Source organism: Pieris napi, chromosome 16, assembly GCF_905475465.1.
Source record: "Pieris napi chromosome 16, ilPieNapi1.2, whole genome shotgun sequence".
Taxonomy (NCBI): Eukaryota; Metazoa; Arthropoda; class Insecta; order Lepidoptera; family Pieridae; genus Pieris; species Pieris napi.
The window spans coordinates 5890492-6178849 of record NC_062249.1 but is presented as its reverse complement, the minus strand read 5'-3'; the positions used below and the strand labels follow the sequence as shown (position 1 = coordinate 6178849).

Sequence of the window (288358 nt, the reverse complement as noted above, 5' to 3'; positions counted from 1 at the left end):
ATTATATAAAAGCTGAAAATTGTATGTTAAAAATAAGCTGTTATTATACCCTCTTACCACTTGTGACATATACGTAGTTATTTGGCTTAGATTTCCTTTCTTATAGACAATAAAAACATATAATAATAATAAGAAAAGATGCTATTCTTGTTGTAGTCGTAACTAGTTCATTATTTTAACGGATTCTATTGTATTCTATTCCTAAGTCATTACTCAGAGCATCGGTTTTGAGCGAAAGTGTTTGACAGCGAAAGTTTTTACGCTAATAAACGTTTGGATACACGCACGTCTTGAAAGGTCGAGATTTTGCCCCCAAATTGGTGTAATTTGGTGAAGGGATTGCGGTTATGGGAAGTGGCTTGGAAATATATGTATATGTCACCGTAAAATAGTAAACACCGTTAGATTGTAATCTATCTCGCGAGATTATAAACTGTCGAAAGATTGTGAACCTCAACGAACTGCTTACAATTTAACGTATTATTATTCGGTAGTTATATGAAATTGTTGGAAAGTAAAATTAATCTGTAATTGACCAAAGAAGTTTGAATGATAACTAAGTTAGTGTAGTACAATCTACCGAATAATAATACGCTAAATTGTAAGCAGTAAGCTGAGGTTCACAATCTTTCGACAGTTTATAATCTCGCGAGATAGATTACAATCTAACTGTTTTTACAATTTTACGTTAACATATACAAGGCATGGATATAATATACACGAATTAATTAAATCATCCACATATCGACGTTACGTGTGATTTTCGACAATTATGATTAGTAAGAGGTATTTCGCGTATATAACCGTTGTTTTCCAATTTGATTTGATTTTATTTTTTATGATTAAAAATATGACGTTTCAATTTTTTACAGACTTACATATTAGAACATAATAGGTAATAATAGCACAAAAATCTTAGTTGAACTCGCGTAACCTAAAGTCTATATTAGGTGACATGTCTTAATATATATCGACGGCTCCGGAGAACAAAATGATAGCCGCTATTATCATAGTTTTATTATTATTGCAAATTTGAGATCCTGAGGTGCTAATACATCTTACCATTTTTTTTCAGATTTTTCTTTTGTTTATTTAAAAAGTTAGAAAAAGATATTATTTTATTCAACGATTTTTTTGGATGAAACAATATACGATAACATTGCTTTAGCAAAATATTTTTCATAATCACGCACAATATCAGCTTTTATCTTAATATTCTAGTAAATAATACCTACCGCGTCTATGACAAACGCACTTATGTGAAGAAAATGCGAAGAAAAATTTACATTGAGCCAGAGAGAAGACATTATGCAGCAGTATTATAAATTAGGAGATCATGAGCCGCAATGGCAACAGTTGAGAAGGTCAAAAGAATCAAGTTAGATCGAAAGAATAATCGCACCCAAACAGTCAAATACTATTTTGATTTACAGAAAGAGAAAGTTCAAGTATGTAGGACCTTTTTTGCAAGCACTTTGTGTATATCAAATCAGACAGTTCATACGGCACTGATATGACTGGTCATGGCCAGAGTGAGGGCGATTCGATGCATTCAACTATACGTAGAACGTAAGCTGATAAAACCAAGTTGTGTATACTCCAGATCAAATGTACGCAATAATTACCCTTTGCCAAAGTAAATGGCGAGAAATACATTATTAAAGAAATGTTACAAAGTGACTTCTACGACATAATAATAATAATAATAATTTTATTCATCAGACAAATACAGTCCATTGATTGATTAGTGAGTTAGTAGCAATAGTTTCTTATGTGTTAGTAACACTGGGGTAAAGATGATGAAGGTAAGAAAATAAAGTGGTCTAAAATAATGGAAATCAATGTAACCAGTTCAGAACCATTCATCTTGCGGTTTAAATATGATTTTGACGCTGAGTATTCTAAGCTCAACGTGGAACGCCAACAGAGATCCAAACGGGGTGACACAGACATGCTTCCAATATACCCAAATTACCCAATATTTAATGACAGTCCTGAATTAAAAATTGTATACACGGAGACTCTGCCAATACGTAAAGCCCTACATTCTGATCTCATAAGTCTTTGTAAAACAAATGACATACCAAGCTACTATCATGGTTTCTATGAAACTCTTAAATTTAATGATGAGGCAGAAGCACCAACTGACAACTGTGCTGATGAAGACTATTTTTTTTAAATATTGAGCAACTAATAAGAAGACTTTTTTTTAATTATAATATACTTTTGGATAGAAATTACTTAGATTTCGCTTATATTTTATTAGGAATATTAGGTTTTGTGATTTTGAATGTTTACTCGAAGATGCCACTTAATTATGAAGATTTGAGTATGGAGATAGATAGATTGATTATAGACTGATTTATTTGAGAGTGACTTTATGTTATGTTTGTTTGGTTATGTTTTGTTTTCTTGAAAAGTATTATTTTTGTCATCATCTTTGTTGGCTTTAAATGTTTGTCCCAATATAAATAACAGTTGATTATAATTAAGTAGTTTAATTTAAATACGTCTAATTTACTCAAATCGTAAATTCATTATGTGAATAATAACGCGAATAAGATGATAATATTAGATTATCGACATTGCTGGAGAGTTCGTATATCGTAGAATAGCATGACAGGACTATATTACAATATTCGTATGAATGAAGTTTTATTGAGAAAAAAATGATAAGTGCATGTTAGCAACACATGTTATTGTTAAATTTAGTCTAATGTTTTATTTCCTAAATATCTCAAGTTCAGTGGAATCTTTTAAAATTTCAACTGAGTATAGAGATAACACTAAAAATTAGGTATCATTTAAGCTAACTCCCAAGTTCCTACCTAGGACCCAAAAGAAGTAATCTTATTAAAACGGTTATTTAATTTTCCTGTAAAGTTGTGATTTTGCATTTATCATTTTATTCTCCGGAGCCGGCGATATATATATCAACTTTATAAAATTGTAGGAACCTATAGCTTTTGGCCTAGTGGTTTCAGCGTGCGCCTTTCAACCCTGAGGTCTTGCATTAAGTGCACATTTAACAGTCGCTCGGCGGCTTTTCACCTGCTTGCATAATAAGAAAAATAAATGATACGAAATAGAAATCTGAGACCTAGACCTAAAAAAGTTTTCTCTAGCTTTACTCCTAGGTTAGGTTACGATTCTGACTTGTAATTGTAATGTAATTACGATTTACCTTTTACCTTTGAAATATATTTGACGTATCTTTCAGAATAAACCGACCGTTATAAACTATTTAATTGCGTTCTTTTACAAAAACAGCTGCAGTTCTAGGATTGCCTTCGATGTGAGTCATACATTCGCAGATAAATAAATCATTAGATATCTGTAGATAATTGCAGATAATCAAGTGCAAATTGCGAAATTATACAGCAATCTAACCTTGTAAGTAACAAGCAAAGTAAAAGCGATCATTTACAGTTAGGTGCTAAAGGGACAGGCGATGACAGCTAACCGTAGGGTGCCCTGGATCAATTGACACGTCTGAAGCATTTCCTCTTCAATATTTATTTAATGGCAACACTCTTTATACCAATCACAAATCAAGGCGAAGGTTATGGGGAAATGTATTTACTGCAATAATTTATCGTAGCGTTTGTAAAGGTGGTTAGAAAAATGTATAAATCTTTTAAACAGATTTATGGAACATTGATTAAGTCTCACTTTTTATTAGAATTAAATCTTTAAGTACTAGATTTACAATAGAAAGTTATACCCACACTTAAATAAAAGATTTATTAGGTGCCAGCTGTCGCATGTGAACTTACTCGTAATGTTTTATTTCTTTATCCAGACTTACGTAATGGTAACATGTGGTTTTCTAGTTTGACAATAAGATGACGTTGGTTTTTGTAAGTTCATTGACCCTAGTAAAACGTGTCCTATAGAATCTAACCCTTGAAATATACAGATAATTTTATTAAAAAATTGCAATACCGATTTTGATACTTAGTACTGGTCGATAAGTGATTTTGAACAAACTAATGCTTATTCAACTGAAACCCTAGTGAAAAATACGTTAAGGCCAATAGTTAACGTAATATAAAACAGCTCTATTGGCGTATTCGTAAATACATATAGCACAAATGTTATTAGTATATTGTTGGAAAAAAGTGATTTTTAGCTTTTTTTACTAAAAGTGCCTACGTGAGTCTTCCCACACCATGTTATGTCCAATTTTCGTACAGATACTAAACAATGCTTTACAAAGCTTGAATAGTTTGTACTTATATAATTTAAATTTCATACATATTGCTATGTAAATAACATGTGTAACTGTTATTATAAAGATTCTACAACAATGTTTTGTTCATAAAAGCTGTCATAATAGGAATAATTATTCTTGTAAGGTATTCCTGAGTATCTATTATAATGTTAATATTCAAGTCGCGACTCCTACAGTACTGTTAAAACTGTTTTGACATGTGTTCAAATTAGTTTTATAATAAGCCTGTCAGGCTTTTGTTATATAAATGAATACAGAAATTAAGGCCACGAGAAAGTTTAAGCTTTGTACCTTTATTATGTCTGTACTTTTATTTTTGTTCAAGAATTAAACTGTATATTATAGTAATTACTAGCTGACCGGGCAAACGTCGTTTTGCCATATCATTTATAATAAAACAATAGGGGTTGATCATAGAAGGGTGAAAATTGAGGATTGTATGTATTTTTGTATGTTGTATCATAAAAAAATAGAAATTAAAAATTTTGTCTAAAAAAATACAAAAATTTTTTTAGGGGTGGACTACCCCTAACATTTAGGGGGATGAAAAATAGATGTTGGCCGATTCTCATAGATACCGGATAAGCACAAAAAATTTCATCAAAATCGGTCAAGCCGTTTCGGAGGAGTATGGCAACGAAAACTGTGACACGAGAATTTTATATATTAGATTAAGAAATTATTTCGTTTATAATGGACATGACAAGCGGAGTTTTATAATAACGTACTGAGCGTTCGGGGTTAAATTCGGGAAACAATAGATGATTCACAAGTGGGCAAGTAGGCTCAAAAAAAACAATAATAGGCCCTCGGCCATCGAGAGGTGACCAGGCTCACCAAATCAGCTATCTTATATGCCTATGATTTCCAGGCACAATCTATGTGATCTTTACACAGATAAACACGTAGGTTTCCTATTTCTTCGATATGCTGTACTTATCTATCTTACATATCTGTTACTATCTTTTAAAATCTATATCTATATTAACGCAGAGGCCATAGGAGTAAGTTCTTAAATTTTGTAAATTATTATTCATTTTATGAATAAGATTTTCTAGAAAGCAAGTTAAGACACGAAGGCGAAGAACGATCTTTCACATTTATAATTCTAGTCTATATTATGTTGTTATAGTACACGCTTGTTTTGTTTAAGATACTATGTAGGTACTACACTATTTATTTAGTACTACTACTACTACATAATTTAGAATCTGGTTAAAACGTGATTTTAACCAGATTCGAGAGAGAGAGATTAGATAAATGACAATAATGTTTAATGGAAAATAATCCCGTCCTTTCATATCGTATATATTAAACTCTGAAAAAATTTCAGTAGATAATGTAAATTTTCATAACATACTAAATATTGTTTTTCACTAGTTTACCATCTAGCGTTTTTTGATAAATTAATTGCGATATAAGCAAAATAAATAATTTATGCTTCTAAGTAATTATGCTACGTTACCCGGAGGTTTCGGATCCTGTTGCCAATGAAGCAATTATAATTGTCTGGGGTAGGCATAGATATCGGGTAGACTTGTGTTACAATAAATATCGATATTAGAGCAGTGATGGCCTAGTGGCTTCAGCGTGCGACTCTCATACCTGAGGTCGTAGGTTCGATCCCCGGCTGTGGACTTTCTTTCTATGTGCGCATTAAACATTTGCTCGAACCGTGAAGAAAAACATCGTGAGGAAACCGACGTGTCTTAGACCCAAAAAGTCGACGGCGTGTGTCAGGCACTAGAGGCTGATCACCTACTTGCCTATTAGATTTATAAAATGATCATGAAACAGATTCTTAATCTGAGGCCAAGACCTGACAAGGTTGTAGCGCCACTGATTTATTAATTTATTTTAATAGGGACTCGGAACATTTCAACAATTTCAACACAAGTTTGTAAAGGGAGTTTTTTCGTTGTACTGATAGCTTTTTCTTAGCATCTGAGGCCAGATTATGCTCCGAAGAGTTTGCTTCAAATAAGCGCATTATTAATCATGCAGCCAGGGATGATGAGCCTTTTTTACATACGATGTTAGAATAATTTTATGGTAGGAATTATATTCAACACGCGTACCTAATGAATAAAGCGTGAGTCATATTAATACAAATGACGCCTTAAATGGGCCAAGGTTAATTTAATTTCATCATAAACCTGACATAATAGGCCATTTACGATACTGTGTTGTAACGCTATTTCGCTTTTTAAAGCTATTGTGTACTTATTATCAGACAGATTTACTTTACTTAACTTTGAATAGGTATTGTTTATACTGGAAATTATTATTGAGCTAGAAAAATTATTATTTCCTAACGCTAATATGTGACTCTTAATATTTGAAGAAGTTATAAACAAATAAATGTAGTTTTGGTACAGTATTTCATCGAAACTTTGCGCTTAAAGCGAAGGAAAGTACTGTCAAACTTTTCATTCAATTTCAGTGTGTACTTCAGTGAATACTTAAACACGCGATCTATGTTACGAAAAATCGATGTAGTTGAAACTTTGTCTGAAATTCAGCGAAAACTAAATTATATAGTTTGAAGTGAACCTGAAATCTGAAAGAATTTGGTAAGATAATCAAATAAAAATTATTTATCGATATTGTTCTGGCTGGAAAACACTAGATTAATGTTATAAATTCGCGTATTTATCCATAAAATAATTTAGTATTAGTCTAAACCAAAGACAATTGTATATTTTCTTATTTCTTTACATATTAAACAGCAAAAAAAGCACGTTTTTAAATTTAAATGTATTGTCTCGGTAACTGATCCGAACGCATTAAAGACCCCAGGGTGCATTCTTTTGTTAAAACGCTTAGCCCACGCTCCGTGGGCGCTACAATTATGACGTGAAATTTTACCCTTTAGAAAAATAGCTTGTTCAGAGCAAAGGTCATTGTGACTCGGTTTAAACCAAGCAATTAAGTTAAGCACTGTGATTTTGGTTACGTTTTAATGTTACGTGGAAATTATGACTCCAAAGCCGCGAAAGCTTAGCGCGCAAGCAAATTGCAAAATAGCTTTAACAACGTAAGAATAACTAAAAGTAATGGTCATCCAAATGAACAGCGTCGCCACCAACGATCTGATTCTGCTGAATCCTGTAAATTATTTCAACTTTCTTATTTGGTTTTGTATTTATCGATGTTCGAGTTGTAGAGTTGTCTAAATAATATAACGATTGTCAAATGCGCACGTACGTAATAAATCCTTTTTCTTAAATATATATTTTTGATTAATATTGGTTGGCCTTGCATGGCTAATATTTAATGTATTTAGATATTTACTATCATATTTAATTGACCATCTTTTAAACGTTCTAAAATATTCAATTGTCTATTGATACCTCTATCATCCAGATACAAAAAAAATACACATAGAAATTGATAACCTCGGTGTTTTTGAAGTTGGTTTAATATCTGACAATTTACTTTGGTTCTGTTGAAGAACGAAGTTTTTGTTTGAGCGCTTCAATGGGCTGTTTTGCGAAATGGAAGCTCGGCATTGTCCTTCCTACTTGTAAGTCAAGAGATTGCGACTGATGTAACAGTGAAAGATCAACGAACGAAGACAAAAACGTCACGTGCCGTCGCACAAACGTTAATCACAGGGACGCTAAATGTAATGTTTTGGTCCAAGTCAACGACTACTACAATAGTATAAACTATTTAGAAAGAAACATATATGTTAGGCGTTTTCGTTACAATATATATTGTAAATTCTAATTCATATAATTATATGTTTAAATTTAGGTACTTGATTAAGGGTCTGTTTCACAATGTACGGATAAGTTCCACATAAGTTCCAAATTAGCTATTTATTACTTATTTGTAGGATAAACACTATTGTTGCGTTTCACGACTGTCAGATAGCGCTATTCGTCACATAAAGTCCATCAAAAGTTATGAGTCCGTTGAATGTCAAATAGAACAATTTATCGTCAAAATAATTTATGTGTTGCATAGCTATTTGGTACTTTATCCATACATTGTGAAACAGACCCTTAATATGTCAAATGGAAGTTGCCTACGACACAGGGAATCATAGGGTGTAGGCTAGTGCACTTTCTCTTTTAAATATACATATTTTTTTTATTATGTGTAATAAAGTTTTTTTTTCTTTAATCCATCATATTTTCGACTTCTTTAAGAAAAGTGCGTAACAATTCTTAAAAGGTTGGCATTGCACTTGCGAGCTCTCTGGCATTGGGTGTCCAATGTCCATAGGCGGCGGTATCACTTGATTGAGCATCGGATGAGCGTCCTGCACGTTTGCCCTCTGTTCTATACAAAAATAAATCCCTTTTCATCTATTTTTTTCAGATAGATTGACATGGTCACATCACATGGATCAGACATTGATTTGGTCTTATATAAAACTTGGACGAAAGACCGTATTACCATGTTACCATGGTTACCGTTATTTGTTTTCGTGGAATAAACTTCGTACTTATTCCACGCTTATAATTTTCATGTGGCACTAGTCCGTTGTCTCTCCCCACTTATCCCACAGGCTACAATCAGTGCTCACCCAGGGACCGGTTCCCGCTCAACCCGTTCTACTCACAGCTATGACTGATTTATTGATGTGTTGATGCATCAGTTCCGTTTTGAAGGTCAGGGGTAACGTATTGTTATAGAATATCTAGGTTTCATCGCTATGTAGATAGATAAGCATATGATAGGTTTGAGTTGAATATCCAAAACTCCAATAATAATTCTTCATATTAAATAAAAAAATTTTTTTACCTTTACCCCTGTGAGTACAGTTATTAAAAAACTAACGTTTATTCTAGTTAAAGTATTGTGCGACTCTCTTCTTAATTTGGACAATCTTATTGCTGAGTTTTTACTCTGTCTCTTTTCATCACAGCGTAAACACAATTTGACAGAAAGAGACTGATTTTGTTTTGTGATTTGGCTTTTTATTATCTTCATAATTAATACAGTTAGACTCCAGACATAATGTTTATAGCAAGAGTTAGACCAAGACAAACAACAATTGGCACTGGAGTCTCAATGCCTGAATTGACCTCTGCTAGACTATGAGTCATGTTTGAGCGGTCCTCCCACGCGTAATTTTGATATGTAAACTTTTTTTATCATGTTAAGTATAAAGCATTTATTAAAGATTGTTTTGATAGCACCTTGATTATATTGTGACTACTTTGTTATATTAGCTGGTAATTTTTAACTTCATATTGTCGTATGCTTTAGATATAATTTTGATTGGTCATAAAAATCATAGTACCTATAGTTTCTGTTGGATTTTAAAATATATTATAAATTGGGTCCTGATGTTACTGCAATACATAATATTAGTTCTGCAATGTCCAATGTCCATATTGATGCCGCTGTGAAGTTCTGTTTCCTTCTAGAGGAGTCACAATTCCGTGCTTTTATAAGGCAAGACATGAGCATATCGTGGCCTCCAATTCGAATCAAATGTCTTCTGGGAAATCTAAACTCTCAATTATTGGTACATACCTATATCAAAAATATTTGAAGCATTATTTTGCCAAAGTTAACAGTGGCGTTCTAACGTTTAATACCTTAGCTGTTTTAAATAAAATAAGTTTTATTGCGAACATTTTGATTTTTGGCCTTAAATTTTGTCTTCAATTTCGCATCGCTTGTTTCGCAAAGCGTTTATCTCTTTGTTTGCGAAGTACTTGTGATATTTTTAAGCCACATTTCTAGACCTATTCTACCTATACCTCAAAAATCTAATTTCATGAAAGCGCAGCTTCTCGGTGTATCAAAGGAAAGCTAATGACGTTATGCACCGTTGGAGATGTATTATTGTACAATATGTAAATTAATGATTACACTTTTGTTACTCAATGCTTCTTAAAGATCTATTGTTTATTTACTAAAGGAACAAATACATAACTTGGCAAGAAGTAGGTTAAATTGCACGAATGAAATAATAATTATAATTCCATAAATTATTAAAACTCTCATAAGAAACAAGATTAATTTCCCCCTCTAACTTTCGATCAGAAAGATCATTATCGATGCGAATTCTGAAATCACGATTGATTCATTAATACATATTAGCAAAGCTTTAATATATCGAAAACGGGTTACATACATAGTTTAGGGCATGTCCAGGTGAATTCCAGAATTCGGAAATGACATAACTCGTTCGGTAATTGATTCTAACTGATGTCCGAGTGAAAAGTATTACTCATGCCACTAGTTAACACGGTATTTGCATGCACACTAATTTGTGCTTACATAATTAATATTTGGTCTCGACAAATTTAACTGCACTTAGTTTGTTAACATGGACTTTATTTACATATGGAATGTATTTTATTAGTAACAAGAATTTCATAATAAATTTGTATCATATCAAACTTCGCAAAGAATTTATTTTAAAATAAAATAGTTTCAATTTTTTTACTTTTTATTTTAATTACCTCTAGTTAATAATAAAAATAAATTATTCCATAGTTCACTTGTAACTATACAATGACTAGTGTACTTGTATATTCTATCTACATTAGTGCTAAAAAGAAGAATGTTAAGGAACTTTGGTAATTCGATGGTCACCAACTCGTATAGCATTTAAGTTTCATCATTTATAAAACGGGAATAAAGAGTATTATTACGTGTATAAGAAGAGATATACCAAACCGCTAATTAAAGCGTGCATAAGAATGCGTCGAAGATTGCATAGCATGAATTATGCATGCAACTCTCCATTGAATGTTTCCGATTGATTTTATTAAAATTGTTATGTTAATTCGAAGTTTTCTTAGTTTAATTGGTTATAATTCTAAGCTCTTAAACGGATTTTTGTATCATATGAAGAAGATATTCACAGGATTTCAGTAGTAAAATTTTCTGTTATTTTTTTAAAAATTCACCTAAACTACAAAATCTGTTGTGAGTCTAACAATCTCCTCCATACATTTCGATTTCTAGTACCTAAATACAGTTTTTCATAGGTTTTAATACCTATGGTTAAATCAAAAACTTATTAAAATAACCTTACCCAAGTTGATATTCAACAGTTTTTAATCGTACTTTAAATGTAAAAAATGTATGATATTTTGCATATTAATCAATTTCTCTAACTAATGAGAAATATTTTTTTATACAAAAATTGTTGTTAGTTAACATATTATATTTAAGCGTATGTTTTTCTGCTCTTTATTATTTATCTTCTATTATATAGACAAAGACAATCTCCATACTCTTAAAAAATATTGGTATTATAGCGAATAACAATATAAAAACAATATCAGTGCGTAATTGATTACAAGATATTTCACTGTCAAGGCCTGTTTGCGGAAACAATGAATACATAATGTTACATCACTTGTCAATAATAATTATGTCGTTACTACAGCGTAGTATATAATTGCGGTCACGGTAAATTGCGGTATGGAAATGTATAGAAAATTTAATAATTTGAATACACTTGAGGCTTAAAAATTCGATTTGGCTATCTTCATTGATTTAGCAGTCTTTTCGTTATTGGACTGTCACTTCGATATTCGTGCAAATTAAATTATTATGCAGTTTCACGGTTTACTTTATACTTCCTGTAAAAGCTCTTACGTCTTTATTTGGAAACATAAACTTTATAACTTATTCCGAGTTCAATCATAAACCCATAAAAGTTCAAGTACCTATAAAAATAACTAAACAGCCACTTAAAGCCGCTATTATATGCATATAACAAAATAGTTACGGAGTGATGTTCGTGCATATATTCTGAACTTTTTAAGAGTTGAAAGCGGTAAGAGTCATACATTTTTTTCAACTGTAATATCCGAGAAATACTTAGAGAGAATAAGAATAAAAAGAGATATCAAATCTACTATTATCATTTTTAAAAATTTTACGTACTTTCAATTTAACCTTTAAATTAATAAAATGTTTCAATTAATTAAAAACCTTGTGTTCAAATAAATTTAATTTTGTTGCGAGTTTGAAACGTTAGGTATTTTGAAATTAGAAATCCTGGTTTTACTCTATGGTATTCTTCAGTTATTCTGTATTCATTTATGGCAGATAAACATTTAAAAAGTAATACTTTTTAAAACTAGCGACGCTAGAGCTGTTTGCTAGTAGCCAATAGAATGTATTAGTACGAGGAACCCAGGACTACCGTTCTTGGTTAAGCCAAGTTTTTGTAGTAGTTGGCGCCTTGTTGATTTATTAACTGTCTATAAAATACCGGTGTTGTTTTTCCTGCTCTAAGTCTATGGCTTAATTCTATGAAGCTTTTCAAGAACATTTTGTTTTAAAGTAAATTATGATAGATTTTAAATACTAAGGATATATAAAAAAGCGGTTGGTTTACTTTAAGAATTATTTAATTTCATGCAAAAGATAATTATTTTATAGAACATAGAAATTATGAAAACGACATACATGCGGCAGCTACCCCAACAGAACTAAGCTATAGTTTATAGCTAAATCACAATTTTTTATCATATCAAAAATAATTTCTACACATACATTTAGCTGAAATAATCCAAAATTGTAATTGAAACACACATGGATTTAATAAAAAAAAGCATAATAGTCTGAACCAATAAATTGTTAAGGGTTTAAAACAACTGACCTAAACCGATTAACTTTATTTTCTAAAACGCATTATAATTTAAATTCCTAAAATGAAAACCATCATAAATCCAATAGCAATAAATCAGGATCGGCCGTGCATTGAATATTGAAAAAAGGATTAATTTTGGACTCCTGCCCTCGAATGAGTATAAAGTATTAGTTGATTTTATATTCCCAATTACGTCTTGGATTAAAACCACGGGAATACAGGAGTGTTGGCCTAGTGGTTTCTACATGCGACGTTTTTCCTTGGTGGTAGGTTCGATCCCCTATCGATCGACCAATGGACTTTCTGTCTATGTGCGTGCGCATATAACACTCGTACGGTGTAGGAAAACACCGTGAGGAAACCGGACACGAATTTAACCCAAAAGGTATACGGCGTGTGTCAGGCACTGAAGGTTGATCACCTACTTGCCTATTAGAAATGATCACGGAACAGATACAGAAATCTGAGGCCCAGACCTAAAAGATTGTAGCGCCATTGGTCACTTGTTGTTTTAGGAAGTAATTTCAATTTTGCTTTAATTTAGTATGTATTTAAATTGTAAGTCAAGGGTATAATTTTTTTATGTCCTTTGTAGTAAATAGTAAAAATGGTTACACAAGTCCATTTGATATACATTTGCTGATAAAGTCGACTTTAGTATCTCATATATCTTGCAAGTAACGTCGTTTCAGTAAATTATCACTTATTGATCCGCATCTAGCTCTAGTAAGCATTACATCAATTGCAGAGCTGTATTGCAACAAAATCATATTATTTCTCAAAATATTTATGTACGCTTAATTTAAATGAATAACATAATAAAAATGTTCTCCAACTCGGTTGCTTATCTGTATTGAGACGTGCAATGTATAGTGCTTTTCATGAAAGAAGTCCCGCGGTGATTTTTGGAACTAAATTTGACAGGTCGGCAATGTTGTCATTCGTCGATGTTATCAAGTTCGTTTGTTGTGGTAGATTTTTGTGAATTTTTAACTAGCTTAGTGCATTTTTAAGATTGATTACAACGCCAAAAGTTGTAAAAAGTTCGGCTCGAGAAATGATATTAAAGGTGAAAGAGTTCTGTGAAGCGGAACATAAGAATCAAGGTGTTTTAATACCACTAAACAATGTTCGGAAGAGAGTTGCCGCCATAACAGGTACTTTTTAGAGTTGCCATTTAATATTTTTTTGCTGTATTGATGGGACTTTTATGATTTAAATTCGTTTTTGCGACAATATTGAATAAATACATAACGTGATGAAACTAGGTCACTGAAATTAAAACATATATTACATATTACATAAGCATTATAAACTTAAAGTTACTATTATTTTTAATTGTTCATAATTTAATTGCAGGTGTGTCAGAGAAAACTGTAACAAGAATTACAAACGAAGGTATAATAGTGGCGTGTACTTCGAAAAAAATTGTAACCCAACAATTATTATGCAATAAAACTCTGAATAAAAAATTGTATTGCTTTTCTTTACCCTATTTTCTTATCTGTTCCCTGTAAGTAGGTAGAACACCGCTAATATAAGTAAATAAAAATATACTTTTTACATAACAGAAATGCAAACTTTTTACATGCGGAAAATAATATTATTTGATAAATTACATCTGCTAAATGTAAATAAAATAGGTAAATTTTTTACTTATAAATGGCTACATTACGTTATGCGATTGCAGCGCCGCGTCTGGGGGACTTCTTTAATGAAAAGGACTATATGCTGGGTATTTGATAGTGCACAAGTGTGTGCCTGGAGAGATGTAAGTGCACTCTCCATTCCATATTTCAATAAGTAATATAGACACTAATGTTATTTATTATATGTTTATTATACTAATAGCGTTTTAACTTCAACTGATAAAACTCCCAACGATTTTGGCAGATGCCACGTTTTTAAAATTATGAAAAGCCTGGCTGAGCTAACGTCCACAACCTTGGCTCATATACTAAGATGGAATTTTAAATAAGCATATGCTAGTATTCTATTTAAATTTTTAGCGCAATGTTAAATATATTTTGTATTGGAATATGAGATCAGTGACTGATTAGATTAAAATCTTATCCATTTTTATCATGTTCGCGTGATCTTGCTATCAGTTATAGCAATAAAAATTATGCTAAATAAACTTATCGAAACGGCTTTACATAATAGTATGATGTGAGATATATTTTTTATACTCCAAACGTCCTATTGTTAGTAAATTTCTAAAAGATTTTTAAAATAAGTTATTTAAAACTTTATTAGTACAAAGTTTATTAAAATACCCTGCATACTACAACATAAGTTTAGCGCCGTCGAAAATTGCATAAGCAAAGGTGCTTGTAGAAGGTTCTGCAGCAACTCTAAAATATACGAACGAAAGATATTTGCTCCTTATTTATCATAAGGAACTTTATAAAGACAATTAATTTGATGGTAATAAAAAAATATTTTTTAAAAACTTGAATAAAAAAAATCTAATTCCATTAATCAACTTCTTGTTCGTTGAAGGTCTTAAAAATAATATGGTTAACTATTATTATTACTTTTAATTATGTCTATGATAAAGTTTTTGTATTTGCATCAAATGAAACACATTTACACTCTTTCTGTTTCTTCGTTCTACGTTTAGTTGCAAACAATTAAAAACTTTTTAATTAAATATTCGTATTGAATCAATTAATAGCATGGTCGATTATATTACTATAAGTTGTTTCAAACAAAATAAGGAAGTTTTTTTTAACTGCGTTGAAATGTTGAACAGTTTACACTTCATATTTTTCGTACCTAGCCCTGTCTAAAATGTCGACCAAGAAAGCTTTTTGTAATTCCGCAAACAGTTTTATTATTAAATTAAATCTATTCTCAATACATTGATACTCTTTCCGCTGCACAGTAGTTACCGTTTGGCAAACCTAATAATATATACTAGAGTGCAAGTGTCATCGGATCTTCGCAGGTGACAATCGATACCCATGAGACATCGCGCGGTCAGTATAGCGGTTCCCAACCTGACCGGAAGTTAATATTCATTGTATACAGAATTCTATTATACAATATTACGAAATGGCTCTGAAAAGCTCTCAATTGCTTTGTTTTCCAACACAACGCTCGCTATCTGGGTGTTTTTGTGTCTGTATTCTAAATCCTTCTTCAAAGGATTCAAGTATAAAGAAGGCACAAAACAGAAATACCTACATTGTAGGACCGTAATAAATTGAGGTAGTCCCCGTCTGTTTCGGAAGTCCATATCCAAGGATACAGGACATGATTCTACCTGATATGTACTAGATTTGCTATCGTCGCGTGTTCAATTGCTAACACCTTGAACTATGTACTTTTTACGTACGTTTGAATGTGGGCTGGATCTAATTATAGCTTTAATTGAAATCATTCATTGATCATGACTCGAATCTTACGGCAATAATACTATTGACATTTGTTAACCATTTGTACTTTGAATACATTTTAAGGTTTTGATTTAAAGAATATATATTTGTATTATCATTATTATTATTACATGAAGATGTGAGCGATTATAGGCGTTCCAATTAAAAAAATGATGTTCAATATTTTTCACTACTTTACAATTCTGTACTATGATATATATAAATACTATTTTTTTTTCTTCACATGGCGTAATGAATGCTCCAACATTTTCATTATTAAAAGTTTATCGCATCTTATTAAAGAGCTTTAAGCTATTGCGAGTAAAAAGTGTGAGAGATGTAAGTATAAAGAGAAATGTCTATCAAATAAACTATCCCTTCAAAAATAAGTCGTAGATAGTATCGTAATAACTTTCACGACCGTGACGAAGCATTCTACACGCACAGTATTCACAGTAGGGCATTTTATAATAAAAATCCTACCAAATTGTCGTGATAAACTAATACTTTAATTTTTTTAATACACATTTTCGCTGCAATAAGTGATAGCGGCTCCATTGTTCTCATGCATCTTAACAAATTGTAGCTTTTTCTTGTATCCAAATCGTGTGCATTGTGTACTGATTTTCCTGTTCTGTGGATCTATCTTGCCCTACAAAGGGAATTTTGGAGTAACGGTTTTCGATTAATTGTTCGTACAGATTTGATACTATTTAAGATGAATTGTTATTTCAACTATTTTAGACAAACCAGTGGCGCTACAACTGTATAGGTTTGAGCCTTAAATTTCTGTAACTGTTTAGTGATCATTTGCTTTTTCTACTAAACAAGTATTTGTTGAGCCTTCTGTCTAACCTAACCTGACACACGCCGTCCCCTTTTTGGACATAAGGTATTCCGGTTTCCACACAATGGTTTCCTTCACGAGCTAGTGCTAAATGCGTACATACATAGTACATTGGTGCAGATCCCGCGACTGAACCTACGACTTCCAGAGAGTCTTTCGCTAAAGCTACTAGGCCAACACTGCTCGCACCCGTATAGCATGCAATATAACGATTACTAAACAGTGTCAATATTGGTAGTAGAACAACTATGTTAGCAATTACTTTGCAGATTTAATATTTAAAAAAATATCATTATAAAAAGAACTTTGTATTTTTTATTTATTCGTTTTTATAAGTCCCGAGTTATAGTCACGCCGGCCACAATTTACGAGCAAAATCGTAAGTAATTAATTCACTAAATCTAATAGAAAACATAGAAGAGATGAAAAATATATTGCCATTAAGTGAAAGTTATCTTCTATTCAAAAAGTGATTGATCCACAAAGTGCAATAACAGATCAAGGCGTGATAAAGAAGGCACGACTGCAATAGACAACTAATTTCACTGTTATTATAGATTATCGAAATGATTGTGTTTTTTAGGTCTAGAATTTTTTGGATCATATTTCATGGGTTAGAAATTGTAAAGAATTCTAGTTTATCTGTAACAAAACAATTTAGTTGATCGACCAAAAAATACGAACAAAGTAGAATTTTGAATATGGAACGTTTGAGAATTTGTTTTTTTCTTTTGGATTTAAAAAAGAAAATTGGATTTAAATGATTTTTTTTATTGTCCTTGACGATAGAAAAAGAATCATCGATTAAAGTGATTTTCAAGGCTTTTGCAAATATCGTCACCTTTTTTGTTTTTTTATTTATGTTTCCATATGACAACAAACTGTATTATTTTAAGTAAATGTTAGTGTGAGATTAACCTGAATATGTCATGTAATGAAGCCCTATTTCCGTAATATATCTCCTTTCTAACGGTGTTTAATATCTGTACATAATGATACTCGCTTTTTGTCCGTCATACTATTAATTTCCTATAATGAGGTAGGAAACTAGACAAGAAATTTTTTAAGCGTAATCCACCGCAAATCATAAATTGCAATGTTTTTTTGCCTTGTCTCCCGTACATTTTTGTCTATTACACTCATAATTTTTTTTATAGTCAAATAGGTTACTTTGCACCACTTGATAAACTCTCAGACCTCTAATACTTTACCATTTTTCTTTTAATTCATAACCCAGTATATTTCTCTAGGAGTTTATATTGAATTATATTGCATGACACAATTGCAATAATGGCTGGTTTTTATACAGGCAAAGTGTAATCTGGAAGCTAGGATTTATTTTCTCAGTGACGAATGTTCCTTCACGGCTTAGCATACCGATGGGCACCTCTTTGATGCGAGAATAATCGGTCATCGATCACGGCTAAGGAATGCGTTTAATTCATATTACCCGAATCACAATGATACGCTAAAGGTGTGATTAACAAATAATTTCTTTTATTTTTAATTGCTTGTGGTAGCCATTAAAACTAATTACAGGAAGGTAAACAACGGCCAAACCCTAAAAAGATTGAGATTTTTGACAATTAATCATTAATAATTTACATTTAAATACTAGTAAAATATTGCTTAGCAATGTAGCAAACACATATTGGAGTTAATTATATGATTGTAATTACTTACAAGCCTGTGTCCTTTTAATGGATTAAAAGAGATGAACATGTCTGGATGCCTGAAAAACTGAACTCGTACACAACAAAAATTTTTTTTTATAGAACGGGGGTCAAACGGGCAGGAGGCTCACCTGATGTTAAGTGATACCGCCGCCCATGGACACTCTCAATGCCAGAGGGCTCGCGAGTGCGTTGCCGGCCTTTTAAGAATTGGTACGCTCTTTTCTTGAAGGACCCTAAGTCGAATTGGTTCGGAAATACTTAAATATATGTGGTAAAGAAACTTTTGCTCAATCCGATTGTTCTTATCACTGTATTTATGACTTTGAAAGTGAAACAAGTCATTACAGCAAACCCATAATGCATTTAAACAATTGTAATAAGGTTGTGGGACCTTTTTGTGTATTTGCGACTCTGGAACAATTTTCGATTATCTCAACACCTAGGATAGTTTAATTTTTTTTTATCCGCTCCCTGATGGGTTTTTCTACCATAGGGTGTAGGGGTACCTTAAAATATATTGAATACCATAGACGAAGTTTTTTCGCCTGTGTGTACATGGATTTGTATCATTTCGGGTGCAAATTCTAAGTAATGATTAGACCTCCGGCGATTACTGTAGCGGGACGGCTGCGCCGGCGCAGTGCCGCTATGTCTGTGTGGTGCGGTGCGCGCATTTTGCCGCTCGATAGGCGGGTGTACTCCATCACACTTGTGGTTTGTTGTTTTACGTATAAAAAATAGTTTGGTATAAAAATAATGTTATAAGTGTTGGTGCAGTTGTAAAAATGTATTGAAAGTGTTCGAAAGTTTTAGGTACAATTCATGTCAAGGAATTTGAGAATGTTTTGTTGAGTGTGAGAAGAGCCTGTTTCCTAGAAATAACAATAATGAAAAATAAATCAAAATGATTAAACGTAATTTCTATGATCTACCATAAATATTGTCTGACTAGTTTAAATGTGAATTACTTCTCCAATTGTAAATTGTCAATTTTTTAATAAATCTTTTGAACGAAATAAGAACTATAAATATTAAAAATAAATTAACTAGTGTTATCAGTTTAAATCTAGTTTTGTAATTCAATTATTTGGTTAGTTTTAAATTTGTTCGCGTAGAAACAGCAGGATTTTTATATTTTATTAATATAAATAAGAATAATTTCTTCTGTTACGAAATTTTTTATTTACGCATTCCTGGTCAAATAGTTAAAACCTAAGTTTCTAGTGCTAATGAAATCTAAGCTTCCACCTTTCTCCAACCTGTCAACTCTAACTAATTGGACAAGTACTATCTATCAGATAAGTGAGGATGGAATTGCTTTCGGACTTATGAATAGATTTATCTTGTTATAAATCTCATTATACTTAACGCGATATCTATGTTTAATCGAAGCTGATTTACGAAACTATAGTGAATCAACCTGTGCAGTTAATTTTGAAAAACAATAGCAGAAAAGTATTATTTCAAATATGAAATGTTGTCTTATATATTTCAACCAGCAGTCCGGCCAAGCGTTGCTAAGGCTAAGGTTTTTGTTATATTACATAGTAGCAAACTATTCAAGGGTAACGGTAGGAGAACACCAGTCATGGGGACCACCGTGCTTTTTTGGTAGTTATGCGATTAAATTGTAGCTTATGTGAAACGTTGGTACTTTCAACGCGCCATCTGTTAGAATTGTATCTATCAAATAATAAACAAATATTTTGCAATAAAATAATATTGCGGGTATAAATTGAGATGTTAGCTATCCTATCTTTTAAGTTGGATCAAACTACACACGGTGTGCAAAAGGTGATTGATATCGGTTCAGTAGTTTAGGAGTCCATAGCGGGCAAACAACGTGACACGTAATTTAGGTATATTAAGATAAAACATATACAAGCGCAAGACTGCGCCTGCCCAAGAAGATGTTCTTTTTATGTCTGAGGTAGAAATTAAAAACTCCCCCGCACCGCCAGAAGTCACTGGAACATGTAGGACTCGACCCACTCCAGGCTCAGTCAGGGGTGGGTAATACCCAGTAAAATTACCTCTAGTACTTCGCAACCAGGCCTACTTGGACCACTTCCGCATTCTACCGTGCTACCGGCTATGTGATAGATGAGATTTAACTCTTTTTGTACTAGTTGGACTGCATAAGGCATAAGGCTGAAATGTGATCTAATTTTTTTACCAAAGTATATCTAACGCTAAAACTCAATTTACCTGTAAGTTTTTCAATTAATTTAAATCAGGAAGTAACTTTTAATGTAGGCACGGTCTCTTGAGAATTTTCTTTCGTATCGCATTCACAATGCAGCGTAAAGATACGATTATACTTCGATAAAGGTTTTATAACGTAATGTAGAACAGGTAGGTTTGAGTATTTCCCGCGAATATTATTATATTAAACTTTGCTAATATAACTTAACTCTATATTATTATATTACCTAAGTATTTTTAATAAACCCTTATTCATAATTGGAGTGGCCAGTCTCTTTATGATATAACAAATAAAATACATAATATAATAATTATGTGCATTTTATTTGTTATATAAAATTTCGAATGAAGTTTTAAATGTGAACAAGACAATTTTTTCATAATGTATTTTAAGTTTAGTTTATAAAAAAGCTTCAAATTTCAAGGTTTGCATTTCTTATAAGCACAAAAGCTATCGTAACTAAATCACTTAGTTCTGTCAAGTTCGTGAGCAAAAAAGTTTTAGAACGACCGTGAAAATTCCGAACACGATCGCAGTGCGAATGAACTTCCCTTGAGTGCCACTGCGCAAATTTTAAGTTTATTTGCTAGTTTGGTTTATTTGTAATCCTTAAACATATTTATTGATAGTAACTTTGATTATTGCATCTGAGAATTGAATCTTTCTCTATAAAGATTCTCTTGCGAGTATCATCTTGACTTTATTTAGCAAGTAAAGATATTATAGCAGTAATGAAAAGATATGTTACTTGTATAGCTTCCATAGATACTAGGTAATGTTCGTAAAGCCCTTCCGGTTAAAAAGCCTAGTAGTTTGCAGTGATGAGCATGGATATGGAGAAATTATCGATTTAAATACCGAAAAGTATCCCAGTATTTATAATTTGACCGTTGGATCTTGTAAGGAGTCCTTATAAAAAATGAACAAACAGATAAAATGGCACTAACGTTTTTTTTAATTTGTCCACAGATAGATCCAAACACAGCATTTCTTCGAGCAGCAAGAGCCGGGCAGTTAGATTCAGTCATCGATTTATTGGACTCTGGCGCAGTTAATGATATTAACACATGCAATTCAGTAAGTCCTTTAAAATTATTTTATATCTAAAATCCATCTTTGCAGTTTATTCCTAAAATAAATTTATATGTGAATTTCCAGCCCCAGTAAGGCTTTGCTCCACAACCAGCCCCTGGTGCGGTTGAATGCGTTTTTCTCAGAACTCTTTTATTTATGTCTGATCGTTCGGTACAAACAAAATATTAATTTAAATACTAAATAGTTACTTAAGTAATAAATTAAAAAATATATACCATTTAACAGTGGCGTTACAACTGGCAGTTTGCCTCATATTTTTATATCTGTTTCGTGATATTGTTTTTTTTTAAATGGGAAAGTAGGTTACATCTACCTGCTGTGCCTGACGCCGACGAATTTTTGGGTCTATAGCATGCAAGGTTTTCTGAGATGTTTACCTTCACCATACGAGCGAGTGTTATTGTGCAGACATAGACCGAAAGTCTGTTTGTGCACAGCCGGTGATTCAACCTACGACCTCAGGAATGTGGTATTTTTCAAAGGCTATAAGTATTTCGTCGCCTAATGATTTGTTAAAAGACGCTTAAAATGCACTCCAAAAAGTTCGTATAGTGGCCCAAAGGTTGAAGCAATAAATTGAATTTCTATCAGTTTTATATTATGTCAGGCTTTTCCGGGTTCAAAGTACAATATTAATGCATGACGACCTAATAAGTGGGTCACCGTACCATCCCCCTGACGTCATGTTAACATTACGGAAGTATGGTTGTAATTGCTTGTTTTTCTATTGTATTTCTTAATAGTCAAGTCAATAATAATCAATAGCCTTCAATATTTACGCTTTTATATCTTTAAGCTGTATATGTATAAATATGTGTACTGCTAAATTAATTAAAAATTCTGCTGTCTGAGGTCACTGGTTCGATCCCCGGATGTGCACCAATGGACTTTCTATGTGCGCATTTAACGCTCGCTCGGGTGATAAAACATCGTGAGATTGACGGTGAATGTCAGGCACAGAAGCTGACAACCTACTTGCATATTAAAACAAATGATCATAAAATAGAGTATAGTCAAATTAAACTTCACCCATTTTTAATAACACATAGGCGGGTACATGAGTTTGAATAATACATCTGTTGACAAGCTTTGCCCTAGGGTAATTCAAGTCTCGACTTAGCATAAAGTTTTCACGAAGAGATAATACTCCGGTTCTTCTGTGTTGTCTTACCCAAAGTGTTAATAAAATGTATTTTAAAGCTATTATGTAAGTCACATTCAGAACTCGGAGCTAGACAAAAACAGCTTCAAATTATTACCCCTCTAGTATGCAGTGAGTGCTGTTACATTGGATGACCACATGATTATTAGATGAATTCAGCTGATAGAACTTCCGTAGCGTGCACTTTGGTTCCGATGTTATCGTATTGCGTTTAATGTAGTTTGAATAGATTATTATTTAAATACGTTTTTTCTTTCATATTTAAAAAAAAACATTTTTCATTCTTGCGGTGTTTTGCTTACCATCGGTTACATTTTTTTCAGTCTAATTATAAAATTCAAATGTGTCATGTTTAATATGATAAAACATTTATTATAATAGGACATTTTACACCTTGAAATAAAAAAATATATATATATTTTAGAATAAAGTGGTTATTTATAAAACTACGGTTTTCAATATAATTGCGGATAACTTTTAAATCAAAGAAATTAAATATAACATACATTTAAAAATCAAATCACAGCGTGTCTCTGAGCGAGTACATTCATTTCGGAGAAGTTCAAATCAATTGTTTTAACTCAATAACCCTTTGTTTATTAATAAAATTCTTGTCAATGAGCGTTGAGCAATACGAGCGTGATTCTTGTTATATAAATGTGTGAACTTAAAATAAAAACAAATTGTTTTTTTACTGTCTACAATATTTTATGATAAAAGATATTTAATTTAAAAGCTATAATATTTTATTATATTATAAGTTTTAAAGTAAATAGTCTAACTTCCCACTACAAACATTTATATGTAAAACATTGCCAAAAGAGAACATTGTCAAAAAGTTGATGTCAGATTGAATTTCAAGTCCAGAGCTGAGTTATTTCCGTATCTCAAAAACGTATTGGCTTTGTCAAACGAGTGTCTTTATTTTGAATCGAAAAATTCCCAACTGTTCACATAAAAATACACCTTAAAAATATCTGGTTTTGCCATATCGTTACATTGAGAACAACAATAATAACTAACTAACTGTTCATTACTTTTCTATTATACAATAGTTCTTAAAACGAATGTTATCATGTAAATATCTCATTTATAACATGGATTAGTACGACACGTCCTTGACTGAAACGTTTTCTTCCGTCCTATCGCGTTAAGCGTTAGATCCTCTTACGATCGCTTGCCGGTGTTATGCGAATCTAAAAATAACTAGCGTTTTTAAATATAAACGGAGATTAAAGGGATTTGCTGTTTTAAAAGAGTACCGAGAGTTTTTTACGCCGGCTTTTTCTCTCGGCCTACACCCTCTGTCTTCTTTGCCGATGAGTAGGGATGCCGACAAATTCAAATTTAATGACGTGGAATAAGTGATACATGTATCTTATGTTCCATAATAAACATATTTTATTTTATGTTATTTAAAGGGTTTTCGTTAATTTTCTGTATCTTTATATATATAATTCTACTGTACGTGTGTGTGTCACGGAACTCCTCTGAAACAGCTGGACCGATTTGAATGAATTTTTTGTATGCGTTTGGGTGACACCCTGGATGGTTAAGATTCACAAATCAGCCCAGCAGATGGCGGTGCAGTCGGTGATTAGTATATTTAACAAAGTATGATAGTACATCATACTTTGTTAAATATACTAATCGCTTGAAATATAATGCAGGACAACATCTGTCGGGTCCGCTAGTTACGTATTAAATTTAAAATCAAAACATATATCTTAGGGACCTAATCCAGTGGAGTGTGGTAAGAGATCTCTGATTTTTCTCTTTTCGTTTTTGTAATAAAGCTTTCAGTAGCGACATATGTATTATGAACCACAAATCGGTCGTCAGAGGTATGTTGTTATAATACGTAGCTGTGGTATTAAAGTGTTATAATTAACATCAAAGGACTTAAAACGTAATTTCATAATATGTAGAGTGTTTGATTAAATGAACAATTTTTAGAATGGATTGAACGCGCTTCACTTAGCCGCCAAAGACGGCCACATTTCAGTCGTAGAGGAGCTTTTGAAGCGCGGTGCTACTGTCGACGCGTCTACAAAGAAAGGTAAACTCATATGCACATCTCACAATATTATTTGGTGGCTTTATTCACGAAAATGTCTTCCCATGCTTAATTATGGTATGGAATTCATCAATCAGCACCTGGAAATTAGAAAGAGAATATACCGATTCTGGAAGTTTATTTAATTAAAGGAAATAAAAATAGATCATTGGATCAGAAAAATTCCCTAACTAATGATAGGCTTAACTCAACTATTTATTTAACCTATTTCAGGAAACACAGCACTACACATAGCATGTCTCGCCGGGCAGGAATCGGTTGCGCGGGCGCTGCTAGCGGCCGGCGCAAGAGCAGATGCGCAATCAGCGGCAGGATTCACGCCATTGTATATGGCTGCACAGGAAAACCACGCTGGCTGCGTGAAAATGCTGCTAGCCGCTGGGGCTAGCCAGACACTGGCAACGGAGGTAAGCCTGAATTTATATAGTAGATATTTAGGTACATTTTTCCGGATACTTTTAAAGTATCGAAAACATTTATTTGTTTTGTATAATTTTAGTAGATTTAGGCGCGTATATTTTAATGACGCTTGTTCATTATTAAAATATTTGTTTTTTATTAAAATAGTTTATTATTAAAATAGTCGTTGCCTTCCTATATAAGTTTTCTTATTGCACATAATATGTTTATGCAACGAATTGGTCAATAAATACAATATTAAACATGTTTTTTTTTAAAGAATCGATAAAATTTCACAAACATATTATTGTAATTTTTATTTTTACCCTAAAAGACTTTACTTTAATTTCAGGATGGATTCACACCATTAGCCGTGGCAATGCAACAAGGCCATGACAGAGTTGTGGCGGAATTACTAGAGTCTGACACGCGGGGTAAGGTGCGACTACCGGCACTGCACATCGCCGCTAAGAAGAATGACGTGAAAGCTGCTACGCTTTTATTAGAGGTACCTATGGGGTTTTACTGGTATTAGATTTAATAACCACCGTAATTAATTCATATATATGAATAGAATAATTTACTTACAAATTACACTTTCTGCTTATTTATTTCGTAATCCTACGGCTAACATTATTTATAACAATAAAACAATTATACAATAAATAATGGAATACATAATATTATGTAGATACAAAAAAATTTTTTTTTTTTTGATTGGACAATTCACACCAATTGACCTAGTCCCATGCTAAGCTGGTAAAGATTGTGTTATGGGTACTAGTCAACGGATATACATACATATTATACATAGATAGACCTAACACATATAAATATCATCACATCGATGTTTGTCTCATCCGGGGATCGAACCCGGGACCCATGGATTCGCAGTCAGGGGTACTAACCACTAGACCAATGAGCCGTATTTATACCGTTACATTTAACTAAGTAATACCTAATTCGACTGTGTTGTGTGATGTGTGTATATGGGGGGTGCTCATGATGTAGGTTATTGAGCGCTATGGATATTCTTAAAACTATATTATTATTATAACCAGGTTGGTCGCATAATGACTTCCAACTCCGAAGTTCCAGACAGGTCATCTTATAGTCTGAGATAGAGAACTACGATCTTCTCATCAGTTACTTTGTCTCTTTTGGTCGTCAAATTCTGGAATACCCTCTCTTCTACACCATTTTTTATATGAAAAATACACTAGATCACATACTCACGCAGTCATAACATAGGTTCTAAATTCTTTTACAGTAGAAAATATCAAAATAGTTTTACTATCGAATTCCTTCACATCATAGTAGGCCTCTGAACTTATTAATAATATTTATTTATAGAAACCTTCCACTATACGTCTAAATTCATCATTATAAACCATGTTTTGATGGTTTACATTCTTGGTATTTAAAGTTCATAAAAAAAACCGTAAATTTCAGAACGAACACAATCCCGACGCTTGCTCGAAATCTGGCTTCACTCCACTCCACATAGCTGCGCACTATGGGAACGTGGGAGTGGCCAAGGCTCTATTGGTGGCTGGGGCGGACTCGGGCAGAGCGGCTAAACATAACATCACACCACTTCATGTGGCCAGCAAGTGGGGCCAGCTGGCTATGGTCGATTTGCTTGTTGAGAATGGTGAGTTAATCGAAAATCAACAACATCAATGGCGCTACAACTATTTTAGGTCTGGGCCTCAGATTTCTGTATCTGTTTCATGATCATTTGGCATGTAGGTGATCAGCCTTCTATGCCACACGCCGTCGATATTTGGATCTAAGGCATGCCGGTTTCCTCACGATGTTTTCCTTCACCGTTCGAGCGAATGTTAAATGCGTACATAGACAGAAAGTCCATTGGTGCACAGCCGGGGATCGAACCTACGACCTCAGGGGTGAGAATCGCACGCTAAAGTCACTAGGCCTACTCAAATTGAAAAAACGGAATTGAAAATAATAAGTTATAACAATTCTACAATACCATTTAAAAATATTCAGAACGTTAATATTATATAAAGTTAATATATTAGGTTGGGGAAAAAGTCTTTTCGCATTATAGTATGTATGAACTTGTAATAAAATCTCTTTGGCTATACTATATGTATCTGGCTGGTTTTGTTATCAAGGAAAGTTGAGATTTTAAAGAAGGTAATTCCAAAATCAAATTAGGATAATGACTGTTTTTTATTTATTTTTCGTATCGTCAAGATGAGTGAATCGAATGAAGAAATTCGATACATTTTAAAATTTTACTACAAAAAAGGTCAAAATGCAACACTAGCCGCGAAATTTTTTTGCGATCTTTGCGACCTAGTGCAGTGTCTGTGAGAGTAGCACAAATTTGGTTTAAGCGTTTTCAATCCGGAAATTTTGATGTCAAAGATCCAAGTCGCTCTGGTCGCCCTATGACAGATAAAATGGATGCAATTTTTGAAAAAGTGGAGCAACATCGGCATATCAGTAGTTACGACGTAGCTGAAGAACGGGGAATTGACCACAAAACAGTTTTGGCGCATTTGAAAAAAACTGGGTACACAAAAAAGCTCAATACTTGGGTACCTCACGAGCTCACTGTAAGAAACCTAATGAACTGTGTACTCATTTTTGATTCTTTATTACGACTTAATGAAACCGAACCATTTTTGAAGAAGCTGATAACTGATGATGAAAAGTGAATCACGTACGACAAGAACGTGCGAAAAAGGTCGTGGTCAAAGGCCGGTCAGGCTTCACAGACTGTGGCGAAACCCGGGAAAACTCGCAACAAGGTGATGCTGTGTGTGTGGTGGGATTCGAAGGGCATTATTCATTATGAGCTGTTACCACCAGGCAAGACCATCGATTCTGAACTCTACTGCTAACAACTGATGAGATTAAAGCAAGAAATTGAGAGAAAGCGGCCGGAATTAATCACCAGAAGGGGTGTGGTTTTTCATCATGATAAAGCTAGACCTCACACATCTTTGGCCACTCAGCAAAAACTAAGAGAGCTTGGCTGGGAGGTGATAATGCATCCGACGTATAGTCCTGACCTTGCACCTTCAGATTTCCACCTGTTTCGGTCTCTTCAGAATTATTTCGGCAGTGTCAGGTTATCATCACGAGAGGACTGCCAAAACCAATTATCGCGGTATTTTGATCAGAAGCCCCAAAATTTCTATAGCAATGGGATCATGTCCCTACCTAAATAATGGCAAAAAGTTATCGAACAAAATGGTACCTACATACTTTAGTTAAATGTAAATAAACTATATTAAAAAATGTTTTGAATTTTCTTAAAAAATGCGAAGAAACTTTTTCCCCAACCTATTATTTCAAATATCCGTACTAAAAAGTATAACTTTTTTGGGATTAGAATTAAAATTATTATTAATAATTTTTAATAAAATATTTAAATTTACTATCGTAACAGTTGAACTTATCTTACAGTGTCATTAACGTTTATTTAAATAGATTTTATGAAATAAAATTATCTATATTTGAATAAATAAATATGCTATTATACATTTTGTGGTTAAGTCTCCTGGGAAGTCAAATTTCGTATGAAAATCTCTCATGCTACTGTAGACGATAAGCGCCCAAACCATACCTCATAAAACAATACTTTTATGGATTGTAAAATGCACCGTAATACCCAGTAATAAAGCGCTATTTCAATTGACATATTAAATCAGTAATTTCATGGGTGATAAATTTCTGAGTATTTTTTTCTTATAGGTGCAAACATAGCAGCAGTGACTCGTGATGGACTGACGCCGTTACACTGTGCGGCACGGTCAGGTCACAGTAATGTGGTATCCAGGTTGCTACAACATGGTGCCCCTATCACCAGTAAGACTAAAGTAAGTGGGGCTAATTACAAATTGAACGTCTTAATCTAATTTGTAACACTATGTCGTCGACGACCAGTCACTTTCCGTGCGGCTTGATCCCTTGGCGTTGCGTAGAGATGTGGGATCTCTCTGCATCTTCTACCGCATTTACCATGGAGAGTGTTCGGAGGAGTTGTTCGGTCTAATACCTGCAGCTGAGGATCATCATCGGACGTCAAGGCAAAATACAAAATACCATCCGTATCACCTCGACGTCCGTCGTTCCACAACAGAGCGTTTTCTAAGGCAGTTTTTGCCGCGCACCACCACTATGTGGCCAGCTGCCCCCAGAAGTATTTCCGAACCAATTCGACTTAGGGTCCTTCAAGAAAAGAGCGTACCAATTTTTCGCACTTGCGAGCCTTCTGGCATTGTGAGTGTCCATGGGCGGCGGTATCATTTAACATCAGGTGAGCCTCCTGCCCGTTTGCCTCCTATTACATAAAAAAAAAATGACGTCAATACTCAGACTATCTATCAAAACATAGACTGGAAAAGTCATAGCTTAGAAAGGTGTCCTAATTTTTATATTAATCGACTGTTAAAAACCCGAAGGAGGTAATCTATTCGACGTGTAATTTGATATAAGTGTTTTGAATACTGGTTGTCTGAAAATTCTTAACGAAAAAGTTACGGATGATTTATTTACAATTAAATAATAATTCTACACTCCATATGAGAGAAAGAAGTTCACTTTTCTTTAACTATTCGGATTCGTTAATATTTCATTAAAATATTTGATTTAAAAAAAAGTTGTTTAAATTTAGGAATGGGTTTAATTAATTTATAGTGTTCATTTTTGTGCGTTAAATATACATCAAACATACATCTTTTAAAACTCTTCTGTATAATCATTTCTTAACCTTATCCTATCCTCATCAATCGTGACTTGTATAATTCTTATGATTCCTTTTACATCACTATGTGCTGTTCATGTATTTGTAAGATTAGCTTTTAAGTTTTTAGTCTGTTATTAATTTTTTTTTTGTATTACTTTAGATTAAGGATTCTGCACTTCTCGCACGCATCATGTTTCTTTTTTTTTAAGTTTTTCTCTAGGGTTGCCTGGAAGAGATCGCTTATTAGCGATAAGGCCGCCCGTTGCATCCCTTATAATTTTTATGTATTGTGTTTCTTCTATTTGCAACGAAGTGTAAATAAATAAAATAAATAAATAATTATGTCGAATATCCCTTCTAGAATGGTCTAACCCCCCTCCATATGTCGGTACAAGGCGAACACGTGGAGACGGCAAAAGTCCTACTTTCGGAAGGCGCACCTATAGATGACGTCACGGTTGATTACCTCACGGCTCTACACGTAGCCGCACATTGCGGACATGTCAAGGTAACGAAATTTTGTCCCCTTAAAACTACTATTCTTTCCATAGTTCCCTAATCCTACATCTTTTATTTTACACCTAATATGTACTTAAGTAAGATCTTGATGGAGATTCATGCTGGATTCTATCACTCATTTTCGTTTGGAATAGGAGGAAATTGGAAGTTTATATTTTTGCACCTTTATGACGCTATATTATAGTGTAAGAGAAGATATAAAATTATGCGGCGAAAATATTATCTAAATTTGACAACTCGACCATGTTGTTCCGTGGTGCCGGGGTTTCCCCCCCAATTCAGGGGGAATTATGATGTCCAGGAGGACTGCAGGGGGTACTTTATTCAATTTTTAAAATGCACGACTCTACAATTTATATTAAGCCTCGAACCCGACCAACAAACTAATCCACATATAAACTCTATGTGTCTGGCTATAACTGAAATATCAAAATACTCTATGCTCAATGCTTAAATAATACAGATATAATAAGTGACACCTATTTAATACTACTTGAATGTTACTATTATTGAATTATTATACTACATAATATAATATTTGAGAAAATTATTATTTATCAAATTCAAATTTTCAAATTCAAAAATCATTTATTCACGTAGGTAACACAATGTACACTTGTGATTCGTCATTAAAGAAATACATATTAATGCTTCTAATTTTACATTTACTGTCAGTTCTCAAATCAAGGGCGTATAACGGAAGAGAAGAACTGGCAATAAACTCTCCGCCACTCTTTTTAATCGCCATGTTTTTTTTTTTTTACACAACGTTTGTAAGGAGCTGCAACCATTACACCATGTTCCACATGACATCTTAAGTAATTAATAATAATAACATAAATTAAAAACAAAGACTTGTCCCCTATCAGCAGGAGGCATGGTGAAATAGGAGCACGCACTTACATTCTCGTGGGAATCACATGGGTATATCAATGGGTATCACCACTCATACTCGAGAACGAAGATTTTAATTTCTTGTAAACCTCTGATGGGTAGACAGTTGAAGAGAATTATGTTGCCATCATTTTGCTATACGCTGAAAGCGCCGTGTCTACGGGACTTCTTTGGCTGCACAGACTCTATAAGTATCAATACATTTCTTGAGGACATAATTTATGTAAATGGGAACCTAGGTATTAAGAAAATAATGTTGACAAATATTCGAAATTGATTTATTTATTTTAATTACTTTTATATAGCACAAATTCAACAAGTAAAGATAATGATAAATGAAAACTTAATATAATTAAAAATACTAATTATAACATTACAAACTTACAGGTTGCCAAACTTCTGCTAGATAGAAATGCAGACGCAAACGCACGCGCACTCAACGGATTCACGCCTCTACATATCGCCTGCAAGAAAAACAGGCTCAAAGTTGTTGAACTGTTGCTCAAATATGGTGCTAGTAAGTGTATTAAAATGTTCTATCTCTGTCTCTTTCAATCGAATTGTGTTTACGCTGTGTTGAAAAGAGAACTACCCATAGTAATATTTTAGTGGAATATGTGTATATTAGCTGTTGGGCTCATTTTTTGATAGTCTATTGGAACTGCAAACCATAATTTGCCTTAAAAGTTCCTTTGAGTGATTTGCATGAGTGATAGAGGAATTCGCATTTTATTGTATATAACAATAATTTTAATTTATCTACACTAATATTATAAAGAGAAAAGATTTAAGATACAATACTAGATCAATACTAGATTGTCTGTGTTCGTCCTAGTGAATCTTTGGTTGTAACTTCAATAACAAAACTTCATTCAACCAACTTAAATTTACTTTTCTTCAGTCTAGTAAATAAAAAAAAACTACATATAGTCTTCTAATTTCAGGTAAATCAGCAACAACTGAGTCAGGTCTGACTCCACTCCACGTGGCTTCATTCATGGGTTGCATGAATATTGCGTTGGTGCTGGTTGGCGCTGGTGCTGATGCAGATGCTGCTACCGCGAGAGGAGAGACCCCACTGCATCTCGCTGCTAGAGCGCACCAGACGGATTTAGTTAGAGTGCTGTTGAGGAATAATGCTAAGGTTGGTTGTCCTGGTTTCTAAGGTTGAATGAATAATGGTGGTGTTTGTCTATTATACCTATTAAATATGTTTAAATTTCTATACCTATAGGGTAATATATTATGAGATAACAAATTATATACATATTTGAATTATACAGGAAGAGGCAGACATAGGTAGGACAATCAAGAGATTCTTTAATAATTAAATCGCATTTAAGACAAAAAAAAACGATATTTCCTTCTTACTTATTTATCACTATATATCATACATATATGTATCTGTATTTTTTAAATTTTGCTTCCAATTACGAAAATCCTATCAAAATTACGATCACATCACCTAGTGTGTTACCTATAGGGTAATGTTTTTTGAAACAACAAAAGCATATATTTGAATTACACAGGAAGAGACAGACATATAGTAGAGCAATCAAGAGTTTGTTATATAAAATTAAACCGCATTTTTTTTACGAAAAAAAAAACAGTATTCCCTTTTTACTTAAAATTAACACTTTGTATTTAAATCAGTGTTTTTTTTTAATTTTGCTTCCAATTACGAAAATGCTATCGAAATTACGATCACCTAGTGTGTTACGGAATGGTCATAATAAATTATATTGATATTATACACATACATTTTGACAATTTTAACATTTAAAAAATTCTTTGATTCGCTACAGGTTGAAGCCCGTGCCCGCGAGGAACAAACACCACTTCACGTTGCGGCCAGACTGGGACACGCGGACATAGCAGCGCTGTTATTGCAGCACGGGGCTGATGTTGCTGCAACCACTAAGGACAAATACACACCGTTACACATTGCTGCTAAAGAGGGTGAGATAATAATTATTAATCGCGTCAGTGGTAATTAACTTCGGGTGATATAATTACATTATTGTCAGATTTAGTATTAGAAATGAGTTTACTATACGAACCAGCCTCCGTTATTCAGGACCCAAAAATAGTCTAAGTCAGTTTTAACGAAAGGGAATATAGGGTCTATAAAACGTAAATATTGTATTTGTTCTCAAATAATTTCAAAATAAACTTTGACAAATCAATCCATTTTTTTTTCAAAATAAGGATATGTGTTGTCTTTAAGTTAACACTGATTGGACTTGATATTGAAAAAATAAAAATTACCTAAAGCATATTAAAATACTAAAACAAAATAATAGGTAAAGAAGAAGTAGCAGCTATCCTAATTGACAACCAAGCGCCAATAGAAGCAGAGACACGAAAAGGTTTTACTCCGCTCCATCTAGCGGCGAAATATGGAGACATCGGTGTTGCCAGGTTGCTACTCGCTAGGGGTGCACAACCGGACGCTCCCGGGAAAAGCCATATTACACCTTTACATATGGCAACATACTATGGGCATCCCGATATAGCATTGTTACTTTTGGACAAAGGTTTGTTTTATTTTAATCAGTCTTAATTTGATGTAAATATGCTAATACGTACTCAGTCATCCATTGAGTTAATGATTCATTAATTATTATAATTAACAAAATCGAAATACAATTTTTCACATAGTCCTTCTATAAAAAAATTGAACTAGTTCATGTTCAGGTTTAAATGTATTATTTTCTCACTATCCGACTTATAATAAAAAAAAATCCACATTCCTAACCATATCAGCGTTAAATGATTTTTTTAAACCACTTATTTAAGTGCAAGTGTAGCTTTAGTACGAAATTGAATCCTAGAACAATATAAGTGATTCTAAAGTATCAGAAATTTTAAGCTTCGGATTGGTTTTCTAAAAATTTTATTGTTCTAAAAAGTCTACTTCAAAATGTTTGATACAGTATGAATAAATTATAATTATTATTTACACTCTTTACTTATACGCAAATATACGAATGTTTTGGTAACAATACCAACTGGTACAATCGTTATTTCTCCATTCAATTTCCAGATGCTATAGTATTCATTGCTAGATCCCATTTGCCACATTTAGCCCCACTCTTTCTAGTCCCATTTGTGAACAGGTGCCTCCCCCCACTCGCTAGCTAAGAACGGCCACTCTGCCCTCCACATCGCGTGTAGGCACAACCATCCAGACATCGCATTTGCGCTCCTCGAACATGGTACGTATTGCAATAGTGTTTAGTGTCAGTTTTCTGTACACATTTCACCTTTTGTAATCACAATTCACATGTTTTCTGTAGTGCATACAAAAAGACATTTAGTGAACTTCTATACACAACCTACCTAACATGTTTTGTTAGAAAAGCAGCGTTTAAAGCTGAAAATGTTATCCAGTTATTTTAAAAACTATACATGTAGTTTAATAAACTATATTATGATTATAACGCACCCAAGTTCGTATTTTAAGGCATACGTACGTGTTTGCCTATAACTTATTCCAAATATTTCAAAAAAACTTTACTGGGATAAAAACTAATTTATTACTTTATTTGCTATCGTAGTCAGCGAGACGCTGCCACAAGTTGACAGATTATTTGATATTATTAGTTTTTTTAAATTTTGCCATTAACGCCATCTATTGCCACGAAGTTGGTATTTGCAAAACTCCACGATATTTTAAATATTAATGTTCCCGCGCTTTTATGTAGGATTTCAATTTATTTACACTGAATTCCAGAAGCTGAAAAGTTATATATTATGCTTAAAAGATAAAGTAATACATTATTATTTCTAATTCTATGATATATAGATGCAGACCCAAGTGTAAAGTCGAAGGCTGGTTTCACACCACTTCATATGGCTGCGCAGGAGGGCCATGACGATTGTGTAGAAATGCTTATTGAGAGAGGCGCTGATGTCAACGTACCAGCTAGTAATGGTAAGTTCTTTAAAACTAGAACACATAATAATCAGTGTATCGTCACGGTAAAATATTTATCTATATTGTTGATAAATATTTTTAAAACTTTCATCCATTTTGCTATATATATGTAGACTCAGGAGGGCCTTCATTATAACTCATCTGGTGTGATGTATGTGGATAGGTAGGTAGGCAGGTGTGCGGGAGCAGAAATATCACAAGTCCTTGTTACAATAACAGTTGTTTAATCAGCACAGGGTTTAATAATCGAAATACACAGTCAAATGAGCAATGTACAGTCTAAGCAACACTACATCAACTTAATTATAACACCAGATTAAACTATCACTCTGATGCAAAGCGATTCGTCACAAGCGTGGTGTGCGAGCGCCGTCTCGAACAACAGCGTACCAAGATGGCCGCTCTCACAACCATCGACAATGACGCTTCGCTAGGCTGACTTTGACAGCTAAAAGTCAACCTGATGTCTGACGTCGACAGATGCGCCGTCATATATATATTTATATTTTATACAGTTTTGGTATGAGCCTGCAGTGGTTGCTATTTGTATGTAGCTCACTGGCTTGAAGAGTTACCGTCTGCGAAGCGCATATCCGACCCTTGTAATCTTCAGACAAATGAATAAGCATTGATAATAATAATAACACTTTATTGAAATCACAATAACACAAAACAGGAGAAAACAATTAAATAAATGAAAGCAAAGGATGCAAATGTGGGGTATTACTTCTAAAAGCAGTTATTTCCAGACAATACCGTATTTTAATGCAGTATGCTTTTTACCGAAGAATGTTCGGTGCTGGTTTTCAGATTTTATTAATTTACTATTTATGGCACTATATAAAAACAATTTATAAAATATAAAAAAATATTAAATCATTACATAGTGCAACGGGCGGCGTTATTGCTATAAAGCGATCACTCCCAGGCAACCCTAATAACAGCAAACAGAATTGTGAGGAAGAGCAAAAGTGCGAAACTTATAATTTAAAACAAGACGAATAATAATAATGATTAATCACTTAAAAGTATTATAACCGATACTCTTATCAAAAAATAGAAACAAAAAAAGCAAATATAAAAAAAATGTTTTACATTTCCTAATCAATCATTGTCATCAGGTCTTACTCCAGTACATTTAGCAGCATCCGAAGGCAGGACGGCTGTACTCAAGTCACTGCTGGCAGCTGGAGGGCGCTGTGCTGCAAGAACACGAGATGGGTAGGTTTTTATAGGTTTTGCCTTTATCCATAAGTTTTCTGATATTTCCGTTTGCTACTTTTTTCAACTTCTTGCAAAGATATATATAACTACATTACTGTAGTTAGTAAGTTTAATAAGTTTTTAATTCTTCTTATCGAAATTGTACGCACGTATGTATAGATTTATTATATTTCTTTATTATAAATAATAAATAATTAGATAATTACCCATTTTAATTTAAATGTATGTGTTCAGATATACGCCTTTACATGCGGCTGCGCACCACGGACACCACGCCGCTGCTAAGACTCTTCTTGAAGGCGGTGCTGATGTCACTGCCACGGCTGCTCACGGGTAACGATTTAGTTATATTTGTTCATATGAAAAGACAATTTACAAAATCCATATTAACTCAAGAATACCTATATTTGTTACATTGTTAGTGATAGCTATTGTTTCATGTTTAAATAAAACTATTAAACGAATTTATTACATTTGCCCTCGTATTATTTCCAGGAAACATTTATTTAGTTCAATAAAAATAACTATATATTTAATAACTATCTATATATATAATAATAAAAAATAGAGGTTGATTGTAGAGGGGTGATAATTGGGTAGTTGTATGTATTTTTGTCTGACCGCCGCGTGCGTCACAGTCACGTCGTACTCCGCTATAATAAATCATTAAAAATACAACAAACGAATATTCGCGAATTCGGAGTACAAAAAACTATAAAGTAGTGCTTATAGTATCAGTGCAAGTGATTGTGAAGGATTTATTAGACTAATTTCCGATATAAATCTAGTAACACATACAAACATTTCAAAAGTGTAGCAAATGTTTAAAACTTGTAAATAGCATTAAAACGATTAAATAGTGCAATCCTGAAGAAAACTTTCAATAGTTCAAATATCGGATCGGTAATAAAGTGATAAATTGACTGTCTAAAAGAACAAAAATTCGTTATCGTTTTAAAGTGAAAGTGCCGTCAACAAGTGATTCATTATTCGAACAAAGAAGACAATGACTCATACCGGATCGATCTAACGAAACGGAGAATACGTACAGAGTATTCGCGAGTTACGACATGTGCACAGTTGCGCACTGAACAGAACGCTGCCCGAAAAAAGGAAAGAAATAAAAAGTAAAAAACAAATTTGATAGACAATCTTCACATTAACATTACACCCTTATCAAAAACAAGTGTGACTGTGTGGCACTAAAACCTAATCATCGCGTTATCCTCTGGCTTTTCACAGAGGACTGTAGGAAAAAAATAAAATTGGCAAAACACATAGTTAATTGCGCTTTATTATACACAAAATTCGTCCGGCTGTCTAGACGTAAATACATAGTGTAACGAAGCTCCGTATTTCTACGAATAAACTGTGAATATACTGTGAACTCCGGTGTAAAAACATTTAAATTTCATACATATTGTGATAAACTATACTGCAACTAAAACATCCAAGTGCAAACTGTGTTATCAAGATAATTATTCAGTGGTTAAAAAGTGGAAAAAACTTTTGAGGTTACCTGCCAAACAAACCGAGTATAGACTATAGACACAATTTCAACAAAACTAAGGCGGGTCAGTACTACCAACATAATAGTCCTATTAAGCTGCGTTCACAATAATACGTTTCATTTCACGTAAGCGACAGCGGCAAAAATGGATAACCTTCAATCTTTTTTTGAACAAATGAAAATAGAAATGTCAAAACAAACCGATGACATTATGGCACGGATTGATGAAAAACTAGTTCCTTTTAGACTTGAAATGCAGGAATTAAAATCAGAAAATGAGAAATTAAAGGAAAAAATAAACAATCTTGAAAAATATAGAAGATACAACAACCTAATTTTATATGGAGTAAAAGAAACCGAAACATCGACTATCGACCTAATCGAAATAATCAAAAAGAAATTTGAACATGATTTAAACATTACTTTTGAAGATAGGGATGTGAACACGATCTATAGAATTGGCAAAAATAACACAAAAAACGGAAAAGAAAGGCCTATCCTCCTAACATTCGTGAACGCCTGGAAGAAAAACGAGATAGTGGTAAATAAAAAGAAATTGAAAAACTTGTATTTATCTGAAGACTACCCGAAAGAAATATTGGACATGAGAAAGAAACTACAACCAAAAGTGGAAGAGGAAAGGAAGAAGGGCAATTACGCATACATAAACTACGACAAGCTAATTATTAAACAGGGCAAACCAGGTAACGAAAAACGCAAAAGGGAAACATCAACCTCGCCTAACGCAATAGAGCACCCTCACAAACAACAACTGTCAACAAAAACAGCTCGGTTAAATGCATTCGACATAATGAGGAATAGAAGTAATTCCTTACCTTCTGCCAATGTGCCAACCGTTCAGAATCTATAGGAGATTGCCATCAGCCACCGGAACAAAACATTAAACAGACGAGAACTAATAGATAAAAGAAACAAAACATTCCCCAATCCGACTTGTCATCGTGGGGAATCAGACTACAACCCTCCACCAAATAGAGAAATAGATCATGGTATGAAACAAACACTCAAAATCTGCAATTATAATGTAAAATCGCTAGGATCAATAGAACGATTCCTTGAATTGACTAATGCTCTAAAAAATATTAACTGGGACATTATAGGCCTTGCAGAAGTCCGAAAAATGGGATGTAAGATAGAAGAGCACAGCGACCTTATATTTTGCTATATTGGCGAAACTAAAGGACTATATGGAGTGGGATTCCTTATCAAGAAAATGTATAAAAATAACATCATCAACTTTATAGGAATCTCTGAAAGAGTAGCACTTCTACAAATGAAGTTTGATTGCTTCTCTTTTTCAATAATCCAAGCATATGCACCGACAGAGAGATCAACAGAAGAAGAAATTGAAAATTTTTACAAAGACATTGAATTTGCTCACACAAAGACAGAAGGGAAGGTCATTGTCATGGGAGATTTCAACGCGAAAATAGGATGTCCAAAAACAAACTACTATCCAGTAATGGGTAAATTTGGTTACGGAGTGCGGAATGATAGAGGGGAACGGCTCTTAATTTATGCTCATCAATACAAACTATCCATAATGAACTCATTTTTCAAAAAGAAAGCAAGCTCTAGATGGACATGGTTATCACCCGACCACAAAACTAAAAATGAAATAGATTTTATTATGATAACCCACAACAAACTTATAACTAATATTGAGGTACTTAACAAAGTTGAATTCTCTTCCGATCATAGATTAGTGAGAGCAACATTACTTTTGAGTAGTCCAGTAAAGAGCAGAAAAACCTATACAACACCAGCTAATATCCCCAAGACAGAAACAGAAATAAAGTGCTACATCGGAAATCTACAAAAACATACAGAAAATATAAAAACAGACAGCATTGATATCCAAACATACTACAATATCCTGGAAAAAGGCATAACAGAGAGCTTAAAATACAAAACCAATATGTATCCCCACCAACACAATATCTTCTCAAAAGACACAATGGAACTTTTAAAAAGGCGCACGGAACTACTACACACAAAGAACAAAACTAAAGATATGAAAACAGAACTAAGCAGAATATACAAAGAGACTAATAGATCAATCCGTAAGGACTACAACAACCACAGATACGAGATTATTACAAGGAACATTAAACATTTTAGAAGTGCCAAAAAAGCATACAAAGAACTAACTACACACAAGTCCTGGATTCAAAAACTTGAAAATAACTCACTAAAAACAAAATCCAGAAAAGATGTAATAAATCACGCTACTAACTTCTACAAAAACTTATATAGTAAACAAAATAACCCCGAAATCATATCGCAAACAACCCATACGAACACGACAGATCACATCAGACAAATTGAATACTCCGAAGTTTATGATCATATGAAAAAGCTGAAAGCCGAGAAGAGTCCCGGACCAGGCGGAATATGCAATGAGGCACTTAAAATAGGAGCACCCATTTTAACATATCATTTTACGCGATTGTTCAATAAGATACTAGATGAAGAAAAGGTACCAAAACAGTGGTGTACATCGGATATAATCCTTCTCTTCAAGAAAGGAAATCCCTTAGATATAGGGAATTACAGGCCCATAAGTCTGCTGGCAAGTATTTATAAACTATTTTCATCCATAATCTTAAAGAGAATATCTGACGATATTGATAAGCAGCAACCAAAAGAACAGGCAGGATTCAGATCAAGCTTCAGCACAATGGACCACATACAGACATTAGAACAAGTCATAGAAAAATACAGAGAATACAATAGACCTCTGTATGTGGCGTTCATTGACTATAGCAAAGCTTTTGATAGCATTAGTCACTGTGCAATCTGGAACGCTTTACAATATTCAAATATCAACCAGAAATACATCAATGTTTTGAAATATATCTATACAAAAAGCACGAGCAGAGTTAAATTAGAAACTAGAGGTGACGAAATAAACATAGAACGCGGAGTTAGACAAGGTGATCCTCTTTCCCCGAAGCTGTTTATAGCAGTCCTTGAAACTATCTTCCAAAAACTAGACTGGAAGAACAGCGGAGTGTACATAAACGGACAATACTTAAACAATCTGAGGTTCGCAGATGATATTGCTGTTATTGCTGAGACTGCAAAAGACTTAGACGAAATGATGAGATCACTGGACTGCGAAAGTTCCAAAATCGGCCTTGAAATGAATGTAAATAAAACGAAGATACTAACGAACAATCGGGAGCGCCAGATAGTGATAAAAGGTAATAATATAGAATACGTCAGGCAATACATATACTTGGGCAAACAAATTTCCTTCAAAACTTCAAATAATGAAGAAGAAGTGACAAGGAGAATCAACACAACTTGGAAGAAATTCTGGGCATTAAAAGAAATCTTAAAAGGCAATTACAGCTCACACATGAAAAGGACAATATTTGATACATGCCTGTTACCTTGCTTGCTGTATGGCTGCCAAACTTGGACCTTTACAAATAAAATAAAACAAAAAATTAAAAGTAACCAAACAGCAATGGAAAGGAGTATGCTGAAAATTAGGAGAATACACAAAATTAGGAGCGAAGAAATTCGTCAAAAAACCAAATTAACTGATGCTCTCAGGCACGCACTCTTACTCAAATGGAGATGGGCTGGACACATCTCACGATACCGAGACAGAAGATGGACCATTGAAACCACACGATGGAAAGGACCCATGGGGAAGAGAAATGTTGGTCGACAATTAAGACGGTGGGCTGATGATATAACACACGTCGCAGGAAACGACTGGATACAAATAGGCAGAGACAGGGAGTCATGGAAAAGGATGGAGGAGGCCTTTACCCAACAGGGATCCAAACCTTGTACATAAATAATAATACTAACGGTAATTATAAGTAACCATTTTAAATTTAAGCAATTAAGTACTAACAACATTGTAAAACATAAGCAAGTTTTGGAATAAATGGCTTTATTATTATTATTATTATTATTATTATTATGTATTTTTGTATGCTGTATCATTAAAAAGAACAACAATTTTTTTTTCTAAAAAATACCAAAAATTTTTTTGGAGTGGCCACTCCTTGTCACTTAGGGGTTTAAAAGATAGATAGTAGCCGATTCTCAGACTTACTAAATATGCATAAAAGAAATTATAAGTATTGGTCGAGCCGTTTCGGAGGAGTATGAAAACGAACATTCTGACACGAGAATTTAATATATTAGATTTACATAACCTTTGGAATGATTTTCAGTCAGTGGTCGGCGATAGACCGGATGGTGTCTAGTCATTTTAATTCGATGTTGAGTTATAAATGTAGAAGTTATGGAAGTATTAAATGGCATCAAATTGTATTAATTAATATATTTTTTCCTTCAACAGTTTCACACCTTTACACCAGGCGGCGCAACAAGGCCATACTCTTATCATTCAACTTCTACTTAAGAACAACGCTGATCCCAACGCACTGTCTGCGGTAAGCTTCTGTTTAGTGTTTCTTGGGTGTTATAATAGATGGCGTTGTACGACATTAAGGATAATGAATTGAAATACTCTTTATTTTTATGCATTAGATAAAGTATTTGTTGGTTATGAGTACAAATACCTCTAAATGTACTTACAATACCTCCGAGAAGTTTAATGTAATAAAAAAATTAAAAAGTTTGTAAACGGTTACTGGGTCATTGGGGTGCTTTAAATAATAGAGGATTTTATTTTTTACTCTATATTAACCACTCGGGTACAACAATAGAATATAAACGAAATAATGAAATTCCTATGTAACAGTTGAAGAGACCTACGTCTGGCAATACTCTCGGAGCGTAACTCCGACGATTCATCGAACCGCTTTTAAAACTAAGAAAGCCTTGAGTGAGCAAAATGTACAGCCTTGGCGCGTACAGTTTGTACGGATCTAATATTGTTAGTTGGTAGTTGGGACAATTTCCACGAATTTCTGGATACAAATATGATCCTTGATATAAAGCAGGCATTTTCCAACCTAGGCGAAAATCGATTAAGTAGTTCTTAATATATGCTCGTTTTTTGGAAGAAATAATATCGGTGAAAATTTTATTATGTATTTTTTTTCATTAATGATATTATGTTAATAGGCTTTTATTATCTTTTTGAACAGAATGGCCAGACAGCATGCGCAATAGCAGATCGTTTGGGATATATTAGCGCTGTAGAAGCTTTGCGGCCACTCACCGAAAACACTCTAAGCCAAACTGTAGGTGACAACGGTAAGTACATAGAATAATATAATCTTTCTTTCCTGAACTCTCCTAGTTTTTCTTGTGTAGGTTTGAAAAGTTGTAAAATATTACGTATGTAAAACATTGCGATGCCGCTAGGTGAGGGGTACCGGGTTCGATTCCCGGTTCGAGGGCAAGTTTTAATTTAATTTAAATTTGTTCTCGGCCTTTTGGAGGGTTGTGCGGTACCGGGCGAGTGCCTAAACCGCACATTTAGGACACGGTCGAATTTCTAAAGACGCACGAATTATAAAAAATCCTATATTTGACGCTGGGTAATGCACGAATCGTGCCAGAGCCATAAAAAAAAATATTGCGTTTGTCACATGTTTTTACTAATGAGTGCATATTTATTATTCGTGGCAGTTTAATTTTAAAGCAGAGCCCTCTAACTTGCCCAATTATGAACTAAACCATTTAGATGTCTTCAATGGCACTCAAACAGTTTTAAAGGAATTTTAAATATTATTAAAGACTGTATGTACTCAACATGTTGTTGATTTATTAACATATGCCCGTCAAAATTCATATTCTGGTGAAAAACAACAGCCTGAGGTATTGCGTCTGCGCATATCTTTGATCTAAATAAAGCTCAACTAAATTTAATAGTATCCGCCAACCGTGCATAAATTGAAAACTGGATACTGGCCAACTAGGTACAACTGACCGAATAATCGATCATGTTTTACGAGATTTTTATGGGAAAATAAACTTTATTATAAGTCTATTAGTTCGAATGTGCGTTGAAGATGTTTTGAAGTAGTCGATCTCTTCAATATATGGGATAATTGTATTGCAGTAATGGTTAATGGATATAGAGAACTATCAAGGTACTGCTTAAAGTTTTTATAGACAATGTACCGTTTAGAATGCATTTATATGTTTATGCGTTCTAAATTTAATTTTTATGACAATTTACACCCGGAATGAGGTGGACGGAAATTTACATGCCATTCTTCAAAAAAAATACGTATCAACAAAATCGATCTCCCTAGTGGCGAATGATGACATAAAACCTGGTGTAGTTGTGAATACTTTGTCTTCTATATAATCCTTCTTCTATTTCTAGTATCTACTCATACAATAGTTTATTTAGAATCCTCCTGTTCAGCTCTGGTAATAAAACTGAAGTGAATAACAGCTGCAATAAATTATTACTCACAGACCATCAATGAATTTTCTTTCTATGCGCAAGGACACTTGCTTGTATGGAGGTGGAAAATATCGTGGATATCTTAGACCTATCGACGCGTCTGCACTAAAGAGCTAATCTACTTGCCTATATAGAAAAATATGGGTCTGCCCTATTCCTCATGGGCTTACTATACTATACTAAGCGTTTTTCAAGGCAGTTCTTGCCGCGCACAACCACTATGTGGAACCAGCTGCCCACTGAAGTATTTCCGAACCAATTCGACTTAGGGTCCTTCAAGAAAAGAGCGTACCTATTCTTGAAAGGCCGGCAACGCACTCGCGAGCCCTCTGGCATTGAGAGTGTCCATGGGCGGCGATATCACTTAACATCAGGTGAGCCTCCTGCCCGTTTGCCCCCCGTTCTATAAAAAAAAAAAAAAATACTAATGCTTAATTTCATAATATAGCAAAGTTGCAAATAATGATATTTAAAATTGAATGGGAAGCTTCTTACGTAAAACAAAAAACTTGATAATTTTAAGAGTGACGGATTATCATTCATTTGAGAACTGGCAGTAAAGTTAAATTTAGAAATATTTTCTTCACGTGAAGTTCATAAATATACACGTTACCGACATGATATATTTTGATTTTATATCAGATTACGTCATATTTTTAATTAAGTTAACATGACAATGCCCACAAGCAGATTGTGCATTGTAAGCAAATGATCGGCCCCCAACAATGCATCATTACTTACATAATTCATAAATGTATGACAATACCACGTATTCGTTCGTAACATGTAAACTACGAATTATTGTTTTCCATATGGGCCGTAAGATGACGATAGATTAAGCTGTATTGGTTAAAATTATCATTTTTGCTCCTAATTAAAATATTCTTATAAATGGTATACAACAAATTTCACAATTCTATAGTATTATCATTCTTATAATTATAACGAATAATTTTTTAAACTTTTATAGGTAAACCTTGTAACAAAACAGAGTGAATAGAAAGGTATATAATAATATTGTTTTTATAATTAATACATATAAATGGGAAAATTTAATTTTTAAAACAATTATACAACCGTCAGAATCAATCGCCTCTCGATTTTATAAAAAACTAGCTGGCCTGGCGAACATCGTACCGCCTAACAGTCGATTCTTTATTTTTAAAAAAAATAATTAAGAATCGACTGTTTTTCTGCTATTCGGGACACCGGTCTAGCTAGTAAGATAAAAAAAAGAAAGTTGATAAGACAACAAATACATTATGTCAAAACATATAAATTTTCCCTCCCCGGAACCCCTCCACTAACACTTGAACTTTATGATACGGTATTAAAGTTCAAATTGACTTTTAAGTATTATTGCGAATATTTTGTATATAGAAAAGTGTTGTTTTTTGACTTTTTCACTCATTTTTTTAAATTTTTCCCTGCGTAAGAACCATCCTCGTACTTCAAGGAATATTATAAAAAAAGAATTGGACAAATTGGTCCAGGCGTTGTTGAGTTATGCGCTTACCAACACATTTTGCGATTCATTTTTATATTATAGATTAACAGGTAAAAATAGCAGTTGCTTGAACATAATAATAATAAAATACAAGAAGTATTTAATAAATTTTTACATTTTACGGTCTGGGCCTCAAATTTCTGTATCTGTTTCGTTGGTTAGTTTTTTTCTAATAGGCAAGTAGGTCAGCATTATGTTTTCCTTCACCGTGCCTGCGAGTGTTAATAACACATAGACAAAAAGTCAATTGGTGCACAGTCAGGGTTCGAACATACGACATCAGCGATGAGAGTCGCACTCTGAAGCTACTAGGCCAACACTGCTTGTGTTATTAATATTATTGTTTTCTAGAAATTATGGTCACTACCACAATTTCATCGAGTACTTTTCATTACATGTTCGATGTATGGTCATTATCTAATCTTATTTGATTACATCAGATGCTACATTGTCTGGAGCTTTTTATAAGAACAACATCCAATATTTATGTTACAATTATGTCCTACTTTAGGATAAAAGTCACACAAAAGAAACAAGACAAAATATTATTTTCTAAGCTTGATAAGATGATACACTAACAAATTGTTCGTTTTCTAAAAAGGGGGTTTTATTTTTTTATATCTACGACTATTAATACGGCCAAAATTCTTAAAAAAACAATCGTTTTAACAAGGTTTCTGATTAAAAAAACTCAAGTTCATTTTATATATGTTTTATTTTCTAATTCGGATATTGATTATTTCCATTCTAATGCTTTCTAAGTAAATTAAATAATTATATGTTGGAAACAACGATCGTGAAATCGAATACACCACACCCTTTATTAAACACTTGACACTCTGAAATTTTACGACTTCCTTGGTCCGATGATGACACTTGATAGTTATACTTTATAATCTACGCCTTAAATAATTCGAGCTTTTTAATGTTTTGCGTTGTCATGGGTAACGGTTTTAAATATTAATGTTTCTGTATTATATTTTATTACGTCATAGCTCCTTCAACTTTATTCTTAATTTGAATTTTGATGGCGTGTTTATAAATAAAAGCCTTTACCTGGTAGGCGATGACGTCATCCCTAGATATAGCCATTACAAACTCGTAATGACTATTTGCATATATAATATCCATAGAGTCTCAAATTTATTAGAGTGTTTTAAAATAGTTTTATTTAGATAATTTAAATATGAATAAAACAGTTTTTAATGTAATACATTGTGCGTTTTCTATTGCTGTATAGAAAATAAACGTTGATTTGGTTACACATTTTATTTCTAAACATATATTATATGGACTGTGAAGCGTTAATAATAATAGATTTCTAATAAATATAATTCTATTCAACCGAATCCAAGGTCTGAGACTAGTTTTTAAAGGTTAACTCTCTGGTTGTTATTTATGACTGAGTTTCTATAATTATCGTGTTATTCTACGAAATGTTTTGAACATAAAACAATGAGAGTTTAAACTAATTATTTTGTTTGTTTAATGACTTAATTACGTATATATAGACGGTCGTAGTTCGCTGTTTAAATTGATTTACGCAACGCAACGATTTATATATTTTTTTAAGTACATTTAATAGTTCAAAATATTTTTATTTAATTTATTTATTTAGGTAGCGAATCGCTTGTATAACAAATACAAATCATAAACAAGATTACAGGTAGAGCGATTAGTAGCTATATTCTAAAAATAAAAATATGTCTAATACTTGAATGACATATACAAGGTTAAAAATGCGAATTAGTATCCTTATCTATGTACTTATTGATAAGGCGCGTGAAGTACAAATTAATTACTTAGATATACTTAATTGAAATTTTTCAAAAAAAGGTCAAGGTTATCTTAATGATCGTGAAAATTATATTTTACAGTTGTCTTTTAACTTTTAAAATTCGTTTTGAAGAATTATCTTACCTTCATATCGAAGAACTCCGAATTGTTTAGGCATTCATGGAAAATGTCATACTAATAAATACATAAAACAAATGATAATTGCATTAAAACAAATGCCACATGTTTCTGAATCATCATTGAAAATATATATATTCATTTGTTATGAACTCAGTTTAAACTTTTTGCAACCAAACCGGCTGATATCCAGTCGCGAATCAACCGCTCACGGCGTTTCACGTATTCATCAAATCCAGTGTTGCCATAACAGGTTTAAAAAGTTCTTATTGGTATGTGATAATTCGTGAAAATTTTGTGATGTGAATTGGTGAAACGGAAAGTTGTACGGAAAATAATTATTGTTGTAAGGTAAGATTATTATTATACAAAATAGAGACCTTGGTTTCTCACAAACTCAGGCTTACGGTACGAATATTCGGCATTTTGTTTAAATTTATTAACGTGAAGTAATATGACATGATATATGATGACGATAGAAAATATAGACTTAAAGTTAATTCAAAGCCTTATTAGTCAACATTACATATAGGTTTTGATAGCATGACAATGACATTCATGTAATTTATCTATGGTTATTATATAGTATATGTAAACATAGTAAAACTTAAGCACTTTTCCTGAAAAGTTAAACAGTACAGAAAATATTCACCGAGTATAAACACTATTGTCTATAGTGTATAAAAGATATTTTATTCAGCGAAAATTTTCAGAATGTTTTGTCTAATGGCATTCCGCCAAACTTTATAACTGGATTTAAAATCGCGTATACTATACGTTTAAAGCTATTTTTGCGAAACTTGTTTCACCAGTGAGATGCGAAGTTGTGATCTATTGATACAACCAGTCTTGCCTCTTCTACAAAGCTTAATCTACAGTTACCGAGGTTTCTTTAACGGCCCGTTTAGAAACCAGAGATTTTGAATAACTCGAATCAGTTCTGTTTATGAAATCGTCAAGATACAGCCTTATTGCGTCTAATTTCGAACATATATTGTTTCGGTCCTTGCCAACTCTATTCCACTAAATATACTTTAAAATGTACTTCTGTGAAATAGTTTTATGTTTAAATAGAATTTGAAACAAAGAGAGAGGAAGTATGGGCCTCAACGATTGCTAATACTGGACAAAAGTTGCAATATTAATAGTAATAAGATTAGTAGTAGCATAGTATCAAAAACTATACGTACTGTATCTGTATATTACACGAACAAATATTTACGACTTCTATTATAGTACTCGGTATAATAATATTGTAACTGAATTCCAGTTTTAATAGTAACTAGAATTGTAATGGTAAGCGGAAAAGGATAGGCTTTTATTTAAACGGACCGAACTGATTACATATTCAACAAAGTGTACTTAAATGTTTTAAAATAAACGACCTTTATAATATTGATTTATAAAACTGGGACTAAGCTGAAAATAACTGTCTATAACCTATAAGCAAAAATATATTTTACATATTTTGGTCTGCATAATAAAATTCTATGAAGCAAGAAATTAATATTAATACGTTTATAAGCAGTGCTAACCTAGTGGTTAAGTGATTCACAGGTTTTGCGTTCAAACCCTGGCTGTACACTTATGAAATTCACTTGTATAGTCAAGGAAACCAGCACGTCTTCAACAATCGACATGACGTCTACACTTCTTCATATATCATTTTCTGATCATGACCACGATAAATGAAACAGAAGCATAAATGTGAGTCGATAGTTTATAAATAGTATAGATTTGTCACTTATCTTTTCTGTACATGTATGACCGAATATTTAGTTCATTGCCAAAGTTTTCAATTTTGTAACCGCTGATACGATAACGAGAACAATACATAGCGGACACTTCCATTCAAACTATAATGTATTCATTGTATGGAATTCCGCTGTCGTAAAACATGTGATATACACACCCGTTGAATTTTAATTTGTAGTGAAAATTAGTTTCTACTATTGTAAGGGAAGCCCTTGAAAAACGCGCCATCGTGATAATGAGCTGAAACAGTTTTCAATTACAGTAGCTCTACCGTCTATGACTTTTACATATGCTTAAAACATTACAAAGCGCTTTTAGCGGTGGTATGCATAATTAAGATTAAATAAAATTTTATGAATAAATAATGAAAGGATTTGATACTTTTACAGTAATTTACGATTAATTTTCCGTCAAAATAAATGCAAAGATTGGTAAAGTGAATTTTGAAACCTTGTCAAATTACAGTGCCTAATCATAATTGTATGACTACTACAAAACGAATGTACTTGTTCGAGTACAGTGCCTTTATAGTAGGAGAGTTCTTCGGTCCTTATTAATCTATTTTATAGTAACAATGTCAATATAGGACATAAATATGTCAACGAAGTCGATGGCTTTAACTTGTACTTATTAGTATCGCGTTTACTTAAGACTGAGCTTAGTATGAAGCAAAAATCTATTTTCGCTTAATGATATGTTTGCTACAACCTACATTGAAACAGGTTCCTGTGTCAACAGATAACAAAACGACCTCACGATTAGAATTAACAACGCAAATAATATTTATTGATAGTAATATAAGTGCTAGAGTTGTTGGAACATTTTTATCGTGTATAGGCAGTTATGGGTGAAAAGTTTATCAAAAATTAATTTCAGTTGATAAAAGGTTACAGAAAACACGTGTCAATAGCGAGAATACTATGATATTTTTGATTTATAAACGTTTCAAAGGGTTTCGAATCCTTAAAATATAAATGCATAAGTTTGTTATTATGTAACCTAACTAAAAAATATTTGCGGGCATTATTTTTTTTCACAATTGACTTCATACACATTGTCTGTTAGTTTATTACTACATCATTTTGTGTAAGCTCAAGCAAGAAAAAAGACACTACCATTATTGTTCCATTGAAAATTGTAACAGCGTTTTCATTGCGTTGAATTCTCGAGAATTGTAATGGAGTCTTAATTGTTTTGTATTAAAGTATTAATGCAGAAAAAAATGAATTATTTTGCTTGAGGGTCCTAAGAAATAAGTGTTATGCGAGTACGTACTTAAACACACTTAATTACAAAAGAAAAATCTCATCAGTAGTGATTTTGTAATCAAAATATAACTATACGATAAAATTTGCTATCTGACACATAAATAAGACTAGTTGCCGTATTTAACTAAAAATTTAAACAGGAGCTGATGATTCAAATCACCTCAAGGCTACGGAACTGTGAACAATATTAACCTAATAAATAATCGTTCGGAAATGTTCAATTATAACGATGATTTAATATAAATGACGCGTGAACGTGAAGGTCGTTATTAAAGAGTTTAGGTTGCTCTTTTAAGAGCTATTAGCTATGTTTCCTAAATAGGAAGTCACGCTTTTTGAACACTCAGGGTTTTTGAATGTTTCATATCGTCGTCTTGATAGACACTAATTTATGCATTTGCTGTTAGATATTAAGTTATAGATTATTAAGACCGTTTAGAAGCAGTATTGGCCTAGACTTCAGCGTGCTACTCTCATCCCTAAGGTTGTAGGTTCGATTTCCGGCAGTGCAGTGACTTTCTGTCTCACAACACTCGCTCGTATGGCGAAGGAAAACATTGTGAGGAATGTCTCAAATCCATAAATAGATGACGTGTCAGAAGGCTGATCACCAACTTGTCTATAATAGAAACTAAAACGGAGACAATCTGAGGCCCAGACCTATATAGTGTGCCATATATATAGCGCCACTGTATTATTGTTATTTGTTTGGACAGTTTGGACAATTGTTTTAATATTATCAATCTAGAATCACAATTTACGTTCAAATGATATATACATTAATGAATGAGTCCAGGTTGCTGTAACCTCTCGAAATGACGGGACAGTAAGTATACTTAATATTAAAATCTCGATTAATAAGCAACTTGATAAATATATATATAATATATTTGTTTTATAAATATGACCAAATTGTATTATTAGAAGAACGTTAACGTACTGAGAAATATCTATTTTCCCACAGATCTCAGATGTAATTGATGCTCATTGCATCAGAATGATAACAAGAGAGTTACTTGAGCTGTACTAAATTATGTTATTACACAAATGTCACTAAGATATTGTTGAAAGTATGATCGTGCCTTATCGATGTATGGTACTTCCTGATGGATTTTTTTAGACATAGAAAACAAATCATTTAGTGTCGGGAACTAGCTAACTTTAAAAAAAACTGTATACTCCTCCCTCAAAGGCCATCAACGCACCCATTTAAATGGGCGACCATGGGCTGCGATGACGGCCCTTTTTGAGCGTTTCGTAGGCTCGTTTCCCCTCTACGCTATAAAAAAACATTAAAGGAATAGTCCACAGTTAAAGAAAATCAAATGAGGATTATTAAGTCTAATTACGTATTTTCTCTAGTCTTAATCGTAAAATAGCGTATTTATCACTTTATAATTGTTATATGATGTTTGTTTTAGTATTGACCTAGTGAATTTGAAACCTAACTAAGCAAAATAAAACAGTTAAATAAGCATTTACTTAGTGTCATTGCTTACGACATTTTCTTACAATAATTATCTTACTTGTTAAATGGAATTTTAATTTATTATTAAATTCGTTTAAACAAAGATCGCTTTTTGCGTGTTTTTAAAGAATATTATCAAAATTAATTTGAAAATAGTGGTGCACACCGGATTGAAATTACATACATCATTCATTAAATTCTTTTAAAAATAATAAAATATTTATATACAAATCTTCTGTTCGTAATTCAACTCAAAAACGGCTGGACCAATTTTTATGAAATTATTTGTGTATGTTCAAGGTTTGTCGGGTCCGCTAGTATTTTTTAAAAGAAAGGATTTATACTTAAATACACATGAATCAGAACTTATTATTAAATAATCAAAATCACAAAGTGAAATTTATAAAACAATAGATACACATTATTTATTAAATTCCCCACCTACCTAGTTCAAATTCGATAACCTATTAGTGACTAACACGATTACTATTCATCCTATTTAGACCATTGATCAATTCAAGTACTAATTACTACGAATTGATGTGGAATGTTTATTGATGATTAATCTTAGTCTAAGTCCCTTAGCTCCCAGGGGAAGCTGGTTATTTCTAAATCAGTATAATTTGTTTTTCTTTATAAGAAGCCGTCAGTGTCCGAAAAGATTTCTATTATCCAAGAGTTCTGGGTTATGAAGTGTTTTGCTATTTTGACATTTAATAGGCCCAATCTGTAGTACCCAAACATATTTGTGTCAAGACCTCATACTCGTAATACATACTTATATGAAACAAATTTCTGAAGGAATCTATAATTATCAACAACCAAGAGACATTCTTTTATTTCTAATATTTTACCTATTATGTATTTATGTTTCCCACCGATAAAACCTTCGCTGAACTTCAAGATCATAATTAGCCAAACCGGTCCAGCCATTGTCGAGTTTTAGCGAGACAAACGAACAGCAATTCATATTTATATATACATATGTTTAATTATATATACATCTAAAATATTTCGACATATATAACATGCTTACGTAATATATTTTATATTCCAAATCATAAAATCGAATGAAGTCATCCCACTTATAAAATTGATTGATTCAATTATAGATAACTCAGGTTTGAGCTGCCATTAATACATAATGTCGTCTTTAGTCACGACATAAAGTAAACATTAAAGGCGAGAGTTATATATGTATTATATTAATGATTGTATGAACATATGGTTCCGGTCATGGTTGCTTTTAATGATAAGTGAATAATAAAACTATGCTACATAAAATATTAAAATTGTTTGTTGGAAAATAAAGTACATACCAATTATGCTTGTTAGACTTCTGCGAGAACCTGAACAGATCTTCATAAATTGTAGCCAAGAACCATCTCGATTCAGCTTTCGAAAGGAAACTCGTACACGGTCTCGTGTAGAAGTTACGACGCCACAGTAAAAACAAACACTTTTTTGCGTCGAGGGTTAAAAATAGCCTTATATCTTCATATCCTTATATAAACTAATTAACTCGTTAATATACAGGTTATTGGGAATTCGACGTTGGGTGACTTTTTTTAGGGTTCTGATGTCGCATTTTTGACTTAGTTTTAAAAAAGCTAACAAAACATGATAACTCATAAATGGTTCACTTGCTTATGGAGTTAAACTTATCGCATCGAATTACCAATAACCCTGTATAAAAAACTGTTTTAAAAACCGATTGAAATAAGATAAACTATTTTATAGGTTTGCTTGTTGGACACGATTGCTGAAAAGCACTTAAAATAATGCAATAAATACGCGTTTATAGTCTAATGAAACTTTAATATATATATTAATACATAATATTATGAATTTAGTAATTAGTCTCGCCAAATTACCCTGAATCGTGAATCTTATCTCATTTCAGCAGTGTAATATAGTATTCATATTAGTTGTATTAATATACTAGTTTCAGCATTATTAAGATACCAAATACTTATTTAAAAGTAGGTTTGAAAGTTTAAAACGGTATTCTACTTAGCATATTATTGTTATTCTAATGTGTATATATATACATGTGTACATATGTTTAGTTTTCAAAGGCACGTTTGATTGATAACTCTTGAATCATTGAGTATGTTTATTATTTATAACATAGTTCATAACAGTTCTATAGTTCTCTTGAAAACCTTAATGAAGATTAGGTGGGAAAAGTAATTTAATGTAATATTTAGGCGTCCTGGGAACTGGTTACATTAGTATCTCCTTTGTACTTTGTACTGTAAAGTTACTCGGATAATTTTTGTATCTTAATGTAATTATTTACTAAACGTGTTTTTAAAACAGTATAAAACAATTATGTTATTGATTTTATAGATTTAGAATAATATCAGATGAAAATTATTTAAGAGTAAATTCTAGTTCACATACAGAGTACATACTGAGATAAGAGCAGGAAAATTAGAAATAGTAAATACCTAAGCTAATTTACCATTAATGCGTAGCTAATCTCATTTGCATTGCATTCTTGATTCAAAAGTTGATATTTGGATTTTCGTGTATGTAGACCGTTTCTTTAGATTTATGTACAATGTATTAAATTATTTTTGGTGCATTGTCTTGCTTTTTTAACTTGCCATCTTTAATATAGTAAAAATTAAAAAATAAATATTTTAGTGTCCAGTTTAGCAATTTCTCAATCTAAAAACAATTTGTGTTTTAATGTAAAGCTTATTTGTACCGATATTGTACAATGGATGACTGTTCTGAAGGAAGCCGTTTTTGTAGCAAGAGGATGTGTCTTGCCATAAGGAAACCGCAGTAAGGATATCTTTGTGGTTTTAAGGAAGGGGCAATGAATATACTTGTTGTATTATATGTATTTGTGAGTTTTAGTGTCGATATGAATGAATCCATGGAAGAAGCATAAGTTGTTAATGCGCCATCTGTGGCACATCATGGAACCTATATCAGCAAGTTGTCTTTCGAAGAAGTACGTGCTTGTTCTCATAGATGGCGCCTGCTTGGAAATGTATATTAATTAATTTCTCACATTCTATTTTTAAATTTGTTGTGATTTTGTTATGACAACTAAATGTAGAATTAAGACAATTATAGTCTGTCTTTATTTATGTACGAGTATAATTCACAAAATAATATTTTGCTTAATTTTCGAGATTCGTAAAAAAATTATTGATAAATCGTTTGCGTAAAATATTAATTAAGAATCAGGTTCATTGCCCCAACTTTTTAAGTAAATTTAAATTCCGTGTACTCTCTAGATACCACAGGCATTCTGGCCAAAACTCACCGATCACTCACCATCCAGATTCAATCTGGATATCCACAGTTACTCTCTCACACTTTAAATAAATTCGATGTATTTTTTGTATCTTCGCGTTTGTTACGTTTGTGCTATTAAATATTTTATTTGCTTATGGACCAGTGTGCCAAGCGTTGGCAAGCTTTTGTATATAAATAAATAAATAGAAAATTCCATGCGTCTTGTGATGCAATCATGCAATAAATAAGTTATAATTTTAGACATGTCAGACATTCTCAGACCCGCCTTCAAACTATTATGGTAAGTCGCCGTGCCGTAACTGATATGCATACTTATGCTTACTTGGAACTTGTGGAAGTTATGTACTTGTTACTCCTTATTTAACTTAGCTTTCGAGATGGCTATGGTAGTGCTTGAAATACTTTGTAAACGTTATGTGAAGATTTTGAACGACTTCAAAAAATAAAGACGTAAAAACAAAGACAAGACAAATAGCCAAATCTTTGTTATTACTTAATGTTTTGATTAATTAATTACTTATAACTTTTAATATAGGCTGTTTTCTTGCCCTTCATATTTTGTGGTAAATTATGTATGAATTTTGATATTTCTTCAGCCTTCATATGGGTAAAGTGTTTGTATACTAAGATTATGCTTTGGTTGTGGTTCAAAAAATATCCTTTGAATGAGTATTATACCTAATGCGAGACTTCCGTCTAGACAGGATAATCTGCCAAATTATAATAACTTACAAGTCTTTTATGCAAATAAAACACAAAAAATATTATATTACGAACGTTGTATTCTTCTTATGACAGTAATGGAAAAAAATATTATATCATACAACACAAGATACGTAAACGAGGTCTCAAAATGTTCTCTTGGAAGTAGGTTTTTCCCTCCCTCCCACTTGTAAATATGAATATAGTTTTTTATTAATTTCATTAATTGAGGGATCTATTTTATAAAACAAGGGGAAACGGGCAGAAGATTAACCTAATTTCGAGTGATACCGCTCATGGACACTCATTTTAAGAATTGTTACGCTCTTTCCTTGAAGGACCCTAAGTCGAATTGGTGAGGAAACCGGCATGCTTCCCAAAAAATCGATGACGTGTGTCGGAGAAGGCACAGAACAAATGGGTCACGAAAAAAATACAGAAACCTGATACCAAGGTGTTACTCTATTGGTTTGTTATTTGGAAAATATGACTCATGTTACTTCTATTACAAAATACATGACAATATAAAAAAAGTATCGAGAATTTTCGTGAGGAATTCTATAATAATAATATTAAAAACTTTATTTATGACAAAATTCATGTATAGCTAGTACCCACATTAAAGAGTCCTTGTGTTGTGGGTAACTAGACAACAATTATTCCGTGCTACATCTTTAAAAAAATAAAAAGTAATTTTAGTGTTACAGTTGTCTTATTAGACATTAAGTTCGAGTGAATGTGTGAGTGTGTGAATGGGTGTGTATGCGCATGTATTTGAGAGCGTAGTTGTTATGATACGTAGTAAGGCCTCTAGATTCTAAATCCAATTTGGCTAGTGTAATTTTTATGTGATTTGCAAGTTTGTATCTGGATATTTTAACTATCTCTCTTAAATCTTTTCTATAGTTTTGATTTATCCAAAATATTATTATATAATTGATGGAGCCTGTCGTTTACCACTGCCCTTGAGAATTACTGGTTAAAATCGACCGTAATAAGATCAAAACGTCACATCAACGCAGCATATGTTTATAAAGTTCAAATCTGCTTATAATACGGTGTAAGTAGTTTTAATAGCGTTGATGCTATTTTAAAAGTCGGAAACCTCATAACGTCCGCATTATTGCTTAGCCTTCGTGTTCATCTAGGTCGTGGACATGAGCGCCTGACCCCCTGTAAGAGTGATTCCTACAATATGACTTGCGTTTTAGTTTCCGGTTGAAATTTAGGTTTATTGCAACTAAAAGGGTTATTTGTGCCCCACAGGTCATATTTTCAATATTTATAGTATTTTTTTAAAAATGTGTGTTTTATTAAGACTATTTTTGTTGAGGATAAAAATATTTATTACCCAGACAATCGAAAAGATTTCAAATCACAACTCTAAACATACAATATTCTTTAAAAGGCCGGCAACGCACTCGCGAGCTCTCTGACATGGAGAGTGTCCATGGTGGATCACTTGACATCAGTTAAGCCTCCTGCCCGTTTGCCCTTATTCCATAAAAATAAATATCTAAAGTAAATTGATTATTTAAAAAAATATATATATTAATACCTATTTACAAGAAATAGAGAACGAAAAACCTAATTCCAAGAGAAAATTTTGAGGCCCCGTTTAAGTATGTTGTGTTGTTCGACATAATTACTTTTTAAATTACCGTCACAAGAAGAATACAACGTTCGTAATACAATAGTTTTGTGTTGTATTTGCAGAATAGACTTGTATAATATTATAATTTGGCAGATTATCTTGTCTAGACGGAAGTCTCGCATTAGGTATTATACTCATTCAAAGGATATTTTTTGAACCACGGCCAAAAAATGAATTGAGTATACAAATACTTTACCTATATGAAATTCAAAAATCATTTAATCACCTAGGTAACACAATGTACGCTTATCATCGTCAAAAAAAAAAGAAATTAATATCAAGTGCTTCTAACTTTACATTTAGTGCCAGTTCTCAAATCAAGGGCGTAGAACGGAAGAGAAGAACTGGCAATAAACTCTCCGCCATTTTTTTTCGGGAGGAAGAAGAATCAAAGACTAAATATTAAAATTAATATGTAATTTGCCACAAATTGTAATAAAGGGCCACAAAACAGCACATATAAATGTTACTTTCCATTATTGTTGGTCAAAACATCTTAAGACAATTAAATTCAAATCAATTCAGTATTTAAGAACAAACATTTGTCTTAACTATTTTTGTCTTTGTGTCTTCAGAAGTTGTTTAAAATCTTCACAAAATATTTACTTAAAGACAACGCTTCATATAATTTGTATTTTAATACTTTTCAGAAATTGCTTATAACTTTAATTGTAGTAATAAAATAGCGCGTGATAAACTACGAAATTATTTTTTATTTATTTATTTAAAAGGACTATAACAATAAAATCTTACATTGGTAACACACGAAAATTATTAAACAAATGCACGCCTTTAAGAGGCAAACAAATACTGAAAAATTAGAAATTGTAGCATTAACGGTAAGCAAAATATAAATGAGAACAAGGTCATTGCATTTTTTGGCAATTATTAAGTAAATGAAACTACTAGTAACTACTTAGAAATATTCACTCAAGATATAGAAAAGTTTTTGTTCACGATATAACATCATATTAAAGAAATCATTTATAACAGAAATTCTATGTATTTTTCCAACGTTTTTTATATGTTTGTCCTACATAAAGACTATAATAATTAACTATACCTAATAGAATCGAAGATAAATGAACCAAAGTCACGCTTTCCCTTGACTTTTATTCCCGTAATACATTGGTCCGTCCTTGAATCGATAGTGATAATGTGTTCCAAATAAAACTTTAGCTATCACGGAAAACGGTGTTCGAAAGTTTCATAGAACTTGTTCTATTGACTTCAAGTAACTTTGTTTTCATTGTATTATTAAAATTCGAGGTTTAAGGTTTTACTGTCGAGAATATTGAAATGTCTTTATAGAAGACTATGATAAAAATATTCTCCTGCAACTTGTCACTTACGCGTAGACACGTTCGTAACCTGAATTGGTGGAGAGGCCCTTTGCCGCACAAGTTGTCAAGTTACGCGTGTGATGTCCCGTAAACAAACAGTATATGTACTTTATATGTATAATATAAAGTAGCCTAGTCAAGCATATGTAATAAAAATATTTATATGAATCAATTAATAATAAATATGTAATATAATGTTTGTCGTTAAAACGAAGTTTTCTAATGAGAATTTTTGATATTGACTCTAACGTTCCCATTTGTTGTAAATATTTACTTTAAAGTATCCAAAACACAAAGCTATGATTAATTTCAAAACGCATATAATTTTTTTCTGTGCAAATTATCGTCCACTTACCACTTAGATTAACTTGAGTCTAAACTGGCTCTAATCAATAACAAGTTCACACACAAAGAAATACAAATGTAAACATAAATCTTGTGATAATCCGCCGTATATGATTTGGTATATATAACGCAGTGCAGTGTTGGCGTAGTGACTTCAACGTGCGACTCTCATCCCTGAGGTCGTAGGTTCGATCCCCGGCCGTGGACCATAGACTTTCTGGAAAACATCGTGAGAAAACCGGCTTGTGTTAGACCCAAAAACTCGAAGGCATCTGTCAGGCGCGTTTAACATTTCAAAACTTTATAAGATAATAACGCGAATTCATTACATTATCAAAAATTCAAATTGCATTAACTGTTATACGGCTTTTGGTCAAGTAACATAAATAAATGTACGCATGTTACAAAGTATATCGATCATCCAGATATAGCTTCGGTCGAACCACTTCAAATATAAATGGACTAATATGTATCTGCGTTACTTAAATATTTTAATAACCGTTTTGCTACTGTCCCTATCAGATATGGGTTTATTGATTTTCGTTTAACATACACATGACTTGTGTTGAGTGTGACAATAACTTATGAAATATATCTACAGTACGTCATGATCGTAGAACAATGTCGGATTTGAATAAATCCAAAATCCACTTTTTATCATATTTGGATACTACATTGACTAAATATTACAGCTACATCAAAAAAAAATCCATGTGTTTTAAATTTCGAACTAATCAGTCGGTAAAGTGACGGATTTGTATGAAGCATGTGATTTTTTTAGAAAACTGTGTACTTTAATGTTATTATTTTTATTTTGTTTCAAAACAAACCTTTTTGTTTGCGTGTACGCCAATTTTCATAATAACAGAATATGAAATATGAATTAAAATAGTTATAACAATAACTAACATGATTATATTATTTTGAAATGTAAAGTTTATTATTTGTCAGATCCCTCACTATTCTACGACTATGACGAGTAGAAAGTTTTGTTATAATATTGCTATTAAAACTTCATATATAAACGAAAAGGCGAAATTCAAAGCGCGAATATATTAAACGCCTAAATAGAGAAAGGGTGACCCATAAAACCATCCAACTCCTTCCCAAGACAGCATCGCATATAACTGTGTACATAATTTCACAGAACAACTTCCCGAAATAATAATTAGGAGAAATTAACATTATATTTAGGAAGTAGTTGCTGACGGAATATTAATCCGTGGTATGGCCTTCATTCCCAAACTGGCGTCCCGCTTTGGTGGAGTGAGCTCACGCGCCGCGCCTCATAGTACATACATCATTGTTGGCATCCTTCAGCCAACGCTAGTCCGGCACTAGTTTCCGAACGTACGTCCGAAGCACGCGCCTTCGCCGCGGAAAACTTCCCGCGCTTTATCTGTCAAAACAAAATGGGTGTTGTGAAAAGGAATAGTAAAAAAACAAAAGGCGACGCAGTGAATGATTTGAACGGGAAAGTTAAAAAGGATGAGGGGAAGAAAAAAAAGAAAAAAGTGTCGTGTTTGCAGTGCTTCAAGTCGCCCGATGATGGTAATATTATTTTGTAGGCTTTCTGTACACGCGATAGTGTCATCGGAAATGAAGTTCCATTATGTTCAGGTTCCCGTTAGCGGAACACGCTTTTTGTTCACAAGGAAATTAGTTCGGTTGTGTACTTTATAGTTCAATAATTATTATAAAACACTCAGAATTATAGTGCATTCATTGAGATTGAAATTTGATGTGCGAGAGATGATTAAAATTAAAATTATCGCCAGAAATTTTAATCATTCTATAATATATCATTAAGCATTATCTACTATATATTAACTACTTAAGCTAAAAAATATAAAATATGGACATAATAAAAAATAACTATCATAATATGATTTTAATAATATTAGATCAGTTTTATTTTCAAATAAAACTATTGTTATTGGTACATGAGATCTAATTAATAAACGATAATTAAACGGCAAAAATATTAAGCTGGTCTTAATTATACTTCTCAATCAAAAAGGGATTTACAAATTTAATTTTAATTGCTTCTTTTGTGTTTACACGTGTTTTCGTTGCTATAGAATATAGATCAATCAAACTTTGTTCTATGTTGACACTTCATTTCTGAAAGTATCGTCTCTGCACGTGCCCCGTTTTCCCTTTTGTAGCAATGCCATAAAGAGATTATTTTGATACGTGATTTTTTCGTGACTTCGGCGAAAAACTAACGAATATCGAAAATTTATTGACTTCTGCGTGTGATAATTATTTTTAAGACATATTTTTAACAGCCATTCATGCTCTTCAATCAGAATAATAATTTCCTGGGGAGGTTCATAAAACCAGGAATGTTCAACTGACCTATAACGTCACGGACATACCTATGGAGCGATTACACCTGCCTTAAAAGAATGCTTTGATAGCATTCTGGATATATTTCCTCTTCTACATTATATTGAAAATACTAGTTTTTAATTTCTTATTTCGTTTTTTCTAAGAATACACAACTAAATTTCATATATGGAATATGAGTTATTCAATATTTCAAATACGGCATGACATCGTGTGAAACTCATTATAATATAACTATGTGTATTCAAAAGAATAATAAACATTGTGTTGTTTTGTTTGAAGCCCGGTAACCCCGATAGCAGTTTCGATCCAGCCTAAAACAATGATTGTTTCACCGGGAATGGAACGCAGTACCTCCATGTCATAAGCGTTAAATACTGACGTTAAGTCTTAATTAAATATACTAAAAATATTTTCTTAATCGTAATTCCATAGAAAAAATGTCCCAGCCGTGACGAACCAAAATAGTCTTATAACATCCCATTGCATGTTTTTATATAAAAGTTTATCCCGAACATCGACCTATATCCCATGTTTATGTCCCGAATAGCGTTCGGTTTCGTAATTCCGCGGTATTATGATAAATGACGCACGCAAGTCAAGGTCAGCTATGTTTGATTTGCATCATCATTACCGCATTTGGACACTGTGACCTGACGGAGAACAAAGATTTGTGGACAAAAACACTGTGGCTTGATTCGATTCACAGCGCACTTGAATCAAAACCGCTTATCAGATGTACTGTACAAGTATAAGATCGATAGTTCGTAAGATTTATGCTTAAAATTAGGATTTTTAAAGACGATATGAGCTCAGTAAAAATGGCTCTTACATATATTATACAGCTTAGATAGGTTTTAAACAAAGAAAGCAGTACTAGTATAATGACATTTAAAAATAAATATTCTAATGTATAATGAATATAATAAAAACAATGAAATATCGCAAGAGAATTCGTCTACTAAGTCACGCCGTGTTTCCGAATTCATTATAGAGATTATGACGACCTAAAATAAACATACACATGAAATTTGACTTACTTCCGTTTATGGATTAACCTGTGGCAAATTTAGATAAATAGCACATGTTATTAATTAATTACAACGGATAATTTTGTTAGTGAAATGTGTGAAACTGAACTAATCACAAGTGTGTATAATTTTAAGTTACAATTAATATATATGTATCACGCAACCCATCTCTCTCATTTGTCAAATGTCTGCGAAAACTAATTGAATGAATAATATTAGTTTTTCGCGTTAAACTTTACACACAAATTCGTAATTGATAGTGTTGAATTGTCAAACCCTATGCTATGGCTATTGTACTAATTGCAACTATATCAATATAGGTCTTGCTTTTTCTAGGCATTCTATAGTTCGCGAAGTTTTATAAATTCCCTAGCAGTTTTGCATAGTATGCATACATATTACCAAACATAGCTTGTCCTGTAAAGATCCCTCAATATCAAGTGACTTCAAAAAACCTCAAGGTTAAGCATTTTATTCTTAACACATGTAATTTCCATTTAAATGCTGTTATTTTGTAAACAATACAATATTGTATTTTAATTATTGTGTTATAAATGTTTCTCACTTGTAGTTAAAAGTATCTCCATTTAAACGAATTATTGTTTTTCCTTTTACGCGAATATCACAAAGCCAAATAAATTAGCAATAAATTGTAGTTGCTAATTTTGTTTTTAAGTACATATTATTGTAATGAATGTCGACGCAGGACGGAGAAATTGTCACCAATTTGAGTTCGTTCGTCACATAAATTACTGAATTCTATAAAAATAAATAAAGACGAACTTGAAAGACTAAGTGTCCCGAAGTCTCGCGTATTTAATTTTGCTATTATTATTATCTTAACTCGTATTGACTAAATGTATTACTCAATGAAGATCCGTAGATAGGATGCGCAATTTAGTACCAATTTACATGCGTACTAGGTATGAGATCATGCCCCATACAATAACATCGTTGTCTTGTGTCAATAAATACGGCCTTTGGGCACCTGACCTCCCATCAAGAATCACTTGAGTCTTATAAAACATTAGATTCGCGTTATCTAAAGATCGATTGATGAAGTTAAGATTACTTGAAAAATTGGTTTAAAAAATTCCTCATTCTGTTTACATTATTCCGAATATTTATATTATGTATATGTTGTATTGTATCAGCGTCTAACGAAGCATTTTAATTAGGACAACAAGCTTTTAGGCCTGTCAAAACAATCCTTATTTCCCGGGCAACGAAATATAGATAATATTAAAACGGCTTATACACCTGCATTTAAACTCAGCTCTGTCTACCACGTGGTTTATTTTTTTTATTAACGAATTTATTCTCGATTTAATTGATGAAAAATAAACCATTGATGCATTGTAGGCACTATAACTGATATCGTAAGAGCCCAGGACTGCCAGACCTTCGTCATTTTATAAAAGCCGAAAGTTCTTCTGTGCGTGTCCCCTATACAGGTAAGAACGACCAGGGACTATAGAGTTTGGGTAGTGGTTACTTTGACAGGTAACAGGTAGTAAAGATGTATAAAATAGTACCTTAAATTCGTTAAAGTATAAAGCTCAATTTTTTTATATTTTATTTGGGATAACTTAAGCAATCTCGTCATCCATTGCCAGACACTTATGACAGTTGCTACCCCCTGCGAGACACCCCTAAACTTTAATAAATTATAATTATACTTTCGTTAGAGTATAAAAGCTAAATTTGATATATATGTTACTTGGGGACGTATGAAAAAATGTTACCTCAATAGCCTTACCAACAATTGAAATACGGCTTTTCTATGTATAGGCGTAGCTAACTTAAGTTTCCTATTTCTTTTATATTGGATGTAATAAATCTATCGGGGAAAACCCATAGGGATTTCTATTAATAGTGTTGAAAAAGGAAAAACTTCCGTTACAAAAATCGTTTCATTATAAGCTTAGAATTAGTCATTTTTGTATGTGGGCCACTTTTTGGCTATGATCTGTGTAAGATTGTTCAAGTTTACTAATTTTGTGTAGTCAGTCTACGAAGTTGATCCACAGTTATTCTATGTATGTAATGAGCTTTGCTGCTTTGTTCGAATCGTCCTTATATCTATGCAAACAGTTTTAGAGACTGCCTATTTAATTAACCCTATGACGTCGTTGGTAAGGCACCAACCTGAATATACTGGTTCCGTAATCTCTATTGTCTAGCTGTTAACAGCGAACCAAAGATTTCGGGAGCATCAGAAGGCGTGACGTATACTATCTTAGAGTGGACTACCACCTTCTATCAAGTTGAATGCAGAATAATGCCTGATAATTATTATAAAAATCTTAATATTAATTCTTCGCCTTAGATTTTGACTTGCCTCTTTGGTTTCTGACAATAGATATATATGAACCTATAAACTAGTAAGGTAAAAAATGTTCCCTTAACATTACATAGATTTATCTAGCTGGCTTTTGTATAATGTAATTATTTTATGATCGGCTTATTAATGTTAGGTAATTGAACAAGTAAACTGCATACCGTGTCACGAATGAGTGGATAGGTATTCACTAATCATATTATAATTAAATAATATCATTATCTCATTAATAAACTATTTACCTAATAAGATTTGTTGTAAGCCTGAAGAACACTTTTAACTCAAAGAATGCATCTATTCAATTGTTTTAAAAGGTTTTTTCTCAGAAATATGTTCGTTAATTCTTATTTGATTTGAATAGTATTATGAGTAAAATGCTTGGAAAATGTTGTATTCACTTCTTAAAGAAAATACACTGCTCTTGATTTAATTAAAAGGCCATTTTTTTTATATAAAACTATCGCGTCGTATCGCGTGTTTTCTGTCCTAAAATCAAACCCCAAATCTCTCTCTCTCTTCCTTAGCTCATATGTGAGCGTCGTGGTCAGCAAGGAAACATCTGAAGCGGACTATCTATTTCCACCGGTTTTTGTCCAGCGCCTCTCTTATTACGGTGTATGGTTTTGAGTATGAGTCTTTCACTTGATCGGTCTATCTGGTTGGTGAACGGTCACGTGACACTTTGCCTTCTGGGTTACACCAACCATGATCAGTATGGCCGAGTTCTCATCGCCTCTGCGCAGGGTCCGTCCAAAAATCAAAACTCATTTAAATCTGATATAAATGTGCTATTAAAAGACTTTTCCAAAGAAAATTCCTTTAATCCGTTTTACAATGGCCATTTAAATAACATCAATCGTCAATAGAATCGTTAGATTGTACTAAATGAGAACAAATGATAGCGTTAAAGCATTATATGATCTAATATCGGAAGCAATTCATAACAAATCGTATAAACTTGACAACCAAAGGCTAAATGCTTTGACCTTGCCTACCGTAATGTTAACTTTGTGTCAATAGTATTACAAGTATTGTATGCTTAATACAAATGGTAAATTGAACTAGTTAAGTTAACATAGAAACTAATTAACATAAACTCACGACATATTATGAAGGTGACTTGGAAGTGAGAAGGCGAGAAAGCTTTTCTTTTTAAATTACGCTCTTCCATAAGTCGATATGGTCTAGTACCATTTTTGTGAAGATTGCACAATATTATCCATGAATGAATTTATTTATAGTCACCATGGTCTTTGATACCCACTACGTTTTTTTTAACTTCATGATATGCCTATAAAAAGCACAGGAAATACGTTGTGGGAATTTCACGCTTGGCTAAATACATAATATGTGAATACATAAAATTAATATAACCATGCACATTTCAAGGGCAAAATGACGTATGCATGGAATAGTACGTGATTACATGCAAGCCTGTCACCTGCCACATGTGAATGTTAACATTCTATTTACAAAATAGAGAGTGATAAGAACATTGTTATTGTCTAAATCATTGTTTGTATATGTCTTACTTTGATTCCATTTCATTTTCTTTCTGAAATCTGCTTGATAGCATTTTTTAAATCAGAAGGTAGTGAACCGTGATCAAGTGTCTTTGCCTACCAAACTTAAATGATTACTGTTTGCGGGAATAGGCTCAAATACCTTTAAGCTAATACACTTGAATTATACAAAATAAAAAAGAAATCAAATACATATTTCGAAGAAGTAACAAAAATATTTGCATAATTATCTAATTGCCACAATTACAAAATTTCTAAAATCTCCGAGCTTCATATGAAATAGGTTTTTAAATTTAAGCACATTGGAAACTTTGTAAACCAGCTAATTCCAAATATAGAAGCTAATAGAACCTTAATTCAATCTTAGGCAATAAATCCGTTCGTGATATGAGCCATTGATAAGAGATATGCGTAAATTGAAGTCGAGGTGAGCTAATGGGTCTATTTGGGTTAAAGGATATATTAATTAAGACTTTTAGACAAGCGTTGTTCAACATGGAATAGGTCATACACAGTTATTGTTTTGTTTCTGAAGGCTGTATCCGGAATGATAAATTGCTAGTATACCTATTAACATGTGTAGTTGGCATTTGTTTTGCCTACTACTTGAGTAATTAATTCTATCTTCTGCCATTCCTGTGTCGAGTGAGTGTCCGTGAGCGTCGGGCCCATGGTCGCTCACACAACCAAAAGCTCAAGTACGTTCCTTCATTCTTAGCTATCGCTATCAGCAGGACTATAAAAATACTTAAAGTATTTTTAACATTTTATCACTGACGTTAAATAACAGTCTATTATTTAAGTCTGTTAGTACAAGTATTTATGACACAAAATTTAAAATAAAATTCTCGTTTTTCTATATATTCTTTTCTTTTCTAATTTGTATGACTTGAATTTGTATGACAATACTTGGCGATCAAAAAGAGTGGCGGAAAATTTCTTGCCAGTTCTTCTTACCCGCTCTACGCATTTGACTTGCGAACCTGTAGTATATGTAAATTTACAATTAATTTAACTTCTTTTGACGTTCATAAATATATTTGTTTACCTATATGAATAAGGATATTTTGAGTATGAGTTTGAGTTTATAGTTGTACATTAAATGTATGCATTTATGCAAAAGGATTAAAATGCAAAGTAAGTACTATGTGCAATGGTGATGTCAGCCATTATGTGGGTGTTTGTTCAAAGATGTAATAACCATTTAAAATTGAGGGAATTCAGGTTATCATATAACATTGAGCACAAATTTAAAAAAAAAATAACTAGCTTCATCTCTTCTGATTTTTTGTCCCTAAGAAAATGAAAATTCCATTGACAAGGCCAAATTTAAGAAAATATTTGTGTTTGATGTTTTTGTCCGTTTTAAATGGACACACTGGATATGATCTAACTAAAGACTTAACTCAAACTTCGCACCAAAATGAAAATAGTTGTGCCCTGTTCGACTTAACAAAAACCAAAAATAAAGAATTGGTACCCTTTCCAATTCTTGGCAGAATGTATGATGGATTAAGCACGCCCAAATCTTGACACTTACAATTTCGCTTACTCTGATTCCAACCTCATTTCACCGAGAACTGATAATGAATTGTAAATGTGAAACTGTACTGAATTTTTAAACGTTTTTGTAAAGTTGAAGAAGTTTCCTTAGCAATAGAAAACTAAAAACAATGTTTTAGTTCTGTTATTGTCACTCTCGTAAATATCTATTCTGTACTTTTTCAGGATTTAATAATACCAGTATTGATCTTAAATTTGTAATGATATTTAAAAAAAATAATGTTATTCGTTCTCTTTATAATTGGTTCGATATAAAATGTCAATCTTGTGATCTTGTCACCCGCATTGATACCAGATTACTATTCGCACAGACAGACGCATGCGTCAAATGTAATGGCGGGAAAAAAACCGGCGACACTTGTTCTAGTATAAAATTCCATCAAAGATCTACCGTATTATATTATTATATTATACCTACCCAAAATTCAAAAAATGTTTTATGCAGATGTGAAAAGTTAAACACATTTATTCCACTGTAGCTCAAATAATTAGTGAGATTGCGCCAAAATTATTCATTCAAACCGAAATAACAATGACTAAACCAACGTAAATATAACAATGCTTACAATAAAGTGTAGATATTATTCTTAAAAGAATTTATTTAAACTGTTTCTGGCAACTCAACCGGCTTGCAAATGAATAGGATTTAGAACTGACTTCATTTAAGAAAAAACAAGTTATTACTTATATTTACGCATTACCTTTCGTTATCGTCATTCACTATCTGATTTAAAAAATAAATATTGAAGTATTTTTTTTTGACAATTCACACCAATTGACCGAGTCCCATGCTAAGCTGGTGAAGCTTTTGTTATTTTATTTGTTATAGTAGCAAATCTAACGAATGCTAATAAATACTTTTAGCAATTTTATTTTAAATCATTCCTTTATCCCTTCTCGGGTTGCAAATATGCTTCAGGTGTACTGTTTTCTTATTGTGTGTATAGGGTAAATTCCGAAAATAAAAATAACCTTGTTACCTAAATCCGTAACATAATATTAACTAAAGTATTCATTCGTCCCTATACACAATTTATCTCACTCTGATGGAAAGAGTATTTTTGTTGAATGTTCTTAGTACTATCATGCCGCTTCACATTTTGCACAGCCTGAAGGTAAAATTAAGAGCCTAGGTACTTAGTGCTAAGTCTCGACTCTTACCCTAAATGTAAGATGATGATGTTATGTATGTATGTTTATTTCCTGAGAAGAAACTAAGATTAACCTATAAACTGACTTATTACATTGTACGTATTTAAATGTAGAATAGCCAATGTTATCGCTAAAAGCCCATAACTATAACAAATTATCACAAGGTTTTTCAAATCAATTGCAGAGAGAAATCTATTTTCGACGCTGATTCATATCTTGTAATGCGTAGTAAATACATTGAATGTATGTAAAATTGCTTGATTAAATGTATGCACTGCACATAAATAACATTTTTATTATTTCGTATGCAGCGAACTATGTGTAAGCGTGCCTGCTTGGAATTTGTCTAATGAAAAAAGCTAAAATAAGATTACTTAGGGACCTGTCTTGCGATTCTGTAACTCACTTTTCGAACTCACACAGCGGTTTTCACAGCGGCGGTCAGGCTCAAATCAGTCGTAAAGCAGTCATTTTACGATTTGCCATTCTGATAAGGAGGGAGTTTGTAGTTTATTGTTTATCATTTATTTTACCGCTGTGTGAGTTCGAAAAGTGAGTTATAGAATCGCAAGGCTGGTGTTACCGTTCTCTAACCAAAGCTTATCTAAAGATCTGAAACTCAAGGAGTAACAAAATTAATTTATATCAGTAAAGATTCATGTTAGCAATTTTTATTGCCAAGTGAAATTGCGATTTTCCATTTATTCTCCAAAGTCTATTGAGATCTCATTTCCTTAGCGAAGACTAAAATTTTCGTCATATTGAACTCCCAAGGCTCCCACTTGATTTTGAGATGATTGGGAAGCGTGCTTATTTCCGATAGGAAAATGACAGTTTCATGATGACGTGTAATGACCTTGTTAATTTTTCCTTGACATTCATTTTTAAAGACGACCTTGCTGATACGAGTGGGTGACTGCACCTTCATGAATGTTTTTGCCAATTTTGTTTGTTTTTGTAGTTGAAAGCTTTAAATACATAAGGCACTTCTGTATACGACGATAATTATAATTCAGTTAATTAAATAACTAAATAATAATAGTGGGTAATAATAATAGGGGGGGGGGGTCAATAATCTCCAAAAATTGCTTTACGTAATACTTGAACGCTCCCTAAGATAGTTCAAAGCGAAGCTGAAAAAATTAAATATACCTACTAAATAAGTATAATACGTACGTTAAACATGCTCAATTTACTAATACTAATAATAAGTCAGCGTATATATACTCAAAATCGTCTTTAAACAATAGGTGTCTGCTATTGGAGAAAAACCTCTGTATTAGATTTCTCTTCACACTGTATACAAGAATGAAAGACTATGTACAACACATTCATATAATGCAAATTACAAATCCCAACTTAAATTAACATCGCCATTTCAGTTGTTTTCCCTGTTTCACTTTGTTAAACAAACTTCTCAAACACGTCACAAAGAAGTCTTTGATAAACCACTGCCTTTATAAACATCCTATTTCGTAATGAGGACATAATTATGTCGCTTGTGCATTGTAAGTAGATTTGCAGATGCAAACATTGATACTTAATTAGGTAAATCTAAATTATCGAATATTGCTATATAATTTGTTAGTATGACCAGTCAAATAATCTAATAAATTCTCGTGTTACTATGTTCGTTCGGAGTCTTATGAAATTTTTTATGCATATTCAGTAAGTCTGAGAATCGGACAACAACAATTTTTCGTCTCCCTTAATGTTTATTTATTTATTTTATTTATTAACACTTCGTTGCATTAAACAATAAATCAAACACAATACAAAAAAAAATTATAAGGGATGCAACGGCCAACGGGCGGCCTTATCGCTAATAAGCGATCTCTTCCAGGCAATGTTAAGGGTGGTCCCACCCCTATATTTTTATTTTTTAGACAAATTTTTTTGTTTTTATTTTTTATGATACAGCATACAAAAATACATACAACCCTTCATTTTCACCCCTCTACGATCAACCCTTATTTTTTATTTGTATATTAAAAACTATTTACTTAAACTCTGAGATTTATATGTATAGAAAAATACACTGAACAACCAAAAAAATTTTCATTCCGGAAAACCGAACAGTCTCTGGGATAGCATAGCAACATGTTCCATGTTGGTATGTACTAAAAAGGTAGGCTAAGTAAAATTACATTAAGGAGAAATGAAGTTAGCGGGGGCAGCTAGTATTCTTATATAATATTATTTGGTATGGTTCTGCTTTTGAGAGTTGGAATGGGAGGGGAGAGAAGAAGGTTCGCTCGTCCATACTTTGTTGACGCCCTATAATAATCAATCACGATAATCCCGGTAGAATGCAAAAGTAACATCAAAGACCTCTTTCATGCGGTCGTCTTTGTACTACCCGAGATGGTTTTTATGGGTTATCTGAGTAAGTAAGTTAGTCTCTTTAACGTAAAAACTACTGAATGGATTGTATTGAAACTTTACAATAATGTAGCTTATACATAATAATAACACATAGGCTACAATTTATAAACATATTGTGTGAATTGTCCGAAATAACGAGTAAGTAGGAAAAATCTGCCATCGAGCTATTCTGGCGTGCGCTGCCAAAACCGCTAGAGTTACAATGTATGATGGAAAAGTTTATCTTTAATAGTCAATATCTTAGAAATTTGTCTAAACGCTAATATAAGATACTCGAAATACTAAATTTTATAAGCGAAAGTTTGGAAACATTAATAGGTTAAGGTTTTCGGTATAAGGGATAATTTTGAATATGCGACTAAAGAAATAATGATGAAACGAAATCCACTAACTGCCCATCTACAATTGATAAAAAAGTGTCAAAGGGTAAATTTTTTAGTCAATTAACGCCTACACGATGACCTCATTGTTATGTAAGTCAATCTTATACGTAATAATTGTTCGTTAGTCACACGTGGCCTGCATCGTGGAGCACGCTACATTAATTAGACATTGATAATGATTAATGATTACATCATTAAATTAATTCTAACGCAAGTGTAATTGCGTATATATTCTTTGTCATAGCCAAGCAAGTGAAAACTTTTTGCGGTAATAGCTTTTTAAGGATAACGTAATGTATTTCTATAATAAGGTGTGAATTGAATAATATTTTAATCAAAATATTTTAGTTCCATTGAACTTAACTGTTTCGAAGGACAATGCAAATTAGTTGCATTAATTTCAAGTATGCACGAAAGAGTAAAACATAGCTTGTCTCTTTTCTATATTGTCTTCTGTGTACGTTTGTATGCAAGTAACGATATATAAACTGTTATTCACTTCCCATGATTGATTGATGGATTGATTTAAAAAGTATTGAAATATTTTGTCACGTTTGCACATTTTTGAAATGATATTTCAGTGATAAGAACAAAAAATATCTGTAAAGTACATTTTATTAAGAAGTTATATTTTATTTCGTCTTTATAATAACTAGAAGGCCCTAAAAGCAGGTCTAAACCGAAATCATAGGATATGTACATGATTAAAATTTATGTTCCGTTGTTACAGGTGGTATGGAAGGAAAATATAGAGTAGCTGCGCCCGAGTTGATGCAAGATACATTCATGAGCGATTCAGAAGACGAAGGAGGTGCGTCTCATGATTTATACTAATATTAATATATATAAATTACGTGTCACGTTGTTTGTCCGCTATGGACTCCTAAACTACTGAACCGATTTCAATCAAATTTGCACATCGTGTGCAGTTAGATCTAACTTAAAATATAGGATAGCTTACATCTCAATTTATATCCGCCATATTATTTTATTGCAAATATTTGTTTATTATTTGATACAATTCTAACAGATGGCGCTGTGTAGAGAGTACCAACGTTTCACATAAGCTACAATTTAATGGCATAACCACCAAAAAAGCATGGTGGTCCCCATGACTGGTGTTCTCCTGCCGTTCCCTTGAATAGGTTACTACTATGTAATATAACTAAAACCTTAGCCACAGCAACGCTTGGCTGGTCTGCTAGTATTATATTAGAAGATTTTTCCACTAATTAATATAACAAAAGCTCCCACATTTCTTTTATACAATTTCTATAAACGTAATCTTTTAAATGACCTTCATCTGATAGTAAAAATTAGTTTTCTATATTTAAAAAATATAGAAAACTAATTTGTTTGTTTGTTTGTAAAGTTTGCTGGTTTCCATCTTTGAAATTAATATATAATTATGTTAATAGGTGAAGTGGAGTGTCCAATACAACAGCAGCAACAATACCGCTACATGAATAGCGAAGCGGGAACCTTGAACCGGGCGAAGCCGCTCGAAGATAGTGTCACAGATGGACACCTCTGGCCAAGCAACAATGACAGCAGGGTTGCTACCATTGAACGACAGCCCCTTGATATCGGGTAAGCTTACATTCTACCTTCTTTGATCCGTTGGTCCTCAATCCATAACACGTAATAAAAGGCGAATGATAACCAAATTTTGTCGTATCTCACTATGTTACTTGACTTTGACAGCGCTTAAGACAAGATTTCGGCAATATTAAGAAGAGTCAAGACTGAAGATACATTTTGGAATACGTGCACAAGCATTTGTGTAATCCAAACTTTCTGGGTTACCGATTTTAAAGCACATATAAAACAGCAGCATTTAAAATATTGATATAATATGTACATTTACTTGATGTTCTTGTGTGATAAAAGTATATATCAAGCTATTAGATAAAGTATGTTCTTGCAGACTGATTAGTTTCTCCCAAGTTTTCCGGTTCTATCGTAATTATTGTATAATAAAAACCTAATTCAATATTATAAGTAAGTATACATATTATTCCAGAAAAATTCAATGAAGAGTTTATTTAATTTCATTTATTTATTAAAGTACATTATACATCCTAAGGCATAAGTTAAAATCTCTCCATTCAAAAATATATGACAATTGTCATAAAATTTACAAAAAATAATAGAAATAGAACACTTCCAGAATAGAGAAGAAGAAAATGTGTGTACAAATTTTAGTTTTTAGTTTTTACTTAGTAATTATTAATAATTACTAATGGTGATATAGACTATTACACAAGACAATATTATATTTGGCAATTTCAGTTTCTTGGTGTCATTCGTGGTTGATGCTCGGGGCGGCGCCATGAAAGCGAAGCGACGTGGTGGTGTCAGAATTATCGTCCCACCAGCGGCCTGTGCAGCACCCACCAGAGTAACATGCAGGTAAATAGCCACAGAATTGCATACAGATCTTAGTGTAGCTTCCAAGAAAAACATACTAAGGGTCTGATTCACAATGTTGAATGTACGGATAAGTTCTACATAAGTTCCAAATTAGCTATTCATTACTTATTGGTAGGATAAACACTATTGTTGCGTTTCACGACTGTCAGATAGCGCTATTCGTTACATAAAGTCCATCATAAGTTATGAGTCCGATGAATGTCAAATAGCACAATTTATCTTCCAAATAATTTATGTGTAGCATAGCTATTTGGTACTTTATCCATACATTGTGAAAAAGGTATCATATTTACATTAATAGTTAAATAGATGCCTTATACTTAGATTACGTAACACGTGTCCTAGGCTGATGTATTCGGATAAAATTGTAGGAAAAAAGATAAGCATTTACATTATTTTAAGCTAATTGACTATTTAGTATGAAATTCCATACACACATTACACGTTAAGTTATTTCGAAGAAAGTCCATTATCAAATTTGCATACTAAAACGAAAAAACAATATTTTCTAAATATAGCGTTGCCATTTCCGTTTAAGGTTATTTAATATGAGATTTATAATGAAATGCGCTACGACGTAGACAGCGGGTTAATAGGGAAATGTATCCTACGCGAAATTATCTTATCTGTACACATGAAGGTCGCTAGCTATACAATAGGGCTGTCAACCTCTTTATAAATATAAAAAATGAATAAAACCGCTGCCAGGCCTTAGTGGCTACCGCATATAATGTAAAACTTTTTTGTTTAGTTGATTATTTACTTTCCTTAAAAAAGACAAAACAGGCGCATTCACGTCCCATTAAATTTCGGGACATCGAAAAGCTTCGATCATCAGTCGAAAGCCAATCGTTTAAAAAAAAGGTTGCGTTCTTAAAGAACGCGTTGACAGCTATTAAAGTATATAGAAAAAGTCTACACCTCATAGTAATATCGACTGGTAGTATGAATAACACCGGGGGCTATTTTAAAAACAGATTATCCACATCCCTAGAATCATGTAATATGACTCGTATTGTTTGCCCGGCTAAGGTTTGTTCGTTACGTCGCTGACTTGACCTTGCTGTTATTACGTGAATCAACAAGATGTAATTGATTTTCTTAATGAACAGCAAATTTATCAAAAAGATCCTTTCAAAAATCATCTCTTATTTCTCATTATAACTCTAATGAAGAATAAAATAGTTCTAGAGCAAACAATTATACAGAAAATGCTAAAGGATCGCCTTGATGACAGTAATATGTATTTGGTGCGTTTCCCAAGAAAGCACAACTTACCTTCATAAAAGTGCCGTTCTTACCCATTGTTCGTATCGGACTTAAAATATTTTTTTAAAGTTATTAGGCGATAAATAGAATATTATTTCAATTAATTCAATTATTAAAACAGTCCAATCAGAGGCTTTAAAAGTATCAAGATAAGACTTAAATGTTGTCAACATACTAAAATTTCACTATCACTTAGTACTTTCTTACACTGACTCATTGACTCATATCATGCCATAAATAAGATTAACAGCTCGTGCCAAAAATTTATTAATGTAAACAATATGATAACGTGACCTTCATTCAATACAAGGGCTTTGTGATGTTGTCTGTGTACGGAGTTAAATCTTAGGGATATTTATTGGTAAAAATATAAATAGAAATTGACGTTGCTATCGACGATAGTTACATAAAAAGTTGCATTATATACTGTCCAATACTTAAAACTCCAATCTTCGTTCTATCATAGGTTTATATCGTCTAAATCAAATATTTTAAATGGATATATACATAACACGGGATTTCGAGTCGTTTAAAGCCGTTGTTGGAACGGAAGTTTTATGTATGGTACTCTCGTAATACTTAAAACTCCAAATATTTTATTAACTACAGTAAGGGAAATGCGCCATGTACTCTATCAATATACCTTCAGACTTATATATGATATATTATATATATAGCACCTTGATTTATGCATTGAGGTAATATTTTTGTCTAGTGGTACTAGGTCCAAAAATATTTCGCGGGAAAAATGACCCGTTATTGTAATAGTAAGCAATGTAACTTTAATACAAATTTGACTATTGTAAAATTTTAATATGACAGACGAGAATAAATTAAAAAAAATTGAAAATGGAGTATCTACCACTAATATTCAAATAATTGTTGATGCTCGTTAATGTTGATGAAATTGATATTCGTACTTACGTATGCAATGTATACGTGAGTGACTTTCTGTCCTAAAATAAGAAAGAACAGATGACTCAAGACCATAAATCTTTTAAATCTATGTGAGACTCAAATCAGCAGGTGACCTCATCTTTGGGTCATTCATATTTTCATCCATGAGCTGATTCTTTGTTGCATTATTATGTCTGCTTGTGTCACCTCAATTGTGAAAATATAATTCTTTGTTCTGTAATAGGATTGGGCGATTAATGAAATTAAAGTATATTGCACTTATGTTAGTCGCATAGAGTTTGTTAATTATTTTATGAAAACGAATTAAGTTTTATATATAGACTTAATCGAAATATCTACATTATGTATTATCTTGTTATACATAGCGTATTCGAGAAGCCTTACAGATTATAAAAGGTTTTCCATACATATTTTATAGGCAAATCAATAAAAACCTTTATTCCTCCGGCTATACATACACCTACTCGTATATTATACGTCTGCGAGATTTAATTGTCCACACAATTCTAAAATTACCTTTATTTTCATAATACGATGAAGTTTATAAATACACTCAATGAGTGGTGGCATATCGATCTAGCGAATGGTACCTTAAAAATCCTCCATTTTTTATTCTGGAAGCCTCCCTGGCATCCATTGACGAGTAAACTAATTTTGAATAGCCTAACGACTTCTAATGAAATAATTACGGGATATTTGCAACAAGACAGATAGGTCTAAGATGGTGGGATTTTTCCAATGCTATCGAACAGGCGATAATTAAAGGCTTGAAGGAGCCTTCGCTACTGTGAGAGGAAGAATGAATACGACAATGCAACATCTGATTTATTGTATATAAATAACACTTAACTACTTTCATATATTCACACTTTCACAATATTCTTCTGAGTCGGTCGGCACACCGTCTGCTATAAAAAATTGGTTTATCTGCGTCATCCGTGTTGAGCACTGTTCAAATGAAATCTGAACAGGCTTAGATGTATAGTTATATCGATATATGTTATTACCTATGTTACATTGGAATAAAAATACATCATTAATTTTACAGAGCAGCGACACGGCGAGCACCAGCGGCGGCTCCCCCACCACTTATGGAAGGCGAAGCTTTAGCCTCCAGACTTCTAGAACTGCAGCCACAAGGAGCCAAATTTTTAGCGTAAGTTACTAATCGTATAATTTATCCATCTATTTATACTTTTTGGTAAAATTCTTGGTATATGTACGAGTATAACACTTTATACCTAATATATTTGCTTTAAAATTAAAAAATAAAATATTAGTTCGTGGTCCGGTCAAATTAGGTCAAAAACAAGAGCGACAAGTTACAAGTTTACTCACTTTCAGCTTGATGGTAATTCTGGTAGCTTGCAATGTATAGATTGACCGGACTATCGGTAAGGTTTGTTAATAATGAATATGAATGTAATAAATGAATAAAAAATATACCTCTCCTGTGCCTAAAATAAATACTCGTCAGGACAAAAAGTGCTCAATGACTTTACACATCTTTTAATAATTTAGTACGTAAAGCTAAGGTTCATCTCCCTCGCTTCCGAGGGATAATCTTCATTATCTCAATTATTTTAAATACGTCATTTATTTCAGGCCCGTTATCCTCGAAGTCCCAATATTCACGGCATCCTGTCCCGAACGAGAAATTGTAATCCTTCGCTCAGACACGGGAGAGACATGGCAGGACCACTACTTGCATAACAACGACAATGCTATGGTGCAGGTAAGGATTAGTGGGGTTAAGAGCTTAAGTAATTGTATAGAAAAATATTAGTACTAACGAAGATAAATGATTCAAGTAATTTGGAATGCTTCTGAATATTATATCTTTTACGTTAATTTATAGAGACTGTCCCAACAATATATCTCTCAGACAGAATTTGCTGGGTTGGATATATTATCGATAGGGTTTTATATATTATCGATATCGTGGGAGTTGCTACCCAAAATGAAAACGTCATCGCTGGAAGGTTCTTTGGCGCTAATTGAATTTTACTTACATTTGTCCTTTTTTCTAAAACCTGCAGCTCACTTAGTAAACATGCAATATATTTCTACATACCATGCATTTCCCTACAATTGTTTTACTGGAAATAAATATATAATTACATAAAACATCTTTATTTTTTTGTTCCAGGAGGCATTGACAAGGGAGAGACAAGAGCACGGCAACAGTGGAGAGACATTAGGAGAGAACGGAGAGAGAGTGACACGTATCATCACTTGTGACTTCCCTCACTACTTGGCTGTGGTCTCCAGGGTCAGACAAGAGGTCCATATCATTGGGCCTGAGGGAGGCACTGTCTCCTCTGCGCATATACCCCAGGTGACTTCTTGTTCTATTTACATCAACGTGCCTGCCATATGTTAACATGCTGCAATTCCAAACCAACTATACTAAAACTTTTAATTCGATTCCAGATTTGAAAATTTCAGTGTTGCAAGGTTATAACAAGTACTAAATAGTGACGTTGCGAAATTATTCGATACGGAAATGGAATATTTCCGGATCGATTCCTCTGTTTTATAGTAGTACTAGCAAACTCAGCGAACTCCGTTTCGCCACCAGATAGATGGCTTCGGTTTATGTAACATTTCGTTTGGTGATCCCGCTTTTCTGTTGAATTTTTTCCTGAATTTTTCTTTGCTATAAACCTCACGGAGCCCGAGACCTTTCCAACGAATGCAAAACCGTGGAAATCGGTTCGTGCGTTCTGGAGTTATAGCGTCAGGAAGGAAAACCCGACTTATTTTTATATAGTAGATATCTAAACAAGTACTACTTTAATAGAAACTAAATATATCAGGAAATTAAATTTCTGAACGGATAATTTAGTCATGGCGATTAATTTTATTAAGGATTTGAGAGTTTTCTTTAATAATTGTGTATGAAATGAATAAAACTATGTGATCATGAAGGAACATGAAAAATATTAACTTTTTATAAAATAAAGCAGCGGTTACCAATTAATAAATAACTATGTATTTATTTAAATAAAAATCAATAATTTAGTCTTTAATTGGCACACTAATATTAAGATCAGATAAACATAAATCGCGATTGTTTATCAATTTTTGTGTTCATCACTACACTATTATATGTGCTATCATTATTTTTACAATATGACAGTAGCTAATGTCAAATGTGGAATCGTAGAATAAGTCATGGTATAGCGTTGCCGATGTGTATACGCCTCAAATGCTATTTCTGTTTTTTTTTATTGTTTCAGTAGAATTAATTTTAATTCAATAACATTATGTGTACGTACAAAATATTTATGTAAAGATAATGTCAATCGAAGTAAACTTGTTAAATCTTGTTACTTCAGAATATAAAAAACGCCAAACTTTCTAGTAACGAGTAGGTATTTTAACTATACCTGCACTATACTATTTTACATAATATTGTAATTGTAATAGCATCTTACACAATAAAGGTTTATTTTATAATATGTACACAAAATTTAAAAGATTTGTTGGTTATGGTAACCTAGGTCCAAGCGCTATTCCCCCCACAAGCGCTCACAAAGCGTATACGCGTCGGTCTCCAAGCGCACGGAGCGAACAGTGGAGTGACCCGCAGAGTCCTACCCCGTCACGCGGCTGTTTCTCCAGTACTGACAGTGGAGCCCCGAAGAAGGAAATTCCATAGGAGTATTACACTCACTGTGCCTCTGCCACACCCGGCTGATCAGAAGGTGAGTTAAATCCTTTATATTATTTATTCAACACTTAAGTAATTAAAACAGCATCGGGCGGCCTTATCGCTTTTAGCGATGTCTTACAAGAAGGAAGGAAAGAAGCTAAATTGAAAGGCAACATAGACGAAACTAAATAACTCTTTTGTTTTTCTCCTTCGAATGAAATTTACGCCGAACGGAAATATACGGATCAATACTTATGTTAAAACTATGTAATTTGAGTGGTTTAGTGAGTACTTTTATTTAAAAAGACCGTCTAACAGTTACCGTGAAATACGTAACAAAATATTGTAAAGACTGACTCGTGGCGCTATAATTTGTCCAACCGTTTCTTTTATGCTTTAAAGTGACCAACCAGCCTTCGGTTTGCCTTTCACTTCTATCTAGTGTAAAACTAATGTACTGACTTAGGATATTTTCTTATACCGTAAATACTAACTATGCACGTAAAAAAATGATAGATCATAGCTTATTACTCTATACATAGTAAAGGTTACACTAAATAAATTCAAAGCCCTCGTTAAACGTAAATTAATCAATAAAGCTTTTTATAAATTTGACGATTATTTAAATGATCCTAATCCTTGGGATTGATTTGCTCCAGTTCAAACAATTTGTATGACTCAATACTTGGCGAGTAAAAAGAGTGGCGGAAAGTTTCTTGCCAGTTCTTCTTACTCGCTCTACTCCCTTCACTTGCGAACTGGTAGTAAATGTAAATTTACAATTAGTTAACTTCTTTTTGACGTTCATAAGTGTACTTGGTTACCTATATGAATAAAGATGTTTTGAGTTTGAGTTTACTCCATTTCCAGTAATAAATTTATCCATTTTCCAGCCAGGTGAAAAACCATCTACAGCAAATCTTCGACTCCTATGCTCCATAATGGGTGGGCAGGCAAGAGCCGTGTGGGAAGACGTTACTGGTTCTACTCCGCTTACCATCACAGATGACTGCGCTTCCTTTACTACAACTGTATCTGCCAGGTAAATTTACTATTAGTTTAAATGAAATTGTGTATGTATATATAAATATTTTGTAGGAAACTTTATGCAACGTTATGCAATGGCTACAGCTGTTCAGTGAAAATACCATTTAGGTTAGCGTTATGTTTGAATTAGTATTATAAGTAAGGGATGCGACTGGCGCATTTTAGTATAGTTTTATATAATGGGGATAATAACCTGCATATATCTATTACTAGCTGGCCTGGCGAACATCGTACCGCCTAACAGTCGATTCTTTTTTTTCTAATACTTATTCTGCTATTCGGGACACCGGTCTAGCTAGTAAGATAAAAAACAAGAAAGTTGGTAAGACAACAAATACATTATGTCAAAAAATAAAAATTTACTTTCCCGGAACCCCTCTAAACACTTGAACTTTATGATATGGTATTAAAGTTCAAATTACGAATATTATGTATGGGACTATAGAAAAGTATTGTTTTTAGACTTTTTCACTCCATTTTTTTAATTTCTCTCCGTAAGAACCATCCTCGTACTTCAAAGAATATTATAAAAAAAGAATTGGCCAAATTGGTCCAAGCATTGTTGAGTTATGCGCTTACCAACACATTTTGCGATTCATTTTATATTATAGATATGTTTTGTAAATGTATAACGAACAGTTGACAGAACTAATAAAGAATTATTTCTTTACAAAATTATATTATTGCATATCTTGTTTATTTATGCTGAAAGGTGCAAATCCTTCACAGATTCTGGCTCATGAACTGTCAAAATGTCAGCGACGCTACAAAGATGGCTACAGAACTTTACAGGTACAATTTTATATTTTGCTTAGCATTCTTAACTCCTTTATTCGATTAGATTCCCTTATTCATTTTATCTAGTATCTATTCGACTAACTAAAAAACTGGTCAAAGTGTGTTAAAATCGAGTTTACGTAATAAAGATTTTTTTGTATATTAGGCTTAAGGACCTGTCCTATCGCTAAACTCCAAAAAAGTACATTGTTTCTTTCCATTGTTCGTCATCATTTCTTGAAGTAGGGCGAATGGAAAAATATATGGTGGAGTTAAGTAGTTTATGTATCCATTTTGAAAGATCGATACACGATTTAAATAACTTCGCTCGATAGAAAAAAAATCCAAACATAGCCAATTTTTAACACTTTGAATTCATTTTAAGACGAACATGTATATAGAACATAATTTTGAAATTTACAGGAAATATTTAATCGCAAGCCAAGTAATCCATTTCAGAAAAAAAAATGATAAAATTACATTAATTTAATGTTTTACATAACTAATTGTTATTACGGGCCGACGCGACGCGCCTCTCTGCGCACCGCAGTCCACCCCGAGACACTGACACAGCAATTCGTGCTGGGATAGGGCCTTAAAGCGATGAACAATTTTACAGACAAATGCTGGTGGTGCCATTTGAAGTACGCATCGTGGTCTTGGGCAAACGTTTGGATGCGCTTGAGGGACGCTTGCTGGTTCTATACATCACCGATAGATACGCCTATGAAACTCTTTTGCAACAGGTAATTAAGAAATTTCTATTTATAAGCATTATATATGGACTACTACTGTAATATTATTGTAATCATACACATTATTCTGTCCATTTTTATTAAAATTTAGGTCCTGTGCTAGTCTTTGAATATATTTTCAATTCACTGGCATTAAATTTTGAATCAACTTGCGAGGTATAAAAAAATAGGGAAACTGAAAGCCCATCGTATCTTTTTATTTGTTTCCTTTACCTCCAAGTAATTTGATTTTAACTTTTATTTTATTATTAGGTTAATTTATCGTTGACATTCTAACCTTAACTTTGTAATCGCTTACAAGAAGATTTAATTAAGATAAAATATAGATTGTGTGATTATATTGGCATACGTAAGATTCAATATAGCTTAATAAGAGCGAACCAATTCTTAAAAGCCGGCAACGCACTTGCAAACCTTCTAGCAGTGTAAGTGCCAATATCACTTAGGATGAGATGAGCCTCCTGCCCATTTTATGTTTTGACAGTTGACAGCTGACATTCGACTCAAATGAATATCCAGTTTATAGTACACCTCACTTTCTATGTATGAGTGAGTATACTATTGCCACAATGGTAACTGACATAAAAGTTAAATGATTTTAAAAATTTCAGGAGCATTACACAGAGATAGCCCACTCGACGTCCGTCCGATTCTTGGATGGTAAAGAAGTATTTCTGGAATTTTCTGGCAACCTCATTCCAGTTACGAAATCCGGCAGCCAACCATTATTTACCTTTGAGGTAACAATATATCATTATAATAGTTCTAGGTATGCTTTAGCTAGTCTACCATTATAATATGGTTACTCTACAGTAGGCTTACCCTGTAAATTAAGAGCGGATTTGACTATAATTCTGATTAGTTTAGTTTAGATTCAATTTTCATACTACGTATTCCAAGTTCGCGAAGTTGAAGTTTTACGTTAGACTACATATTTACTTTTATTTACTGCTACATTAGGCTAGATAGTGTCAATTTAGTAATTAGCGTATTAGACTCATACTCCTATTTGATATTAGATAAAATAAATCAGTACAACCTCTTTTAGGTCTAGGCCTCAGATTTTTGAATCTGTTTCATGGTCATTTTTCAATCTAATTGGCAAGTAGGTGATCAGCCTGCTGTGCCTGATACACGCGGTCGACTTTTTGGGTCATGAGGGTTTCTTCATGTTTATCTTCAACGTTCGCACGAATGTTAAATGCGCACATACTAAGAAAGTCCATCGGTGCACTGCCGGGGATCGAAACTACGACCTCAGGGATGGGAGTCGCACGCTGAAGCCGCAAGGCCAACACTGCTCTTATTTAGTTACACATTTCCAAAATACTATTGCTTCATCTATACATTACAGGCATTCAAGGACAATCGTGTAGAATTCACCGTACGCGTAAAGCATCACGAAGAAAGCCCCTCTGGCAGAATTTACTTCATGAACGAGCCTAAAGTAAGTATTATAATTGTCTATTAATCAGATTTCGAAAGATTAAAACTTGTTCGTTACAAAGCTGCGATATATTTATAACAAAAAGCTCGATCTGACGGAATGATGAGGTTATGTTCTTTGGAGCAGTCACGGCTTTCAAACTACTGTTACAAGAAAAACACGACTTAGTTATAGAAACTTGATTAATATTGCTTCAAACTTAGCTTATTTCATACTTACTCAGGTGGCAAAAGGAGAACAGTCGCAGACACCAGCGTGCGTACTTGACGTGGAACTACCCGAACGTATTGCGCCGCGCGCCGCTAAGAGTCAGATGGACTATTTGAACCTTGATCAATCAGGTAATTTACTTTTGTTTTACATCGAAAAAGTGAATTCTGTTTTTTTTTTATATAATATGTAAAGGAAGTTGGAAAGACTAACTTGTCACATTTTTGATTTCAGGTTTTGATGCATTAAAAGATGAATTGAGCTTCCACTGGAATGACCACAACCACAGCATTGGACCGCCATCTCTTCCTACTCATCATGAAACTTCTCCAAAACTCAACGGACACGTGAGTCTCCATATACATACATACATTATTATATATGCAAGGGTAATGCCAGTATTCAACACTCTAGTACCCCATTATATTTTCTAGATTGTCAAACCATGCTTGCTCTGTAGTAATAGAAAATATCGACTAGAATGCCCCCTCTAAGTCATTGACCATACAACATGGGTAATGTTCACGAGCTTGCAATCATTCCTCATCAAATGCATTAAAAACCTTCATTTTCTAGGACAAAACCATTGCAAATGGTAATGTGAAATTGCCTTCCCAGGATACTGATGATGTGAAGCCTAAACCACAAGGTAAATTTATATTTTTGAAGAAATTTTTTCGATTCTACAATCAAATACTTATCACCATTTAAATGTTTCAGTCAACGGTGATTCAATACATGTTGACTCCAACAAGGTTAAAGCAACATTTGATTCTGACGAAGATAAGACACCTATGAACACGCTGGAGAAAGGCAAAAAGAAACAAGATGGTGGTTTCTTCGGTGGCCTGGCTGGCAAAGTGAAGAACGTGTTTGGAGGTAGTGAAGAAAAAGAAGATAGTAAAGAATCTTCGCCTAAGCCGCAGCCTAAGCCTCGCGAGTCTAAAGACAAATCGCCGCCTAAACCCGCACCAAGAATTATAAACGAGGACTTGTTAGAAAAAGTTGATGATATGTTCAAAGATCTTAAAGTAAAACCACATGTAAAGATAGATGACGATGCGAACAATCGAGTGTACTTGACAAAATTAATTGTTGATGAAGAACAACCAAGCCTCAAGGAAAAAACTGAAGATATGTACCATCAGTATGAGCATATGCAACCTGTGGAGACGCCATTGCACTGTCAAAAATCTGATCCATTCCAATTCTACACTGGTTGCTGCGAGGGTACGTACAAGCATGGCGAAAAACATCGCCATGATGAAACCTCAAATTTAGCAGACAGGATAGAACAAGTTAACTTTACCGTTCACGAAACTATTCAAGAAATAGCAGATCGGGCTGATAATGAATCTAAAGATGTTTTAGATAAACTTGACACAGAAAAAGATAACTTAAGGAATGATGCTTCACAAATTAGTGAAAATGCAAAGAAAAATATTCAAAACTATAAAAATGATCTTGTAATTGTTGAAGAAACTTTAAAGAACAATGTTCAGAATGGAGTTAACCAATTAGAAAATTCCCTTTCAGGAAAAGTTGATTATATTTCAGAAGAATCTCTAAAAACAAAATCTGATTTCGATAACTTAAACACTGAAGTAAGAACTAAAGCAGAGGCTGAGGTTGAAAATATTCAGACAGCAGCACAAGATATTGTTAATAACATTCTAAATCAAGCAAGCCCTGCAAAATCTGATCACAAAACTTTTGTAATGGATTTCTTAGCTGCCGAACAACTAGAAGCATCTAAACACCTAGAAGAAATCAATCAGAAAAAGCACTATAATGAAATTTCTCTCAAAGATAAAGCACATGAAAGCGTAAATAAAATAAAAGAAACGGCACATGATGTTAAGAATGACATAAGCCAAAAAACTGAAGACCTGAAAAATAATATTAAAGACAAAGCCGGAAGTGCTAAAGATGCGACTAAAGAAAACATAACCGACTTAAAAGAAAACATGGATAAAAAGACAAATAGCTTTAAAAAAGGAACTAAAAACAAGATTGAAGATATTAAAAATGCTACCAACGAGAAATTAAGTGACTTAGGGGATGCAATTGATTCGGCTAAAGATAAGACGGAAAAAGGCGCCGAAAACGTGAAAAATAAGGCTAAGGAAGCTAAAGAAAACGCCAAAGCCGAAGGTAAGAAAAAATCAAAAGAGGGAAAGAATTTCTTTACTGGTCTCGTCCATAACATCTTTGGTGAAAAAGATAAAGTTGAAGAAGATGTGAAAGCAAAGGTTTCCGAAGGTAAAAAATCTGCTACTAAGTTATCGAAACAAGCTTCTCAGATGAAAGAAGACGCTGAGGAGACAGTGGCCAAGAAACAAGAACAGTGTACAGATTTTCTTAACAATGAAACTCAAATTATTAATAGTCGTCAAGAAGAGATAATAAACAATGGTAATGACTTGATTGAAAAGATAGAAAATAAAACTGAAGAACTCAAGGATATAGTTCAAGATACAAAAAGTGCCGGAGCTGTAACTGTACAGCAGGTTGTAAACGATGCCACAAATTCTAAAGATAAAATTGTTCAAGATGCGAAAAATCAGATGACACCTTTGTTAGATAATGTTGAAGAAAAGAAGAACGAAGTCAGTCAAGAATTAGAAAACGTTAAGAATAACGCAATACACTGTGTACAAGAAACTGCAAACAATGCTATTAAGGAAATTGAAAGCAAAAAAGAACAAGTTACCAAAAATGCTCATAACCAAGCTGAGGAATTAATTAAAAATGTTCAAGGCCAAGCTGAAGAAAAAGCTGTAAAAATTAAGGAAACACAAGAAAAAGTAGTCCACTTTGTAGAGGATAAAACTAGTGATATGTTGGATGTAATTCAACTGAAAAAAGAGGATCTCACGCTAAGCGAAAATAATCTAATAGAAAATATTCAAAGTACAAAAAATAATTTATTACAGAATACAGAAGAAGCAACAGATCATGCAATGAAAGATTTGCATAACAAAACTAGTCAAATTGTTCAAAATATAAACGAGGAAAGAGAAAAGGCTATAAATAACGCACAATCAAAAAGTGATGAGATAGTTAAGAGCGTAAAAATTAAAGAAGATGAATTCACAACGGCTATCCAAGATAAAACACATGCAGCCACGGAAGCCCTTACTAATACTAAGGCAGTGGTAGAACAGGTAGTTCAAAAAAAGAAGGGTGATTTACGAGACACCGAGGCCTTTGTACAAAACGCGGCAACCGAGCATATGGACAGGATACGTAAAGAGGCGGAAAATACTACAGAGGATATTAAACGAACAGCTGAAGAAACGTTAAATGCGGCTACAAACAAAAAATCGGAAATTGAAGCTAATTTTATCAATGAAGTTACTGAAATAAAAGATTCTGGCAAAAGCCACATAGATGAAGCTAAGCAAACAGCACATTCTAAGGCAGATGAAGTGAAAGAATCAGCGGAACAAGCGTTCGATTACGTTAAAGACTCGTCCTTGGGCGCTTTCGATATGATCGAAGCCGCAGCAAAGGACAAAGTAACCGACGCCACAGACACATGGGAAGATATTCAGAGCAGCACGCGGGATACGTATGCAGATATAAAGGACGATTTCCATGGATTAGAGAGTTCCGCACAAGACACGTTACACAGTTTGCAAAGCTCAGCTGGAAACACGTTCGACAGTTTGGATGATTCCACTCGGGAAGTCATTGGCGACGTACAAATATCCGCTCGTAAAGCGGAAGAGACTTCTAAAGAGCTATTCGGGTCTGCTAAAGATTCTTTTGAAGGTTTTACTGTCACGGCGGGTAATAAATTAGAGGATGCTAAAGGCGCGGCGAATGATAGAATAGATGAGGCTGGGCAAAGGCTAGACAAGGCTGAGAATGTAGTTGTGGAAGAGGTCAAAGCTGCTGGGGCTAATGTAGCAGAGAGTGTGACGTCGGAAGCGGATAAATTCGCGAGTAATCTTAATGACTTGGGCAACTCCGTCTTTGGAATGTCTGGTAAAGGTATGTACCTGTAAAATATGAAAAGTTTTAAATGTTTTTACAACTGTTAAAACTGTTTAAATTTTTCTACAGGTTTCATGAAAGATTCAAGTAAAAAATTACTTGCTTCGGAAAAATCACAGTCTTCGCCACACAAAAAGACCTCAGGGTAAGTTTATTTTTATGTGAAATAAGTTGTATGAAAACCATTAAATGTATTATATAGCATAAATTATTGAAGGCACAACTAATTCACATGATTTCATATATATACGTGGAAATCTATTATTGCATTATTTTATTAAAATACAATTCCCGAAACATTTTAGATCTATTATTTGTTATAAATAATATAACATTAACTTTTTTACGTTTAATTAAAATACGGTGTGCATACGTATAGTCCTTTTCATGAAAGTCCCCCAGACGCGGCGCTGCAATCGCATGACGGAATGTTGCCATTTATGAGTAAAAAATTTACCTATTTTATTTACAATTAGCAGATGTAATTTATCAAATAATATTATTTTCTGCATACTTCGATGAAACAATATTTCTGTTATGTAGAAAGTATATTTTTATTTACTTATATTAGCTGTAGGTAGAACACCTACTTACAGGGAAAAGATGAGAAAATAGAAAAGCCATACAATTTTTTATTCAGAGTTTTATTGCATAATTGTTGGGTTAAAAATTTTTTTCGAAGTACACGCCGCTGTTATACCTTCGTTTGTAATTCTTGTTACAGTTCTCTCTGACACACCTGCAATTAAATTATGAACAATTAAAAATAATAGTAACTTTAAGTTTATAATGCTTATGTAGTATATGTACAATGTAATATATGTTTTAATTTCAGTTACCTAATTTCATCACGTTATGTATTTATTAGATTTTGTCGCAAAAACGAATTTATATCATAAAAGTCCCATCAATACAGCAAAAATTTATTAAATGGCAACTCTAAAAAGTACCTGTTATGGCGGCAACTCTCTTCCGAACATTGTTTAGTGGTATTAAAACACCTTGATTCTTATGTTCCGCTTCACAGAACTCTTTCACCTTTAATATCATTTCTCCAGCCGAACTTTTAACAACTTTTGGCATTGTAATTAATCTTTAAAATGCACTAAGCTCGTTAAAAATTCAAAAAACTCTACCACAACAAACGAACTTGATGACATCGACGAATGACAACATTGCCGACCTGTCAAATTTAGTTCCAAAAATCACCGCGGGACTTCTTTCATGAAAAGCACTATACTTGTAATATTTGATAGTTCATTCTTGTAAAATAAAATGAACTTTATTTCAAGCGCTTGAAGTATATTAAACTTTAAAAAGTTCCTTTAACTGCGTGACGCGTCATTTTATACGCAATATTGTTTCCGGTCGTCGTTTGGCGACAATAATACAAATTCTTTGAACCAGTTCACTGAACTGTAACAGATGTTATTTCGAGAATTGTATTGTAATCTTTGATACACATTGCCTGCTAACACATGCACCGCCTTGCAGAATACCGAAGCTCAAGAAAAAGAAGAAATAAGCTACGATCGACCGAGGGCCACCGAACGAATGTATGATTATAACTTAGTTGTAATATTTATTGTTGTTATTTTATACGATACGCTTGTTTTAACTTACGAGTGTAATAAGTTGTTAAAACAAATGTATCGTGATTTTATGTCAATTTTGTGGCACTTGAGAATGTGTTAGACATTTAAAAATTCTATTAGATTTCATTAAATTATCTCTTTAAATTAATAAAAATCGAGTTTGGAATATTACTATAAATATACTTGAGTCACAAAATAGACATAGTGCACTGACGACTCTTAGAGTTGTATTTATTTAAAATATTTTATCGTTTTCTATTATTAAGGAGATTCTTATTAAGCCATTTCGAATGTACAAACAAGTACAACCAATGTCAAGATCGAAGATTTCAAAGAAATCATATTTTCACGTTTAATACTTTAAAATTTTATTAATTTATACAAACCTTTAAAATCATGTATTTTATCTTGCCTGCATTGTTTAATCAATTGACGAATTTTATTCAATTTATAATTAATTTATATTGACAAATATTATTTACTTTGCAATATTTTTAATAGAGATTTTATGTTGCGTAATTTATTTTACTTTATCTGTGTTCTTTTTAAAAAAAGTCTACGTTGCTTGTACAGTATTTAATCAGGAATTGTGTATTTTCACTTTGACACTTTAACTTAGTGGAAAGTGATGTGTATGGATGTAGCTATAGCTTTTGTCTAGATCTGCTAGGTTATTTATTTTTTATACCGTATTTTGACCTTCTCTTGATAGATGTATGTATATTAAATGTCACAAAATGTGCTAAAATATTTCAGAATAAATATTAAGAAATCTTTTTATGTTGTTTTTCTAGCCTAGATTCTTAATTTGCGATGCAATAATGCTTTTAATAAGTGTATATTGATGTTTTTATTTTAATAGCATAGACCCACTGCAATTACTATGCCTAAGGTATGATTACAGGTAAAAATTCTCCAATTTCACAAACACAGATACACTCACAAACACATTGTGTCACGTCACCATATTATTTACTAACGTCACATACTTGGCTATTCTTTAATAATTTTTCCATTGAATTATGAATCAAAGATAAACTATATGCCTTTTCAATGGCCAATAGAGTGACGTTTGTAAATCCGTCATGTGTCACAAATGTCAATCTCACTTTCGCGATGTCAAGGATGCCACATTTTCACTGCATTGCACTCGCTTCGGTAAGTTGGTTTGCGCATTTTCCCTAAGTATTGCTAATTGTTTAATAAAATCGTTTCTTTAACAGATTTTTGGTATGTATTATAAAACAGTTCGCAAGTAAAGTACTATTTTGCATAATTATGCATTATTGAATTAGAAAACTTTTTGCAATTGCATATTTTTATTATAAATTTCTGAATAGTAAAAAAACTAATAAAAATTCTATCAAGATTATTTCTTAATTTGATTAAAAATTTTCAGGTTTTTCTCAAAACTGCGTCGCAACCACTGAGCAACGGTGATCGTAATCAGTTGATAAAATCCACCTAGCTATTAATAATTAATTAAATCTTCCAATATTAATACGAGTAAGGGGCTTTATAATCGAAATGTTTAATGTAATTCAGTGCTATGCCCCATAAAATTATGATAGTAATAAAAATATTAAATTTTTGTAAATACATTTAATTTTATATTTTGATTTTGCTACTATGGTTATAATCTAGATTTAGTTATACTTAGAGAACGAAAATATATTGCAGCTGTATTAAATTATTATTTAAATAAATTAAGGATTTTCATTTGTTATGTATTACATAGAAATAACTAGACGTTTCTAGAGTGTGACTGTCGATATAAAGCTATGTTGTTCGAAGGAACTTTTAAAATGTAGTACTGTCTATTATACTTTACAATATCTTATCATTTATCACATACAAAAATCACAAAGCTATTTTATTCTAGCACAAGCGTAGTATACGTTAATATGCTTTGTTTATAAGTTGAATAATACGTATTGGTGTGGTACAAAGTGGTGATTGTCAAAGATAATCTTAAATATTCATAGAGCGTTAAATAATAAAATCGTAGTACATACGATACGTAATTTGTATAATTGGCAAAATTCAATTATTTCATAGACAACTTACCTAAGTGTATTAGAAGAACTAAAGAAAGCAAGGAGTTGTCAACTGAATTCGTGTATTACAAATTGTATGGACAAAAATGTAATATTCGTGCTAGTAGGGTTACAGATCTTGTAAACAAACTAAACAAATATATTAATACAACATAACGATAGAACGACCCACTCATATATTCCCTCTTTGGTAGTTTATAGTGGTATGTAGGAATGAAGACAAAAAAATGAGAATTTGATTCTGTTTTCCGGGGTACTAAACTATTTTATACCAATTATGAGTACAGACAAAATAACTATGTACTTCGTTTCCCCTCAATGAGAATTTAAAAAAAATATTGTAAAAATTTTCACGTTTACTAAAAAGTTTTTCTATGTTCGAATGTTTATAAATTAAATTTGACTTATTATAAATCATCACAGGTTTAAAACCTATAATTTTTTTATGGTGCACGTTTCCTATTTATATCTAACGATTAACAGTCCGTTAATTGTGTCATAAACGTGAAAATACAATTGGACACTCGTTAGAATAAAATAGGAACCGGCTTATTGAGGTGAAATTATTGTGTCTTATAGTGTAATTTGTGTGTTTAGAATTTTATGTAAATTAAAGTACCTAACAAAGAATTGATTAATAATTATTCTGAATGTACTGTGATGCCAAAAATTTGAGAAAATATCTTTTGTTATTATTAATAGAGTTTATTGTCACCCTATTTAATGCTTTTAGTAATAAATGATTATGATTATATTTAATTTCTATTTTATTTATCCTTATATCTTTATCTACTATCTATATCCTTATCTATCCTAATACAAATATCTACTAAACAAAATAGTAGGAACATCATTATAACGGAGTTCCCTTAGTTCTTTAATTTATGTACCTAATACTACTTGGACGACGACGCCATCACCGTCCAATTCATAAAATGCAACAGACACAAGTGGTTGGCACCGAATGGCGGACGACAGAACCCCAAGGTCCTTACTGCACTCACAAACTGGTGGCAAGAGAATATCCTGTACACCGACTGCGTTGGTGGGAACTCCATCCCTCCAACGCAGTCGGTCTACCAATTAAATCAAGGACCTCGAAACTATAGGGCTTCGAAGTTGGATGGCGAAATATACTTGAGGAGGCTAAGGGCCACAAGAGGTTGATGATAAGGACTTTACAACTGGAGATCTACTATAATAGTTATGTGTTGTCATAATATAAAATGATGGTTTCGTTGTAAAAGTTAGTTTTGTTTATTTTACTTTGATCGTTAAATTTGTGCATTATTTTGATAGTCTGGTATATCGCGCTACACACAACTACTTGATAGATTTTCTACACTGATCCATAAACCTAATCAAATCAAATTCAAAAAAATTTAAATGGTAGACAAATTAAACTTTTACCCTTACCTATCTGTGGCTCAACCATAGCTGTGACTAGCTGTTGCATAAAATTTTCTTTGAAAAATCTCACAGGAACAGCTAGGGCTATTTTGTGAGCAGAGTTGGCCTTGTGGCTTGAGCATGCGCTTCTAAAACTGAGGCCATGCCTTGGAATCATAGCTGACCACAATTGGACTTTTATTTCGATTTCGTGCGCACTCTCTCTGCGCGATTAGCACTCTCGCTCTTACGGTCAAGTGAGATACCTGAAACACAAAAACCTATGTCCTAGGTCTAGTACAGAAGGCTGATCACCTACGTTCATATTAAGAAAAAAATTCTCACGAAACAGATACAGAAATCTTAGACTAGAGGTTGTAGAATCACTGGTTTTTAATCTCACAGCGCGTCGCCTCTAGAGGAAAGTGAATGCTAAAATTTTTCATCCAAACTTCTTGTTATACATAAAAATCTATAACAATTCGTGGTAGTGTCATAGACAGCGTCCTTACATAATTATTCGATTCAGACGTCACGCTCATCTTCTTCAACTTCTATACTCAATTCTTTTCAATCCGAAAACCCTTTCTTATCTCAAAAATCACTTCAAATTCTTAGGTCCTTCTAACTATATGTTACGCTCTTCTAATAGATGTTTATTGGAAATTCCATCCCACACTTCATCCTTCTTAGGCAATTCATTTACGATCTCCGCCATTAAGTTGTGGAATACGCTGCCTGACTCCGTACGATTGGCTACCTCTCTGTCATCTTTTAAAACTCTTCTGTATAATCATTTCTTAACCTTATCCTATCCTCATCAATCGTGACTTGTATAATTCTAATGTTTCCTTTTACATCACTATTCGCTGTTCATGTATTTGTAAGATTAGCTTTTAAGTTTTTAGTTTGTTATTAATATTTTTTTTTGTATTACTTTAGATTAAGGATTCTGCACTTCTCGCTCGCATGTTTCTTTTTTATTTTTTTTAAGTTTTTCTCTTAACTAGGGTTGCCTGGAAGAGATCGCTTATTAGCGATAAGGCCGCCCGTTGCATCCCTTATAATTTTTTATGTATTGTGTTTCTTTCATTTGCAACGAAGGTTAAATAAATAAATAAATAATTCTGACAAGAATTTTGCTATATCCTGGCTCCTCCAATCCTTGAATGCGTCTTAAAATAGTGTTTTAAAAGTATTAGTACTTGGCCTCGTTAGGTCAGAAAGCTCTTATTGATAAACATAAAATCAATCGAGATATGTAATAAAAGGAAGTGTGTTTGCAACCTTTTAAATTGCATTTCCGTGTTCGATCAATGTGTTACCGATGATTTATTTCATTCACTGTTTCCAACAATTTGCGATAACATATGTACTATATCACTTTACTTCACTTGTTACTCAAATATTTTACTGACTCACAATAAAGTTGGCAGTTTTGAGAAAGAGCTTTACCTTTAAGGCGAAAGATACCACCTTCATATGATAAACATTCCATCTCGTTTGCCTGTCATAATTTAAGGTACTAAAGCTATTTTTTATTTTTATTTATTTCACACTTCGTTGCAAAATAAAAAGAATGAAACACAATACAAAAAAATTATAAGAGATGCAACGGGCGGCCTTATATATAATAAGCGATCTCTTCCAGGCAACCCTAGTTAAAGAGAAAAACTAAAAAGAAAAAAAAAAGAAACACGAGAAGTGCAGAACCAAATGTTATATAAAAAAATATATATATAGTACCTTAATCTAAAGTAATACAAAAAAAATATTAATAATAGACTCAAAACTTAAAAGCTAATCTTACAAATACATGAACAGCGAATAGTGATGTAAAAGGAAACATAAGATTTATACAAGTCACGATTGATCAGGATAGGATAAGGTTAAGAAATGATTATACAGAAGAGTTTTAAAAGATGACAGAGAGGTAGCCAATCGTACGGAGTCGGGCAGCGTATTCCACAAGTTTTGTTGAAAATCGAAATTAGAAACACCAAGGGTTTTCACTTCGACGTGCTTGTTCAAGCATAGCTCCTCCGCCCATGGATCGATCTGGATGATTCGAATTGACATTTAGTCAAATATTTATTATTTTCCGGATATTAACTGAATGTCCCATGAAATATCTAAAAATCGCGCCCCCGCGTTCATATTAATTTACATTTTGATGATTTGTCAGAGAAAAACGTTATCGGCATTTAGAGAAATTTGGCGCGAAACAGCTTTTCATTATAAAAAACTAAATATTTAGGTTATGGGCACAAATATATACCTACCTTAAATAATAGTATTGAAGATTGCATTATTATCTGCATCAAAATATTTCGAGCACATTTCCGCATGCCACTTGATTAAAAAAACAGCTGCTCTATCGAGTCATGAGCGATGTAACACAAAGATTGACGGCATTCAACAGACATAGTTACTGTACGTTACTTCAAAGACATCTTACTAGAAGTTCTATGTAAAAATAAAGTTCTACGGTAATGTTGGTCTCATTTACTTCAGTTTAAGATGCATGTTAAACGCAAAGGAAATTCAAAATATGTATTAATAACGTATTTTAAACCAATACAACTTGAATTTTAGAAGTTCCAATTGATTCATTTATTACATATAACATATTCAATTAACTTCAAATTCTTACTATACTTATTCAACGAATGATTATCGTAATACAGCGAGGAAATGCTGCCAGCGTTAAAGGTCTTTTAATTATTTTTTAATTAGTTTTAATAGTACTATGTAGATTAATGTGTAAGATAAGGAAGGGATCTTAGACATTAATTCACAATATATATTACAATTAAACAAAATCATAGAAAATTAATTAAGTAGTTATAGCGCATGTAAACAATAACCTTTTTTTTACTACCCGACGCCCTTAAATTAATAATTTCTCCGAATATATGATTCACTTTTCAATTAAGTCATGAAATATGATGACTATTGACTAATTGAAAAATTTTATGAACAAAAAATAGTCAGTGCCAACTTTGCCATCCCTACTGCAATCCAATCAACAAAGGTTAATTTTAGCCAGTCGAAATTGCGATCTGTAAGATACTGGCGGCCTGGAGGGATTTCCAGATGTTTTGTTAATAAGTGAAAAGTTTGTGGTTAAGAAAGCTGTGGTCGAACTTGTATTATAAGTAATCGTTCTCGTATTCCTGTGTTGTTTTAAGTGAAACTTGTGTCGGATTAAATGCAACGTTGCTCTTATTGTGAGTATTAGATTTTTGATTTATTTCGTTTTCTACAGATATATGGAGGCGCTTTGGATATTTACTTTTTATGGTAGAGTAGACTAAAGCAGTTACATACTAGAAAAAAAAAACTATTGTCTTTGTTTCTCTTTTATATGTTTTGTGTGACAATTGTACCATATATTATATTTATTTCAAGTGAATTTATATTGTAAAATTACATCGATTTCGTGAATTTTCCCTTCAGGTATGTTAAATAAAATTAGTAATAAAATCAACCTGCCTTTGAAAAAGTTCTCATAATAAAATTTTATGACTTAATTCAATTTTATTATTTTAACGACATAGTAATAGCGCATAGTTTATATGAACTTATAAAAACATTGTAAAAAATAGTGACGTAGTTGATACAAATGTAAGATATTTCGCAGACTGTGGATAGTTAAAATGTCAAAAGGTGTAAACATGAACTAGTTGATGAGAAAAGACAGACTTGCGCATAATACATGAAGGTTCCTAACCCACTATACAATTTATAATAGCTACAATTATTATCACTGAATTAAGGTATCATAAAAAAATTGCCGATAAGACGGAAATATAAAAACTACTATACTCCTCCTGTGACACGTTCTAGAGGCTTTTTAGATATTTTTTTACTAAAATAATTTTGATAATCGTTATATAATTATCATAATATAATAATTTCTTGAGAGATAGATAAGCGTTACGTTGAGAACCAAGAACAATTTTAAATTAAACGCTACTTATTTATAAAGCTTTAATAAATATAATAATCATCATGAAAATAGTTTGTACCATAAAATATACTAGATTAAAATCAGTTTGTATCATGGTAATAATAATAAATAATCCTCTAAATTTGATGTAGTGGTACTGTAAATCAAATTTGTAACGATTATGAATCACGAGATTGCAGTTCAAATTATTGATGATGCTGACTCATTCATTGTTTCGTTTTCTTAAACCCGAAGCAACCTAATTTTAAATGATACATCGGTTAATATTTCTTAGTGAAAGTGAAGTTAAACCCAAGCAAATATCTTCAAAGGGAGGCATTACCTACGCTACAGAGCATATTATGATAGAAAATAATACTATACATAAAATGAAGTAAATTTATTGAACGATCAGCTATTTTGTTTGTCTATTGTTTTCTGTGAAATGTAGGAATATGTATAGTGTATACATTTTGACACGGTACTACTACAAGCTGGTTTTTGTACAGATGACCCAAGTTGCTTCAGCGCTACTCTCACTCGTGAGGTCGTAATTCGAGCCCGGCTGTGCGCCAATGGACTTTCTGTCTATGTGCGCATTTATCACTTGCTCCTACTGTGAAGAAAAGCGCTGTAAAGAAAGCGGCATGCCCTAGACTCAACAAATCGACAGCGTGTTCACTAGGCTTATCACCTACCTATCTATTAGATAAAAACAAATGAACACAAAAGTGATACAAAAATCTGAGACCTATAAAAGTTGTCAAAAGGGGTAACATCACCGACACCTCTAAAATCGGACCTTCCGGTGTCACACTAGGCGTTATAAAAGTCAAAATCATTTAGGTAACACAGTGTACACTTAAGAAAGTCAATAAAGAAATACATATTAAATGCTAAATGCTTCAAATTTTACATCTACTCCCAGGCCGTAGAACGGACTAGCAGAACTGGCAATAAACTCACCGCCACTCTTTTTAATCGCCAAGTTTTTGTTTTACACAATGTTTGTAAGGAGCTGCAACCAAAACACCATGTTCCACATGACATCTAAAGTAATTAATAGTTAATTAAGGGTGTATGTATTACTCATATAGGTTTCATACCTACACTTTTGTACTGTATTTAGTCCGCGTTTTATAAGACCTAAATCACCCTTATACCGATTATCGTTCTTCGGACGGATCTAAGATAAAAACTTTATTTAGTACAATTTCATAATTAGGGCGAATCAGCAATATAGTATAGATTTTTACTCGTAACTTGAATGCTAATTGTTCTATTAGCACCATTACACATGAAGAGAATAGTATTATTGTTTCCTTAACGTTGCTTCATTAATTATTTTAAATGCAGAAACAGTTATTATACCTACTTTGTACTATGCGGTAGGGAATTGTAAGTAATTGTGATCTGTAGATCTTAAAGAGTTAAAGAAAGTTTTGCACCGTTCATTTACATTCAAAGTGACAAGAGGTGAAAACAAATCTTTTAATAGGTGTTATGAATAACACTATGGCCAATGGCCAAACCATAGATTTCAATTTAAATTTAAAAAAAATGTTTTATTATTAAGTAAAAAAAAGTTTTCTCAATTTTAATTTAATACTTAATATGAGTTCTTAATTATTTTCTGACAAACAATTCAACTTGCACTATTGTAGAGTAGTGACGTCAGAATATTAAACTGATTTTATTGTCATTTCATTGCGCACGCGTCTGTTAGTGCGGGTTCAATGCCATTACATACAATATAATATATGACTTATATGTATTGTATCTAAAAACTCTAACTGTCGGTGATAAAATACAAAATTTATTTCGAAAGATAAGACTTTTGAAGCATATTTCATTACGAGCTAATTGATTTTCCCAACGAAATGTTCCTATTGCTACTTACGTCAATAATTTGCTTTGTAAATATTTTTTTGCTTAAATTAATAAATATATTAACGTTTTTAAGTGAGTTGTCATTGCAAGTAACGGTAATAATTTATAAAAACATACATTTACAAACAAACAATATTTATTCCATAATAAATCATTTAGTATTCAGTTCTATTTTTCTTTACAAAATTTTCCCTTCCATTTGATGAATATTCATAATACTATAAATTTTTTATACTCCCGAATGTTTTGCTATAAAATTAATCTAAATTTTCCTTCATGTAAGATCAAAGTCGGTAATCAAGGTCGGAATATAAAATGCCTACATAATCTAAATAAGCATTTAGTTATAAATATAGCTTTTTTATGAAGGCATTCTATTTTTTACAGATATATATATTACAGAAACCAATGATATTAATAACATGCCAATATATAATTCCAATCTTGGTTTCCATCTTATATTTAAACTTAAATTTATGTTGTTGAATATATAGGAGAATACTTAACTTAAAAAAAAGGCTTTCGTTTTCCTTATTTACATAGGGTTATACGACACTACTCGCGCCCAGGTTATAATTTACGCCAGATAATATATGGGGTATATATGTGCATGGCTATGGCTCTTTGTTAGTATATATGTCGTTAGCAAGATGATGTTTAAGCGACTATACGAAAGCTACTTGCTAAAGTAATTAATTATTATTTAAGCCATATTATACGGATAAATAAATGCGTTATTTTTTAAATATTCTGGACTGCGACATATACAGATACCGGCAAACATCTTGAACAAATGTTCTTGCCCGCGCCGAAGCGATTTTTAGGTATCGACGTGTCGATCGCGTGATTGATGTCCCAGATGCGCAATCTTTCCCCCACTCCCTTGTTTAATGCTCAAGAAGTTTCCCGGTATCTGTACTCAAGCTTCATTTTTCAAAAAAAATGTGAATAACGTTAACTGGCTCGTGGCTAAAAAACACACAAATTCTATAAAAAAAAAAACAACATAAAAAGTTAAAATGATACACAATGCTCTCTGAAATTGAGACACGAATTGGCAAATTTACAAATCGCGTTTAAATCCAGAAATAAAGAATTTATGTCATAATTATCACTGACAACGTACCATTTTACGCATAATTCCACGCCGCAGACATAAGCCGTGGGCTTTGACAGCTGAGTGCTATGAATGTCAGCGCGCACGAAAAATGTTGAGAAAATTTTCCTATTCGTGCGCACGAGAATTGTAACGGTAATATGACGAATTATATATTGCTTAAAGTTTTTAATGTTTTCTAAGGTACTTCTTGTATTTTATCGTAACCATTATAATTGAAATTTGAAAAAAAATATATTTTACCCTTTTCAGCCTCAATGAAACTTTTTTTTTATGTAATAGAAGGCTCACCTGTTGTTAAGTGATACCGCCCATGAACACTCACATTGTCAGAAGGCTCGCAAGTGCGTTGCCGGCCTTTCAAGAATTAGTACGTTCTTTTCTTGACGGTTATTAAGGTATTCCGTTACATAACATAGTTATATACGTTATAAGTATCTAGTTTATAATATTATCATGTTCACAAAGATACAATTAAATGCATTGTAGTGCTAGTATTATACTTTTTATATTTGACAAAACTGGCTGAAAATTGCTTATATATTATTGAGTAATACTGCTCTAAAGCAGTATTTCATAACCTTTTTTGTGCCATATGATATGGCCCATATCCAACCTTAGCCATTATGTAATACCTACATATACCACAATACATAATAATTTTTAATATAAAAAAATTGAATTGTTCACTTCAGAAACTTAAATGATAGGTTTGAGGAAATTGTTAACGAGACACAGTAAGTAAATTTTCAAAACGTATTATGAAAAACTGAAATTCAAATTCAAAATAATTTCAATAAAAATTTCGAATTCCCTAACAACAAATTTGCGGCCCCGGCGTGGGGGCCCATATTGGGGAACACTGGCTTAAAGTAAAATATTTAAACTCTCCGATGACTAATTTTGAAGTGTTAAACTATACGCATTCACTTTGATTCTACTATAAATATTTACATAAAAATAAAAGCATTATTTATCGCCAAAGCTACATATAAAAACCATTTAAAATCCATTTAAACGTCACTCATATCAGCGACGCACTTCCGTTAATAATATTATGTAAGCTAATGAGAAGTACAATTTTTACATCTACACATTGAATTTTTAGAGCTATCAATGTCAAGACGTTGGACGTATGGACATTTTGACATGACGTTCTATCGCCAAGTGTTCTTCGTTGTTGTTAATATGTATTCCATAATTGTCCGTTTCCAATATGTGATATGTAGCATTAGAAATTTAATTGAAAGGAAGCTTTTTGCAAAAACATTTTTTTTTAATTTCTTTATTTTACAAAATAATATAATATAATCACAATATGTTACACTAGAAAACCGAAACAATGGGCTTTGGATGGAAATTGATAACACCGAGAAGAGTTGGTAACGTTTATAATAAAAATATAACATATTATTGGTCAAATGGTATTCTCTAATCCATCATTTCTCAACCATTTTTATATCGCTATCCACGACAAAGCCAAAAAGTAAAACAGTCTTGCGGCGCCGTCACTGTAGAATCGAACTCGAAACTCAAACTCAAAATAACTTTATCCATACAGGTAAACAAGTACACTTATGAACGTCAGAAAAGAAGTTAAATTAATTCTAAATTTACATTTACTACCAGTTCGCAAGTCAAGGGCGTGGAGCGGGCAAGAAGAACTGGCAAGAAACTTTCCGCCACTAATAATCGCAAAGTTTTGAGTCATATAAATTGTTTGAACTGGAGAAAATCAATCCTTGGGATTGATTTTCTCCAGTTCAGATTAGGATCCGTTAATTATTCGTCAAATTTATAAAAAGCTTTATAATCAATAAAGCTTTTTATAAATTTGATTAAAGTAATTATTGATTTACTATATGTACAATTAAATAATATGTACGAGTACATACCGCGCTAACGTATTTGTAGTTTGTATTTATTATTTTTCAACAAACTCGACCCCACCAAGGGTAGCGCCCATCGCTTGTGAAACGATGCTATAAATCTAAATCTGATGAATTTATAAAAAATAAATTAAACTCAACACTTTCTCATTGAGCAACGAAGCTTTGGTGTACAATGTGACGGATAAATTTGTACTTTTATTTCCAAGGCTTACTTGGCATTATAAATAGCAGATATCCGCTATCAGACTAGCGAATAAACATTGGTCCTGCCACGGATGTCTACCATCACCATTCAATTCGACCTATCATCGGAACTAAATTACCGAGAACCATCGTTCCACACATGACGCCATTATATAAACCGAATAGAACATTTGAAATGTCTAAATAAAAGCGATTTCAATCTCAACGAGCAGCAACAGGAAACCGTTTTGAGAAATTAAATAAACAAATTGTTATCGTAAACAGGGTATCTGCGAGGCAGCCTTGGCACATCGCTAGTTTCATCACACACTTTATACAAGTATAAATTATTCAAAGTTTATATTCAACAAAAATAGGTCAAGTTCTTAGGGCGGTTAGTTTTAAAGAAACTCCCGCGCAGATTCCTTTAAATACACGTGTAACAGTAAGATATTGGTTTATTGAAAATTATAATCGGTTTTGCAAAATATAAGTTCAACTGTTCAGGAAACGATCAATTAAACGGTGAACCGTTTCGATACAATCAAATAGATTTAGAAAATATTTTCTTTAGACTTTTATACCTACTAATTCTACGCAGACGACGTGTGAGAAAGACTAAGCTAATGAACGAGAGGATACTTTCCTTTGTTACAGTAAGTTTTACTTGCGAATAAAGAGAAAAATATTATTAAAGGTTGCCACTTGCTTCTGTCCTGACATACCTTTCTCGTCATCCACTTTTAGCTCCGGGATTTGGTCCAGGTATGTACGTCAAGACCTTCCCAACCCAACTTTACCATCCATGGTGGCCCCTCAGCATTTCCTTTCGTATTCTTGTCCACTTTTAACCCACACTGCTGACGTATCTCGCTATAACTTATTCTATCACCCAATGTTTCACCACACATACTTCTAAACGCTCTCATTTCCACGGCATTCCACAACCAATATGCACTATGGGATAAGCACTCCCTTGTGTACAGTGGAGCTACGTTTGAGATTTCTTGGCTATTAAGGAATGCAACGCTTCATGAACTCTACTCCTAGCATTCACTCGTCTTTCTATATCATCTGTATACTTTCCATCCGGAGTAAACATACAGCCAAAGCACACAAACTTATCCACTCGATTCACTTTTTCTTCATATACCAGAATATCGCGTACAGTCCTATTGACACCTCTTTCTATTACATATACATATAGAGAAAAAATCCTAGATACAACATCGGGGTGCGAAGGACTTCGCGGTTACGAATCTTTTGTTTTACCACTATGCTTACGTACAATTCAATAATTACCACTGCTTTAAACAAAAACGTGTAGCGAGAAACATATGAACAAATGATACAGTTATTTAGACGTTTTGTTGTGAAACTTAAAATCAATGAATAACTCTATAAGACAGGTGTACCTACTACAAATATGCAAAGAATTCCGAAAATGCATTCGTAGATCGACTGTTTATAAAACGGTTTGATTCACCAAGCCATTACTTCGTAAATAAATCAAATTTCTCACAATATTTCACTTCGAGTTTCTATTTTCAACCTGTTTGTGGTTTTTTTCAATCGTATGGTAATTTCGTATCGATTAACATAAACAAAATCTAATAATAGCAAACCGCGTTTGCAAACATTTAAATCTAAATAAGTGGCTCGGCAATTACGTTCTCGAGAAATCAAATAAGTGTTATACAAATCATCAACTACATACATTTAAACAAGAGTAACTTCTAAGAAGTTTGCCGGCTTCTTGCAGTTCACTCTGAGCCGATGGTTTGTAATAAAAATTGTATATAAATAATAAATATATATCTATGCTCTTTAATCTTTTGCGTGACACATTGTAAATTCCAATTTCAAACGAAAAGCGAAAAAAATAAACGAAACTAATTTTTCTAAGCAAATATATTAAAAACTATTTCAGCTTCGATTAATTAAACATTAAAGAAAATTGTGCGTAAAAAATTAAATCTATACGGAATCATCGGAAAAATATATGGTCAGGAAAGTATAGCTCACAAATAATCATAATTAAATTATAAAGTCTCCCTTTAGATGTAGCTTTTGTAATAAATATCTATTGATTATAAAACGATCAGTAAAGTAAAAAGTTTTTTAAAACATCGTCAATTTACAGCGATGTCTTTTAAGACTTTTTTTATTATGCATAATACTTTCCACATTTAGCAGATGTAAGTAGTTTAAACCCGCTTCCTATTTTAGTGGAATAGCTTTAGTATGCTGTATTATCGGTTTTCAGAAGTCAACAGACTGACTATAAATCCCCTACAAGCCACTTAACCGACTTTACACACTCGTAAAATTGCCTTGGTTTAATTCATAAGTGTTCTGTTTCAGGTAACAGTAAAGAAATAAAGTATATATTGTCAAAAATAAATATTAATAATATTATAATGGTTTCATCTAATAGTAGATATATTGGTCTCAGTTTAAAAAAATCTCTCGTAAGAGTATCTAGTACCATAAAGTAATACTGTATCTTTATTACATAGATTTCTCATAAATGATGTCTTCTTTGATTTGATTAAGTCACCTTCTTGGTAGCGATATTGAATAGTTATATCATAAAATAAAAATTAAAAACGTAAAACTTTCTTTACGTTCCGCCATAATCAGCGTTCGAAGCAGTGATTTTAAGCAAGAATATTTTGTGATATTCAGTGCTGCTAAACGTATAAATGGCGCCAAAACTCACATATCACCGCGCATGCGGTTATACGGGCACTGCCACAGATAAATACAATACAGTTGAATATACCATAGAGTAGCCACACATTTTACTTACGAAAACTAAATCAAGGACCGATATAAACTAATTATAAAGAAAATATTCTCATAATAATAAAATTATAGTATATTCATATAATATTATAAGCAAGAGATTCAACTGTAGGCTTAGATATAAAAAAAAAACATTTAATGCCGGAATGAACCTGGTGGCGATTAAAAAAAAACACAACTCTAATTTTAAGACAAGGCAACTACTAATTTTTATAAATTCTAATTTAAATTGCACCGAACTTTAATAAATTGTATAAACGATTATTATTGTTATAATTACAGTTCAAATAATCATTCCAATCATTCTAAAAAAAAAATTTTTCGCACCTTCATAGTAGCACTAGTAATTATTTGTAATAGGAGTCATCTACCCATAGAGACAAAGCTTTGGCGCTTTCATTATTCAGGGCTTCCTTATTGAAATCGGGCTTTGAGCCCTGTAAAATTGGGGTCAATCTTCATCAATAGATTTGCGGTGAGACGAGCACAATAGCTGTTCAGTTTAGTAGTTTTATTGCGCATAAAAACCAAACTTTATGACGACATTGTATTTAATCGCTTTGCTAAGTGGTACCGTAAAATATATGAATACTTGACGTTTTAACTGATTTGCATAATAGGCATACAATATGTATTGTTCTATATTGTAATCTAGGCCCTGAACTATACTAGAACGGTAGTATAGTATTGTTTACAGGTAATTAACATAAAATTCCTTCCAAACCAATTCCTAATAAATCCTGAAACAATTGTTCCTAGATATTGCATTTAATAGTAATTTTACAAAAAACACTCTATGGGGGCATATCTAATCATTGCCAAACTTTCAATCTTGTCTAAAGCAAAACCAATTAGTTTTTACTGTCTTTGACAAAAGCTTTATGTTTTTAAATTTGGTTGTAGACGACTTTATAAAAAAATTCGATATTTTCGAAGGCGACTTGTATGTATATAGGATTGTATGTACTTGTTTGTATATAGGATTAGCAGTAAATAATTAAATAATTTAAAAATGTTTTTTACATAGCCTTTTAGCCCATAGCCCTTTTACATAGTTCTCTTAACTCCAAATAAATCACATACATCATAAAAATCTCAACATATTTTCAGTATTTTATTGAGTGTGAACTATTAATAAAACATAATAGCATCGTAAAAATACTATTAATAGCGGTTGAAAAGTTGCCCTACTTGTGGTTGGATGCATTCGCGTTTGAAATAGCTTCGTCTGTTAGACTGTTACCATTTCTTAAAGGGCATTGTCATGTAAACGATTTGCAGACATTATGATGGATTATAATCTTTGTAAGAGTAATCTTTAAGCATGCGCATCAATGCCTTTTTCTTTACATTTGCACAGATAACACATGCTTGTACGCTTTAGACAAATTGCCTAAGAAACCTAGTGTTAGATCCCAAAAATCTATGTATGGTACGGAAGACTAAACACCTGTCTATAACCAAAAACAATCAATGAAAATGCATACAGATTACAGAAATGTGTCTCCTAGGTAGCTGTCTATATACCATATTCTTAGTGTTTAACATATAGTAAAACATTATAAGTTTGGAAAGGTTTCTATTGGGAATTGCGTCTGGAATATATCACCGCTAGTTCATCACACGGTACATTGTATATCTACAGTGCTTACAGTACCATTTAATGTCAATGCAAAATAATCATATTATCTAGTTTTTGTACAATGTACAATTCTCATGTTTAATTGTCAATAATTTCTATTTAGTACGAACAAAACTGAATCGCTCACGGATATTAAGATCTTATGATCTCTGTATTTCTTATCTCAAAATGTAGACAACAACAACAAAGAAAAAAATATACTAATTAATATTATTTATCTTGGCACGGTTTTCTTATGTCGACGTTTTTTAAGCTATATTATACAGATAACTTTTTATGCAACGGCAATTTAGAGTTTTATGGGTAATTTCACAAATATTATCTTGCCGATAATAAAATTTGTATATTTTGTTATTTTGCCAGAGAACCTTTGTAGGTAGGTCACACATAAACGTAATGAAAATTCAGGTTTGGTACGCCATTACGCTTAACAGTTTATTTACAAAATATATACAGCATATTTTTGCTACAATTTTTATTTTTTTATAAACGAAAGCTTGCCAACGCTCAGCACACTGATACTACATACAGAAAAATACAATACAAAATTTAATGTTTAAAGAGTATGTATCGATTCATAAATTATAAAAACTAATATGATGTTAAAACTTTTAACTTTCATTTAGGTACCTACATCAAAAAGCTAAATAAAATACTTATTTATTATTGACTGAATTGTTTAGTAGTCCATAGAAATTTAAAGACCGTCGTTAAATTAGATAATAATACTTTTACAGTTATCTACGATATACCGAATACCTATGTCTTTCATCGCACGTGTATAATAGCGCACCCGAACTTAGCCAAATCGTTTTATAAACAAATCGTGCATGCTACGAAACTGCTACTAACATTATCAAGCCATAATACTCATATCGTACATGTAGTATGAGGTTTACTGTTTTACATGAATCTTCGCAACAATCACCTAATAATTACAGTGCCATATACTTTTCTTGGCCGGTAAGAGCGTCGCGACGCTGTCATGGATATTAGTATTGCCAGTAAATAAAAATTAACCATTATAAGGGGAGTAATTTGAAGTCATGCAGGCTAACTTAATAATTTATTGAAATGGCTTAATAAAACAATGTATACTAGTATCTAGAAAATACAGTTCTAGGCTTAATTAAATCAATGTGACACAAAGTTAGGAACAACTGATATGATAGGTTTTTTTACCTGTACTAATAATATGATATTTTTTTAAGATACCTAGCAATCAGAACCGTTCGCAAGGAATAAAAATTAATATATTTTATTAATATATTAATATATTTGTATTTCTAAAAGCATGTGGCACTGTCAGTACTCTTTGTGATCATGCTACAGGTGTCAAAATGCTAATCTAATTATTATTCTTAAAACAATACAGCCAGTGTTAAATATGTATAACACTGGCTGTATAAAACATCATAGGGAACTTTAACACAAATTTATTAGAACCTTAAGATCAAATTAGTAAAGTGTTTTTTTATAAATCCTGGATTCTTCAAAAAGTATTTAATGATAAACAAAAGGCTCTTAACTAAAGCTTAGTTTAACCGAAGACTAAAAGTTGAATCTGGGCCAAGAGCGTGGATGTAAAACAATCAATTGTATGAATTGTGCACGCGCAAAATACAGTTTCACTGTGGCCCTAATTGAGGAGGTTTTATTACCGATTGCATAGCTCATTGCTATCACTCACTACTTGGAGGTTTGCGCATTAAAAATATTCAATGATCATTTACTCGACACCTTGCATTGATTAGCAAAGGCACCCGTACCGTCAGCGACTTTAAATCGAAATTAAAATGATGTAAAATTTATGTTCACCGTAATTGAATTTAGAATATATAGATTGTAGCTTATACTATAGAAAATGCATTGTACTACATAATGTGGTACGCCACTCTTTGACGACACATAATACGAAATTTTTTCCCTGTCAAGGACGACCATAGTATAAATTGTGCTCATTTATGCAAGAATATGCGCGGGCGCAAATTTATTGCAGAACGAAGTATGGCGAAATTATCCGGTGATGGTAGTAGAATATACGGCCTTACTTGCAAATAAATAAGCATTTAACGTTCACCAACTTCCTAACTTAGGGCAACCATTAAAATTTATCTTCAAATGCTCTTTCTTATGAATAAGTCCTGTGGTGAAAGTCAACTCGAGTAAAGACTGCAAATTTGACTTTGTCTCTGAACGACATTTAATTTGTTTTGGCAGGAATTTTTTATTTCCAAGTTACGGAAGCCTGCCCCAATTTAGTGTTCCGAATAAGACGTATTGGGAATATGAACAATACATCAATATTGATTGTTTTGATGCTTATACTCGGTTATGCACTGGACGTAGGGTTGTCATTATTTTTCATATTATTCAAAAATTATTTCAAGATACTTTCGTAAGGGATAGTTTTGTTGACTAAATATTTTTATATTATATAGATATTGATTGCCGTATGGCAATCGAGCTCTGAGTATTTACAGAGTCTGACTCTTTGAACGTTCAAACTATAAGTACAATTTTTGCGTAATATTAAATAAGACAATAATATTTTAAAAGTAAAACCACTATTAAACACTATTAAGAAGAAATCGGAGAAGTAAATTATATGCATTATCATATTTGCGTACCAAAATACCTACCTCTACGTTACCAAAAAAATTTCAATAACCTTGGCAGCCATTTGTTTCACACAAATCTTCGACAAAAAGGTTTTATGAATGGGAATTTTTAGGTATGTAGTACGGTTAAATTAATACCAAAGATACTCCATTACTCTCTACCACATAAGCAATAAATATACAACACTAATCTTATTTCTTATAGTTTTAAATTTATTTTTATTGCGTGGCAACCCTATTTGAGTTTGCTTTACGGTTTCTAATTGAGGAATGACCGAGAAAAGCTTTGATGTCGTAATAAAGAAGATTTATAGGGTTGTCATAAGTGAAAATTATGTTACTCCTCTGTAGTTTGTATACATTCACGTACGTTCAAGGTCTAACTAAAACACTAATTACTTAACCAAGGTCCGGTAAATTCAATTCATAGTTTAATCGTTTTTAATATAAATCATAAATACCTCCATTAATACTATGCGTTTGCCGCATTATTTATTTAAAATTAATTAAAATATCCCAAAGTTATTACTGTTCACAGTCTGTGACTGGTGCTAGGTGAGATTGCTAAATAAAATATTCGTAGACAATCGAACTTTATATAGGCACCTGAAAAACACTGTATGGTAGCAACTTGCTATATAATAATTGGCTAATTCTACAAAACTATTTGATATTTCCTTTTTACAAAAGATATACGTAACTATGTTTCATTTATGTTATTTATAATTGACTTTTCACATTCTAGTCACTTCCATCAAATTTTGACATACTAAGCAACTAGGTACTTAGGGTAAGGCTCGGACTATATAAAAACGTGTAAAGTTATAACATACGGGATTCATTGTTCGTAATGGGGATTTGGATTTACGTCAAATAGATGTACATATAACGAAAATAAAAATCAATTGAATAGTTGAACACTTTAATTATAACGTATTTTGAATTTGGAATGCTCACAGATATTTTAACGTTATTTAAATGTATGTTTAATCATTATAAGTATTTACTACGAGTTATAATTATATTGATTATTATGATGATAGCGTCGTCCAATTATATATTTCATGAAAATATACTTGTTTCACAATTGAGTGTTTAACTTAAGGCGCGCTATAGATTACAAACGAAGTAATTTTAAGCATCACAACTTTTAAAGCATTTTACAAATACATTTTTTACTGATAATTAATAAAGCGTTGAGATTGAGAAACGAGACAAAGTCCAATACATTTGTGACGTACGGCAGTTAGACTAGACGTTGTCTCTTTCTAAATCTTTCTCTAGTCTACACTTATCTCAAGAGGAAGTTTTTTAGGATTCATAGTAATTCTATGCTATAAATTTACTGAGAGCATGCTAATACTGCAGGCAATTTCTTACGTTTCTAATCACATCAATCAACTAACTCGTAAGAAAGCGTAAGCTGTGCAGTACGATGTATTAACCTAAATGTTACTCCTATAACATAGGTATTGCATTTCGTGTTCTGGTTGAATGATATTTAATTTAATCTTAATAAACAACTTAAGTTATTATTATTGTGCAAGTCTTACTTATGTAAACCACATAAATTAAATATAAATTTAAAAAATATATCAATTTTTTTAACGAAATATTGTTACATTTACAACTATTATATCACTACACATAATAAATTATGTTTAAGCTAAGCTAATTTAGTACAATTAAACGATTTGCGATTACAAAAAGTATAACCAAATATCGCGGGAGTGGGATTGTAAAACAAAAGAAGAAACGACGTCATCGTTTCGTTTGATTGTGATTCGTCAACCGTAGTCCAATTACCGTTAGCTCCATCAAACAAAACACGTATTTCGTTTAATAATCTCACCGACCATATTATGATTGGTCTAAACATCACAGATGCCCTAGACCGAAAATATTTACAATGTGAAGCTATGTTTCGCTATTAAATTTAATTCTAACCCTCTAGAACTCTTCTCTCTGTAGAAGTGTTTCCCACAACCTTCTTGGTGCCATGTGCCACGTTAGTCTTTCTAAAATTCTTATGGTATGTAACATACATAATTTTTGTATTAAAAAAGGTGAATTGTTCACTTAAGAAACTTAAATGATAGGATTTAGGAAGAAATAACTAACTAATTGTTAATCACTGTTCTATAGGCACTATATGGACTTATACCTAGCCTTATGATAATAATGATTATTAGTTGATTGGTTTTGCTAATTATGGTTGATTAAAACCAAGATTTTTAATCATAAAAATGTTCATACATATGCCTGGATCGGGCTTGGCAACAGTTTATATTTACGTTGTGGAGTGGAAATATACACGATAGTTGCCACTCGAAATAATAAAGGAGATATTAAAAGCGTAAGCCCGACACAGTTTTTTTTATATTTTTTAGTTAAACTCAACCGCATATAACGTATTCTAGGTGTTGTAAACTGTATTATAAACTAACTCTTGTATTTTCATTCTTAGCATTAATTTCTTAGCCGGCCCAAGCTTCTTCACATGTGGCAAGAGACTGTTAAAGAAACCTATATCTTCATCCTTGGCAACTTCCGTCGTTTCACCACACTTCTGTATTTCCTCATCATCGTCATAAAAGTCAGTTTCCATTATAATAGGTTTGGTATCAAATTCGTCGAATTCATCATCTCTTGCTGGGGTATCATGGGCTACTTCTTCACCAACGGCCGCTGTTTCAGGTTCAGCATTGGTGTAGTAATCGCTTGGTTGCTCCGCATCGAAGTCTTGACTATAGGAATCATCAGCGAATTCAGCGTCATCGTTGTCAAAGAATTGGTTCTCAAGAAACTGAAGTTTAGGTAGCAGCACCCAGTCAGAATCTTGTTTCCGCATTTCCTTTCGCGCTTGGTCACGTAGATACTTCCATTTTAGCCTCGCTTCGTCACCTGTAAAATTTAGTTTATTGTTTAGTAACATAACCTTTCATGAACTTCTATAGAAGAAGTCAATATGGGCATCTATTTCACACCTTATTCCGGTATTTTTTTAATAGGGTGGTAAAACTTCTGCCCCATCTAAAACATTTGTTTCGGAATTCGTATCTTGGTCGTTTGGCTTGAAGCATTGAATAAATCAAGCAATGATTAATTTTTTAACTTAAAATAGTATTTTCTACAAAAAAAACTGCAATTAACGGATAACGTAGGACTAATAGCACAAATTTAGAATAGAACAAGATTAAAGGGCCTATAAATTATTTTTGTAAAATATTGAAATAAGAAAGTATATTGTCCCTGGTATTATTAATTTTTAAATGAAATGAAATGAAATGAAATGAAATAGTTTATTCTTGCAAGTAGGACCATATAAATCACTTTTACAATGTCTTCCTAAACTAGATGAAGTCGACATTTCCTAACTGACTGCCCTGAGAAGAAATGTCGAAACAAACTCGGGGGTCTTAGTCTCTTTTATAGTCCAGATAATACAATAATAAATTAATAAATTGGTGTAAACAAATGCAGAGTATTTACTGGACTGGTCTTTGGAAGAAAGAACCAGATCGATCTGAGCAAGCCTGTGCCAGCAGACGGCTAGCATGCCCCGAATAGCTCATGCAGCTCAACCATTTTTGAGGGAGCTGCACAACCCGGTACACAACAATACCGCCAGTGGCACCATAAAAATATGTGGGGCAACAACTCACTCAGATCGCCAGCCCAAAATAACTATAGACTAAAATGTATCAAATTATAAATCAAGCAAAAGAGTTTATGATATACCCGCATAATGTTTACACTTACAATGGATACAAAATGTATTTTTAAGGTGTACCTTAAAGCAAGGAAAAAATAATGAAATTGAAAAATATAATCGAAATATAAACATTATTCACTTGGCATGTCAAAGTGTAAAATATTGTATGCAAAAGCACAAAACATGTCAGTATTGTAGAAAAAGAAAAAAATGAATATGCACTAAGCACAAAACATGTCAGTAATATAGAAAAAAAAAATGTAAAAAAATGAATATGCACTAAGCACAAACATGTCAATAGAATAAAATAAAATGCATATGCAAAAGCAAAAGACATGTCAGATTGTAAATATGTACAACATGCAAAAAAAAAAAAAAGAAGTGAAAGACAGCTTAAAAAAAACACAAGCGATAGCTGTATAAGCGAGAAGCTCAATCCCAGGCGTTTCTATCATTTAAATAATCGGATATCCTGTAATATCCTTTAGTTAATAATTTTGATTTAATAAAAAATTTAAATTTCTTAAGGGGAAGTTTACGAACATCCATAGGAAGTTTATTGTAAAAGCGTATACATTGACCCATGAACGAGTTGCTTATTCTATGAAGGCGAGTAGCATGAACTGTTAAATTATTTTTGTTCCTAGTATTTCGGGAGTGAAGATCAGACAATTTGACAAAATCCGGTTCGTTTTTGTAAACATAAAGTAAATTTTCAAAAATATATTGTGAAGTTACAGTCAGAATGTTTATCTCTTTGAATTTCTCTCGGAGAGAAACTCTAGGACCTAAGTTATATATAGCGCGGACAGCCCTTTTTTGTAATAAGAAGATTGTATTAATATCCGCACAGTTTCCCCAAAGGAGAATGCCGTACGTCATCAAGCTATGAAAATAACTGAAATAAACAATTCTGGCAGTATCCACATCAGTAATTTGTCTAATTTTCCTTACAGCATAAGCAGCTGAACTGAGCCTTCCAGACAATTTGCTTAAAATGCTTTAGCATTTGCTTTAAAATTATTTTCTCAAAAATTTTGCTCAGTGTAGGCAAAATTGAGATAGGGCGAAAATTCGTAGCATCGGTTGTACTACCAGATTTGAAGAGTGGAATCACCTTGCTTAACTTCATTAAGTCCGGAAACACACCAGATGCGACACAAGAGTTGAACACAATTGCCAGACATTCAATTATTGAGATATTATTTGAACTGACAACCCCCAAAGATCGGTGGACTTTTTTACTTCCAAATCTTTAAATGCATCTAGAATGTCCTTAGCACTAACAACTGTAAATTCAAAACTTGTCCCACATTCTGCGACACAGTCTTTAAGTATGTTGTATGCGGAGCCGGAAGACGACAACAAAGTTTGAGTTGTTAATACAGGAATATTAGTGAAAAAAGATTCAAACTCGGTTGCCACCTCCAAATCCGCCCTAACATCTATATCATTAATTTTAAGATGAAAATCATTATTCTTAACTGTGGTTCTTCCTATTTCAGAATTAATAATATTCCAAGTAGTTTTAATTTTGTTTGCAGAAGATCGTATTTTGTTTTTAATGTGTAAAGATTTTGCGGCAGCGCAGGCTCTCTTAAAAGTCTTAGAGTAATTTTTAACATACTCCCTAAACCTTTCACTATGATCATGGTTCCTTTCATTATATAATTCAAATAATCTTATTCTGCTTTTAAAAATACCTGGTGTTGCCCAGTCACTAAACAAAACTCGATCACTAACAGAAACTGATCTAGATGTAAAAACCTTCTTAAACTGAGAATTAATCATGTTAAATAATGAAGAGTAAGCTTGGTCAGGGTTATTGTGATAAGGCAAACCAGGCAGTTTTTCATTTAAATTATTTTTAAAAAGTTCTAAACGATAACTGGTTACTGGAACAAAATTAACATTTTTTCGATTTGCTTTAACAATGTCTTTAGTAAATGAAACCAACTGGCCACAGTGATCTGAATCTAACAGATTAATAATTGAATAGAAAGTTGGCTTCACATTTGTAAAAACATTGTCAATACAAGTGGCACTGGTGGCAGTTATTCTAGTTGGCTCAAGGAAAATATTATATAAATTATATGATTTCAATAAGATTAAAAATCTATTAACAATACTAGATTTATCTAATAAGTTAATATTAAAGTCTCCACAGACGGCAACTGTTTTATTAGTATTAGATATTTTTATTAATACATCTTCTAGGATTTTTTCAAAAGTATCGTATAAAGTACTAGGGGGCCTGTATACACTCAATACAATGAACTGCTCAAGCTCAATACATGCTATCTCAGCAACTCGCTCAACAGACAGGCTCACTATGTCGGTACGTTCTTTAAATTTAAGATTATTCCGAGCAATAATTAAAGAGCCTCCACGTATTAAATTAACTCTGCTGAACGAGCTGGCTACCAGATGATTGTTGAAGCTAAACATGAACTGGTGGTCCTTTAACCAATGTTCAGTAATACATAAGATATCAATGTTATTACAGTTCATGAACAACTCCAACTCCAATTCTTTACCCATCAAACCCTGAATATTCTGATGTACTAAATTTAAAATATGCTTATTATTGATTTTATTATTGACATTTAAGGAGTTTGATGGATCTCCTAATAAACAACTATGACTAGAACTATTGCCAGAGATCACCTCTTTTGTCTTAAAATCTAATTTAAATAATTACTTGGAACAAATTCCAAGGTATCTTGAGAAAAGGTACTATTATCTATCTGCTCAATAGGAGCAGATTGGTTAGCCAAACATTTGGCTTCGTTCAAAATACAATATGATAGCGAATTTGCTACTTGTCCAATATAATAATTACAAAGATAATAGTTATCTTTTGTCAAAAAGTAATTATAACTAATGATGACATTAGTGTCAATAAATTCAAATTGTTTATTATACAGTGTCATTGTATGAATTTTATTATTGCATCTGTACCTAGCATTGTTTTCGGTCTGTGACATACCTTTTCCATAAGGAAAAGCAAATAAGACAACTTTATTTACATTAAGTTTTGATAACTTTTCAAAATAACTGATTAACATATTTACTGTTACATTACCTCTTCTCCCAATTAAAAGTACAATAGTTGTGGATGGGCAATAACTATTACTTACTATTTTATCTAATATTTGTTTATAGGAAGCTCCAGGCATACAACAATTTATGACCTGAGAACCTAAATTTTGGTATAACTTATGAGATATGTTTTTGCCCATTTCATCGCTAAATATCATTATTTGATTTTTGTTTATTACATTAGATTTTAATGAATCAACATCCTTAACCAAGTCTCCCTAAATGTTCTGTTACAGTGTGGTCACGCCTACCGCAAAATACTTTTTGTCTTCTGAATAAGAACTGTCACATTTGACAGCGAAATGAGCGGGATACAAACCTTTAGTTGAAAAAGAAGTTAAAAATACGTAAGGAATTTTTTTTGCATAAGCACTTACGTGTAACTCCCAAATCAGCGGCAATTTCCTTCCAAGCTTCATCTAGTTTGTACCAATTATGATGACCCTTCAGCTGCCTGTTCCATATAATCTCTCTCGTCCTCACTAGCTCGATTAATTTATCCATATCAACATCTATTATTCTTCGTTTATTCATAAGCAGCTTTTTACGCATTGTGTAACCGAGTTTCGGTGTTTTTATTGATTCATCTAAAGAATTGAACACTTCTTCAGCGGTATCCTCTGCTTCTTCTTCATCTACTACAAACTGATTGTGAATAAATTTCAATTTCTCGAAATGTGGCCAGTCTGACTCTTCTTGATTCTTTTTTATCTCTTTCCGACATTGATCTTTGAGATTCTTCCATTTTTTCCTACAGTTTAGACCTGGAAAGAAATTAAGAAACTATGAAAAATTGCATTTTATGTTTTAGAGTTTGTTTAAAATTTTAAAGACTAAAAATTTGAGACCGTGTCTTTTATATTTATTATCATTGCAATCTAACTACGCAATAATTAAGAACAATATTAATAACTCGGTAATAAAGCTTAAGTAGACGTATACATAATCTTTACTGATTAATTTAATCATTCATATATCTAAAGAACGGCAAGTCAGGTAGGATTTTTTAATGAATAGACGTTTGCGGGAAGCTTATATCGGGTTTTCTTTAGATTAGATATATAGTGAACATATTTGAATCGTTTCCAAATTAAAATAACTGTAATTATAGGGCATAGAATACAGAAAGACTAGTAGAAGACACTATAGATATCGAATTTATTAAAATAAAAAATAATTACAATTGCAGTATGTGTAATAGTTTTAAATATAGTTCTCACGATGGACAGAGCCGGGTCATTTAAAAAAAAACCCGTGACGGATATATTATCCGGAATAACCAATCGTGATCCCAAAAATTAAGGTACTCTACCTATCTAGGCCCTACCCTACAACACGATTAACGGATAAAAGCTTCTAAAACTATGTAGCTGTACCATGAGTTTCACAAAATATTTTACGCTAACATAATTCGTATACCCTTGTGTCAAAATGTATTTGTATGAAAATTACAAATTTTCAAAACATTACACATGTACAACATTTCTATCTGAAATAGGTAAATGTTTTAATAAAGGTTTAAAACCCCATGTTAGAGCTTGTGAAATGTGAATCTTTAGTAAATTCAATTTTAAGATATAAGCATTAGGTAGTCAATGAAAAAAGCGCCATCTATACAAAATACACAACACTACGGCGGGAACGCTTGGTAAACATGTCTTACGGCGCTGGCATAACCACAGCATCGATTTTTTAAAGCGACGAAAAGTTGACGCCCCGCAATATTCATGGCCGGACGGTGTACTCGCTCGGGCGTTCACCTATACTCACTTGTTGTTCCGACTTCTGCTGCCACTTCATTCCAGTATCTCTCCAATTTAAATCGATTTCTGTGGCCCCTATAACTTTTATCCCACAAACACTCCCTCGCCTGCACGGCAGCTATAAGTTTGTCCATGTTTTTGGTTTTTGCACCTTTGGTTTTGCCTTTGCCTTTCATAGCGGAGCGGGTTATACGGCGATAGCGACTTAAGTAACGCGCGGATGCGGACTGGGGCTTGCCGCGTGACGCGTCGCTCGCCGCGTCGCTTCCCCTCTCACGGCCCGCTCCCGCCCCCGCCAGCAATCCTATTCGCTTGTCGCCATACTGTCGCGACGCGTACTTTTAATCCACCTTATTATCGACTCACTAATATGAAGAAAATAGTAACAATAACCGCTTTTATGGCCTTTAAACCTGGCAACTATTATCTTGTTTCTTTATTTTACTTTAATTAGTTGTTAATAATTTGATTATTTAACATTTTTCAAAACGAGTTTTTTATATTAATACGCGCGATTTTTGCGTGTGCAACAAGCGGATTATTATCAAAATCGTATAGGTAACTACCGAATATTTATTCGGTACCTATACGATTTTTTGACGAAACTTTTCTGGTTAGTAACTACACAGTTAAGTAAGTATTAGTTGTTAACTGATACTTAAACAACAGTTCCTTAATTTTAATAATAAACAAATATAATACGAATAACAATAACAACAATTCGATACAATTTTTTTAAGTGGCTACGTTTCTCCACATTTTGCTTATGTTCAAAATACGATATAATATATAATAGATAACAAGATATCGGGGCATGAGGCAGATATATTTCTGCATAGTATTTTCTTGAGGTTTTTTTAAGGAAGGGGCTCGGTGCCTACAAGCCCCAAATGATTGTTACTTTATAGCTCGGAGGGAGTTATTATTATGTACGTTGTTTTGTTCATTTTATTTTATTCAATTGTAAGCAATCTTTGCTTTGTAAACTTTGGCATAAAAGACTTTGGTAAAAAAAAAATACTGTTGAAACTGTTTCTTTAGATATACAATAAAAAATGTTGAATTACCACATTATGCGTTATAAAATAGCGCAATAAGTAATCCAATTAAAAACAGCGTTAATTATTGCAACTGATTATACGGTTAATTACTGTCGCATTTAAATCGATATCAAAATAATCATTAGCAAAAACTTATGAACCCTCTCGATAGAACATAATCGTGTTTAGTTACCTTGAGAAGTATCTCGGTCAAGTCGGCAATGCGCATGAGCGAAGTCAAGAGCGGCCAAGTGTCATCAGCCAGTATACACCAAGACGCCAAGTCAGCTACCACGCAGAGCGAACACGTTGCAAGCACGAGTGTCATTAAGGTTAGTCGAAATTCGAGTGTTTTTACTCTGTGGCTATTCCGTTTCCGAATTCATTAATAGCGTAGTCTGTGGTATAGTGAAATTGGAGCGAAAATTATTATTGTCAAAATAATTTTTTGAGTTAGTTTCATTAACAACATAATATGGTTAATGGTTTGCTGAATGCTGATTGAGTGTGCTTTATAGGATTTTTGTGTTGCGTGTAATTATGAAGGTAAATGTAGTTTTATAAACCAAGTATAATTTCAGTCAATTGGCATAAACAAACAACAATAAAGAGTCAGCGGGATTTTATATTAAAATTTGAAAATAATGTTTGATTATTTGTTATGTACAATAATTATTTTATTAGTTTGGAAATGTGAGGTTCGGGTCATCTTGGATAACATATATATTAACTTATTATTACATAAGTTGAATTATGTTGATTTATGAAAATCTTATTTTCCGTACTGATATATTTTTTAATTAACTAAATGTTATACAGGGTTATTAAAATACTTCTTAAAACTTCTATCCTTTTTTCTAATTGGTATCTTCCGTAAAATTAGTGTCCTTATTAAGGATATTCGTAAATAAATTACCTACTGTTGTATTGATTATAACAAGAAATAATTTAAAATATCACCATTGTATTTCTAATAACCCTGTTTTATTTTGGGTCGAAGTTTAAAATTTTCTTAATATTATAGTGTTTCTGGAGCAACTGATGTTCAAAGTAAGTACGCTATGAGATAGTTTTCCTGTAAATTTGTGCTAGACACATGCAACGTTTATCATGTGTGTAAGCATCCCGAATTCCTGTAGTGATAAGGTACTTTAATTGTAGGGTAATTGTGTGGGCTTAAACGTGACGGTAGAATTTTTAATACAAAATAAAAACAATATCCTTAAATGCTTAATGTCCTTCCGGTTACGTTCGGTTTCCGCAAGAATGTTGATCTCCTTAGTATGTATTATATCACATTTTAATTTTAAAAGTTTAATATAATTATGATAAAAATATATAATCATTTTTATTATAATTTCATAATATTTGTTGTTGGAGTGTACTTTTTCGCAGTGATAAATGTGTGTGCATATTGTTCGTTTCTTTATCTTAAAAACGTTTGCCATAGAAACGTGAATCTTATTTATTCGGAATGATTAAGACGTACCTAACGCACTTCCTTACACACAAATAAAAACACTTCCATACTTCCGCCTAAAACCTTTGGATCATCTAAAAGAATATAACCAATTTAAGATAATAAATTAGTTTTTTAGAAACGATGGTTTTGTATAGTTTTGTTAGTGAAAACAATACAAAATCAAAATCCGAAAACAAATAAAAACTTGGCCATGAAAACAATGTCTGACCTGATTTAATCTGAACACTTAAAATTCACAAACAATACTTGATTAAAGCATTTTGTTGTAAAATTTGAGATAAGTTATTGTTGACACTCTGTACTAAACCTTGAATTATTTCCAACTTTTTAACCATTTTTTCTATTAAGTTTATCGCCATTTTTTAAAAAAGCTTCCAATAATAATCAGTATGGAGGTTCTGTAGATTTTTGCACAAAAATATATAAATATTGCGATTTAGGCGCTAATTAAAGATTTAAGTTGGCGCCTGGTAGATGGTATGTACTGGTAACCCAGCTGGTGCTTTCCTCGCTCAACGAATAAGTATCGCAATATAGCAAATATATTATGCTACGCGTTAAAGGTACACTGCTACAAGGACCTAACTTTTTAATTTATTTTTGTGTTCTATTTATCTATTTTCAATAATTATTAAATTTAATTATTTTCGAAGCATTGAGTTAAACAGCTCGGTAGCTTTATTTATAGCTAGTTATCGATGAAATAAATATCTAGTTACGGGTAACATAGGTCGACAAGTGTAATATTTCAGTTGAATAAGTTAAATATGTATCGTTAACACAATAAATAATAAGGGAATACATTTTAAAAGGAAGCCGCTCAGCTGTTGTTCGTGTCCACTTCAAACACCCGACACTGATATGATACGGTCCTTTGACTGCTGTTCGCTATTGTCTACTAGATAGATATAAAAAAAGGCGTGTGTACTTATGAACACGCGTTAGAAGTTAACTTCTTTGGTGTAACAAGATCTTTTCAAAAATGTTATTCTTCGTTTGTTGAAAATACGACACTAACAATAGAAAAAACTAAAATGTTGACTATAGCTAACTTCAGGGTGTCGGTTTTTTATGACGGTGTGCGCATCGTAAAAATTTACTGTCATCATTTTTGAACAAACAAAATAAGTATAACTTCAAGAATAACCAAAAGTTATGTCATATTATAATGTAAATTTAATCAAGCATCTCTTCATACAAAAAATTATGCATAAACTGCTTTATGCCCTCAAAATAGTCATATTGTGTAAGAAAAGCCACTAGTGCAATCGTGCCGGAACAAGGCCAGAAACTCGAGTTTCCACGATACAGCTCACGACAGCGTTTCCTTTCATACAAGTGCTATTGTCGTTAACTACTTCACTATTTCATTAACATACCATATTTCTTGCAATTCTTTTGTTTTGTGAAATATTAATTGTGTCGCTTATTACTTTGTATAATACAAAGGTAACACACGTGGTACCTTGATTGAAGCCTCAAGTAATGAGGCTGGTTTAAGATGGCTGATTGGCCGAAATGTGTTTTTAACACAAACCAAAGATTCCAAAACAAAACCGTCCGAAGGAATTTTTTTCCGATAGTTATATCAATGAGCAGTGTTGGGCTAGTAGCTTCAGCGTGTGACTCTCATCCCTGAAGTCGTACGTTCGATATCGGCTATCCACAATTGGTGGACTTCCTTTCTATGTGCGCATTTAACATTCGCTCGAACGGTGAAGGAAAACATCGTGAGGAAACCGGCTTGCCTTACAAAAAGTTGACGGCGTGCGTCATGCATAGGTGGCTGATCAGCTACTTGCCTATTCGATTTACAAATAATCATGCAACAGATACAGAAATCTGAGGCCCAGACCTAAAAAAAAGTTGTAGCGCCACTGACTTATTTTTAAGTTATATCAATATCGCAACCATAAAATTGCAAAACAGTATTAACCACATCACACTATTTCGGCTCTAATTTTAAATAACGTTATTGTGGTTCACGATTATTTGTGATGTTATGTCAGGAATACTACAAGGAGTATGAAAATTAAAACTATATTTTGTGACTATTTCTATAATGCTCATGAATTAATTAATTATGTAAACATTAATTTATGTTCAGTGAACTTTTATTTTTCACATTAACACTTCGATAAATACGAATAAAGTAAAGATTAATCTTGACTCCATGTATGGTTTCATTTAAATATATACTGGTTAGTCATGGTCGCGTAAGAACGCAGTGCTAATGCTGAAGTGACGTATAGGGTTGTTTTTAACCGACTTTTAAAAAAATAACTTTTTAAGACCATGATTAATTCCGATTATGATATTTTGTTGTTCGTGGTCTTATTCTTCTGTTAATATCTTTGTTTTCTCTACCAGATACATCGACAATAACAAATCAGCACTAATTACCTAATGAACTTATTGAAAGAGTACCATTGATATGTATATATATGATAGCATTAATATGTATTTTGATCTTATCTGTTATTTGAGCCATTCAAATGAAAGCAAAAATTTTATTTTTTTCAAAGGGGTAGACAGAGACCACGGATCTTCTGCTACAGTCCTGACATCTCTACTTCATTCACTTTCATGACAGTCATCATGCATGCAGCATGCTCGTCGGTCATGGGAACGTTTAACTTTTATTTGTCATAAAAACGACACCAGTATGACTTAAAGAATTTATTAAATGTTATTATATTATAAATATTAAAGTATTTTATTACATTATATTATATTTTTTACAATAAATATCTTGTTTTGCGTATATTTGAAACCATAACCAATATTGCGTAAGAAAAATAGAAAAGTTCTCTGTTCTCATTTTTTAAATTAAAACTGAAATAATGAAGAATTGCTAATTGGGTCGCAGCACAGCATGTCGGTCAAATGGACAAGTGCTTGTCACAAAAAGAGCGTTCAAGCAAAAGTTTAAGTGTGCGAATCGCAGCCAGGTTGACCTGGTGATAAAAATCTAGGAAATACGAGCTTTTGAATTTTTACTAAAACGAACTTTAAGGCAAACTTCTTCAGTGGCTCATTTAATCAAGTTTAGGATAAAATAGACATAAAGTGCGAACTATTTCATAAGCAAAAGCATATCGAACGCATTTTTTTTAGTTCCGTGTACTAATAGGTAACGTTTTTTACATTTTAAAAAGTTTCCTCTTAATCTATTTACCCGGTGACACAGTTCTCCAAAAGTATTGGTAATATCGAGGCCACGACGGCCAAGGCTATGCTACTTCACGTTTGTAACGAAATCCGTTTCACTCATTGTATCGTTTACATTATACAGCAACAGCTATTAGTAATATGTTAAAGAGTTATGGTAGGGGAGCCCAAGAGGGGATTTCGGGATTTACTAAAGCGCGGCAGATTAATATATAGGGGGATACCTTGTACCCGGTTAAGTACCTCCACAAAATATGAGGCCCATATATAAGGCCGCACGTGAAGGAGACAGGATCAGTTTAGTAAAAAAAAATTGACCATCAGAAATTCCCGAGCGCGTCAGATTAAGGTAGGGTGAGTTAATTACATCCTAAAAAGTGTATATTCCACTAATCTGACAATTTGAGAGTGACGGAAAAAAAGGGGAGGGCAACAAAGTTGTAAAAAAAAAACGTCATCTCGACATTCTCGAGCGTAGCTAATTTTTTTTTTATTTTGAAGGAAATAATTCAAGAATAATGAAAAATATATAATCTGACGATTTCCGCAAGCCGAAATAACAAAAATTCGTCGATAAAGTTAAATGCGTGCAGCTGCGTGATGCCTACATTTCCTTAAACCGATCGGAATCTACTAAACGGCGTTCTAAATATTTCCCTCAAAATTACATTTCCTGTGAATTTGAACCGATTCGGACCGATAGATTTTGAGAAATTTTGAAAAATCTTAAAAAAATAAGAAATATTTTTTTTTAAAGTGGTTTCTTTATCGATCAATTTCAAAAACTAATCCGCCTTTGAGCTTGAAAAACCACGTCGATCGCCACCAAGCTGGTCAAAAGCGGTTGATTCGTTCGAGAGATATCGTACACGAAAGAAACCCGAAAAAGTGTTTTTTCGGGATTACTCCGAAATTTGTGGTTCGATCAATTAAAATTGAAAAATTATTTATGAGGATGATAAAACTGCGTCGAATGCCGCCAACCGCGTGAAAATTGCTTGATCCATTCAAAAGTTATTGCGGTTTGAAAATTCCAAAAATAGTGTTCTTTGAAACTTCTATCAGACTTTCGAGCTGGGAGAGCTCAAATGCATAGAAATGTTATTTCTTTGAACTCAGCGAGCTCAAAATATCAATTTTTAGCGCCCAGGAATGGAATTAGCGGGAAGTTGCAGGGATGGCCCTTTAGGTGAACCGTTTTTCTATTTTTTTTTGTCAGATCAGGCGAATCCCTCTAGATAATCGTCAGATTATGAGACAGTACGTTTAGAACATAAAGATGAACCACATATATCTTAATCTGACGCGCTTGAGTATTTCAAAATTGCGATTTTTTTTTGCAAATTAAGAAAATGGCTGTGGGTTTGCGTCCCATCGAAATCGTCAGATTAGTGAATGAGAGCTTTTTTTTGGTTCACTTAACACTCCCTTAGAAAATCTGACGCGCTCGATAAATTTTTTTTTTTTTAATTTTCAACCCTTAAATACAACCACCCGCATCATGCAAACGATCAGATTAACATACGTACATTATTAAAAATACGTAGGGCATAGATGCTATCAATATCTGACGCGCTCGAGGATGTCCATGCAACAGTTTTTTTTTACATATTTAACTATCTATAGCCGCTTCCCCCACCGATGAAAAGGAATTTATCATATAACATTTTTTTCTTCTTTTTATCTAAGCTTTGCATCCCAATAGGTCTCTACGACGCTCGAGTAAATCCCCATTTAGCATCGTGGGCTCCCCTACCATTAATAGAAGTTCGAGAACATATATGGACCGAATACTCATTGGCTAAATAATTTCAAAAAGTTTGGCAGTGTAAGAATAGCTAGATGTGAAACTCTCAACCCAAAAATCGTGACTTTCTTCTTTAAAGATTCAGATTCAGAAACACTTTTCACACACACACATTTCCAATCTGCCAAATATTCATAGAATTTGCGGCAGACATGTCTTTAAATCTTCGACACATATATAGAAATACATTAAAAAAAATATTTAATTAAAGTTTACATACCCTTAAAAAGAAATACAAAAACACAATCACATTAATCAATGGGGCTAACTCAGCTTTAAGTTGCCCATACTAACTTGGACTGACAGCGTCACGAGATAAGATAGCATACAATCTTTAGTCCTAATCTATTTATCTCCCACCCGATGATACTGTTCACACTTGAAACTTATACTTTGAGCGGTGTTTGAACAAGCTAGGCTTAAAATGAGTTTTTGACTTTACTTATTGCTCTGACCCATATAACATTGTATTTTAAAATCTGGAAATATTTTATTTGACCTGCGAACAGAATATTTACGGATATCTATCACACCTTTGTTTAGTCATTATATAGAGGCAGATACACTGCCCCTATATTGTTTAGTTATACTGCTAGCGGATGTAGCAATGGGAAATTTATTATGTAATAAGATACTTATAAAATAAAGTCTATTGACGCTCATAAGATTACATAAAAGACTAGACATGTTTCTAGATAGTCGTGAATTCATACTTTTAAATCAATGATATAAATTACATTTAAAGTATGTAGCGTATTTTAACTAGCTGGTTCCTGTGAATTCGTTTACGTCCATTACTAAATGTTGATAACTTCATTCAAAAAATGTCGTTATTCAGAAGAGAAATAAAACAATTAATAATAATTTAAAAAGCTTGGCTATATCAATTCGATGGACTCTCAGTCTTAGTTTTGGATCATGGGGATAAATTTATAGAAAATTGGCTAATAATAATAATTATACAAAGTCATTTAATTACGTAGCAAAAGTATGCGTCTCTATTTTGTTACGTACTTACTACGACACAGACTGCGCATTTCGCTACGTTGCACAAGATGCGTAGACAAATGCATAAAAAACTTGTCTTGTTATATCTATAACTATATATGAATCCATTCCTAAATAGCCTTAACTAATGAAAAACATTGGCTGCAATCCAAACTAAAGATAAGTCAATTTAATAAAGAATTTCGTTCTCTATTGAGTACGTTTACTTTGATACTCGGAGCGGTACAAAACAGTAAACAAGATTACAATATTAATTCCATTGTGTCATGATTAACTCTCATATAGAGGATTATCGAGACACGTGTTAAAAATATCAACGTCGTCCTTTTAGAGTGACGTCACCTTTCTGTCCTTCATGTGTTTAGGCCGACGCGTATAATTTAACGAATTAAAAAATAGCTTAAATTTAAAAGGAGAATCAGCCCTGCGATGCTGTAACTCACTTTTCAATTAAAATATAATTTTCAATATAAACAATAAACTACAAGCTCCCACCTTTTCAGAATGCCAAATCATAAAATGACTGCTTCACGACTGATTTGAGAGCGACCGCCGATGCGAAAACCGCTGTGTTAGTTTGAAAAGTGAGTTACAGAATCGCAGGGCTGTTAACCAAGACAACGGTTTAAATTTGTACTAGAACCAGTGTACCTGCTATTAATTTCAAACTCTACTATCTTTAGATATTCATCTATTTCGCCCCGTGCAGGTAATAGCAGGAATGGAGCACTTTAAGTTAACTTCTTACGAATATTATACCCGTTTTAATAAAGTGGTTTATTTACTGATGACGTCCTTTTTAGCGTACGTCCTTTAACCGGAAGTTTAATTTACCTATAAAACAATGATTGGACAAATTGATTGTTTGATGTAAATCATGGTTTATTAATCATTGTTCCTACTTGTACTATTTATTGAATTTATACGAGAGATATTTTTATTAGGTCGATGCCGGATTATTTGGTTTCTACGAAATATACAATTATTGTACGTAATTCTCATACAGAATGATACCGTGGTTCCTGATTATGTGTATTCAATAAAGTGTTGTTATTAATTATTATAATTTGTAATATTGCTTAACTTTCAATATTTAAATGTTTTATGACGAAACCCATAAAACTATTTACGACATTAAATTTTTAGGGTGTACTGCAGTATGTTGCAAGTTTAATAAACTTTAACCCAAGAAATAGTGCTTTCTTTGATCGATATCTCCAAGGAATCCCCTTAGACCAAGCATATTTGATTTAAAAAGTTTCACATAAGCTTAGACGTACTTCTAAATTTGCCGCAACACGCTAACATTTATTTGTAGAATTTTTTTATTTTAAATATATACACATAGTTTAATTATAATTAAATTAGATTTTTATTTTTCTTTACTATTGATTGTGTTAGCTTAGTTAATGGATCAGGAATACAGCCGCTGAGGTCGTGAGTTTGTACCTTTGCTGAGCACCAATGGTTTTTTTCTCTATGTACGCATTTGGCACTTGCTTGTAGAGAAACATCGTAAGTAAAAATGACTTAGACCGAAAAACTGTGTTTGTCAGATGGTTAATCATCTTCTTAGCTATAAAGGAAAATTATAAATGAGGCGGAAGCAGAAATATATTTTTTTGGGGTACGGAATTTACTAAATGGGTCAACAAATTATTTTGTTCAGTACTCCCGCTAATTGAAACTGAATATGGAGTGTTGTGTTTCCCCGTGATTCACTAGTTCCATTAAATTCTGTCATTTAGTATTCCATTTCTCATCTCCAGGTATTAGTTGACGCATGGCGAGAAAACAGCACCATGTCGGGCATGACGGGAGCGAGCATGCTGCGTACGCGCCGAAAGGATGTCAACGTCAAGCCGAATCGGAAGTAAGTTATACTGGAGCCATGCTTTTAAGGTTGTTTTAAAATTTGGAACATTTCATTGAAGGCTATTCTTAGAGCATGTCTGTTTGTTTTGGACTCTTTTGGCTGATAAAAGGCTTATTTTTCCCTTGCTACAGATATTGAGCGTGGCTCTGGTATTAGTAGCGTCACTATACACACTAGTAATTATCAGTTAAAATTGACTCAATGAAATACTCCAGTGTTGCATGCTATTCCTAAAATTTTAAATTTTAAATAGTAAGGTATTTTAGCTGACTTAAAATAAATATTATTAACGCGCTCACTCAACATTAATAATGAAACATAAAAAAAAAGTGTAATGCGCAGTGTTAATTTGGCCTCACTCGGTACGCTCAAAATGGATACTCAGGCAAGCTTTGTGACCACAGAACTGATATTCGATAAGGCCATTAAGGATATATGGATAGGAACAGATAGAGGAGGAATATAGGTTTATAGGGTATTAATAAAATTTCAGATTGGACCGCAAGTCGTCTCGGGGTATGCTCTACGAGAACGAAGAGCTACGGTTACGGACAATCAATATCAATGCAGAAATTGAAAGAGGTCAGTTGATTAAAAATATTCTTTCTGGACTGTCCTAGAAAAGCTTATATTGTAGAGATGTCTATATAGAAATATATTATAGCAGAACGGTATATACACAGTGAAATAGCCGCCTCCGTTACGGTAACGTTATACTCCGTTATGACTCTGCTCTCTTAATATATAGAAGAAGGCTATGACCCTAAAGTACCCAAGGCATTTAAGGCCTAGATCGCTCAGCTGGAGATCGTTTAGCTAACCGCACACACCGTTGGGTAGAGGCTGTAGAATCCACCGGCGGTCAGTTTGGACATTGCGAAAGCCTTCGATCGGGTTTGGCACACGCTTACCTCAAAACTTCCGGACTTACCCGTGAAATTATGCGAATGGATCTTTAGTTTTAACTGATCGAAACATCAAGGTCGTTATTGACGGTGCGTGTTCTGATTTAAAACCCATAAATGTAGGAGTTTTCCAAGGTGGTATTCTTTCTCCATTATAGTTTCTCCTGCATATCAATGATAAGTTGCATTCAAACAACGTTCAAATTATATTTAAAAGCTTATTTGCTACTGATTCTATGTTACAGTATAAGTGAATTAACTTAGATAGGTCACGTTACAGTCAAAATAAACTAAAAACTTACAGAACCGGCACCGCATTTGCAAGTCGAAGGATCTATTGCGTTCTTTAAACTGAGAAATCAAATTCCCCTTACATATATCATAATAATTCTCATTTATGCTCAGGTCAGTCAGATATAAAGAAGCTGAAGCGAGAGAATGAGCAACTGAAGAGGGAGATATCGGCACTCCGCTACGAGTATGACCGGCTGGACCGGATGCTGCGCGAGCGGCGTTCATCACCAGAACACTCGGACGTACGTTATTGTTTTCTATTGATATAATCCATTGGCTCTATGATTGGGCTTGTTATAAAACGTTTACATAAGGTCGTAACTGCCGTGATTTTTATACGCTGATGTATTATACTTGTCAAACGATGTCAAAAACTGGTAGATCTGAAGGAGTCAAGTAGCGAGAGCCATATTTTATATGGTTTAAATAAATCTTACTTTTTTATGCAAACGCGACATTGGCAAACACAATTTTATAGTCCCACCAACTTATCTGTGAACTGAGTGGTAGCGCCACCGTCGCTTTAGTGTTGCAAATTAATAAAAGTTACCCATGATTGGGTATGTCAGATAAGAAACTAGGTAAACATATAAACATAATTTTATTATTTTAAACAATACCTAACATTGTTTTATATTAATAAAATGGTAATAAAAGTACTAAATAGTCTTCAAAAATAAGAAAATTTATGTAGGTAGATACATACATTAGCTTTTTCTCTGGCATTCAATTGATATAATGTAGGTACCCCACTTACAAACTAAATGTTTAGCAATATATGCAAATGAAATGTAATAACTTGCAAATAAACTTCTTCTTGCCCTTTTCCCACTCTAGGAAGTTTTATTAAAACAAAGTGGAGTGGAGCGAATTTACGCTAAGCCAAACGTACCTATGCGGGAGAGCCCCTCAGATTACTCCAGCGTTATTTTTACGTGAAGAGAACTATATGTAGTTGGATCACTCAGCTTTATATTTTTTAAGTTACAATTACGTTAAAAAGTAATCAATGAAAAAAATATCGGGTAATTTACAAAAAGAAAGTAGCTGCCGAAATTCAACATGGCGGCCGTAGTTCCCATTTTCTCCATTTCACAGATAAGTTGGTGGGTCTGTACCGTCTCACTCGGCTCTGAACTTGTCCAAGTCCGATAGATGAGATACTAAGCACTTTTTTAGCTTTGTATACTTAATACGACTTAAATGAGCCAATATTATGTAAGTAAGTGACAGTATGGTGTGGCAGGACAGCGCGTCGATGTGCGGCGCGTGCGCAGAATGCAGCGACCCGCGTGTCGCCTTCCACGACCTCACTGTTGTACCCGAGGAGGGCGAACAGGAGAACAAGGTGATACACATTATAATTTACTTAATTAAATAAGGTTAATTTAAGTTTACTAACGACTACCTACTTTTTAAGTAAAAGTGTTACTTTTATAGTATTTTAATAACACTATGCAAATGTTATATAGGATTAATCGCGATAATTTGTTTGATAAAGTTTGTGTGGCTCTGAAATATGTTAAATTACGTAGTCCTTCAAGAAAAGAGTGTACCAAGTCTTAAAAGGCCGGCAACGTACTCCCAACCCCTTTGGTATTTATTAGGAGTGTACATGGGCAGCGGTATCACTTAACATCAGGTGAGCCTCTTGCCCGTTTTCCCCCTGTTCTATATAAAAAAAATCGTATAAAATTTTAAAGAAAATATATTTTTATAAGATATTTAAGATTGGATTTTAGGTAAATAACTTCTTTAATATTATATATTATATATAACGACACAAACGTAAATGAAATCGCAACAATTGTTTGAACTCGTAACTAAGCCATCAACAAACACAAACGTTTCAAGTTATCTTGTTTTGAGCATTCAAAATTTAAATTTTCTTAAACATTATTAAATAATGGAATTGAATAATTGACCACGGGTTCTGATGGTTGAAAGAAACTCGAGATATGAAATAAATACATTTATACATCCGATCAAAAAAGAATGTTTCAGTGTGTAGCAGGAGAAAATTTAATTTACTTGCCTATAAATGGATCTGTATATGGGACACTTATATTTGAGACTTTAAAGCACCATATCAAAATATTATTTCGTTATACTATATAATATGCGATAGTAGCGTTTTAATCCTAAATTTGATTATCAATTATGAAATAAGTATAAATGAACGATACTAATACAATCTTACATTTAACAGCCAAAAACAAAATCGGTGAAACTAAAAAAGAAAAAGAGCAAGGTATAATAATTATTTCTATTTCGCATGAAGCAAGTTTTCAGTGTTTTGGAGTGTCTAGAAATCATTTTTTACTCGTTCAAGTCCAAACATTCTTAGTAATTTGAACATCTATAGATTAAATCTTAAGTTTTTTTATGGTATTAAAACATCAAAATAATAAAATATGTTAAATTAATTGTCTAAAAACATTTTACGGTACTTTGACAACCGAATCTAGAAATAGATACATCAGTCCGAATGTGATTATTACTATAATACCTCGAGATCATGTTTTATCGCCTCTCTGTGCTCTCGATATAGTTATTTCAAATTAAATTAAGAAATCATATAGTCTATGGTATTTATAAAAAGTTGTAAATCAAATAAATAAATAGAAAACAAAATGCCAATCTCTACTACGTAAATTTACAACCTCTAATATCAATAAAACGTCTTCTAATACGAGATAAGAATAAACGATAATAAAAGTCGTATAAAGCCCACAAAATTCAGCTCCGTAGCCATAAAAATATAAATGCGAGTTTAGAAAAATATAGTATGTTATGCTTTACTACGATAGTACGGTACGGGTTAAGAATTTCTATATGATTTTTGTTCCCGTGTTTCCAAAATATCTATGCTAATGAAAACCTATAGTTGATTCTCCTAATCAGCGGTTTCATAATTGACAGATAAAATTTAAAAGTATGAGGCTATGTATATAAAACTTTATTATAATCATATATAATTGTGAAATCTCAATAAATATTATTTTATTACTATGATTTTGTTAACGCATTTTATGAGAACTGTCTTATGATTCAAAGTCGTCAAATCGTCTTGATTCATACTTCTATTTTGCGTTAAGAAGCTTGAAATCGGCTAATTATATGTATTTAGCGAATTCAAAGTACTCTAATTTGATAACAGAGAAAAGATTTAGCTTTGGAAATAAGTCAAGGTCGGGCAAGAGTTATAAGAAAACTCCACTAGGGCTGCATCGTTGGGGAATTCAATAAAACACAATTATAATTTTTTACTCGCGTAATTGCTTCGGTAATCAATAACCATATCATATTTTAGTAAAATATTTTAGGTAGTTTGCATGTTTAAGGTTTCTTTAAAATTAGAATAGTTTGAATATGAATTTAAGTAGCGATTTATTCTAATTTTAAATTGTATTTTTTACTACTGTTGTCTTGTCTAGGAAGATCTACAAATTATAACTCTGAAAATACAAATTTATAACTTAAACGTTTGTTAATAAAAGGACAGGTACAGGTGGGTTTTAATGTGAGGCACCTTTGCTAAACGATTTGTTGCTGGCTCTTCCAGCTTTTGGTGTAACATTTGTAGACTAGATATTGACAACCCTATAGTGCCTAATGTGGAGGATTTATAAATAAACTCAGTTGTGTGGTGAACCGACGTTGTGACGGACGTACGTGCCAATGGTTTTCGGATATAATGGTGGTTGGTTCTTTATTACGTTTTTTGCATGTTATAAGATCGCTCTAACAAATGTGTCAATAATTCAAAGGTGAAACGTAAAAAATATTCGATAACAACCCATTTATAATTCTAATAGTAAAACACGGTTTGTTGTTTTATTACTTTCGGGGGAAATATTATTTTAATTTAAGAAGTGGTCTAATTGTTGGTGTTCCTTTTAATTAAACACACACACTTCAATCATAAATTGATGAACGAATGTTCGATGTTCGATGTCCCTTCTCTCGCTTTAACAAGATTTTAGTTATATTATTTGTGAGGACTGATTGGCAAACATTAATGCGTTGGGTGGCGAGTTAATTTAATGAACAGTCCGTATATAAAACTATTTAATATTCACACTGATTACTTTCGGAAGTGTGACGCATTTGTCGTCCTCACATCACAATAAACTGTCTACGTGACATTACGAGGTGAGTTCACCTTTTATTTCTGAAGACCATGGAACAGCTGCTTCGACCACATTAGTATCAAACCACGTCGGTGTAACGACATAATGCCCATTTCAAACATAATAGGTTCAAAACTGTTTAAGCGACAAAATTCTATTGAAAATATTACTTATATTTTGTCGTGATTCTAGAATGATAAATTATGATAAGTATTAATAAAAATGTTCTAATCAAATAATATAAGTTCGTCTACACTCCATTCAAACAATTATAAATTTCATCCAAGAATACAATGGGTAAAATATAATGACCAATTAAAAGTCCTCGAAAACAATAAAACTTCAAACATCGGACGTGATTTCTATGATCTAACTCGTGTAGCACCTAATAATATTAGCACATTATGAACGTGTGCATATTTCAAACAAACATCTCATTTTAAATACCACATTCCACTCAAATGCGCAATCAGCACTATTTCTATTATTTATGAGCACTTGACTGTAAATAGCTTTAAACGTAACCGATTTTGTCTACATTTTATTCAATATTCTGTCAAATGTTTCAGAGCGGCAGTGCGACCCCGTGCATCTGTGAAGAATGCCAAAATGAATCGAAAAGAAAATCCGACGAGGAGAAAAAATCTGATAAAACAGAAGAGAAGAGCAACGAGCTGAAAGAGCCAAGTGATGACGCTCCGGTCACGAAACAACCGACGCAATCTCAGAACAATGTGCTCGCTCAACCAAATACAGATGACAATGAAAACGAGCGAACAGTCGATGTACTAGTTCACGACGCACCGAATGTGCCGAGCTTCTTCCAATCAGTGACGTCACATCCCTGCCACATTACCGGCCCACCGCCTCCCGGTTTCGTCACCACCCCATATCAAGCGCCCCGATTCCCCACGGGAGGGAACGTGGAGGACTTGTTAGGGGACGTTCAACATTCGCAAACCACCATACATACCACGTACATCCAACAAAATTCGGTGTTCATGTGTAACACGCAGAGAATTCTACAGAACCACTGCTGCTGCCAGAGTCGCGATGAAGCCGCTAAACCGGAAGTGTGCCAAGAGCAACCTAAGTGCTACGTAACTGAAAAGAATATTGAGCTCACGTACGATTACCCGAGAACAACGCCTATTCCGAGCACGCCCAGTCCCAAATCTAGCGACGATTTACAAACAACGACCACGGAAGTGGCCAGCACTGTCGTCTTTGTAGAAAGACGGATTCCTGTAAAGCCTAAAAAATTTGATTTCTTTTTCCGATCGCGGTCAGCGCCGGTCGGCGAGAACGAGGAACCGATTTACGCGACCGTCAACAAACTACCCAAGAGGTTACGGAGGATGGAACTAGCTAATTTAGAAAAAGAAGTCGCGTACAAAACCGGAGAGGGTGAGTCCTCTTCTAGAACGGAGGTGACGCAGAAAACAGATTCAGAATCTCAAGCACAACCGCCGGACGACGACACGAGTCGCTCAGAACGGGAGAAATCGACCGTTCAGCCGCGGCCCGAATCGCCAAAAGCGAAAAAACGGAAGCGGTTCTCGCTAACGTTCAAAAAGAGGGATAGAAAGAGGCGGGAGAAGAAAAAAGAAGTGAAGAACGGGACAAAGAACGGAGGACCCGTTCAGGTGGAGAGCGACAACGAGAGACTGATAGAAGAGCAGGAGCAGAAGCACAAGCATTGCGCGCGGCATCGCCCGCGGAATACCATGTCGTCGTCGAGCTCGTGCCCGCGGTACAAGCGGGACAGCTATCAGGTACTGTACGTAGCCGGGCACTCACACGGTAGACACACGCTACATTCGCACTGGGCTTGCTTAGTGCCTAAATTACACTTGCAATTCTTTATAAGGGTCCATATCACAAGGTCTATAATACGTGGCATCTTATCCGGTAGATAAACAAAATCAGTTCATTAATCAAGGCTTTGAGTGCATTTAAATTTTTGGAATGAGCAAGCCCGATAGTGCGGAGGCCTTAGTGAGTACACTTTTGGTGTAATGAGGTCGATGGCAGCGGACCTGTATTAGACCACGTTTTGTGTTGTATTGTAATTTATGTATTTATTATATCAGCTTTTGACACACAGATCTTTTATTGTTACACCCCTCCTTTTCCCGTCCTTTGGGCAACGTGTGATTGCCCGGTAGTTTGCCGGTTAGTGTAGTTCTGCTAGACAAATACGGTAGAATTATGCACCTCGGTAGCTAATATGCACCTCGTACATATTAACAAAAGCACTACAAATAAAAAAAACACAATTTGCAGTTTCTAAGTTGAAGATATCCATTAAAGTACTTAAAAGAAATGCACTGTGTCCCGACCTGAGCTAATTTTTTTTTTTTTCAGGAAATGACAACCTCGCACTCGGAGCACGAGCGTACAAACAGCATGTGTTCGTCGATGAACTCGCTGGGCTCAGCGTGCACGCACAAGTCAAGAAAGCTGTCAGCCGTGCCTCAGACCGACTCGATTCCTTGGTGCGGCTGTTGGGGGGCTGGTTGTGTGTGAACAGACAAACAACAGACGATTAGTGCTAATCTTCGAGGTCTTCTGACCTCCCCTTGGGAACCGCGTTCCCGTCTTCGGAGGTTTCTTGGAGTTGGAGATACCAGGGTTAATGTTCTTGCGGTGCATTTAGTAGCTTAGTTTCTAGAATGTGGGTAGTTTCGTTTTCCTACTTTCGAATTTGTCATAGAAATGTTGTATGAATAGTTGAATAGTTGTATATAGTCTGCGATTTGAAGTACAGAAGTGTAAATGGAAGATGTGTAATAAATTATTTCGTTTTTATACTTTGTTTTAATTCCCAATTATCGGAACTAATTATGAGGATAAATAAAAACCAAGTTAATTACATAGATGGTTATTTATTATAAAATATGACACATTCTTTTGAACTGTGTGAACAGTTGATTGAAACGCACATAGCAAAATGGTTTTCCGGCTCAGCTTACAAGTCACAAATGATTAAAAAATTATCAGCCTCAACAAAACATTTAAATAAAATATTAGCAATTCATTTTCAAAAATAACTTCATTAAAATGTAAAAAGTTGTTTAAAATATTCAGTAACCAGTTAAGCATGAGCCGGCGAAGCGTACATTGATTCTACTATAGAACATTCGAGAACCTACAAAGAATTTTGGACGTAAACAAACATCGCTAAAACCTCAATGGCACATTAAGCCTTGCGCTGATAAAAAATAAATAAAAAATATTTCATCAATTAACAAAAACATGGCTCTTACGTTGCTCTTACGCCAAAGATTTCAAAATATCTTCACTTTTATTGTGAATAGATTTAGTCAACTCCAGCGGAAGAGCACCGTTTCGATCAAAAAATAAATAAATTACGCAAAAAAATAAATGAATGTACAATATTTACATCGCATATTTATATAGGATAGCTTAAGAAAATGGGATTATTTTTTGAGATCCAAGAAGCGAAATTTGAACTTCAAACAATAGTAGGCTATATGTCTTTCCGATTCATAGTAAAATATAAAAAAATCCCTCACATCGTTTCCCCCTATTGGACATGATATATGCGTCCCTTTCGCACACACGTTTTACAATACACAAAAGCGAACGTGCGACAAGGACCGATAATATATTACGATAATTATTAAAAACTTATATGAATATGCCTTAACTTAGCTTAATGGAGACATCTATATAATATCTTAATGATAGTTACATTGATTTGTTTAGAGATTATATTTTATAATATATAAAAAATAAAAGCGTTAAAAGATAGCTACTCAAATATAATTTAAAATAAAAAAATAGAACTCCAATTCATTGCACGAGCTAATTCGTATAAAAAAAGTAATTCATCCACAAAGGTTTTAAAGACTACAAAACTGAATCTTCTTTAGATTATGTTTCAAGATAATTTTCTTCACATTAACTGCCATTCAATAGGTATTGCAAATGACGGAATTTTAAAAATTTAGAATTGCAATTTTACATATCAGGATAGAATTTGAGTTTCCTTCACTATCAAAGTTTTTTAAAGTCAAGTGGTAAATAATTGATGCGTGCTATTTGCAATACCTCACATACAAACAGCTGAAAAAAAAAACAGCTATAACAGTTGCCATGAACTAATCTCAACATATTCAGTCTACAAAAATACCTTAGGCCATGTTTAAAATAAAATAAGTTTCAATCAATATAAATTTTGATTCTCTTTGGTGAACGTTGCCTTTTGAGGCCACCATAAAAAAATAAAAGCATAATTTTTGACTCGTAAAGGTTTGAGCTAGCAACTCTAATACTATATTACAGGTTACTGTGATGTAAATTGTGATAAAGGGTCAAATTACTTACTAACAATGCCGATTAGATTTATAATTAATTCCCTTATTAAATAGGGCAAGATTTAACAAAATGTGGCAAAATTGTAAGGAACCATAGTAAAATTTTTCAATCAGGCAAACCCATAAATATTTGAGTATGTTCACTAAAATTAGAAAAAAATAAATAAAATTTATTTAAATAATATACAAAAGATGCAAAAGCAACGAATATCGATCAGACCATTTCGTGATTATATACTAGATCATATAAACTACTACTTTTGCCGTATGTATAAAAACTAAAGGTAACGTATACGCGTATACCTTCCGTTTGTTACGTACACGAACTCGGTAATAACGCCTGTAGGAAAAGTCGTCATATAAATATGAGAAATTTTCAATACAAACTCGTACTTCGAGACAATAATTTAATTATACCTAAACCTGTTCTCTAAAGAGACAGACAATCACTCATTACACTTAATTTGTCTCAAAGCACGGCTCCTTTCCTATATTTAACTCACGGATAACAATCAATCGATAGCCAACGCAACGTAAACTTATATTGTAAGATCTGTTAGTTAAATATAGGAACCTTATATTATTTCGACTGAACGGAATGTGCTTAAGTGATGTTACGTCGATTACACGAATAAATACGATACAAAAATCCCATTAAATACATATTTTGTGCAATTCTTAATACAAATGCTTTAAAATACTGTAACCAGTCCGTTCTCATATAAAACGTTTCGTTAAAAAAGCGCTGACATCAACAAGCCGCCTACAAAGCCGATATCACAGCATAACTATTACATAATTATGAGAAATACCCGAAAAATTGTCATAAGTCATCCGCGATTTTAAAACGCGTTGTTTAACAAGTTAAAACTTTCCAGTATTAATAACATATTTTTGTGAAACAATACTGGTTAAATGATTATCTATTTTAGAACAAAAATCAGCTACAAATTATTAGAAGAAAAGATAACACTTATATCGTTGTAACAAAATCTATACCATTCCCGTGTTATACAATAGTTATACCGTGTAATGATATGAGACTTGTAAAAAATATCGCGTACACAAATATTACTAGGCTAGCATGGAACGATATAAAACTGTCCACTGAACCCACGTGTTTCAAACGACTTTTACGCTTATAACGCACGGGTAATGTCGAAAGTCACGTGACGATGACGTCACACGTCGTCCATCACAAATGCAACCTGCATTGTGGGTTCCTGGAAATGTTTTATATATTTTTTATTGCATTATAAAAGTTAATATACATAAGTATAGGAATTTAAGTTGGATAATTCCTAAAAAGAACCAAAATTTAAATAAATTTAAGAATTATCGCGTTTTCTTTCGATGCACCTTTATTCTTGTTCGATATTAATAAAGATGTACTCACACACGTTCCTCAGACCATAACAAAGGCCTCTTGCCCCCTGAAGAGGAAGGGGTGCTGATCAATCATAGTCTGAACAATGTCTTCGAGGTAAGGCCGGGTCATCTCGAACCGGCCCATGTCACTGAACTGAACCGGAAGAAGGGTCGGCCACCAGCATATCGCCAAGTTCTTGCTGTCCATTGAGTTGAGCTTCGAGTTATCTGCCACTCTGGAATATTAAAATATTATTTACTCTAGATGCAGGATTATACATTCATATTGGACTTTTTTGTCTTATAATAATAACGGCTGCACGTACGAAAAAACAAGACACATGTTCCGCCTGAGCCGAGAGTGCAAGCGAGAGCGCGGAACAAGCGATAGAGACGCACGATTGGCCTAAGCGTTTGGTTTGTGACGCATGTATCTCTCTATCGGCCGATGCGTCCGAGTAAAAGAGAGACAGCGGCAGCACAAAACCTATACGTGAACTGTTTTGTCAACTGTTTATAAAGTGAAGTGAAAAGCTAATATGAATTCGATTGTTTATTACAATAGCAATTTCAGCAAAAAGGGTAATTTATTCTTGCCTTTTAAGATTTGATTAGCGTTATAATCTCATGTATTTGTTCTTTCATTATAAAATATAAAGTATATGTATAGTGTACAAAAGAATGATAATTTAGTGATAATAATTCGATTCATAAAAGTGTGCAATTTTTCATCAATGTTTTGTAATGTCGTTATCACGTAACATAATTGTCCGTAAGTAGACTTTAAACAACCAAATTTAAAAAAAATATAAATAAAACAATTTTTTTTAAACAAGTAAAATTACAAACTAAAAGTAAAATTAAAAACACAAACCTTTTTTAAACTTTTTTAAACGAAAGTTAAAATAACAATGAAATCACGGATAGAGTTAAATGCTAACAAACGCTATTTCAATATTTTGTTTATATAAAGTTGAAAGTTAAAAAACATACCTGGCAAAGTGATTTAGCAGATAATCCAAAGTGGCCCTGGCTGGCGCAGTAAGTGCCGAGTTGAGTAGCGCCCGCAAAGCCAACAAACGCCAACTGCGGTCCTTTAGTTCTACCCCACCCGCGATACAACCTCGCATAGCTGAAATTGAAACATTAAATAGTAGATAGTTAAATCTATCTATACAGTCAAACCTGGGTAATTGAGAACTGGATAAGTGAAAAAACTCTACAAGTGAGAGTAATAACCGGGAACCGTCATTTTAAGCTCCCAAAATCTCTATAAGCGAGAAACAGAAACCTCTGTAAGAGATAGTCGTTTTTCCCTCATGCACCTCCGTAAGTGAGACTGCTACTTATCTTTGCCTCTATAAGCGACAGTCGGGCTTTATTTATTTATTTATATTATGTACTTTAAATGCGTTGGAGACGGTCCTCATCCGTACTTTGAAAACGCGGCGCGGCGGTTGTTGATCAAGCAATATTCGACAAAATTTATCAGTTAGAGATAAACATTCAAAATACAAAAACAGAAACCCAAACGAAATTCACGGTTTTTTTAAGTGTAAATTAGTTCTAAATAAAATATATATGAACATAATATGTTGTGCACATTATGCACATAATTTTATCATATTACATATTTACTACATTCGTACTTGCTCCTCCTTACCTCTATAAGAGAGAAACGCTATCCATGTACCTGCATTAGCGAGAAACTCGGGTTAGTGAGAAACCTTCATAAGCGAGAATGAGATTGTGCTCCCTTGAACTCGCTTATCCAGGTTTGACTGTATATATATATAGTCAAGACTTAGCGCAAGGTAGACTCTAAATTCATTTTAAGTTTAGGGCTTGACATACTCAATGAGGTATTTTAACAAATTTAACCCTTTATACAGGATAGATAAATAATATTGAACAGGCTTTTTACTAAAATTGTAGCCATATCATCATCATTCAAGACACGTAAGAGACACATTTAAGGCCTTAAATGTCCAATTTATATTTAAGGCACCAAAGAAATTAAATATTGTATGAGGCATGACTTGAAACGACCCTATTCATTCAAATAAAATAATTATAATTGTATTCCCTGAAATGAAGTTCTCTTTCGTCTTTTTCTATCAAATTGTGTTCTCACTGTGATGAAAAGAGACTACTTTAGTCAAAATGATGCAATGAGACTGTTTTTTTTATAAATAAGAAGGTTTAATTATAATTGGTGATCATTCTTCTCCTCACGAAACTACCTTTTGGAAGGGGCAACTAGAATCATCTTTATATATATTTTTTTTTTACGTTCAAAAGTGCCATTTTAGATGGTCTAATTGAAATAAACGATTTGACTTTGACTTTGAAGCGAATATTTGACTAAATTATAAATATATGTACTAATAAAAGAGGAAATTAATATAAAAAGGTTCTTTTACAAATTAGTTTAGTTCTTAAATCTAAGACTTTCTTATTAACGAAAATTGTTAGCTGCCTTGTGAATATTTAATCGTTGTAATTAATAATGACATACAATTGATATGAAACATGCCAATTTTGGTTTTCCTAGTTATAAACATAAAATTATAGAAAAACTTTCTTACCAGCAATATCCTCTAACTGCGCCATACTAGCTTCGTCTAAAAGAGGCGGCAGTTTCTTAGAGAAGAAGTCTTTGAGAGCCGTAGCGACCGCATTCACCGGAATGTCTAGAGCATCTAAATCTAAGTTCGGATCTGAAAATTTACATTACTTGCTTTAGTTCAAAAGTTTGAGACCACTAAGGGCTAAGCAAAATTGTCTAATATTTGGGAAATCAATTAAATCATCAGTCACGCAATTATAGATTTTAGAGTTAACTTATTTTAAACTATACAAAAAATATGTTTATTACAGATTATGATACAGGTATCACTTATTACACGACATTAAATTAGAATCGGTAGACATCCCCCACTCATCGGCAAAGAAGACAGAGTGTAGGCCGAGAAAAAAAGCGGGCGTAAAAAACTCTAGGTACTCTTTTAAAGTAGCAAATCATCAAACAACACTTATTTTAAATCAAATATCGAAAAATAATTAGAAGTAGCCTGTCTAGCACTAGTCCCAGGCCCTTTAATAAACTAAATAATTGTTAACTTTAAAGTAAGTCTTTTTACACATATTTTCTTGAATGCATTTCTTAAATTTATTAAAAGGCAGAGATAAAAGAGCCTCTGAGATTTTATTGAAGAAAAGTAATTTTTCCCAAAAAATAATTACTAAATTTAAATAGTCTAGTACTAGGTAGTAACGGATTGAATTATTAATCTATACATATTATTTATTAAAAAGCATACCCTCTCGGAATTTATTGAACAGCATATCTACGTGTGCGCGATTTCCAGGAACTCGATATAATCCTTCGGACGCGAGACCTTCTCTCTCTATGAACTGCACGCATTTCTCTACAAAGAGAGGTACGCCGTGTGGACCCTGAAAAACATTTCTTTATATACTAGCTGACCCGGCAATCGTTGTTTTGCCATGTATATTATTTCTAGGATTTTTTTTTAGTTCAATGAGGGGTGAAAATTAAGGGTTGTATGTATTTTTGTAAACAAAAAAATTGTCTAAATAATTATCCATTTTGGCGTGGACACCCCTTATCACTTAGGGGTTTGAAAGATCGATAGTAGCTGATTCTCAGACTTACAGAATGTGCATAAAATTTAATTTTTTTAAAAATTTCATAAGAATCGGTCGAGCCGTTTCGGAGTAGTATGGGAACGAACATTGTGACACGAGAATTTTATATATTAGATTTTGTTGTGTAGTATCCAGTAACTTGTAAGTTATCTCGGTATATTAAGGCCCATATTCTAGAATATCGATTAAACTTAGATCTAGTTTTAAGAGCTTTCAAACATTTCTGAAGATTTACATATTTGACAGCGCTCAATACGTGACGTTTGTGTATGAAATAAAAAAAAGATAGAAAAAAAATAGATAGATAGATTTAAAAATACCAATTTTTTTTCTTTAAACTGGATTATTATAGAAAAAAAATCACTCACTTGTGGACCCCAATTTAGTGCGGACACCGTACTGGCTGCTTGCGCTGCATTCTTTTTATCCTTCTTTGATAGCTCCTATATACAATAAGTATGTATTTATATGTAATTATTAAGAGTATACATAACTCATAAATGTATCAGTCAACTTAAAGAAAAACTTCGAGAAAAAAAATATTTTTTAAATTTGAAAATTATTATAATAACTTGACACCGTTTATTTTAATATTATTGTCGTCATAAAGCGCAGTTAAAAGGCAAGTCTTACTGATTTGTTAAGAAAATTATTTTTGACATTGACTTAAAATTATTAAAATATTTTTGACATTTTGTTAGTTAAAAAGTCCACCTTATGTCTCCTATCATGTTTGTTGAAGGCTGTTGGCCTCCTTCGTGAGTCCGCCGCACTTGACGATGAGTTATCTTGCGCAGACGACGGATATTCACCGGCTAATATCTATACAAAAATCATTTAAATAAAGCCTGAATAAATTTAATTTCCATACAAATAAGGGGAATGAAGATATGCTAGATTTTTTTTTCTAATAAATTATATTACAAAGCATCATGAAAAGTTCAGGATGTCTATTTATTTATAGGTCTATTATGAAAAGTGAGCAGTGTTGGCCTAGTGGCTTCAGCAAGCGACTCTCATCCCTGAGGTCGTAGGTTCGATTCCCGGCTGTGCACCAATGCACTTTCCTTCTATGTGCGCATTTAACATTTGCTCGAACGGTGAAGGAAAACATAGTGAGGAAACCGACATGTCTTAAAAAGTCGACGGCGTGTGTCAGGCACTGGAGGCTGATCACCTACTTGCCTATTTGATTGAAAAATGATGATGAAACAGATTCAGAAATCTGAGGCCCAGACCGAAAGAGGTTGTAGCGCCACTGATTATTTTTATTATTATTATTATGAAATTGTTAGGCACCTGGTACTTAGAATCTAGTTTTAAGCCTTGTCATAACTATATATGGTTTGGGTATAAATGTTTTAATATGAATAATAATTACCGTTTTATTGGTAAAGGGAATCTTAAAGATTACCTTATGCGTTGGCTCATGGTGCGGGGGTGGAGGCAAAGGTCGAGGCCTTCGAGACTCACCGTCAGAACTACCCTCACTCGACTCACTCGCTGGAAAAATCAATATAAATTTACATTTCAAAGTAATTAATAATATCAATGTGAATCATCGACTAAAATGTTTAACTTATATTTTTACGTAATATTTACCACTCATTTTGGTGGTTAAGTTTATTTACCTTTATATAATACTAGCGGCCCGTCCCGGCTTCGCACGGGTGGTCATTTATTTTTAATCATTTTTTGTAGATATTGATATGTTCTTTAATATTGTGGAACATTCTTTTATTCTATCAACAATAGTTTTAGCAGCGCATGCGATGAAAGATATTTTGTAGTTTAGAAGGGATCCCAATTTTTTGCAATTAAAATAGCCTATATTAATCAGTGATAATGTAGCATTCAAATGGTGAAATGATTTTTAAAATCGGTCCAGTACTTTTTGAGCCAATTCGTTATAAACATATTTACATACAAATCTTTCCTCTTTATAATATTAGTATAGATAAATATGATTTTCAAGACTTCATATAAGCGTTTTTCAAAATACACGCATACAAACCAATTTTTTTTAAAGAACAAGGTGCAAACGGGCCTGAGGCACCTGATGTTAAGTAATATCGCCGCTCATGGACATTCTCAATATTCAAGAGCTCGCGCGTGCCTTGACGGCCTTTGAAGAATTCTTCATTTCTTAAAGCACCCTAAGTCTTATTGGTTCAGAAATACTACAATAAACCGCTGGTTCCACACTGGTGGTGCGCAGCAAAAACTGCCTTAAAAACGCTCAGTTGTGAAACGATGAACGTTGAGGTGATAGGGGTGATGAAACAATAAACAAAAATAATAACGTGTTAGACCTACCTTTATCCTCTTGCGTTCTCGCACGATAGCCGGTGGGAAGTTCTGGCGGTCCCACGAACATACCTAACTTTGGTACACGAGGACTTTGAACCGCTACTAAATTGCCTAGAGACCTAAAATTTATAATAACGTCGGTTATAAATGATTAATATCAAAAAGGAATGTATATTTTCAAATTAAATTTAAGTTTTTTTTTTTTAATTTATACGATCCGTATAAGAAAGATGATTCTATAGAAAGCTTAAAAGCGTTAGTAAAAAATTAAAAACCAAATACCATGCCTCCTGCTGATAGAGGACAAGTCTTTGTGTTTTTTTTAATTTATGTTATTACTATTAATTACTTAAGATGTCATGTGGAACATGGTGTAATGTTTGCAGCTCCTTACAAACGTTGCGTAAAAAAATGGCGATTAAAAAAAGTGGCGGAGAGTTTATTGCCAGTTCTTCTCTTCCGTTCTACGCCCTTGATTTGAGAACAGGCAGTAAATGTAAAATTAGAAGCATTAATATGTATTTTTTATTGACGTTCATAAGTGTACACTGTGTTACCTATATGATTAAATGATTTTTAACTTGTGAATTTTGGATTAAGAAGAAAGTGAATAAGGTAAATAATTACCGTTTCTTATAGTGGCGAGGTGCATGGTGTGCGTTGTGACGTCTACGTGCATGTACGCGTGCAGCCCCACCCGATGCCTCGCTTGATCCCGAACTGTCTGTTTCTGAAAATGCTGGAAAGAAAGCAAAACAAATAGATTATATTTAATACCTCAACACGAGTAAGATAATGATAAAGACGTAACGTAAAGTTTTATTTTACAAATATAAGTTATTGCATTATATACTGCATAAAATCATTTAAATCAACTAGTATAGAGACAATTAATTGTATCTTTTTTACTAAGACCTAGACAAAAGTATTTACGTGTGTACCACACAGACTACTATAATGTGTTAATGCATTATGTATGCATATAACAATTTTATTATCATACTAGCTGACCCGGCAAACGTCGTGTTGCCATGAATAATATTTCTAGGAAACACTTTTAGTTCAATAAAAATAACTATAATACAAAATAGGGGTTGATCGTAGAGGGGTGACAATTAAGGGTTATATGTATTTTTGTATGTTGTATCATAAATAAATAAAAACAATAAGTTTTGTCTAAAAAATAAAAATAAAAATAAAGTGTTATGGGTGGACAACCCTTATCACTTAGGGGTATGAAAAATAGATAGTAGCCGATTCTCAGACCTACTGAATATGCATATAAAATTTGATAAAAATCGGTCAAGCCGTTTCGGAGAAGCATGGTAACTAACATTGTGACACGAGAATTTTATATATAAGATTAAGGATAAATTATAGATTTTCAGAATTACTTGCCTATAAAATTTATACATTTAATCTGCGCCTGCTTTTTCATATTTTGAAATGTAATACAAAAGAACTTACATGGTTGATGCATAGGAACCTTTTCGTGTCTTCTGTGCCTCCTTAACCGGGTCATAGATGGAGCTTCCATATATTCATTGGTTTCTTTTATCTGTAATTAATAAAGATGATATATCTTTACTTTACATTCTGTTATTATTAACTGTAATACAATGAAAAATCATGTAAGCTGTGTATGAAAAACGTAGATACATTTCTGTCTCAACATTCTATGAAGCCCGTATTGTTAACGCAAAAAACGACCGCCTAAACTGAGCCTAAAGCCATGTTAAAAAGTAAAGACGGCCGTTATTAACAACCGTAAATGACGGCCGTTAGTTAACGGCACCGCTTTTCTAGGCTAAGCTTTAGACAGTAAAAATGTCTACCTGTGCATATTGAGCATCAAGTTCAGTCTCGGAGCTGACACCTGACGGGTGATGGTGATGCGCTGATTGTTGACCGTGAGACCATCCTGATCTCTGAGACTAGAGAAATACACATTTCACAAAACCACAGACAGAAAACAAAATTTAAAAAAATGTATGGCAGTATTAAAGTGCTGGAACAATTACAAGAGATTTATTGAAGCTAATATAAAGTCAGGTGCATGAACTAAAAACTTTACATTTTTTAACTGAACTTCCAAGATATTAGTGAAGTTCATACTAACTAGAGTAGACTGTATAATTATCAGAAATAAAATCTTATTTCAACATTAAATTTTATTTTCTTTTGGAGGAGTTCCTCGCAGAGTAAAGCGTGATGAAGTGAATAATATATTTCAAAATTTTATGTTAAGTTACTCACCTTTCTACTCTCTCTAACTGGTGCAGGGCCGATTGTAATGTGCTGCAACGCGTCACTAACCATTGTGTAGTTGTTCATATCTAATTTACCCGGTTGCTGAAATTATTAATAAATAAATCGAACTTGTAGAACATCTAAACTTTCAACTTTATAAAATAATGAAAAAATAACTCGCGTATTATAAACATACATATTTTTATGTCTTTTTGGCCAATTACAACAGCTAAGGTTTAAACATTAATAATCAATGCTTAATACCTGGACTTCAGAATTACCACACAGCAAGATTACATTCCAGCCATCTTCAGAAGGTTAAACGAAATTAATTAATATTTTAATCACACAAGTGTTTTGATACCTTTAAAGTTTGTGAATGTCTGGGTCTATGCGGCGGTGGGTGTGGTCGCGCCCTTCCCGTAGTAAATGCACGCGGCCCGTAACCAGCTGGCTGCCATAAACCTCCTCCATCTATGAAAATTAAATTACCTCACACATTTTTGCATGTAATTGTGCAATTAATAACTATGAAAATAATAGAATATACGCTGGGAACGGTATAGCGCTTCTTATGTTCTAGAGTTTCGGTACCACGCACTACTAAGAGCGCGCCATCACGATGCGGTAACGGTGCGGTGCGGTGCCGCACCGCCGTTACTGTAGGGTGCCACACGGACGCTGCGGTGTGGCAATATATTTTACACCTCCCCGCCTCGTCTCGCAGGTCACAAGTCCGGCGCGCTTGCGGTGCGACGCCGCGCGGCGTCCCGCGTCACCGCACCATTACCGCATCGTGTGGCCGCGGTCTTAGATTTCGTATTTGGATTTCTAAGGATTTGTGACGAAGCTTATAAATTTAAAGAACAATTGTTGAAGATATTTTCAGTAACGGATCAATGGTCTAAACTCGCACGCGTTAACGTGTTTGCTTAAAGGTTGTTCATTAATCATGTAATTATTAAGTAAAGCTTCTTTAGTTGAATCTTGGTTAAGTTAAAGAAAAATCCCTTAACTAGTCAAAGTGGCTTGAATTTTTGAATACTATCTGTAGATAATATTATGGTATGTATGAATTCACCGAACCTTTAATTGATGAATGGACCATCCATAATACGATTTGGAATATGCTAAATCATGTTTGGCAACTATTTCCTAAATAAATTAACAAATTGTGATTTCTATAATATTAAAATCATAGTATTGTAAAAATAACTATTATCTACTAAAAATCTGTGCTCTACTTAAAAATCATGCAAACTATAATTTTACTGTAGCACTTCAAAGATTATCAATTACTTAAAAAAAACCTATCTAATAATATACCTAATTCATAATTATTTCCTCTAACAATTTAAATCTATAAATAATTCATGCATCGCTTTTAAATGTGCAATAAATACTGCGTGAAGATATAAAATTACCAACAGCGCTATACCATGACATGGTTAACAGTTTTGTTTTATTACTATGAATTTAAATTGTTTTTCATTTCTATTAAACTGTATTATAGAAATATTACAGTATATTGTATAACTCTTGTTTTAAGAATCATGGTACCGAAATGAGGTGCAAATAAACCTAAGACAAAACGGACTATCTACACAATAATGAACCTTCCCCTCATACAAATAAAGTAAACAATTGCGTCATGCAATCACCTGACTCGTGGGTGCTGAGAGAATCCTCCGAACAGTTGAGATCCGCTGCGTTATAACAATTCTTTTAGTTATACAACTCCGTAATTGTCAAACTTTTAAACCCAGCGAAATAAGATATAATATGTTTGATAACTTTAATATATGGGCTTATTTGTAATCACATTGGATAAAACTCAATTAAATTTGTTAAGAATTACAAAAAAAAGGTTTTTTTTTTATATATACAAAAGTCGATACCCTCCCTATTAATACCATCTTTAAAAGACACTATTAATCCCAAATATTAATTAAGGACTTACGTGATAGATCGCCATGCATTCTATGGTCTGGAGGAGCTGGTTCCGGAGGAGTACTTGGAGGAGGATATACGCTGAAACCTGACCAGACAATATATTATTTATAATATTTGAGTGCGTAACGCATTTAAATATAATTAACATTTTATTTTTATGTTTTATTGCTACTAATATCACAAACCAACACAAAAATCCAGTATCTCATCTCTGATGAGGAAGCTGAACCCGAACAAAGACCACACCCTGATTGGTCTAGTCATAAGGTAATAACCAACTATAGAAGTATATTCAATTTCAATTTTGATTAAAAAAAAGGGTGCGTGTACGCGCGTAAGAAGCTATACTTCTTTGGCATTATTAAAAATAGTTTTTGATTGCATGCAAATAATTAATTACAATTAAATAATCAAAGACTGGAAAAGGAGTCCTTATAGTCAATAAAGTTCAGTTTACATTTGAAAAATTAAATAAATAAATATTTATTATTATTCTCTTACATTAAGGGTGAGATCTATAGTGCGCACTTGGACTTTGCTCAGACTTACCTTACGAAAAACTTTGCTTAGTGTACACTAAGGTTAAACTATGATTTCGTATTTATAGACATTTTAACGGTGAGATTAAGCTAAGCCCAAGCTAAGACAGAAAATGTCAAAATACAAATTGATGTTTCATTTCATGCAATACTCTGTTTATTATCCTGTATTAATTATTTAAAGATGACGATCATTTTATTACGTAGAACGGATCGCAATGTTTTGACAACAGCAACAGAGCACTTGTAATTTGTATCAACTATCAACAATTGAAAATTTTAAACCACTTTTTCTCTTTTCTGTTTCTGTTTGTATGAGCTTATAAGTGTTGTATATGTTCGGAACTAATAAAACCAAAATCCTTCCATCCTGTACGGTGAGAATGAATTCAAAAGAAGGAACCGTATTTTGAAACACACGGTATTAAATGTGATCCTGACGCTGATCATTACAAACTTGCAACCTTATAAAAACAGAGGTTCGCCAAACCTACCGCAATTGCAAATACTTATTGCATTAAGGCATAAAAATGCAACTGGATGTTTTCAGGTAATATTGTGTTCATAAATAATATGTATGGTTTTTCAATTTGATATATTATACCTCTTCTCAAATGATTTTAAATACATATGTTGAAGACTTTTGTCTTCTGACTTTCAGAAACATAACATATATGTGACTAATAATAATTTATTGACATTACAGATGGTGTGTGGTGATCTGAACAGCATAAGCCAATCTACAGTCTGTTTAATTATAAATAAAGTCTTTGCAGAGTTGAGTAAATTACTTCCTAGATTTGTAAATTTTCCAAGAAATATGAACATAGCCAAAACGAAGTTTGAAGAATTAGGAAGATCTATATATCTATATATAATACTCACCATGGCCTAAACAGTATAATCTGAGCTATTGACTGCACCCATATAAAAATTAATAGACCCAAAGGTATCGCTCACTCTGAAGCATACAGAAATAAAAAAGGGTATTTTTCTGTAAATGTGCAAGCAATAATAGGGCCTGATATGGAAATATTTGCTATAGTGACTAGGTGGCCTGGCAGTTCACACAACAGCAGGATATTTAGAAAATGCCTGTTTTAGTAGGTGACAGCGGTTATCCAGCACTTAACTTCATGTCAACAACACTTTTAAATCCAATGACAAGAGCTGACAATATTTATAATTATTCTCAAATAAGAACTAGGCATATTTTTTTAAGGTTTTTCGGAGTGTGAAAAAGGAAATTTCTATGTTTACAGCTAGGACTACAGTCAAAATTGACAAATACTAGTTATATATAATTATAGCTTGTGCTGTATTGCATAATATAGGCATACAGAGAGGGGATGCTTATGATGATGGTGATCTTGCTGACAGCAGAAGTTGAGTAACACAGAAACAATGAAAGATCTCCTACAGGTCTAGCATTCCGGCAATCTGTGATTGCACAATTTAACTAGGTAATTTGTTTGGTAATAAAGAATATCAAAACAAAACTTGTTTCATTTTAATCATTTATTTTCTGATTCTTTTTTTAAGTGTAATACATATTTCTAATACTAATTTATATTTTTGTTGAAGAAATTCTATTTCTAACAGATTTTTTAATTTCATATGTTCCACTCCTATCTCAAATTTTTTAGGGTAGTCAGGTAATAAATGGTAGAAGATTCAGGGAAACGAAAATAACAGATGTGAAGCGAGAGACATCGGTTAGGTTATAGTTTGAATTTCGTTGTCACTATAATATGCCAGGGCTGCCAGGTGACAAACAAAATCACACCAGTTATTTTTAAGATTTCTCAAAAATGGGGTTTGAACAATTACATAAATAATATAAATAAACAACAATAAATACCATAATAATGTGTAATTATTTTAATTCATGCATTTCATAGGTATTTATCAAGATCATTTATAATTTCTTTGAATTCAAATTCTATTTTTCCCAAAGTCTATGGAACTCCGATACAAAATGGCAACACCGTTCATTAAAAACCGACAAAAATAAAAAGTCCAGTAAAAGATATGATGGTAAAGCAAATTTTAGGCCATTATTTTTGTTAGGCTTATAGTCAAAGTTTTTGGTAAGTCGTCGATTTCGTGGACTTGGGATTAAGCTAAGCCAACACTCGGAGAGATTCGCAGTTTGCTCTATAAATACCGACTGTGTCTTAGCTCGATAGTTAAGTCAGAGCAAAGTCTAAGTGCGCACTATAGATCTCACCCTAAGTGTAACATAAATTCTATTATTATTCGAATGTTGTTTTTAAATTATGTCCAATGCCGTAGCATCTTTCGTGGGCAACTTTATTCTGTTAATTTTGTGTCACGGCGCGCGCATTGTAAAATTTCACTCTCATCACATTTTCATAACGCGCCTAAAGAAGTATAACTTCAAAAATTTAATGAATAACTGCATTTACATAATTTACTATGAATAAAAATTAGACATTGTTCCATGAGCATTTTATAATATACAGTCTAAGTGAATTCAAAAGAATTTGTTTCTTTTCTATTCTGAAAGTAATTTAGATGCTTGTTACAAGATACAATTATTATAAAACAATATATATCTGAGGAAATTACCTTTGAGGAAACTTCTGTTCTTGGAATTATTCATAGTGTCACTGTACTCCGAATCCATATCGGCGCGTGAATCTGGTCCAATGAGCAGGTCCAACGAGTTTGTTAATTTGTGCTCCATTCTATATAAATAATAGATATATTTTTAGTCTTATATTACTAAACACTATTACATACATTTAATGTTCTTAATGTATATTTTCGTCTACAATATGGAAAGAATCGGGTTTTGTAAGTAAAAAAAACAGTTAAATAAAATATTTTTTGGTTACATTGATATTGTTACTATGTCTTTTCCATGTGAAAAACGATGACCATGACAACAAACACGATACTGGAAGCAGACCAAGACAATGTAATCAAATAACTAATACTTGGTCACTAAAACTACAGGACATACAGATTTTCTCAAATAATTCCGGCTCGAAGGACTAAAAACTTACGGATGGTCAAGATGATAACCGTGATCTCTGGGCGGTCTCGCCGCTGCCACATCGGGTAAATTATGTGCGTGTGGACCAGCCGGTCGCTCCATACGAAAGGCGCGCTCGATCTCGCCTTTACGCTCCCATACTTCTTTAAAGAACGGCGTGTAGAAGGCGGCTATAAAACATAAATAATATTAGATTCTCGTAGATCTCCCTGACCAACTTTTGAAACTGTATTAATTTCACAGAGAGCAGTGTTGGCCTAGTGGCTTCAGCGTGCGACTCTCATACCTGAGGTCGTAGGTTCGATCCCCGGCTGTGCACCAATGGACTTTCTATGTGCGCATTTAACATTTGCTCGAACGGTGAAGGAAAACATCATGGGAAAGCGACATGTTTTGGACCCAAAAAGTCGACGTCGTGTGTCAGGCACTGGAGGCTGATCACCTACTTGCCTATTTAAAAATGATCATGAAACAGATTCAGAAATCTGAGGCCAAGACCTAAAAAAGTTGTAGCCCCACTGATTTATCTATTTATTAATTTCACTGACTGTGACATAATTATCTTAGTTTGGCAGGGCAGGTGAACTACTAAGCACACAGGACTATCTATAATTGTATACTACAACTAAAGTAATACACTCATTACTTTAAAACATTTATCCAAATAGCGACTATAGCCTAGACACAAAAACACTGTTACTTTTAGAAGATAAAACCGAAGTAATAGTGAAAACCAACCTTTAGTTTCAGCAGTATTGCTATACGTGTACGTAGTGAAGTGGGCCGCAAGACGATCTGCAGTTGCATTTCCGTCCGTAATAAGGGCGTGTCCTAAATCCGTGCCAAAGAAGGTATTCGCTGCCGAACCCCCTCCATCCGTTACAGCCACCATTTGTATTGGCAGATTAGGAATGTTCATTGAAAATGCGCTGAAGATTTAATCGTTTTCATTTACTTTATTGTATTAAGTATTTTTTTCATGTTTACTATCATCACCAACTTATATATACAGCAAAGAATAAATGTGTATCTGTCTCAGACCGGATCCTCATAAGGAGAATTCCAATATAGATAAACAGTGAGAATTAAACGTGAATGACATAATTCTTCTATTTATAAAATAAGTCCCTTTTTTACCGAATTGAAGTTATGTATTATTATAAATTTACACGTGACTGAAGACAAAAAGTGTTAAATGTCAAAAAGTATCACGGCTGTAGAAGATGTTGTATTATCTGTATTTATTTCCCCGGAGTTGGTATCGACTAAAAGATGGAGGGTTTTGGCAGAAATGGCTCACGGTGTCCTCTATTTTCGTGGATTGTTTATCTTGAGATAACTTCAATCCGGTAAAAAAGGATTTTATTTAAATGTGTAAAAGTTATGTCAATAAAAGACAATACAAAGTAAGTCCCGTTTAATAGGACAAAGGCAAAACGCGCCTACAGAATTGACAAGATATTTTAAGCCTTTAAAGATTTATTGTAATTTATTTAAAAGTAGGTAGGTACGTACTTCAAAGTTGCCAAGCTCGCTTTTCGTTTCGCAGAGTAAATTAATATAAAACCATGTATGAGTTCTTCTCTAAACTGACTAGCGCCGTGGAAACTTGATATAATAACCTGTAATAATGCGGAACTTTAAACTGCGCAATTAAAAAAAAAACCTTTAGAAACAAATTGTCACAATACGACAAATCGTTCAAGAAAATTTAGGACGTATTAAACAAAAAAAAAACTTTAGTTATGATAAATATAAAAAGCCAAACAAAGGGTTTCATCATCCCTAAGTACTAAAAAAATTAGATTTGTTGTCAAATATAAAGGGATTTTTCCCTTTATATTTGACAAGTTTGACAGTTTTCTTTTAAGAAAGAGGTACTTACCTCGACTTTACGCTTCGAGTCTCCGAGAAATGTTTCTATGACAATCGATCTGTCTCCCGTAAGAAAGCACGCTCGATGTAAAAGTAGCGGACTTAATACGCGATCCGGCGAATACGGATCATCACAAAACATGCAAACCATTATTCTGAAAATATTATTTACAATATTAATTTAGGTATTAAAAAAAAATGTGTGCGTGTCCTAGGTGTACACACGTAAGAAGTAAAACTTCTTTATGACCTTATTTTTCGAAAAATGATCTACTATATGCAACTTTACAGAAATTGGTTAAGTTAAATTAGATAAATTTTAACAAAAGGCTTCTATCATCATAGACATGAATAGGTACAAATACAATTATTTTATTTTACCTTATTACTACTAAGATTATTACAGAATGTCATTAATTGTAATAGAATTATTACTATCATTGTTATCGTTATTATATATTTTTGTTATTAATGGCTTCGAATCTCTTCGGATCAACCGTGGTAGGGACAAGAAAAAGATGGCGCGTAACCGAAAAATATGACGGTAATTTTTTTCCAACACCGATAAAGAAGTTTAACTTCAAAAAGCAACATGGTGCGTAACCGAAAAACGTGACGATTTGCTACAAAATTTCTGACATACGTCGATAAAGAAGTTTCACTTCAAAAAAAACTCTGAATTTAATTATTTGCGAAGTTCTTGGTTGGAATTTCTCTATCCCTATAAGTATTACTTAACTAAAATTAGGTTCTTTTTAATTCACTGGCGTTAATAACTCACCGTATATCAGCGTCATAGCACACAATAAGGTCTCTATACAAATGAGCATAACTGGCTTTTTCGCGATTAGCCCTAATCAACTCTTGCACTGCGTCAGCCGTTAACGCTTCAGTTCCCAATTCGTTGACTGATGCTTCCATATAGGAACAGTGTAGACTGAAAACAAAAATGACGAACAAATTAGATATATCCAAAAAATACTTACGGAATTCATATTTTTATGAAAACATCGTTACATTAACATCTTCGAATAAAAACAAATACATTAGTAATCAAACTGTAATATACATGATATTGCTAATATACTGAATTGCATTATAGGTTCTCTAATTATAAACTATGTTTATATTAATATGGCTATATAGATCACATTAACAATGACTAAATACTTATAATAATAAAATAATATACATTGAAATAAATAACTAAACTTAACATAAACTAAAATATATCATTAAAAGGAGTCCCTTTAGGCAAGGTTCCGAAGATACTGGCAGCGTTCCCCCTTTGAATTGCTAGACTAATTCTTTGTCCGAGGTATCTGCCAGATCTTCGGTCTCCTGTGATGTCGACTAACCTTTTCGAAATTTCTTTAAAAAGCCTTAAAGCGCTAGGACCCCACGGACCAAGGGTCCCGACACCGAATGGGACAAAATAATAAGTAAATAATAAATAATAAAAAAATAATAATAATAATTTATAATAATAAATATCATTGTTTATATTAATTAGGAGAGATTTAGACTAAGGCCTCAAACTAAGAACATTATGGGAGATAAAATACGAAGAACTTACTTATCAGCAAGATTTTGTCCTTCTTCCTGTAACCGAGCCAACTCTTTTTTATCCATACCATCGTCTTGAACAAATATCACTACTAATGGAAGACCCTAGAACAAAAATAATTATCTTTAAAAAATATAAAATCCAACTTGATACGTAGAAGGTCAATTAAACTTAAATCTACTTTCAAGAGCTATTAAACATATTTTACACCGCAATTTTAGTTACATCTAAAATTATTCATGACGTCACTTGAACAAAATTAAACGGATTTTGGCAATTCTACCAAGAATATATCTTAACTACGTACTACGCCATATAAATTAAAATATCAAAAAGAACAAACCTGAAAAGGCAATTTATCTTCTTGCTCTAGACTGGACAGGAGTGTCTTCTCAGCGCAATTTCTGATGTATTCAAACGATTCTTGGTCTTGGTATACACAGAAGTAACCTATAAAGTTAAATTTTCTATATACAACTGCTATTAAAAATGTTCACGCATCTAATATTAGAGATAAACTTTTAATTTAAACTGACATTAAGGACTACAGATTTGCCATACTACTTTGTTTTACAGAACTAACTATATCAATAGTGAAGAGACAAATATAGTTTCAAAAAGTATGTTATTAATTTATTTTTGATAAACTTCTTTTGACAGTGAATAAAATAATTTTCTTCACTTTAAAGCAAAATTTACAAAAGTAAATACTTTTTACCGCTACAACATTCACTATAAAATACAAACAAAAATGGCAATATTGGTACACAAAATTTATCAAATTTTCATTTACTATATTTTATTTATTTATCAACACTTTCTTGCATTCTATATTTGGTACATCTACAGATAACATAAATTAAAAAGGCAACGGGCGGGTTTTTCACTTGATTTCTTCCAGGCAACACTATTAATGAATACTGAAGGGAAAATGCAAAAAGTGCATAAATAAATTTAAAAAAAAATTGTAGATAATAATGTACACTTATATATTACCATTAGGGGCAAAATCTCTAGGAGTCTCAGTAATCTCTCGACAGGCAAGTTTTTGTTCGACTCTCCATAATTGAGAAGCAACATTCACTCGTTTATCGCCATCACAACCCGCTATTAGCCGCTTACCGAACTCACACGCTATATCTTCGACCTGAAAAATACTTCATAAAAATCTTGTAACATGCGAATATATATAGTTTTGGAAACACAAAGTTTTCAAAAATATAACATTTAATTATTTTTGTTTGTATAGAATTTTTAATGTTTTTTTTTTCAATTATTCTGATTAATTATATCCAGTTTTTTAATAATTAATTTTTAAAAATCATGGTTAAGTTCACTCTGCGATCACTACAGATTTGTAATGAACGTTTATTATCTGTTATACTAAAATATCTAATATATAAAATTATCGTGTCACAATGTTCGTTCCCATACTCCTCCGAAACGGCTCGACCGATTCTTACGAAATTTTTTAGGCATAGTCTGAGAATCGGCTACTATCTTTCAAACCCCTAAATGTTAAGGGTGGACGCCTAAATATTTATTTTTAGATACAAATTTTAGTTTTTATTTTTTTTATGATACAGCATACAAAAATACATACAACCCTTAATTTTATTGAACTAAAAAAATTGTTTCCTAGAAATAATATAAATGGCATAACAACGTTTGTCGGGTCAGATAGTATATATATATATATATTGATACTATCAAGGATCATTAAAATGTGAACATACCCCTAATATGATGACATTAATTTGGTTGGTATCAGTGGTGAGTGCCCACGGGGCAGCTGGCGGTCCCGCCTGACATTGAGACTCGCCCGTTGACGTCAGCGAACTGAAATTTATTAAATATTAACTTAATAAAAAAAAGCTGCCTTAAAAATAACGTAAACAGTATAAGAAAAGGAAAACAAATTCTTTGTTACTCATATAGTACTTATCAAGGGATCAATAAACTAATGGCTGATACGATTTATGATATCACGATGTCAAACGAAATCATTATATAATGCTGTTTGTGCATATCACTGTATCCATACAAGTCGTAATCAGAAAAAAATATTATTCTTAAAAAATTATTTCATTCGTTCTAGAGAAAAACTTAGTACTGGAGAGAATCAGTTATAATTAATTCTACATACCCAACTCTAGTATTCAATATAACCGGCAATGTCGCATCGAGACAGTTCGCTCCAGCAGGGCAATGTTCCCTCATCGGGCAATGAACGAAACCCAAATGCTGGAATAACATCAACTTGCGATCTTGTTCCATGCGATCGAGCATTTTATATCTAGAAATATAATACCAGTATTAAAGGAGAACAAAAAAAACAAATAGTTAATTAAATAAATTACGAGCAACTTGCTCTAAATAAATATGGATATTTGGAAACCGGAAATTACCGGAAATTACTTGGAATTCTTAGGAATCAACTGTTGAAAAAAAATAAAGACGTATTTATATGAAACGATAACATGAATAAGACGTAGTTAAATATTTTGGCAACAATTTTTTAAATGACTCAAAAAAAGAGATCTTATACCTAAAGTCATCTTGCAGTACATCTGTGATCTCTTTAATGTCTTCTTGTGTTATGGTCCCCGTTGGAGATATTCTTTTGAAGTGATAGAATAAGTCCGCGTGTTCCAAAAGTAACTCCTGCGAGATAAACATATGTAACATATAATTGCAATTTTTTTAACCGACTGATAAAAACGGATGTTTACAATTTCACGAGTAATTTTCTGAAACTGTGCTAAAAGAAATCATATACCACGAAAGGTCGTTTTTTTCATACATGAAGATTATTTTGTTACATCGTTATTTTCGTAGGTAGGTAGCATGTTTTAAAATATTTGGGTATGATTTATTCCAAATACGAATTTTATTAGCATTGTGATTTAAATTTTCCATTTTAAATACTCCAAATTATTCATCAACAAAAACACTATCTTTAATGCAATTTTATTTACTAATTCATTCCAGGAGATTTAGCAAGATTTGAATTTTTTGATACCTGAAAGTTATGCTTCGCCCGTCTTTGTATCTCTCTCTGATGGTCATCATAGACGCGCTGTTGCTGATCTTCTGAGAGTGCCTCATAGCACTCTCTCCCCATTAACAGCACCCTCACTTCAGATAACTGCTTACCAGGTGTAACATAACCTGTCTCTTCTAGAAGTCGCTTGAATTGCTGGCACCATCTATAATTTTTTAATATTTAGAAACTAAGACAAGCGAATTCTGATACTAGTAAAGCAAAATGGGGGTTAATATTGCGTTTTTCTGTCATAATTTTAATCATAATATTTGCAGGAAAGTCAGTCCACATTTAAAATGTTTGAAAAGAGTGCCGACCGTCTCTATCACTATTAGTCTATATCTCTCTATCACTCTGTGATATAATCATATAACAAAGTGAAATCATTAATCAACTAGATAGATTATTATAAGGGCGACATAAATTTTTGGAAAACCTTAAAATTTTGGGTGAAACAACGGTAGAAATGTCGATGTCCCAAAGAGGGTTCGGTTAGAGAGAGAGAGAGCAACAAAAACAAACTTTACAGGAAAGAAAGTCTTACTCCATATTTCTATGCTTCTCTTGCGCTTCGTGAAGGTAAGCCTTGAAAACAGAGGCTGCCTCATTCGTTTCTAAAATCTCATACGGGATCTTCTGCGACTGTCCCAAAGTCTATAAGGGAAAAGATTTAGTAAATATGGATATACATTAACGACCGAACCCAATAACCTATCTCAATCCATAATCCGCCATCTGAGATAGTAATCTTAACCCAGATGTTGTAACAAGTGTGCCAATAACCAATCGATGGACAGATAGCCATCTGTCGATACAAGCTACCCATGGGAGGTCGTATCGGTGTCTTTGGAATAGACCTTTGTATGAAAATGACAGATGACGAAAGCTCGATTTCAACAGTTAATTATTTTAACAGATTTTAACTTACTCCAGTTTTTTAAATAAGTTAAAAAACTGTTTGTTATGTTTTAAACATACACACGTATATTTTGTTATTTGTACGGTTTTAATTATTTTATTTACTTTACATTGATTATCAAATATGAGTGAAAACAAAGTGCATTTTATCCGTCGCCAAAAATGGATTGTCTTCGTAGGGTTTGGTTATTGGGGTGCAGATAGGAGATCGATCGACTGTCACGGTCTGTATGGATTGTGGATTGATTATTAGGTTCGGGCGTAAGTCGTAATATATTTTGAAGAAAACAAAATATTTAAAATACTTTTTTCTACCTGATATCGAGCTTTTTCTCCAACCCGTAGCGTAGTGTCAGTTGGTAAAGGACTCTCTTCAGAGCCGGAGCCGGAACCTGAAGAATGGCGAAGCCCCTCACTGAAGTACACCGTGAAATCGCGATGGGTCCTGATCTGGCGAACTGCGACGCCCCATTCACTAAAAAGCATCAAATATTTTCATTATGCTGGAACGAAACGCCAAAGTTTATCTATCTATGAGAAAGTAAGATACACAATATTTTTGACTTAGGCGACTAACGGCCGCTTTCTATACTCAATCGCAATACTACTAGAGATTGATATTTCAATCCATTTCTCATAAAATACTTTTCAATAAACGATCGATGGATCGTTCTTGTAAAATATCTTTGAATTCGACAGATTGAAAATTGACATTTATCAATCATAATTTGATTGATTGGAAATAATTTTAGATTATAATCTATTTTGCAATAAAATACTAAATCATATATAACACAGATTTAATCACATCAAACGAGAATTTTGCAATGACCATTTTAGCTGTCCCGACATTTCACTGTATACTTTTAAGCCAAATCGATCGAATGAATTTTAATTTCATCGATTATTAAATTAATTATAAAAATACTTACTTTTCTTGCAAATCGTCAGTCGGCAACTGCATCCGAGCCAGGACTTGCGGCAATTTCGCTAACTGCTTGCGTAATTTCTTTGCTGACCGTTCCTCCTTCAACCGACGTATATGTCTCCGGAAGACGACTTGAGTACCATCGTTGCCAAATTGCTGAACAAATTTGGTCCATTCCGGGTAAATGCATAGTCTTTTGCTTGCCGCCGACCATATTTCTCTGAAAATAACCCCTTTATAAGTATCGTGCGCTTTCAGTCGCAGTAAATATACGTTCAAATCTATCCAGCCTTTAAAGAAGAATGGCAGGCCATACAAGTTTTCTACAGCATTGAAAGGTGAATAAACTATATATAGATGCTGTGCTTTTCTATTTCTAGATTAGGACTTAAGTTTTCATACTAGTATATGAAATAGTAGTATATACTTATACTATCAACCAACATAAATTAGAACATTGGTCTCTTATACATAAATTACAATTTAATGGTCAAAGCACATAAGCGAAGCCTATACTACTGATTCTGCGATCCTGGTTTGGATTACTGACGAAAGCTATTTTAAAAAGTATCAATTAAACAGATCCCAATTCTCAAACACAAAAATATATTAACTCTATAAGAATTAAATATTTTTTCGAAGTTCCTATCTTCATATTAAAACTTACTTATGATCCTGTACGTGTATTCGTATAAGTTGAGTGAAGGCTTCAGTCACAAAGTCGAGTTGTTCTCTTCTTATCCGTAACGCTTCAGCGTAGTTTGCAACCTTGAGTTAACAATATTTATAATCAAAAATCTTAGTAAGCAATCAATGAAGTTAATTAAAACGCATAAATATCTGCTAGGATTTCAAAATAATAAAAACTTAAATAGTGACACATTTACGCCTGAAAACCTGTGTTTTTAGAAAAATCTATTAATCTTTATATATATAATTCTTCTGTGAGTGTGTATGTCACTGAACTTCTCTCAAACGACTGGACCGATTTTGATGAAATTTTTTGTGTGTGTTCAAGGGGATCTGGAAATGGATTAGATTCACAAATCAGCCCGGCAGGTGGCGCTGCAGTCGGTACTTTCATACTTTAATATCCTAATAGCTTGAAATATCATGCAGGACAACGTCTGTGGGGTCCACTAGTAGTATATATTAAATCGAAAATACACATAAATTAAGAATTTTAGGGATTATTTCTGTAATCTTAATTTAGAAAAAAGTATAATAGGCAATCAAGTATGTTCATTAAAAATACCTTAATCCTGGCCTTTGACTTGTCAATCATTTGTGCCAATAGGAAAAAAGCCTGGTCGATGTTAACATTATCATGACTCGACGTTTCCACGATTGGAATGGAACCCTTGAACTCCTTCCTCTGAACTAGTCTTTCCGCCTCTCTGACTCCCTGTTCGCAGGACTCATCGTTTTTTGATGTCACTAGGACCACTGGCTTCTTCAATTTGATGATGTTTTGGAGTATCGCTGCCGTTATTTCATTCTAGAGGATTTATTAATTCATTAACACATGACAATAATAACTTTAAAATGTTAAAAATTCATCAGACTTTTTTATTAATAACTAGCTGACCCGGCTAACTTCGTTCCGCCTTTATAATAATATCGATGTTACTTTAGTTAAACTTATTTTAGGATTTCATTAAGGTGATAACTTTTTTTGCAAATAGAGAAATGTTTTATTGCTTGCCATTGCAAAAGAAGAATGCCAGTTTTACACATTAGGCCTCTTCTCTCTATCGCCAATATTGCGATACTGCATGTTAAAGCACTTTCTGCTTTACAACATTTTTTGATGAGGTAACACATGTTTTCGATCAAGATCAAAGCCTGGTTATGCATCTCCTCATTTACCTCAAGTTCGGAATTTCTTGAAGTGACACGAATTCGACGTAAAATGATATGCGTAGTTTTGTCAACAAATGTCACCACATGCCGTGTGCATTCGTAAAATTAATTTATTTATTTATTGTTATTCGATAACTTATCCGATATTTTATTGCTTATTCTGCTATTCGGAGTGGAGAAAAATCCATCAAAAAAGACATAACTAACATCGGTCCAGCCGATCTCGAGTTATAAGTGTTGTAAGTAACACGACTTTCTTTTATATATATAGATGTCAGGCACTGTTCAGTAGCTCTATCGTGAATTTGACAAGTGTTAAAAGCTACATTGAAAGCATTCAAATATCATTTACTCCACACCTTGCATTCATTAGTACAGGATTTTCTCATAGGCACCCGTACCATCAGCGACTTAAGAAATTTAAAATTATGTCACTGTACGATCTGAGATCTATAACCAGTGTTACGTTCCGTTTAAATACAGAACAGTAACCTCTTACAGAATATTAACAATGTAGTCCCTTATTCCTAAGGTTCAAATTAGCAGAATTTTCATAATTCCGTATATAAAAACCTAGAAGTTTAGGCACTTCTAATTCGATTAAAATTGAAATTGGAAGTGTAATATTTTTAAAAATATATATACCGTAACTGTCATGTATTTTATACTAAATCAATAAATAAAGCAAACGTAAACTAGTTTGTATTTAACTTTCTCTAAGTATTGAACCAAGGATTGAAGCTAAGAGGAGCCACGCAAGATATTTAATGATTCGTCTTAAGTATTAGATAAATGCGGTATAAACTAGTTCATACATACAACATAGCAATATTATGCTCGTAAGTTTAACTAAGATACCTTTATATTACGTACCAGATATAGACATTCTATGACACATACTATATCATTATGTGCATAGAGTAAGGTCATGAATAAAGTTGTTTACAAACATTAGCGATTGTGTGGTCTTTGTTAGCAATCAATTATATCTATCAATCGTTAATTGATACTCAATAAACTTAAGGTGTGAAATATCAATGAATGTATTAATTGTCTACTTAGGAAAACTTCACGTGTGTATTTAAACCACGAGCTCAAACAATGGTGTTTTTCGCTACCAGAGCCCTTAATCTGTGACATCCAAAGTTGTAGTTATCTCAATATCTATGGCGCTAATGTCCCAACCTTTGAATCGCGAGTTTAAACTCATTATTGAGATGGGGATCGCTATTGGAAGTTACAGTTAAGGGCCCAGGAATTGAATGGGTATTGAAACCTTTTGATTGTGATTGATAAGTTTTGATTATTAAAAATACATTCTAAACCGCCAACCGACACTGACTGAATTAATTAAATAAAAAATAAACCAAATTAAAAAAAAATTCTCTTATAAATGTCTACTAGGAATCTTTCAGTTTCAACAGCAAACTCGCTATCAAGTATGATATAAGAATAAACAATAATAAATTAAATTAAGATAGTAATCAAGGACGGAAGTAGAGTCCATAAAAATTACATTCTTTACTCTCTCTCTCTGGGTCGGTAACTCACGAGTATCGTGGTAAACTTAATCTCAAACTCAAAATAACTTTATTCATATAGGTAACCAAGTACACCTATGAACGTCAACAGAAAAGATGTGAAATTGATTCTAAATTTACATTTACTACCAGCTCGCAAGTCAAGGGCGTAGAGCGGGCAAGAATTTCTCCGCAACTCTTTTTAATCGCCAAGTTTTGAGGGTATAGTAAGATCTGGCGCAGATCCTGCACTTCTTCTACAACGGTTTAAAATTCTGAGGACAACCAGTCTTTGACTTGATAAGTCCATCGATAAGCTTCTATAGGTTCTCGTCGCTCCTACGCATTGTGACCAAAGTACGAAATGATTTCTGACTGTCTAGCTAATATATAAAGTTCTCGTGTCGCGGTGTTTGTGGTTAAACTCCTCTGAAACGGCTCGACCGATTCTCATGAAATTTTGTGTGCTTATTGGGTATGTCTGAGAATCGGACAACATCTATTTTTCATCCCCCTAAATGTTAAGGGTAGTCCACCCCTAAATAATTTTTTTATATTTTTTTCTGTTTTTATTTTTTTATGATACAGCATTAAAAAAATACATACAACCCCTAACTTTCACCCTTCTACGATCAACCCCTATTTTTTTTATTATAAATGATATACATGGCAAAACGACGTTTGCCCGGTCAGCTAGTATCGATATAAAATGTCGTAAAGCTAGTGCAAGCCGGGTTCCTAATTTTAAAATACCAGTGGCGATTGCTACGTGTCGTAGATATTATAGTACTGATGTCAAATACGCTCTCATATTTCGACTAGTATAGTGTCCAGGCTTTACTGCTGTTCTAGATAGTAAAAAAATACCAAAATACCTGTTTCTCCCAAGTCCTGCCAGGCACCAGACTGACGTCGTACACACAAAGGAACCCGTCGACGGAGAGCTTTCCATCTGGCATCAGCTTCTGCTCGTATTCTTTCTCGATACCAAGCTGATTTTTGCATACATACATCAATTTCTCAGCGGACTGCAGTTTTGTTGCTACGCATCGCTTTACGTATGCCTCAGTTTTACCAACCGCTGTAAAAGATTATTGTTGGAGTAACTTATTTAATAATAGTACGACCATATATTGTATTAAGATAGCAGTGTTGGCCTAGTGTCTTCAGCGCGCGACACTCATCCTTGAGGTTGTAGATTCGAGGTGAATGAAAACATCGTGAGGAAACCGGCTTGCCTTAGACCTACGTCGACGCCGGGTGTCAAGCACAGGAGGCTGATCACCTATTTGCTTATTATATTGACAAATGATCATGAAACAGACACAGAAGTCTGAGGCCCAGACTTAAAAAGGCTGTAGGGCTACTGGGATTTTTTATATTTTTTATACCGCTTTAAAAATATGACTATTTTCAAAAAGATAGTGTGTTCAATGTAGATCTGCACCGCCAAGATTGGAAATCTTTATACGGATATTTGTCAAAGAACAAGTTCTAAAACAATAATAACCGTTAGTTAATAATGAGATTTAAGACTGTTAATACTATATTACTCTAGGCATATTTACATTATATGAAGCATGTAAGTTAAGCAACATTAAAAGCTTTTACTATTTATTGCCTTAATAATAACATAAGTACCTAAGGTAACAAAACACAAATGAATATCAAAATAAGATTAACGATATATAAAGGAGATTGCAGAAGCATGCGGTTAGCACTTAAGCCTAATCAAACCGCTTGCTTAGTTGCCTTCTATAAAATCATAAGGGGATTATAGCCAATCAGTACCTACTTAAATACATATTTCCTCATTAAAATTTATTACTACAATTAATTAGAAATAAACCTTTAAACGGTTGAAAGCATGCGTCATCAACGAACTCCGTCTGCTCGAGCACTTCAAATCGATATTCCTGATCATCATTATCCTTTTGAACACCACCCCAGTACAGAAAGTGATCGTTATTCACTACCCTGCCGCTGAAGTCAGACTGAAAACAAATATTATTGTCACATATGGTGTACTTGTTGAACAATTTTCGACTGTACATCGACCTCTCGACGGAGTTACACAGTAAAATATTCAGAAGTGTACAAATTTAACAAAATATATAAGATTATGGTGCCGCAGCTAAATCTTTACTCGTTACGATTTGAGAAATTTACGGAGACGAGAAAACAATTCACACACATACTGTATAAAATTCAACAATGTAAATCGTTTATTTAATCAAGTGTTTTCTTATTTAATTTGCAGTCAAAACTATTTACGACGACATCGCCTCGTTTAGAACAACATAGCGATTATATTAAAAAAATCTAAAATCAAAGGTCCCGATTCTATTGTATTAGGTACTTAATAACAACGTCATCGGCTGTTAGGACTATCGGTTTTTACGACCAAATATGTGTAGTTATAACAGATTTTGACTATACATTAATATGATTAAGGGAAACGATAGTAAACCAAAAGTTATTAGTACAAATAATTGCTATAGATTACAAGTGTTTACAGTCAGGTTAGAAAAACTTGCAAGTAACTGTTCATACAAGCGCAATCGTGCAAATATGTCACTTGTCCGTTTTTGGTCTAGAGCAGTACACTAGTGTTTATCAAGGAATTATCAATATTTTAAACGAAAATCTAGCGTTACAAATGTGATGTAACTTAAAAACAGACAACCTGACTTGAAATTGTAATGTAATGCTTACACAAAATTTTTAGTACATTTTAATGGGGGTTTTAATTAGATTTTATTGGCACTCGACTCGCACTTATTGGCGGAAGCCATTTTTCAAATGGGCAAGTCAATTAAAGTGGAAGAAATTATTGACTGCTCCCGGCGATTTAATTCGCGTAAAATTCCATACCGCCGGTCTATGGTAAATTACACATTTAATCTATCGTCATTCTAGATATAGCATGATATTTATCTCTTTTGGTAGCATTATACGAAAAATACGAAACTTATGAGTAGAAAATTCTTATGTAGAATTTTTTTAAGGGCAAGTTCCATAACTACAGCGGAGTTTCTAAGAAGGTTCGAAAAAGCGACTTAAAAAAAGGAAGAGCTGTGTACTGTTTACAGAATGTAACGTTCAGAGAAGCGTAATTGGTAGATCTACGAAGGGAAGACGTCTAAATTAAAGGATACTATACTAAAAGTAACAATATATATAGTAGAGATACGTATACAGTATAGCTGTTATCATCAAAAGAATAATTATACTTTGAGACCCGAAAACGTGTATAAAAATACCGGTTGGAGCATATATTTTTTATCCTGTCTGCTGACCTAGATAATAAATGCTAATTTTAGCGATTTAGGTAAACTCAATGACCTGTAATATTAAATCGTAATTCGATACATATTATCATGAAACCTAGTATTTAGCCTTTTTCGCTTCGTAAACCGCATAGTGACAATATATAACCATTTTTTATTTATTACTAGCTGATCCGGCAAACGTCGTTTATTTCTAGGAAACATTTTTTTAGTTCAATAAAAATAACTATTTACTGTGACAATTAAGGGTTGTGTATATTTTTGTATGTTGTATCATAAAAAAATAAAAACAATAAGTTTTGGCTAAAAAATAAAAATAAATATTTAGGGGTGGACCACACTTAACATTTAGGGGGATGAAAAATAGATGTCCGATTCTCAGACTTACTGAATATGCATAAAGCCGTTTCGTAGGAGTATGGGAACGAACATAGTGACACGAGAATATTATATTAGATGTACAGTACAAGAAAAATAATGAAAAGATAACAATCGTAACCATTTCGGTATTTTTTTTCGTTTTACCAAACTATCAGTGTAAATTTCAAGTCGGAGTAGTTAATCCGATATTTTAAACAATCATTAACCTAACCAATTCCCATCAAATATGAATAAATTCCAAATATTTTCGTCCTGTTTAAACCATGTAACATTACAAACAAATGCCTCAATCACTTTACATAACATAGTTTATGATTAATAACTATCATTAGTGCTAATGTTTACAGATTTCATTGTTAATTTTTCTTTATGAGTAGGTGAGTCAGTCTTTATTGTCTGACGACAGTCTTCTTAGACGAAGATTTACAGTAAGATAAAGTATAAATTACGAGTATAGAAAGAAAAACCGTTGATCTGTCTTTGTCTGGTAATATCAAACGCGCAACCTGAGAATTGAGAAATATTACCTACTGCTGCACTATTTCTTTATTGTTCGTATATTAGCACAAAATATTTCAAATGAGAATTCAACTAAAGCTATAAGCTTCAATCTAGGGATACAGCTCATCTCGTGTGTGCATTCTTGAACATGTATAATAAATTACATTGTTAGCTTCCGCAAGTAATATTCGTTGCACGGTATTACATCCATTTTTGAGATTAAAATGGTTTCGAATAGCTTTTTATTACAATTTACGACAAATTAGGACGTTGTTGTAGATTTCGTAGATATTTCATAAATAAATTTAACAATTAATTTGATAAGTTTTTATTTTTTATTAATACTACCCCTGGCATCATATTTTTTATACCGACCGGTTTTAGCTGTATATTACTTAATATAGTATTTAAATGTGCGTCAAACTTGCATGTTTTGCTTTAAAAAGACTCTGGCAATCCATGTATATAGTTTTTTGTAATCGAACATTCTACGCCTATCCAGTACAATGTTGCAGATTTAAAATTTTGTGTAAATTTTACACTTAACCATCTATATAAATTCTATAGTCTACTCACTACTATTTTGAATTTAGAAAAATTAGCAACCTTGGCATATTTTTCTCCATATGTTTTTATGCTTTCTTCCGCACGCGGGATGCTGCGGCTCACATCCGCTTCCGGGTCGTGTGAAAAATACAGAGGTATGAAAAGAAAGCCTACATTTTTCGAAAAATAAATTATTCTTTAAAAACTCATATGCCTGACCTCTGGTCATGTCTTACTAATTTAAGAAATGATTTAAAAAAAGATCGTTGACTTTGTTTTTATTACGTAATATACGAGTGTATACTACTAAAATTTCTTTATTATTATTGTTATCTCGATATTATTCATAATTTGTAACCAACGAACCTACTTTCTTACGCACCGGTGAGTTATTTTTTGGGTTAATAGTCTTGCATAATCAAGCCTGTTCTTACTGCGATCTACGAAATAGTTTTATTATGTCATTCGACAATTCAATTACCATCATAGTCAAATTTTTTCACCATACATAAGATAAACATCTTCCATTTCAGGCATTTCATACGAGTACATGTATTCAACGTCTCAACGGACGCACATTCAAAATTATTTATTCAATAACAAGGCGAAGTTTATAGACGCTCGCCAAATACCTGACGCTATTTTATTTCGCAAACTACATTTTTACCGAGACAGCCTCTGGGTCTTGTACATGGATAAATTAATAATATATTTTACCGAATAACAGTTAGCCGGTTAAATTTCGGTATAAGACAGTCCTGAATATTGCCAGTTTGCCAGACTACAAATAAATCAATAAGATGTGGACAATAATTTATTTCATATTTAAAGGTACCAATCACACAATTGCTTATTTTTGTATAACGAAACCGAAATAAGAAAAGGAATGCAGATTAGAGTTATTACACAAGAAAGACAAATTTAATATACACTTGTAAATAAAATTTCTAAAACAATTAATCAACTGGATGTCCAGTCATGTAACAATTCAGTATAGTTTAAGGTGAACATATATGTTTGTGTTTCACAGATGTGACAAGTATATTATAGAACAATTTTTGTTTTTCTAGGAATTGAATCTAGAATCACTGCATTACATATACACAACACAGAAATTATATATAAGTTGACAATGTAAGCTGCAGAATAATCTTATATATAAAATTCTCGTGTCACAATGTTAGTTACCATACTCTGCGAAACGGCTTGACCAATATTTATCAAATTTTATATGCATATTCAGTAGGTCTGAGAATCGGCTACTATTTATTTTTCATACCCCTAAGTGATAAGGGTACCCACCACTAACATTTTATTTTTTAGACAATTTATTTTGTTTTTATATGTTTATGATACAGCATACAAAAACATACACAACCCCTAATTTTCACCCCTCTACGTTCAACCCCTATTTTTATTATATAGTTAGTAACGCTCTTTTATTAAACTAAAAAATGTTTCCTAGAAATAATATACATGGCAAAACGTTTTCCGGGTCAGCTAGTAGATATATAATATGGTAAATATGTAATTAGATAAGAAACACAAAGCTTAACCAAAAATAAATTGTTATGATAAACAAATAATCCGAAAGAGTAAGATGAGAGTGGCTTGTAAAAAATTAACCCATAGTCCATGCTCATTTGTCCGTAGATGTTTGATAGTGTGTATACTAACCTGACTCAAGACAGAGATGTGATCAACATTGTAATCGTCAGCATCAGTTCTAACAAATCTATTGCACAGACAAGATTTTCCGATACCCAGCTGCCCCTTCTCTTTTTCTGTACCTGAAAACAAATTAATTATGATGTAACAATATATTATACATCAAAAAAAATTATGCTAGTAATAGTTTCTAAAAAAATTGTTTCTTATATATTTAAGAATGTCCTAAGATTTGACTATTACAACTGTGAGAATCAATAGCGGATGGCTATGTTACCAAAAAATTTATAAGCCAAGTTTTTACTTAGCATACCTGAGCAAAGGCCGCTTATATACTTTCCCTCTTGATAATGATGAATGATGTTGTGATACACAATTAATTCAATTAATCATTATAACTATTACTGTCTTCTCAATAAAATGTTAGTGTTTATTGAAAATAAATAAATTCAGTTAACATTGTTGATATTTTTAAAGCAGCTAAGGTTTGGATTAAATATTGGAAATTATTACACATACACATTTTTATACTGTTAATATAAACTTTTTGCATAATCCCTCTTTAATATTAGTATTAACTGAATTGTTTAAAGAAATCACACCGACATGGGTGTTTGACATTGAAAGAGGATTTAAGATGATTGCAGTGATATGAATCACTGACATAATAAGACACTTTATCATACTGATAATGAAGCTTAGAATGAGAACACCAAGCCAATTCTATTTTAAAGCAATGTACATAAATTCATATTGAAATATAATACTATATGTATCATATATTATATATATATATATATATATATATATATGTGTGTTTATAAATTTTTATATATGTTATAATCTCTTAGTTTTAAACAAAAGATAATATATAAGCATTGTTTTAGATCAAACTGAAATTTATACAGATTTAAGATATTATTGATTAATTATTGTCTTTCAGGCCCCGATGTAACCAAGCATTTCTAAAGAAAAAATAACTTAGACTTATCAAATAATTATGCTCTTGACTGGTGAAGTTTATTTCAAATGGTTTTCCAGTATAAAGTGATGGGGATCTCTAAGTCTATTTAAAACTTTATTTCAAAAAGTCTTAAGAAATATATTTTAAATGACACCACTTAAGATAAGACAGGAAATATATAAAACACAGGAAGCTCAAACTGTGAGATGTGCTGATAACAATAGTGGATGTTGGTGGCAATTGGGTGATAATAGGCATGACAGCCACCAAAATAAAATGGTTTAGAAATGGTAGGGGATCTAAATTTATACAAGGAAATTGAAAGTTACCAACTTTAAAACATCTTAAAGAATTGTCTGTCACATTTAAACATATATCTATTCAAACAATATTTTTTATGTATTGAAATTTTAATTGTTCCTTGTTCACAAGGAACAACTAAATCTATATAATTATGCAGTCTATAAAACATGAATAAAATATTAGGTTGAGGTTATTTAATATATTCAACAATATTTGTATAAACTTTTGGTGTAATTTATAAATTGTATTACAAATTTAAAAAAAAGGTAACTTACCAGATAATCCAATAACAGAGATGGTGACAAGCTTGCCACCAGTGTTATCCAATTTTTTTGCCATTTTTAAATCACTTTGGTATTAAAGCCCAAATCACTTCACTTGGTACATACATAACACCACACCTGCACATAACAAACATAAAATCATGTTTCACTATACATTCACTTCACATTGCTTTTGGTACAAAGCTATAAAACTGATAATAAAATATAGAACAATCTAAATAGGAAATTGGTCTCATTTTGTTTTCTGTTATGTTCTTTAGTTTACAAATATAAAGATATTAAAGAATCTCTTAACAGATGTACGAAAATATTACGGAAAAATCTACATAATTGATTTACATTCATGCAAGCATTATACTTATTGTTATTGATCAGGCTCAATAGTAATAATTAATCTGTTTTGCTGTTGTTTAACCAGTTAAGCTAAAATAGAACTAAAGTCCTGAATTCTCATTCTATACGGGCACAGTGTCACAATCAATTTTATGAAGACCAACTTGAATCTAATTAAGTAAAAAACAGAAAAACTACATAATATTACATATTAATTTACCGTCAAACCTAAATGAACACTAAATGTTGTGTAAATTACATATTTTAAATTGCTAAAAGGATTTTCTTTGAGAAAAACGCAATAATTCTGAAATGACACTCGCGATGCTTTGTACACAGTGTGGCCATTGGTAATTTAAAAAATGGTATCTAAAGTTCAAGTCTTAACATGTCAGAACATATTTATCAGCCTATAAAAGGTACAACATTAGAACTAAAAAGGCACTTCAAACATGACATAATAAATAAAATAATAATATACATGGAGCTGCACAAGAAAAATCGATCAAAAGTTTTAAAACATGTAATAAAAATACATGTTCCCTTTAATAATATACATACCAATAAATCAAACATTTAAAATTAATACTATCTGCTAGCATATATAGTTAGTATATATAGTTATATGAAAATTTAAAAAGTAAAGTATCCCTTTTATGTTTTTTTGCTATAACGTTGTTAAGGCTTTGTAAGTGGCCACCCCGATTCTAAGCTTAATGTTGCCATGAACAAAGAACAGTCAGTCTAAAAAATTTATTAATTATTTTGCGTTTACTTGTGATGAGTACGGGTCAGATTCTATTATACATTAAAAAAACGTTTCGAAAACGAATTCAATACTTTTAATTGTATAATATGTTTTACAATTATATTGAAAAGTAATTTTTAGATCTCGCTGTGGGCCTGAAGATCCAATTACAGCTAGATTGAGTGAGCTACAGCTCAACTAGGCTCGAACGCAAATGGTCTTATTCCCGCAACTAGTGCATGTTATGCACTAGTCCTATCGTTATGTTAACACATACGTCAAAATCTTATAGAAAATAATATAGTACATTTTTAGTGCGTATCTACGATTCGCTACACATTACTGAGTTTTTAGTGTTGGTAATACACAACATACATTTTAATGTTGAGTCAAGTTTTGACAGCACCATTACGAAAACACAAGCGCATAAATGTCTCGCCGCGATATTTTCTTGAGAAATGACTTCTACAAATGACGGAAAAGAAGTGATAAGTAATCAAACGAATAGCCAAAAAGGAAAATCATATTATATTGCACTTTACAAGGTGAGTGCTTTTATTATTTACTCATAACTGCCGATTTATAATGTGACGCCGTTGTGGTTAAAGTTCTTTGCCGACGCCATATTTGTCTCCATTGATACCTTGTTTTCATAAATTACTATTTATATTGTCGCTTATCTTTCAAAATTAGTGACTAAGTGTATCTTGGAAGACCTATAAATAAGAACTCTTAATTCACTAAGATCAGCGCTTTTTTATTATAATACAAACACGGATTATTTAAACGTCGCGTGAAAAATTATGGTTGTGAAGTATTAATAATAAATTATTATTTTAAGCATACTATGTGTTAAACGGACAATATTTAGCCAATGGTAAGTGATAAAAGTGGTTAATGTTAAGAACTCTATAGTATTTTGATTTAATCACGACAGAGTAATATTTGACAGCCATATCAAAATCTCTCTAAGTCACGTACATATCTACCTATAGCATGCACTATTCAAACTCTAGTAACTCATCTATTACAAAAAATAAAAGCTAATGAAAATGAAGACTGTCTGAAAAACAAACTTAAATTGATAATACGAAGTTATTGTACCACAATTTTTTTAAACATAGGAACGGCATAGTGCATTATCATTATTGTGTTTTGAACATATATGAAATTTAAGATATAAATGCCTGTTATAAACAAAGACACATTTTCATTGTTAAATGTTGGTACTATAAAGAAACAGTTATTTGTTTTGTCAAAAACTCTCTTGTAGCTGTTAGTACAACTGAGATGTATATAAAATAACAATAACAGTTTTGAAATTGTAAAATAATATCTATTAAATAAAGTTATTAACAATTCTTAATATTTAAAAGTAAAGAACTACTATTTGTTTAAGTCGCCAATTGTTATTGTAATACAACCCTTGTATGTACTTTCATAATGATGAGTCCATATTTGATCAAATTACAAATACTGTAAATGATAACAATGCCAGTTATACTTTTCACACTTCACTTAAGAAATTCTAGAGTTCTATGAAATTACAGTTTTAATTTGGATGCAGTGTAAATATTCTAATATGTATGACTTGGTTTATATTTATTAGAGTGTTATGAATTTTAGGATACTAAGACAGCTTAAAGTCAGTGATAAGTTATCTTAAGTGTTTAAGCTATCTTAGTAGAGCTAATAACATCTCAAACAGGGAAATATTATAATTTTATTTTTTATATAATTAATTTTGTATATTACTATTAAGTTTAATTAAATCCCCTACACAAAATTAATCATTCTATCTATTAGAGTTAGGGTCTGTTTCACAATGTATGAATAAAGTAACAAATAGCTATGCAACACATAAATTATTTGGAAGATAAATTGTGCTTTTTGACATTCATCGGACTCATAACTTATGATGGACTTTATGTGACAAATAGTGCTATCTGACAGTCGTGAAACGCAACAATAGTGTTTATCCTACCAATAAGTAATAAATAGCTAATTCGGAACTTATGTAGAACTTATCCGTACATTGTGAATCAGACCCTTAAAGTATTGTTTTGTCCCTTTTAAAATTGTTTTTACCAATCAATGTACTATAGTTAAAAGGGGCATTTGTAAAATAAACCCTTAATTTTTATGACAAAAGGGGATAACAAGCAGCTAACGTAATATTTTGATTGAGTTAAAGTATCAACTAATCAACAAATATTTTGTAAATTATGCTAATTAAGTAATTTTACCACTAAAAATACAGTTTTGTATTTTAATTGGGTACTTTGTCTAAGGTGGATAATCAGCAACAAGACTTAGCTTTAAATGGACATATGGGAGTCATTGTTTGTCTTAAGTCAGAACACTTTGAATTGTAAGATGAAAATCATAATCCATGTCATAAATAATGTGTTTATTAAATATAATAATTGAATCCCAGCCCCGAGTTTTGATGGAATTGTGCATTTGAGGCTATGTGCTAATGCATGCCTTTAAAAATACAATGGTAGGACCCTATTGGGTAGGTATGAGTAGTAGGTAGGATATTATACAAATAAAAAAATGTTTTGAGCAGTCGCTGGACTCGCGCCTCTGCGGCGATTGCACGGGCGTTGCGCGGACGCAATGTGTTTGCGAGGCCTGGCGGCGTATTCACAGCCTATGCAGCCACTGTGCACCAGCAACACACCCCCACTTGCTGTCATGGCTTCAGCGGCACACTGCTTCTACTGTCCTACAGGTACAATATATTTTATGAACCCCAGACACAATTTGCAATTCATTCTACATTTAAAAATTCATTGACATAGCTGTTTCTGTTGTTATTTTAAAGTGATTTATTTTTTCAACAGACGGAATGGACAAAATGCGAAGAGCAGCATGCACTATTAGCAAAAGCAATAGATGCCTTTTTAGAAGACTGCTCCACGGCCATATCTAAGCGTAATGGGGTGGCAAAGTATTGGGAGCAACAGCTCCAAACTCGTGCTCACTGGTTTAAATCAATTTTGCCAAATCCTTGGGGACATCCAGTTCTGAAGGCATTGCTAGATAGTGAGCAGTCACCAAGTGATGAACAAAGTTAGTCTAATTTTTGTCTCTTATTTTAATTTAAATTTTGCTTGAATAATGGTAACTGCTAAAAAGTTTAATATTTTTTTTTTATAATTATATGTGATGAAGACATACAGATCACATGTAATAATATGTGATATAAGATACCAATTTTTATAATAATATAATAAATAATAATTATTATTAATATTAATTAATAATTGAATAATATACTAAATATTAAATATCATTAAATTATTAACGATAAATATTTATTATTAATTTTTTAATATTTAAAAAAAATAAGAAATAAATTGAATAAATAATAAATATTAAAAAAATGATAAATATTATTGATTTCCTCCAAAATGACTTGAATCTAGCCATGAATAATAATCCTCTGATTTCGACAACACGACACGGCACTACCATAGATGCTGTATTTTCACGATATCTAAACGGCGTTAATAGAAAAATTTTCATATCGTACTTTAGTTATCATAGGCCACTGATAACTAAAGTGCCAATTCAGACATTACCGGAAGATGCTACGGAATTGGACATAATTTAAAAACAACATTCGAATAATAATAGAATTTATGTTGCACTTAATGTAAGAGATAATTAATATTTAATTATTTAATTTTTCAAATGTAGACTGAACTTTATTGACTATAATGACTCCTTTTCCAGTCTTTGATTATTTAATTGTAATTAATTATTTGCATGCAATCAAAAGCTATTATTAATAATGCCAAAGAAGTATAACTTCTTACGCGCGTACATAAGTACACGCACCCTTTTTTTTATAATATAGCAACAATAAGATTCAAGTTCATTGTACAAGTGAGAAATTTCATCTCAATTGTCTTTTTAGGTTTAAACTATTTCATAGAATCTCTCCAGTCTGAGATTTTTGTCAAAACATAATTTCGAATTATTATTTTCAGTTCTAGAATGGCTAAAAGAAGAGCGGGGTGTGATGTTTGTGACGCGGCTGCGTCAGATGGCCGCGTTAAAATCTTGTGTCGATCTCGCGTTACGTCTTGCAACTGCTGTTATGCAGCGCACGCGTCTTTGCATACGACGAATTCCTGATATTGAACAAATTGAGTCGCAAAAGGGTATGTTGATATAATAATTAATTATTATATTTCTGTTTTTTTATGCAGTGAACTTATATAAATGCTTTTGTGTTTAAATTGTATTTAATGAAATGATTGTTAAACATAATGTTTGTTATACAATCTGTAGCGTATTTAATCTCGTGGCCATCATAATGCTCGGCTCAACGATCGTAAATGATTTGCAAAATTTGAATTAAATCTGTTAAGCTGTTTGGTCACATTAATGTTTATTCGTTTTACAAACAACGTATTGTATGTAGTAAAAATACAATAGATAGTTCCCATTGAGAATTTTTACAAGAGACGTTGCCGTTTTGTGTTACGCTTTTTTTGTGCGAAAAGAAGTGGAGTATCGTTATAGTAGGCAAAAGAGCCCGCGCGGGCTATCCCCTTACCTTTTGACCTCTCATTCGGATTTTCGCTGTGGCCGATTATGCACGCGTATTAATCCTAAGGCCCAGCACACATGGTGAAACGCAAGTGCAACGAAACTGCAACTACTAGTTACTTTTAAGTTTCATTTGAGTTTATGCCATAGATACCTTTGAGAGACAACACACGTCGCAACTAGTTTGAAACCGGTTTGAAACGCGTTGCAGATCAGTTGCTTTGAAACCAGCGTGCAGGAAACTCGTGTCGGATTTGGTTCTGTCTGGTCTCAAAATCGGAATGATTGTGACTAATTTCATCATATTTAGGTTGCGGCGTGTGTGGAAAACGTTTGAAACTGGTTTCAAACCTATAATTTCAAAAGGGTTTCGTTGCACTTGCGTTTCACCATGTGTGCTGGGCCTTAGTCTTACTAGTAAAGAAATTGTGATTTGTAAAAACCCAATAAAAATTAATAACTGATGTGATAATAATGGTAGTAGCCAGGGATAGAGACAACTAAAAGTTAATCGTTATAGTAAAGTGCCGCAAAAAGGATTTAATAAAATCTTAGATCTGTCTTTGCTGATTTTTTTTATTATTTCGACACATGTGAACTTAGCGATAATATTTACGTCCCGGTCGTAGGTATTCTTTTAATCCTACCGAACTACGGCAATAAGCGGCGTTGCCGTTTTTTACTGTCGTCTAGTATGAATTAATTTGCAAATGTGTTAAATTTGTCAACCAATTATATCTAAATTTTTTTGTATGAGAAAATAGTGTTTTAAGTTAATTCCATTTTCCTTGTACTGTTTCCATAATATGGATATTACACCTATACATTTGCACAGTAAAAAAAATACCATAAAGGTTTTTCTACGTATATCAAAGAAAACGTATCGCCTAAATTTGTCATGTTTTCAATGTTGCAGAACCTGCAGAGCAAGCTTCTGAAGACTCATTTGCGGGGATCCTAAACAATGAGGCCGGCTTCACACCTGAAATCTGGGAATTTATTACTGATTTAGAGTTTGTCCTATTGCACAAAGCCACACAGCGGTCTACTTGTATTGACTTGGTAAGTTTGAATACATTTTAGCACTCACTTCATCATGTGTTGGTTTTTGTAGGATGTTAATCCATTTGTCGTGTTGTGATCATATATATGGAGCTGTTATTGTCTATATTGTATATGAAGAAAAAATTAGAATATCTTCAATATTATGTTGGAAATTTTGTGTGAACTCTAAATTTATATTGTAATTTTTTTTTGGAATGAAAAATGGTGATTTCAGGCAAAACAAGTGCCATTTCGTAACGCTTGCCAGTTGGTGGAGCGGCTTCAAAATCGTTCGAATATTTCACCTACAGAGAAAAAACTATGGAAGAATGCCAAAGAAGTAGCGTTGCTTATTGCACAGGTAAGATGCTGAAAACATTATCATAGAAAAAAAAATCGAATAATTTTTTGATGTATTGCATAGTTTTATGCAACACGAGCTCTTATATTAAAATATAGTCTGAAGAGACCGTTTTTCGTTACCATTTTTTACATGAAAACTCATCGTAATAAATACAGTGTTACGCGGGTAACACTGAAAATGTTTAGAACTGGCCAGTTAGAAACATTGCTAATGGAAACTTTTTTGAATTTCAATTTTAGAACTCTTTGCTATCCTCGTGTAGTATATTGCATTCATTTGTCATTTGTTTTTGTGAATTGGCGGCAAATCAAAAAGTCTTGTTACACGTGAACCTAACGCGAGAAAATTTTTGGTCAATGATTTAATATGACTTTCGTTGTGGGCTTACTCAACAACAAAGCTATGATAGGCTGCGATTAACATTTCTTAATGAAGCCCCATCTCGTGCCACTATTTACAATTGGTTTAACGAGTTTAAGCATGGACGTAACAATCTCAATGATTATCCGCGTGAGGGACGTCCTTTAACATCGACTACTGAAGATAACATCAGTGCTGTACGACGGATGATAGAGGAAGATAAGAGAGTGACCTATAGCAGATACGGGCAAGCCTAGGCATTGGTATGAGTCAAGTTCAAAAAATATTACACGAACATTTAGGCGTCAGGAAGCTTTGTACCAGATGGATTCCCCATACTTTTACCGACGACCAGAAACCTTCGCATGAACTGGTGTCGCCAAATGTTAGATAAGTTCAACGGCGGTGATTCAAATTCTGTATTTGACATCGTCACAGGTGATGAAAGCTGCATATTTTGCTACGAACCCGAAACCAAAAGACAATCAGCTCAGTGGGTGTTTCCTTTCGAGGATCGGCCAACTAAGGTAAAGAAAGGAAGAAGTTAAGGAAAAAAGATGATTGCCTCATTCTTTGGTCGGAAAGGTCATTTCGGCGACAGTTGTGCTAGAAGATGGAAGGACAGTTACTGTAGACTGGTATGTCAATCGCTGTTTGCCTGTTGTCTTGGAAAATATCGACAGCAGCGCCCTCGAAGCAGGATCCTCCTTCACCACGACAATGCACTCAGCAAAACGGACTGTTGAATATTTGCCTATGGCAAATATTCAACAGTCGAGTGTCGAGATAATGAGTGATCCGCCATACAGTCCTGACCTGGCGCCCTGCGACTTTCATTTATTCCCAAGAACTATAGATAAAATTTGAGGTATTCGCTTTACGAGCCCTGAAGATGCGGTGAAAGCATACGAAAATGCCATAGAAGGGACCCCTAAGGAAGAATGGGTCCACTGCTTTTCTCAGTGGTTCCATCGAATGCGACGATGTGTAGAGAGGAACGGAGATTACTTCGAAAAACAATACAAGTATTCTCAACTTTCTTTTCTAAACATTTTCAGTGTTACCTAGGTATATTTTCCCTTTTGGAATAACATAGGAATATTCAAATTTAAAAACTTCGTTATTTGATGATTGGTTTTTTTGGTTTAAGAATAACTTTATTTTTCATAAGAATTGCATACAAAATTCACTTACTGAGAAACACATATTTAAAACTAAGATTAAAAATTAGAAATTAGAGCGCACAGATGTAAGTACATATATAAAATAACAAAACAGAACAGCACCAAAAATGTGGGTAGACATAATAAACTTGATCAGTCAACCAAGCAAAACACGGATGTTCGAATTTGATTTTTACTAGATGTGGCATTGATGGCATAGTCTGATATAACAAGTTTATATTGATTATTTTAATTTTTTTCATAACACTATTTTATTTTTAGTTTATTCCTATATTTATATATTTAGGGTATGTACAAGGTTTATAAAACATTTTTACAAACTAAAATCACTTATGGGCAGATTTTGGTCAATATCAAATATCATGTTATCATCAAGATACTAAAAACAATTAAAAAAAATTGATTTCATTTTAGAATTTTATATTCCTTTCAGGTGGTAATAACACGTTGTATGGTTGTACCTACATGTCGCGGGGCGGTTTTGCTGGCCCTATACGGATGTTCGCGCTCTATAGTACGACTGATGACAGAAGATCAGCTAGGCGCAGCAAGCGTCGCTCTAGCAGCACCGGCTGCCACAGCTCACCATTTACATACTATGGCCGCGGCTGTACACAAACAGGTATATATGTTTTAATTTAAAGTCTAATTAGTGTTTATTAATTAAAAATAAACAAATTAGTGTCGCTAAAACCTTTTTAGGTCTGGGCCTCAAACTTCTGAATCTGTTTCATGATCATATGTCAATCTAATAAGCAAGTAGGTGATCAGCCTCCTGTGCCTGACACAAGCCTAAGACTTTTTGGGTGTAAGGCAAGTTTCTTCACGACGTTTTCCTTCTCTGTTCGAGCGAATGTTTAATGCGCTCTTAGAAAGAAAGTCCATTGGTGCACAGCCGAGAATCGAACCTACGACCTCAGGGATGAGAATCGCACGCTGACGCCACTAGGCCAACACATTATTTACTTTAAATAGTAAATATTTATACACATTTTTTTAGAATTTCTAAATAATATTGTAGTAATTTCTCCTTTTACTATTTACTATAAATATTGTAATGTATATTCTAAATGCAGAGTTCCAAACGTATTAAAAATCTACATGATAAAAAAAATACTCTCCATAAGAGGCTAATGTAAAGTGTAAGCTACAATTCAAGTACAAAATTTCACACATAACAAGAAGTAAATATTAACCTTGAAACTAATAAGTTAATTCCAATTTCAGTTACAAGGTGAAAGGACCCAGTTCACGTGTCAGCTTTACGTTCGCGCCATCACCGCCGGCATGAATGAGCTGGAAAAACTTAAACTTGACAAAAATAAGGTGATTTACTCTCAAAGAACCCTAATGATGTCATAGCAATTGTTTGGAATTTGATACTTTAAAGATATACAACAAAATCAAATATAGAAAAATTTTAAGTTTTTGAAGTTTTGTTTTACTATACATTTATAATTATTTTACATAATTTTAAATTTAACCGACGTTTCGCGTGCTTTACAGCGTGCGTGGTGACTCAAGACAAAAGGTGTTGAATGTCAAAAAGTATCACAGCTGTAGAGAAAGTTGCCTTATCTGTATTTATTTCCCCGGAGTTGGTATCGACTAAAAGATGGAGGGTTTTGACAAAAATGGCTCACGGTGTCCTCTATTTCTATGACATAGACGACAACAAAAATCAGCAGTCTGTGAACACATACTAGATAGGCCTAATCACTACATACGCTTTGACCAACCGAATGTACTTGCGAAAGAAAAAAGATTGTGTGCTGTGATACTTTTTGACATCCAACATCTTTTGTCTTCAGTCACCGTGACCACGCACGCTGTAAAGCACGCGCAACGTCGGATAAATTGAAAATTATGTTAAATATTTGTACATTTATAATAATACATAACTTCAATCCGGTTAAAAAGTTTTTTTTTAATTGTATATACATACGTGCATCTTGATATATAGATAACTTCAAGTGTTTTTCTGTCTAAAAGTTATCTCAATAAAAGACAATACTAAATTCTCTTTACAGTCTGCTGAGGCGAGGTTTACGGAAAAGACTCTCTCAACTTGGTTCAAGAATCTCGGGACGCTGGTGTCCCAGAGCAGCCGGCTTAAGTATGAATGCGTATTGACCGCGTTCTCAGTACACCCCTCGCCTGGAATGTATGAGGAGGTCAAGAATGCCCCTCATTTGGAACCTATCAAGGTAAGAATTAGGTTTTGGTGTGGACATATGTTTATTTCTTATTGGTCATCTTTTACTATTGCAAAGTGATTAGCCCAAACAGTGATGTGCCAACTTTATAAATTTTACTGTGAAATTACATACAGTACTTCATTGAAAGAGGTTACAAGTTAATAATTGACATTCTTAAAAAATCCTTTAGTTAGGATTGTTCTTCTCATACCTCACTATTGGATACAATAAAAGTAATTCTTGAAAGGCCGGCAACGCACTTGCGGGCCTTCTGGCATTGTGAGTGTCCATGGGCGACGGTATCACTTAACATCAGGTGAGCCTCCTGCCCGTTGGCCTCCTATTACATTTAAAAAAAAATAATCTCTCGAAAATTAGGAAATATTTCCTTAATGGCTTAAGGCAAGATACTGCGATTAGGCTTTTTGCTTTTAAGGAATATCTTACCTCTACCTTAAATTCACTTGTTACTTAATAAGGGCCCGGCATATAAAAAATATATTTTAGATAATAAATCGTTTTCAGGACCTACAAGAACCAAATCGTGAGTCCACATCAGAGTTTGGGAGCTGGGCAACTGACAGTCGGACACAGACCAACTTTGTCAAGACCTCTGAGACCTTAAACATCAAGAAGACACAGAAACAAGCAAATGTGCTTTCAACTGCCATATTCTCTGAGGGAGAATCATTAGGGTTGGGATCAGAATTGTGCAACGATTTGGCAGTGCTACTCTCTGGGCCAAGAGTAAAAACTCTCACTTGGGACATGGAACGGTAGGCTCTGACCCTCTTACATAATTTGTATGATATCAAATATTTAACAAAATATTAGAAGTACATGTCATACGGTGGCCATTATATATCAATATATGTTTCAGGGAGGCACTTTTAGATAACTGCAGAACTTACATGAAGAAGACTGACTTTGGTACCCGGGCGCTGTCAACTGAACTCAAGTATCTCAACCTTGATCCACGTTCGTTCCAGCATCTGCCTGAAGAGGACGAAAATGAAGATGATATATATTACGGCATCGAAAAAGGTTTTCATAAGATAACTTAATTAACTATTATAAAGATATACATAATACTTTATTAAACATATTTTGATAGTTAATTGGTTATAATCAATTAAATTACAATCTTTACGGTAGTAATCAACAGTATTAATTGTTTCACAGGCTATGAGCACTTGGTTGAGTTACAAGATCCAATCACCGATACCATGCCACCTGAAATTTGGCAAAATGTATTTTATGAAAGTCCTTCGCAAAGTAGTGACGATTCTATTACAAAACGACCAAAAAAGGAAAGAAAAAAGAAGAAAAAAAAGATTGTGTCTAATTTAGCTGAAGATCCTCTTAAACTTGATAGTCATATTGATGCTATTACCTGCACGGAGACTCTTGACTTAAAGATAAGTCAAGAAGATAAAGACTGCAACGAAGATACTAATAAAGATTATAATGATGTCAAAGTAGAGCCAGAGATAACAACTAAAAGAGGCAAAAGAAGCGGAAAAAGGGAGAAGAAGTTAAAAGATACAGAAAATGATTTCTCAAATGACACAAGCAGGCATGAATCTAAAAAAGATATTGTCAAAAAAACTGCTTTACGAAAATTTCTGTCCATGAAGGTAGCTAGCAAAAATAGTGATCTCCGAAGACTAATTGCAAACACAGAAAGAATGATGTTTCCAACGCGAACTGCTGAAAGCAGAGATAAAATGTTGACTAGTAACACATCAGAGAAAGCTGATGTTGTAAGTAATATTCCTGAGAAATCTGAAGTTGTATTTGATGGCGTGTATTCTTTAGACGACATGAGTTTCCAAGAAACTCAAAACCAAGGAATAAGGTTGAAGGAAGAAACTATGAAAACTAACAGATTGTTAACGCAACCGATTACCACTGAAGATACAAAAGCAAAACAAAATGTAGCGTGTGAGGATTTGAAAAATGATATTAAAAAACTTCTAAGTTTTAGACGCAATAACATAAAAACGAATGCAGATCAAAAAGTATCTAGTATTAAACCAACAAGTGTAATAAAGTGTCCATCTGGACAAAACATCGGAAATGTAACGCGCTCGTCTAACGACAAAATCAATAACAATCTTCAAAACTGTAGCATGCCAATCTCTAATGCCCATACCGTCTCTAAATTACTCAATCCGCCTCTTAAAACCAACACAGCGACAAGTATTTACAAAACACCAGGCCAACAAGCCTATGAAGAATTTGTGAAGTCTTATGAAACAAATTTACGAAACACATCTCGGCCATCACAGTCATTTTCTTCTACGGGTGAGCGTCAGTTTCAAGAATTTCTTAAGAGATACAACACTGATTATTCATCTGCAAGTGAACCTATGCAATCCTTAAAATATAATAATCCATCGCATCATATTTTTGAAGAGAGTGGTTTAAAATATCAAATAACGGATAACATCTCCAACCGTGGTGTATCTCAATCTAACACTCCCTCTGCATCGAGAGACTTACATTCAACGATTGTGAATGAGCCTACGCAAAGACATTTTCAAGAATTCTTAAAAGAACTACAAGATACTATAAATCCAGCAACAACATCGAAACAAAAATTTGACATTAAACAAGCTAATGCAAGTGTTTGTCCCAAAATTATCAAGGTGCCTAAAAAGGCAGAAAATGTACCAAATACCTTTTCCCGTCTGAGTTATCTTCATAAAAGCAAGAATTTCGAAAGTAAGTTAAAACCTGAAGGAGAGAATAAGACACAAATAATACCTAATGTCGGTTGTAATCTAAACTCAATGTTACCACTTCACCTTCAACATAAAGGGCAAATACAATTAAGTAAAATTAGGAAAAAAAGCAATGTAACGGATTTGATTCTTCAAGGAAATGAAAAGGTAACAGATACATCAGTACCTCAGAACCACACAAACTTACTTCAGGCAGATGATTCGAATCTTATTAAAACTGGGTATAATGATAAGAGTTTTCTGAATGTTACGAAAGCGCAAACATCAGCCTCTACAATGTTGTCCGAGAAAGATCATACTGATCTATTACAGTTACTTAGGCAAAAAAGTAAACTTAATTGGTCGAATGCTGTATTAAATGCTTTACCGAAATCTTGCGTTGCCGATACAGTGGCACAACCAACGTCATGGGTGAATACTTCCAATATTAGCGCCATTCAAACAGCCAAAATGGAATCGGCTGTAGCACAAAACAAAAATGTTTACTGTCAAAACAATTATACAAAAAAAATAGGGTCATTGGTCGTTCAAAACCAGAACGTTCAAAATTCAGATCTTTCTGGTGAACCTAGAAAAAATAATGTAATAATAAAAACACCATACTCTGCAACAACCACCTATCAGTCAGTTCAATTAAAAAACAATGAACAAGAAATATGTAAATTACCAAATACGAGTTTGAATCATAATGGTGTTGAAACCAAATTGAACAATTTAGGTCAGAAAGCCCATAATGCGAAATCAAACTCATGTGGTGTAGTTGATTTATCTTTAGAGAAACCAAAAACTGATAACAAGTCAATCCAATTAATGAAAAATCAGAACAACAAGGCTCTAGATGTTAAAACAGATTACGGCTTACTAGTAAATGCTAAACCTCAACCTTGTGTAAAAGTAAATTCTGTGCCGAAGAAAAAATGTACAAGTTCTCGCAAAAGAAGCAAATCAAACCAAAATAAAAAATTCGATAAACCGGGTACAAGAAGCTGGGAAAGTGTTTTTAATGATCTTTTTAAACACAAAACTCCAAATCGCGGGCCTAATGCGCTTGAAATAGCACTTCAGAGAAACAATGTAGGTAAGGAGATTATGCCACAATTGACACAAAATAACACAGTTAAAGCAAATCGACTTATTGATTCACACATTAATAGTGATCCTAATCAAGGAAACCAAGTTAATAGCATAGACTTTAGTGCAGAAGTATGTAACACTTCAAAGGCACAGGAAAAATTTGAAAATAAGAACTTTGTAGAAATACATCCCGTAGAAAATGATCCATTTATATCTGGAATTCCGAATTCTGATTACGATTTATTGGATGAACTTATGGATGACGATTTACGTCAGGAAATTGGTGAATTATCTGACGATGACACGTATGGTCCTAATAGACCTTATACACAAACGGAGAAAGTTAATATTGGAACTTCAGGAAATTTAATGCAGAAACATGCTCCATCCCAAACAACTCAATTAAAATCCGAAACCATTGGAAAACAAAAGATAAATACTTTTAATAAATCAAAAAGCGTGACTCAAACGGAGAAAATTACTGTAGAAGAAAAACCAGTTTCGTCGCAAACATCTCACTTAAGAACAGAAACAGTTGAAAAACAAAAGATGTTTACCTTAACTAACCCAAAAGGCGTTACACAAACAGAGAATGTTAATATAGGAAATTCAACTACTTTAATAGAAAATCCCATTTTATCACCAACATCTCAATTAAAAGCTGAAACGATTGGAAAACAAAGAAAGATTCCTTTGAATATACCAAAAAGCGTGATTATTAATAGCAAACCAAAGTCAACTACAAACGCACTAAATAATCAACCCTGTATTATTTCAAATGACTTGATTACTACATCAAAAATTAACAAAGTTATAATTAAAAAAGAACATACAAATAACGAAAACTTAACTAACGTTAATTCGCAGTTAAAGACGGAATTTAACGATAGAGTTGTAACACATACTGATAAATGTAAAAAAATTACTACATCGACAACGGTGAAATCAAATAAACTTACATCATTATCACATAAAACTACTAGTTCAGCTGATTTATCCAAGGCTGATGCCTTGCAGTTAAAAACTTCGTCAATGGAGACGCCTCCGCCAATTTTGTCGACTTCTCACTCTTTAGATCAACCAACATATAAATCAACAAAATCTCATACAAACAGCTTGTTACAAGTTCCATCACCAGTTCTACAAGCAAATAATTTAAAAGATATGATTTGTAAACCAAATGTAATTACTGCCACGACTGAGAGTCATAATTCAGTACTGAAAAGTTCGGATTTCCTGTCAAAAACTCTTAAAACACTGCCTAGGATAGTTACAGCATCAGTTGAAGTACCAAAAAAATTGACTAATCCAAAGAATACAACCCTAATCGCCAAAAACACAGTAATTGTAACGACGACTACTGAAGTCCCAATATCACAAGACTTGGCATCACTAAAAGGAAATTTCGCACATCACCAGCCTCCTCCACTTCCAAAACAACCCTATTCTACAAATTCCTGTAAGCTTACTTATCCGACCGTATTAGGATCTACTGTCATCAAACCGGTCATTCCTAAGGAATTGAGCGTAGAAACGAGACTTGAAAAAAAAGAGGATTCGACGGTGAAACAAAATCAACTACTATTAAATAAAAGTGTAATTGTATCGCAGGCACAAGCTAAATCTACAAATGCGAATGTTAAAGGCAGCCGAGACAATCACTGTGGTAATATTTCACCATTAAATAACTGCTTAATCAATACTAGTCCAAAAGACAACTCGAACTTGATGACTATTAAGAAATTGTATAGACCTAATGACCAAGAAATATGTGAGGTGAACCAAAAATTATCCACAACTACAAAGGAAAACTGTGAAACATCTAATGTTTGTCACTTTACAAATCGTTTAAAATCTCAAAATGAAATTGAACGAATAATAAGAAAGCGATTGTTATTACTGAATAGACCAATTGAACAGTTCTCAGCCTTATCGCCAATTCCATTGCCCTACAAATCGTTGAATGATATAAAAACAGCGGAGACAAAAACACAAGAAAAAGAAATTAAAATCCAGGAGTTTGAAACGTCTTTAGATAATAATGCTGTAAGCGAATTGACATCTCCGTTTGTTATAAAAACTGTGGAAGAGGTAAAGAAAGGCGAAACTAAAACACAAATATTGAAACCTGAAGTTGCCGATACTTTTAGTGACGCGATTACATCATTAATCGAAAATACAACAGAACAAAAACCAATAATTGAAACGTCGACTATAAAATCAACTTTAGTTAAAGATTGTGTGAGTGATGTAAAAACACCGTGCGTCGAAAATAATAATTATCCCGAAACAAAATCAATCACAGTCAAAGATACTATTGGTGACGGTACCAAACAATTGGATGGAAATAACATAGACAGTTCAGTAACAAGTTTACAAAAATTGTCTAGTGGAAGTATATTTAAGGATATTGATAATAAAGAAACTACTTTAACATCTAGAACACCTGTAGATAGCACGACTTGTTGTAAAGAAAGAGTATGCAAAAATGAAAACGATACAACACTTTCAACGATATTAAAACCTTCAAATAATTTGGTTTCCAGAGATGAAGATTCTATTAGTTTTGTCGAATTGCCAAGAAAACCAAATGATGATCCTACAAAGCGTAAAATTAGAATAAAAGCTAATGGAACAACGCTAACAGCTACCATATGTGGTCATTTAGATGTTAACATCGATTCAATGTTTTCCGAGCCAGACATAAGAAATCTTGTGCTTCGAAATAGCATTACTAAAACGCCATGTACAATTAATGTTAAGCAGAGAACAATTACTGAGAATACAAAATCAGAAAAGAAAACTATTGTAAATACGATTTTATATCCACCTGATGTTACATCCGTGAAACCAGAGGTAATCGATCTTGTTTCTGAAGATGAATCTGAAGAAATAGATGAAGTGGTTTTTAAAACTGAATTTGGTGATTTTACGTCGAAATTTAGGGAAAATGACACATTTCTAAAACATCAAACCAAATTATCTCAAAAATGTACAGTTAATATTACAAGATGTGAATATTTGGAAAAAGTCATAGCTGATAAATCTTTTGGTCACTCTTTATCAAAAATATCAGATAAAGGCTATCAAAGAAACCAAAATGATACAGATGTTTTAGAAATAAATGATAGCTCAAATGATTCAATCATCGAAATTAGTAAACCCCGCTCTGAAGAGAGTATTTTAAAATCTAACTTAATTACTGATTTTGAAGTATTGAGAAGCTCAATTATAAAAGGCCTTAAGAACAATGAGTTAATTTTTTTAAATAAGAATGATATTATTAACGAAATCAATAAAATTAATAGTAAACAATCAAAACACGCTACTTGTAGTCGTAGTAGAAAAAAATGTAATGTACGAACACGCAGTATTATTAAGACAAAAAAAATTGAATTAAAGAAATGCTTTGTTCGGCTCATTAGATGTGATCATAATCACCAAAATTCGAACTTTGTACAATCCAAACACGACGAAGTAACAGCCTCATGTAAAACTGATTTGTCCAACCCTGTCAATAGCTGTACCCGAAGTAAAGAATTACAAGTGCCCTGTGACACAACAAGCATGTCACATAATAAGATAGAGCAGGAGAGCATTTTTAATGAAAAGAGCATTGGCAATTATGAACAAGAATTGTTAAATAAGAAATCAAATACTAACGGATCGAATGATAACATTTGTACAGATTTGATTGAAACACAAAGTATTTGTAATCATAACAGTTCTCTAACAATTGACCCTAATAGTTCTTTTCTGTCTAACAATTATAAAATGGCATCTAGCCAAATTGGGAAGACAATAAGAGAAACAGATAAACAACAACTTATTGATGAATCATGTGTCAGTGATGTCAAAGGTATTAACCCAAAGTGTTCTTCTGTTGAATCATTATTTACCAATGAATTACCTTCTGCTACATGTGATTTAAAGTTACTTTTAAATGTATCGAGTGCGAAACCTACCCAAAAAGGAGTAACTAATTTACCAAAGGAGTATGAGCTAAAAACTAATGAAACTACACATTGTTTTATAAAAGATTTGGTAGCTGAAAGTAAAGAAGCCCAAAAAGAAAACCCTGAAGTGGAAGCACAACCTATTATACTAAATAAAAAAGATCAAATCACTTCTAGTCCTATAATTTTTAGTGTTGTATCATCCCTAAACGAAGAGAAGTATCAGAAAGTGGAAAAGGAAATCACTGAATCTAAAAAAGTCTGTAAAGACACGCCAAATACTGTTACTACGTATGAGAAGGCTTTGAATTTTGACCTTAGTCTCAAAGAACAAAATTTTACCAATACCATAACGAACCAGGAATCGCTAATCGACGTCGAAAATAGACTAATACTTAATGAACCCAACATAAAAGACGATAAAAACATTGAAATACATTCAACCATTAAAGAACAATTTTTAAGTGACGAGTATTTGAGCAACAATGAAGAGCTAAATATCAATTTGAAACAAGAAAGGCTTTCGTTGCACACGGAATTACCTGTCTATGATATTGAGACGTTAAGTGACAATATTTCGACTTCAACGGAGTTAGACATAGATGAAAAAGACTATTTTGTTACACAAGTCCGATCCAGTGTTGCGCCAAAAATTTTAGTTGAAGAAAATCAATGGTTTCCATCCATTTCGGAATATCGTAGTCCATTTTCAGTTATTAAAGATCATACTGTGAATTTTGAACTGCTGCTTCCGCAGACTGGCTGCTGTGCAGAATGGTGCAAAACAAAACGATCTCTTAATATACAACACTGTGATTTTAATGTCGGTTATACAAATAATTTAATCAAACACAAGATAAATAATTACAACGGTTTAGTTGCAAGTGAAGATTTTAAAACTAACTTAAACAATTCTAGCCAAACCAGCATTACCGTTTGTGACACAGACTGGTTTCTAACAAAATCTTTGATTCATGATTATTCAAAACCTAATTCAATGTCACAAAGTTCGAGTACCTCTTACACTGAAAAAGCCTTACAAAAACAATGTAACAATACTCCTGTACTTAGTTTGGTAACGATAATGACAAATTACCTTGTCAATTCCGCCGTTATTGATATTTTGAGCCCAGTTATACCCAAATTATACAAATGTAACAGAAAAAGAAGAATGATTAATACAGATTCCACATCCGATAATATTTTGAAACATAAATTAGTATTAAAGAAATCAAAACTCATAAAACCCATGCAAAATTGCCCTATTTTTAAAAGCCGTGATATTGGCAAGATAAACCTGGAACATGTTAAATCTATGTCTGATACATCTGTTACTATAAACTCGAATATTATAGAGAACAAGCAACCTATAAAATGTGTTATAAATAATACTCCAATATTTGATAAGCTAAGTATAGAAGAGTTTATTCATAATGAGAAAATGATCTGTTCTAAATTTGACGCCAGCAATAGCGATTATGCTCACGAAAATGATCGTAATAAGGAATCACAAAAGAAATTAAATAAAATTGACAAAGCAAAACAAGGGTGCTATGTTAAAATGGAATATTTACCTCAAAGAAAAGAAATATCTTTCAAGTCAAATAACGATAGCGGCTTCAACCTTAAAAAATACAACGAAGTTAAGGTAGAAAAGCCAACGCTTTTAAACTTAAATGGGAAGTGCGCTAATGAGCCTTCTGATTTACCTAAAAAAAATATAACTTTATTATATAAACGGGATGATTCTGATCTCATTTTAGAGGGATCCGTATATAGAGACCCTGTAATTGGAACGTGTTATTTATTCCCCATACAGCCATCAATAAAGAATGATATTTCTGAAATTAAATCGATTGATAAAGAAATGAATGAGAGCAATTTCAATGTGTTGAAACCAAAAGTAACATACAGTAAACAAGGATTAATTACAAATCTATATTTAAAGACAAAAAGGAATCTTAAACGGAAAAATGACACATTAGATTACAAATATTCAAGCGTAAAGCGCTACCGAAAGGGAAAAAACATCAATGATCCAAAAACTCATCCATCTGCTATCAACAATTTTGCCTATGTTAAGGAGTTTAGGGAATTATTCAAATATTGGGAATCTATAAAATTTTCATTCTCACGGCCATTTCATAAAGAAAATTTGAACGTTAATGAGTTACACAAATGTTGGCCTGTTCCTTGTGCATTAAATTTATATACTGATGCGTCTGAAGATGATAATGCTGTATTTATTTATCACGATGAACCTCACTCTGAATATGACCCTCTGCGCCAATCATTAGCAGAAGAAATAGCTTCTGAAGGTTTTGTAAACGAATATAAATCAATTGAGATCAATGAAACTAATTTTAGTATGGGTTTTGGTGAGAGGTCCGACAGAGTCATTCAACAGTATGGAGATCAAAATACTCTTCAAGAAACTTCGGCTGCGGCTCTGTCGGACGTAAAACCTCAGCCGTTTTCAGGATCCGAGTATTCTAATATTAAATTAATGAATAGTGTGAAGTTTCAAACACATGAAGACGATATTGAAGTAACTAATCGTTTTCTTAATTATATAAAACAAAAAAACAAGGTACGATCATTTTTTAAACAAACTAATGTTGAATTAAATCTTGAATGGATGTCAAGTAACATCAAAGAAAATGGCAAAGGGTGCAAGCAATATTCTGATGGTTTAAATCTCTTAGAGGTTCATAATTTTGATTTTTTCACAGTACCTTCTATTGAAACCATTGTGCAAGTTGTTCAAGTTGGACAGTTACCTGTCAGCGCTGCAGCACAAAATCCAGTTACTTGTGATCCTCGGGTTACTCAAGTAACTGATGCGAGTCCGCCTCAGTGTTCAGGTGAAAACAGCCCGCGAGACGGCTCGCAACCATCTGTGAAAACTGAATATACTGAATTAACTACTGCTGATTTAAGTATACCCCTAGTTAAAGAATATGAAAGGCAAAATAATCAGGCGATAAGTTTACTTTCTCAAGCCGAAAACAATAAATTAACGTTTTCAGACGAAAATATACCAATAGAAAAAGAAGTCAATTCCATCGTGAAAATTGAAATTGCAGAGGAAAGTTTAGAGAATGAAGAAGAAATTGACAATGAAGATAGTGAACTCCAAGAGATAATTAGCCAACACACTAATAACAGAGAGTTTTGTTTTACAAACAATTCCAGTACGGTCACCGAATCAGATGTTTTATCTTTTCAGAATTTAAATGACACCGAACCATTCTTGCAAAATGAGGAGCGCAATGAAAAGACTAATCAAATTGCACATGCTATGTCTGCGGCAGGTATAACAACAAGCTCTGAACAATTGCTTAGAAATGAATCCCAAGCAATAGATAGTGCGAGACGCGAAAAGATAAATGAAGAAACATCGAGCATTTCTTTGACTTCAAGTACTAATTACTCTAAAGCAACTTCAATTAATGCTATATCTTTGCAACAAGCATTAGCTCAAATATTACCTCCTCCATTGAATAGAACAAATACTTCTGATAATAGCCAACCAACTTCCAATCAAGTTCTTCATTTAGTTCAAGGAAAAAATTCTAATTCAGTGAATCAACTAACATTAATGGATAATACCCAACAATCTGTTCTAAATGCATCCAATTCCACACCGGTATTGCATTTAGTTCAAAATAAAGGACAAGCTAATAGTAATAATAACACGGGACATCCGACGAATTCATTTAATGGCTTACCCTTAGTGGATAGCAACAATATACAACAAGGTAGCAGTCAACTTCTTCACATTGTGAATACCAGTGGTCAGAAAACAAATAACACGGGCCAACTTCTTAAAAGAGTTAACCTTTTGACTAATTTAGGCAATGTTCAAAGTGGTAATGAACAAAAAATGGTTCAATTTGTTTGTAAATCAGCAGATGGTAAATCGATACAGCTAAATGCGCCTCATCAAAGAAGTATGGTTTTACGAATTCAACCCATCGAGTCGCCTAATGTTCAAAATACAAAGCCAGTAGAAAGCCATAATGATGTAAATTCGAATGGAAATGCAACAAACGTCAATGAAAATACAAATAGCCAACAAGAAATTAAGTCTAGATCTGTTTATGAAGAAAATTATGCTAAGTTCATACAAAACTCCGGCAAATCAACTGTAACTGAAAAGAGTACAAGTCTACCCAAGTTTAATCAAGCCTTTGGAAAACAAGTATTTCAAGATGAAAACCAAAAAGTATCTAATACTGAAAATCACTCACATTTGGCTGCAGTTAATTCTTCTAACGAAGTGCAGGAATGTCAAAATGAAAACTCCATAAGCTTAGACCAGATAGGGCATTTAAGTAATCCACCTTTATTGCTACGGAAGGCCACCCCCCAATCGACAACGCAAACGCAATCAACTCAAAGCTTGGTCACGCAATTGAAACAAACCATTACGCCCATGAACTTACAAACAATGCACGGTGGTGTAATTTACACGAGACAAATCCCTGTAAATATCGGAGGTGGACAAACGATTAACTTAATTACAGTTCCTAGCACAGAACTTTTAGATGATTCTAATCAAAAACAGCATAACAATTCGTCAGATGTTGAGCCTTCTATTATAAAAATAGTGTCCCAAAATTCGACTCCGAATTCCGAAGTGACACCAGATGAAAGTAGGAATCAAGCAACTAATGATACTTCTAATCACCAACCCCAGCCTGTTTTAACACAGATGCGAATAAAATTGCCGATGCTAAGCAAACCATCACAAATGGTTTCAGGTGCAAGAGTGGTCCGCCCTTCTTTCTTCCAAATTCAGCGTAATGTCATAGGAGGTGCAAACCAGCCTGTATATCAACAATTAGTTTTAACGGCAGCTCCTCAACTAGGACAGCAAACAATAAGACTACCTCAATCTCAAACCAACAGGCTTATTAAAATTCCAGCTGAGAATCAAACCACGTCAGAGTCACAAATGAGTTCTTCCACCTTGGAACAACTTCGGGAATTTGATATGGTTCTTGAACAAGTTAAAGAAAGAAGTACGGTTCAGCCCAACCAACCGAGTAGTAGTAACGCCTTTAATAAGGTACACACATCTTCTACTGAAACAAAAGACACTTCCTCACATAGTACATCTTCTACAGAGTCTACCCATCAAGTTCTTTATACTATTGGCAATAATTCATCTTTTAACGTTGCCTACGTTAATCGCAAAGCTACAGCTAACCCGCCTACCGTGACTACGTATGTGAGATCGCCCGATTCTTCAAATGCTAACGACTCTCCTTCGTCATCCACGCCGACTCAAGTATCACATACTGTAACTACTGAATCACAGCAATCTAATGAACTATCGTCATCGCAGAATCAACTCAAAGTTTCGAAGATAAGTTCTAAATCTAAATCCAGACCTAAACCTACCCCGAATCCATCAAGTTCTGTTAAAATTAATACAGTTCCGCCTAAACCTTCAACTCAAAAGCCATTTGAAGATGAACAAACGACACAAAGGATTCTGTATATTTTAGCAGAATACAAAGAGCAAGTTGAAAATTCACCTGATAAAGATAAACCGGCACCGCGACGACGATCGAATCCGCCATCGAACCCCGGTTCTTCAAAGAGGAAGAAAAGTTCAAGTAGTTCTCGTCGTCCAGGTACACGTGACATGAGTCCTGTTCACGGAGAAGACACATGTAGAACTATGGGGTCAGAAGATAGCAGCTGTGGTACTTCGCAGGGTGACTGTACTGAAAATTGCCTTGATAGTCATTCTCCTCAGGACAGCCCTCGAAAAGTGGTTAGGAAATTGTCCTTTGAGCCAGAAACTCCTGCAGCGCAGCCGCGTCCCCAACCACAACGTAATGTCATAGTAGCCGACGGCCAGACAATTACTGTTGCACGTAATAACACCGGTAAACCTACAACAGCAGTGTTAATGCCAGCAAATTACATATTACCCGTTTCAATGGTTAAAAGTGGTCAGCAGATTGCCATTGTTACCAATCGTGGACCTAAAATACTTACTGTCGGTGGAGGAGAGGGGGGTGGAAATACTGTTTTACTACAACGTCTTATCGGGCCGGGATTGAAGCCGGTGTTAACTAGGCCTGGAGTCCGCCACGTACGTTTACCTGCAGCCGCTCTTCAAAATCTACAAGCCTTTACCCTCGGCTCTACGGCCGGTCAGCAGGCCGACGGCTCCGCTTCGGTAGTACATCCTAATCCACCTGAGTTAATCGACACTAGGGCCACGTCTTCTCCATGGGCGGAACGAGAAAGCCAAGATCCAAAACCAGAGAAACAATCGAGTCCGGGAAGTACAGAACCGTGGAATCTGGCATCTCATGACTACTCGTACGAGGAAATCGTGAGATCCGACAACATGGATAGAACAGTTCTTGTAAGTATTTTCATTTATATTAATATTTATAGCAGTAATTGCGACAAATAAAATTTTTGAGTGTGACCGACATTTTGCAACTTCAGGACGCGATCCCAGACAGATACAGCCCCGAAATGGAGGCGCAAAGGATATTTGATAAGATGTTCGACATTGACTCCAAAAAGTCTTATATTTCTCAAGACGATTCACCTCGGTGCGGTTACGATATCGATGCGTCCGATTGCGACGATAAGCCATTTCACCAGGTGAACGTATCGTAGTCCTGACGCAGTCCCTTCAACAATTAGAAGCCTCTAGTAGACCTGCACGCCTCAATTTATTTTGTCAGCTTCTCTCGTTGCGTGTATGGTTTAACCGATTTATATGGATGCGACATTTCTGCTAATCCTAAACGAACGTCATCAAAAATGCTCTCTTTGCTTTGAAATACATATAAATCTACTTAAGAATTATTATTATTAAATAAATAAGGTATTTTTTTCTGCAGGCCATCTTAATCCTTCAACGTAATCATACGTATTTTACATAGTAATTTTGACTACCATAAGCATATTTAACTCTAAGCAATGACTTTTAAATAAAAACGATAATCTTTCAAACGCTTTACTTAGTCTAATAAGGCATATAGCAGAATTGTCGCTCCCACTTAATATGGTATAACTACGCAGAATAAACCCATTTTGTAAGTTGTTGGTGTTGCCTTTCATCATTGTCTTTGTCTTTTACTTTTCTATACGTTGACTTTTGTTAGGACAATATACTTGCTTCCTTTCAATTATCTCGTTCATTAGTTAGTCGAAATTAATTTTGCATGGACTACGTTCGTCGAGTACCATTTTTGAACCCGCATGTCATTCTTCATGAGATCTTCATTACTTTGAATGGCAATTTGTTAATTTACAGTCTTGATAGGTGTTAAATTCGTGTCATAAAAGCTTATAAATGTCTATTAAAATAGAGCTTAAATATAAATTAATATAAAGTTTAGCGCTTTAAAAGTTATGTAGTCTATGTAAGTGTAATTAGAAGTGATAATAAGTTAACTTTTTGTTAATCTATAAAGGAAATTTGTATTTGTCACCGTAAAATTGTAAAAACCGTTAGATTGTAATCTATCTCGCGAGATTGTAAACTGTCGAAAGATTGTGATCCTCAACGAGCTGCTTACAAATTAACGTATTATTATTCGGTAGTTATATGAAATTGTTGGGAAGTAAAATTAATCTATAATTGGCCAAAGAAGTTTGAATGATAACTAAGTTAGTGTAGTACAATCTACCGAATAATAATACGTTAAATTGTAAGCAGTACGCTGAGGTTCACAATCTTTCGACAGTTTATAATCTCGCGAGATAGATTACAATCTAACGGTGTTTACAATTTTACGTTAACATATTTAAATAATGTAATACACAGCTTTCTATAATAACTTGGTTATATAGGTTGTACACAGAAAAGATGGAACAACTCAACGTCACCATAGGCTCTCCCACGTGTCATCGGCTGCCCTGAGACACAGATATGCAATACTGGAGCATGAATTGCGATTGCAGGTATGAAAACCCATATAGACATCGGATGCACTATCAAAATGCCAAAATATGCATGCAAATATGCACTAAAAAAGGGCGAAATATGCATAAAATATGCACAATAAAGATGCAATTAGAATAAATAAAACTAATAATTTATTACATAGAATTAATTAATAAACTTATTCATATAACGCGTCAATTTTCTTTATCCCTTCAAAACCGGGGTTTTTATACAAAACTGCATTTAATTGTGCACGAACTTTTTGCGATAGTGAACTCGGAGAGGCGTTACTCAGTTCAATAATTTTTTCTATTGTTTCCAAGGACCATAAGCATACTTTCAGTCATTTTCCCGCTATTTATGACGATAACAATAACAATATTTATTACGGTGAAAGATTTATGTTATTAATTATGAATAAATTGTTATAGAAATCCCTCTCTGAAGAATGTGAGGATTTGGGCGTGGATTCTCCTTCAGCCTCGGAGTTGTTCCCTGAAGCTGAGCTGTTATTTTCTTCCTCACCAGCTCACGAAGCGCCGCACCATTCACATACACGTAAGTGGATTATAATTCGTAAAAATTTATTGTATATTAATTCCACCGTGTGTTAAGAAATAATAAAAATTAATTATCTTAGTTACTGCAATAAATTTTGGATAACTGAAAAGTTTTACTTTGGCTTGGGTTAAAAATTGATGCTGTCGTCAATTCTAACATAAAGCCATTGATGAATACAAGTCTTACTAGCGGTCACTGCTAAGAATTAATATATTATTAAGTACCATAAACGATTGTACCGGAAATCGAACCCAGGACCTTTAGCTAACGCACCATATGTGTTAACCAGTTATCCACAAAGGCTGTTAGAACATACAGTGTAAACTCCATGTATCGTCCCTTGATTTAACGACGAACTCAATCGGCTTTGGTTGGTTTAGCTTGTCTTCCATACAATGATACACTCTACGTAGCATTACACCCACTCTCAATAACGACAACAATTGAGTAATAAAGTACTTTTTAAGTCGCTAAAATTAGTAAAAACTGCGGAGCTGTGTACGTTCTTTTGTCGCTTTATTATCCTAGCCCGGAAAAATGGATGCCGACTGACGGCATCATGCATACGAACTTCCTAAGAAATTCGTTATTTTGTTTACTAATTGGGATTGCTTGCACGTGTAGACTGTTGTTGACCATGACTAATAGTTATGCCCGCCTTCCACTCCGAGCGGAACGGACCCATTACGGACTCCCCTATACTCGTAACGATGATTTTCATATATGTGCTTCCACCAAAGCGGAGACGAGCGAAGCGTAGAGAGCGAGTTGAAAGAGTCACATATTATGAGGTTAGCGAGTTGACCGAGTTTCCCACGGAAATGAAAATGTATGAAAATCATCGTTACTAGTATAGCGGAGTCCGTAATGGGTCCGTTCCGCTTGCAGTTGAAGGCGAGAATAAGAGTCATGGATTACCTATACGTTATCTATCTGGTCACGTCAGACTACAATAACAGACTATACGCAATAGCATTCAAATAAGATTCTTTTTTATGTACACAACTACTAACAATAGTCTGAAATAATCTTTTTCTAATTCTGATTTTTCTTTTCTCCATTTAACTATAACTCTGTATAACGTCATTAAATGCACAGCCCCTTCAGTGTCGTTATATAGAGTTTATCTTATATATAAAATTCTCGTGTCACAATGTTACCATACTCCTCCGAAACGGCTGGACCGATTTTTAACAAATTTTATATGCATATTCAGTAGGTCTGAGAATCGGCTACTACCGATTTTTCATACCCCTAAGTGATAAGGGTGTGTCCACCCCAAAATATATAATTTTATTTTTTGAAAATATATATAGTTATTTTTATTGAGCTAAAAAAATGTTTCCTAGAAATAATATACATGGCAAAACGACGTTTGCCGGGTCAGCTAGTATTGTATATAATTACTTAAACAATTATTTGCCGTAATTTACAGCTCAACCATTAATAAACCAAGTTACGATACCGCAACCAGACATCGATGACCAAATTGCCACAGACCAGCTGATTAGTCAAAACGACGTACCCGATGAAGAGGATCTCAACATGGCGCTGGGTCTGGACAATATTGTCACCGTGAGTGCAGACGGTACAATAACTTTGGACCCCCAAGAGTTCGCCAGATCGCATCCAAACACAACATTCCATAAGGAACCTACAGATGAATCCGAGGTATGAATATGAATGAATGTATGGAATGTAATAATAAAAAGTTCAAGTAAATTTTGATAGTGCGTGACTTTTTTCGTCATTTTTCTACGAATTTATTTATAATTGTATGTCGCAGCAAATATGTTTAAATGCTTTATATGTGCATAGGGGCCTAGTCTATTTATTCTGAATTTATTCAAAGTGTAAACAAATCTTAGCGTGAAGAAATATCCTGATTGTATCATATTATCAATTTTATATTAAGGATCTAGAATACTTTATATATCTAATATGTATATTAATAAAAAGAAAATGTTTTAAATAATAAAATTCCAGATTCAAAATAAAATGCCAGTTTGACAAGATTTTTACAAAGAGCTTTCATGAAAATTTAAACGTTTTCTTATATTGTTTAGTATTTTGATTCGTATTTATGTATCATAAGGGTTTGCATACAGCATCTAGTAGTAGATACTATCTACCTAAATCATAATACTGTTCGGATTTAATTACTATGTTGAAGTCTTTTCATTATTATAACATCGTAAGTTATATAAATTGCAGTAAATCTGCTTACGTAATACTTGAACGGTCCCTAAATGGTTACTATTTTTTAATTTAAAATGATTTGAACTATAAAAAAATAAATAAACACAGTATTTTTTGTGACAGCAAATATACGACCGACGTTCTCTAAAACTAATTTATATTTGTGTATTTTCAGCTACAACCGTTTACGATAGCCAACGTCAAAGGCCGGCACATGACATCAACAATATTCCACGCTTCCCGGGCTCCGGCCACAGTTCTAGTGACTGCACCACAAACTACAGTTATCTCTCAAGCGGCGCCCGACGGTGGAATTCACAACAACCTTAAATATTCTGACACGCCCTCTAATAGCCAACAGGGCAGCATACCATCCGTGCTCGTCAAAGACAACGGCGTCTCGAAGTTCGACTCCATGTTAAACAGAGAACTACACCTCTCTAACACCGCATCTACTATAATACACTCCGGCGCCACCCAGGTCATACGCCGAGTCTGCTATGACGACGATAAACACGATCCCAGGTTCTTACAATCACACGCATTGATAGGTGAAGACGCCAAAATGGCGGAAGACTCTCGAGACGCAACTTTAGAATCTATGGCGGACGTTGACGACGATCGATCATCTCCTGAACGAAACGAAATGTTTTGGGAGTCAAATTCAACATCGGAACGCTCAGAGGGACGACGGCCTTTGGACTTTAGCAGTGACAGCGATAAATGCTGTAAAAGTCCCTTCGAGGAGACAAATTCGACGGACTCCAGCGGCATTGGCACTCATATAATGAGGCTCGACTCCGTTATAAAGGATGCAAGGGGCATAGAGCGCAGTGGCAGCGCCGACGGCTCTTCTGCGGATGACACTCACCCGCCACTTCGGACCTACCCTCCCAAACGTTACCATCCTCCGGAGGCTGAAGAGGAGAGGAGTACATCGGGAAAGACCCGCGCCGGAGAGAGATCCCCGGACAGTATGGAATCCAGACGGCGGGCGTCCAATAGGGGTGTGGTCAAACGCGGCTGCCATTGCTGTAACGGCTCTCCGGCGCCTTCCAAACCCAAAAAATCGCGGCCAAGGAAACCGAACACGGAATTTACGACTTAACTTGCTATGCGAGCGATAATCCGCGAAGGTTTACCACTAGGGTTATTTGCCATTTTATTAACCCTAGTGGTGAACCTAATATTAGTTTAACGGTCTAGACTTATTAAACACCTTTAGGCGTTCTGACGCCAGACTGAATGCGATCTCCGCCGAGGTTAATATAAGTGTAAATGATAGGTATTGTTAAAATTGTTTTGTATATAACAATAAAAGTGGTACTACACTTGATCTATGCTGTGTGATTTATTTTGTTACGTTAATTAGTTTAGACGGTTACGTGTTTGGGTCACCTGTCAGTTCAAACATTTCTTTATTTCGAGTTAAAAGTGTCTGATTCTTTGGTTCGTGTAAATTATACATAGTACTGCTATAGCTGTATAAAGATTTATTTGATAAGATTATTTCATTTAGTAAGCTTTTCCATTAGTATTAATAACCATACTCAATACGTGTATTTAAAGGTCTTTAGGTGTCTAGATGTACCGAATAGCCCTTCTTAATGCTAGACTGATGTAGCTTACGGCAATCGGATATAATTTTTACTAGTTTAAATCGGTTACTTCCAAATCAGCACAAATTTGTTTCTTCGGTGCCAATTCTGGCTTAATCCAAGCGTTCTTGAAGGGTGTTTACTGTATATTTAAAATTGTGGTAGAATATTAGCATGAAGTATCTGTATGTAAATAAAACGTCACTGGAATTTACGGGGACGCTCTAGTCACTAAACAGTTAAATATATTTCTCTATGAGCAGCGGTCTTCGGTACTTCCGAATTTCGGCTTTAAGCCATATAACTTCAGTATTTAACCGCGTGTATATAACGATATAATGTTGGAGACATTTTCTGAAGTTTCGTGTATTCTGTATATAAAATTTAATACTTAGTGAAATTAGCGATATGGACGCATCGGTCCAATAGTAAATTGTAATTCAAATGTTTCTGTGTACTCGGTCGAGTTGGAATATTCATAGTTCGTTATTTCGAGTAGATTTAAGATAGAATATTACGCGCCTCTAAGTGTTAGCTCGATGACATCTCGTAAGGTTCGGCGCCGGAGGTGCTTTCCAGTGTTTATTATTTTTTATGACTTTTGGATACAATTTATTTCCTTAAAAAAATATTCTGACGTACTTCTTGAAGGGTTTGAATTTTTTATATCCCGTAGCGTTGTTATTGTTTAATATTGTAGGTTAGAACCTTCGATATTCCTCCAATATAGTATTGCGGAAGAGTTTTTTGTTATATTTTTCACTTGGAAGTTTTATTAGCTGTAAAGGACTTACCGTATTTTAAGAAGTTGTCTTTATTTTATAATTCACTGGAAATGTGTTTTGTGATTATGTAAATGTACTTTAAAAAGTGCTACAGAAAATGATCATTAAAACTTATCTATTAAAGATTAGCTTTTGTTTTTTTTTTTATTATTATATGCCTTCCATATATCATCCTGACCTACGGAGTTTTAATTCAAATGAAGCAAATGGTAACATAACATATCATATTAGCTTAATTAACTTAAAATGTGTTTATACAATTTTCACTATGTTCGTACACGTTCTCGCATTTTAAATTACCAAGATCTTATCTGACCTTCTGGTAAGATTTTAAATTTGCTTACTGGGTTTCGTAATATCGAATTATTTTCTCTCACAGCATTTTACTTCATTCAATTTTTGTACTCCAATGTCTTTTATCTCTTATTTTCTTCATGACTCCTAATACTTCCATTCTGAATTCCAGCCTTTCATCTTCATTATATTTTACTACTGAAGGTAGGAGTGACGCAAAGAAAGCCTCGTCTTCATTCATTACTCTAGCATCGCTTGTATCTACCAATACACTTTGCTCAATTTCATTGTCACTTTGAGATTGTTCTAACATAACTTCTGAATTCTGATTCTGTTCATAATCGCTCTCAGACGTAACAGGCTCCGTTCTTCTCGATCGTTTTCTAGAACCGTCTTTTTTAGGCGTGTTATCATGGTTTATAAAGAACACGGGTTCGCCGTTGGTGTCGAATTCCTCTGCTTGAGACTTTAAAAGAAAGGTTAGATGGTCGTAGTAAACGTATTTCCTTTTTGGTGCACCCATGCGAGTTCTAAGCGATTTAACGAAAGTATCGCGTATGTTCGTCCATTTACATATAATTTTCTCTCCTGAAAAGAAAAATCTCGTTATTGTGAAGAATAAAATGCAAAAAATAATAATTAAACATTGAGTTTTTTAGTTTGTTATTCTTACAATGGGTGATGATAAAAACATTCATGTGAATAATTTTACGTAAAATATATTAATTGGTAACGCTTCCGCCTTAATTTGAATATCGAAAATCAAGATATATATAACTCTTAAGTGTTATCATATCATGCATAATATTTTCGTTTAAAGTAAATTAAAAAATCATTTAATCATATAGGTAACATAATGTACACTTATGACTTGTCAGTAAAGAAATACATATTAATGCTTCTAATTTTACATTCACTGCCAGTTCTCAAATCGAGGGCGTAGAACGGAAGAGAAGAACTGGCAATAAACTCTCCGCCACTTTTTTTAATCGCCATTTTTTTTTACACAACGTTTGTAAGCTGCAACCATTACACCATTTTCCACATGACATAAATGGGAGCACGCACTTATATTCTCGTGGGAACAACAGGCAAACACATATTCGAAATAACTAACATCACCGCATGGCGCATACACGAATTATTCAAGTACGACCAGCCACCAGGCACAAGTAGCACCCGTTTACGAGTATGACGCATGGCTAGCCATAGCAACAAACTATCAACTATGTATCAAATTATCTACAGGTAATTAAAATAATTATTTTTATTTATAATTAAAATAACCATGTAAAATATTTTCAGACGTTTTTTTCACTTCTAAAGAAACTAGCTTATCCGTTATCGGTTAACCGTGAGTCGTGACGTCGTTCGTGGCTTATTCATGACGTGAATACATAATATAACCAAAGAAAATTACATAATTTTTTAGAATTAGTAATTAAAAAACTCACCGGTAATTCGTTTCTCCTCAGCACTTAAATCATTATAACCATCGTCTACTATTGTGAAAACTTCTTCCCAAGCGGTTCTCCGTTCTGTGCGATCTTTGTAAATCTCAACTGTTTTATCCCACAAGCAAGGTCGTTTATGAATTGCAGTAATTAGTTGAACAACATCGTATTTAAATACACGCATTTTAAATAAAACTTATTACAACGATACTATCGAGGGACGCGTTCGCACATTTCATAAAAACACGTCAATGCCACAAGTCGCGACGTAAACAAAATGTCGGTTCGTGTGACACTGTCCTTTTCTGTTAATGCGTGAATGAGAGAGATGCCTATAGCAAGTGAAGGTCAACGACTCGTGACGTATCATGAACCGTACCTCGTCCCGTCACCCTTTTGCGATCCGGATGCTTGACGTACCTGGCACTGTATTTCGTCGTGTATATGTCGCAGCAAACTAAATTAATTAGCCGTTCAATTAACAGCCTAGCCTTTTAACTAAACGGCGCCGTCTAACTAGCGGCCTGAAAGATATTCAGCCGTAGCGTTTGTTACAACATTTAATAAACTGGCTGGCTAATGCTAAGATATGATATACAAAAATATTTCTTTTAAAATTAATTTGCTGAAGCAAGTAACAATAATTTGTTAATTCTATTATACTTGTTGTTTTTCATGAAACATTGGGAAAAAAAATTGTGGTTTGCCGACGCCATATTGAGTTTGAAGAGTTTCGTTTCGAGTTTGAGAGTGGCAGAAAGTGGAATTAAATTTAAATTAACAGTCAACAGGATAGGCAAGTATTGAAACGTAATCGATCCATGTCATTTGCCTAGCTGTTTGATCAACTGGCTAAACATCTTTCAGGCCGCTAGTTAAATGGCGCCGTTTAGTTAAACAGCTAGGCTGTTAATTGAACAGCTAATTAAGCTAGCATTCGCTAAGTAAGTAACACAAAATATATATAATACCATATACTACTACTTTATGGTATCCAAAGTATATATTGTATGCTAAATTAATATGACAAATAAGATTTTCTCGGCGTCGAGGGCGCTAAACACATGAATTTCCAGTCCAAAATGTTGGTAATAAATCTAAAAACATTTCAGTAAACACATTTTTATGGTACTAAAAACACTATTAGAGACTTACAATAATTAATAACTTCATTTATTCACAAGTAAATTTTTTAGTGTGGTATAACCTGTTTATTTCACCAGATATTTCCCATGACTTAATTGGTATAAAACTTTATTCCCTTGGACATGCGGTGCGTCGACCGCGGAGAGATTGTATCGGGCAGTATTTTCTTTATGTTCTTTGGGCTAGTCTAGTCAGAAGCTAGAGGATAATAAAAAAAAAACAGTGGCGATAAAACTCTCTAGGTCTGTGCCTCAGATTTCTGTTACGTGATGTTGTTTTCTTAAAAGGCAAGTAGGCGATCACCTTCTGTGTCTGACACATGCCGCTGTCTTTGGGTCACCATCCGAGCGTGTATTCATTGTGTTAGAACGTGTGTGTTAGAACGCACGGTTGAGAGACACGCGCAAAGTGGCCCAGCATTGCACAATCCTCGAGTCTTCATTCTAACATCACACAAATAATTATGAGAATAATATATACATAGATCACGTGACTCGCTGATAGTAACAACCTGTGGGTAATAATCAATTTACTGGTTTTCTATTTTAATTAGTATTACACGTAGCGTTGAATGCTCTTTATAGAAATTTAATTTAAAATGGTATAATTATATTATTTATTTTTCTTGGTGCTCTATCTAAGGTTTAAGAATAACATGACTGCGTTGAAAGGATTTTAGCGTCATTCCATTATATTGACCCGTTGCGCGCGCACTTCTACAATATGTCAAAATAATTTCATTAAAATTCATTGACATAGCTTAAACAGCATTTAATAGAATTGTATAAAGAATAAAACCATCTAAATAATATTATCTGGATATAAGTTAAAACGATACTATTGTTTTAAAATAAATTTATCAACATTATGTTATAAGTGTGAAGTATTTTTTCCGGATTTTTTCAGGTAAGTTCATGTATAATTTAATTATTTTTAAATATATGATTTACTCGCTATATTTAAAATATATATTTTAATATCTACACTTCGTTCTGCAATTTGTATTATCACTGCCCACATAGGTATTTAATTAAATTTTATTTGCTAAGAATACTTATTTATTCTAATAATACATTTGGTACCTATTACATTTTAATATACTCATTAGTTATAACTGCGGTAAGTTATATAGATATTAATAATATTTCTTAGGGTTATACATAAGTCTATTTAATTGTATTTCTATTCTCATATGCTTTGATAGTACATCACGCGTGATACAAGAGCAAGTGCTAGGAACCTGTTTTAAATAATACTTAAAACAAATAATTTATCATAAAGCCTATAAATTTCCACAATTTAATATGTTTTCAGAAAAGTAAAGTTTATTTTGAGTATTTTAAATATAGCGTTTTTGTTTATGGGCCTATCTATAATGTATATACCTTTGAATACTTGATATTGAAAAAAACTGTTTTTTTGTTCTATCCAATGGGTCCCCGTAACAAGTCGGAAAATGCATATATTATCTATATAATGGTGTTCCTTTTACTCGATTAGGTACAAAACTTTTTAAATCATTGAAATCGGTAAATTGGTTGCGAAGATATTACACATTTTGTACAAGCCAACCGCGGCGCGGCCGAAATGCTCATGTGACGTCACGATTTCCCTACCGCCCTTGCGCTCGCTCTCCGCCATTCATTTATTAAAGTTCACTCGATCTGCGCGGGTCGTGTTGTGGTTTTGTGGTTTTTATGTGAAAATATGCCGCATTATAAGTACTGTATAGTACCGAAATGTACTAATACTTCAACTAGTACACCTGAAAAACTGTTTTTTTAATGTGCTAAGGGACCTGAAAGTGCGCAAAAAATGGTGTACTTTCATGAAAAGGCGTGACAGTACACCTTACATTACTCATGTGGTAAACAGTATCTTAGTACAACTTGTTTGTACGAATGTTAAAGAAAAATACAGGGTCGTACTAGGTATATTTCAATGAATAAATAAATGATAAAAAGTGTAAGTAGTGAAGTTTCTAATAACCCTTCCTCAGTAGTCTGGTAAAACCCAGGGTCGTAATGAGGCTCAACTAAATGAAATGTGCAGTTCCCGGGAATATTTCCCAATGCCGGAACAAAGGGGAACATTCCCGCTTTGGGGAATATGTATCTGTAGGTAATAAAACTGTAGCCAAAGTGAATTCTATACATTGAATATTTTTTTGAATAATCGAGTTATGAGAGCTCCATACACGCAATAGAAACCAAAAATATTGTTTTTGAATTTCTTGTCTGTCTGTTGAACGCTTTTCACGCAAAAATCGCTAGACGTATTTTACGCCTTTTATTTAAAACTCTTTGCGAATATTTTTACAATACGTTTAGTTTAGCCACCACTGCTCTTACTTCTGGTTCCAGAGGTTTTCCTCTTTCCATAGCGACTGTCTCCTGTATGGATGCCCCGAAAATCTGTTCAACTAAAACACCATCAGTCTTGCAGTTTCGTGAATTTTTAACGCCGTTACTCTGCAGTATCTTAGTTCCCTTCACAATGGTGAATCAGCTTGCGATAATGTTGCTTCTTCTGCTTTGCTACAGTCTTCTATAGTCAATAAAATGAGCTGCATCGTTTATATCTATACCCTCTTTTCTAAATTCACTAATTAATACATGTAATGACATTTTTTTAACGCGCTTTGTGCTACGCAATAGGCTGCCAGCTGGTTATGATATATAATATATATTATAGATTTTTCTTGTACTGTTTTTTTTTACAGCTTCTACAAATTGACTTTTGACATAACTGTCATCTTGATTTTTGGGTGTGCCTGATCCCATATCTTTAGTCTTTATAAATTTTAAAGTGGTGCCCACCGTAGCTAATTTAGGCTTAGTCCAATAACATTTTTTTCGGTTGGTGATGGTTCCTCGCTTCGTTTGTAAAGCCACATAAGAAAATGCTATACCGTGCTTACAACCTCCCAGTTGAGCAGCACAATCATGACACTCAATGTTTAGTATTATTTCTTGTGTTTCATCACAAGTAAATGTGCAGCAATAAGCTTTACCCTTTATTTTATGTTCTGGTGTAATTTTTGCTTTGACTGTGCATATATCTCCTGTTTTTTGCACTTGAACAAATCCCACAGCTTCATCACCATATGATTCACGCCCTGACCTGAAAAAAAATATCGTAAGCGTTTAGAATACGTATACATTAGCGATATCATTAGGATTACTTGTTCAAACAATCTAAGGTAAACGAATAAAGTATACCTACCGATTACTTTGTTTCTTATAGTCATTTGCACTGACAAAACTAGACGACAACAATACGCAAGTCAATGAGATTGAAATGAAATTAATCATTTCGTCGGGCACTTTTCTTACTTACCTACCAGCAATGTGCTGTCAGTTGCCTACTAACAATACTAGGAACTAACTCCCAATAAGATTTCCGACTGGCAATGCACCCAGAAACATTGAGAAGAATATTCCCGGTAACATGTTCATATCCATAAACCTTACTGGAAATTTTCCCGGGCCTGAATACGACCCTGTATTCCTGACCTACTTATTATCCTGTTGTTTTGATAAGGTTGATAATGAGATTTGCTAACCTCTGAAGTTTCCAACCACGAATTACAGCGCTTGTGTAGTTTAAATGATTACTAAGATAATCAAATACCATTTAGGTAGATTATCGGATTGCGCTTGCTCAAAACCGATATCTACCTTATTTCTACCACTGATTTGTTATATTATAATAAAACCTTCTAATATTAAACAAATCAAATCACTTATTAATCGATTGGGTATAAACTGGCGACGTTACGCTCCGTGTTGGACGAGTATCGCGAACAGAATAAACAGCGCGGGGCGCGCTGTGGTTCGGCGGCAAGCGTTGAGATATTGTGACGTCATCGCTTGCATTCGCGCGGTCAGTAAAACTTGTTCGGTATTTTGCCCATAACTTTGTCAGTTTTGGTCGTAGAACAAAATTTTTTGCACCTTATGTTTTAGTTTCTCAAGGACTATAAAACTGCATTTATAACATAAAACCATTACGGGTCCCCATTAGGCTATGACATATAAGGCACAACTAGTGATAATAAGCAACATTTATTGTCTTCCGCGCGTCCTTCGATGCTATATATGTACGAAAATTGTACATAAACTAATAAAATTGAGAAAATTACCTATCAAATGTTTAAAACAGTATTTTGTTTGTATTATAGAACTAAAGGCCGATTTACATTATCTTAGTGTTTAGGAGAGTGCTTTAGTACAACTTGAAAGGCAAGTTCTTTAGCGTAGCGTTTACTAAAGCAAGTAGCGTTTACATGTTTCAACTAAAGTACTATCCTAAAGCACTCTCCTAAACACTAAGATAATGTAAATCGGCCTTAATAAGGAACTGAACCATTTTTCTAAGTTTTCGGTCAGATAGTTAATATTGTACCCGATAGGTGGCACTGTATATGTCAAGATGATTCTAGGGTAGTAAAGGGATTTACGCGTTTTATAACACTAGTAGACAAAACATTTTTATAATGAAGTTTTTATGTGTTTTAATTACAATGACCCTGACAAGCTTAACTTTTAAATATGCAAACTTCTGGTAAATAAAATATTCATATTAAATCGCCCATTATAATATACTAAATATATTCTAATCTTACAATCTTAAGTCTACCTAAAACAGTTTAATGACATAGGCCGGGCAAAGACTACCACGATAAGTGCTTGCGATTTTTCCTTGTTTAATATTGACGCGTGGAAGAGTACGCTAGTCAGTTCTAGTCTTTGGTTTTAACAACGGTTTCTATATTCAGATCTTACCATCACCACTATTCGCAAGATTGCATCATTAATACTTTGAATTCGTGAATTACGCGTTTATTAATATGTGTTAAGGTAATACATATAAAAATATGTTATATCACTCTTTATAACGGACTTGGTGACCGCTGAAGTCGTAATTGCCTATTTTTCTATAAAAAGGGCAGTTTTTTTTTTTAAATTGTAGTTCATACTTTGTTTTAGCAGTAATGTGGACAGTATGTGTGCCTGGGTGGAGCGCTATCCTTGTAGCAGGAACACTCCTGCTATATGGGACACTAGATATAGCCTACTTCGCAAGAATGATGTACACAGTCGTCAAGGCAAGGTATTTTAGGAAAAAAGCGTGTATTTTGGACACCACGGAAGTTGAATGTAAGTAGTTTAAAAATTATAAACCTCGTTGACATCGTTATTTTATTTAAGGACAAACATTATTTTGTTTCTTTGTATATTTGCTTTTAGTGAAAAAAATCCTTATAATAGACTACCAGACCTGGCCACGCGTTGCTGAGGCTAAGGTTTTTGTTATTTACATAGTAGTAAACTATTCAAGGTAGGAGAACACCAATCCACCATCCACCATGCTTTTTTGATCGTTATACCATTAAATGTTAGCTTATGTAAAACGTTGGTACTTTCAACACAGCACCATCTGTTAGTATTGTGACTGTCAAATAACAAACAAATAATTTGCGATAAAATAATATTGTAGGTATAAATTGAGATGAAACCTATCCTATCTCTTAAGTTAGATCTGCACACGGTGTGCAAATTTGATTGAAATCGGTTCAGTAGTTTAGGAGTACATAGCGGATAAACAACGTGACGCGTAATTTATATATATTAAGATATAAGGATTTTTTTTCATTAAAAGCAATGGTGTACTGTAAATATTTAAAGCTTGGTACACTGTTTCCATTCCCAAGAAAAATGAGTGAAATAAAACAGGCCTATGCATAGTATGTATGTGTATAAAAATTAATAATAATAAATTGTTATTCTGTTACATAAGTTTATTATTATTTAAAATACATACTTATACATATAAGTTTAATTATATTCTTAGATTTTGAACTTTATTGACATGTTACCTCACGCGTGATCTTTGAACACATTTGTAGGTAGGTTTTATTTATTCGTATGTATTAATAAATTTTTTATTAATCAGGTTTTGTTCACTTTGCGTTAAAAATTCACACATATTTTTAGTCACCTCCGAATATTTCGCCGTTAGTGTCATTGTAAAAAATGTTTGGAACTCTTAATTATTTTGTATTTGTCAGAGTTTCTTGTTTCCCAGCAAAACGATTAGTGATCCTGACAGATAAATAAATATAGTTTAAAAAAACTATAAAACACGCTTTTAAAGCACATCAAACTAAAAAGTGAAAAATAATTCCTAATTTAGGCTGAAAATGATAATGAACAAAAATACTGGTTTTATTGTGTAAAAGCGTGGGTTGCTCGATAGACGAAAAATATGGCACAGAGTTATTTTCCACTTTTTAGTCCTAGCAGCAATACGTGTTGTCTCAATTTAATCGTATTGCTTTGTGGACTTAAAAAAATTTCATTGTTTTTTCGAGATAAACCTATGAAATTATTATATTGTCGCTGATTCATTATAAGTGTACAAAGTTGATGAATTAAATCTGTCCGTTAAAAGTGGGTCAAAATCGAGTCCGAAGGAGTCGGTTACATACATACATACAGGTGAAGCTAATATAAAGTATGTAAAAAGACTTAGGTACCACCGGCAGTATGACAAACAATTCCATATTATAAACAACAAATATTTTGTAATAGATATATTATTAGTAATAAAGATGTTTTTTAAATCAAACTAGGCAATATTTTAATTTTTCCTTCAACAAAATTTAAAACTAACATTTTGTCGTCGTCGTTTACGGTTTCTTTATGTAAGCGTCTTGAAACCAACGGTCGCCGTACCTTCTTATAAAGGTTATTTTTTTTGCTTTTAATAAGTAAATATCATGCATTTCCAGGTTGGTGCCTCCTTAACGATATAGACACACTTCTATACCACATGAACAACGCGCGGTATCTTCGTGAATTAGACTTCGCTAGAGCTGATTTCTATGAACGTACGGGCTTGTACGCGAATATCAAAGCGGCTGGTGGCGCGGTCTTGCAAGGAGCGGCTACCATCAGATACAGGAGATATATCAAGCCATTTACCAGAGTTACTATAAAGTCCAGGGTAAGCTAGAACTTAAGAAATTGTAATAGTTGTTTCTGTGACCACACTTTTTTTTTTAAATGAAGAACAACAAAAACAATGTTCTACAGTGTATCCTGGCACATGTAGGCTCTTTTCACGTTTTTCTATCCTAGACAATTACACAGCCCTCCCTGTGGTTTCCAGATCATACCTGTTAACCCTTTTTTCTTTTCCAAACTTATATATGCCATTTTTACCAGCTACCATAGGTTGTTACTTTTCTTGTCTTCTTTGTCTTGTCATGTCAAAACAAACTAAAAAAAGAAATATAAAGGGTGCAAGGAGCACATAACCAAATGTTATAAAAACCAATCCTAATCTAAAATAATACAAAAAATCCAAATTACTATTAAAATACACCCTACACAATTATCTTGTCCCATACAATACGGTTTTCTCAGCTAATACAATTGAATAGAGAACTTCATACTTTAGAAATTATACTATGGACGTTTAACACTACTTGTATTTATTTTTGAATACATTTCAGGTATAAACGGAGTAAGCTCACTTAATCTATTTTCATTAAGTCCTTTGGTTGTTTAGTTTCATTTTTACGCACAATGCTGTGATAAATATAATATCTTCACTAATCACACCATTGTGCGTTGTCTGTATACACATTTATCTATAACATACTAGGCAAGAATTGAAGTCGAATTTTAAAGTAGTTATTGGGGCTTAACTGTTATTTAATGTACTATTAAGTTATTGTTCCCAATGCCATCAATCCGTAGCGTCACAATATTGGCGTCACGTGGTAACAAACTTAATATACAGGGTGGCCAAAAAGTCAACCGCAAATAGGGGATAGATGAGGTCATCAGCTGCAAAGATTGTTCTACGAGAGGTCTCTAAGCTCAACCCCTGCAGAGTTATAATTTATTTTGCGTTTTATAAGAAAATTTACTGCTGAAAATTGCTGTTGACCTCATCTATCCCCTATTTGCGTTTGATCCACGACTTTTTGACCACCCTGTATAAGTCGGGATCGCTATCATTATTAGGGGTTATCGAATAGGAGAAACTTTAAAAGGTTTATAGATAAATTCTTCATACATAAAAATTCCTTATGGTTTTGACTTAGCAATTCATACTTAGTGTTTATTTCCAGGCGGTGTTCTGGGATGAGAAGACTTTATTCATGGAGCATGAATTTATCGGTCCTGGTGGCTTCGTCCATGCTGTGGCTGTGTGTAGGCAACGGGTTATTGACACGTCAGCTGCGGCTATTGCAGAACTGCTCTTACAGTTGCATTGCGGTGGCACCTGCAAGTCTTACCCTCAAAAAATGCCTCCGGAAGTAAGTTTGAGATGTTTATATCAAAAACTATGTTAATGTCTATAATATGCTATATATTTATAATCCTTTATCAAAACACAATTTGTAAGTCATTGATTATTCTTTGCGCAATTAATAGCTTTTTAAATATAAAAATAAAAATAGTTAATATAAAAATAAATTTTTTCTTACATACAATCAGTTAAAAACAAACTTATGTCCGTTTGCCGTTCCCGACAAAGGCCTCTTCCAGGCCCTTTCATTCTGCCCTTACTCGCCCCACTCTTGACCAACCCTTGTAACCTGTTTTATTTCATCTTCCCATCTCTTGTACCGTCATTATTTTTTCCTTGTACAAATATTAACCAAAATACCACTACAATGAGTATACATTATCCCTTATCATATTACACCATCGTGTGGAATACAAAACACACTTTAACGGGAGTACAATTAACTACTTTTGCACTTCAGTGTGTAGTAATACAATACTTGTAAAAAGTTCTTTAACTCCTTTCATTATTTGATTAGCAAATAAAACTAAAAATGAGTATAAAATAACTGAACGCTATATTAGTTTTATTAATTTAATAATTAATATATTTATTCAATGTTTCAAATTACACTATGCAAAATTATTTGACTATTTTCATGATTTTTTACGTGTAGTAACATAAAGACAAGAATATTAAATGTAGAATCCAGATTTATTCTCTCAAAGATCTTGTATTGTTTTTTTTAAATATTATATTATATGCGAGCATTAGATCGAGATTAGTCATCAAAACCAATAAATCTTGTTAGATAAAAAATTTTAAAATGCAGTTTCCAATATTGGTTTATAGAAAAAGTATGTCCTAACCTACCATTGTTTTGTGTTTCAGTTGGAACTTTGGGTGCAAAGCAACGAGTTAAGTTCTGCAAAACTTAGATCACAAGCGGCACCTTTGCCGGCCATTGAACAGCCTGATCCTTTGGCATGTGGTGAAGTTGTTACAAATACCGAGTGAGACTTACTTCACTGCCCAAAGGATGTGTATCCATTACAGAGGAGTCAAAAAAAGAACGAGTGAATAAGATAGCGGGTGTCGGGCAAGGGCAGTGACTTAAACAATCATTTCACCAAGCGATGTCGTCGCTTACGGACGTCTTGTGTTTTTAGAATTATATTTATTTTGTGATTTAAGTTATTTATTTACTAGGTATATACATATATTAAATTAGGTTTTATACTGAAAGATATAACCAAAACAATATGTATGTGATATATAAGCACAGGTAATATAGTTTGTACATATTTAAGTTATTTTATGTTGGTAATAATAAATTCCTTAACTGAAATTGTTATATTTAAATAATTGGTGTTGTATAAAGTATCTTAGGATGACAAAATTATTATGGTTTTTGAAACCGCGAACATACCTGGCTGAGCTAGGTTAAAAACCATTTGTTTGTTAATCGTTCTAGTTTCTTGTTATATCTAAAAATTATAAATTGTGTGTGTTTCTATGTAAGACGTGAAATTACACATCGGCTATAAATTGTAACTGTTTATAAGTTCAACGTTCTCAATGTTGAAATAAATAGTTTTCAGAGAATTGTATAATCATGCATTTCTTTAAAATTAAATGATAAATTAAATACGGTTTAATGTATTTATTTTACTTTAAAAAGATTTGCCCTAAGGTCCACTAGAACTAGAAAGGCTAGAAATGGAATGACCTACCGTGAAAGAAATACATACTAAAAATTAAAATTTATTTACATCTGTTAAATGAAATGTAGAAAATTTGAAACTTGTATTACAAGTCCCTATTATAGTAAACTATATAAAATATTCATTATGAAATCTATATTATGAGATCTGTTAGGACTTCCTATATAGCCTGGGGAGACTAAATCTGTAAATTCCTCTGGCTAGTACTTTTAATCTAAAGCATCTTTACAGCTTCTCGTGATTGCTAAATAAATTTTGCAGGAGGAACATTTTCTGTTACATGCATGCTAAAGTTAAAATCCAATATATTATTGACAAATGGGAGTCGGAGTAATAGTTCGTGATTTTCAGTTATAATAACTAATAAGTTCAGTTACATATAATATACATTTTAACACTCAGTCGTCTACTTAATGAAATAGCTAAAATCCAAATGTTTTGCTTTTATAATTAAGTGTGTAACATTTGTCACTCTGTTGTAATTGAACCCAGGAACACCGAGTTAAATTATTAGGTAAGATACGTCCTGGGTATTTGTTTGAAAATGTATAGTGCCCATTATGGTTACGAGTAATAGTGACATTTCAGAGAAGCAGAAGGCAGAAGTGATGATCAGCCTTTGCGTGTATTATAATATCAGGCGTTACTTTTTCAGATGTAATCTAATTTTTCTATCAAAATGCAGTCCTACTTCGTTCACTGCTTCATTGAATATAATATTACCATTTAGGTAATATAAAAATAACAGTAAGTGCATTTCTCTTTAAAATTATAGTGGTATCTCTAATATATATCGAAGAGATTTTAGGGTAATGTTCTCTAAGATTATGTGTAGATGTTTTTTATCTACTTTTACTTTATGTAGGTTAAAGTTGTTATTCAGCATAATAGCAGTATGGGTTATTTATTACTGATATGTGCTTTTGGGTAGAATTATTTTGTCACAAAGGTATTTAAATAAAATGCATTTTTATGTACACAATTTATTGATATCGTATAGTGTTTCTTATACAAAGATAATAAATTGTAAAATCCTCTTTCACGGTCCGAATAAATAAATACTTAAACTCCATTAGTTCTATCACATGCCCTTTGGGCAATTTAGGAGCAACTTATAAATACTCGATACATAGGAGTTAGTCCCCAACCATGGGTTATTTGCACGAAACAACATCGACTTAAAACGAAATACGCCATGCGTTCCATCAATTTTAAACGACATAATACTAGATGCTAACACATGGTAAGGGTGGCCGTTGCTATGAAATCGCATCTTTATAGAAATTTATAAAAATATTACATTTAGTTCAACTATTTTAAAGGTAGGTATGTATTGTCAAAGGCACTGGTATTCTTAATCTGATTATAGATACAATTTTTAATTTGCGATTCCTGACAGCTAGAGGATATTTTTTGGTTTTAACAGGCTTTCCGAATGAGAAGGACTACGTATAAAATTTATAAATAAACTAGATTGGACTTATATTTACTTACATTGACTTAAGTCTACCTTACACGAAACATAGTCTTTAGCTATCGATTTTCACAAATTGAGTCTTCGAAAAGATGAAACATATCTACGTCTTTACCTATATTACACTTACATAGCTCACCACTAAAAATGCATCATTTTAAAATCTATCATGAGTAGTAAAGTTTTATCTTCTCGAAAAGTCTAAACCGAAAATTAGTCTCATATGGAGCTCCACAACGTCACTTAACTATCTCTAACCTAAACATTTAATACGACTACTAGGAAGGATAACAAATAGGCGATGCGACTTGGCCGCGGTCAGCTGCACTATCATACAATATACATCTCTTTACGTGGTAACTTCTTCTACACGGGAGGGGACAGGTTGAGACAGTTTGTACGAATAACACGGAAGGAGCGAGGCGGGCGCGGTCCAGGCGCAAATCGATCTCGCTCAATGTTCCAAAACACGAGTCTTGTTCTGGTGCATCATGTTTTTAAGTGTTGCGACTTCAGTAGCCAGCCGCGCTAGCTCGGCCTTAAGGTGAGCATCTTCTTCCTCTGCTAACCTCTCGTCGCTGACAGGCCGCTGCGGTCTGTATTCGACTCCCAGTGAGATCCCCGAGTCCCTTTCGTCACTGGACCCTTCACCATCCCAAGATGGCGATGAACGTGGTCCTGGCTCTTGCTTGATGTGTTGGAGGGAAAGAAGAGCGCTGGCAACATCTTTGTCACCCAAGTGTGATTTGTGGCGTAATTTTAATGGGAGTCCATTATTTTCGTGGGCGTATTGTTCACCAGTTTCATCTCCGGAACCCGAGAGGGAGGAGAGTTCATAAGGTGAGGGAGCACGGCGAGATCTTGAAAGGTTGAGAACGGAACCTGGTGGTTCGTAGTGGGCTGGGTGAGGGTAATAAGCCTCAGGGGCTGGAAGCCTTTCCTGGTAAGGTTCGGGCGCACGCTGAGGTATCGGAGGTGGCGGCGATGCAGAAGGTATCGGAGGAGGTGGAGGTGGCGCGGCAGGAAATAGAGCGTTGCCTGTTAATTTAGTTCTCTTTGTAACGCACAGTACTTGATCGCATGTCGGTAATGTGGCTAAGACTTGGTCGATGCTGATAAGCGCCTCTCCACAGATTCCATATTTTTCTTTAATTGCATCTAATTGAGCCTTTAACACATGGTTTTCTTTTGAGAGTTCGACGACTCGTTGTTCAAGAACCATGTCATTGAAACGGCGTTTTTCGCGGGAGCGCTTAGCGGCTTCATTGTTACGCCGTCTGCGGTCCCAGTAGCCATCATCTTTCTTGCTGTCAGGGATGAACTCCCTTTGCTTACGCTGTCCGAAGAACTCCTTCCTCTTATTGTAGTCAAATGAGTTGCCGAAATCTTGATGTTCGGCTGAGCCATTGGAAGAAGGAGATTGATCCATAGGGTAGTGTGGTGAGACTGAGAGGCGCGGCCTTTGCGGCGGCGGCACTCTGGAGGGGGTTGGTCCTGGCCCCATGGCAGCACCCCCACCCATCAAATGCTGCTGGCTCAATATAAACTCAGCAACCATATTTTGGCGGACGACGTTGGGTCCGCAGGGATCCTCAATGTGGTTCTGTAACAAAGAAATATTACGTTAAAACTTTGCCATTTCTAATCGGTTACAAAACGTGCTTGCAAAAATTCTGTCGCAAGTTCCCTCGCAACCCGCGCTATACGTGAATCTTTGTGAAATAACATTACAACATTTACATTTTTTTTAACTTTTCATGTTATAACGATCATTAATCAATATTTCCTAACCTCTTGTATTACACGATGCATTTTTAGGTCGCACAGGATACGTTACTAAAGCACTTCCGTTAAGAAAATTGATTAAAATATTCATTCAATGAGTGTTCCAATACTTCGACTTGCGTGAACGAGAACGTGAACAAACGCCATGCCCGTCAACATGTGACTGAAACTAAGATGCTTAGTAATGATTTTTTAAATAATAGGTAAGATTTCGCAATCAACTCACGTTGCTAGTAGCGTGGTTGCTGCAGCATGGTCATCACAATTATTCTCACTAATATGTCGATGACCTTATCGTAACATCCTAAATATCGCTCACTTACGTGATCCTATTTCCTAATCAAAAACGGAATGATTGAGGACAGGAAGCGCCAGCAAAAAATAGTTCGTGTTTATTAAAAGTGTTTAACAATGAAAGATTCATTTGTAAGTGCCTATTGTACTAAAACCATAAAGTAACTTCTTTTTTCCGCGTAGATTAGTGCATAGAAAAAAGAACTAAGTGGTCACGTTACAATACATGCGGACAAATGGATAACAACGTGAGAGTTCTTTCTAAATCTGAAATTATGCTTCTCAAAAACAATTTGCATGTGATTGTAACTATGCCGTGCACGGGAACACGTGCCCGGTACTGATTATACGAGATTATTCAGTTTAAATAAATATGAAATTCGAAAAGGATCATTAGAGGGTCGGTAGAGATTTATAAGATGTTTTCGGACGATCGTTGCATCTCGAATGCTTTATATAACCACTTCCTATTCTGATTGAGTTTTATTTATGTTAATGTACGTGTATGACGTGAGATTGTATTTCACTTGTTTCAATTACACCACCATTAAATATTACCAACCATATTTACCGTTCAAATCATTTTAAACTTAAGAATGCGATCGCCTGTCTTCAAGTGTTTCTCTTGATCAAGGTATACCGTACTTTATCAGCTTTGTGCGCCGAACAAGTTGCAAAGGCGTTGTGTCAGTAGGACGGCCTAGATTCGAACCCGTTACACTAACTGTCCGATTACAAACCGCTCTAATTGCCGTGTCACTGGGCGTTATTGTATTACTTATGCTGGTATCAATTTTCTTATAAGAAATTCTTCATTTATGTAAAGTTATTTAGAAAGTTCTATCATTTTTACTATCGAAGCAAAATTAGTCACGTGAAGGAATAATTTGTGTGCGTCTAATATTTTTAGAGCAACGTACAGTTTGATCTGAAGTTCATAATTCATTTTTCCGTTACTTATACAGTTGAGATGACTTCATGAATTTTTAAATTGACCGTTAGCTATTTGCACGTTTGGTGTTATGAAAATTATTTGCGTCAGACTTATTATACCTGATTTTTATTCCATTTATTTAATCTCAACAAAATTTTCAAAATAAACACGTGCGGACGGACTACGTATTATTAATTCTACAAAAATAACTGTTCTGCCAATAAATCTTTTATATAAAAGCAAATGAATAATTTCTCAATAACGCTAATCAGAACAGGGCCCGTTACTTGATGGTTGAGAGAACGAACAGTTAAAACTCCGGTTAGGAGTTGATAAAGAATATTGATCGAGACTATAGATAAATTAACCAAACGGTTCTTTAAGAATTTCTGGAAATAGTTTGGCTAAATTTTGATTTGCGAAATATTACGACAATTTTGGTTCATACTGCCACGTGCTACTTAAACATTTGTTAAATTTCGAAATACTTTAAAAAATTTCCTAAGAGCTATACGAATAAAGTAACCGTCACATAATAAAATTAGCACATTTGGGTGCTACAAGATACCAATACTGTTAGCCGAATTGACGAACAGTTATCGCTAATCATCTACTTTGAACCGTTACCCAAAAATGGGACCGTACGGTACATTGATGCTTTTTATGCTCATCTGGTGTCTAAAACTCGTAATACTGTTATATACGATTTCGTCACTGCTCAAGGTTGGGTTGGGCAACTGACAGAATGTGGACAAGCTGCTCGATCACGTACGAAACAGTGCGTGTGAGATACAGCCCTAGAGTAGGATTTCAATATTTTGTTGATATCAACAAAAACGAAATACATATATGATAGTACTTTGTTAATAATATAACAATAATTTTTGATTCACGTGCTAATATCATGTTCGTAGTGAATTAATTTAATTGATAAGATTTAGGTAATGATAAAATGGAAATTTTATCTGTTATTGATATTTTAACCTGTTACTTTATGGACAGTTAAATAAAATATTTAAATATTCAATTAACCTCTCCATATGCTGTACGTTAAGAGTTGACAGGGCATTACCCTCCGAGTTTTATAGAGATAACTCAATTATAAATACTTTCTGAAAGTCTTATCGTCAAAATGCTGTGACGTTTTTCTCTTTAGGTTATATGAAAATCTTGGCATATTTGGATCAAAAACACTAATATAGATAACCTTATCGGTGTTTCATAATTCTCATTCAGGTCGTGGCACGATAATAAGACGTATTGGTTTAAGACATTTTTGAAACGAAAATCTTAATTACGCGCGTCCCACTTGCGGTGACAAATATTTATGAAACAGATTCTCATGATATTGCGTCAAGCCAAATACAATTTTGTATTTTTTACATTCAGTGAAGTTTGCAAATTTGATAGCATCTTTAAGAAAATTTAAATTACGTAGACAATATTATTAATTATTATTATGTGTAATCCGTTATAATTGTATAATGATGTCATGTTTAATCGTTATATATAAAACGGTTCTTGATAATTTTTATTGACCTATATTAGATAACCGTATTATTGTTATGATATATAACTTCGTGTGATGTGTCTAAAACAAATATTCCTCATCGTTCCGTTCTAATGCGTTATTCGAAATTTGAATTTTCGGCATCAATATTTTGATTGAGTGGGGGGATACCGCTTATAACTGGCCAGACACCATGTATGAACTCACGGGCGTAATAGTCCTGGCACACACGTGCTTGCGGCAGGCTAGTCACGCGGCACTTGACACGTGCCAATCTTGAACCTCACGTTGGTGCTTGCGTAACACCAACAAGCACGTTTACTCCTCTCCTAACCGTTATATAAACTGCAACGTGATCCAGCGTAAAGCTAATTAATTCCTCAGACGTGTCACGCCCTTGACCGTTGAATCAAATGGCCAACTATTTAATGCGTTGCAAATATATGCTTTTCATAAATAAAAATGCTAGAATTAAACGCGTTGACCTCAAATATAAACAAATTGCGCGCTCTTGACCTTCTATCAAGACTTATAGACAATCGGCCATCTTGGAAAAAGTAGAGAAAGTAGTACAACGGTAACTTTCCACACGCTCGACGACTATTGCGCGGGAAAAGTGGGCCGGTCGCCATCTTTGATTTAACATTTTACTGACATACTGGGTGCTTTATGAGCTAACCTTGTTAGAGATAAATAAGAGCTAACAAATAGTTATGGGTGATAAAAATTATCACTCGTCTGCATTGTTATTGATTACCTTGATATAATTACATTTAACGCTAGAATGTTTGTCTACGCGTAGTATTTACAAGCAATGTAAAAACGATTTTTTATTTCCGAAACTAGAGTAAGTTTTTATAAGTAATAAAATTGATTATTTGATAATGTTTAAAATTCATATTAAATGTGTTTTTATGTAAATTACAACTTTTTTACTGAGAATCCTTTTTCTTACTGTTTCAACTTGAGGTTATTGGCGGAAAGCCACCGTTCCTGGACGAGTGTCAAACATTTTTGTTTTTGATTCGCGTATACTTGACCGATATTCGCATTCTCACCGTACCACCCAATTACACTACGGGTTATTTTGGCCCGGCCTCAGGGTTCCCGATAATGGTTTGGTGTCAAGGTTCCATTTCGTAACACTTCTGGTGATAAACGGCCAACGTAAATTATGTCAAGGCTGTTCCGTTTTTCCGGAGGGATTTCCCTGTCTGATAAAAATTAATCTTTAAATAAATACTCGTTACACCGATGTGAAACAAAGCATCGAGACCTACTTAGCTGGCCTTGCTCTATACAGCTAATTGCTACATTATTAAGAATCACTTAACCCATTTCAGTGTTCTAGTTTCAACTAATTTACGTACGAAATGTCTTGAAATTATCTTACGTAAAGTCTTTGTATGACCGTTTCAAAATTGTACGCTGCTTATTTAAAGCGTAATTTATTAGTCTTTGTTGGTATCGATTGTTTTTGTAACCAGTTTATCGTGACTCATAAGAATCGTCGAATTTTATTATAAATTAGTATCATAAATTTGATAAACGACGCGTCGAGGAAAGTCATTGCTCTCAGTGGCAATCTACAATGATTAATTTAATATATACTGCAGGAAATGCGTACACAACAATTGCTACATTCAGGGTCGAAATACATACTATAAAATATCGACAGTTATAAATAACACTTGTTGATAATTTCTCGAAGAACATTTAGGACCTTTAATTGCAACGTCATTTAATCTACTTAGTGGCAATTGGTTGTATACTCACGTGTAACAGTAAGTAGGTTAGAGTTACGCGAGCAGCGAGATAAAAAAATAGGTCAAGTTATCTTTAGTTGTCCTCGCGCCGATGAAATTATCGGTTGTTATTGCGTATAAAAATTGTTAGCTTACGTAAGAGAAATTTGTGATACCAATAAAGTGCCATATCTATGAACTCAATTCGACGACCTTCCAAACGGCGCAAACAAAGACATTTCGCCGATTCATTTCCTAATCGTGTTGTACAAAGCAATTCTATTTTTAATTATTATTAGGAAGCACGTTGCACGTTGTACGTATGATTTCATCGCATGACTCTGAAGGTACATAGCCAGGGTCGGCTGCCAGGGTTATAGTCCTTACACGATCGTTCACATAATAGGAATTAAAATTCATAACTATGCGAATCATGATGCACGATTAACTAAATGCATGCGGGTATGACCTTAATGCTATACCTTCCGGACGACCTTGCTACGGACTTCCTTTATTACATCATTAAGTATTTAAAACAGTTTTGTACTTTCTTAAAAAATCACGAGTTCAACTTGAAACATTTTTGCGGTTTATATGATTATAGTGAAAGATTCCGAAACTAATATCGTTCCTAAATTGTATAAGCAATTACGACACAGTTGCAAGCGCTATATTAAACTGATATCTTGCAACGGGTTGCGCAACAACGCCCTAGGGACGTTGCGTCATACTATGCCTAAGTATATCTAACTGTATGCTAGAGAACTGACCTTTACGATCGATTCAATGGTCTCGTGTTTGTCAAACGATTGTTTGAATAATCTTTACTGAGAATCGTTGTATTGGAAGAAAAAGATACGTGACCGAGGAGGCATATCTAAAATGAACGGATCATTTTAGTTTGAAATTAGGTGATTTATATGGAACCATAACGTGTGACAGAATTATTACCGAAAATATATACATAATACCTATAAAATTATGTACATTAAATAATGTTTCGGTAACATATCCGCAGGCGAATGCACGGCGGATTGGAACCTTGAACCAGTTGTGTAAGCGTTTACAATGGCTTACGACAGAGCTGCTGTGCCAGGCGCCTCTTACGACATCGAGCTAGACCAACACAATTCATCAATTAACACGACACAATTTGGCCAAATAGTTCATTGAAACTAAAAAATATGCACAAGATTATTATTAAAATAAAAGATTAAAATCAATAAATTCGAAACTCAAAATTCTCGATAGTTCGCTTTATCAAATCGTCTGGCCAAGAATCGCGGTGACATAACAGATGATAAACAAAACTTATCTACAATTGAGGAAAAATATTTATGGTACACGAAAAACAAAGGAAATTGCGTCGATAAAGTTTGCTAATGATATGGTAAAGATTTTAAAGCAGACAATGTAAACAGTGATAAGTACGCAATTGAGGAAGCTATCTCAAAACAAAAAACAAATGAAGGACAGAAGGAAGTTCATATACGCTTATAAAAGATGATTTAAGCGCAATTTTGGCACGATTCTCCGTGGGCATGAGTAAACAAAATTTCGACGCGAGATGTCAATGACACCACGAAAACAATTCTATGGAAACGATGAAACAATTTTCTAACTGACTCACTCATTTGTTAGTCATTGGTTCAATTAAGTTTGAAGACCAGAAATTTTAATCCGTATCCAGTGCAAGTGTTAAATTTGAATTGCGCATTTTAGCGGTAAAACTTTCTTCTCCATTTAAAATTTAATTTGAATTGATTTAAATTTAATTTTTTACCCTGATAACATTTAAAAGTGCGTGAATTTTTTATTAACTAAGTTCGTATATTTTTTTTAATTTGCAAACATATTCATAGACAATTAAAAATTCTTACCAGAAATACTATGTTACAAAAATATTCCCTTGCCTTTTCCCATTAGGGATAAATTAATATCATCATTACAAAAATATATTTTTATTATATTATTAAAAAAAAGAATAAGAATCACATGTTAATTCAAAAATATTAATTTGCTGATTTATTTTTCGGATGTTTTTAAATAAGTTTATGAAGAAAATAAAAATATATGTAAGAAATTAAAATATACTTACAAAAATATTTGCGGTTATTTTGCACTCCTTATCCGGAATTATCCAAATAGAAAGAACAATGTCATAGTTTCACTAGAACAGCAAAACACAGAAACGTCTCGGTAATTGTTTGTAATAAAAATTAATAATGTTAATACACTCCCACTTTTTCACGTCCCAAATGATTTTGTCACTATCACAATGTTATGACGAAAGAATCACTGAATGCGTAGTACTCTAGTCAATTGAACACGACTATCTCCAACGATGTCTAGAGTTCGACTAAATTTTGTAGTGGGGTCGGCCGACTCACGGTCTGCGGCACTCACACTACCGCAGATTGCAAATGTAGTGGTTCTTATGCGCTTGTGTGAGTGTTTGTTGGCGTGTGCGTGATATTTACGTAACGTAGCTCGACTGTGTGTAATCGGTAGTTGGTGCTTGAGTCAATATAGTGTCCGATTTTTTAGCTAATTCGCTATTGAGTCATTTAATTGCGGCGTTTTTGCCTTTGCAAAATCAATTGATATTTTGGAAAGAGCTACGTAATTAATTGTATTACTGTTTTTTCAAGACATTTGATAATTATGGCATTACAAATATATTATCATATTTAATTATAAAGATAAGGTACAAATTTTAATTCACAATGACTAAAATATATCAATAAATAAAAACGATATATTTTTAGGCACTATATTGCAGATTTATAGGCATTACCTATTATTATCTATATATATATGTATTAAGAGGAATTCATTAATAGCATTTTAATTTTATAATAGAGCCTTCAGATTGATATAAATAGTTCCAACGTGATCTATAATTAAGTGTATTTTCTATTATTAGGTTTCAATAGCAGTTATTTCGCAAGCAGAGAGTAATCATGCGGAAATAATGTTTAATAGTTAATATATTTAAGACCTTATTGTAATTATTGACATTGATTAGAAATTGCTAAGGAAAATCTATATAATTGTTCTTTATCGTGTTTTATTAGCAACTAGGGCCTTATCCGACTGATCTCCATAATTTTTGATATTTATTTATCAAAGATATGTTGCTATAGGTATTTCCTACATTTATTGTTGTAGTACAGCCTAATAATAATTCTTTATCGAGTGCCACTAATAATGGCCATTTAAGTAATATTCATGATGTATAATGGTATTATACAGAACTTTACACGGTCTTTAAAAGAAATTAACAAAATATTTTTTTATATACCTACAGTAAAATAGTATTCCATTCACATTATAATAAACATGTGAGGATTTATTATTTTTATTTTTATTAAGTCTACTTGTGTTTCTCCATAATGCGAGACCAAAACGGACTTTTCATTGAATGGCTGTTGTTTAAATAAGACTGGTATTAAATATCTTATTTATATGGAATTTTGAGGCTAGCTTATTTTATAGAGTTCGTAAGTAGCGAGCAGCAGTATTATACAATGACAACGTGATCCACTCGTGTTACAAGTAAACACTATGAATAATCCTAGTTACGCAACAATTTCAACAATTTCCGTGTAGCAGTCGCGCCCTTGACTGCACGTGATCTACGACCGTGACATTCGGTTTTATGGAAATTCGCCTATTTTAATATGCAATTTTACATTTAAAAAAAAATACACAAAGGTTTTCATTTTCCTTTAAATTTACTAATAACCACTAATAAAACCACGTGTTGAAGTTGTTCAATGCATTCAAGTGGAAACAAAAATATTTAGATGATTTTAGCGAACTTCATGTCAATTTCATAGAGATTGCCAGAAATAAAATTATTTTTATAAAAAGGTTTTAGTAGTATATAAAAATCTACGCAAAGACGCGAATATTTAGTATTATATAAGCATGACTCACTCAAGCGATAATATCTCATATCAACGTCAGCGAATTGAATCAAATTAAATAACATCGCAAAACTGGTATATTTTATGACGTAGTAAGAATATTCCATCATTAGTGACGTATGTCCGTTCTTGGCATCGTAGGGATATTTCTAATTGATAAGTAGAAATTGGTATGAAAAAGTTCCCCTTGTAAGGTCCGGTTATTATCAATTCCATAAGTGTCCATTCATACTACGTTCGGACACAATTGTATGGTACAAATGTATTAAAGAAAATCTGTGTAAAAAGGCTTATATAGTCAACGATTATCTAGTTGATAAAAAGGCCTGGGACTAGTGACTAGGGACACGCTACTTTTATTTAATTTGCGATATTTGTTTTAGTCCTCCTTCAAAGGCCGGCAACGCACCCACTAAAAATGGGTGTCTATGGGCTGCGAAGACTGCCCTTTTTGGTCGTCCCGGAAGCTCTTTTGCCCCCCTATTATATTAAAAAAAAAGTGTTGTTAGACATCTACAAAATGATAGTATGATGGTTGGCTATTCTAAAAGCGTACCGAGAGTTTTTTATACGCTGGCTTTTTCTCTCGGCCTACACCCTCTGTCTTCTTTGCCGGTGAGTATGTATGTCTACCGATTCAAATTTAATGAAATAATTAAGTAATTGATTGATTTTTTATACAGATTTTATGTAAAGTAAAATATGTTGTTCGAGCTGGACATATATTCTTTTATGATATTGTTACTACTATACTTCGACAGATTAACAAACTATAAATGCACGGTCGCCGGAGAGGGAAAAATGCATATGGCCGATTTGACTTATTTACTTTCGTTGATAAAAGTTAAAAAGACATTACAATATACAGTCATCACAGGGATTATGAAACGAAATTGTGTCGAAAACATGAGATAAGCATCGCTTATATATAACCAAAACTAATGAAATATGTAATCAAGGTTAATACAATACTAAAATACTCACGTGTTTCGAAACAAAAGCTTCCAAACTACACGTGACACTAATTAATCGTTCTAATTATTATGTAATTTTAATGGGATTACAATTGGTTTTGTCTGTTTCGGTCCTCTAGGGCATGGCATGACATAACAAAGGAATAATCTTTATCGCGTTAACTTCACTCACTTAAATATCACACTAGTATGTGGACACTGAAGTATTTCCGAACCAATTCGACTTAGGGTCCTTCAAGAAAAGAGCGTACCAATTCTTAAAAGGCCGGCAACGCACTCGCGAGCCCTCTGGCATTGAGAGTGTCCATGGGCGGTATCACTTAACATCAGATGCGCCTCCTGCCCGTTTACCCCATAATCTATAAAAAAATCAATTTGCTTATCTATTGGAGCGAATTGTATAAAGTCTGGTTTAAAATAATGTATCTTGTTGGATTCAGTTTCTATGGATTTGAAAAAACGGTTGCAGTCCGTAATAGCAGATAGCACCAACATAGTAATCAATCGAAATACATATTTAGTTCTACATTGCTAGGATATTTCTGTCTTGGGGAATAAATCATCTATTTTTATTAATTATCCTTATTGGAAAAGTGCAATCTAATGCTGTAAACTACGTTGGGGAAAATCCATTAAAATAAATTTCGTTTGGTCAACGGCTCGGAAGACACGTATGAGAAATACTGTTATTTCATTACGTACGTAGGTAATAAATATGTATTATAAAGGTGTTTCTGCGGTTGGTAGCTCAGGTCTGTGTATCGGAGTCAGCAAGGAAACTTCTGGAGCCGACTATCTGTTTCCACAAGTTTCTGTCCAGCGCCTCTCTGACAGAACAGTTTTAGGGACGATCAGTATTTCACTTCAAAAAAAAACAATACTTCAATTGTTTGTTCCATCTGCTCGGTGAACGGCGCGATACGAACTTAACCCTTCCGTTTTACCAACTACGATCCGTTCCTCCAAGTTCTCATCACCTCAATTATAGAGGTACCTCCATAAAAATTTATACATAGTTAGAGAATATGTGGGCCTGGGAATAACAGCTGAGTAAGCTTAGTAACTGTAATAAAACCTTTTTGGAGAAGGTAGCCATATATTCAAAACGACTATTGGGTTGTCTATATTGTCTTTTATCTTTCCTGCAGCATGGACGTAGGACTAGATTAAATATAATTAATTTGACATATGATAAAAGTGGAGTTTGTTTTCCTTAAAGCAAAATCACGCCCATTATGGACAACACATTTGAATGTGGTTTCGATGTTTTTGTTTGAGACCTGATGTGTGTTCATGGCAATGTCCTTGACCGTGAATGGAACTAGTTTTCTTTAGCTTAATTAAAAATGTGCTGATTATTTAGAAGTCGAATACGTTGGTGACTGATACCTTAGCGCAGCGGAACAAATTTAGTCCTGCCCTGCGATTCTGTAACTCACTTCACGAACTCACACAGCGGTTTTCGCATCGGCGGTCGCTCTCAAATCAGTCGTGAAGCAGTCATTTTATGATTTGGCATTCTGAAAAGGTGGGAGCTTGTACTTTATAGTTTATTAGAATGCCAAATCATGCCGAATCGCAGGGCTGGAATGCGTGGCTGTGCCTTCCCAACGCACAGTCTGAAATCCCAAAAACCTGGCCAAAATATGAAGATGTCATTGGAATTCCATGAATTTTGGTAAACTTACGTTTTCGGGGTCGCTGATCACGAATTCAAAATTTGGAAAAACAAAATGGCGAATAAAAAACGGCAAAAAAATTCTTCTAAAACGTGTTTAATTCGGGTGAAAATCTGGACTCGGGGGTTTTCAGGGTTGCTGAAAGTGCACACATCATCGCATAAAAATCAACAATACAGAAATCCTAGGAGCAGTGAGTTCCCTCCGTGAAGCCTGCGTAGTGCCCAACTACTGAGCTTCTGGAAGGAGCTAGGCTGACTTAATAAGCCAGGACTTTATGCACAACGGACCAAATGGGTGGAAACTGAGTCCACACTGCACTACATGTACATAGATACGAAATAATTTTTTTATTAAGTCTTCGCGCTCGAATCCTCATAAGTCATCTGAAGGTATTACCAATAAAACTTCCTACGTTACATAACGATGTGTGTCTGGTAACCTTGCATTGATATTCCATTTTTTGTAACAAAAATATTACGTAACTTCAGACCTACATAATATTTTACATTATTATACAGTAAAAAATATCTTGCGTTGAAATATATTTCTTAAAAATTCTCTTATATAAGCTTCTTGTATGGTAATACATATTACCATACAAGAAGCTTATATACGCGCAAACATTCAGTGAACATGGGAACACTATAAACGAACGATATGATTGTTTTTTTTATATTTTCAGTGGACAAATCTTGGTCATAAAAATACTAATTTGACTAAATGTATATTAAAAGTACTTAATTTATAGAGCTATTATTATGACGCCTACCGACTGATTATTTAAATTTGGAGAATATCTGATTATATTATTTATATATTATTTATATATTTATGTATTTCTTCGGATTTGTTTTGTGCTACAATGTATGCAAGTGATTAAAGCAACGCTTTTCTTGTGTATCATTACTAATAAGATTCTCGTCCAATTGGTAATAATTACCTTAGTAATTTAATATTTAGTAATTTGTCTTTTCCTAATTCATACTAAAATAATATAGATATAACTATACCTTCCTGTAGTAATAGTTCAAGTCTACAACATTTTGTTCCATATGTATTACATAATTTGAATAGATATTTTTGTCATAACACAATGTCTCTGAATATATGAGCAACACGTGTTGATGGAAAACAATGAATTTAAAAACGAAAATTCATGAATAATTGGTAGAACCTGTTGACAAAAATGTTTTAGAATCGCTATATTTCCAACACGTGACTATCGGATAGCACTAGAAAAAACCTAAAGGTTATCTCACGTTACTCCGTTATCTCAGCAGGAAAACATCAGAAGAAAATATTTGTATCACACGTTTTTACTGAAATTCTCCTTTTACTTTTGGAGCTGATCACTAAAACCACATCGTGTAGTTCCAACACGACCTCATCAGAGAGTCGGGTCGTTTTCACATTCTACCAGGATCATAGTGGTATAATCCAATCCTCATGACGTCATCATTGTTAAAACAACATGGGCTCCAGCAGACGGGCGAACCTACTTCTTCTTCTTAGAATATTGCTCATAGATCTTCAAGACTTTTTATAATAAATGAGCTATACACCTTATTCCATTTATAGTTTATTATTAAAATTTAAATGTCAGCTTTTAATCTTAATCTAATGATAATAATATAGATTATATAACAGTTTATATAACAAACGAGTTTGAATACACGTGATCGCTATAAAATATATTAATTTGTGAACGTGCGGGAAATAAGTACGTGAAGGTATTTCTTGGAATTTTATTATTCTTTTTTTAAATTAAGTTTCATTATTTTATCATCAATGTAATTAATTATAAAAACTGCCGAAATGGCCACTTATATAACAAATGAGATTTAAAATTTGATGATTATTTTTTGTGTATGTAACGTCTGTGGAACGGTATAAACGATTGAAGTTTCTCAATATGATTTCGATCAGCTGCGAAATGGTTACAAAGAATCTTACCACAAATCCGGGAGATTTACTATGCCTTTGTATATAATCAAATTAATACTTATTATTCTCAATAGTTTATCTTTATACATTCAAATAAAATTTTATGTTTAGTACATTCATATTTTAATTTGACTTTATAGTACATTACATTATTCACTTTGACATCTTGGTTTCTTTCTTCGTTGCTCCATATATTATTTTCATACGATATAAAGTAAAGATTTTATCAAAGTAGTTGAAGTAGAATAACTTTTCACTAAAGTACTTGTCGTCTCTATCTAACCTCTGTGATGGAAAGGGCCTGATCATATATGTATATTTAACAGCATAATACCGATTTAGTTTATATAAAATAGGGTTTAAACTTTAAAGTATACGTACGACAGTGGAATCTTATTTTTACTAGTAGTAAAAGTTACATTACTTTTTTAATTGTAGTAACAATGACACAAACAACATTGTATACAGGTCAATGTAAGACAAAGATAATGTTTTAGTAAATAATAATATTGTTTTAGTTGTTTTCGAATACCTGAGCACGATTGTTAACTATTATGTTGACATATCTATCCAGAAAGTTACGATACAAAAATAACTATACACTAAAAAATGCCTCGCCAGCCTACCCACGAGGCTAACGTGAACATGACCCCTCGGTACCGAGTTCGATGTCGAGCAAACCATTATAATTACCAATGAGGTTATGAATTAAAAACCTTATAAACCTATTAATTTATTCATAAGTAATCTTACAAATATTTATTATAAAAGAAAACACTTAAACAATATACAAAGCCAATTGATAAACAAAATATATGAAACAGAAAAAAAAGTACATTAATAGATGTAAAAATGAAAACCGAAATTAAACATAAAACCAAACTTCAACTTAATATTTTAAAGTAAGAGATATTGTAACTACTGTAACAATTATAATAACACAAAGTCAAAGTCTTGCCGCTCTTTGGTAAGGTGGATATGAATGTCATATCCATAATTTGTGTTTTAGTTAACTAAAACCCGAAACATTGGCGAATTACGCAAGATAATTAATGTTCGTTCGAGGCACACAACTTATAGTTCTTAACAGAAATTTAACAGATGTGTTAAATTTCTGCGGTCACACATCTTTTGATATTTAAAATTCTTTTTCTTCCGGTAAAAAATATCAATTATGATTAAATTGTCTTTATCAGTGTGTCAATGCTATTTATAGAATGAATGTTATGTCATTGTTTTCAACTTCCAAGTACGATAACGATTCTTTGTAAAACGTTGGGACTGTATCTTAATGGTAATTTAATATATTAAATATTAAACTCAAACTCAAAATATCTTTATTCATGTAGCTAAACAAATACAATTGTGAATTGTCAAGTTAAATTAATTGTAAATTTACATTTACTACCAGTTCGCAAGTCAAGTGCGTAGAGCGGGTAAGAAGAACTGGCAAGAAATTTTTCGCCACTCTTTTTTATCGCCAAGTATTGTCATACAAATTGTTTGAACTGGCGCAAATCAATCCCAAGGATTAGGATCATTTAAGTATTCCTCAAATTTATAAAAAGCTTTATTGATTAATTTTCCTTTTAGGGCTTTGAATTTATTTAGTGATAATTCTCTAATTTCGCTTGGGAGTTTGTTGTAAAAACTAATACAATTTCCATATAAGGAGTGGTTTATCTTTTGGAGCCTGGTTGGTCGTACACTCAAATTAGTTCTATTTCGCGTATTATACTGCTAAAAGTCACAATTTACATGTACATAGATCCTGTAAGGGTATCAGTTAAGTAATTTTCGATGTGTAACAGGTCTGACGTTGAATCCCTAGAGCATAGAACAATATCTGCATCTGTTAATTTTTAATTTAGTGATCTGTGGCTTTTGACAAATGGTTGGAAATGAAATTGCTGAAACACATTCCAAACGCTTATAAGCCACGGATAAATCACGCGATGATCACGCGTTTGAAATTATTATTATCAATAGGCGAATGTTCTTGTAAAAATTGATAATGATTTCTAAAACTAGCTAATATGCTACGCTTATGATCTATTTACGGATTGGTGATTTTACAACAACATTTAGGACATTAAAAACTTTTTTAATTGTGTGTTGTACAATATAAGTAATTATTGTACAATCTAATAATTTTCTACTAGGTATATCAATTAAATTTTATTTTCTTTTTTTCAGATTATTAAAGGTTAAAATTATTGCTAAATACCTCGCAATGACTTATGTATTTTATATATGTTAGGTTTACGTAAGTATTATTTTTTAACTTTTACGATACACTATTGCTTTTTCAAATAGAGGTATGCTGTTATTGAACTATCCACATAGTCAGATATCATAATATAGTTTCTCGACTCGTTAGGAATTTCCGTTGCGGCGTTCAAAATATCGGGTGAAATCAATTTTTTTCTAATATTATAAAACTGAAAATGTGTGAATGGCGCCAAATCGAATTTTAGTGTAAGTACTGCCGAAGCCAGTACTGGCGCCAAATTCCATAGCGCCTATAACCGGCGGCATTAGGCGGTCACAGATAACAAATATGCAATTGGCAACAAAAGTAATAAATTTTATATTGTTAGAAAACAACAACAAACAAGAGAAAGCATAGGATTTACTGGATGTCGGGAAACTCTTCGCCGAATATTATTGGCTAATGGCTATGAATTTAAGAAAAACAAATATGAACGTTCTTTGTTAATTGAGCGCAATGACATATCTGCCTGGAGACATTACTATTTAAAATCTATATCGTTGAAACGTGCAGAAAGAAAGCCAATAATTTATTTAGATGAAACTAAATAAATTAAATTGACTACAGAGCAGTTAGAACAAGTGATTAAAGAGTCATTTGAAAATGTAACAGCAGAAGAGTGGAAGAAAATGACTGATCATGTTGTACATGTGGAAAATAAATATAAAGAAAGGGAAAGGACTACAGAGGAACATTTAAAAAGTTTCATAATCAATGTGACAGACAGTGATAACAGCAATGACTCTGTTGAATCTATGCATATTGATTTTTTGGATTCTGATTTTGATTATTCTGAATAAAGTTGTGTTTTATAGTAAATATAGTTTTAGTTTTCCATGCAATGCTAGTCATTTTAAGTATCAATAGTAAAATACTAAATACGTATAGTATTTATTTCATAGAAATACATTTACTATCAATGTAAAAAATAATTTAAAAAATCAAGTATCAAGGAAGTTTAATCAAACTTTTAGGGATACCATACTAAATTTTTTTGAATTTGCCGCTTTTTCGTCATCTTTTATTAGCCAGACTCTAGCATGTCAAGATACCTAGGAAAAAAAGTAACTGGGGTACCAGTCTTGCCCTAAAGTTCATGGGGTGAAATTAGACTAAGGCTGATGTAAATGTTTTAACGCTGTCAACCTGACAAATGTAAAAGAAAAAATATCATTTTAAAAGCATATTTTTGAATTTCTACAAGCTAAACATTAACATACTAATGATACTTATTAAATATTACATTGAGGCTGTTTATGCTCTTGACTTTGGTTTTAAAGCCTTGTTAGCATTACATAAGTCTGCGTCATTCACACTGACAGCTAATAAAATGTTAAATATTATCTATGATATGGCGCGTAAGTTGTTTTGGCGGCAATGTGACTCACGCCTTCCTTGTACGGAAACCGCATCTCGAAATTTTTAAATAATGATTCAAAAGATAAGTTTATTCAATCACAAAAGACATGAAAATTTTGGGTTAGTAAGTGTGACTACACACACACATAAAATATATTTGTATTTTCCTATAAACGGATTTGGTGATCCGTTTAAGGTTATCTACATCATGTGCAGAATAGTCTAACTTGAACCGAACCAATCCAAACCTAAAGACATTCATAAAAGAAATACATTCATAAAGCTGTCAATTAAAATATGGACCATAAGTACGCTATAAACATGGCTTTACCTGTAAAAAAATACCTTAAGATGTATTTATTATTATTGAATTGCAAAGTGAACTTTGACGAGAGATTAATACATCAGTAAAATGACAAAGCTAAAAAAAATAATTTTAATAAATGTCTCCGATTGTAAATTGATTAAAACAAAGAAACTTATCTCTACCAAATATCTAATAACAGTGCTAAAGTCCATCAATGTATTAAAACCGAATGCGTCATTTAGACAAACAAATATGATAAAATTATTGAGATCTGAAACGCTTTTTTTCACTTATACTTATATAGAACAAAGATGGTTAGTAATATTATAAACTTCCTTTAATCCATAAATAGTATTTCCCAATATATCGAACGTTCTATAAGTACACAGTATTTCGTCACCAGGCGTAGTTTGATAAGCTATGTTACAGAACAACCTAAACGATATTAATTTCTTATCAACATTATCAATTCTTATTAATCATTCAAAAACATCCTGCTTTGTAAACAAAGGAGTTATTACGAAATTCGTGGTAGCAGCGATACTGTTATCAAAGATTAATAATATTTCAGGCATACCGCTCATAGATGTTTAAATCTTAAGAAAAATGTAGAAGTAGAATGATTAAAAATAATTATCTTTACCTAATAATACTATACAATAAATCAGTGGCGCTACAACCTTTTTAGGTCTGGGCCTCAGATTTCTGTATTTGTTTCATGATCATTTGTCAATCTAATAGGCAAGTAGGTGATCAGCCTAATGTCGCACATGCCTACGACTTTTTTTGCCTAAGGCAAGGCGGCTATCTCTCTATGTTTTACTTCACCGTTCGAGCGAATGTTAAATGCGCACATAGAACGAAAGTCCATTGGTATACTGTGTACAGCCGAACCTACTAGGGATGGGAGTCGTACCCTGAAGCTACTAGAACTAGATCAGAAACTGCTTATCAAAAATAGTATATCAAACAACATAAATGCGAAGTTCTTTAATATTAGAGCTAAGAACCCACCAGACGAGTCCAGTCTGATAAGTATACGCAAATAATATACGACAAATTTATGGACCTCGTCTACCTAGTATAGCAATATTATTTTATTTAAAGTACGGTGTGCTTTAATACTGCGCAATTGTTGCAGTTGCGACATAAACAACCGGGCTTTAAATAGCCCCACGTGTTATAAACGTGATGGGAAAGTGTTTTCATTTTCAAGCTGCATGTATATACATATAAAAATGTACGTGAAAATATTGTATGGAAATATCTTGCTGATATAAGTTAGACGTGCTACGACTGTGTTGAAATTTTGCATGCGAATATTGTTGCATAACATTTATGAATTTCGATTGTTTTGGACATGTTATTTGTGTTATCACTATGAGTCAACTAGACTTTACAAAAATATTTTTGTAATAACCGACGTGGCAGCAAGATAAGATCAGATCCTCTGAGGAGCAGGTGAATGCTCACTAATCCACCATCTCCAGCACCATCCCTAAGTTTTTTATAGGCTTTCGGGGATTTATTTCTTAACTTATTGACATTACAATAATCACTGCAAATTGGCATTTGCTCTCTAAAAGCAATTTAAATATAAGCCCAAGGCTGCATAGAAAATGTCGCAAGAAAAAAGTAAATAGAATAGGTAATGTTTATTATTTCCTTGGCGTGGAATGTTTTGGCCTTGGAGCATAATATCATACTTGCGTAACCAGCTCGATTCGTCAATATTTGTCACAACATTGCAATTACGGATGGATGAAGCTCATTAGGACCACAGATTTGTTTATAAATTTTCTCTGTGGTGTCTCTATGTTTTTATAAGGCTTAAAGGTAGATAAGCTTTCCAAACTATATTTTAATACTTGTAGTAATAGAAAGTGACTATAACCTTAGAAATAGATCACTATAATTGTTGCATTACATATTTCCACCATTATGAACCTATTTTCGAACTAATAAATAAAATAGACGAAAATAAGTATACGATAACATGTAATATTTATTAAGAAATAATTGAGAAATCTCATTGATACACAATACGTGACAATTAGTAGGTCAAATTATTTAGTAATTTATTTATGGAGCATTAAGTGATTACGCAAATGAAAACTGCAGGATTGTCTGACATCTTGTCTATTTCGATTTATCCTACCAAATTTTGTTGTTACACAGTTTGATAACTATAAAAATAATAAAGTACTTAGTACACGCCTATCGCGAGATAAAAATATTCTAGATACGACTATGAGGTTTCCCGCTTCCTTTTAATTCTTGCAATTGATAACTTTGAAGATCTGATTACGATAATATTTGCGAGTTTTCCATTCCATATCAAGCTTATCAAAATGACAAAAAATGTGAATACAACATACATTGTATAATTGTACGCTGTTTGTTTGTCACGCTGATTTACAGCGTGACAAACAAATCCTACCATTATCTTCACGGGGAATTATACGTGTTTTACCATTGCGATTATTCTAAGAATATGTATAACATTATAATTGGTTTATATTTCCATAATTAATGTAACATATTTCATACTGGTACTTGGGGAAACTTTAGTGGATTTCCTGATTGTTCATATTTGTATAACATTAATGTTTCGTTTCTTATCATCTCCTATACGCTGCCTCATTAACCAGAACCAACCAACCTCAAGAACCATGATCTGGGCCATACAACTACATTCGTCCTGTTGTATAGATTACGATACTGTTCTAATCTCTCTTAGTAGTACCTTATTTAGTAAAATTGTTGTTAGCAAAACAAAAAAAAGTAAGATTGGTAAAAAGAAACAGTAAGATGTAACAATGAATCGATTTAATATGGAGACGGAAGGAGTGACATAAAATGTATTGCCCTGTTGTATTTCGTATGCACGTGATACACATGATCATGGATTTGATACGACGTTCCTTTTTATATTATGTTTAGACTTCAGAGTTATGAATAAATATTATTTTATTAAACAAGTCTCAATCAGTCAACCGTATCAACTGGTAATGAGATGACAGAAAATGATGGTTAACAAATTCAAGTTCACGCCAATTAGTCGGAAAAACTATTGTCATGTCTATGGTACAAAAAAGCTAGTTCGTGGTGATCGTGCTCTCGCGCACACGTGACTAGTTACGTAAGTCAAGGTCGGATTATGTAATATAACACCGGTTCCACTGTCATGAATATTTGCAATTTTAAATAGTTTATTGTATTGGTTGTCGAAAATATGTCGGCAATTAATTCCTAGACGTAGACGTTCAATGTTCTTTAAACAAACACCTATCGCTTTAGCTGGGTGGAACGGAAAATTGCACACTTTACTTTCACACAATTACGTGTAAATTACATATTATTTAATTTAAAAGTTAAAAGTTATCGACTTTATTAGGAATACAGGGTGGCCAAAAAGTCGTGGATCAAACGCAAATAGGGGATAAGGGGGAATAGATGAGGTCATCAGCTGCAAAAAATTGTTATACGGGAGGTCTCTAAGCTCAACCCCTGCAGAGTTATAATTTATTTTGTGTTTTATAATAAAACTGCCTTTTTTTTACTAATTCTTATTTAAATTCGAAAAAAATGCACCTGTATCTTTTTCATAATATCCACTAGATTGGTAATGATGAGTTCTTGCGTTAGACATATTACTATTTATAGTTGTTTATTGAGTGTATTGAAGAAGTTATACGATATAATTTTTTTTCAAATCAAAACTTTTTGTTTACTTCGGACCCCACTGTGAAAAAAAAATACTCTACCGAAAAGTGACCCTGTATTACAAGTTTTGGCGCATTTAATAGGATTCTGAAAACGTATTACACATGGCCATAAGTCGCTCTAATATCTTTCTAGGAAGAATTACAAACAACCTGTATACTGTATTTGAATTATAATTTCTCCACTATTCCTCTCGCGTTATATGATATATATTTATTAGTATAGATACAAATGATGAAACCGGATATTTAATAGTTATTTAGTCTACATTTTCCTTTTATTTAAAAGTAGCCTGTAAATACAGGAAGTTTTGTGATTTATATGAATAAATTCTGAAATAAAAGCACGTTTTTAAAACCCAATAAATTATTAATACATTTAAACGTATCGATTATATTATCTATATAATGTGATAGTTCCCGTCCTATAAATGATAAACGTATCCTTATGTTTATTTGTGGACAAAGCTTTTATATGTATATTGTACTGATATTTGGTATTGAAAAATGTTCATTAAATAATTAGATACAAAGTCAATATTAAGTATTAGGAATTGCCGCGTTTTATTTAAGAAATTTTGTGATTAATGCTAACTTATATGGAGATAAGCAATATGTCTACGAATAACTACATTTATTAATGGAGACAAAATAATATGCAATGCAAATGCAAAAAGCTTAACGGTATCTTTATCTTGTTTATACATAGAATGAAATAACAAAAAGACATAAGATAATTTTGTCCAGCCATATATTCTGTTACAAATGAAGATACGTTTTTTTAAATGAAGTAATGTAATAATTAAAATTTTTACCTACATATTTATTAGTCTCAGCAAAAAAAAAACTTTTCGAAATGGCCACCTTTGGCTTTTATACAGGCCCGTAATCTGTTTGGCCATTTGGATTTACGCAAGGGAAATGTCGCCACTGCTTGCTCCAAAGATTTTTTATGAGACTAAATGTCACCCTTTGTAGTTCGAACACGCGGCCGCTCCGGTCTTTTCTGGTCTTCGAAAGACGAAGTATTGTATATTTGATAGTACGATATACGAATATACGGCTGATACCAAGCTTTTGAAGTGTCTGGAATATGACCGACGGCTCCATACACACTTTGTGTAAGGTGACCACTGCAATCCTTTTTTTTAACACCCCATTCCATATTGTAAATTGATAATGAATACGAAAAAATACGTGAAATGGCGTTAAATCGAAAGAAGTTTTTAAAATAATATACGTGTTCCAAATTCAAAATAATTAAAAAGTTGAAAAAAAAAGAAAAAAAATTGCAACACTATTTATGGCCAGACTTGGATGACATTGGATAGCCTTCTGTGTTTTTTTTTTAATATTAATTAATAAAAAACTTTATAATTAACCTGCCGATACTGGGGCTCTAGCTCCCTCCACTTGCCGGGCTACCTAAAGCCATCAGTTTTTAATATTAAAGTTAAAAAATGTAGCACCAATTCTTAAACGTAAAAAGTTTTTTTTTTTTTTTTAAATTTCCAACATAACGTCATTAAAGACCGAATCCAAATTCCGATACTAATAGGTATTGACAAACAGATGTTGCAATAACCTGGCACACAATTAAATTTAAATAAGATTTTTTAAATACAAATATATGTAAAGCACCGACAGAGAAATAATAATACTAGAGATAAAATTTTTACAATATCTGTAATAAAATTGGTTGCAAGAATTATACCGAAGAAGAAACAAAAAAAAATTAAATCAAATTCTATACACTAATAAACAAATGCTAATGAATACGTCAAACAAAAGTATATTCCTAAAATGAAACAAAAGAGGGTGGAACTGTTTGCAAGTACTTATAATTTATAAGGCTTAGGAAAAATTCGCAAGTTAGGAAACTTGGGGCCACGTGAATTCCAGTCACATGTTTTGGAAACCCGTAAAAACGTACTACAATGCCATTGTAAATATCGCAAAGAAAAACTTTGCATTGTGAAGAAGCCAAAAATACAAATTTTGTATTTGTGTAGACGTTATATAAATTAGTGTTGTATTCTCGAAACGTTTTTATGAAATTAAATAATTTGTTCTTATTAAAAGCGATATGTACAATGTACATATATGTTGTAAACCTCATACTGAATGATGGGGGTGTCAAATGATTCGGGTAGGCTTATCCAAACATAAGTCTCTTTATAAATTCGGGTATTGGTATCTTTATAAATTAGTTTTTAGTACATTTTGAAGTCGGCTTTTCAAAGACACTATAGGTACAGTCACCATGTCGAAGTCCCATTGTCCCCAAATAGGATATTAAGATGACACATTTCTGTGTCTGTTTCATTATTCACTTAAGATAAATAGTAGATTATTCTACCAGATTTAGCTATCAACATGAAGCAATAATTATCAATTAGCCGAGAACAAAATAGTTTGTTCTCGTGTCATTGCCGAATACTCTATACGACATGACAAGCGATGGCGTTGTTACTGTTCAAAATAATAGAAGTAATGGTTGAGGATTATGTACTTATATATAGCATATTATTTTGGTGTTTATTATAATAATTCAGCGATACAAATCAATAATGAATATTGACCTCCAGTTTTTGCACCTGTTCATCATTTTTATTAGACAAGTCTGTGATCTGCGTTTTGTGTTTCGCTATCGTCGACTTTTGGGTATGATATGACGGTTTCTTCAATAAATTTTGATTTTCTTTTATGCGCGCTATAGACCAGTATTAAAAGTGCTCATAGAAAGAAAAATTGGTTGAACAGCCGTGGTTCCAATGACTTCAGGTCAGTCGAAAGCTTTACCAGGCTAATGCTGCATGTTCAAGAAAAATATATGCAATCGATCGGCTGTATGGGAGTATTCTTGTTCAGGTTGAACTGATCACTAACATACTTAAGAAGAATGGACATCTAAATGTCTAAATGTAAATATATAGATGTACGTTAGAATTTTGTTTTGATTAAGCTTAGTTACAGATTTGATGTGTTATATTTATTATATAGCTCTATTTATGTGTAAAGTTCATTCTGATATCACATAGAGTTATCAGAGTTATGTAATTCTGTGGCAACCAATGATGATAGTTTAATTAAGATATTGATTATAAAGGTATCTAGTGTAAATAAAGATAAAGTTAAGTAATTGAGGTCGTATGAAGGGTGTGATTGTATTATCTGTATCATTGATTTTAAAAGACTATTAATTTGATTTTTCAAAGGCACGGAACAGCATTTTCTTCTTTTTATACTAAATGAGTTAAATATTTCTGTTATTAAAATAATAGAAAACTGCAGAAATCATATTTGAATACTTTCTATATTTTAAATGCATGGATGAAATTGTTTAATTGAATTAAGGTAGGAAATTTCTAATATTTATGTGTTAATAAACATTCTGTCACAGCGTCTCTTTTATTGCTTCTTAACATAATCTAAGGGCTATAGCGACGAGTTATTCTATATGTTATGTTAGTTATGCTATGGTAATTTCAACTCCTGATTACTTAAAGCGTTAAAAGAACGGGAAACTTAAAAATTGGTCTAGAGACTCATTTGTCGACATCACAGGAGACCGAAGATCTGGCAGCTAACTCGGACAAAGAATTAGTCTAACTATTCAAAGGGGGGACGCTGCCAGTATCTTCGGAACCTTGCCTAAAGGGACTCCTTTTAATAATATATTTTAGTTTATGTTAAGGTTAGTTATTTATTTCAATGTATAATGAATAGTTATGTGTATTTTGAATATTAATATATTTCAAAAACCTGTTACACTTAATGTAAGAGAATAATAAATGTCTAGAGATATAACAATTCTGGCGTTGCGTTCAATTGGTTATTATTAAGCGATGTGATATTAACAGGAGTATGTGATGTGAGCAGGAGGATCTTTTCTTCTTCCCATGCGCTTAATAAGTTACGTAATTTTTTGCCTATACCTACTAAAATTTATCATGTTCATTCTCTTTTACTTTCTATTCTTGATTATGCAGATATGTGTTATCCAGATTTGACTGAGTTGCAGCTTGATAGGTTAGAGCGCTTACAAAATGTTTGCATCAGATTCATATTTGGTTTTCGTAAATTTGATCATATTTCGGAGTTCCGAAGAAAGCTTTACTACCCATTCGATTGCGGTGTAAGATGCACATTTTACAACTTCGCTATAATGTTCTTTTTAATCCTAAAACCCCTAGTTACTTAAAGCATAATGTTGTGTTCCCCTCTGGCGGTAGTTTTAATTTGCGTTCCTTAGACAACCTAATTCTTGAAACTCCCACTCATAAAACTGAGTACTATCACTCCTCCTTCACCGTGCAAAGTATCCTGCTATGGAAACCTATTCATAGCAGACGAGCTCAGTCTTTAAATTTATTTAAAAATCTCCTTTTTCATCATCCTTTTTCTGCCTCGTGATTAGCTACTACTTTTATATATTAATTGTGAGCCAATTAACCATAAGCTGAGCTTTTACATGACTGTTTATACATACTATTATTTATACCTTTTCTTTAGATTTTATTTTAGTTATAGTAGTTGCTTGTTGTTTTTAGTATCTTTTTGTTAATTAATTATGCAGCTCTTGTACCTTTACCCTCTTTAGGTGTTTCTTTTTCTATTGATCCATTTAAGGGTTAAGGGTAAGGGTAAGGATAAGGCCGCCCGTTGCCTAATAACTTATGTAAGTTACTTACTTTTTTTTTCTATATGTATAATTATGTGTATTATGGCAATGAAGTATAAATAAATAAATAAATATATTACCTACCTACCATAGCCGTCGTACTATAAATGTTAGGGAAGGGGCCTATGTCCAGTATGGACGACAACAGCCTGAAACTAACGATATGTATAGTTTTTTTTATCAATTCATCAATATAGACAAATCTATGACCAAGATGTACTTAATTATTAAATTTTAACTGGAATCTCGTACATCCCTATCGTTGTATAACCGTGTCACGTGTAAGTCAGGTCAACGTGAACAGATCACGTTGGCCCCGTGAACCTTCTATATAATTTGGGAACAGTAACGAGTCTCAATTAAAAGGTTTCTTGATAAATTATTAAAGTTACATTTTGTATTGAGCTCCGCGTTGTTGTTAATTAAATAAAAAAAAATCGTTCCGTATCAACAAAGTTATTCAAAAATTAATAAAATATAGAGTTTTGTTTTTTTAATAGATAGATAGAATATATATAATTATATAACCATGTACAGTCACAGTTTACATTTTTTCAAAATCATGTCAATATTATATCAAAATATTAAAACGTTACTAGCTGACCCGACTAACGTTGACTTGCCATGTATATTATTTCTAGGAATCAATTTTTTAGTTTCATAAAAATAACTATCTACTATAATAAAAACTAGGGGTCAAAATTGGGGGCTGTATGTATTTTTGTATGCTGTGTAATAAAACATAAAAACAAACAATTTTGTCTAAAAAAAGCGGAAACGGAACTGAGTATGGGATCGAAGATTGTGACACGAGACTTTTATATATTAGATTTCCTTGTAAACACAAAATAAGTTCCACCTCCCACATTTATATACAAACCTGTCAGATAAAATAGTTATGTCTAGAATAAACGGCGTAGGTAATTTGTATAAAGTCTTAAAATAGACGGCCGTCATTATTATTCGTCATTAACGATATTTTTAACATTATCAGTGTTACACAAATGTTAATGTCTTTTAAATCATCTTGTTATAATTGAGTAAACAATGTCAGATAATAACATATACGTATGCAGTCAAAATAATGATAAGCTATAAAATTAGGATTTGTCTAAGTGAAATGATTACTGCTATTAATTAGTTCTTTGGATTTTTGTGTCCAAAATAAATACATTTTATATAAAATACTTACCTACTCGTTATTAGTTTTATTTCTTATCTCATCCTTCTATAAGGACTAAACCATTCTTCCGTTGTATATTGTCAATTTAGTGATCAAATTTTTGTCCGTTTGAAAAACTAATTGAAAATTTTGTTTCGAGACTTTATTTCCACAAGTGCTATACAAACTGGTTACGATTCTATAATGTATCAAAAATCAACCTAGAAGGACAAATCTATCTTTTAAATTTTTATATAAAACTCCGATGTGGGCGTTTTTTCATATATAAATCCATATCATAATAGAGTACAACAATAGCCATTGCTACGTAATACGTATTAATCCCAGTCTAGTGGGTGATGGTCACGCGACCGTGTCACGTTTCGCACGTTTCCCGTGTCAGTTTCGCGAACTATTGTTGCAATGACATGCATTTAATATTTTGAAATAAGCTCTGAAAGTTCTGGAATTTGCCTAATATAATAGAAAATAGCATCTCTACGTAATACAGCTTTTAATTTGAAGTTTTGAATAGTCGTGTTAAATAAGAAGGGAAGACCCTTTAAAAAATTATTTAGATTTTTGTTTATTTCACACCTTATCGGACTCATGTAGTATAGAAACATTGAGTTACTAAGACTTAGAATTACTTGAGCAACAAGCAATCTTATCGTTAAATTGATTTTCGGCAGGCAATTACAAGTAACAAAAACAATAAGGAGTGTAAGTAAAGACAAAATAGACTATACTATATAAATTGATCTTTTATCAATTATAGACAATATTTTTTTTTATATTTATTTATGCACCAAAAAAGTAGGCATTGATACAAGCATGTAACACAAACACAAACACAAGCCAAGTGGTACCCCAATTATAGGCGCATACAACATTCTAAATTTTTATACATTAAAAAAAAAATTAAATCAAGATCAAATAAAATAAAAACATTACAAAATTTATTGAATTAATTGAATATCCCTGATAAAATCCTAATGACTATCCATACTACACATACAAATATAAATATGAAATGATTTTGAAAAATCACATCATTATATCACAGGAATACCATTACCGAAAATATATAGTAGATTCTTAGTAAGTATATAAAATTTATTAATTAATTTAAACTTCTACTGCCCAACTCACCATTAGACAGTATGTGAGTCGACTAAAACGTCACCATATTACAGCTAGAAGACCGGCAGTAGCTCTAGACAGAAGATGAGTAGATGCTTCCAATGGAAAGTCACTCCACATGACAGCACCACAGAAAAAATTCGCTCATAGCAAAAAAAAACAAAAAAATAGTCGTAGTCGGTCTATTGAATTCGATAAAATATATCTATTATTGTCTTTAACGTAATTCTGCCAAACAAAACTAGTTCCAAATGACGCAACGATTGCATTATCAAAGTATATATGTTATCAAAGATTAAATTCCATCTTATCGATAACTATGAGTCAATGCGTGACATAATAAAATATGAATTGGCGGTAATTTTATCACGTACACATATCGGATCATGTATTTATAAGATTCTTAAGCGAATTAAGCCCTGAGATTCTGTAACTCACTTTTCGAACTCACACAGTGGTTTTCACAGCGGCGGTCGCGCTCGAATCAGTCGTGAAGCAGTAATCGCAAGGCAGCTCCGAAAGTGTTCTTTGTAAAGGTTCTCTTGTTCTTACATTCCTCGCGAGATGGCGTTTCAAAGAGGGCATTCGTATTCCCATAACAACAGCACAATTATGAACATTGATTCCTTGGGCCTTAAATATAATCAATATCAAAAGCTTAGAAAATGTTACAGCTACTTGAATATAAAAAAAAACCTGGTAGCAAAACACTGTAGTGTCAATATTAAAAAGAAACATTATCAATATGAAGTAATGTGCCCGGTGTCAGATTTGAAATAATAAAAATTACAAACGTGATGGAACTATAGTTAGTAGTAACTGGCCCGTGTTATCGACAGCTCACGTTTGGTTAACGCGTGTTAGTAGTGGGTAATAACTTATTACTAATAAGATTTGTAGTTCTGTTCAAATGACGTCGCTATAAAGTTCATTATTTTACAATGTCTTTCATGTTCGATTTATAATCTATAGCTATTTATAATATATAGTTAATTTCTTATATAAGCGATTTAATTAGCTTCCGATTGGGTCAATGGTGTCGGAAAATACCAACCAAATTGAGAAAAAAAAATTCTTAACTTATTGATCGATTTATGTATAATAAATCAATGATATTATTTTAGTTATTTATATTATATTTTAAGTTATGTCCTTCCCATAAAATATAGTCTCTGCGGACCAATGACAGCTGGCGTGGCTATTATGCGAGTTAATAAAATTCTTATTTGCTAGGCGTCATTTTGTTTATGCACAAAATACTTTCGTATCAAGATGATGAAGATGTAGATGTACTCCTGTACTATAACGATGCAAGATCAAATCCCACGGTGATTCTCTTTCCACAGGCACAGAAGTAAAAACTCCTTCATAAACAAATATAAATGCCAAAGCTTGTCTTAATTTGTCTATTTCGTTTATAAAGTTAAAAGTAAATCTTTTCATAGATATGCTAATATGCCCCTAAGTTTTTTTTTCTAACTTCCACATTACATTAACATTTAGGTAAATCATAAATATTTGATAATTCGGTCAAAAATTCTACGTACAATGGAAATTTCCCGTGCATTATGGAAAAATATTAATTTTTTCGTATCGCCTGACGTTTCTAACATTACCTTCAGAATGCCAAAATTTTGTTTTTATCATATTTATTTACATACAGAAACGTGACCGGATGCTAAGCAGAAATTTTCACAGAACATTTCAACACAATACAAAGTATTGTTTAGTTAGCTTAGATTTCAACTATTAAAAGGCTAATTGTTGAGTTGGAGTAGACCTCTTACTTCGTAAAACGGTTGCACTACGTTTTTTTGATAAATAGGTCCTAATGTTTCTATATTCCGACATACCTACTAAAGGTACACAATAAAAAATTATATTGAGTTTTGCAAATTCTTTTGTCTCAACCTCAACGCTCATCACAACCAAACGCCAGTTATCACGGATAGCTGCCTTCATGCAGAAGGTTTATTTTTTTAAAAGGCAGTCAACTAGTTTTAAATAATGTAAGAACTTGGATAAACCTGTGAATATGTAGACTACTAATAATATGTCAGATGAATCATTGGTCTAGTGGTTAGTACCACTGACTGAGAATCCATGGGTCCCGGGTTCGAACACCGGCTGAGACGAACATCAATGTGATGAGCATTTGGTGTTGTGCTTAGGTCTTGGGTGTTTAAATCTGTATTGATATGTCTATCCATCTGTGTGAATTGTCTATAAAAAAAAAATGACATGAGATTTTACGAATCAGTCGCAGCGCCAAGCCAACTCTATACAACTTCATCCCAATCGAGTTCTCGCGATTTTTTTTTCAGTCCCCCTCATAGGTGACCGCCAGCTCATGTTCCTTTGTGACTAAAGAATGTCAGAATTCGACTCTGAACTTTGTAAAATAGACTCTGATTGTTGCAAAATGTTTCATTTGTAATATAAATAAATAGTGTGCCAAAAGATCGCATATAAACACACATGATTTTACCATATACATTGTATTATGTTGCGCAATATGCGATAATCGTGTATGTGAGCATTGGCAAATTTAAGACTATTACAAACGTATTCATAAATAAACTATCCTTCATTCAAATTCATTCTTTACTAAATAGTATGTTAGAAACCCTATAATTTATCAAATACACAAATTTCATTATTGTTACTTACATTATAGACTTACTAATATTATCCGGTTGAATGCAAAATTAAATATAGAAGTAAAACTACTTTATAATTTTGTATCTTAAATTTGGCTGATATGAACACCCTGGAAAGGCTTGAAGAGGCGAAGCAGTTCCACACAATCGCAGTTTTGACAAGATATACATATAGGATGTACTTAATGTATAAATCTCATAAGCTCAAACTAAAGCCTGTTCTGTACGTCTTATTTGCAAATAGTGAAAACTCCAAATGGATTTATGATTTAATATTATCAACATTCATAAGTACGTAAAATACGTATATGACTAAACTCACATGACTATAAAATTACTGATAAATTACATTATTTTCACGTGTTTGCCTTGATTATCTTTTGTCTTTCAAATGCGGATTATTGTTAAATATTATGTTTATTGTTAGAAGTAATCATTATTATACATAATTTTAATACGCCGCCAGTTGCCTTCCTTTTCATTTAATTATATTAACTGTAGTGTATATTATTAAATAAACAAATTGCAGATCATCTATCGCTACATCTATTTCCGACCAAAATTAAAAAAAAAATATATCTTCCATATGATAATAAGATATATTATATATGGATAGGTTGAATTATAAAAGAACAAGAACATTTGTGAGTTTCACTTTATTCGCGCTTGTGTTGACGACTTTTGATGTAGTAGTCTAGCGTATGTATTTAAAGTATAGTATGTCTGTAAAGCGTGTTTTTGTGTAAGTATTTAAAGTTTATTTTTGGGGTAAAGTTTTTTCTTCATTCTTCAAAAATAATTGTTTCATTTATTATATACACATACTAGTATTATGATATACTTTGATGTAATATATTAAATTAATACCATACATTCAATGTTTAGGAATCTTAAGTAAGATTACAGTAATTAATGATTTGTCCTCAATGTTATCGTAGCTAAACGCTAGTTCAGCGTTTCAGCAACTCAGGCGCACGGTGCAAATAACGTGCACTCACCACGTGCGTGCGCGCATGTCTTTTCACTACATTGTTGACCTCTTATCGAGATGATTGAGAGCTGGCAACTGTCCAAATGTCAAATGAAGTTTCTAAAACAATGTTTAGGGAAAACAACAACCTTAAAACTAACTAATACACTTATGAAACAAAAGATAGATAGAATTTTTTTTAGTATTTTCACAGAGTGTGTATTGTGTGTTCAAACAACTGCACATCAATGTCTCTTAATTTTTTGTACATTCAATACTACAAAAATTTACAAATATGGGTGATGTGGAGTGCCATGTAAACATTATCTTGATATTTATTTATTTTACAGAAATAAATACATTATCCTTCTAAGCCAATACGATAATGTCGAAAAAAATATAATAAATAATACAAAAAATCGCTGCTGGGAATCGAACATATTAATATGTCGATAGCGTCGGAGACAGCATTACGTAAGCGCAACAACATTATTAAAGGGGATCTGCGCAACAGACTAATTCTAGCCCTTGGTACTGCAAACATTTTTGGCCTTCGCCGTTGCACATATCACATAGTACACAAAGAAACAGAGTTCTTGGAGAACACTTATAGAGCAAGAGCCCAGGACGGCCAGACCTTCGTCATTTTATAAACGCTGAAAGTTCTTCTGTGCGTGTCCCCTATACAGGTAAGAACGACCAGGGACTATAGAGTTTGGGTAGCGGTTACTTCGGCAGGTAACAGGTAGTAAAGGTGTATAAAATAGTACCTTAAATTCGTTAAAGTATAAAGGTCAATTTTTTTATATTTTATTAGGGACTAGCTGATCCGGCAAACGCAGTTTTGCCATGTCATTATATCATTTATGGTTATTGTGCCTCACTCGACATATATAGGACACTCGATAGGTATAGTGTGTCGCGGACTTTTTTGTAGATATTTATAAGATCTACAATTACTTAGAACATTTTATGGTTCTATCTTTAATAGTTTAGGCAGGGTACGCAATAAGTAATAAGTAACAATAAGTAACTTTTTTGGTTGATTTTTTACACCTTGTGTCTGAAAAACCCTAATATCTTACGGAACCCTATTTTTGTTCAAAATTAAATATAGCCTATATTACTCGTGGATAATGTAGCTTTCGAATGGTGAAAGAATTTTTAAAATCGGTCCAGTAGTCTATGAGCCTATTCATTACAATCAAACAAACAAACAAACAAACAAAGTTTTCCTCTTTATAATATTAGTGTAGATAACTTTAGAAATATCGTCATCTATTGCCGGACACTTATGACAGTTGTTTTCCCCTGCCAGACACCCCTAAACATTAATAAATTATAATTATACTTTCGTTAGAGTATAAAAGCTAAATTTTATATATGTTACCTATGAAAAAATGATACCTCAATAGCCGGACAGTTTCAATGGTTTTTACACCCTGCCAGACACATTGAATACTTTATAAGATACATATAATACTTTAATTAAGTTGGGAAAGGAATGTGTAAATTTATTCTGTTTTCAAACATATGATTCAAATTAGGTTATTATTCAGTCTTTTATTCCCTGCACTTAGAGATATTTTTCAATAATATAACAATTACAAGACGTTGTTTATACCTGAACCGTTATATAAGGTACCTATTACCTCCTAGTTACAACTTTACGGAAAAGTGTTGTTCTCGCCAAGGCGAAAACCATGACAGTATTACAAATATAGGAAAATTGTATAAAGGCCGCCCTTGTCGCTTCTTTACATGATAATTCACTTCCTGTTTTGCTATACATTAATATAATCATAGTGATAATACTTGGAAAGCCCCTGATTATACAATTGTTCAAAATAATAGAAATTAGATAATTGAAACGTACGTAACAACGTTATCTGTATATTAGAATATCAATTAAATGTTATCATGTGTACACTGAATTCCAAATGTATTGCGATCGTATGGGATTGAGTGAAAACTTGTATAGCACTGATATTATTATACAAGTTTTCTTTAAGTAATATTTGCTACCACCAGTGTTTAGGAGGAGAATTAGGAGTTGTTAAAGTATTAAATGTGTAGTACCCCCTAAATATTACAGGGGGTGATTATTTACCTACGACAATAGCCGCGTACTGACTGAGCGAGCAGCCTCGCGAGGCTGCCTCGCGAGGCAAATCCTCGGTCGGTCAAGACGTGCCTCGCCCGAGGCAAACGCACGCGCTGCCTCGCCCGAGCGTGCCGCGGCCCGAGCCGAACGTTGTCGGTTTTTGTCGATGTTCAAAGGCGCCTCAGTACGTTTGCCGCGCTCACTCAAGACGGTAGTGTTTTGCCTCGCTTATTCGTTGCGTGTTAGTTGTGCGTCATGGATAAAGAACAGTGTCTTAAATTAATACGACTATATGGTGAATATAGACGACTTTGGGATGCGCAATGTCCTGATTACACAAATAGAGGACTAAGGGAAGATGCATGGAGAAAAATAAGCCAGGAAATGAACCTTCCAATAGCTGAATTAAAGAAAAAAATGGACTCTTTACTAGGGTCTTACAGGAGGGAAAAGTCGAGAGAAAAAAAAAGCCGAATCACAGGATCAGGTATTTATTATTTAATGTTTATGATTAGGGTTAACAACATTCATTTTATTATATTCAAAGTTACATCGGTTTTTATATTATTTCTAATATTATTTTTTTTTATTTTATACTGCAGGTCGTGGTGAAATATATGTTTCGAATTGGTATGCCTATGAAGCCTTCAGTTTTCTAGGAGATAGAAATCACCCAGGAAATACACAAGATACTTTAGGTGAAGAAGTGAGTACCTATTATTTACTGATAATTATTCTGCCAAGAAATTGCTCCGTTTGTTATGAAATGTCTCCCTAAATGTGAACGTATTTCTTTTATATTTGTTGATCCTCGCCGTGGTATGGCTTGAATAGATAGCATTGATGACATTTCTGTATCCTGTCGCCATCGGCCGGGTATTACTGTCCCTTCAACTTCGGCATCGAATGATCCTGGGGGAGTGAACCTTTGTGAGGAAGCTAAATCTCTACGCAAGTAGTTATATAAGCATATGGTAGTCAATACGACTTTCGTAGCTTTTTCTGGTTCTAATAGTAGCGGCTTCCTCAGTACTCTAAAAACGGAGCTTAAAATGCCAAAGGCATTCTCCACAACTCTTCTTGCTCTGGACAGCCTGTAATTGAAAATCCTTTCCATTGAACCTCTTTCTGGAGTACCTTCATAAGGTTTCAATGTGTAATCATTGAGAGCAAAAGCTTTATCGCCTAGAATAAAATAGGGCACTGCAATTTTATACGGTATTTGTAATATTTCTGGTGAAGGAATGTTCAATTCCTTCTTTTCGACCTTTTTATATAAATTGGTATTTTTAAACACACCGCCATCTGATATACGTCCTTTGCTGCCAACGTCTACGTACAGAAATTTATAGTTAGCGTCAACTAAAGCAAACAGCACTATACTTGGAAACATTTTGTAACAGTCATAATCATTGCCACTATTTATCGGCGACTGTAATATAACATGCTTCCCATCCATTGCTCCTATGACATGTGGGAAATTCCATTTGCTCTCAAACTCTTTCGCTATGGTAAGCCACTCTTCTTCGGATGATGGTATCTGTAAATAAAATTAAGTAATAATTTCTATCTTTACAGAATGCAAGTCTGGATAATACTCGAAATGATGACGGTTATAACGAAGAAAAAAATGAAACTTCAAACTCGACGACAACGGAAGGACCTAAACAAAAGTCAACTAGACCTAAAAAGAGATCCAAAATGAACGAAAGTGATGATCTTACTGATAACGCCATATCTGAAGCATTAACACTCTTACAACAGTGTGCAAGCGATAATATATCAGAAAAAAATGATCCCTATAATGTGTATGGCCAATATATAGGAAATGAGTTGAGAAAGTATGATAAAATTACATTAGCATACGTAAAAAATGCAATAAATAAAATTATCTTTGATGCAGACATGGGAGCATACAGTGGTTATAGTTATTATACTCAATCATATGGTGAACACGATAATTTAAGATATATGTCTCATCCCTCTTCCTCATCGACGCCATCTACATATTCGATGCCTGCTGCCTCACCAATGCCTTCTACCTCACCGATGCCTCCTACTTCACCGATGCCTCCTACTTCACCGATGCCTCCTGCCTCATCGATGCCTTCTACTTCACCGATGCCTGCTGCCTCACCAATGCCTCCTATCTCACCAATTTCGATGCCTCCCCCTCCTCCTTCTCCAGCTCCTCATCATTAAATATTTGTTTGTTTAATTTTCTTATATTATTTGTCCAATTTTCTAATCAGATTAATAAAAAAATAATAAAAATATGTAATTTTATTTTACCTTAACATAATCCTTTAACACCTCAATTATAGCATCACAGACTTCAGGAACTATAACCGATATCCTTTGTTTTGATATACGAAATAGATACTGTAGACTGGTATAAGAATCTCCTGTGGCCAAAAATCTCAACGTCACTAATAATCTTTCCCTAGCGGATATTGCTTCTCGAAAATTTGTGTCCTTCTTGCTTATTTTGGCGTTTATGAGAGAATACACATTGTCAAATTCGATTTTACTCATTCGAGTGAAATTTTTTTCTTCGTCATCGAAGCACAACTCTTCAAATAATCTGTTCCCAGCCTGTAATCTATTTTTGTATAAGAGTTTAATCCAAAAACGTTTAGTTTTCTGTTTTCTTTTTTTTGCAAGCCTTAGAATTATTAAAAAGGCAGTGGTAGCGACAGCTTTCCGAATGTGCGGCCTCATGGTGGTCTCGGGCAAACTATACGGGCACGCGCGGTCTCTATTCGACTTCAAGTTAAACTGAGCGTCGATGCTCACGATGGCTCGGACTTGCCGCGCGAGGCAGCCTCGGATTAGAAAACTTACAGACCGAGGCTGCCTCGCGCGGCAAACGTTGCGAAGCAAACGTCCGAGGCTGCTTCGCGAGGCTGCTCGCTCAGTCAGTACGCGGCTAATGAAGAAAGTACTGACATAATTCTATGAAAAAAAATTAGTATTTTCTTCAATATTTCCGTAGGCTGACCGAATACTTACGAAGGGTGTGGGTGTGATTTTACACAGATTATTGTAGCGGTTTCTCGTAGCAACGAGAACACAGCCTGCTACAAGTTATGTAAACTATTGTGATGTACGTATATACTATACTAACATAGATACACTACATATACTATAGTTACATAGCATATAGTTTGCAAATAGTTTTAGTTATATAATTATCGTTCAGTTCTACAAATTTGCTCTGAAATATCACGTCTCTGGTTCTGTATAAATGAAGTTGCTAAAAGCATGATTATTTTATACATAGCATAATTAGTAAATTAATTGGAACTTAATCAAACAAAACAAAAACTTGGCTTTTCAGCAGCACCGTTTAAATAACTCGATACATTCTTCGTATTTAATGAACTTCAAATTTTTAAACGCAGAAAGAGTTTAAATTAATTATTTTGGTTATAATTTTGTCCGTTGACAGACTCTCCGACTAAGTTCCAATTAATTTGATATTTTTAATGTTAACTAACAGTAATGTTAGTTGATTACAAAATTTATAGTCCTTTCAGAAAATGTTTCCCGTAAATTGAAATCACGACCTCCGGAATATACATCATATAACTCAATCCTCAAAATGGATAATTAACAAACGAAATATTTTCATAACGTTTTTGGCGCTAAATATATAGTCGAACACTTTTTTATTACTAAGCATTCCAATGTTATTCTCGTCAAGGGTGATTAACTAATAACCCAGTAAGATAGGAAATAACTATTACTATTCACGTCACACCAGGAAACAGAGGGTCGCCTTGGGTCGAAGGAAAATTAACTCTACATAATAAATTACAAAGATAAACGCTATTTAACATTGGAAAATTGTCTTTTCTTTTCGTTTTCGTCGTTTCATAAATAGAAAGATTAGCTATTTCATATTATTAAGAGCCTTATCGCTAATGGTAGGGGAGCCCAAGAGGGGATTTCGGGATTTACTAAAGCGCGGCAGATTAATATATAGGGGGATACCTTGTACCCGGTTAAGTACCTCCACAAAATATGAGGCCCATATATAAGGCCGCACGTGAAGGAGACAGGATCAGTTTAGTAAAAAAAAATTGACCATCAGAAATTCCCGAGCGCGTCAGATTAAGGTAGGGTGAGTTAATTACATCCTAAAAAGTGTATATTCCACTAATCTGACAATTTGAGAGTGACGGAAAAAAAGGGGAGGGCAACAAAGTTGTAAAAAAAAAACGTCATCTCGACATTCTCGAGCGTAGCTAATTTTTTTTTTATTTTGAAGGAAATAATTCAAGAATAATGAAAAATATATAATCTGACGATTTCCGCAAGCCGAAATAACAAAAATTCGTCGATAAAGTTAAATGCGTGCAGCTGCGTGATGCCTACATTTCCTTAAACCGATCGGAATCTACTAAACGACGTTCTAAATATTTCCCTCAAAATTACATTTCCTGTAAATTTGAACCGATTCGGACCGATAGATTTTGAGAAATTTTGAAAAATCTTAAAAAAATAAGAAATATTTTTTTTTAAATGGTTTCTTTATCGATCAACTTCAAAAACTAATCCGCCTTTGAGCTTGAAAAACCACGTCGATCGCCACCAAGCTGGTCAAAAGCGGTTGATTCGTTCGAGAGATATCGTACACGAAAGAAACCCGAAAAAGTGTTTTTTCGGGATTACTCCGAAATTTATGGTTCGATCAATTAAAATTGCTGCTGCGTCGAATGCCGCCAACCGCGTGAAAATTGCTTGATCCATTCAAAAGTTATTGCGGTTTGAAAATTCCAAAAATAGTGTTCTATGAAACTTCTATCAGACTTTCGAGCTGGGAGAGCTCAAATGCATAGAAATGTTATTTCTTTGAACTCAGCGAGCTCAAAATATCAATTTTAAGCGCCCAGGAATGGAATTAGCGGGAAGTTGCAGGGATGGCCCTTTAGGTGAACCGTTTTTCTATTTTTTTTTTGTCAGATCAGGCGAATCCCTCTAGATAATCGTCTGATTATGAGACAGTACGTTTAGAACATAAAGATGAACCACATATATCTTAATCTGACGCGCTTGAGTATTTCAAAATTGCGATTTTTTTTTGCAAATTAAGAAAATGGCTGTGGGTTTGCGTCCCATCGAAATCGTCAGATTAGTGAATGAGAGCTTTTTTTTGGTGCACTTAACACTCCCTTAGAAAATCTGACGCGCTCGATAAAAAAATTTTTTTTTAATTTTCAACCCTTAAATACAACCACCCGCATCATGCAAACGATCAGATTAACATACGTACATTATTAAAAATACGTAGGGCATAGATGCTATCAATATCTGACGCGCTCGAGGATGTCCATGCAACAGTTTTTTTTTACATATTTAACTATCTATAGCCGCTTCCCCCACCGATGAAAAGGAATTTATCATATAACATTTTTTTCTTCTTTTTATCTAAGCTTTGCATCCCAATAGGTCTCTACGACGCTCGAGTAAATCCCCATTTAGCATCGTGGGCTCCCCTACCATAATAAGTAATACAGATCAACTAGCTGCCCTCGCGAACTGCGTTTCTCCTTAATGTGATTTTACTTAGACTACCTTTTTTTAGTACATACCACCATGGAACATTTTGCTATGCTACCCTAGAGACTGTTCGGTTTTTTCACATTCACAAGAAAAGTTTTTTTGTGAATTTTTCTCTATATAAACCTCAGAGTTTAAGTCATAAGATTTTAATTAACAACTAAGAAATAGGGGTTCATCGTAGAGGGGTTGAAAATTAAGGGTTGTATGTATTTTTCTAAGCTGTATCATAAAAAAACAAAAACAAAATTTTTGTCTAAAAAACAATAATTTAAGTTTAGGGGCTTGAAATATATATAGTAGCCGATTTTCAGACTTACTGAATATGCATATAAAATTTGAAAAAAATCGGTCAAGCCATTTCGGAGGAGTATGGGAACGAACATTGTGACACGAGAATTTTATATATTAGATAAAGGTGATGCTAAGACGTGTCAAACCCAAATGTTAAGGACGCCTTCAAACTCCGGGTAATGCGTTCTTAATCTTAAGAGTTTTAGTGTTATCCGAGTTATTAACACTTGTCTGGAAACATTGAGTGGAAACTGGTATACATTCTAGCACAAAATATTGGATATTAATATTAGTGATAATGTTTTTAATAAATAGAAGTATGTTAATAATATGATCACTTTGAAAAGCTTAATATAATAGTTCAATTACATTGTATGTAAATAAGACATCAAACACTAGACAAATTTAAAATTATTTATACCTGACAGAGAAATTGAAAAGAGAAAAAATCCTAGATTCAAATCTCATTTAACCAGGTTCGAAAAGTTCCATTAACAGAGGTAATAAGATAAAAAAGTGCCGAGACAATACAATTCTTAATAATAGAGTTTTTTCACTTAACCAGGTCCCATTTAACCAGGTTTCACAGTTACTATGTTATAATACTTCATTACAATAACATATATAAAAACATACAAGAACATCTGAATTTAAATTACGATCTTAAATAAATAACATAGACTATCTATGTTACTCAAAAAAGTAGCGAATTGAGATAATTTGTAGAAACACAAAATTTAAAATCTTTACTCTTCAAAATATATGTTAAATCATATGGGTTATTAATCAAACATCCGCTGCAAATTTATTTACCTTAAACTGGAAAATTCTAAATTCAAATTTTTGCAAAATTACATCACGGTAATAATAATTAGTCACGCCAGTGACTATAACGTGACAGTGGCCACGTGGTCGCGGTCAGATGCGCGGCTCACGTGGAATGTCGTAATTGTTATGTACTATGTAGGCGTATAAGTGCCCTAGGTTAGGTACTTCTTATATAATTTCAGTTACATGTATTTATTACTATAACTAAATGATAGATTTAGTCAATATTTTATAATAAGGTAGGTAATACAGAGACAGGTTTAGGCGCGAACCAACTGTCAACCAAAATTCAACAATTTGTTGACAAATATATATCACTTCGCACATTTTGCATATAGATCTATATGCAAACTATCCCAAAATTAAAAAAAAAAAATTGGCTGTTGTTTCAAATGAAGTCTCCTTGACAATTTCTCCTCTTAGACAAATGAGGGACTGCATCTATTCTATTCATTTATCATTTATAATAAAATCAATTTTTTGTTATTATTTTCTTAATTTTACCCCGCCAAGTATCCGACACTATCCGTTCTAGGATCAACAAGCTCAGAGTACGTCGATAATAAATTTAATACGGCAAGGAAAGAAAGGCTCCAGTGCCTAACCTGCTTGATGGTTATGTTAGGAGGCTACATCTACCACCAATACTTTCGTGTCCTCGCCTAGAAGCTTATAAAAAGGGCACCCCTTACTTCATGATATTAATGTACGATGTTTTGTTTATCTCGTGCCCAGTGCATTCTCACTACCTTAAAGGTCAACTCAAACTCAAAATAACTTTATTCATAACCAAGTAGGTACTTATGGAAAGATGTTAAATTGATTCTCAATTTACATTTATTACCAGGCCAGATATGCATTTGCAAGATTCCTGGTCTAGGGCGGCCGTAAACACCTAACTTCAAGTGAACCAGCTCGTTTGCCTCCTGTCCCTTAAATAGATAGGGTGAGATAATGATAAATTATAAAATGTTTCAGTTTTTTGTTTAACAAAATAAAACATTAAATATCTACATGATATAGTATACACCTACCTTCGTGCGGATATTATTTTAAATACATTAATTAAATAGCTAAGTATATAATTACGTTATTACTCAACGTGATCGAGAGTTTTGCATTGAATGCTATCTCTTATCAATTTATTATACATTACATAACTACCATCTACAATATTGACCACATGACACGACACGTGCGATTTTAGCTCTAGCATATAACTTATCTAGTAACATAGTGCAACAAAAACAATCACTATATGAATGATATAACTCTTGTTTTGAATCCGCTAAACACTGGGCAGTACCGGTGCAAAGCGGAGAATAAATGATTTAACTATTGAAGAAAATAATGAAAACTGTATTTGGTCATACAATGCTTTAAACGCTCTTAAATTGTTTGCTAAAGAAAAAAAAAGTATTATTTTTACCAAATTTTTTGTACTGAAGGGTCTAATGTTTTGTGTTAGAGTTAGACGTTCGTAAATCAAAAATTAAGAGCGAAGAATTTTTTTTTTGCCTTGAGATCGTGCTAAATGGTTTTCCGTGCGATTCAACACTACTAATTTTATTTGTAAACATAATGTAAGCCGTAATTATCAATTATGTAATAAATCACTCAATAATAAGGCAAATGCATATTACCATAATGATTTAACAGTTTTCCTTAAATGCCATAAAATTAATATACATTGAATTATAATTGCTCACGTGTACAATTAGATATTTTCCCCCCGTCACGTGAGGCACAAACGAGACAATAATTATTTTCCTGTCAAGGTCTCTATAATCCGACTAGTTACGCAATGTAATCGTGAATTAAGTGTGGTGATCGGCAGGCGATTGTTAAACGTGTGGAAAGTACTGTTTAAGTGTGAACGACGTGAAGTCAGCATCAAAATGCTGACAGTTGTGATGAATTATGATAAGAAATTATAAAGCGGCCTTGCGATTCTGTAACTCACTTTTCGAACTCGCACAGCGGTTTTTATAAGGAGAGAGCTTGTAGTTTATTATTTATCAGAATGCCAAACCGTAAAATGACTGCTTCACGACTGATTTGTGCGCAACTGCCGCTGCGAAAACCGCTGTGCGAGTTAGAAAAGTGATGAACAGAATCGCCAGGCTGTTCTATTTATATGGATGAACTAGATAAAGGAAATCCAGATGTTAGAATTTTACTAAACCTTTTCTCTGGATTCAATAAGATATCTTTTTGTTTTTTTTCTGCCGAACAACACCGCTATGTAGAAGCAGCTGCCCACTGAAGTATTTCCGAACCAATTTGACTTAGAGTACTTCACGAAATGAGCGTACCAATTCTTAGAAGGCACTTGCGAGCTTTCTGGAAATATGAGCGTCCATGGTTGGTATCACTTAACATTAGGTGAGCCTCCTGCCCATTTTCACATAAAAAGAAAATAAAAAAAATGTGGTATATTTATCATTAAATACAATAAGATGATACCAGGATCTCATAAATCAAAATTCTTTTTGTGAGAATAAAAGTCTTAAACCCTAAATATATAACATACATTATCTATAATGTCATATTAAAGTGTGGCCAATCCCCAGAAAGCATGTCTTATTGATGTTCTTTCTATAGCCTAAAAGTGCTCATTTCTGATGGTCGTTTATGTATTCTAGAACACTGGTTTTCTCACGAGCAGTTCACGCCAGGCTTAAACACACCGCTAACTGAGCGCTTAATACATCTTTACGGTGGAATTGCTTCATGTCTGGCCACCCTAATAGCTCGTTACATAATAAGCACGTGGCTTTTAAAGTCATCACGTGTAGTATTACATGATGGTGGACCTGTGGTACAAGGTCATGATCATTGAGTCCGAATTTAGTTGGTCCCCCATTGGGGCATAAGACACGTTTGCCGAGCGTGTTCAAGCTTAGATTGCCGCGATATTAAATTTTGCAGGTACATGTACTCAAACACAAATATTTTAAAGGCGATTTGGATTTTATTGCCATAGCGGCTGAAAGGTATTTTACCCTAATATTCCATTCAAGAGTGCGACTCTTATTCTTGAGGTCATATAGTCGAAGCATGGTTGTGCATTGATGGTCATTTTATGTTAGCATTTAAAACTCGCTCGTACGGTGAAGGAAAACATCGTGAGGAAACCGGCATGCCTTAGATCCAAATATCGACGGCGTGTGTCAGGCACAAAAGGATCGCCTATTAAGAAAAGTAAATGATCACGAAATCGATACGGAAATCTGAGGATCACACCTAAAATGTTGAAGGTTGGAACAGTCTACCATGAAGTATGACAAATTATTAAATGCTAGCGTAGAATACGCGTCTGTTAATACATTAAAAACTTACAGCGCCACTCGTTAGTCGTTACACGCAATACTAAATATTTCCTATAATTTGAAGCATTTTATTATAAGATTTTGGAGCTTCTAGTAGACTAAAAATCGACCCACATTAAACACCATATGTGGACAGTCAATATCTGTGTCCATACAATAAATATGCATTGGATACATTTCACTGATTGCCAATAAATTACATAATTCGCGAACATTGCAATTTTATTACAATATTGTCTGTTGTATGCAATTATTGTTCAACATTTGAGCCAATCGATTAGTGATGTAAGTGAAAGATTTGTTTCTTATCAAGTCCATAGGTTATTTGGATTATATTATCGATATATCTTTAATAAGCATTATGATTTCAAAGAAAGTTTAATTAAATTTGGAGTATAGATAAAATCTATTTGACATCATGGCGCGTCAGCATGTTTCAAGTCTAATCGTATGTTGACTTGTTAGCTAATTAGAATTAATAATAAAATATTTAATTTAATAAAACGTAAATAAGATTTAATCTTATTCGAATAAAATTATTATACTTGTAATAAGTAGTATTGTATAATATTAGAAAATTAATATCAGATAAGGTAATTTGGCCCGGAGTTTGCAACAGGTCAGTCAGCGTTTCGACATCACTAGAAGGTCTTATACATTCGCTTAAGTAACCTGCTTATATCCTAATACATAATTATAAAGGTTTGTTTATTTATTATTGGTGTATCGGTAGAGGCTTGATAAAAGACTCGCAAACAAAATTTTTGCGTAGTGTGAGAAGGCTTGCGCATGTAGTAGCAGAATACATAAACTTCTGCGCATCAATCTTGGCAATCAATTTACTTTATTTATAGGAAAATTACACATAAATTCCTTCTATTAAATGGATTTAACTATGATAGCTGCTGGGTTGCAATCGTTAATTATTGAGCTATTATCGCTTTGGTTATCTTGTTTTTATATCTTTATCTAGTCCAATAAAAATGGTTTGAAATGATATCTTTAAAACCTTGTCAGTGCGGATTCTTATCGCGATAATACGTGGGGACACCCTTCCGAATTTATGATTATCTGACGTTATAGGATATCGTTATTTCATAATATTATTTAGAAATTCAATGGATTTTCTCTCTTTTTTTATATAACAGAGGGCAAACGGGCAGAAGGCTCACCTAATGTTAAGTGACACTCACGCTGCCAGAGGACTTCCAATTGCGTTGCCGGCCGTTTGATCCTTCTCAAATCCTTTCATATACATTTTTGAACTTGTCCTGATTAGAACTGATTTTTCTTCTCTTATTTATTGGCAAATGTAAACCGATCTATGAAGGCGTATAAGCCTGTATAAAAAATACATATTGCACAAATTGCACATGCATTCAGTGTGTAGTAACGTAGTGTTGACATATCTAAGGAACAAGTTGCATCACCGTAATGTTGCCAGTTGCGAATATTTCGCTTATTTCCACGATCATTACGTTAATTGACGTCGACGTTGCTTAGATCCTGGCAACTTAACAATATTATGAGAAGACGTTTCAAAAACAAATGAAATAATTATTTTAAATAATAATTAGGTTTTTGGGCAGAATTTGTCTACTGATACAGTTAGATTGCTTTAGTCATTAGTAGTATATGTTTCTGATAGTAGTCAAGTCCATAGCTAGGTTTATGCACAATATATGTAGCTGAATGTTTGGTTAGCTGGTAGCTGAAGGTTGTATTCTCGGGAAAAACAATTATCGTTTTGGGTACTAAGCCGCTTTTTAAAATTAAGCCTGTACTACTTGCCTCACAAAATTATCAATGTAGCAAATAAATTACACAGATATAGAAAGGTATCGTAGAACTTTAAAGATAAACATAATAAATGTGGAAAGATAATTAAAATCTAAATAAAAATAAAACCAAAATTAATTTTCTGTCATTATGCCGAAATTTAAATTTAATTATACACAGTCTTCAATATTTACAGTTAAGCACCAATCTAATCAGAATTATGATGTTAATATAAAATATTTCTCAATGAATATTATGTTAAAAATATATTTCTCATAAAACAGTTTGAAACATCAAGTTACATTGCAGTCGGTTCAAAATTAGCCCACAAATCTATGTTGTAAGAGCAAAAGTGGTTTACAAGGACAATTCTAATGGCTCAAAGATCTAACGTAACTGCAATATGCACGCTTGAGTAGCCCCCTAATTATGAAAGTTCATTACGAGTATCAGGCAATAGGTTGCATAAGTGATTTTGTTTAATGGGGCTTCTGTCTTTTTAATCATAAAAATTGTTCCCTTCTTCGTTAGAAAACTTCGAACCAGAGTTGACTTAAATCGTGTTAACTTTATGAACAAAAGTTATATGTTTATTGCATATTTATATCTGTTTAAAAAAAAGAAGAACTCCGAAGTTTCTTACAAGATATGCTTAATATAAAACAACTAATGTTCATTAAAAACTAGCTCTCTATTATAAATTTAAAGGAAAAATTGTCTATGCAGAGTTCTTTCACGCTGGCAATGCTTTAAATCAAATCAAAATTTATTTATTAATATTTGTATTTAATACTGTATAAAGTACTATTACCATCAATATTATAAATAATTGTATAAAAAGTATAATCTAAAAGTATAAAACAAAACTAATTGAGGGCTGAAGCGTTCCCATGATGCAAAAACTGTTATTTATGGAATTTTTGTAGTTATACTTTTTTAGGCGCGTTATGAAAAATTGATGAGAGTGAAATTTTACGATGCGCGCGCACCGTGACACAAAATTAACAGAATGAAGTTGCCCACGGAAGATGCTACGGCATTGGACATAATTTAAAAACAACATTCGAATAATAATAGAATTTATGTTACACTTAATGTAAGAGAATAATAATAAATATTTATTTATTTAATTTTTCAAATGTAAACTGAACTTAATTGACAATAATGACTCCTTTTCCAGTCTTTGATTATTTAATTGTAATTAATTATTTGCATGCAATCAAAACTATTTTTAATAATGCCAAAGAAGTATATCTTTTTACGCGCGTACGTAAGTACACGCACCCTTTTTTCCTTATTGGAATGTATACTTGTACCCAGGTTTGTTTGATGTATGTGGGTTGAGCTCGTTGCACGTAATAATTTTTATATAACGAACACATAAGTTTGAAGTTACGAAAAAAGTGTCAAAATGAAATGACATTGACACACTGACACTTACGTAAATACGTTCCATTATTTCTAAAGAACGTGAAACACAAATTTTTATCCAAGCCTTTCACATCTCAAACACAATATAATTAGCATAATTTGCAACTTATTGTACAAAAGTTCACGGACAATTATTATATCTATAGTAGGCAATTAATTAAAATACAACAGCTTCTGTTGAAATATGTATGAAAGGTTTTTGAAGTTATACTTCTTTAGGCGCGTTATGAAAAATTGATGAGAGTGAAATTTTACGATGCGCGCGCACCGTGACACAAAATTAACAGAATGAAGTTGCCCACGGAAGATGCTACGGCATTGGACATAATTCAAAAACAACATTCGAATAATAATAGAATTTATGTTACACTTAATGTAAGAGAATAATAATAAATATTGCTTTATTTAATTTTTCATATGTAAACTGAACTTTATTGACTATAATGACTCCTTTTCCAGTCTTTGAATATTTAATTGTAATTAATTATTTGCATGCATTCAAAAACTATTTTTAGTAATGCCAAAGAAGTATAACTTCTTACGCGGGTACATAAGTACACCTTTTTTTTATATAGAAATTATTTTTGTGTCCATCACCCCTATTTTATTATTAGGAACGTCTAGCTAATCATTGCTCTTTCTATATTTCTGTATATATTTTATTAATTAGAGACTCCTACTTAAGACTTAAAAGTAACTTAAATCTTATATTTAATATAATTTAAATCTTTATAAAAATTGTAGAGGTTTCTTTAATGTCAAGTTATTTTTTTTATAGACTAGGGGGCAAACATCTTCTGCCCGTTCCGCTCACCTGATGTTAAGTGATACCGCCCATGGATACTCTCAACAAGGCGTGAGTGCGTTGTCAGCCTTTTAAGATTTGGTACGCTCTTTTCTTGAAGGACCCTAAGTCGAATTGGTTCGGAATACTTCAATGGACAGCTGGTTCCACATAGTGATGGTGCGCGGCAAATATGAATTAAAAAACGCTCAGTTGTGGAACGACAGACGTCGAGGTGATATAGGTGGAAGAAGATGCGAAGTGACTCCACACCTCTACGCAACGCCAAAGGATCAAGCCGCTCGAAGAGGGATTGGTCGTTAATGACTAGAATGATTTTTATAATCATTCAGAAACGACAGTCCAATTGGCTTCTGTGTGCCCAATACATTTTTCACACAGAGTTTTTGGGAGTTCTTTACTATATTTAAATTTCGTCATGATTGTACAACAATGTCGGATTTGAAATAAAACCAAAACCCACTTTTTATCATATTTGGATACTATGTTGACTAAATATTACGGCTACATAAAAAAAAACCATGTGTTTTAAATTTCAAACTAATCAGTCGGTAAAGTGACGGATCTGATAGGAACATGTGATTTTTTAGAAAACTGTGTAAATTAATGTTATTACTTTTCAAAACAAACCCTTTTGTTGCTATGCCAATTTTCATAATACCAGAATAGGAAATAAAAAATTTGAAATGCCTGCCCTGTAAAGATTACTATTTGTCAGATCCGTCACTATTCTACGACTATGACGATTTTATTGGCGCTAAAAAAAATTGCTTTTGCATTTGTTGCTAGTTAACTTTACAATATTGACAACTTATTGGTACACTTTTTATTTCTAAATAAGTCAAAAGTAATGTCACCTTGACATGTTACATCACGTTCCAAGGTGAAGAGTAAGTGTGGTTATGTAATAACTTAATGATGTTTGCGTAAGCAATTTGGTCGTAACTTGTTTTTGGAGTAACCATGACGCGTTAAGTAATTTTATATTGGTTATACAAGTAACGCTTGATAATGTCAATTATGAAATCAATTAAATTCATTACAATATACTTCAAACACTACTAAATCCGAATAAAGTAGGCCAGTGATGATTATTTATATATTATGACGGAGATAATCTTGTATCGCTAGAACTATTATTATATTATGTAACTACATAAGGGAAATTTAAAACTTTTCATTCTTGAATATCGGTCTATACAAAATATATACAGGGCCTCGACAACCTTTATCTATTGGAACTTTGTAGTTGAATCAAATTATTTAATACCCCAAACATAATTCTAGGAGTAATGCCTAATACAAGAACGTATAAAAACGATTTATTTAAAAAAAAAACAAATCTTTTTCTATTACACCTGTTTGCATGACTGCGTGACAAAGTAATGTTGAACGACAGAAATGCGAAAGAAAATATATCCTACTGAAAATGACTAAAGTGTATTGACAAAACAAAGTCAGATTTATAAAGTGCGCTGTTCAATTGTTTTTATCTGTAATAAATTTTTTATCTTGATACATAACCTAAACGTGTCTTGTACAAATTATACTTTTGACACAGAGCCTCTTCACGAATGTGCTAATAACCTATTTACCTCTTTTGTGTACAAACACATAAGGTATATCTGAATAAACTTATATCATAGCTATATATAAGCCTTGACACATATCTTACATCACTCAGATAATACCGGTGATTATAGTTAGGAAACATCTTGCGAAAATTATGGTAGAATAAAATATGGTATCTCAACTTGTTTATTACCAATTCAATATTAGTCTGTGTTCCTTAGCTGTTGAAGAAATAAATATTATTTAAGGTTTTAACGTTTACACTAATAAACAATTTTTATGCAAGACTTGTATAATCAGTGATATGACATAGATTATAAAACCAATCAGATATTCTGATACTTAAGTCGCTTCTCTCGTCTAGTTCTATTTAGTATACAAATGTCCTTTAGTTCTGACATTTTACTGGCCCAATTTTTTAAAAGATTAGACGATTATAAAGTTCTAAACAGCGTTCTAAATTTTGGATTAGTTTTAACGTTGAGAGTTGCATATTCCATTAGAATTTGCGTCTACCCTCTTCATAAAACCAATACCGTTTTAAATGACTCAATGAATAATTAGATAATAATTTGTTCTCAAAGTCTGATTATAAAATCTAATTTTAATAAAGTAATCTCAGTAACTGTCGGTGTCGCAAAATTTGCATTTGCAATATTATGAAATTCAATATCGAAATCAGATAGGCAATGAAGTTACTAAACCATTAAGCATTTATCTATTCTTTCTCATAACAACAATTATGTAAAGGTAAAACGTATGCTATCATAAATATAACGATTTAACGCCTAATAATCTGCGCAAGAGTTGATTTTGGAGGTCAAAGTCAAACAAAACAGGAAAACGAATGCACGAATTACGTAATGCCTTGGAAAAAATGCGAAACGTGACCAGATTATAATTATGTGATTCATATCAATTAGTTGGAATTTCATATATAAAAACTAATATTATTAAAAAAATATAAATTAAAATTATATTTAACGTACTTAAATAGTTTAACGTTTTGTTATTAAAATATATAAGAGAGATGGTGAGAACTTTTAGCAATTTATAGAATGTATAAGATGAACTGAAAAATATATTAATTACAATAACAACATACCTATCGGTGTAACGTTATATGTAATAAACATTGTATCAGTATATATGTCGTAGCCTACTTGAATCAACTAATTTTTTTTTAAATTTTTAGCAAATAACGTACTAATAATACAACAATAATCTGTACTTATTTCACGGTATATTTTTAATACATTTTCCCTGGTTGCCCGGAAGAGATCGCTGTATTGATACAGTTTTTTACAGTCTTAACATTGTTTTTCAGTCTTATCTCTACATAATATTAAAAGGCTGAAGAATTCGTGTTTATTTGTTTGAGGCACTATAACAATCTATTGAAATCAAATATTTTTTTTGTCTAGGTTAATAAATAACACTACGTTGAAATACATATATGAGAATTATACACATCCGATTTTTGGCATTAAAATAAGTTTATACAGTAAATAAAATGTATATTGCAGTGTTTACATAAACTAGTTGTAACTAGGTCGTGCAGTTTTGATAATCTCGTAAGAAAGAGATGACGCAAAGTGTTGCATCACTGAACCAGTACATGTAAGCCAAGGTTACTGGATCGGGTCATTTCATAATTAATTTATACGGTGTGTTATATGAACGAATTTGTGTTTCAATAGGCTATCAGAGCAGATTAAAAAAAACATTAATTGAATAACCCAAACCCACGCTTTTATTTTATTTAGATTTGCAGAGCTTTGGACCGACTGCATTTAAATGGTTACTTTGAATTTTTTTTAATAAGAGTTTAAATACTTCGTGTGAATGTTTTATATACGAGGACCTCAAGAAAACAAAAGACTATCGTCCAATTTATGTGGTGACTTAGGGATGTGAACAACTCTTCGGATAAATAGCTGCGACAAAATTCCACCTTGACGTCTTACGATCCACGACAGAGCGCTTTTTGTGACACTTCTTGTCGCGCACCACCCATGGAACCAGCTGACATTCCTGGTATATATACGAACCGTTACGTCTTAGAGGCCTTCAAGAGAAGAGCGTACGACGCGCGTACGTAAGAATGAGCGGCGTTTAGCTCATAACTTTAACCGTGTTTGCCTCCTGTTCCATAAAAAATGTCATACAAGTCTACCGTTTGCCTATGGTCATCTCAATTTTTTTCTCATTATATTATTCTTTAAACTACTATGGGTTTCCTAAAGGTTATATAAAGTAAAGGCATAAGGCCCATTTTTATACAAATTGTATGTTTAATACGTAACTATTTCTCATTTAAAAATTCCCGCGAAATGTTTACGTAAACTGTATCGGAATACGTAAGTGTTTATGCTGATATTGATGCAAATGATTACTACCTATGTGGTTTTAGCTGAAACGTACCTATGTAGAGCTAATTAAAAATATACATCTCTATTTGATCCGAAGCTACGTTTTAAAAATGTATATTAATTGAATGTATATAATGTGTATAATGAGGTGTTTTAAAACCTCATTTCAATGGTTCAGGTAATAAATTTATAAATACATGTCCGGTTGTTTTAGTTGGCTTGAGAATTAAATGTCCGAAAACTATACAAGGGATAGTAAGGATGGAAGGACCATTGCAAATGCGAGGTAAGTATAGAATCATACTTCATACATTTTGCTGTTTTTGGAAATGACATTATGAGAATCAAAGCAGAGATTCTAGCAAAAAATAATTTGATTAAGCCTATTTGAATAGCTTTTCTATGCAAAATTGCTTGTTAGCTACATTTTGTTTGTAAACTTAACGCAATAATTCATAGACACACATTCTAAAATTAACCAACAAATCGAACCATATTGTTTGACCTTCCCCACTCCTCTTATTGCTTGTACGAAAGGTTACTACGGGGTAAACGAACCTACTTTTGGAGGTCTTGTTATTCTGGTCAGTTACAATAATGTACTGCGGTTATGCAATGTGACCTTAGGAATTACGTAACAAGGTATTTGACAATGTATTTCGAACTTTATTAGAAGGCACTAACGTAGAATTTTCATCGTTACTCGTATTGTATTGAAATTAGTATTGTTCGAATTATCTTAATTTTGTATACATTATCGAAAGTGAATATTATGTAATAATGAACTTTAATCGGGATCCTTCTGTCCTATGATTATTAGAACGATGATAATGAATTTGATAACACTTTGTGTTACAGAAAGGATTAAATATATACGCACTGCATTATGCTGTATGCCTATGATTTCCCTAGTTATTTTGTCAACACATTATTTTAAGCGATATAATTAAAGAATTAATTGTTTTAGTTTTAGAGCCAATCACGACACAGATAATAAATATTAGTAAGTACTTAGTTATTGTACAAAACTTTTGTTATTATAATAAAAAATAAATTGCAATTATCAAAATACATGGAGGCTTTATGACTCTATCTGTCTGATTATATAAACTTAATATCCAAATACTTTAGTAGGCATCTAGTTCCACATAATAGTGATGCGAGGCAAACACTGGCTTAAAAAACGCTCTGTTGTGGAACGACGGACTTCGAGGTGATACGGGTGAAATTACTACTGCTCGCCGTCCGATGATGAACCTCAGCTGCATGTATTAATCCGAACAACTCCTCTAAATACTTTCCGTAGTAAATGCGGTGAAAGATGCAGAGTGATCCCACATCTCTACGCAATGCCAAGGGATCAAGCAGCTCGGAAAGGGATTTGTCGTCGACGATTCTAACCGCTTTCAGGCTGGGCCAGTATCGTAATGAACATTTTCTACCAGTATGATGAATCAAATGCTTCAAAACTAACTGAAACAAAGAAAAGCGGAAACATTTTCAAGTATTAGTAGGTAAGTATATTAGTATTTTGATAATGCAACACACAACAATAACTGTGTCAATATACTTTAATCTCAAATAAAAATATATATTACCAGCGCCGCTACAACCTTTTTAGGGCCTCAAACTTCTGTATCTGTTTTATGATCATTTGTCATTCTAATAGGCAAGTAGGTACTCAGCCTCCTGTGCCGCGACACACGCCGTCAACTTTTTGGGTTTAAGGCGATGTTTTCTTTCACCTTTCGATTGTTATATGCGCACATAGACATAGAACCTGCGACCTCAGGGATGAGAGTTGCCCGCTGCCACTAGGCCACTAGGATTAGTACTACCATTAGCTAGCCACTAGGCCGAAACTGCTCTAAAAATACACATTAGCGGATTAAAACGTGTTTAATTTCTATAGTAGGTAGTCTGACTATTGGTAAGTGATATTATACAGACTACTACTATTAAATAAATTTATTGCGCCCATGTCGCGTGGTTTGCAGTAAGCATGGTCATGGGTTGACCCGGCTGACTTGTAGTTAAAGTAAATAAAAACCAATGTGAAATACACAAAAACGTTGGCTTATAATTCGTTACGAGAGCTTAGAACAATAGAATACAGTAAAACATCGATGTTCAATTGTTTGTATAAACGAAGTCTAGTAAATAAAGATTCTTATTAATTCCATCAAACTATTAAATTACAAATAGAAATTCAATGAAAACAATATTTAGCTCGGCGTGTCATTTGATGAACTGTCTAGGTATTGTAGGGTGACAAAGCTTTGGAGAAAAGTGCGACATAATGTGCAAAATACATTCGTTCGTACAGAGAAGGAAAATAATGCTAGAAATCCTTAAGAAGAATGTTTTATAAATAAACGAGTGAAGTGTTTCAGGCACTGAGAACGCAAATGTCTCTGCCCCATTTTCCATTGGGAATGCATATTCTAAAGTTTGTGTTAGACAATTTCGTGTATAAGAAACTCTCATTGTAATTATGATTGACACCGAAAAATAGTTTAACGCTATTTTTTTATTATATTTGCATGGTCACGTGACTTAAACTTAAATTCAGATTAAAAATATCTTTACAATCCATAAAACATGAACACCACACTCCTATTAAACAAAGTCATTTATGCGCGCAAGTTCCCATGGTTAGACGGCTATGTTACAGACTTGACATAATCCGCTTACCTACTAACAGCCGGATACTTTCTAGGGCTGATACTAAAAGTTTTTCTAAGAGATTTTTGACCATGCAACACTTTCTACACTTCTGTTTAAAACTTAAAAAAGAAACATTTTGTTACTATTGTATTTTGTCGTATATATAATTAAAGTTAAATTTTCTACTGATCTTATTATTTTAGCGTCATATACCAGAAAGTTTTATTAAATATTTAATTTACAGTAGGTTTAATTGTACAATATGCTATCCGCTATCACTTACATAACTTCCCATAAATGCCACATAATTAAAAAAACAGTGAGGTTACAACCTCTAGGTCTTGGCCTAAGCTCTGTATTTTTTTCGTAACAATGTTTTTTCTAATAGACAAGTATCAGAAGATTTCTGTATCTGAGCGAGAGCTAACTGCGTCCATAAAAAATCCATTGGTGTACAGCCAGCCAGATTGGCTCTGGTTTTAAAATTTATTTCTTCTATATTATTATTATTCTAGGGTATTCAACTTTTTGATGCCACAGGCCTTTTTTTTTTTTTTTTTTTTTTTTTTTTATATCCGAGGTGGAAATGCATTTGCGCATCCCCTGAACAGGGGTATGTGGGACTCGACCCACGCCAAAATCTCTGCTATTCAGAGACTGGGTGGCAATACCCACTAAAACCACCTCGAGTAGTTCCGACAAAGCCGCGTTACAAAGGCTCCGGGGTCGCTGTCGCATTCTACCGGGACCTCAACGGCATGTTTCACTCAAAAACCTCTGGTGCAGTATACACTACATAGGAGGTAGGAGATGGGCATATCTTCTCCTATTTACTCCCCGTCTTCTACCCCTAGGATTCGTTCTAAAGCGCTCCCTCTCTCGTTCTGCTGTCTCCTTCTGTAGCATGACATGCTCACAGAAGGATACCACTGCATTCCATACCTCGTCACTGCCAACCATTTTTTGTACAACACAAGGCAAAGCAAGGTTATTACCCACCACAGAACTAAGATTATGACGTAACTGAGACCACTGCGGACAATCCTCCAACGTATGCTGTGCAGTATCATCATTTGCGCCACACTGCAAGCAGCTCGGTGTTGGTTCCCGCCGCACGATGTCATGCAGGTATCGCCCAAAACATCCATGTCCTGTCAACACCTGCACAAGACGAAAGGTAAGGGCACCACTTTTTCTATTTGCCCAGTCACTAAGTACTGGACGAATAGCTTCCACCGTTCTATGCCCCGCTGCTGGGTTAGCTAAGTCTTGGTACCATTTTTGCATAGTAGCTGATCGCGCCAAACGTCTTAAATTCTCGACTTCCTCAACACCAGGGTAAATACCTGCAGCCCTCAACTCCATCCGGTGATTGTATACTAAAGTGAGAGCCTCAGCCTCTAACTCCCAAGGTGGAGTGCCAGCCAATATACAACAAGCGGTAAAAGACACCGTTCGGTAACAACGGACTATTCTTCTTGCCACAACCCTTTGCGGCCTCCGTAGAAGGATTTTATTGGTTACAGTGAGCGAGTCTTGCCACACTGGGGCTCCGTAAAGTGCCATACTTCGAATGACCCCACAGTAAAGCCTCCGACACCGTTCGTCAGGTCCACCTATATTTGGAAGCAGACGACTTAGTGCCCCTGCTGCACCAACTAGTCTCGAACCAAGGGCTTTAAAATGATCCTCAAACTTCCACCTACCATCAAGAATGAGCCCTAAGTACTTCATATTACGACCAACAGACACTCTAACTTCATTAACAATAATTGATGCCCTAGAAGGCGGGCCACCTCTTGGCCCGTGAAACAAGAGCGCACTAGTCTTTTCAAGAGCAACCTTGAGTCCTAGTAGGCCAATCCTATCAACTACTAAAGAGGTCCCAACTTCTACTAGACGTACCACTTCTTGGAAGTCTCTTCCTTGCGCTACAATAAGGGTATCATCTGCATAGCAAAACATTTTTAACTTAGGTAGCAATGTACCCCTAAGCACCCAATCGTATCCAATGTTCCATAAAAGGGGGCCCAGTACCGAGCCCTGAGGAACCCCGCACTTCATTGGCCACCGAACCAGCTCTCCTGAGTCATTTACATACAGAATCTTACGATCTTCTAAATAACTTCTGACAAGATTCTGAAGATATAAGGGCACACCGTGGAAACGGAGAGCCTCCATTATCACTGTAAACGGCAAGCTATTGAAAGCATTAGAAATATCCAAAGAAACTGCCAAGGCCTTACCTCCACTACGGACAGCCTCCATAGTAAAATGTTTCAAGGCGCCAATCGCTTCTAATGTTGATCGCCCAACTCTAAATCCGTACTGAGCGTCTGCTAAATCTGGACCAACAACAGATATATGTTGACTTAAGCGCCAAACTATTATCCTTTCTAAAAGCTTACCCACCTCATTAAGTAAAACTATTGGGCGGTATGCTGATGAAGTGTCTTGCGGACGACCGGGCTTGCGCAATAAACATAGACGACCCTCCTTCCATACTTGCGGAAATCGTCCAGTAAGAAAACAAAGATTAAATGATTCCCGCATTTCACCCTCTAGATATTCAACAGCAATTGCCAATACATGGCCGTGTATACCGTCTGGACCTGGGGCTCTCCTACGCTTTTTTAGACGATCCACTACGTTTGCAAATTCCACATCACTAACCAAGGGAATCTCGCCTTCTATTTCTGGTCTTATATCAGATGTCATCCGTGGAGGAACAATGTTGGGGTCAGCGGGAAATAGTTCAGATACAATTCTGGCGACAAAGTCTGACCGGAGTGTCTCAGTTAGTGAAGGACCTCCTGCCTGCAATTTATTTCGTACAAGACGGTATGGGCGCCCCCATGGGTCCTGATTGAGACTTTCGAGAAACTCACTATGTGCCTTATCCTTAGCCTGACTAATAGCCAGTTGTAGGGCCTTCTTATGTTCTACAAATTGAGAGTGAAGTCGTTGTTCTTGAGCAGCATCACGCTGATGTCTACGGCGATTGCGAAGATATGCTCTTCTAGCACTGTTGCACATTTCACGTAAATAAGCAATATCCTCGTTCCACCAATGAACCATTTTACGTGGTGGCTGGCGCCTCCATTTTGACATGGAAGCGTTTGATATTGCTTTTGCCGCATGACGAAGACGACTAGCTGCTTCATTAACGTCTGTAGGCCAAATAGCGGGTGCACACCAGGCTTGTACAATAGCCGCCTCTTCTGCTAGATCCTTATTTAGACTGCTGAGAACCCAGCGTGGGAATGCCTGTCTATTAACACCCACTTCATACCGTCTCTGGGATTGAAAAATATTGAACCTAATATAGCGATGGTCTGACAGAGTCTCAATATCTTCCGCAACTTTCCAATTTTGCACCGAGGAGGCTAAACTTGGTGAAGAAAATGTTAGATCCACCAAGGATTGCCCTTGCGCCCGCACACAGGTTGGAACGTTCCCTCTATTAAGCAGAAAAAGTCCCAATTCTGTATACCATTCCTCTACAGCTTTACCTCTATCGTTAGTGAGGCTATCACCCCATATTTGAGATCGGGCATTAAAGTCGCCTAATACTATCACTGGCAATTGTGCTCGTTGAATTGGGAGACATAAGTTGTCCAGAAAAGTAAGAAACTCCGATAGTTCTCTGTTGGGAGAAAAATAAACAGCAACTATTATGAGGCCGTTCCACTCAGCCACAACATAACCTATTCCACGATCCTTTAAAATAAGAGGATATCCACCAGGTCGAGCAATTATACTGACGAGGCCACTTAAATCTTCTAACCAATGAGATGGTGAAGGTACAAAGTATGGCTCCGAGACAACAGTAATATCAATATCCCATTCAGCCCTAGTCTGCAGGAGAAGGTCCTGTGCCCTAGCGCAGTGATTTATATTCGCCTGTAGAAAGTTAATATGTGCCCTACCCATTATTGAGACATAATATCAGCCTCCCGAGCCTGAGCCTGATTTACAGTGCTGATCCTTCTACCCAAATGCGCCATCTTTGCCTTCACAACAGGAGGATTACATTTTCTTCCCCTCATTATGTGGTCCGCTGGCTTACCAGCATCGCCACAGACAGCACAGTGCGCTACAGCCGCTGTACATGTTGCAGATTGATGACCATTCTTTCCACATCGGAAACATAAAGTGCTACGATCCACATCTGACGGGCATTTCACACTAATATGGCCCAAACCTAGACATTTGTAGCATCGTAGAGGGCCATCTTCTATCACCTGAATGTGAGCTGAACTCCAACCTACAAGCAAACGACCTTCAGTGACTTTTTTAGCTGCAGTGACTGGGCATTGTACAAAAACTACATTGTTTCCACCCTGGCCCCTTACAAGAGTGCTCGCCTTTATTAAATCCACCTCACATTCACCCTTTGCAGCTATTGCTGCAATGACTTCTTGGACAGACACAGAGTCATCCAGGCCCCCAATTCGAAGAGCTGCTCGCTTCACCGGCGTATCCACCCTAACCTCTTCTGCAAGAACGCTGCGGAGTTTCTCAGCAAGTTGGCTAGCCTTTTCTGCACTTTGAGTTCCGGGTATCTCAATAATTCGGGCTCCTGTTGCAGTCTCTCTAATTCTGACTTCAGTCACGCCTAAGTCAGCTAATACGACATTGTCCCTAGCCTTTTTTAATATACCCGCATACGTTACACCTCTATCTGCGGCCTCCTGCTGCAATTTAATGACAACCGCAGCAGATCGCGGTGCAGAAAGTTTAGCTTTTTTTCGTGCTTTCGACACCGCACTTGGCACAGTTGCCATCTCCGCAGGAGTAGACAATATCTTACTTTTACGCTTAGGATGCGCAACAACTGACGTCCAGGCACCATCCTGCTCCTGGGAGCAACTTGGAGTAGGGCAAAGACCCTCAAGCACCTGAATTGGATTATCAGAGGCACCTGCATCAGGCAGCACATTAATGGAAGACCCCACAGGTCTCGCGTGCTCTCTTTCTTTTGAAGCTGCAAGGGGCGGACGAATAATACTTGCTGGTAATAAGCGATCCTCCATTCCCGCCAATTTGGCATCGATCATTGCACCCACCGAGCGCATGACCTCACCTTGTATCTCATTTGTTATAGTCTTCAAAAAATTTGGGTCTTGTGAGGGGTTAACGTCGGAAATAGGAAGAGCTGATCTTTCAGAGAACTCCCTTCGCATTGCCTTTAAAGATCCTTGATGCCACAGGCCTAGTGAGGAGATTGAAAAGGACAAAACCAATGTGAATTAGTGTGAGTGCATGTTAGAGCTAAACAGTGATAAGCGATAAACAAATAGTACACATGAACAAAGTGTCTTCCCCTTAATAGTGTTATTGAACACTTCTTATGTTAAACATCCTATTAAGTAAATTAGGTTAGTTTTACCTAGATCTTAATGTTAAATGAAATGTTCTTGTGCAGAGACAATTATTAAAAAACAAACAAAAAATATATTATTAATAAAAAATATACTATGGAAACTCTATGAATATTTTTTCTATTTCTTTAGAAAAAAATGCAATTTACCAGGGCAATTATTGGCACTTTCTTTTGAGGCTTGTACAACCCTATTTTATGTCATAGGGATGTGCTGAACGGATGCTAACCTACTATGAGGTAACGGGACTGTCAAAAGCAACAAGTGGATATTACTTGTTCAACGATATTTATCTATACAACTGTAAAGTGCACAAAAGTATGCGTAGAATTACCATAATACTTTAATAAATTATAATGCTCTTATTTATTTAGTTAATAATAACTTTTCTGCGCTATGGGAATATGAGCGAAACCAGTGTTGGCCTTGTAGCTTTACCGTGCGACTCTCATCTCTGAGGTCGTAAGTTCGATCCCCGGCTGTGTACCAATTGACTTTCATGTGCTCATTTTACATTCGACCGAATGGTGAAGGAATCATCGTGAGGAAAACATCGTCTTAGACAGAAAATGTCAACGGCGTGTGGCACGAGTTTGATCACCTACTTGCCTATTAGATTGTCAAATGATCATCGAACAGATACAAAAATCTGAGGTCCAGACCTAAAAAGGGTTGTAGCGCCACTGGTAATTTACTTACGAACATGCAGATTATGGTTGGGAGAAACAAAACAGTATAGTTCGTTAACAACATGAATTGACCCTTATTTTTATTTTATGCACAGCAATAATTTAAATAGGAATTTCTGAAGTTAAAGTTAAAAAATCTTAACCATTAAGTAGAGAAATCTTCAAGGGATATCCATACTAATCGTTAACAACGATACGGCGCGCGCGCTGGCACAGTGAACCACATATTGATAAGAGATATATCAGTTTTTATACACATTTTATACACTCTACCCTATTGCCGAGTAATAAGGTAAATTTTTGTATTTAATTGCAGTATTTATTAACAGTTATGTTGCAATTTGTCAGGTATTAGAACCTTTCTAGAATACAACAAAGTAATACTTATTTAAGTATACTTATTTAAGTTGTATTAATGTAATTAAACTAGGTTTTTAAGTTTCCTGCTTCCGGCTTCCCACGGCTGGACATTTATGTTTAAATTTTGCATATAAATATAGCGTATAAAGCTAAGAGATAGTTTAAAGTGTAATAGTAAATGAATTGTTTAGATAAATCGTTTCAAATATACCAAAATCTTTCCTCTTTATAATATTCGAATAGATCTACAACAGCCGACAGTTGAGTTAAGCTTTCTATATGAATCCATGAAAGTTTTATATCAACCAGAAATATTTAAAAGGACGGCAACGCACTTGCGAGCCCTCTGGTAAAGTAAGTGACAATGAGATATGACTTTAAGCCTCCTGTCCGTTTACCACAGTTATATTAAAAAACAATTTATAAAAAATTCCCCACGTTTTTCGTGCTTTACAGAGAGCATGACAATATATACGACATTGCGAGCTGAATGAAATCCTGTGAACTCTCATCAGGCAATCACATTTCCATTTTATGGATCATTATTTCCTAATATGCAAGAAACTTAGTCTGAAATAGAATATATTTCCTCAATCATAACTTTGGGCTTTGAAGATACTGTTTAAACAATTATAGTTATATGTTCAACAAATAGATGTCGCCTGTGGTTCCTTGAATCGCGGTATGTTTAAATTATTATAGTTTTATGTTGAACCAATAGATGTCGCCTGTGGTTCCTTGAATCGCGGTATCGTTATGATTCAAAAATAGTATAAGTATCTCAATTGTTTTTGTATTAAATTGTCTCAGCCTTGGGGATTGGTGTTTTATTTGTTCATGGTCCTTCGAGCCGGATACAGCAGTGATTGGAAACCCTAGTGTATAAAAAGTGTAAAATAAGTGATTGTGGTGTGTAAGTGTAAAGGTGACTAAAACTGTAAGTACTTTAAAACTTTGCCTAACAAATTGGAAGTCTAATAACGCAAGTAAAATAACTTAGAAAAATTAAGGCAAAAGTGGTTAACCACGGGGAATCCATGCCCGATTTTGCCTAAGTCGAAATTATTAGGTACACCAAACACTTAGAAAAATTTGCGATTTGGAACTTGGAAATTTTACAAGTGTAACTTAGAAAAATCACAATGGAATCACTTGTAAGAGTACAGAAAGATATTAACAAAACATTAAAAAGGGCTTATACAAATTTTAAGAAAACACCAAAAGATAGAATTACAGGAAGTTATTTGGAAACCAGATTGGAACAATTAGAAAAACAATGGTCAACATTTGAAGAGACACACAATAAATTAATATGTAACTATGGTGAGGAAGATTATGATGAATCGGAGTACAGCTTGAAAGATGTATATGGAGAGACGGAAGATTTATATAGTGAATACAAAATTGATATAAAGGAAAAACTTACTAAATTTAAAAATAGCCCTATAGTTACGAGTGATGTAGTAAGCAACATTAACAGTGAAGTAAAATTACCTAGAATAACAATACCTACTTTTTCTGGCCACTATTCACAATGGACCACGTTTCGTGACCTGTTTAAGTCATTGATACACAGCAACAAATCGTTGCAAGCAGTGCAAAAGTTGTATTACCTAAAAAGTTACCTGACCGGTGAAGCCGAGCAGTTACTACGACATTTGCCGGTTACAAGTGAAAATTATGAACTATGTTGGAGTATGTTAGAACAACGTTTTAATAATAAGAAATTTATTACAAATAGTATTTTAAAAAGATTTTTTTCTCAAAAGAATATTGTTTCCGAATCTTCAAATGCTGTTAAAGAATTACTAGACACCACAAATGAATGTTTAAATGCATTGAAAAATATAGGAATAGTAACTGACAATTGGGATGTTATTGTTTTATATATTTTAAGTTCAAAATTAGATACTAAGTCTAGAGAGTTATGGGAAATTAAAATTTGTAATTTAACAGATGAATTGCCAACATTAAATCAGTTTTTTGAATTTTTAGAGCAAAGGTTTAGGTCACTTGAATTTTTAATAAACAAACCAGTCAAAAGCACTCAATCTCATCATGTAACTTTTAAGGAAAAATCAAATTGTGTCTTTTGTTCAGATAGTACGCATAAAATAGGAAATTGTAAGAAATTTGCTAAGGGTAACCTTAAAACACGTCGTGAGTTTGTTCAAAGTTCCGCCTTATGCTTCAACTGTTTAGGTGCTAATCATTCGGTTGAGGCGTGTCGTTTGCCCACCAGGTGTAAGATTTGCAAACGAAAACACCATTCACTTTTGCATTACAACGCTAGTGTATCAACAGATAATGTATCAGCTAACAACCAATCACCAGAAGATATCAATGTTGTTGCAACGGCAACAACATCGAGACCAGACGAGACCAACATTGAAAATATTACCACTTGTTTTACTAATACCAGAAAACAAGTTCTATTGGCAACAGCCCTCGTAAGGGCCAACAATAATTCTGGATCAAGTATGACACTGCGAGCCTTATTAGATCAGGGCTCACAGGCTTCATTTATTACGGAGTCTGCAGTCCAGTTGCTGGGGCTCAAGAAAATCAAAAGCAACAGTGTCATATCTGGAGTTGGAGGTGACGGCAATGCCCCACTTGATTCCAAATATGTAGTGCAGATTAATCTGCAATCAATTCAAGATGAATCATTTACTATTTGTGTAACAGCTCATGTTCTTAAAAAACTAACTTCATTCCTCCCTGTAAAGGAATTCGTTGTCCATCTGTGGCCAAATCTACCAAGGATGAAGTTAGCAGATCCAAATTTCAACAAACCAAGTCATATTGATATGTTGCTTGGTGCTGATGTCTATTGTCAAATCATAGCTGAGGGTCTAATGAGAGGACCACCAGGAACACCAATAGCTCAGAACACTAGGCTAGGTTGGATCTTATCTGGAAAAATTGAGAACGATCATCACGACCAACATGGTTTGGGTTGCGAAAACATATTAACAATGCACACTCAAATTAACAATGATGATTTTAACCTTAAACAATTTTGGGAACTTGAGTCTGATAACTTTAACCTTAGAAGAACTCACCTCACTCATGAAGAACAAAGATGTGAAGACATCTATAAAGAAACCACGAAGCGAGATCCATCAGGAAGTTATATCGTTAAACTCCCATTCAGAGATGTCGATCCGAGCTGCAAATATGGTAATTCACGTGAGATAGCAATTAAACGATTCTTAATGTTAGAAAAGCGTTTATTGAAATCACCAGATTTAAAGAAATCATATACAGATGTAATATCAGAGTATTTGAAGTTGGGACATATGGAGTTAGTACCTATAGAAGAAATTGACAAAAAAGAAACGGTTTACTTACCTCATCACGCGGTCGTTAGAGCTGATAAATCGACGACTAAACTCAGAGTTGTTTTCGATGCATCCTGTCGAGACCAGAACGGTGTATCACTGAATAGTGATTTGATGGTCGGACCGGCGCTACAGCCTGACTTACGTCACATTGTTTTAAGATGGAGGCTACATCCTATTTGTCTGGTTGCCGACATAATCAAAATGTACCGTCAAGTGAGGGTAACAAGAGAAGATGTAGACTATCAACGTTTAGTGTGGCGCACAGATACTACAGAAGATTTACAGCATCTTCGCCTTTTACGTGTCACTTTTGGTACTGCGTCTGCTCCTTACCTTGCAGTTCGAACTTTGCAGCAGGTAGCACACGATGAAGGAGGAGAGTATCCCGTCGCATCTGAAAAAATCTTAAAGGATTTTTACATGGATGATTTGCTTACTGGGTGTGAATCAGTTTCAGAAGGAAAGCAATTATTTAACGATATTACCAACCTACTAAAGACAGGCGGCTTCGAACTCCAAAAGTGGTCAAGCAATGATGAAAATCTGCTAAAGGAAATAAATAAAGAAGGTTTAGACTTAGATATTAATGTAGAACTGAAATCAAATGAAATAGTTAAAATTTTAGGACTTACCTGGAACCGACGAAACGACGACTTCGAATACTCCGTGCAACTACCTCCAATCAGCATACCTGTAACAAAAAGAAAGGTTATATCGGATATTGCAAGGCTATACGACCCAATGGGATGGATAGCTCCAGCAATTGTGAAAGCAAAAATATTAATACAAAAATTGTGGCTTTCAGGCATCGGATGGGATCAAGAATTACCAAATAATTTACTTGATTATTGGATTACTTACCGTGAGGAACTCCTGGAACTTACCAAATTTCGACTCCCACGCTGGATAAGTACTAAAGCAGATGTCACACTGGAGCTCCATGGGTTTAGCGATGCTTCAAATGAAGCTTATGCTGCTGTAATTTATGTTCGGGTAGTTGATGGCTCTGGAAATGTTCATGTCCATCTGATAACGTCTAAAACAAGGGTAGCACCAATCAAACAAGTTAGTATTCCAAGGCTCGAACTGTGTGGAGCTGTTTTACTGGCCAAGTTGTTACAAGAAGTTGCAGAACTTCTGCAACTTGCAGAAGTTCTGCACGTACCAAAGGATAAACTTCACGCTTGGACTGATTCCACGGTTGTGCTAGCTTGGTTAAGTAGCCATCCCAGTCGATGGAAAACTTTCATTGCTAATCGTGTTTCGGAGATTTTAGACATTTTAGACGCAACTCAGTGGTCACATGTTTCATCTACCGACAATCCAGCAGATTGTGCCTCTCGGGGAGTGACACCATCAGCTTTAGTAAACATGGAAATGTGGAGAACTGGTTCCCCCTGGCTACAAAATAAAGTTATCAATTACGAAAGGAAACCCATACCAGACACTAATTTAGAAGAAAAAGGTGTGAAGGCATGCCATGTGGTGGATAGTAGTCAAAACATTTTTTGGACAAATTTTTCGACTTTAAGGAAATCATTGAGAGTATTTGCTTACTGTAGAAGGTTTATAAACAAATTAAAGCGACCTGAAGAGAGTTTTCCTATATGGTTAACTAATAAAGAACTAAATCAAGCATTACATATTATTATAAAAGCATGTCAGAATGAGTACTTTTTTCTGGAAATCAATGATTTAAGAAATAATAAACCAATTTATAAGAAAAGTAAACTTACCGTATTGACTCCTTTTCTGGATCGTGAAAGTATCATGCGAGTTGGTGGTCGTCTTGAAAGAGCTGACTTCAACATAGACAAAAAACATCCAGTGATTTTGCCGTCAAAATCACATCTTACCGACTTGATCATAGCGGACGCCCATGAAAAAACTTTGCATGGCGGGCCGCAATTAATGATAAACTATATTCGGTCCAAATACTGGATTTTAGATATTAAAACTCGTACAAAGTTATTCGTTCGAAATTGTGTTCGATGTGTACGATACGCTGCACAAGCAAGAGACCAACTTATGGGACAGTTACCTCCTTCACGTGTAACTCCAATTCGTCCTTTTCATCGAAGCGGCCTGGATTATGCGGGTCCTATTTTAATAAGAACATCCAAAGGTAGAGGCCATCGAGCATACAAAGGATATGTATGTTTGTTTGTGTGTATGGCAACTAGAGCAGTACATTTGGAGGTTGCAAGCGACCTTACAGCGCAAGGATTTTTGGCCGCATTCAAGCGTTTCGTGGCCAGACGTGGGCATTGTGCTGACCTATACAGTGATAATGGTACAAATTTTGTAGGTGCCGCACGCGAACTCAAAACATTGTGGTCCCAAGAAAAGTCATCATTGGCAATAGAAATTGCTGAGAGTTTGGCAACAAATGGAACAACATGGCATTTTATTCCACCTCATGCTCCACATTTCGGTGGATTATGGGAGGCTGGAATAAAATCCACCAAACACCACCTAAAACGAGTGATAGGTACTCAGACGTTGACCTTTGAAGAGATGAGCACTCTTCTGTACCAAATCGAAGCCTGTCTCAATTCCAGACCATTGTCACAATTAAGTGTGAACTCACAAGATCCTACACCTCTTACCCCAGGACATTTTCTTGTCGGCGAGCCATTGGTTTTGGTGCCGGACAGCAATTATGAAACCTCATCGGTTTCTTCACTAAAGCGCTGGCAGCTAACGCAACAGTTGCTGCAGCATTTTTGGCGTAGGTGGTCAAATGAATATCTCACGCAGTTCATGCAACGTTACAAATGGGCACATCAAAAACCAGAACCGAATGTTGGTGATATTGTT

At 33.4% G+C, this 288358-nt stretch overlaps 10 protein-coding genes and 1 long non-coding RNA gene across 30 annotated transcripts in view; 5 read left to right on the top strand and 6 right to left on the bottom strand.

The window, feature by feature from the left end:
- Positions 1–93738, top strand: part of LOC125057225 (ankyrin-3-like) — a 115646-nt gene extending 21908 nt beyond the window's left edge. The window contains exons 1-36 of one of the 4 annotated variants that reach the window (XM_047660777.1): positions 19328–19432; positions 21894–22001; positions 25138–25240; positions 25472–25665; positions 26010–26165; positions 27110–27311; positions 29390–29514; positions 30745–30891; positions 32184–32313; positions 32741–32940; positions 33602–33755; positions 34100–34333; positions 34916–35014; positions 35605–35733; positions 36858–36957; positions 37195–37293; positions 42819–42912; positions 43573–43681; positions 73542–73622; positions 74230–74401; positions 75104–75223; positions 78480–78587; positions 79037–79166; positions 79581–79769; positions 80938–81141; positions 81983–82131; positions 82866–82928; positions 83533–83659; positions 84280–84408; positions 85023–85115; positions 85339–85456; positions 85560–85672; positions 85902–85974; positions 86046–89324; positions 89397–89472; positions 90822–91698. In XM_047660777.1, coding sequence (XP_047516733.1) covers positions 19367–19432; positions 21894–22001; positions 25138–25240; positions 25472–25665; positions 26010–26165; positions 27110–27311; positions 29390–29514; positions 30745–30891; positions 32184–32313; positions 32741–32940; positions 33602–33755; positions 34100–34333; positions 34916–35014; positions 35605–35733; positions 36858–36957; positions 37195–37293; positions 42819–42912; positions 43573–43681; positions 73542–73622; positions 74230–74401; positions 75104–75223; positions 78480–78587; positions 79037–79166; positions 79581–79769; positions 80938–81141; positions 81983–82131; positions 82866–82928; positions 83533–83659; positions 84280–84408; positions 85023–85115; positions 85339–85456; positions 85560–85672; positions 85902–85974; positions 86046–89324; positions 89397–89472; positions 90822–90852 — 7704 coding nt within the window. In that variant the 5' untranslated portion in view covers positions 19328–19366 and the 3' untranslated portion in view covers positions 90853–91698. Of the gene's footprint in view, positions 1–19327; positions 19433–21893; positions 22002–25137; positions 25241–25471; positions 25666–26009; positions 26166–27109; positions 27312–29389; positions 29515–30744; positions 30892–32183; positions 32314–32740; positions 32941–33601; positions 33756–34099; positions 34334–34915; positions 35015–35604; positions 35734–36857; positions 36958–37194; positions 37294–42818; positions 42913–43572; positions 43682–73541; positions 73623–74229; positions 74402–75103; positions 75224–78479; positions 78588–79036; positions 79167–79580; positions 79770–80937; positions 81142–81982; positions 82132–82865; positions 82929–83532; positions 83660–84279; positions 84409–85022; positions 85116–85338; positions 85457–85559; positions 85673–85901; positions 85975–86045; positions 89325–89396; positions 89473–90821; positions 91699–92321 lie in introns of those variants that run through there. The other 3 variants (XM_047660776.1, XM_047660775.1, XM_047660778.1) reach the window with 3 other exon arrangements.
- A 3693-nt stretch (positions 93739–97431) lies between these two features.
- On the top strand, positions 97432–137581 carry LOC125057541. 9 transcript variants are annotated; one of them, XM_047661301.1, is made up of 9 exons: positions 120336–120425; positions 121118–121143; positions 129332–129435; positions 129932–130020; positions 130749–130879; positions 131884–131985; positions 132847–132888; positions 135340–136545; positions 137138–137581. In XM_047661301.1, exons 2-9 carry the CDS (start codon positions 121135–121137, stop codon positions 137297–137299), a joined length of 1845 nt encoding a protein of 614 aa, XP_047517257.1. In that variant the 5' UTR covers positions 120336–120425; positions 121118–121134; the 3' UTR covers positions 137300–137581. The 9 variants fall into 9 exon arrangements, with proteins under 9 accessions (XP_047517260.1, XP_047517255.1, XP_047517256.1 ...); XM_047661302.1 differs by lacking the exon at positions 120336–120425 and adding an exon at positions 120493–120639; XM_047661304.1 differs by lacking the exons at positions 120336–120425; positions 121118–121143 and adding an exon at positions 97432–97598.
- Positions 111382–119298, bottom strand: LOC125057543. The gene is made up of 3 exons (XM_047661309.1): positions 119061–119298; positions 117668–118054; positions 111382–113377 (listed from the first exon to the last, which is right to left on the bottom strand). Exons 1-3 carry the CDS (start codon positions 119227–119229, stop codon positions 112890–112892), a joined length of 1044 nt encoding a protein of 347 aa, XP_047517265.1. The 5' UTR covers positions 119230–119298; the 3' UTR covers positions 111382–112889.
- Positions 137582–137638: 57 nt separating the features above from the next.
- LOC125057540 (rho GTPase-activating protein 190) lies at positions 137639–174553 on the bottom strand. Of its 5 annotated transcripts, none has more exons than XM_047661296.1 (39): positions 174423–174553; positions 173873–173998; positions 172340–172452; positions 167794–167938; positions 166820–167025; positions 163817–164059; positions 163229–163329; positions 162566–162781; positions 161949–162108; positions 161260–161369; positions 160692–160878; positions 160218–160333; positions 159816–159965; positions 159406–159508; positions 158666–158816; positions 158013–158119; positions 157679–157773; positions 156884–157039; positions 156113–156257; positions 155743–155849; positions 154966–155156; positions 154238–154397; positions 153798–153916; positions 150674–150751; positions 150375–150419; positions 149078–149187; positions 148720–148815; positions 148299–148397; positions 147931–148021; positions 147091–147202; positions 146470–146582; positions 145535–145656; positions 144868–144975; positions 144522–144596; positions 143805–143940; positions 143070–143201; positions 141475–141613; positions 140510–140717; positions 137639–140336 (listed from the first exon to the last, which is right to left on the bottom strand). In XM_047661296.1, exons 2-38 carry the CDS (start codon positions 173934–173936, stop codon positions 140519–140521), a joined length of 4800 nt encoding a protein of 1599 aa, XP_047517252.1. In that variant the 5' UTR covers positions 173937–173998; positions 174423–174553; the 3' UTR covers positions 137639–140336; positions 140510–140518. The 5 variants fall into 5 exon arrangements, with proteins under 5 accessions (XP_047517252.1, XP_047517251.1, XP_047517250.1 ...); XM_047661295.1 differs by having other exon boundaries at positions 173873–174072; positions 174435–174553; XM_047661294.1 differs by having other exon boundaries at positions 174435–174553.
- Positions 174554–175361: 808 nt separating this feature from the next.
- On the top strand, positions 175362–205656 carry LOC125057245. 4 transcript variants are annotated; one of them, XM_047660819.1, is made up of 17 exons: positions 175362–175507; positions 177535–177699; positions 177812–178040; positions 178964–179137; positions 180445–180590; positions 180808–180933; positions 182914–183102; positions 183708–183806; positions 184511–184687; positions 185204–185454; positions 185559–185722; positions 185861–198846; positions 198933–199094; positions 200292–200402; positions 200817–200943; positions 202382–202617; positions 203321–205656. In XM_047660819.1, the coding sequence occupies exons 1-17, from the start codon at positions 175421–175423 to the stop codon at positions 204251–204253; spliced, it is 16362 nt and encodes a 5453-aa protein (XP_047516775.1). In that variant the 5' UTR covers positions 175362–175420; the 3' UTR covers positions 204254–205656. The 4 variants fall into 4 exon arrangements, with proteins under 4 accessions (XP_047516775.1, XP_047516776.1, XP_047516778.1 ...); XM_047660820.1 differs by lacking the exon at positions 198933–199094; XM_047660822.1 differs by lacking the exons at positions 198933–199094; positions 200292–200402; positions 200817–200943; positions 202382–202617; positions 203321–205656 and having other exon boundaries at positions 185861–195045; positions 195188–195319; positions 195685–195798.
- An 82-nt stretch (positions 205657–205738) lies between these two features.
- LOC125057248 lies at positions 205739–207566 on the bottom strand. The gene is made up of 2 exons (XM_047660825.1): positions 207277–207566; positions 205739–206410 (listed from the first exon to the last, which is right to left on the bottom strand). Exons 1-2 carry the CDS (start codon positions 207458–207460, stop codon positions 205917–205919), a joined length of 678 nt encoding a protein of 225 aa, XP_047516781.1. The 5' UTR covers positions 207461–207566; the 3' UTR covers positions 205739–205916.
- Positions 207567–209110: 1544 nt separating this feature from the next.
- Positions 209111–218382, top strand: LOC125057247 (protein THEM6-like). 2 transcript variants are annotated; one of them, XM_047660824.1, is made up of 5 exons: positions 209111–209328; positions 213414–213584; positions 215219–215433; positions 216569–216757; positions 217621–218382. In XM_047660824.1, the coding sequence occupies exons 2-5, from the start codon at positions 213419–213421 to the stop codon at positions 217744–217746; spliced, it is 696 nt and encodes a 231-aa protein (XP_047516780.1). In that variant the 5' UTR covers positions 209111–209328; positions 213414–213418; the 3' UTR covers positions 217747–218382. The 2 variants fall into 2 exon arrangements, with proteins under 2 accessions (XP_047516780.1, XP_047516779.1); XM_047660823.1 differs by having other exon boundaries at positions 209112–209328; positions 213417–213584.
- Positions 211292–212329, bottom strand: LOC125057249. Its single transcript, XR_007118186.1, has 2 exons — positions 211988–212329; positions 211292–211545 (listed from the first exon to the last, which is right to left on the bottom strand). It is a non-coding gene; the product is annotated as an uncharacterized LOC125057249 (long non-coding RNA).
- Positions 218383–219420: 1038 nt separating the features above from the next.
- On the bottom strand, positions 219421–228569 carry LOC125057149. Its single transcript, XM_047660641.1, has 2 exons — positions 228294–228569; positions 219421–221530 (listed from the first exon to the last, which is right to left on the bottom strand). Exon 2 carries the CDS (start codon positions 221483–221485, stop codon positions 220382–220384), a length of 1104 nt encoding a protein of 367 aa, XP_047516597.1. The 5' UTR covers positions 221486–221530; positions 228294–228569; the 3' UTR covers positions 219421–220381.
- Positions 228570–255126: 26557 nt separating this feature from the next.
- Positions 255127–257834, bottom strand: LOC125057376. The gene is made up of 2 exons (XM_047661034.1): positions 257406–257834; positions 255127–256653 (listed from the first exon to the last, which is right to left on the bottom strand). Exons 1-2 carry the CDS (start codon positions 257832–257834, stop codon positions 255835–255837), a joined length of 1248 nt encoding a protein of 415 aa, XP_047516990.1. The 3' UTR covers positions 255127–255834.
- On the top strand, positions 255369–257406 carry LOC125057377 (myosin tail region-interacting protein MTI1-like). Its single transcript, XM_047661035.1, has 3 exons — positions 255369–255600; positions 255716–255819; positions 256692–257406. Exons 1-3 carry the CDS (start codon positions 255369–255371, stop codon positions 257313–257315), a joined length of 960 nt encoding a protein of 319 aa, XP_047516991.1. The 3' UTR covers positions 257316–257406.
- Positions 257835–288358: the final 30524 nt, after the last annotated feature.

Bases quoted from the DNA above. Each gene is read 5' to 3' on its own strand.
- LOC125057149 (XM_047660641.1), bottom strand. From the start codon at position 221,485: ATGGTTGCTGAGTTTATATTGAGCCAGCAGCATTTGATGGGTGGGGGT.
- LOC125057376 (XM_047661034.1), bottom strand. From the start codon at position 257,834: ATGAGGCCGCACATTCGGAAAGCTGTCGCTACCACTGCCTTTTTAATA. The intron at 256,654-257,405 runs GTAAAATAAAAT...TTTTATTTACAG, and splicing joins TGTTAAAGGATTATGTTAAG to ATACCATCATCCGAAGAAGA.
- LOC125057540 (XM_047661296.1), bottom strand. From the start codon at position 173,936: ATGGCAAAAAAATTGGATAACACTGGTGGCAAGCTTGTCACCATCTCT. The intron at 167,939-172,339 runs GTTAGTATACAC...ATTTGTTTTCAG, and splicing joins ACATCTCTGTCTTGAGTCAG to TCTGACTTCAGCGGCAGGGT. The intron at 146,583-147,090 runs GTAATTATTTAC...TATAAATTTTAG, and splicing joins CCTCGCCACTATAAGAAACG to GTCTCTAGGCAATTTAGTAG.
- LOC125057543 (XM_047661309.1), bottom strand. From the start codon at position 119,229: ATGAAAGGCAAAGGCAAAACCAAAGGTGCAAAAACCAAAAACATGGAC. The intron at 118,055-119,060 runs GTGAGTATAGGT...ATTTCTTTCCAG, and splicing joins AGCAGAAGTCGGAACAACAA to GTCTAAACTGTAGGAAAAAA. The intron at 113,378-117,667 runs GTAAGTGCTTAT...TAAATTTTACAG, and splicing joins CGCTGATTTGGGAGTTACAC to GTGACGAAGCGAGGCTAAAA.
- LOC125057245 (XM_047660819.1), top strand. From the start codon at position 175,421: ATGACTTCTACAAATGACGGAAAAGAAGTGATAAGTAATCAAACGAAT. The intron at 177,700-177,811 runs GTACAATATATT...TTTTTTCAACAG, and splicing joins CTGCTTCTACTGTCCTACAG to ACGGAATGGACAAAATGCGA. The intron at 184,688-185,203 runs GTAAGAATTAGG...AATCGTTTTCAG, and splicing joins CTCATTTGGAACCTATCAAG to GACCTACAAGAACCAAATCG.
- LOC125057248 (XM_047660825.1), bottom strand. From the start codon at position 207,460: ATGCGTGTATTTAAATACGATGTTGTTCAACTAATTACTGCAATTCAT. The intron at 206,411-207,276 runs GTGAGTTTTTTA...TTTTCTTTTCAG, and splicing joins TGAGGAGAAACGAATTACCG to GAGAGAAAATTATATGTAAA.
- LOC125057377 (XM_047661035.1), top strand. From the start codon at position 255,369: ATGGATAAAGAACAGTGTCTTAAATTAATACGACTATATGGTGAATAT. The intron at 255,601-255,715 runs GTATTTATTATT...TTTATACTGCAG, and splicing joins AAGCCGAATCACAGGATCAG to GTCGTGGTGAAATATATGTT. The intron at 255,820-256,691 runs GTGAGTACCTAT...CTATCTTTACAG, and splicing joins AAGATACTTTAGGTGAAGAA to AATGCAAGTCTGGATAATAC.
- LOC125057247 (XM_047660824.1), top strand. From the start codon at position 213,419: ATGTGGACAGTATGTGTGCCTGGGTGGAGCGCTATCCTTGTAGCAGGA. The intron at 213,585-215,218 runs GTAAGTAGTTTA...ATGCATTTCCAG, and splicing joins GGACACCACGGAAGTTGAAT to GTTGGTGCCTCCTTAACGAT. The intron at 216,758-217,620 runs GTAAGTTTGAGA...TTTGTGTTTCAG, and splicing joins CTCAAAAAATGCCTCCGGAA to TTGGAACTTTGGGTGCAAAG.
- LOC125057541 (XM_047661299.1), top strand. From the start codon at position 120,315: ATGCGCATGAGCGAAGTCAAGAGCGGCCAAGTGTCATCAGCCAGTATA. The intron at 131,986-132,846 runs GTGATACACATT...TACATTTAACAG, and splicing joins AGGGCGAACAGGAGAACAAG to CCAAAAACAAAATCGGTGAA. The intron at 136,546-137,137 runs GTACTGTACGTA...TTTTTTTTTCAG, and splicing joins ACAAGCGGGACAGCTATCAG to GAAATGACAACCTCGCACTC.